The 241,984-nt window shown below is 45.1% G+C and overlaps 1 protein-coding gene across 7 annotated transcripts; it reads left to right on the forward strand.

Moving 5' to 3' along the window:
- Positions 1 to 4,216: 4,216 nt before the first annotated feature.
- Positions 4,217 to 230,099, forward strand: PCM1 (pericentriolar material 1). 7 transcript variants are annotated; one of them, XM_088478762.1, is made up of 41 exons: positions 4,217 to 4,390; positions 55,793 to 55,923; positions 56,794 to 57,036; positions 57,222 to 57,494; positions 60,331 to 60,501; positions 60,626 to 60,739; positions 83,825 to 84,001; positions 88,532 to 88,709; positions 91,775 to 91,884; positions 114,774 to 114,990; positions 115,954 to 116,125; positions 118,353 to 118,535; positions 120,749 to 120,906; positions 121,865 to 122,076; positions 145,952 to 146,109; positions 148,273 to 148,402; positions 152,978 to 153,118; positions 164,262 to 164,446; positions 165,643 to 165,834; positions 168,971 to 169,193; positions 174,178 to 174,323; positions 176,389 to 176,585; positions 186,672 to 186,846; positions 188,476 to 188,501; positions 188,586 to 188,825; positions 189,327 to 189,479; positions 189,701 to 189,873; positions 189,950 to 190,081; positions 198,056 to 198,176; positions 198,311 to 198,442; positions 199,128 to 199,243; positions 203,684 to 203,818; positions 204,329 to 204,520; positions 210,446 to 210,508; positions 212,309 to 212,435; positions 217,417 to 217,574; positions 217,657 to 217,726; positions 223,899 to 224,101; positions 227,544 to 227,633; positions 227,722 to 227,839; positions 229,744 to 230,099. In XM_088478762.1, exons 2-41 carry the CDS (start codon positions 55,828 to 55,830, stop codon positions 229,767 to 229,769), a joined length of 6,126 nt encoding a protein of 2,041 aa, XP_088334888.1. In that variant the 5' UTR covers positions 4,217 to 4,390; positions 55,793 to 55,827; the 3' UTR covers positions 229,770 to 230,099. The 7 variants fall into 7 exon arrangements, with proteins under 7 accessions (XP_088334888.1, XP_088334889.1, XP_088334886.1 ...); XM_088478760.1 differs by having other exon boundaries at positions 4,218 to 4,390; positions 188,476 to 188,825; XM_088478761.1 differs by lacking the exon at positions 4,217 to 4,390 and adding an exon at positions 30,586 to 30,672 and having other exon boundaries at positions 188,476 to 188,825.
- Positions 230,100 to 241,984: the final 11,885 nt, after the last annotated feature.

Here is a 241,984-nt window from a genome sequence, read left to right on the forward strand (position 1 = left end):
ACGGAAAGCCCCATCGGTATTTCAACTGCCTCTTGCGGAGTTCATCAGTGAGCGGTTTTAAGGCTCTGCGAAGCTGAAGGGTATGCCAAGATAAGTCTTGATATATGTGAACAGTCTCTCCATTGAAGTCGACACCTTCCAATTGCCTGACTTTATGCCTAATCTCATCCTTTTGAGAAAAATAGTGCAAGCGACAAATTACATCCCTTGGCTTAACCGATGAGAGACCTCGAGGATGTAAAGCCCGATGAGCTCTGTCGAAAACAATTTTATCATGTGGGTCATTGCCGAGGATTTCATTGAAGATTTTAGTCAGGGCGTCGATAAGGTTAGAAGTTTGGACATCTTTTTGGAAGGCCTCTGACGCGGATATTATTTCGTCTCCCTCTGTTATCTAGATCATCCACCCTGGATTTTAGAGATTGCAGTTCAGCGGACTGTGATGAGATGATATCTGTCAACTTAGATAGTGTTGTGTCCGTAGATTTTTGAGTCTCTTCCAATGACGTGAGACGGTCTGAAAGTAATGACAAGTCCTGCTTAACAGACGCCATTTCCTGCCTGATGGTAGTTTGTAGGTCCTGTTTGGTAGGCAGTGTCTTGATGTATGTCAAGATTTCTTTAATCTCGCTGCCCAGTTTAGAAGAGGGTTGAAGGGTGGAGTCCTCAACTGAGGAAGGGCTTGGCGGGTTAGAAGAATTTGAAAGTGAATCTGATGGATTGAGTGCAGGGACTTCTTTGGAGGGGGTTGGGAGAAGGAAGGGTCTCAGGTCCGATTGAGAGGAGTCATTTCGGGGACGAGGGTCCTCCCTCTTTTGAGCAGATTTTTTATCTTTGCCCATGTTCAGAGATGATAAAATAATATGAAGGCGAAGTGGGCATGCGGAATGTGATATTCAAAAAGACGTCACATGGAGGAACTGCAAATGAGCACAGACCCCCCGAGGCTGCTGGCTAGGTATTCATGGCGGAAGCCAATATCACATTTTCAATGAAGCAAGTATTAGAGTCACGAGTAATTCCGTATATTAATATAGTAGTATATGAGGTATATATAGCAAGAAAAAAAAAACCTTCAATATTTTAAACTGAAGTGAATGGTAATAGTAAGAGGGAATTTGTAAAATGTATAAATTGTGGTTATAACGGTGTACCACAAGGTGGCGCCAAATCTTCAGTCAGGGAGAAGTAGAATTGGGAGAGTTGCAGAGTAGCTGTTAATTAACTCCCCTGGAGTGATCAGCTGGTTGGGATATTAGTAATTGAGAGCACCAGGGCAAGTTAGCATCAACACTCACTAGTGGTGTCAGGAAACCAGCAGGACCTCAGGGGCGTCTCATCCGGATCTTTTCAGCCGCCATCAATTGTCCCAAGAGCTTCAGTTGTGTCCAGCAGCTTCACAACTGTGTGTAGGGCACAGGGGCAACACAAGATGTGCTACAGATAGACTGCCCAAAGCCAGGGATGTCAGCGGCAGCCCCAGCCGAGCGGCAGCAACAAGGAGCCAGAAGTCGCGACCAAATGAGGATGGCGTGGTGCAGGAGAGCCGACAGCCGCATCCCCAGTTGAGCGGCACCAGCAGGGATCCGGACGCCGCCTCCGAGAGCGAGCAGCGTGACACGGAGGAGCCAGGAGCAGTGTCCTCACCCAGAGAGCAGGGCAGCAGCAGCAAGGGGCTGGAAGCCGGAACCAAGGGTGGGCGGCAAGACGGGAGAGACCCAGAGACAGCGGCCTCAGTTAGGGAGCCGGGCAGCGGCGGCAGCAGGGACCCGGCATCCACGTATGGGAAGGAGCGGGATCACTCTTCTCCACCCAAGGTAGGTGTAGGCAACGCTGGGGTCCCCGGGGGCTGCAAGGAGACTCCGGGGGTGCTGATGTGGAATGGGTGGACACCAGGGTGCCGAAGCTTCTCTCTGGGTTGGGTGGGAAATTTAGTCCCAGGCCATGAGGGAGCAGTTAGGCCGCAGTCTGCAGAATCACATAAAGTGGTTCCCGACTCTGCTAAGCCTTGTCTCTCCAAGTTCAGGTGGGTTTCTGGAGTTGGTAGATACCCCTCGAGTCCAGGGGGAAGTCATTAGCGGGTCAATTTGACTCGGTATCGCAGGAGCTGATGTGACACACGTCTGTTCCCTAGACCAGCCAGGCCACGCCCCAGGACAAATGTTTCTGAGGTTGACACCTCTTACCAGGCGATTGCCAGGCATCCGCCATGTGATCCACCAGCTGATCTGATAGATGGAATACTGTCGACGTCATCCTCACCTGTTTAAGCAGGGCATGCTTAAATTTAGGGGCTGGCTCGTCCTCCTCTATAACCAATGCGGATCTGACCGCACGCACCAAGGCAGGAATATTAATTCTTCACTTAGGCTCCGCCTCTTGCCGAGGGGAGTCAGGGTTAAAGGCATCAGCCACCTCTCTGTCATCAGAAGACATCTCAGACTCTGATAGCTGTGTGGATTGAGATGACAACATAGGCCGCTTAGCTGGTCCAATGGGCTTCTCACTCTGTAACATGGTCTGAAGTGCAGTAGAGGTTGCTGCCAGATTCTGTACTGAGTTAGAGAAGACATCCACCCATGGTGGAGGGCACTGTAGCAATCCCACTGTGGGCATGCCTGCTGAGGTACAGGAGGGGTCTGCATGTTCAGTGGTAGTCCCTGTGAATGAGAGACCGGCTGCTGTATTGCCCCCATAGGAGGAACAACAGCCGGGAACGCCAAGCGGTCCACAATGGAGGCCAGCATCTGAGAGAAAACCGCCCAAGGGGGCTTCTGTACTGATGTTTGGGGGTTCGAGGAATCTGGTGGGTTATAACACCTCATACATAGCCAATCCTGAACCACATCCTCCTCTCTGAAAACTGCAGTACATAATCTGCAAGATTGCGACAAAAGTACAGGAGTGTACCCGTTACCATTGTCAGACATGTTGGCGGGGTATATGACGCACAATAGTGCACTGTGTACTAAGCAACTACAAGTAAGTATAGATACTAACAGGGAGCAATATGCTGGTCCTGTCTTATGCTTATGCAAGCTGCAGGAACCTGTTGCCAAAATATGGCACAGTGCAGCACGCAACAATATGTGACAGACCTCAGAAATATTGAATTATATATATATATATGTAAAGAAATCGCAGGCACTCAGCAATGAAAGCAGCTTAGAATAGCGCTACATAAGCTGACCCTGGGGAGAGGTGTGCAGGGGGACTGGACCACGCGCTGTTCTGGGAGAACTGCGACTGCACACTTAGAAAAAGGCTACCGAAGATCTTATAGGGGGCGTGTCCGGAGGAGGAGAGCAACTCAGGGAAGCCAGACTGCAGTGGAAAGACGCGCTGAGATGAGGGGAGGAGCCGCTTAAACAGGGAAGCTGCCTCCCCTGGCTGGTTATTAACCCCTGGCACGCTGGTTTCCAGCACCAATATGTCCCTGGTGGTCAAGTTGGACGGCCGGAGCCTGCTTCCACACCCAGCACCTCTGGACTGCCTCCCCCGCAACCGGCGGTATCGACTGCGATTACGTGTGTGTCACCACGAACAGAGACCCGCTCTTACCCGTCTCCTGGTGCAGCCAGGGTCTTCGAGGACCCTGGCTAGCGCTGGCCCCCGGAACACACGCCGGGATCCCCAGATCAGTACTGGCTTTGCGGCACCGGAGGTGTGGCGGAGTGGTAGCACAGACGTTCCACGGACAGTTTGCTGCTGTGCGCTCTAGTCGATTTGTAGAAGTAACTAAATAAAATAAAGAAATAAGCTTTTAGGGGCTGATAAACAGCCCCCCTGCAAAACAGTGACCCAACTCCGGCTGGGCACCAACGAAACTGAGGTGCCTCTGGCTCGGGGTATAGGGAGAGTGGACCCATCACCTACACCCCAAGGTCTCCCTGTGGAGCCTATGGACCCTGAAGAAGAAAGATTAATGTATGCATTAATTAATTAAATATTTTCATTAAATGAATCCCAATTTAGCTCAGTCAGTCTGTCAGATATTAATGTGGGAGAAGACAGCCATATATGGGTGCATTGGGTACAATGCTGACGATTCAGGCCCAAGCACCAAGCCATGCACACATTGCAGAGCGAATTGTGAACTGCCCAGCAACAGAGCACATTACACCCTGCAGTGCACATCTCCGACACACGAGGGAGCTCTACTGCAGACGTTGGTGTGTGTATGTGTTGTTTATTAGATAAATCACGTGACGGACGGCCCCCTTCCCGCTTTCAGCACCGTCTCGCGCTTACTCTGTTGCCGGGGTAACCGGCGTCTTTCCGCAAGCGCCCGCGTCGCTCGCACTGTTCCCCCTGTCTAACATGGCGGCTCAGTAGCTGTGAGAACAAGAACGTTGGGTCGCTGGAGGAGGAAGAACGCAGCCTGCACCTGGTGAGCCGGGATGTATGTGTGCCTGGGGAGCGAGAGTCAGTGCCTGTTGTGTACGGCGTGTGGTGTGGCCTGTGTGCCGGACAGTGCCGGCGGAGCCTCCGTAATTCTCCAGTTGTTGTACTATAAGTCCCAGCATGCAGCTTTCCTGTCACTAGTTCCCAACTTCCCCATCAGCCAGGAGGCGGGGTATGTCTCCTCTCCTTCCCTCTACGTCAGTGTGCTCTCTCTGGGGTCACCTCCTGTTGGTGTCAGTGTGCTGTCTCTAGGGTCAGCTCCTGTTGATGTCAGTGTGCTCTCTCTGGACTCCCCTCCTGTTGATGTCGGTGTACTCTCTTTGGGGTCAGCTCCTGTTGGTGTCAGTGTGCTCTCTCTGGGGTCAGCTCCTGTTGGTGTCAGTGTGCTCTCTCTGGGGTCAGCTCCTGTTGGTGTCAGTGTGCTCTCTCTGGGGTCAGCTCCTGTTGGTGTCAGTGTGCTCTCTCTGGGGTCAGCTCCTGTTGGTGTCAGTGTGCTCTCTCTGGGGTCAGCTCCTGTTGGTGTCAGTGTGCTCTCTCTGGGGTCAGCTCCTGTTGGTGTCAGTGTGCTCTCTCTGGGGTCAGCTCCTGTTGGTGTCAGTGTGCTCTCTCTGGGGTCAGCTCCTGTTGGTGTCAGTGTGCTCTCTCTGGGGTCAGCTCCTGTTGGTGTCAGTGTGCTCTCTCTGGGGTCAGCTCCTGTTGGTGTCAGTGTGCTCTCTCTGGGGTCAGCTCCTGTTGGTGTCAGTGTGCTCTCTCTGGGGTCAGCTCCTGTTGGTGTCAGTGTGCTCTCTCTGGGGTCAGCTCCTGTTGGTGTCAGTGTGCTCTCTCTGGGGTCAGCTCCTGTTGGTGTCAGTGTGCTCTCTCTGGGGTCAGCTCCTGTTGGTGTCAGTGTGCTCTCTCTGGGGTCAGCTCCTGTTGGTGTCAGTGTGCTCTCTCTGGGGTCAGCTCCTGTTGGTGTCAGTGTGCTCTCTCTGGGGTCAGCTCCTGTTGGTGTCAGTGTGCTCTCTCTGGGGTCAGCTCCTGTTGGTGTCAGTGTGCTCTCTCTGGGGTCAGCTCCTGTTGGTGTCAGTGTGCTCTCTCTGGGGTCAGCTCCTGTTGGTGTCAGTGTGCTCTCTCTGGGGTCAGCTCCTGTTGGTGTCAGTGTGCTCTCTCTGGGGTCAGCTCCTGTTGGTGTCAGTGTGCTCTCTCTGGGGTCAGCTCCTGTTGGTGTCAGTGTGCTCTCTCTGGGGTCAGCTCCTGTTGGTGTCAGTGTGCTCTCTCTGGGGTCAGCTCCTGTTGGTGTCAGTGTGCTCTCTCTGGGGTCAGCTCCTGTTGGTGTCAGTGTGCTCTCTCTGGGGTCAGCTCCTGTTGGTGTCAGTGTGCTCTCTCTGGGGTCAGCTCCTGTTGGTGTCAGTGTGCTCTCTCTGGGGTCAGCTCCTGTTGGTGTCAGTGTGCTCTCTCTGGGGTCAGCTCCTGTTGGTGTCAGTGTGCTCTCTCTGGGGTCAGCTCCTGTTGGTGTCAGTGTGCTCTCTCTGGGGTCAGCTCCTGTTGGTGTCAGTGTGCTCTCTCTGGGGTCAGCTCCTGTTGGTGTCAGTGTGCTCTCTCTGGGGTCAGCTCCTGTTGGTGTCAGTGTGCTCTCTCTGGGGTCAGCTCCTGTTGGTGTCAGTGTGCTCTCTCTGGGGTCAGCTCCTGTTGGTGTCAGTGTGCTCTCTATGTGATGACCCCCTACTGTTAGTGTCAGTGTGCTCTCTATGTGATGACCCCCTACTGTTAGTGTCAGTGTGCTCTCTATGTGATGACCCCCTACTGTTAGTGTCGGTGTGCTCTTTCTGGGGTCATCTGTGTATGTTAGACCGGGTGCACTTCAGGTTATATATGTGCATATAGGAAGAATATATTTCCATATCGCTCAGTGTGTACCCTCAATTGTGCGTTCAGGTGTGTCATCAGTGGCATTGTGCCATCTCATGTACTGTGCGTCAGGTGGGATGCTGCCGCACGAACGCATGTAGGATGGAAGGGTATATTGTGCTGTCGTCCACCGGATTGTGCAGCGTTTGTACAGCCGCCCGATATATCCTTCTATCAGGCATGGTGCCAGACTGGATACACGTCGTACTGATGTGTATCCGGTCCTAAGCTGGGTTAGGTCGACTTGGCGACTGAGTAACAGTCACAGCGATCAAGTGGCAGATTCAGGTAAGTTACTTACTGATCGGCCGCTCAACATGTTGTCCTGACATTACAGCTGGATGGGCATTTGAATTTGCCTGCTCAGCTGTGACATCAGTCCCTACAGCAAGTGTACGACCACCCGTACACAGCCACACTGATATAACTGCAGATATATTGGCCATAGGCTGTGCTGCACAGCTGACGTGATATGTCTGTGAACAATTTTTTTGTACTTTTAGGGCCGTATTCAATTAGGTGAGAAAAGCCATTTTCGTGACGTAATTTGCGAGGGAAAACGTTTTGGGGGTGTCAGGCTAATTTCCCCAAATCTGAGAGCACTTTTCGTCTGTTTGCGTTTCGCCAGGTCCCGTTTTTGCTGATTTCTAATTGAATATGTGGATGAGCGGGGACCCGCGCGGTGCTTTTTTCGCATTGAAAACCAGTGATTACGGCGAAAAGTACTCTGCTTTTCACACCTAATTGAATACAGACCTTGGTGTTTGGATAGAAGGGCGTGAAGTGTCCAAGTGAGCTATTCGTCGCTTTTCTGTTGGGGACACGGAGGGTGGGATGGATTTGATCAGTATTGGGGTGTTGGATTATCAGGGTGAATGAAAACAGATCATGCTTCATGAATGGAACATTTTTGTTGCTGCTTGTTCTAATTTCACGCACCCAACTTTCTTGGATTAATTGTTCTGAACAGTGCTGAGTTCAGACTCCTCCAGAGTTGTGCTGTTAACACTTCAAACAGAAATATTAGACATGTGCAACCCATGGAGTACAGCATTTAAAGCAGGTTAAGCACACCTGGGCATTAAAAATGTTACTGTGCTTTAGTTGAGGATTACCCTGGCTTCTTATTAATTAGCAAATCAGCTAATAAAAGCATTTCTTTCATATGCACACTGATTTTGTTTTAGTTTAAGTATAGGATTCAAAATAGGGAATATGTCATTGCAATTTAAGCTTGTCTACTCCAAATTTTTACAGCAAATTCTACTAAAAGAAAATGTACCAGAAATAGTATATTATACTGTGTATTTAAGTAATGCATAGAGCAGCCATCTCATAAAAAGGTTTATTATTTAAATAATATAGGTATACTATTGGTAATTAGCATTTTTGCTTGACTTGTTTCTTCAGGCTACTACTAATGGCACAATGCTGCAGTGTGTCATGTGACTACCATGGCAACCACAGACACGTAGTGTAGTTAGCGGAGAGGCTTTGGAACTGTATAACCCTTGCTCTCCAACTCTTCCCTCACATGGCATGCTTAGAAATGTGTGAGACGTGTGTGCTTGGCAGCCATACTTGCAAAGATGAGTATCGGATACATGTGAAAAAAAATCCCTGAATGTTATTTGGGATTGTAGTAAAGTATCTATGATAACCAGTCACTTAAAAAAAAATTGTTATGCTCTACAACCCAACCAGAGTATCTTTAAACTATTATAGGTACAGGGCATCCGGAAAGTATTCACAACGCTTCACTTTTTCCACATTGGTATGTTGCAGCCTTATTCCAAAAAGGAATAAATTCATTTTTGTCCTCAAAATTCTACACACAATACCCCATAACGACAATGTGTAAAAGTTGTTTTTTTTTTTTTTTTTTTAAGAGTCTTGCAAATTTAAAATAAAAAACTAAGAAATCACATGTACATAAGTATTCACAGCCTTTGCCATGAAGCTCAAAATTTAGCTACGGTGCATCCTGTTTCCACTGATCATCCTTGAGATGTTCCTATAGTTTAATTGGAGTCCACCTGTGGTCATTTCAGTTGTTTGGACATGATTTTGAAAGGCATACACCTGTCTATATAAGATCCCACACTTGACAGTGCATATCAGAGCACAAACCAAGCATGAAGTCCAAAGAATTGTCTGTAGACCTCCAGGATAGGATTGTCTTGAGACACAAATCTGAGGAAGGGTACAGAAAAATATCTGCTGCTTTGAAGGTCCCAATGAGCACAATGGCCTCCATCATCTGTAAATGGAAGAAGTTTGGAACTACCAGGACTCTTCCACATGTTAAAAACATACTGCTATGTTAATTGGATTTTGACAAAATTAACTCTATTGTGTATGCTTTCTATGTTAGGGACTTTCAGGGTCGGAATAGCCCACAGGTGTACAGGGGAAATTCCCGGAGGGCCCCACTGCCTAGGAGCCCCACCCAGTTCCTCTAGGGGTGCAGCAGGACCATGGATAAGCTTTGTGTGTTTCTGTGAAAACGACACCAAGATTAGCCCAAGTTGGTGGTCTTGAAACACCCCTGTTCCCTTCTTTATAAAGGGGTCCTGTTCTTTACATGTCCTCTGTAATGGGTTGACCAAGTTCCTCTGTGGTGGCAGGCCACGCCCCCTCTGGTGGCTGACTACCACCCTTATCTTTGACCCCCTAGCACTGCATTTCCTAGTGGGCCCTTTGTGCCCCAGTCCGACACTGGGGACTTTAGACTATAAATACCAAAGTGGGGGGCCGAAATGAATGTACAGTGCTGCATAAATTAGAGGCACTGTATAAATTAGGTTAGGGGCTCCCGGGGGTGGACTTAGGGTTAGGCACCTCCTCGGGAGGTTAGGGGAAGGGGGGGGTTAGGGTTAGGCACCACCCGGGAGGGTTAGGTTTAGGCAGCGTTGAAGGGGGGGTTAAGCACCCCTAAAGGAGGGTTAGGGGGTAAAAAAAGGTTACTGATACTTAACTTTCTACTCCAGGGTCCTTAGGAATACCTTGGGGTATAGGCTTGGCTCCGCCATGGGCACCACACAGTTAAACTCTTCATCCCAGGATGCACCGGGCCCCCTCCTATACCCCGCCCCCAGGCCAAGGCAGCTCAGTTTCAGTAGGTGCCTGGCCGGAGCTGGGTTATGGCACAGGGGCGCTGTGTCTCACAGCCCCTGAAGATCTTCAAGAGAGGTAACATGGACAGTCCAGCAGACGTCCATGTTACTACTCCGACACCCCCGCCGGCGCCGACCACCGGTAGCGATCTGGGGAACTCTGCGGGCTCTAGGGGGTTCTAGCTAGCGGGACCCCTGGGGGTCTTGGACTGCGGCTGGATGTACGGGGGACAACACAAGGTAAACAGCGAGCGTCTGTGGTAGGTGCCCGCAGTTAAGCAATCCAGCGTCCCCAGGGCTGGGGACGGCAGTATAGTGGATCCAGGCACTGAGCCTGCACTCACACTAGACCACCTAGGAAAGCGGAGCTGGAGCGTTAAGGACGCGCTTCAGCATCCCGAGAGATAATGGCCTGCCAGGGGAGGACACCTTCCCCGTTCAGTACAAGAGGCTCCTCCCCCTCACTGCTCTCAGGTGCCTTACACTGATGTTTTAGCGGGCTGAGGCCCGCCTCCCTTCATTCCTCTTGCGGCCATCTTAGGTGTGCAGAACGCTGGGGATAGCAGGGTGCGGAGCCTGGGTGCCCCTTACATACCTCTCCTCTTAAGGTCAGAGAATGTAAATCTATCGCTATCGGGTTGCTGCTAAGTGTAGTGAATAGTTTAATTAGTGCAGACAATTATTCTGCATTATATGGGACCTTTATGCTAGCGCTGTGTGTCTGATTCTTCTCTCTGTCAGCCATTTTACTATCCCTATTCTTTTTCCTACTCAGCCCTCTCGGTGTCAGTAGTGTCAGGGTGGAAATCTGCCTCATAGTTTTAGAAAAAATGTATTACTGTGGCAGAAATCCCATACAGATATGTCCTGTGAGGATTCTGTGTCCATGGGTGCACCTCTCCTATTTCTACTTCAGGGTCCATAGGGTATCCACAGGATACCTTGGGGTATAGGTGTGACGTCAGTCGCAGGGCACCAAAGAGTTAAGCTTTCAGCCTCCCAGGATGCACTAGGTCCCCCTCCTATACCCCGCCCCCGGGCCAAGGCACCTCAGTTTAGTTTGGTGCCCGGCCGGAGTCGGGTGCACCTGTTGGAGTGGGGGCTAGAAGAGCCCCTGAAGCTTATTCTTCATGCAGCTGTGGCTGCACAACTGGATGTACAGCATGGACAGTCAGTCCTGACGTCCATGCTGTCTTCCCTACACCCCGCCGGTACCAGAACGCCGGTACTGATCCGGGGATGCTGGTGGGCGTCTGGGGTCACAGCTAGCGGTGACCCCAGATGCTCCGGACCATGGCCGGATTCAAGGGGGACAGAGGTAAGCAGCGGAGTCCCGCGGTGGGTCCCCGCTGATCACATGGTCCTAAGTCCCCAGGCAGGGGGCTCCCTGGGGACTGGCTGCAGCGTGGAGCCAGGCGACCAACCTGCGCTTCCACTACCCCCTGGGACAGCGGACCGCAGCAGAGCGGTAGCGCTGCGGCGTCCCAGGGGTTAAATGCATGCCAGGGGAGCGCGCCTTCCCTGTCTCACAGCCGGCGCCTCCCCCGCTGCACACAGCCCTCTCTGCATGCTGCCGACTGGTCCTGTGGCAGCGCTCCTCCCCCAGGCCAGCCTCCTCTCTGCTCCTCGGCGGCCATCTTCTCCAGAACGCATGGTGAACGCTGCTGGAAGCGCTGGACGGAAGCATCGTGGTCTGGGTCCCCCCGCATACCTCTCCTCCGCTGTGGTCAGGTCTGTGTATGCAGCGCTGTGTCCTACCAGGCCCTGTGTCTGGGTAGTTGAGTGATCAGCGCTGTTAGTGCAGGAATTGTTATTTCTCTGCATTGTATGTGACTGTGCTAGCGCTGCTGCCTGTAATCTTTTCTTCATCTAAACTGTCAGCTTTATTACTGTCCCTGTTCTTTCTGCTAAAGCCCTTGCGGTGCGGTGCTGCAGGGTGGTCTCTCGCCTATTTAATACTTAATTGGTGAGAGAGGTCACATACGTGGTGCCATCATGTCTGAAAGTGATTTTCCCCTCCGGCTACAGTGTACCACGTGCAAAGTACCGTTAGCGGAGGGGGAGGGTAGCGCGGAGGGCCTTTGCCGGCAGTGTTTGTCCATGGCGCGGCCTATTACGGTTACAGCACCGGTACAGGAGCCGCCCTGGGCTTGTTTCGCTCAGGCGTTAACAGCTTTAGTGGGCCAGTTAGCTCCGCAGCCCGCGTTTACTCCGATGGGTTTGTCCCAGCAGTCTGTGGTGTCGTCACCCATGCAGGGGTTCCCACGACAATTGGTGGTACCCCACAGTCTCCCTATTTCCCCGCTCCCGGGTTCTCAGGAGCCAGCGTGGGTTAACTCCCTGACGAGTTCTGTACAGCACTTGTCGGATGTGTTGCAAGGGGAGTCTGTGATGCGGCCTCATAAAAGGCCGGTGGCGTCTCTGTCCGCTCCTTATGAGGATGACGAAGGGACGTCTGATGATGGGGAGATTCTGGATCCTTACGATCAGGAACCTTTCCATACTAAGGACGCTGATGCTAAGTCCAAAGTATATATTCCTGGACTTATTCGGGCGGTCCGCACAGCCTTGGTGATTGAGGACGAAGTTCCCCCAGCGGCTAAATCTAAGTATGCCTTTTTCAAAGATGTGAAGGGCGATGCCACAGTCTTTCCTCTTTCGGGTCAGTTGGTGGACCATTTAGAGGAGGCGTGGAAACAACCTGGCAAAAGATACCAGCCGCAGAGACGCCTGGCGGTGGCTTATCCGTTCGCGGATAATTATTTTGCTAAGTGTGAATCCCCTCCACAGGTGGATTCTCACGTGACCCGTCTTGTCCGTAGTGCCACATTGCCGATGCCATCCATGTCCTCCCTTAAGGATGCTACGGACCGCAAGGTAGAAATCTGCCTGAAGTCCGCTTATTCCCTTGCAGGGGGGGCAGCACGGCCGGCTATGGCCATTTGCTGGGTTGCCAGAGCGATGGAGCGCTGGGCGGATTCATTAGAGGCTTCTTTTGAATCCGACTGTCCGGCCGAACAGGCGGAGTTGATTGGCAATCTCCGTGATTCGGCCACCTACATCAACGAGGCGGCTCTAGACATTTGTACTCTGGTGTCTAGAATTTCTTCAGCAGCGGTAGCTGCTCGTCGCACCTTGTGGCTGCGATCCTGGAAGGCGGACGCAGATCCAAGAAAGGTCTGGAAGCGTTGCCGTTTACCGGAGAAGTTCTCTTCGGTCCGGATCTGGATAAGATTGTGGCCACGCTGGCGGCAGCCAAATCTGCTTGTCTCCCGTCGGCCGCTGCTCCTTCTGGTTCTGGACCATCGTCCTTTCGGTCATCTAGGGCCCAGGGCAGGCCCAAACCACAGTCGTTTCCTCGACAGGCTGGCCCTAAGAAATCGGTCAAGCCCCGGAAACAGGCATGGAGTACCAGACGTCCGGCCCCCAAGCCAGATGACAAGCCTGCGGCCTGACGGTCCGGGTCTCCCCTTGGGGGATCCCAGGGTGGGAGGCCACCTGCTGCAGTTCTCCCGGTGTTGGTCGTTCACTACGACAGACACTTGGGTTCTGGAGGTGGTCTCTCACGGGTACGCCCTCTCCTTCCGGCACAGACCCCCGACTCGATTCTTCACCACGGGTCTACCATCAGACCGGAACAAGGCTACGGAGCTGCGGAAGGTATTGCACACTATGCTCTAGGCTGGAGTTATAGTGCCTGTTCCATTCTCCCAGAGGGGCCAGGGTTTCTATTCAAATCTATTTTTGGTACAGAAACCCAATGGGTCATATCGTCCGATTCTCAACCTCAAAGCACTCAACAAGTCTTTGCGGGTCCCGAAGTTTCGGATGGAGACCCTACGGTCCATCATTCTGGCGCTGGAACCTGGTGACTACATGGTGTCATTGGACATACAGGACGCTATGGCGGTCATGGCGGCTTCTCTGCGGCTGCAAGGAGTCCGCATGTTGCCGTACTTGGACGACCTGTTATTGTTGGCAGGATCTCCAGAGCTCCTGTTACACCACTTGGACCTGACCATTGCACTGCTGCAACGGCACGGCTGGCTAATCAACTGGCAGAAGTCCACTCTAATCCCGTCTCGGAGGATTCTGCATCTTGGAGCCTTATTGGACTCGGGACAGCAAAGGATCTTCGTGACGGAGGACAAGATCTCTGCTTTACAGTCAAGGGTGCGCAGTTGTCTGCACAGCCGCCGGGTGTCCTTACACTCGGCGATGAGGTTACTGGGCTCCATGGTGTCGGTGTTCGACATGGTGGAATACGCCCAGTTTCACTCCAGACCTCTGCAGCACCTGATCCTGTCCAAGTGGAACGGGCTGCCTCAGTCTCTGAAGTTCCAGACGATTGTGCTCACCCCGGAGGTTCGCCTGTCCCTTGCGTGGTGGTTAAAGACGACCCACCTCAACAAGGGACGTCCGTTCTGGGTTCCAAATTGGGTCCTGTTGACAACGGACGCCAGTCTTCGGGGCTGGGGAGCAGTTTCGGGTCCACACTTGCTCCAGGGCAGGTGGACACCGACAGAAGCGGAGCTTCCAATAAATATCTTGGAACTCCGTGCGGTCTTCAATGCTCTCCTGCAGGCACAGCGGTTTCTCCAGGGTCACCCGGTGCAGGTCCAGTCGGACAATGCTACCACCGTGGCCTACATAAACAGGCAAGGAGGAACTCGCAGTCGGGCGGCTCTCGTAGAGGTCTCTCGGATCCTGGTTTGGGCGGAGCGCAATCTTCCGGCCATATCAGCGGTCTTCATCCCGGGAGTGCTAAATTGGGAGGCGGACTTTCTAAGTCGCCAGGACGTTCATCCAGGGGAATGGTCCCTGCACCCGGACGTTTTTCAACTACTGGTGGACAGGTGGGGTCTTCCAGAAATCGACCTCATGGCGTCCCGGCACAACAACAAGTTGCCGGTGTACGGGTCTCGCACAAGAGACGAAGGGGCGTCTCTGGTGGATGCTCTGTCCGTCCGGTGGACGTTCAGGTTCGCATACCTGTTCCCTCCGGTCTCCCTTCTTCCACGGGTAATCCGGAAATTCAAACAGGAAGGAGGGACGCTCCTGTTGATAGCTCCCGCGTGGCCCAGACGGCACTGGTTCTCAGACCTTCAGGGTCTGTCCGTGGACAGTCCTCTGCGGTTGCCGCTACGACCGGACCTTCTGTCTCAGGGTCCTTGTCTTCACCCGGACCTGACTCGGCTGTCTTTGGCGGCGTGGCTGTTGAGACGGCCATGCTGAGGTCCTGGGGGTTTTCCAGCTCTGTGGTGCGTACCATGTTACGAGCTCGGAAACCGTCTTCCGCGAGGATATACCATCGCGTGTGGCATACGTTCTTCCAGTGGTGTCGACCGAGAGGTTATGCACCGCGGGAGTTTCGTCTGTCTCGGATTCTCGCCTTCCTGCAAGCGGGACTAGATCATGGGCTTCGCCTTGCTTCTTTGAAGGTACAGGTTTCGGCCCTATCTGTCTGGTTTCACCGTAGGATTGCTACAATCCCGGATGTGCGCACCTTTATGCAAGGTGTTCTCCGTATTCAGCCGCCCTTTGTTCCACCTGTGGCGCCTTGGGATTTGGCTGTGGTCCTGAGGGCTCTCCAAGGACCGCCGTTTGAACCACTGGGCTCAGTGGATATTAAATGGCTAACAGCTAAGACTGTTTTCCTTCTGGCCGTTGCTTCAGCCAGACGTGTTTCTGAGTTAGGGGCTCTTTCTTGTAGACCCCCTTTCTTGGTTTTTCATGGGAACAGGGCAGTGCTCCGCACTCGGCCCGAGTTTCTTCCCAAAGTTGTTTCCCAGTTTCATGTTAACGAGGAAATAGTTGTTCCGGCCTTTAACTCACCGGGTCTTTCCGTGGGTGAGGCCTCTTTGGATGTTGTGCGGGCCTTAAGGACTTATGTTGACCGCACTTCTTTGTTTAGGAAGTCGGACGCTTTGTTGTCCTCTATGGCTTCTGTAAAAAGGGTTGGCCTGCTTCAAAGCAAACTTTGGCAGCCTGGATCCGTATGGCTATTTCTGAAGCTTATCTTCATGAAGGCCTACCGGTCCCTCCTTCTCTGAAGGCTCATTCCACTAGGTCTGTGGGTCCTTCGTGGGCAGCTCGACGTGGTGCCTCGGCAGTTCAGATCTGCAAGGCTGCTACGTGGTCTTCTGTCCATACCTTCGTGAGGTATTACAGGTTTGACACCTTCGCCTCTCAGGATGCTTCCTTCGGGCGGCGGATTCTCCTTTCTGCACAGGAGCGTCCCCACCCTTAAAGGATACTGCTTTGGGACATCCCCAAGGTATCCTGTGGATACCCTATGGACCCTGAAGTAGAAAATATGAGATATGGTAAGAACTTACCCTTGTTATCTCTATTTCTACGAAGTCCATAGGGTTCCACAGGACTCCCGCCCTGTCGCACCTGTGCTGCAGATGGGCTTTGCTCTGGTCACCGGTTTTCCGTCTCCCTCTGGTGAGAATGTGATTCTTGTATGTGTCCAGATCTTTGTTCTCTCTCTTCCTTCTCCTCCTCCGGCCTATGGCTTGGTAACTAACTGAGGTGCCTTGGCCCGGGGGCGGGGTATAGGAGGGGGACCTAGTGCATCCTGGGAGGCTGAAAGCTTAACTCTTTGGTGCCCTGCGACTGACGTCACACCTATACCCCAAGGTATCCTGTGGAACCCTATGGACTTCGTAGAAATAGAGATAACAAGGGTAAGTTCTTACCATATCTCATATTTTTCCTGCTCTAAATGTAAAGTGGGGGAGGGGGAGGTACTTCAGGATGGTTTATGTACTGCATGTTTTGACCTCTCCGGGTACCTCTACTGCACCCAGCAACTCCCAGGAATCACCTTGGGCTTGTTTTGCACAGGCCTTGAATGCCCTAGTAAATAGGTTGACAGTCCCGCCTGCGTTTCCCCAGGTACTAGGGGTTCCGGGCCGATGGTAATGGCGGTGCTCCCCCGCAACAGGTTCTTGCTCTGGCAGACCCTGTTTGGTTTAATTCTGTGTGAGTTACGGCACAGAATGCGGCTGAACAGGATTCGTCTAGACCTGCTAAGAGGCTATTATTGTCATATCCATCCACACAATATGATGATGTCGGGTCGTTTGATGAGGGTGAAATTCTAGATTTGTCTGACACTGACACCCCTCAAACAGGGGCAGAGGTTAAATCTAGTATATATATATCCCAGGTCTCATACGGGCGGTCCGTGCGGCCATGGTGATTACTGACAACCTACCCATGCTTATTTTAAAGAGGTTAAGTGCTGCAGTAGTTTTTCCTCTATCTGGTCAGCTTGTAGATCACCTAGAGGAGGCGTGGAAATCTCCGGGAAAAAGATTTCAGCCTCACAAGCGCCTTTGCGGAAGATTATTTCACTAAATGGGAGTCTCCGCCTCAGGTGGACTCTCATGTGACGCGCTTGGTAAAGAGTGTGACTTTACCGATGCTGGCCATGTCCTTTCTGGCGGATTCTACAGACTGTAAGGTGGAGGTGTTCCTTAAGTCTATCTATTTTCTCACCGGAGGAGCATCCAGACCAGCTATGGCAGTTTGCTGGGTGGCCCACGCTATGGAAAGATGGGCGGACGCATTGGAAGCATCGTTCACTCCGGAGGGTACCAATGAACAGATTGTTAGTAGGTAACATCTGGGATTCCGCTACGTACATTAATGAAGCGGCCTTGGATTTGAGCCTTCTTACCTCTAGAATTTCCGCGGCAGCCGTGGCCGCTCGACGCTCTTTGTGGTTACGTTCTTGGAGGGCGGACGCTGAATCCAAGAAAGACTTGGAATGCTTACCTTATAATGGGCAGGTCCTGTCCGGACCAGCTTTGGACAAGATAGTGGACACGCTGGCGGCTGCCAAATCTGCATGTCTTCCTTCAGCTCTGACCCCGTCTGGTTCTAAAAATCTGTCCTTTTGGCCCTATCACCCACAGGGCAAGCCTAAGGTACAGTCCTTTCCGAGACCTTCAGGTCCCAAATAGTCCGCTAAACCCAAGAAACAAGCTTGGAGTACTAGACGTCCGGCAGCCAAGCCGGACGACAAATCCTCAGCCTGATGGGTTGGGCCTCCCCTTGGGGGACCCCAAGGTGGGAGGCCGACTTCTGCAATACGCCCAGTGTTGGTACCAGACCACCACAGACACTTGGGTAAGGGAAGTGTTATCTCAGGGATATGCCCTCTCCTTCTGCAGAAGACCTCCTCATCAGTTCTTTGCAGCAGGCCTTTTTTCAGATCCAACGAAGGCTCTAGCGATCCAGGAGGTAGTGCGCTCTATGCTCCAGATGGGAGTCATAGAGCCTGTTCCGTCACCCCTAGGGGGGAAGGGATATTACTCAAACCTCTTTCTGGTCCAAAAACTAAATGGATCATTCAGACCTATCCTCAACCTCAAGTCCCTGAACAAGTTTTTAAGGGTCCTTCGGTTCCCGAATGGAGACTCTGCGTTCTATTGTGTTAACTATGCAGCCTGGGGATTTTATGGTGTCCCTGGATATTCAGGATGCTTACCTGCATATCCCCATTGCCAAGGCGCATCAGCGTTACCTCAGATTTACAGTGTCGGACCAACATTACCAGTTTCAAGCCCTACCATTTGGCTTTTCCACGGCCCCTGGGGTGTTCACAAAGGTAATGGCGGTCATGGCGGCACACCTGCCGTTGCAGGGGGTTCGCCTGTTACCTTACTTGGACGACCTTCTGTTGTTGGCAGGGTCGCCACAGGTCCTTTGCAGCCATCTGCAACTGACAATATCAGTGTTGCAGGCTCACGGCTGGCTGGTGAACTGGAAGAAGTCCTCTTTAGTTAATTCTCAGAGGATGGTCCACCTCAGAGCGTTGTTGGACTCTCAGCAACAGAGGATCTTCTTGACGGAAGAGAAGATAGCCCTGTTGCAGTCCAAGATACGCAATGTTCTAAGGAGTCGCCGAGTGTCTCTTGACGGCGTGACTCTTGAGACTTTCCTCTTGAGATCTAAGGGTTTCTCCAGAGCGATGGTGAATACCATGCTACGAGCTCGGAAGCCTGCTTCGGTTAGAATTTACCACAGGGTGTGGCATACTTATTTTGAGTGGTGTCGCCCTAGAGGGTATGATCCTCCAGGAGTTTCAGATAACCAGAGTACTGGCTTTCCTACAGGCAGGCTTAGATCTAGGTCTACGCCTCACTTCACTGAAGGTGCATGTTTCTGCCCTGTCGGCTTGGTTTCAACAGAGGATCGCTACGCTGTGTGATATCCGCACCTTTCTTTTATAGAATGTCAGAAAGATCCCGCACCAGGCTATCAATAATGCATCTGTTATATAAATAGGGGCAATCTTTCAGCTAACCATATGGTTTTCAATGTATAATTAAACCTTAGGTGCTTATTGTCATTAGGTGCTACCCGTTGATTCAAGATCAGGAATACTTATATGAAAAAGAGAAAGAAAAGGAATCAATTTAATTGCGGGTGCACTCAAAATCCCTTATTTTTAAATACATAAAATATATAAATTTTATTGTGTATACTTTAAAAAAAGATTATTTTTTTTATATTATTATTGCTCTGGCTGGTAAATATTCAAGTAAAGAGGCTATATGTTGCCTCTTAAAATTATCAACCAATATATTATATCCAATGCTAGCTATAGCTCAGATCTACTCTTTGGTACCCCATTTCTCCGTATGCCCTCAAATAGTGCACCCTCAATTAAATTGATTCCTTTTATTTTCTCTTTTTCATATAAGTATCTGCACCTTTCTGCAGGGTGTCCTTCGCATCCAGCCTCCCTTTGTCCCTCCGGTGCCTCCATTCGAACCTTTTGGGTTCCGTAGATTTGAAATGGCTTACGACAAAGACCGTGTTCCTTCTGGCTATTGCTTCGGCTAGAAGGGTGTCTGATTTAGGGGCTCTTTCCTGTCGTCCCCCCTTTCTGATTTTTCATTCGGACAAGGCGGTACTTCGTACCCGTCCTGATTTCCTTCCTAAGGTGGTGTCTAGTTTCCACATTAACGAAGAAATTGTGGTCCCAGCCTTTAATACATTGGATCTCTCAGCTGGTGAGGCCTCTTTGGATGTGGTACGGGCTCTGCGGATTTATGTGGACCTTACCAGTTCTTAAAGGAAATCGGACTCTTTGTTTGTCCTCTATGGTTTTCATAAGAGGGGTTGGCCTGCTAATAAGCAGACTTTGGCACGGTGGATTTGCATGGCTATCTCTGAGGCTTACGCTAATGAGGGTCTTCCAGTGCTACCCTCTGTGAAGGCTCAATCTACGAGGTCTGTGGGTCCTTCGTGGGCAGCTCGCCGTGGCACCTCGGCTGTTCAGCTTTGCAAGGCGGCTACGTGGTCCTCTGTCCATACTTTTGTCAGGCATTACGCATTTGACACCTTTGCTTCTCAGGATGCTTCCTTCGGCCGGCGGGTTCTCCTCTCGGCACAGGAGCGTCCCCTCCCTTGAAGGATACTGCTTTGGGACATCCCCAAGGTATCCCTGTGGATCCCTAAGGACCCTGGAGTAAAAAACAAGAGATATGGTAAGAACTTACCTTTATCTCTGTTTCTACGAAGTCCTTAGGGTCCACAGGGCATCCGCCCTGACGCCCTGTGCTTCTGTAGAGTGTTCTGGTCGCCAGTTTCTGTCTCCTTCTTTGGGCACGATTCTATTCAATGCGATGTAAATAGCGCCGGGAGATAGCTCCCGGAGCTATTCAATTCATCGCAATGTTAGGTCGGGGAAGGCTCGTTTTCGCACCTTAAACAGGGTGTTTAGGCGCAATAACGGGCATTCCCCAACCCAACTTCCCGGCGCGAGGCTGTTTTCCAGGCGCGAAGGGCAGAAAACAGCCTCTCGGCGGGACTTTTGTCAGATTTCTGCTATCATCCCCGGAGGGATGAGAGAAGAAATCATTAGTCGGACTTGGCAGCGCAGTGTATTGAATAGCTGCTGGAGCTCACTCCCGGCGCTATTTACATCGTTTTGAATAGAATCGTGCCCTTTGTGAGAATGTGAATCTTGTGTATTCCAGACTTTCCTCTTCCTTGTTCTCCTCCTTCGGCTTGATACTAAAACTGAGGTGCCTTGGCCTGGGGGCGGGGTATAGGAGGGGGCCCTGTGCATCCTGGGCTGAAGAGTTTAACTGTGTGGTGCCCATGGCGGAGCCAAGCCTATACCCCAAGGTATCCCTGTGGACCCTAAGGACTTCGTAGAAACAGAGATAACAAAGGTAAGTTCTTGCCATATCTCTTGTTTTTGTAGCTTCGGGATTTTCATCCCTGCCAGGCTTCCGCTGTCGGGATTTGAATCATACTGATTCACTCAATAGCACTGTCTGCAATTATGTGACAGGCTCAGTGAAGCTGGGTACACACTGTACAATTTTTAGTTAAGATGCGATGAACTCCTGATTTGTACTTGCAAAGAAAACTTGAGATATTCATGCGTACGCACTATACAATTGTTTCTTCCAATCTTACTATTTATCTGTCATAATGATTGGATGGAAAGATCATGTCCCTGTGCAAGCTGCACAGATATGTCTTCAGCGCATACACTACAAAATGTTTACGATACTGTGAATAGATGTATTTAATCTTAAAAGCATCCCAGAAGATGTGATCAGACTGATTTATCTGAGATAAATGGAGATTGTACATATTATTATACAGTCCTCTGTCAGATCGTGACATTCTCAGATGATCTGACAAATATTTGTACGGTGTGTACCCGGGTTGATTGTTTTCTTTCTTCAATTATATTAGCAGAGAATGGATGCTCTTGATTTGAATATAGCGTTCCTGCTAGGCTGATTTAGCAGGGCATGGCGCCCTGCCCTCCTTCTGGAGTGCCCAAGCGCCCTGCCCTTACCGCGCAGCGTAGCGCCCCGCTAAAACAGCCTTATCCACCAGCGGGTTGCAGTGTCCAGTGTGTGGGGAAATGTGCGGTGACCCGGTCACTGCCGGTGAATAGACGCCAGGCATCTATTCTTCATTTTAGCAGCGCTTGGGGGCTGCCCGGCATGTCCGTAAGTGCCAGCTGCGCACCCAAGAGTGACGAAAAGGGGATGCGTCTTATAGACAAGTCCCCTTTCTACTTCAGGGTCCATAGGGTATCCACAGGATACCTTGGGGTATAGGTGTGACGTCAGTCGCGGGGCACCAAAGAGTTAAGCTTTCAGCCTCCCAGGATGCACTAGGTCCCCCTCCTATACCCCGCCAACGGGCCAAGGCACCTCAGTTTAGTTTGGTGCCCGGCCGGCGTCGGGTGCACCTGTCGGAGTGGGGGCTAGAAGAGCCCCTGAAGCTTTCTTCAGTGCAGCTGTGGCTGCACAGCATGGACAGTCAGTCCTGACGTCCATGCTGTCTTCCCTACACCCCCGCCGGTACCAGAACGCCGGTACCGATCCGGGGATGCTGGTGAGCATCTGGGGTCACAGCTAGCGGTGACCCCAGATGTTCCGGACCATGGCCGGATCCAAGGGGGACAAAGGTAAGCAGCGGGGTCCCGCGGTGGGTCCTCGCTGGTCACATGGTCCTAAGTCCCCAGGCAGGGGGCTCCCTGGGGACTGGCTGCAGCGTGGAGCCAGGTACTGAACCTGCGCTTTCCACTACCCCCTGGGACAGCGGACCGCAGCAGAGCGGTAGCGCTGCGGCGTCCCAGGGGTTAAATGCATGCCAGGGGAGCGCGCCTTCCCTGTCTCACAGCCGGCGCCTCCCCCACTGCACACAGCCCTCTCTGCACTGTGCTGACTGGCCCTGTGTCAGCGCTCCTCCCCCAGGCCAGCTTCTCTCTGCTCCTCGGCGGCCATCTTCTCTGCAACGCATGGTGAACGCTGCTGGAAGCCTGGAAGGAAGCATCGTGGTCTGGGTCCCCCCGCATACCTCTCCTCCGCTGTGGCTCAGGTCTGTGTATGCAGTGCTGTGTCCTACCAGGCCCTGTGTCTGTGTAGTTGAGTGATCAGCGCTGTTAGTGCAGGAATGGTTATTTCTCTGCATTGTATGTGACTGTGCTAGCGCTGCTGCCTATAACTTTATCTTCTCAAAACTGTCAGCTTTATTACTGTCCCTGTTCTTTCTGCTAAGCCCTTGCGGTGCGGTGCTGCAGGGTGGTTTCTCACCTATTTAATACTTAATTGGTGAGAGAGGTCACATACGTGGTGCCATCATGTCCGAAAGTGATTTTCCCCTCCGGCTACAGTGTACCACGTGCAAAGTACCGTTAGCGGAGGGGGAGGGTAGCGCGGAGGGCCTTTGCCGGCAGTGTTTGTCCATGGCGCGGCCTATTACGGTTACAGCACCGGTACAGGAGCCGCCCTGGGCTTGTTTCGCTCAGGCGTTAACAGCTTTAGTGGGCCATTTAGCTCCGCAGCCCGCGTTTACTCCGATGGGTTTGTCCCAGCAGTCTGTGTTGTCGTCACCCATGCAGGACTTGTCGGATGTGTTGCAAGGGGAGTCTGTGATGCGGCCTCATAAAAGGCCGGTGGCGTCTCTGTCCGCTCCTTATGAGGATGACGAAGAGACGTCTGATGATGGGGAGATTCTGGATCCTTACGATCAGGAACCTTTCCATACTAAGGACGCTGATGCTAAGTCCAAAGTATATATTCCTGGACTTATTCGGGCGGTCCGCACAGCCTTGGTGATTGAGGACGAAGTTCCCCCAGCGGCTAAATCTAAGTATGCCTTTTTCAAAGATGTGAAGGGCGATGCCACAGTCTTTCCTCTTTCGGGTCAGTTGGTGGACCATTTAGAGGAGGCGTGGAAACAACCTGGCAAAAGATACCAGCCGCAGAGACGCCTGGCGGTAGCTTATCCGTTCGCGGATAATTATTTTGCTAAGTGGGAATCCCCTCCACAGGTGGATTCTCACGTGACCCGTCTTGTCCGTAGTGCCACATTGCCGATGCCATCCATGTCCTCCCTTAAGGATGCTACGGACCGCAAGGTAGAAATCTGCCTGAAGTCCGCTTATTCCCTTGCAGGGGGGGCAGCACGGCCGGCTATGGCCATTTGCTGGGTTGCCAGAGCGATGGAGCGTTGGGCGGATTCATTAGAGGCTTCTTTTGAATCCGACTGTCCGGCCGAACAGGCGGAGTTGATTGGCAATCTCCGTGATTCGGCCACCTACATCAACGAGGCGGCTCTAGACATTAGTACTCTGGTGTCTAGAATTTCTTCAGCAGCGGTAGCTGCTCGTCGCACCTTGTGGCTGCGATCCTGGAAGGCGGACGCAGATTCCAAGAAAGGTCTGGAAGCGTTGCCATTGGTCCGGACCTGGATAAGATTGTGGCCACGCTGGCAGCAGCCAAATCTGCTTGTCTCCCATCGGCCGCTGCTCCTTCTGGTTCTGGACCATCGTCCTTTCGGTCATCTAGGGCCCAGGGCAGGCCCAAACCACAGTCGTTTCCTCGACAGGCTGGCCCTAAGAAATCGGTCAAGCCCAGGAAACAGGCATGGAGTACCAGACGTCCGGCCCCCAAGCCAGATGACAAGCCTGCGGCCTGACGGTCCGGGCCTCCCTTTTGGGGATCCCAGGGTGGGAGGCCGCATGCTGCAGTTCGCCCGGTGTTGGTCGGTCACTACGACAGACACTTGGGTTCTGGAGGTGGTCTCCCACGGGTACGCCCTCTCCTTCCGGCACAGACCCCCGGCTCGATTCTTCACCACGGGTCTACCATCAGACCGGAACAAGGCTACGGAACTGCGGAAGGTATTGCACACTATGCTCCAGGCTGGAGTTATAGTGCCTGTTCCATTCTCCCAGAGGGGCCAGGGTTTCTATTCAAATCTTTTTTTGGTACAGAAACCCAATGGGTCGTATCGTCCGATTCTCAACCTCAAAGCACTCAACAAGTCTTTGCGGGTCCCGAAGTTTCGGATGGAGACCCTACGGTCCATCATTCTGGCGCTGGAACCGGGGGACTACATGGTGTCATTGGACATACAGGACGCTTCCCTGCATGTCCCTATTCTTTTGCGCCATAAACAGTTCCTCAGGTTTGCAATCCGCAGCGACCACTTCCAGTTTTGGGCGTTACCTTTTGGCCTGGCGACAGCACCACGTGTTTTCACCAAGGTGATGGCGGTCATGGCGGCTTCTCTGCGGCTGCAGGGAGTCCGCATGTTGCCGTACTTGGACGACCTGTTATTGGTGGCGGGATCTCCAGAGCTCCTGTTACGCCACTTAGACCTGACCATTGCCATGCTGCAACGGCACGGCTGGTTAGTCAACTGGCAGAAGTCCACTCTAATCCCGTCTCGGAGGATTCTGCATCTTGGAGCCTTATTGGACTCGGAACAGCAAATGATCTTCGTGACGGAGGAAAAGATCTCTGCTTTGCAGTCAGGGGTGCGCAGTTGTCTGCACAGCCGCCAGGTGTCTCTACACTCGGCGATGAGGTTACTGGGCTCCATGGTGTCGGTGTTCGACATGGTGGAATATGCCCAGTTTCACTCCAGACCTCTGCAGCACCTGATCCTGTCAAAGTGGAACGGGCTGCCTCGGTCTCTAAAGTCCCAGACGATTGTGTTCACCCCGGAGGTTCGCCTGTCCCTTGCTTGGTGGTTACAGACGACCCACCTCAGCGAGGGACGTCCGTTCTGGATTCCAAATTGGGTCCTGTTGACAACGGACGCCAGTCTTCGGGGCTGGGGAGCAGTTTTGGGTCCACACTTGTTCCAGGGCAGGTGGACGCCGACAGAAGCGGAGCTTCCAATAAATATCTTGGAACTCCGTGCGGTCTTCAATGCTCTCCTGCAGGCACAGCGGTTTCTCCAGGGTCACCCGGTGCTGGTCCAGTCGGACAACACTACCACCGTGGCCTACATAAACAGGCAAGGAGGAACTCGCAGTCGGGCGGCTCTCGTAGAGGTCTGTCGGATCCTGGTTTGGGCGGAGCGCAATCTTCCGGCCATATCAGCGGTCTTCATCCCGGGAGTGCTAAATTGGGAGGCGGACTTTCTAAGTCGCCAGGACGTTCATCCAGGGGAATGGTCCCTGCACCTGGACGTTTTTCAACTACTGGTGGACAGGTGGGGTCTTCCAGAAATCGACCTCATGGCGTCCCGGCACAACAACAAGTTGCCGGTGTACGGGTCTCGCACAAGAGACGAAGGGGCGTCTCTGGTGGATGCTCTGTCCGTCCGGTGGACGTTCCGGTTCGCATACCTGTTCCCTCCGGTCTCCCTTCTTCCACGGGTAATCCGGAAATTCAAACAGGAAGGAGGGACGCTCCTGTTGATAGCTCCCGCGTGGCCCAGACGGCACTGGTTCTCAGACCTTCAGGGTCTGTCCGTGGACAGTCCTCTGCGGTTGCCGTTACGACCGGACCTTCTGTCTCAGGGTCCTTGCCTTCACCCGGACCTGACTCGGCTGTCTTTGACGGCGTGGCTGTTGAGACGGCCATGCTGAGGTCCCGGAGGTTTTCCAGCTCTGTGGTGCGTACCATGTTACGAGCTCGGAAACCGTCTTCCGCGGGGATATACCATCGCGTGTGGCATACGTTCTTCCAGTGGTGTCGACCGAGAGGTTATGCACCGCGGGAGTTTCGTCTGTCTCGGATTCTCGCCTTCCTACAAGCGGGACTAGATCATGGGCTTCGCCTTGCTTCTTTGAAGGTACAGGTTTCGGCCCTATCTGTCTGGTTTCACCGTAGGATTGCTACAATCCCGGATGTGCGCACCTTTATGCAAGGTGTTCTCCGTATTCAGCCGCCCTTTGTTCCACCTGTGGCGCCTTGGGATTTGGCTGTGGTCCTGAGGGCTCTCCAAGGACCGCCGTTTGAACCACTGGGCTCAGTGGATATTAAATGGCTAACAGCTAAGACTGTTTTCCTTCTGGCCATTGCTTCGGCCAGACGTGTTTCTGAGTTAGGGGCTCTTTCTTGTAGACCCCCTTTCTTGGTTTTTCATGGGAACAGGGCAGTGCTCCGCACTCGGCCCGAGTTTCTTCCCAAAGTTGTTTCCCAGTTTCATGTTAACGAGGAAATCGTTGTTCCGGCCTTTAACTCACAGGGTCTTTCCGTGGGTGAGGCCTCTTTGGATGTTGTGCGGGCCTTAAGGACTTATGTTGATCGCACTTCTTCGTTTAGGAAGTCGGACGCTTTGTTTGTCCTCTATGGCTTCCGTAAAAAGGGTTGGCCTGCTTCAAAGCAAACTTTGGCAGCCTGGATCCGTATGGCTATTTCTGAAGCTTATCTTCATGAAGGCCTGCCGGTTCCTCCTTCTGTGAAGGCTCATTCCACTAGGTCTGTGGGTCCTTCGTGGGCAGCTCGACGTGGTGCCTCGGCAGTTCAGATCTGCAAGGCTGCTACGTGGTCTTCTGTCCATACCTTCGTGAGGTATTACAGGTTTGACACCTTCGCCTCTCAGGATGCTTCCTTCGGGCGGCGGATTCTCCTTTCAGCACAGGAGCGTCCCCACCCTTAAAGGATACTGCTTTGGGACATCCCCAAGGTATCCTGTGGATACCCTATGGACCCTGAAGTAGAAAATATGAGATATGGTAAGAACTTACCCTTGTTATCTCTATTTCTACGAAGTCCATAGGGTTCCACAGGACTCCCGCCCTGTCGCACCTGTGCTGCAGATGGGCTTTGCTCTGGTCACCGGTTTTCCGTCTCCCTCTGGTGAGAATGTGATTCTTGTATGTGTCCAGATCTTTGTTCTCTCTCTTCCTTCTCCTCCTCCGGCCTATGGCTTGGTAACTAACTGAGGTGCCTTGGCCCGGGGGCGGGGTATAGGAGGGGGACCTAGTGCATCCTGGGAGGCTGAAAGCTTAACTCTTTGGTGCCCTGCGACTGACGTCACACCTATACCCCAAGGTATCCTGTGGAACCCTATGGACTTCGTAGAAATAGAGATAACAAGGGTAAGTTCTTACCATATCTCATATTTTTCAATGGCCATGCCCCCTTTTTGGGAGCGCACGCTTTCGGCGTATGCGTAAGTGCCCTCTCTAGCTCCAGCGCCTTGCCTGCCGCCGGAGCTAGAGTGAACACTATGAATAGTACAAAATAATGTTTGTGTTGTATGCACTGTCACACTTATTAAGGTGTGGAAGTCCTGTCCCTCTTCCAGAAACAAGACAAAGACAGTTGTTTCGTATAAGGTGGTGAATTTCATAACATTAAACCTAATAAAAGAGCTCCTGCCTAACCACAGCATCTTGGCCAGGTGAGACATACCTTCAGTTGCTTACCTGCCAGTCCCCATATGCACTTTGCTGTTTACTAACCTGTAATACAACTTGAGCTGAGCCCTGCTTGTTCTCAGTTTGCTCACAAGGGGGAAATATAATTATGGGCAATTTCTGCAATTTTTGTCACGAGATGTGAATTTATATTTCCCTACCCAAAATGCTGGGTTTTGTTGTTAAATAAATTTGCCACTGTATAGCCCACAGCAAAAATCGCTTGTTTACATTTCCTCCAAAGAGTGGTAACTGCTCAAAGTACACCATTACCACAACTCCCAGTCTGACCATTCTTGAGTCCAAGCCGAAGTGCCTGGGCCTTGTGCACCTGCTGTACAAGAGCGCAGCCACACAGCTAGTGTTTGGATCTCCGTGGCAAAAGTACCTATATTCTGCCGTAATTTGCTTCTTTCTTGCTCTCTTCTGGAAACCTCAAGAATAGGAGACAACTATTGTTAAGCAACTTAAGTAAATGATAGAAAATATTAGAGAGGATGACATTTATTTCTTTATTATGTTCTAACACACCTCAGTACTTTGGACAGAATCATAAAGATTAACCACTCGCATGGCATGGTCACATCAGATGCAACCACACCAAGCTGGGCTTTCCATCTGATGCGACCAGTCAGAAACGCCCAGTGAAGCTAATCTTCCAGCAGTAGCCCCTCCTAGAGGGACCTCCCTGCCCCTCTAGTCTACACCTCCGGCTGTGACGATCACTGCTAATCAGTGGCCTAGTTGCACCCCCCCACCTGGCGTCTGCATAGAAAAGCAGCCCCCGGGGGAAACATTCTGTCAGCGGCGCCTGCCCACTCGCTGTACCCAGCAGCTGCAAGGAGAAGCAGCCGCCGGGAGACATTCTATCCATTCAGTGTACCCAGCAGATGCAGGTAAACATAGCCGCAGATAAACAAGCTGCCCGTGGCCTACCCTCTTGCTGTACTTGGTGGCTGCAGGGAGGAGCAGCCACTGGGTAAAGCCAGCCACCCAGTGTGTGTACCCAGCGGCTACACTATTGCTGGCCATACACTAGTACGACCAGCATAAGATTCTACTTACGACTTCCCTTGAACTCCCCGGCAGCGCCCTGGCAGTCCCTACCACACGATTGACACACGCTGTACATGCGATCACATAAGATGCATCGTGCGTCCGTCATCCTGCGTCATTTGTATAAAAAAAATAAAAAATGATGCACTCACGGGGAGATAAAATAAACAGACATCAGGCATAGTACAGAATGGTACTACTGGGGGCACCATTATTGGGAGGACCTCTACTGGGGGGTGGGGCTACTACTGGGGGCACTTAATTGGGAGGGGGAACCTCTAAGGGGGACTACTACTTGGGGGGGGGGGGGAACTACCCCTGGGGGCATTATAAAAGGGGCCTACTACTAGAGGCACTACACTCGGGGGACCACTACTGGGGGCAATAATAGGAAGGGCCACTACAGGGGGCACTGGATAGGGGGGATCACTACTGGGTGCCTGCATAAGGGGGACCACTACTGGGAAAACTGCATGGGAGGGGACTACTGCTGGGGACACTATATAAAGGGCACTGCATAGGGGGGGGACTACTACTGGGGGCACTATATAAAGGGCACTGCATAAGGGGATACTGCTACTGGGCGCACTGCATTGTGGGGACTGCTACTGGGGGCACTGCATAAGGGGGAATACTACATGGGGCACTGCATTTGGGGGGCCACTACTGGGGGTACTGAGTAATGGGAACTAAATGGGGGCTGTATAAGGGGGACCCCTACTGGGGATACTGTATAAGGGGCACTACTATGGGCCTGCATAAGAGGGACCACAACTGCATACTGGGGGTACTGTATAAGGGGTACTACTGGGGTTAAGGTGCATATGGATAGGAATGTACAATGTGAAAATAAAGGGGTGTGTCATGTTGATGTCATGTTTTTTTGCCACGCGCACATTGGGGTGGGGTGGGGGGAGAGCGCTCCCTTTTCAAATATTTGCCCTGGGCTCCAAATACCCTAGTTACGCCACTGATGGGCCCTATTAGTGTGTAGAAGATCACTAGGTCTGGCTAATGGTGCATACACACTAGACGATATGCTCCCTGAGCGATATCGTCTAGTGTGTCCCCGGCAGGCTGTGCTCAATGTCGTTCATGACATTGAGCACAGCCGCTGAACGATATCATTAGCGATATCGTTCAGCGCCGGGCTCTCTCACCCATTCCCTGACATGCAGCAACCTGACGAGGTCGTCAGGTTGGCCTGCATGTCAGCCCGATGAACGAGGATGACGAACGACCCGCGGGAACGCGCGTCGTCGTCATCGTTCATCTTTTTTGTGTTAAAAATGGACGATAAAGTGGACGACTGAACGATAACGATATCGTTATCGTTCAGTCGTCCACTTTAATCGCCCAGTGTGTACGCACCATAAGGGAACTTAGATTTTTTTGCCTGACCGTTATTGGTATATTATTTTGGATTATGTACGAAAAATGTCTAATTTATGTTAAATATTTAATGCTGTAATTTAACAGTGTGTACTTCTGTCACTACCAGTTCCTACTACTGCAAGAATACAAATATATAAATCACTGTTATTATCCATATATAACATACCGCTCTCTATGGTGATTGCGCATGTGCTGCTGTATATACCTGGTCTAGCCAGAGTTCATCTCCGACATTGCTAATATATGAGTGGGATACTGCGTGCATCATTCCAGTGTGTCTATGGTGTGTACTGGTCTATAACCATCCTGCAGTGTGCTGTAATGATGTGTACTCAGTGATACCACAGCCAGCCAGTCACATAATAGAATAGTTTTCCGTCGGCGGTTACCATGTAGAGTCGATGTGCGTAACTAACTGACCATACACGACAGGCGCTAGGACCCGGCCGCTCTCTGTATATGTCATTGTAAGTTTTGCCGCCTATAGGCGGCGGGTGTTGTAGCTGTTGCGCGGATACCGGGTAGTATGGCGGGATCTCTGGCTGGCTGCTGGGAGTCCTCCAGCCACGCCTCCTCAGACCTGGGGTAATAACGCGCATTCCTTAGCAGCACAGTAACAACAACTTGAAGCCCCTTGTACTGCTGAGCAAGGTAAATGCTGGTACCGAGATGGGAGTGATTGTCTGCAGTGGCTGTGCTACGGTCTCTTGTGTGTGCCTGGGAGTGCGCTTTGTTCTCAATGTCCTGCACTCTCTCCTGGTGTTGTCTTCTAATCGCCTCTATACAGTAGCTGTTTATTCTGAGGAGACGAGAAACACTATATGTACAGTGTATAATATATATATATTTTTGCATTGTCTGGTTGTTTTTCTTCACACAATGTTAGCAGATCCTTTTCCAATAACAGGTATTGTGTTGCTGTGGATACAGTAAACACTTTCAGAACTCACACTGAAGTCTGATGGCAGGGGACAGGGCCACTTGTACACGCAGATGGTTTTCTTTACAATTTATTTTAGTGTAGTTTGCTCAATATTATCTTTAATAGTTACAATTTTCAAAAGGAGTAGTTATGTAATGTACAATTTAAAGTATGTGCAAAGAGTTATCTATAACCGGTCTAAGGGAAGGGTACAGGTTTAAATCTCGCAGTAGCATGCTGCCTGTAATTTCCAGGGATATTTCTAAATTGTAGAGTTTTTGTTTTTCTTTTCAATCATACACAACAGATAGTAAATGGGTGACTTCTCTACTAAGTTAGGTAGAGGCAAGTTAAATAATAAAAAAAAAAATGATTCCATGAGTTTGTATATAATGATGCTTGCCTCTCTTCCTGTCTACTATTATAGATAGGTCAAGGTAGTGTGTTATTGTTTTCTTTAGGGCTTACCTTCTCTTTGGTCCTGGTGCTGCAAGGTGATGACAGGGCTGGCTATCTTGAAAACAGCAGACCGTTTTCCTCTGGGACCAGATCTGGTTGTGAAATATAGAAAAGGGGCGTGCTTAGACGATGGTGTTCTGCATGTGCATTGTGTTTTGAAAAAGCACCAGACATGGACCAGGTTGGTTTAGTGCAGTGGTCTCCAACCTGTAGCTCGCGGTCTTAATTTTGGTAGCTCACCTAGCTGCAGCACTGCCGAGTCAACTAGGAGGAAGTGTCCTCTGAGATGTGCTACTCCGTGGCATTGACGCCATGGGTGGAGTCACAGGAAAGTACGTCAGGCGATTGTGCTTGTGTGAAGTGACTCCCGCCCAGCCGTACCGGAAAAATCACACAGCAGCCCTGCCTATATCTTTTGCTCCTCTACAGCACGTACCGGTAATTAACAGTGAAATGTGCCTGTGCTTACATTTTATTTACAAACTACAACAATAACACTGTAATAATTAAATGCATTTTAATTTTCTATTATATATATATATATATATATATATATATATATATATATATATATATAAATATTTTTTTATTAATTTACCTTCAAGTGTTTTTTTATTAGCCAGATTTTTTTTTTTTCTACAATTTTAGTAGCTCTTCAGGAGGTGTCAATTTTCTAAAGTAGCTCACACCTGAATTAACGTTGGAGACCACTGGTTTAGAGTATCCAGAACTGTTTTAAGCACTCAGTATCCCTAAAGATATGGTGTTAGGAGCTGCCTATGGAGGCAACAGGATCTAGAAGCTATATGAGCCAGAACCCCATACAGCCAAAAGGCACCTGCTTGAGGTAAACGGCCTGTAGAGGTGTCTTTATATTGTGCACTTCTATACTTTATTATTATTATTAACAGTTTTTTATATAGCGCAGCATATTCCGTTGCGCTTTACAATTGGAACATTAACAGAACAAAACTGGGTAATAACAGACAGATATATATGTAGGAAGCCCCTGCTCGCAAGCTTACAATCTATAGGTGATAGTTAGTCTTGATGGTATTGTACTCTTGTTGACCTTGTGGAAAAGAAGAAAGAAAGCCAGACACAACAGCATAGTGTCTGCAGCTTGTCAGAATAGGAAGGTGTCTTGTACGGGATGTAGTTACCATCTCAGCAGTCAGTATGCTAGCGCTCAGAACATCTGCATTGGAATCCCGACCTCCAGCATCCCAATGGTAAGGGTTAGGCACTAGGGGGAGGGTTATTCTGGGTACACACTAGACTATTTTTTAAAACATTTGTTGTATTCCAACGGATGGGAACGACAATTCGTCCAAAACGCGGCATCATCCGTCGCATCCTCAAATCTGACGAACATGCTTCCCAAATTGAGGATGTGACTCATGCATTGGGATGCAGTGGGGGGAACTACATATTGTGCGGTGGTTCACCAGATCGCATTGTGTGCATCTTCTGTCTGCCGAGTATGAAGGTCGTCTAGGGTTCGGCACGTGGGGGGGGCGTTATTGGCTTCGGGAGAGGAGGGTGAGTGGTTAGCATACTTACCTTCAGGCATCTGGATACTGACTGAGACCGTCTCCTTCCCATTTTAAGCCTCAGCCACATATCTTTTTTTTTTTTAAATATGAACTCATTCTTGCCATGAATAACGTTAGGACCGAAGGTTAAAAGCACCCAACTTACATTCATATCTATGATGTCCAGGTGATAATTAGACACATAGTCGGTATGCAATCGGGAAGCCGTCGCACGTAAGCCCGACAGCCGGCTTCCCGACTGCTTTATACCGGCGAGGGTTAAATGACAGATGTCTAATTCTAGACGCGTGTCATTTTACCGACGCTGGGAGACCGGCGCCCTGCATCACGATCGAAGTGATGCCGGGCACCGCTGCGGACAGGGGGGGAGGGTTAGGTTTAGGGCTCCCGGAGGGATTTAGGGTTAGGCACCCTCGGGAGGTTAGGGTTTAGGCCAGGGAGGGTTAGGCACCCCTGAGGGGGACTTAGGGTTAGGCCCCCCCCCCCCCCGGTGGACTTAGAATTAGGCGGCGGGGAAGGGGGGGGGTTAGATTTAGGTACTGGTGGGAAGGTTAGGGTTAGGCACCCCTAAGGAGGGTTAGTGGGGGTTAGGTTAGAACAAGCTTACCTGCGGACGAGCGGGATTTTCAGCCGTGTCGGCCTGCCGCTGCCGGGATTCCATAGAGAGAGCAGTGTTCATAGGATCTCTATCTCCATGCATCACAGTAGGACCCTGATAATAGGCAGGAGAATAGTGACATGATCACTGGTGTTTACTACATTAAAGAGATTATCTGGGTTTAGGGAAACTCAGATAATTTCTGACACGGCGTCTAATAATGACATGACCAGCCTGTGATATTGCATGTTAATGTTTAACCAGTTTCTAGTTGAGTCAGATAGTGAAGTTGTAAAAATATTTTATCGTTAACGTTAAAAAAATGAAACACCACAGATTTGGCATACCTGTACTTGCTAGAATATAATATATCTTTAAACAATAATATGCCATGATATATATGGACTATAGTTTTATTGTCTATTTACATTTTTTCGTAATTCTTAATGTGAGAGATATATATGTACAATTCTTTCTATTGCATCAATTAAAAAATAAATCTGGTTTATAGCCTGTTTGTTGCTTTTATAGTGTATATTGACTTCTAAACATTTTATCTAACGGCAATTATTTTCATTCCAAATATTGTGGGTTCTAATAACGTAAATCAGCTGCAGGGGTGGACCTAGGTGCAAAAATACTGTACTTAGGACCTGATTCACAGTTGAATGCTATGCCGATTTTCATGCAGTTGTGCGGTTTAATGATTGTCTGCGCATGCGTCACAGGTGCATTGCGCTCGTGCGGCAAATGATTTAGCAGTCAAGCTCACTGTGAGGATTCACTCGCAAATAATAGGAAGTTTTGTGTGCACGGCATCTATTCACAGAGAGGGGAGGAGCTTGGGGGCAGCCCGTCATGTCCGTAAGGGCCGGGCATGCCTCCAAGAATGATGAAAAGGGGGCGCGTCTTAAAGAAATGCCCCCTTTTTAGGGGCGCACCTTCGGCACACGCTGAAGTGCCTTTTCTACGGTCAGGCGCCCTGCCCCACGCCTTATCTAGAGTGAACGCTAAGTGACCATAGACTCGGAGTCTGTTTTTTGGACCTGCGCCCAATGCTGCGTTTGTGTACGCATTTGTGGGCAACTGCGAAGGCTCTGGTGGGCTTCTCAATACAAATTCCGCCGGCTGATGCATTAGCATATTTTAGCAATTGCTAAGCGGCAAAATCCGCAAATGCGTTTTGCGTACAACTTTGAATCATGCTCTTAATCAGGAGATGGGTCTTGGGGATAAAGAACAGCTGTTTGTGATTCTGACGGCACATTCGCAAGTAGAAGTTTAGAGATACAACCGCACCAGTTTTATATACGATATACTCTCCAATATTAATTCACATATGTATCATCCTTATGGGAGAGGTGCTACCCACTATAAACAAACATCCAAAAATGAGCAAAAAACTATAATGTAAAGGTGCACAAATCATATAAATGTTGTAATTAATAAGTTATATTTTAATTATATACATTTAAAACCTCCGCAAGGTCATAACCCTTTCAAGCAAGACATTTCTTTGAGGATTAGGTACACACCTGTATGACCAGGTGACCCTGCGATGCGATGTTACGATATACCCCATCACTGTAAACACTGCATGATCCACTGTGCGATATAGATTGTTACTTGACTAATGTAACTATACAGCATTTTCAGTGGCATTGTCACATCTGATGTGCAGCACATCCCAGATGCGACCAACCAATTCATCGTATGATGAATTGGATGGCCTTCTGATCTTCACTCTGAAGATTTGTCGTGGACGATATATTGTATACACCTAGGGGTTAAGGATATTGAATTATAACCTCTATACACTTCTGCCTATACCTTCTAATATCCTGCCTATACCTTCTAATATCCTGCCTATAAACCTCTAAGGATGACGCTATTTTGCGTACGCAGTCATATAGTAAATAGCGACTCCAGACCTTGAACCTGTGGTTCCAGAGCACAAAGTGATATTTCAAGTAAAAGTACAGTCAGTTACACGCTATGATCTAAGTACAATGTAGCGCAAAGAATTATACAGACCCAAGTACAGTTATACATACGCAGCGCTCTGGACCAGATGTAGGCATCAGCAAGAAACCCCCCGTCAATCAGCATTCAGCAAGAAGACTCAGACTGGGGTCACAACACACACGTTTATACTCTCACAGAAACAGACAACACAATAGAGAGGCTTGTCGCTGATGCCATTGGTTCCCAAGGAGGATGCATCTGTTGCAGAGCATTTAACAGGTTGATTCAAATAGACACAGTCCAGCCTCTAACAACTGGTTGTCTCTGGTTTCCTGCCTCATGCACATCCTAACAGTTGGTCATATAATGTACATTTCGGTGCTTTAAGTCTCTGCGGTCCATAAGTTGAGAATGCATGTTGCGATCTTCACACTGACGATATGAAAATGTTGTTGAAAGAGTGCAGATCAGTATAAATCAAACATGACTTACTTATGTATTAAACCTTAGCTACCAAATAACCTTTATTTCACAGCAATTATAATAAATGAACAAACTTGAATCTTATACTTTAAAGCTTATGAGAGCTTTTATGTGAATATGTACTGTGTAAGTATTTGGGGTTTGGTATAAAGATGCTAGTTAACTTGGGGCAGATGCGCGCGCATGAGGCTAATAAACAGCATTTTCATACAAAATCTTATGCATTCGCTAAAGTGCGACTAGTTAACAGCGCAATTGTGCGTATTTATGTGTGTATGAGAAATGGTGTAAGATGCAATCACATAATGCTAATAGTAATATCGCCATATGTACTAAGTTGAGTTTACCTAAAATGGCGCTTGGGCGGCCATTCGAAAAATGGCGTCTTGCGATCTCATTTTCTAAAATGGCGTCTTGCGGCCAGTCGCAAGATGGCGTCTTTACGATCTAATTTTAAGCTGGTCTTGTCTCAGCCAATTATCCAGCTTCGACAGGGTATATATACTATAGTGCGGATTTACCCGTAAGAACCAGTCAGATGCTAGCTATTATTTTCTGGAAGGTGCTAGATAAATAAGTAGAATCTGATTGGATGCTATGGGCAACAACTCCAATTCTTAAAACCAGCACTTGAGTAAATATACCCCCTAACCTCAATACACATGTGACGCGAGATGTCTGGTGTGAGTGAGTTGCCAGGTCCTGAGCGACTCCGCTTACGCCGAGCTTCTTTTTCACCCGAAAATGTGTCTTAGTCACAGTGTGATGCAACTAAAACATACCAGGAGACAAACACTGTTTAATATGACACTTTTATATCTGCGTGCGACTGAGTCTGTAAATAACCTTGGCATGTAAAAAAGCAGCAGCCCCTGTATCGTAATACTACTTATACAGATTCAGACTTAGTCGCACACAGATGTACAAGTGTCACATGTCAAATTAATCAATGCAGTCCCTGGTCGGTCCTAATTGCATCGCGACTAAGACGCATTTTCGAGCAAAAAGATGTTTGGCGCTAGCAGAGCCACACGGGACTTGGCACGCCAAGAGGGGCTCTTTGGACTGCAGCAAAATTATGAGGACACATCTGTAGGGCCTCCATGCAGGTTTGTATCCTAACAGCATGCTTAAATATGCCAATATGAGTCATCTGAAGAAAAAGACGACTACGGTCGGCATTGCAGTCCGAAGACGCAGCATCTGATTGATCGCGATGAATGCAGTCATTACCCATCTGAGCAAGTCTAAGCTTACTCAAAATGGGCGACGGGAAATCTGTGTCGAAAGTTGCAGACCCTGGCCTTGACACTGCCACAAAACAGACACTCCACGTTGCCGGCCATTCCCCTCCCTCAAACAGCCGCAGTCTGAATTAGGCTGCGGCGTCCAGGGTGCTGTGACCGGGGTCACAGTGGCATCGCAGCACTGCTGTCCCGGCACATATGCAGCCCCCAACACATCCGTCAGTTGCGACCGATAGGGACTGCATACAACTCTGAAGCAGGCCCATATTACAAAAGTACAAGATTAACACTTTATATAGTTAAAGAAATTTTTGGGATTGTGCTTGTGACAGCTTATATTCTAAATGGTAAAGGCTATACAGTATTTACACAACATTGGTTGTATCTATATTTTCTTCAGGGTCCATAGGGATCCACAGGGATACCATGGGGATAATGTGGTTGGAGTGATCCAGGCACCAAACAGTTAAGCTTTCAGCTCCCAGGATGCCCAAGGTCCTCCACATATTCCCGCTCCTGGCCACAGGCATTCAGTTGTTCGTTTGCTGCTGCAGGATTCAGACACACCTTTGTAACAGGAGGACTGCTTAGGCAGTCCTAAGATTTAATTTTATTGGCCTCACGTCACAATCACAAATGTCCCTAGGTACGGGTCCAGGACCAGAGACTCCTCAGCCGCATTCATGGACGCACTGGCAGTGAAATGGTACTTGAAGCTGGCGTATCTCTTTCCTCAGTTTTCCCTCCTCCCAAGGGTCCTCAGGAAATTCAAGCAGGAAGGCGGAACAGTGATAGTAGTAGCTCCTGCTTGGCCAAGACGCCATTGGTTCACCGACATACGGAATCTAGCCATAGACACTCCGTTTCCTCTTCCTTTATGGACGGATCTGAAAGCGCAGGGTCCCTGCCTGCATCCGGCCTTCCCCCGTCTGTCTTTGAAGTCTTGGCTATTGATTCTTTCATCTTAAGAGCCAAAGGGTTCCCCAGCTCTGATTCAAACGATGCTTGGGGCACAAAAACATTCCTCTGCCCGCATCTATTACAGTTTTTGGCGTTCTTTTGGTCAATGGTGTTTCCACAGGAAGTATGACCCTAATGTTTTTAGGGTTCCCGGGTACTTTCTTTTCTCCAGGCTGGGTTAGACCTCTGTTTCTGCCTGGCCACCCTGAGAGTACAGGTTTCTGCGCTATCAGTTTGGTTCCAGCGAAGGATTGGATCCTTGCCGGATGTTTAGAACTTTTTTACAGGGTGTTTTCCAAGTTCAGCCACCCTTTTTCCCACCGGTGGCACCGTGGGATTTGTCATTGGTTCTCAAGGGACCGCAAGTTCCCCCATTTGAACCTCTGGGCTCCGTAAATTTGAAATGGTTGACAGCGAAGACTTTTTCTCCTCGCTGTCTCTTCTACACGCAGAGTTTCAGATTTGGCAGCGCTCTCTTGTGTCTTCCCCTTTCTGATTTTTCACCAGAATAGAGCTGTTCTCACGGGCTGGTTACATTCCTAAGGTAGTGTTCGGTTTTCATGTGAATGAAGAGATTGTGGTTTCAGCTTTTCAGTCTTCAGATCCTTCTGTAAGTGAAGCCTCCCTGGATGTGGTTCGTGCTTTCTGTATCTATGTGAATCGTACAGACTCTCTTAGAAAATCAGACGCTCTTTTTGTGTTATATGGTTTTCACAAACAAGGATGACCAGCTAACAAACAAACTCTGGCTCTATGGTTATGTATGACTTTTGCTCAGGCTTGCACACAGGCTGATCTACCTGTCCCAAACACGGCGACAGCACATTCTACCCGGTCTGTGGGACATCGTGGGCGTGGTGCCTCTGCTGAACAATTGTGCAAGGCAGCCACGTGCAGCCACAATTTTCTTGGGTTTTACGCCTTTAATACTTTTGCCTCTCAGAATGCTTCCTTTGAGCAGTGGGTTCTCCTTTCTGCTCAGGAGCTTCCCCACCCTTAGGGAATCTGCTTTAGGACATCCCCATGGTATCCATGTGGATCCCTATGGACCATGAAGAAGAAAATAAGAGTTATGTTAGACTTACCTTTGTGAACTCTTTCTTATGAGGTCCACAGGGCACTCACCCTGACGCACCTACCTGCATTGGGTAATTTCTCTTTCGGTCACGGATTCACTCTTTCTCTGTGAGTGTTTCTGGTGTACAATTGTTCTTCCGTCTCCTTTTTCCTTCTCCTGCCTTAGGCATGTTTACTAAACTGAATGCCTGTGGCTATGGGTGGAGTATATGTGGAGGAGGACCAAGGGCATCCTGGGAGCTGAAAGCTTAACTCTTTGGTGCCTGGATCAATCCAACCACATTATTCCCATGGTATCCCTGTGGACCCTATGGACCTCGAAGAAAGAGTGTTAACAAAGGTATGTCTACCATAACTCTTATTTTTATTTTTTTCCTCCTCCTATACCAAACGTCCCATATTAATCTGAGCAAATCATAAAATACCTAGACGACAGGAATCCAATGGTGGAATATTCAGTGTTGAGCTGCTCCTTTCAAAGCAGTCTAGCTTTTTATTTAATTTTATTAAGTCCATTTTTTGCTATGAGTGAGTGGCACTAGGCGTCCTATAGGACGCCCGCGCTGCAGCTCCACCGACACACTGTGCCGGAGGCCGCAGCACTGGCGAGTGGGTCAGTGTCTTCGGCTGGTCCCCGACATGCTTCAGGGACCCGCAGCTGGACGCCGGGGGGAGCACCGCTATTGCTTGATAAGGCCTTTATTCATGAGTACTTCTCTTACAGCCCCTATTTGTTCCTCCGAGGACAGCTTGACACTGGTCTTTGGTGCTTTGGGCTCTTCCTGTCTTTGTCCTTTTGAGCCATTGCCCTTGATGGACATTTGTTAGTTTACATGAACATCTGTCTTCCTACCGGCTATTCCAGTGACCCGGTGGATTTCGGACTTGGGTGCGCTATGCTTTCACTCCCCATTTCTGTTTTCTTTTGGAAAAAGTTACCTTCCTAGGTTAGTCTTTAGATTTCTCATCACTCTGAAATCAGGGTCCCTGTTTTTTGGGCACCTGATTGTTTGTTCTTCAGAGAGGGCTCTTTAGACATTGTGGGGGCCCTTCAGTCCTTGCTGTGTAAGACCCAGAAACTCTGTTGGATGTCTTCCTTTTTTTTTTATGTAGTCTTCTACCTCTGTCACGGACGGCTCTGGCCGCCTTTAGGACGCACTTTGGCAAGTTGGCTTAGTTTGTCTATCCGTGGTGCGGGCCTTCCTGTGCTGTCTGTGGTGAGGACTCATTCCACCAGATCGGTTTTGAGCAGCTCGCCAGTGAGCCTCGGCTGAGCAACTTGATAGGGTGCCCACCGTGGTCCTTCGCCTAAACTATTCATTTAACACCTTCGCTACCGCGGTCGTATATTTTGGCCGAAGGGTTGCCAGTGCAGCTCCGGCGCGGCCCCTCCATTATGGGGATAGCTTTGGGACATCCCAAGGTAATGCCTGTGTCCCCCTATGATATGAAGAAGAAAGATTTATGGTCTTGCCTTGTTGCATTTTTTTTTTCTTCAGAAACCATATTGGACACGGCGCCCACCCTGACGCATCGGGCTTGCGGGGTTTTTACTCTGCTTCCAGTCCTCCTTTTGGCTTTTCTGGGTGTTTGGACCTCTAAGTATGTCATGTCTTCCTTCTCCTTTTCTCGCCCGTACCTTTGGGCTTGCTAACTAAACTGCTCTGCATGGGGCTGGGGGTGGGGTATTGGGAGAAAGTAGCCAGGGCTGATGGGAGAAATATTGTAACTAGTTGGTGCCCGGACTTCTTTTGCTCCAGCCTATACCCAAGGTAATGCCTGTGTCCCCTATGGATTCCAAAGAAAAGGATTTAACTAGGTGAGACCATAAATCTCCTTTTATCATTGAGTACAAATGGAGTTCTTATGGATTCATGATATGAATGCGCTATGTTTTGTGAGTCAAGTGCAGCACTTGGCCAATTGCAACTCTGCTTTGGCCATCAATTAAATTCTCTTAGGGCTGTCTTTGTTGCAGTAATTCTGACAATGGGTTTAGGTGGCTTCAGCTAAACAGGGATTGAAATACTACATATTGCTTTAAATCTCTGCAGTGCTAACCAATATAACATGTAACATGTATCTGTATTTAGATAAAGGTGTTTCATTTGCTAACCCATTATTTTAAGGGCACAAAGTGTGTACTGCTGTTACTAAATGTAGCTTCAGAGCCATGAATTTGAAAATCGTCCACATATTGAAGATATGTGGGTTTAGCGGAGGTAATTGCTTCTATTCACCGGATACTTTAAGTCTAGGCCTGGGAGCTTTTCTCCTAGGTTCCTCCATTTCTCTATCAGTCCAGACTGAAAACCTGGAGGTGTTAACCATGCACCAATTACAAGCCGCAATTACGGAATTATGGCTTATGTGGTACAATCCCTCGCATGCCCCCCTATACTGCTAGCCGCTAAGGTTTCTGTCTAGGGGAGGAGGCACATGGAAAGATTTTTTTCCTAGGTGGTATTATTATTATTATTCTTTATTTATATGGCGCCACAAAGATTCCGCTGTGCCTTACACAGTAAATAAATGAGCACAAAAGAAAAACGGTTATTAGCAGTACAAAACAATGCAAGACAAGGACATGATTTATAAACATTGCTGCATAACACAAGCAGCAGGGCATCAACAACTAAGTGTTAGGTGCCAATTGGAGAGTTAGGAGTAAATTATAGTATAAGTAGGGGCAGGAAAAGCATGTGAGGGACGAGGGCCCTGCTCGCGAGAGTTCACATTCTTAGGAGGGGCAGAGACAGACAGGGGCGACACTGATGGGGTAGATAGTGAGGAAGGAGCATCGAACAGTGGGTTAGGATATATGCTGCAGATTGTGTGTGTTATAAGATTACCTGATGTTATGTCAAAATTAAGTCCTTCGTTCATCCATCTCCATGACAAAAAATAGATTGTGTTATTTACATTAGAGATGTACAAAATAAAGTAGTTGTAGTTTAATTTTTGTCTGTTACATTTTAGCATCTAAATACATCGCCTAAAAATTCAGCTATTGTGGGACTGCCCATCCATCCTAATAGTGAATATTTTATTCCCAGCTGCTGGGTGCTATGCCATGCTCCTGTGAGTGGGTGCCTCTCACATGCTAGACCCACCCACAAAGGTGTGCAGCCATGCCCAACATGCTGTGGTTCCAGAGGATGTTGCTGTAACCTGGCCCAGAATTTCTCTTGGCAGCCCTGGAGGTGACAGGCAGAGACAAAAGGAAATGGGGCTTAGTGGTGGGGTAGCAAGGCGATGGAGGTTGGTGGTTGAGAGTGGAGGAATGGGAAATGTGGGGGAAAGAAGCAGAGGGTTGGAAGGGAGACTGATGAGAGACAAAAAGGGGTAACAGCAAGTGGAGGAGACCAGAGGGGGAGGATAGGGATGGATAAAGTAGGTAAAGCAGAGGATTATGTGAACACTGAATAAGGGGGTTGTTTAAAGTAAGGGTGTTCATGCTGTGGACGAGGTAATAAGCTAAATGAAAACTGGAGTGGAGACTGTGTGATGTAGAGACCGTGTGGATAAAAGTAGTTAAATGTTCAAAAATACATGTAAAAGAACAGTGCTGCTAATGTATGAGCGCAGATCCAAAAGTGAAATATAAAGAGAAGTATGTGAGTAGTGGGTGCAGGAATTAGTTATTAAAATGAAGAATGTTTAAAGTGGATAGATGTGATGCAATGGAAAAAGGCAATACAGTACTAACAGGATTTTCAGTAGTATGAAGGCAAAACTTAAAATGTATAGAGTCGATCCAGTCAAAGGTGTTACGAACAACAAGAGCAATCAATACGAGCAGCACGCAGATAGGGAACTACTTGCAATGTCCAAGCAGGTAGTGCAGTAGGGAGTTTCCTGGATATGCAAACAGCAGCTGTTAGAGATGATGAATTAGCTAATTCACATAAGTATGTTGCTTGATGTCCTTCAGAAAGTATAATGGCTTTGAGGATGTTCTCCCTCAGTTTTCCTCCAGCTTATCTCCGGCGCAACGCTGTCTTCGTTATCAAATTGTAATTACACTTATAATCTAACACTTTGAATCTAATACGGACTATAGCAGCCTATGGCTATGCAGCCTAACTGATCAGTAATAAGTATAGCTACAAATGTGTCTGTGTGCTCACTAATACCCCTTTTCCACCTAAATTCCGGGTCTGACCCGGAGTTGGAACAAAGGCCCTCATTCAGAGCCGCACGCAAGCGGGCGCACGTACGTTAGGCGTACGTACAAAAATATTTAAATTCAGTGGCTCGCTCGTATTTTCGTTCGCATCTAAAATTCCTCCCTAAACTCTGACGACCCCTCCTCTAACTAACGAGCGTACGAAATAGCGAGCGTACATCACCGAAATGGCTTGAAAGGAATGCACGCACAAGTATAAACAGGAAGTGGCCTTGTCAGATGTCGATTACCTGCTCCTTTATTCTGCCTACCTCCATCAATCGTATCATGCCAATCAATGTATCAATTAGCTTAATTGTTTGTTTTTTTTCAACACAATGCAAGAAACTTTACTCTTGTCTGTGTTTGTGTTTACCCGCAGAATACGTACGGATGAAACATTCGCTTGTATTGTTTAAAAAACATGTGAACCACAATTAAACAATTGTACTATTGCTGTGTATCCCCGCATATTTCCCTGGGTTCATTTCTTTATTTAAATTTGCTTACGCATGTCACTGCATCAAGCCTATCCTAACTCTCCAGAGATTTCTGGCCCTGTCGAACACATGACTCATACACTAACCAATAAAATTGCTCCTGTTAATTTCCAAAATACATTAGCCAATCAGAAAATTTTTACACACTTTATCAAAAATGATTTTTAAGAAAAACACCATTGCCATCATGAGAGCCTCCGCATTCACCAGACGTGAGCTGCTGGTGCTTACGGAGGTAATGGATCGCCGGATCACCAGCCAGCCAGAACCCATGACCAACCGGCAGAAGCGCTCCGCGTATGCGGAGGTACGGTCCCGCCTGCGGTCCTTTGGATCACGCCGCAACATCGGGCAGCTGGAGCGCAGGTGGTCCGACCTGCAACGGCGAACGCCCCGCTTGCTGGCATGCTTTCGCATGCAGATCCTGGCAAGTAAGTGTTATGTATTGTGGTTTTAATGTTTGTGTTTGTGGGGCAAACTGCGTGTGCATGTTTTCATGTTTGTTCTATTTATTATTTGTACTCATATCTGCGTCTGCATGTTTTCCTGTCTGTTCTATTTATTATTTGTACTCATATCTGCGTCTGCATGTTTTCCTGTCTGTTCTATTTATTATTTGTACTCATATCTGCGTCTGCATGTTTTCCTGTCTGTTCTATTTATTATTTGTACTCATATCTGCGTGTGCATGTTTTCCTGTCTGTTCTATTTATTATTTGTACTCATATCTGCGTCTGCATGTTTTCCTGTCTGTTCTATTTATTATTTGTACTCATATCTGCGTCTGCATGTTTTCCTGTCTGTTCTATTTATTATTTGTACTCATATCTGCGTCTGCATGTTTTCCTGTCTGTTCTATTTATTATTTGTACTCATATCTGCGTCTGCATGTTTTCCCTCTTTTTATGAATTTTTAATTCTACTGCTATTTTTTTTTGTTTGTTTTTTTTTTTTTTTTTTTTTGTTTGTTTGGCCGGATTTGTCCATAAACTAAACGCAATTTATTTGACATATTTTAGGGGGACAGCCAAGACTCCGCCGTCAACGTCGGCGTTCCCGCCCACTCTCCCCAACCCCCAGCCAACACTCCACCCCAAATCTTTCCCCTATTCCCCACTCCTCCCCATCCTTCCCAGACCCTCTCCCGGAAATGTCGGGACTCCTTCCCCTCCGTCCCACTTCCCCCTCTCCTCCACCCACCCCTCTTCCAATTACCCCCTCCCCGGAGTCCAGCATAACTCCGCCCCATTCTTTGGGGAATGACGGATCCTCCGAGGAGGATCATGGAGGTTTTGCCGGAGCTCCCGATTTTTTTCCCGGTATGTTTTGTATTATTTTTTTTTAAAGCACAAACTGTTTGTATGTAATCATGTGTCGTGCCTTTCTTCGTGTTTTTGTGGCTTGACTTTTGTTGATTGTGAAGGTTTGCCTTTACCTCTTCCTGGTGATTTAAGCATACACATATCATACCTGTGGGAATTTGTACCTAGGCCTTGTATTTTTGCCAGCCCACACTTTTTATTTATGTTTTTGGGTTTAGGAGTGATTTGTTTTTTAATTAATGTTTTTCTGTGGAGTCCCTATTGTTGTATTAACCCACACACTTTTCTCACCCACAGAGGAACAGAGGCGTCGGCAAGAGGTGGCGGATGTTGTGGGGCAGATGCGCCACCATGTAATCGGCCTTCTGGTGGCCCTCGACCGGCTGTCTGGCCTCCTTCGGCATTAGTTTTTTTTTTTTTTTTTGTATTTTCCCAATAAAATTTTAAAGACAAATATACGTTGTGGCTCATTTTTAAAAACCAAAACCAAGATAGTTTAGCCTGACATAAGTTCCTGCAAGGATTTCCCTTTTGTAAAAGTTAGATTGTGTTTTGTCTTTGTATGTCAAACAGACACCAGAAACACATAACAGTAACAATGTAATTTCCCTTTTTGGGTGTAGTGTCAATTTCAGATTTCTACATTTTCCAGGTTCCTACTTGGTGCGCAAGCTGCTTAGGCCAATCTTACAAATCCCAAGGTTGGGCCAGGCTTCCTTTTGGTGTGGATTGGAAAGCTGAAAACATATTTCAGTTTTGCTCATCTGGCGTCAGTACTGGTTTACCCCTTAGTCAAATGTAACTTGTGTTAACCTGGTTACACTTGCTGTTAACGTCCCAAAAAAGGAAGACCATTTCACTCTTCAAACATTTATTCACCACATAACAGAGAAAACAAAGTGGTCACTCCCAAAAAAAATACACAGTGATAAATTCAAATACAACACATACCAAGAAACAAATAAATAAAAACACAAAATCAAGAACTGGTTGACGAAGGACCATGCCAACATGATTCCACAAACATGGCGTTGCGATATGGGTTCCAGAATATATGCCCAAAAGGACCAGATCCAGGTTTGGTAAGGGTAGCAGGAAGTAGTGAGCGTTGGAGTGCCAAAGATTATGTGAACAAACAGAAGATGGTGAGAAAAATAAAAATAAATTAGATGTTTGCCAAAAAAAAAAAACACATTAGGTATAAACACTGGAGTTTTGAACAAACTTACCTAAAAAATCTGGCCACCACATCATCGCGTATGGCCCCCCCACATACTGACCTTCGACCAACCTCGGGGGGGCCATCCTCAGGTAAGGCATCCTCTGGCTGCATTGGGACACCACTCCTTATGGCAATGTTGTGAAATATCCCACACAGGACCACAATTTTAGACACCATATCCGGCACATACATGAGCTCGCCACCAGAGCGGTGGAGGCATCTGAATCGGCCTTTTAAAAGGCCGATACAGCGCTCCACCACTTGCCTGGTGGCTGTAAGTGCGGAATTATACGCACTTTGTGGCCCTGGTGTGGGAGCCAAATAAGGAGTGAGCAGCCAGGACATGCAAGGGTATCCACTGTCTCCTGTGAACAAAAATAGACCACATCAGGAACACTGTGTATCAAGCTTAACATTGTTATGTACTAAAGGTCTCCACTTACCCAGAAGCCACGCATCACCAGCTTGTAGGTTGGTTAATTTCTGCCATATCCCTGATTGCCGGATGACGAAGGAGTCATGAGCACTTCCGGGTAATTTAGCATTCAGGGACAGGATCTGGAGGGAGGCATCACATACCACCATTACATTCAGGGAGTGATAGTGTTTCCTGTTTCTAAATATGGCCTCCAGCCGTGCTGGAGGCTGAAGTGGTATGTGAGTACCATCCACAACCCCTATGATGTGTGGGAAGCCAGCTATTTGGTAAAAATTGGCCTTGGCCACACTAAGGGCACCCATATCCAAAGGCATTTTAATAAAATGATGGAGGTGCTTGAAAAGTGCCTCCATCACTGCCCTCAGGATCCGGGAAAAGGAGGATTGGGAGATGCCCGCCACTATTCCGACCGTTGTTTGAAACGATCCTGAGGCACAGAAATGTAACACCGCCATAAATTGCGTCAGTGGTGGTATTGCTGTTGGACTGTCAATTTGCCGCTCAAGATCACTTTCTATTAATGAGAGAGTGTCTATGATGATTTTGGGAGGTAGACTGTAGCGTCTTAAAACCTCATCATCGGGCATTCCAAAAAGGGTGACACGTGTTCGAAATATCTGGGGCCTTGCATGCCTACGATGCCTACGCCTGGGACGAGTTTGAGGTTGTTCGTCTTCCGGGAGCAGGGCCAGAACAATTCGCCCCAGATCTATCTGAAATTCAAAGTTTACAATGTAAGGCTTTTGACCCACCCCAAAAGTAAGAAAAAACAACTTAGCTTTCTGATACCATCCATAGCTGCTTACATGCCGGGGTATTGTCATGATATGTATAAACTGTAAAAAAGGCAACAATGAGACGTCAAAAATTTAAAGGGTTTTTTTTTAGGTAAAAAATTGTTGCAAGCCAACACAGAAAATAACGGAAAAACACATTTGGCCATCGATGAAAACTACATTGCACACCGTACGTCAAATAGGGTTCAAATGAACCCAAAAAATGGAAAAGGGAAAAGCAAAACTGGATTATATGATGAATAAGCCGTCCAAAATGCGGTAAATTATTCGCAAATGCAAGTCACTACACCAACAGTCAAAAATGCGGTAAATTATTCGCAAATGCAAGTCACTACACCAACAGTCAAAAATGCGGTAATTCATTCGCAAATGCAAGACAAAAAATGGACTTACCCAACTCGAATATATAAGATGTCCTCAAAAAACTTCTTTGGGTCCGAAAAAAATAAAAAACTAAAAAATATGAAATGAGTGTTAAACAAATTAACTAACCACAAAACAGAAGAATACAACAATTGGCCACAAATTTGAATGCACAAAACTTACCAAATCAGGAAAGGATGTTGAAAAAATGAAAAAAATGCGAACGGAAAAACCAAAGAAATGTAGCAAAAACAAACAAAAAAACAACTCTCCAAAATCCTCCAAACGCAACCAACCAACCAAATCCAAACCACTTCACCGACAACACTCCAACAACCCCACCTCGAATCCACACACACCAAGCCATAAATAGTGTTTATTTTCCCGCACAAATTAAGGATGAATCATAGGGACGCACAATCAATGATGCGGCCGCAAACTAACGACGCATGTATAAATACGTCACGAAATCACATAGAATTTCTGGATGATTTCATGCTGGAAGCAGAGACATGGCTTCAAACCAGGGAAACAATGGTCAAAATTGCGGCGGTAAGGCCTTCATGCATTTTGTGTCAATGAGTATTTTAAAACATAATATTGTGCAAGTTGTGAAGTGGCTAAATCTGCATATTTACCCAAATAGGTGAGGAGGATGACATGGAAGAGACTGCTGGCCCCAGTCAACCCGCCAAAGCTGCAAAAAAAAAAAGGCAGCCACATTTCACAAGCAAGGAGATGGAGGTTTTGATCCAGAAGTGCGTTGACATCCTGCCCCAGGCAGCCAGGAATATGAGCCAAAGCCAGAAGTGGAGAATGTGGGAGGAGGTCGCCGTTGCTGTCAATAGGGTGGGTGATTATGTCCGTCTAGCCCGGGATGTCAAACGGCGGTAAGTAAACACTTTCCCATCCTATAAACAAACCCCATTGTTAAAAAAAGGATAATGGTTCCAAATTCATTCCACAGATGGGCAGACTTCAAATATCGTCTAAAGCAAAAACTTGCCGACAGGGCTAGGCATGCAAGGGGGACAGGTGGGGGTCCCACCCCTGTGTCATTGGAGTTGACAGACTTAGAAGAGATGGCACAGGGGTGTGTGCAGGCTGTGGAGGTGTTTGGCGTGTCCAACATGGATACGGACATGCCAGACTTTGCGGCTCCTCATGTTGGCCAAGGTAAGTCTTGTGATGTCACCATCTCAGAAATGCTATTGTGCCAATATGTAGATTCTAATGTGAGTCTTTTCTCCAATTTCCTAACAGAGACAGAGGCGGATGAGTCTGCTCCAGAGGGGAGCCTTGGCCGCAGAATTTCTGCTGACTCTGCAGGGGAGGAACCAGTACATCCGGCTGAGGACCCTGCAGAAGCCAGTCCAGGGCGTGCCCCCTCGCAGGCAGTGGGCCTCCTCACAGAACTCAATTTTAAATCGGATTGCCATACGGAGATTCTGCAGAGGATGGACGCCAGTCTGCTACGGGTGGCTGAGGCCCTGGAGCAAAATGCTGCGGCCAACGTGACCATTGCTCAGGCCCTGGCGGAAAATACCAGGGCCAACATCCGCATCGCCGATGCCCTGGAGCAGCTCGTTCGCCAGCACATGGTGGAGCCGACCTCCCTTCCTGCCGGAACATCCAGATCCTCCACCTCTGGCACAACATCAGGCAATCCTCCAAATGTGCCTAGCCCTGTGCCTAGTCCAGAGGCCACAACATCTGCCTCTGGACAGGCCAGCCCGATGGCATCCCGGACCCGGTCTGGCGCCCACCCTCACCCAGCCAAACGGGCGAGAAAACGGTGACAGCAATGGCGACTTTTCCCACTTTCCTTCTGTGCTTGGCTCATATTCCTTTCTGGTCAAAACTTCCCTCTCCTTTCTTGTGAAATGTTTTTAAATTTTGTATTTACGATTATGTTAGTAGTTATGTTTTTTTTTTTTTTAGATCAAATATCTTGGCCACAAAAAAAGGCAATACAATATTATGCCAATTTGTTTGTGTGTAAACAATAAATTAAAAAAAAAAAACAGACATTGTATTGTGACATTATTGTACAAATGGGTTACATTTAATCCTGGCCTTAAACGCAAAAACTGACCCTCTTTTGTTAAAAAAAAGGCCTCTTTAAGGAACGTTTAAAAAATCACATAGCGATGCAAATTCCACAGTAAACCAAAAAAAAGGGGAGCTAATTAAAAGATGATGACATTATTTTTACAATAGGCCATAACCACCAAATTGTGGCCAAAATAAAAGCCCAAAAATGTACGCTAATTGATTATGTAATCATGACATTAGCAGCTCTGATTTCCACCTGCGTACGCTTTTGTGCTATCCCAATAAACTGCTTTCCAAACACATACCAAGCCGGATTTCAATCCAACACTAATTACTTTACTGACCAGCCACGATTAATCGCAGCACCATCGTGGAGTCCCGGGACGGAGGAGAAGGCCATCGCCAATGTGGTCGAGTAATCCTGACCCTAAGCTGTGCGAGCATTTTGAAGGGAAAGCGGATGTTTCAGTGACGTATGAGACGGTCCGAACACATTTGACGTTCGCATCTGCTAATGTATGTACGCCCCAAAAACGCTTCGCCACGCCTGCGTTTTGTCATCTCCACCCCCGTCAACACCCAAAAACGCCCTGTTCAGTCAATCACATATGACATGTCACTTCCTGTACGCTATTTTAGGAACGAGAGAAAAAAAGCTTGCAATCTGCCGTACGCGCATGCGCGGTGTAACACCGACGCATGCGCGGTTAGTCAACATCGGAACGCAACGAGCGTACTGTTGTTAACGTGCGGCTCTGAATGAGGGCCAAAGTTCCTATCCGGATCAGACCCGGAATTTTGCCGGCGCTGACTCGGGATATTCCCGAGTCAGCGCCGCTCACACCGCAGTCGGGTCTGCATAGATCCGGCTTTTGCGGAGTGAAAGTGGTCGCTTGGAGATGACGTCATCTCCAAGCGCCACTGAAGCCGGACCAATCGGCCGGCTAGCAGCGCACTCCAGGTCATCGTGACCCGGAGTGTGCTGTTCTCACAGCAGGGTTTCACGGGCTACGTCCGTGTCAAACCCTGCTAGTTACCTGGGTTGGATTGCCGGGTCACTCGACCCGGCGATCCAACTCTCTCCCCTTTTACACCAGGGAGCTGCCCGGGTTCTAGCTCCGGTACTCAACACACACTAGGAGCCGTATTAAATTTGAGCTGAGCCGCTATACTTTTCCGCGTCCCGGACTTTTCGCCTGTTTTGGAGGTGGAACAGTATTGCGCGCGTGCCCGCTTTACCCCGTATTCAATTTGAAAGTACGCGAAAACGGGACCCGGCGAAGCTTCAATAGGCGGAAAGTACTGTCAGATTTAGGGAAATCAGCCTGACACCCCCCAAATGATGCTCTGACATGGGGGTTAGCTATGGTACCCCCCAATTTGGTTTGCTGAAGATATTTGGTCTTTTTAAACTGGCTTAATAGCTGCTAAATAGCGTTTTTCTATACGTGGTGCAGAATATTATTCAGGAGTATTTTTTCTAGAAAATAAGTTATCCCAGCAAATTTGGGGTACTTGAAAATGGGGGCCACCATATTTAAAAGTTGCCAAAGTAAAGTTGAAAAATCCACCTGCCGCAAGCAGGTGGATTCAATCAAAAAAACACTTGGGGCATATTTGGGGACTCCCCCAGAGTCAAATTTGCTAGTTTTTAACTTTGAACCCCAACATTTTTTTTCGCCTCCTTTTTCAAAGTAATTTTTTGGGGTGTCCTTAATTTTTTACAGAGTTTACCTTTGGGGACTGTCTGAAGGATGCAGGGGGGTTCCCGCAACGTTGCACCCCAAAACCCCATTTCTGCACTTTTTTCGGCTATTACATTGCATTGACTTTCCGCCTAGGCGGAAAGCCTTTCAAATTGAATATGGAGTAAAGTCAAAACAGGCGAAAATGACGTCATCGGCGAAAAAGTATCGCGGATACGGACTTTTTGCCTCAAATTGAATACGGGCCTAGATTGGGATGTAATAAATTCTAAGATAAACAAATTGTGAGAGGGGAGTATACCATCACAGATTGACGTTAGAAATTTATTGTCATTTGTAGTAATGGCTGCTATTATAAAAGTCAGTGGCAAACGCAGGATTTCCTGAGGGGGGTTTGCAAATGCTTAATTTTAGAGTGAGTGTGGCCTGTCAATGAAGAGGGCAGAATTCGTACTTAATCGGCTTTAATATGCGTCATACAAAGTGTATTGTGTGTATTAATTCCAGCATATACAGGAACAGTGATTACAATAAGCCATTAGATGTGTCAGTAGGGCCATCCTGCCTGAGCTGAATGTATTTATTTTAGATGTGGGCACCATTCTAGACTATTGGAGCAAGCCCGGGAGCCTGGAGGAGCAGCAGAAGAACCTAGCACTGCCCTGGACATATATGTACATATTGGGCTCTATAGCAGTGCATCTCTAACAGTGCATGTTTTCCAGATCTTCTAGTTGGTGCACAGGTTATTTATTACTGGCTGATACTTATAAAAAGATCCACGAGTGGTGCTAATTATTTCATTTGTGATACTGAGAAGAACATGCAGCACTAGTAACAATCTATTATATTACTATTTCTACTGTGGTCATGGTGGGCTGGAGAGGGGGGTTTCCAGGCAGATGGAACCCCCCCCCTGCATTTGCCTATGAAAGTAGTGGTAATTTACCTAAAACAGTTTTTCAAAGCTGTGCTTTTGCAATCAGCCTAACAGCATCTGATGGGAACAGTAGTGGCAATTTACCTGCAATTCAGAGAAAGAAAAGTCACATCAGTCTTTGCATGGTGTGCATATGGCTAATAAGATCTCTTGCATAACTCCGTCTTGGTTATTAGATTATAAGTGCAATTATAATGTAACACTTTTAATTTATCACTGACTATAGTAGCCTATGGCTATACAGCATAACTGATCTGTAATAAGAATAGCTATTACAATACAATACAATACAAAGTTTATAGGGGTTTTTTTTTTTTCCTCTCAGAAACCGAAACTCCACAAATCTGTCATAATCTATGTATCACTATGTACTATTAAATTGATATCTGTAACATGGGAAACTATTTTGCTTCTTAGTTTGTTTTAAATCTGTAGCTAAAAGCAAAATTGTTTTGGTGAATAAAATGTAAATGTTTTTTAATTTAAAATTTTTCCTCCTTGTTAATTAAAAAAAAAAAAATTTCTGCTAAATGTTGAATTTATTTGGGCAGCACACAGTAGGTGACAGGCAACTTTTGGGAGACAAGTGTGATCCATTTTACAAGCGATGGAGGAGTGGGCTGAGCGATATTGGTGCTTTTGGCCTTGGCGTAAGGATCTTTCATGTGGTACAGAAGTGTAATGATGAACCGCGAAACCTAACTGTAGGTTGTAGGGGACTACCAATAGTTTATTATGTGATCGGGTAAGGATTGCACTAAACTAAGAGAAAATAAGAGCACGTATGCGTTCTAGGTATCCAGGGATACACTGTGGGTATATTATGATTTGTACAGATATGTCCTTACACATCTTTGCTGCAGTCGCGCTAAAAGCCCCTCTCGGCGCGTCAGGTCCCATGAGACTCTGCTAGCGCCGGGCGTCTTTTTTTTCTTTCTTTTTGCCTAAAATACGTCTAAGTTGCGATGCGACTGGGACACACCAGCATTATTTGATATGCAACGGTTGTATATACAGTGCATCCTGAAAGTATTCACAGCGCTTCACATTTTCCACATTTTGTTATGTTACAGCCTTATTCCAAAATGGAACAAATTAATTTTTATCCTCAAAATTCTACACACAATACCCCATAATGACAACGTGTAAAAAGTTTTTTTTTTACACTTTTGCAAATTTAATGAAAAAAAACTAAGAAATCACATGTACATAAGTATTCACAGCCTTACTCAATACTTTGTTGATGCACCTTGGCAGCAATTACAGTCTCAAGTCTTTTGAAAATGATGCCACAAGCTTGGCACACCTATCTTTTGGGCAGTTTCGCCCATTCGTCTTTGCAGCACCTCTGGGAAGCGTCGGTGCACAGCCATTTTCAGATCTCTCCAGAGATATTCAATCGGATTCAAGTCTGGGCTCTGGCTAGGCCACTCAAGGACGTTCATGGAGTTGTCCTGAAGCCACTCCTTTGATATCTTGGCTGTGTTCTTAGGGTCGTTGTCCTGCTGAAAGATGAACCGTCGCCCCAGAGCGCTCTGGAGCAGGTTTTTCATCCAGGATGTCTCTGTACATTGCTGCATTCATCTTTCCCTCTATCCTGACTAGTCTCCCAGGTTCCTGCCGCTGAAAAACATCCCCACAGCATGATGCTGCCTCCACCATGCTTCACTGTAGGGATGGTATTGGCCTGGTGATGAGCGGTGCCTGGTTTCCTCCAAACATAACGCCTGGCATTCACACCAAAGAGTTCAATCTTTTGTTTCTCATGGTCTGAGAGTCCTTCAGGTGCATTTTGGCAAGCTCCAGGTGGGCTGCCGTATGCTTTTTACTAAGGAGTGGCTTCTGTCTGGCCACTCTACCATACAGGCCTGATTGGTGGATTGCTGCAGAGATGGTTGTCCTACTGGAAGGTTCTCGTCTCTCCACAGAGGAATGCTGTAGCTCTGACAGGGTGACCATTGGGTTCAAAGTCTCCTCCCTGACTAGGGCCTTTCTCCCACGAACGCTCAGTTTAGCCGGCCAACTCTAGTAGGAAGATTCCTGGTGGTTCCAAACTTCTTCCATTTACGGCTGATGGAGACCACTGTGCTCATTGGGACCTTCAAAGCAGCAGATATTTTTCTGTACCCTTCCTCAGATTTGTGTCTCAAGACAAACCTGTCTTGGAGGTCTACAGACAATTCCTTGGACTTCATGCTTGGTTTGTGCTCTGATATGCACTGTCAAGTGTGGGACCTAATATAGACAGGTGTATGCCTTTCAAAATCATGTCCAATCAACTGAATTTACCACAGGTGGATTCCAATTAAGCTGTAGGAACATCTCAAGGATGATCAGTGGAAACAGGATGCACCCTAGCTCAATTTTGAGCGTCATGGCAAAGGCTGTGAATACTTATTTACATGTTATTTCTTAGTTTTTTATTTTAATTACATTTGCAAAAATATCAAAACTTTTTACACGTTGTCATTATGGATAATGTTTTTAGAATTTTGTGGACAAAAATGAATTTATTCCATTTTGGAATAAGGCTGTAACATAACAAAATGTGGAAAAAGTGAAGCGCTGTGAATACTTTCTGGATGCATTGTATATATGTGTAACTGAGTCCCTGAATTTGCATAAGTGCTACAATGTAGCGGCCGCAGCTTTTTTTTTATTCCCAATTCTGTTGTGGCTCATATACAGACTCTGGTGCACACAGATATACAAGTGTGTATTTTCGGCAAAAAAAAAAAGATACCCGACTCTTTCAGAGTAGCACAGGACCTGGCGGCTCACTCATGCCAGGCAAGTCGTGCTGCATAGCGTATTGAGGCTAGGTGTATGAGGACAATCTGTATATAGTATATATCTTAAAGATATATTGGGGGTATGTGTTAGTTATATCAAAGGTCTGTTTCATAACATTTCATACATTTCGTTTTTCTTGGTATAACAATCTTCCTGTGAAATATGTTAAAACAGATTGTTTTTCCTAATCACTCCACAGATTTCTCTTTTCCCTTCTGAGCACTTGCATACATTATGGCTACTGGAGGAGAAACTCCTGAGGAAGGGGTTATTGATCAGGATCTGCCTAATTGGAGCCATGAGTCTCTTGATGATAGACTAAATAATATGGTACTACTTTTTATATTTTAAAATGATTATTAAACTTTATTTCTAGGGCGCCACAAGTGGTCTGCAGTGTCGTACAGAGGGCAAAACAATAACACAGTGCAGGTTAAAACAGTACAGTACAATACAATAGATAGTTAACAACTAGCACTACAACTCTCAACATGGTCACTGATGTAAGGAATGCAATGGAAATATTAATGTAGAGTCCGGGGGCAGAGAACACAAGGAGGAGGTGCTTTTCTGGTCTGCAAGAAAAGCAGGTAATGAAAACAGGAGGGAGGAGGGCCCTGCTCATGCTTCAGACAGTATAAAGGGAAGGGGGGGGGACAAACTGAAGACATAAGGAAGTTGAACTGATCTAATCACATTTATTAAGGCTCACTCTCACAATAGATAAAGTTGACAAACTTCCATGTGTTTTATTGATGGACAGATGGTATACAAGGCATGGTGGCCTAAATACAATGTAAAAGCTAAATTGTTACTAATTTTAAAGCAAAATATGTGCTGAATATTTTTTGTATCTGGGTATTCTTGTTTTATTTCTAGTTTAAGTAACTGCACAGGCTGACGTCCTATCCAAGTGCCTACTCATTTGTACCCAGTGTATAAACCTAGAAGGGTCCCCTTCACTGGAAGTGCTTTTCAAGCTTTGTTTTGTGAAACCTGCATTGTGGAGCTATAAAATATAAAGACTTCATAAATTGGAAAAGGGGAACAGTTTTGTGAAGGCATGAAGAGATTAAGATGAATTAAAACTGCAGTAAATATTAAGTAAAATACTTCTCCTTATGGATGCAATCAGAAAGTCTGATCTTTAATCCTGACATTGTTAATACATGTAGTTTTTCCCTTTTTATGTATGCTCAGGACTGGAGTGGGCAAAAGAAAGCCAACAGATCATCTGAGAAAAACAAGAAAAAGTTTGGCATGGAATGTGAGACACGACTTACAAATGACATCTCACCTGGGTCCTCCCCGGGTGTTGGGCGTAGGAGGACAAGAACACCACATACGTACCCGCATACCAGATATATGTCACAAATGTCTGTCCCAGAACAAGCAGAATTGGAAAGACTAAAGCAGAAAATCAATTTTGGTGACCTGGATCAGGTGTGCTATATTTATTTTTCATACAATCTAAGCATAAAGCTTTGGAATTCATTTCTTGCATTCCTACTTTATTCTGTATCAAAAAGTTACTTTAGAAATAAAGGTCAGTGCCATTGGGCAGGATTGTATTAGGAACTTCTGTATATATGTTTTAAGTTTATGTATATGTTTTTCTTTTAATATAGAGGAGCATCGGGAGTGATTCCCAGGGCAGAGCAACAGCCGCAAACAATAAGCGGCAGCTTGCTGAGAACCGGAAGCCTTTTAATTTTCTACCACTACAGTTAAACACTAACAAAGATAAGGCGGCTTCTTCAAGCCCACCAAAGAGAGAAACTGGTGTCTCCTCACTACCCAAGGACTTCCTAGCTTCTGCTCTCACTAAAGATTTACTGCAGAATTATCAGGCCTCTATGGAAGAAGATATAAGTGCAGAACCAGTTTTTGACAGCAGCCAGGTACTTTGTCATTATCTCTTATTTTAATAATTACTGGTTTAGTTTGTCATTAACTAAGGTCCTTTAATTTTAAACTTGTTTTAACTTAAGGAAGCCATAGGTTTTATCGGACCTCTGTTTAATTGTACCCAGCTTTACAATTCACTTTTATATATAGGGTTTTGTTAAATGAGACTCTTGAATGGAGGAAATAACAAAAATGGTGATACTTATGCTTTTAGTTTTTAAGTAGTATTTACATTAGGGCACACAACATTGTTTTGCTATACGTACTATGGTATTTTTTTTTTTTTTTTAAGATTGATTGCAACAATATTTTATCCTTTTTTTTTTTTTTTTTTTGTGTGAAAACTTTGCGACCTGTTCTTTATTGTAGTATTGATGGAGGCAAAATGTATGCCTCATACAAAGTTTTGTGACCCTGTGCTCAGTGTGGGGGCAAGTTACAAAGGGACAAATGTCTCAAACCCCCTAGAAGAGGACAGCTGGAGAAGTTGGTCACCGCAAACGATCAGCTTCTACCTATTATTTTGTAACGTGCTAGATAAATGATAGCTAGGTGTAAATTTACTAAGATTCGAGTTTGGTCGAGATTGCAATCTCGGGTGAGTTTAGGCATTTTTTTCAACTCGCAAATTTACTAAAGATAAACTTGGGAGAGATTTCTCTTTTACACTGAAACTCGCCATCAGCCAAACTCAAAAGTATTTTCAATGAAAAAGATACAACTCTGGACTTTACAAAAAATCGTGATTACAGTTACAGGTGTAATTGTAGCAAACTTGCATATAAATAGAAGTTTCAAATAGACCACCTCCTGAGCTGCAAGCTTGGCAGAAACATACACAGATATGTGTATGTTTCTGCACTTAAACTACTTAGTGTTTTTTGTTTGTTTGTTTTTTTTTTAGAAAAACTTTATGTATGTATATGACAAATAATATTGGGGAAAAAAAACTCCTTTATATGTCCCACTTGGGAATTTAGGAGCTACTGTTAGAATGACAAATATGGTACAACGTGGCTTTCTGACCTGTAATTTATTGCTGTCATTAACGTCCAGGTTTTATAATTTGTTTTGTACAGTAGTGTATCCTACAGTATGTGCTCAGGAGGACATGCAAGGTTTGCCGAATCTCTGGTGAACGCTGAATATACCTAAGTGCAATTTGAACAGTTCTTAAGTTGTGACATCTTCATAGATTTAGCGTTAGGGAGCATTTTACATATAGCAGCTACTTGACTGAGGTCATCATGATATAATCTCTAAATGTGCACACTATAGACGATATCGTGCTTGGTAAGCTGAATTGTATTTAGAAGTTACATATTCATCTGTGAACTACAGCAGAAACTTGTAACCGGAATATTAAAGTCTACTGTAACACCAGTGGGGACCAGGAGCTTTTTACTTGGTATAAATTGGTAGACCCTTGCTGCCAAAGGACATAATTCCCCATTCCACCTTTTGGTTGGTAAAAAATTGAGCAGTAGAATCCATGGGGAAGATTGAATTAGCAGCGTAAGACCTCTGCACAGCTTCAGACAGTTTACGGAGTTATGTGACAGAAGGCTGAATTGGCTCACAGCCTATGGCACCGCAAGCTAAATCAGCCTACCATAACTGACCGACACACAAGGCAAAAAGGACCCAGTGACTGTTCCTTATGTTTGCTCAAAGCCAACACACAATTCCCCTGTACTAGGCACATTAAGTAAAGAAATTATTTGAGGTTAGAGTTCTCTAAAGTGTTTTGTTGACAGTTTGGCGTCAAGCTCGTCAGCTAATATACTTAAAACCGTATTCAAATAGGTGCGAAAAGCCATTTTCGGCGATAAAGTATCACGAGTGATTTCAGTTTTCTCCGTATTCAATTCCATAGACTTTTTGCGGGTGCGGAAACTCAATGCAGTGGAACCTGCGAAAAAGTTTCGCCTATGAATAGGTTTAGAAAAAAAGTGCAGAATTGGTGTTTTGGGGTGCAAACCTCGGAAAACCCCCCTGCTCCCTTGGGACAGTCCCCCAAAGATAAACTGCTTCAAAAGTTTTAAAAACACTTTAGATCACCCCAAAAAAGTACTTTATTTGGGGGCAAAAAAGTCTAAAGTTGGGGGACAAATTTAAAAACTAGTGAAATAGACTCCAGGGGGGTCCCCAAGTATGCCCCAGGTGTTTTTAAGTTTGCAGGTGGTTGCAGCAGGTGAATTTTTTTACTTTTTTTTTAAAACTTCACTTTAGCAACTTTAAATTATGCTAGCACCCATTTTCATGTACCCCAAATTTGCTGGGACTACTTATTTTCTGCAAAAAAACCTGCTAAATGCTATTCTTCACCACTTATGCAAAGATGCTAAATAGCAGCTATTGAGAGCATTTAAGTACCCCAAATACCTTCAGCAGGGCTATTCGGGGTATCTATAGTGATCCCCAATGTCAGTGCAACTTTTGGGGGGTGTCAGGCTGGTTTTGCCTGCTTGCTTTTCGCCAGGTCCCGTTTTTGCTGATTTCTAATTGAATACGGGGATAAGTGTGGACGAGTGCTTTACATTTTCGCATTGAAAAGTCTGGCATGCGAAAAGTACGGGACTTTTCGCACCTAATTGAATATGCCGCTTAGTTGATAACCTTATGCGCATAAGCAACTTAATGTGTGATATGGTGAAAGCCTACTGCTACTTTTTATGGCTTAATCTGTGTGTTAAACATTTTGTATTTTTCAAAACCTCTTCCATTGTTCGGTCTGTTCACTATTTCACTCTGTGCCTATCATGAATCGGAGAACACCAAACAATATTTCCTTCATGATAAAGTTGAAATTAATGCATTTCTCTGTAGGTTGTGAGTAAACTTGTACAGATTCGCAACTATATCACCAAGGCCAGTTCCCTGAGAGATGACCTTGTTGAGAAAAACGAGAGGTCTGCAAATGTTGAGCGCTTGTCAAACTTAATTCACCACCTTAAAGCCCAGGAAAAGTGCTACCTAAATTTTCTTCAAAAGTTACTTGTAAGTCTGACCTTTACAGAATGCATGTTACATATGCAGTATATTGTAAATAGACTTGTCATGAAGTTTGTACATTTTCTAAATGGGCCAGTGCTTGATGATTTATACAAATACAATATTTCAGGCTAGCGAAAATGAGGAGGATGTTCGGACTATAGAGTCAGCAGTGGGATCTGGTTCTGTAGCTGAGAGCACATCACTAAACATTGATGTGCAGTCTGAGGCTTCAGATACCACGGTAAGCAGCTTTCCCAATATTATAGATACGTTTAATATGAATCATGTGAGTGGCTTATGTTTATGTACTGCTAAACCTTTTAGAACCAAGGTAACTCCTTGTACTGCATGTAAGTTACCAGTTTACTTGTTATGGTAATATTTATTTTGTTTTATCTATTTTGTTTGTTTCTCTTTGAAATTCCAAACTAAGCAAATTTACTTTTGGGTATTAACAAAAAACTAAATATAATTAAAAAGAAAAAATAAACATTAAGGTCCGGATATATATTTTATATCCACACTGGTGGCACACTCACAACAATAATAATATATTTCCCGGTACCTTTCGTTGGTATCCCCCAGCTAGGGAATTCAAATAAACCAACAGTCACCATGGCGGCACTCAGCTAATACATAGTTATCAAGGTCACAAATAATACAAACAGCTCACCTTTTTTTCCTCCATCAACACCACGTGTGTCCATGGCGTCCCGGAGCCGTAACTGAGCGCCTACTAAAGACGTCTGTATAACATAGCCCTTTGCCATAGCAAATCGCAACTTTTGTGTAACAAATGTACCAATGAAGTTAAAACAGTCCTTCTATTAAATAGATAATTATATCTACAAATACAAAAGGCTAGAATCTCCATAATACATTAATCAACATATAAACTGTAATGACATGTATCATATAAATTTACTGAAAAGATCGCTTAACACAGTCCACACGATGCTATATAATATCTTACAAATAAACTTGTTCAAATATCATCTAACCAAATAGATCAATATTACATAAAACAGTGCAAGCCTAGAGATTAATTTAACCCCTTAGGCCAGGGATGGGGAACTTCAGGTCATGGTGGCCATATAAGGCCCTCGGAATCATTTGATCTGGCCCTCGGAGCCTTTCTCTGCTAGCCTCATCTGGGTAGCAGGGTGCCTACAATGGCACCCTGCAGCCAGAATCTATGCAGCAGTGCAGCCTGGACGTTTCAGATGGTCACACCACTTCCCTTACAGCTCCCTGCAGCTGCCTTAGGATGCTTCGGGCATTGCTGTAACCACCGGCGATTGTGGCCCCGCCCCGTGTGACATCACGCAAAGGGTGCTCGCAAATAATCTTATATATATATATAATATATTAAAATGGCCCTCGGCAGAAAAAGGGTTTCCCACCCCTGCGATAATGTCCCAAGCCTAAATATCCAACGGGACATACACCTTAACAATTCATGAGATCTGTCACCCCTTCTGATAATATCTATAATGATGTAACGGAGGGCTGCCAAACTGTGGCCAGCTTACACAAAGTGCCGTGCCACTGGCTGATCACACTGAACGGAGTTCAACGCACTTCTCATAGCAGAATGGTCTAATGTCATACGTTCCCTGAGGGTTCGGTCAGTCTTCCCGACACAACACAACCCACAGGCACACGTAATCATATAGACAATAAACTTGGTAGTGCACGTCAGATGCCTAATGGAAACATTTCTTTCCACTAAAAGGATGGTGAAAGCTCTTCACCCACAGTGAGGTAGCAACACGTTAAGCAATTTAGACATCTAAAGCAGCCCTTTCTAGGCACCATAAAATGTGTTGTCTCAACTGACAAGTTGGAAATGTCAGTCTTCATGACCCAATCCTGTATACTACGTCCTCATTTGTAACTGGGCATCACAGAAACATCTGATAAATTCAAATCGCTGTCCGATTGCAAAATTGTCCACAATTTTCTTTGTAATAATATTAATTCCTCCACTGGCCACATTATACTGATTTTTCTTCTTCAGGGTCCATAGGGCTCCACAGGGAGATATTGGGGTTTAGGTGGGACCTACAGGACTGGACACCAACAGCAAAGCTTTTCAACCTCAGCTTTTCTTCCCCCTATACCCCGCCCACAGCCTGAGGGCACTTCAGTTTCGTTGTATTCTAATGGGGCTGCATTAAGCAGCCTAAGCTTTTATTTTATGATTTAATTTATTTTCTATTTTTACTAGAACGGGCGAGCAGCACCAGACTGTCCTATGGACATCTGTGCTGCTGCCCCATCACACCTCCGCGGTGCCGCGACACCAAGCCTGTTCTAGGTACTTCCGACGGGGCTCAGAGGTCTCTGCGGACCCCAGACTGCAGTCCGTAATTCAGGGGATAGGTAAGGCGGATCCCCGTTCCGAGGACCCGCATTTTTGCGCAGTATTACCTCTGGTCTCAGGAGATAGACTGGAGGCGCTGATGTGGACACTGGTGCGCCCACGACTCCACTAGACCACCGGGGCATATAATACACTGGCGCAGATCATATGTAGAGGCCAGGAGCCCGGTGGTTAACGTCAGCAATGGGGGGAAGGCGTTTTCCCTGCAGTCACTCCCTCATGCTGGCCACACACATAGCGATATTTTACCCGATCTGTCCGATTCCGACACATTGGAACGACAGATCGTGTAAAATATGGCCAAATCCTCAGTAAATCGTGAGTCCCCACTCACGATGCGATCCGCGTCCTGAACATTGGACACCAAATTGTGTGGAGATCGTGTGCAGAGCTGCCGGGGGTAGTTTCAAGGGAAATCGTACACATCGGCTGATCGTGTGTGGCCAGCTTCAGTCCAGGGCGCCATTTCACTGCGGTCCTGGTGTTCCCTGGGCTGCTCCTCCCTCACCCTCTGCCCCCTCAGAGACGCGCAGCAGCCATTTTTATGCAAGCAAGAATATGGGAATGCTGGTTCCAGTCTCCCTGTATACCTCTCCCACGGGCTAGGTCATTCAGTCCTATATTCTACCAGCCACTGCATTCTCTGTAGTTGATTTTAGTGCCCGTTGCTGACATGTAATGTGTTTCTGCATTTGTCGTGACTTGTGCTAGCGCTAATCTCTACTTTCTATACTGTCAGCTTATACCTTTGCCTTTATTCTACTATACCCTGACATACTAAGGTACAGGGGGTTCATTGTACCTCACATCTCCTATATAATTGTGAGGGCTATCACATACTATATAGCACGGTTGCATACTACTCTGTGCCATATAATACATACTGCAGGGTGTTCACTGCACTGTATCATACTGTGTATTTTATTATTATTGTGGCTATGTCTGTCAGAGGAAAGAATAACAAGCAGCCTGATACTGCTGCTCCTAATCTGGTCTCTTGTAAGTCCTGCTCAGTGGGCTTAGCCACAGAGGACCTCATTCAGGAGGGTCTTTGTACTAATTGTTACACAGCCCCAGGCACCTCAGCCCCGTTGTCTCTTCCCTCAGGACCCACCCTGGACTGCCTTTTCACAGATGCTTGCAACACTTACGGACCACATAGCAGTCCCCGTGGTAGCTCCCCCTGTGGGATGGCCACAGCAGGTACTCTCTGCCTAATACCTCAATACAGAGTTTGCCTAATACCTCTATGGTTTTTGCATTTGCAAAAAGAGAAGCCTTTACCCACTAAGCCTGAAAAATTCTTTATAAAACCAGTGGAAGCGCTTCCATTTAAGAAATATTCACTTCACGTGAAAATGTACAAATAAAAAAAAAAGATACAAAATCAGTATCTACAAAAAAATCACATAAAATCAGCTGAACAAAATGGATACGAAGGTAAGACACTGAATTAGCAGCAGATTAGATTTGGGCAGTCTCATGCAGTTAGCTGTTAAGTTAGTAACCAGACATATTAAAAAGTCCCATGTAGTTGGTTAGTAGGTCTTAGTATGTAATTAGTACACATGCAGAGAATTAATTTAGTGGATCATTTATATGATGTGAGTAGTTTGTTTAGAAGTTACAACAGGTCTCCACCTCTACCCAATATCAGCCCTCCGTAGCTGGAATGACACACACTCTCCACAATGCCCGGCTAATTGGTGAGGAAATTGATATTGTTTGTATTACTCCGTATGCTCCTACTCCTTTAGCAAAGGGAGGAATCCAACATCCAATGTCAGACTTTTATATATACACAGTCTTGTGCGTTAATGCCAGTAGCGCATATAGCGCTGCTCACCCGGAAACCAGCAGGCCGAATTCCGGCGCAGAGGGACCTCTCCTCCCAGTCTGCGGCTTATTCCTCTGAAGAAACCGCCATACAAGTAGGCAGAGAAATGCATCAGTTGATCAGCCTTGGAACGCTTTTGAAACGCAGGTCACGTTACCGGAAATTTTCTCCTGAAGGCAGCGCACAGTAGCAGAGAAGCGGACGCTACATAACTCTATTGCCCGGGACATTGGAGAAGCCGCAGACTGGGAGGAGAGGTCTCTTTGCGCCGCAATTCGGCCCACTGGTTACCGGGTGAGCAGCACTATAATTGTATTCACATTTATAAATACTATATTATAAAACACGCCCACTATTGATATATATATTTTATACCTACTAAACGTGCTGTTATCTTCCCAGTCCACACAGTTATCTGATTCTGATATATCATCTGGGGAGGCAGAAGATGCAGACCTCTCTCACTGTGACTCTGGGGGTCATTCAGACCCGCTCGCGAGCGCAGGACGCTCGCAAGCGGGTCGATGTTGCCCCACTGCGCATTCGCACGACGGAGGGAGCTCCGTCGTGCGCATGCGCGAGACCCGGATAGCGACGGGCTCTCCGTCGCTCTGGGTCTCGCACCAAAGGGGGCGTGCTGTCGATGTTGATTGACAGCACGCCCCCTTTGGTGGGCGTGCCGGGGGAGTGGCTGCCAGACGGAGGCGTTCCCATGGGAACGCCTACCATCTGAAGCCGGCCCCACTGACATCAGTAGTGATGTCTGATAGAGCCAAAATCACTCCAGCGCTTGCGGCAGTGAGACCCTACCACAGGGTTTCCGTCGCAAGCCCAATGGTCTTGACCATCGCGACCATCATCATGGACGCTCGCTATAGCTGTGGGTGGTCACCCACAGCTATGCGAGCGTCCAAGAGGCCGCTCCATTTTCATGGAGGAGGGCCCTGATTCGGAGCGAGCGCTCTGGTCAGCGCGTTCGGCTCTGAATCAGGCCCTCTGTCTCAAAATAAGAGGAGCCACCCTCTAAACTAAATATGCCTGCTCTTGTGAGAGCTGTTAAAACTAGTTTACAAATAGAAGAGGATGAACATGCTCCTAAGAAAAAACATGGACTTTTTAAAAGACAAAAGGTAGTTTTATCAGAGTTTTCTCACTTTAACCAGCTATCTGATCACATGAGGGAAGCTTGGAATATGCCCGGTAAAAGGTTTAAAATTCCGAAACGTTTCAGCTCCTTTTACTCTCTTCCAGCTATTTATTGTACTAAATGGGAAGTTCCCCCAGCAGTGGATTCTCATGTAACATGTCTGGTTAAAAATGCCACCTTACCCATTCATACTGCAAACTCCTTAAAGGAGACTTCAGATAGACGTATTGAAAGTTGCCATAGATCCATATACTCTCTCTTACAGGAGTTATTACTCGTCCTGCTAGGGCTGTGGCCTGGGTGGCAAATGCGATTAAGAGTTGGGCAGAGGCCCTAGAAGAGACCTTTCTCCCTTATGCTTAGATGGAACAGCTGTCCTACATATCTCACAGGTGAAGCAGCTATGGATACGGCTCTCCTGGCCTCCTGGATATCTGTCACTTCAGTAGTGGCCCGCTGTATTGTTTGGCTACGTTCCTGGAAAGCAGATTCAGACTCAAAACGGGCTCTGGAGTCTCTGCCTTATTCTGGAGACATCCTATTGGGTCCATAATTAGATAAAATTGTGACTACTTCAGCTCTTCCAAGACGGCGTTCCTGCCCTCTCCTTTTCATACAAAAGCCTCAGACGTAATCCTTTCGGACCTTTGGCCCTCAAGGAGAAGCCAGTCCTTTCCACGACAGCATACATCAGCCAAGGCCTCCAAGCCTAGGGTCAAATAGGTCTGTGCTACTAGACGTCCACCTGCCAAGTCTGAGGACAAGCTTGCAGCCTGTTGGGGCGCGCCTCTCCCTGGGGGCTCACACGGTGGGAGGCCGACTTCTTCAATTCGCCGAGGTTTGGCATAAAACCATGTCGGACGCCTGGGTAAGGGAAGTGGTCTCCCACGGATACTCATCTCATTCCTGAGGCGATTTCCCCCCCTCCAGCAGTTCTTTTTCACAGGAGCGCCATCGGACCCAACCAAGGCCCTGCTGCTCCAAAAAGCCATTCAGTCTTTTTGAATTCAAGAGTTATAATTTGGGTCCCCTCCTCACAATGTGTTAAGGGCTAATTTTCTACCCTATTCTTAGTTCAGAAGCCCAATGGGTCTCATCGGCCTATCCTCAAGCTCAAATCTCTTAAGTTTGTCAGGGTGCCCAAGTTTTGTATGGAAACCCTCCGTTCCAGTATCCTAGCTATGGAGCCCGGGGATTTTATGGTATCTCTGGACATTCAGGACGCTTACCTACATGTGCCTATAGCAGCTTTTCATCAACCATTTTTCCAGTTTGCTATACTACAGCAACATTACCAATTTCAGGCTCTGCCGTTCGGCCTTTTCCTCGGCCTCCCAGGTGTTTACCAAGATCATGGCAGTTATGGCTGCCTCTCTTCGTCGTCAAGGGACGATCTCTTGCTGTTGATAAAAAGAACAACCAGACTTACATGATATTCCATGTCGGTGATTTCCATATAAAGATACCTTTTATGTGAATGCGGGGGAGAACACACATGTAAGTGTTATCTTTATACATACACGAGTTACCACTTCAACTTTGACTGAAAAATATACCTAGCTGTGCATACGAGAGAGAACGATCATGTAAGTCTGGTTGTTCTCTTTATTAGCTGAGATCTTGGGAAGATTTGGACCCACATCCAGAATTGTCTTGTGAGAAATAGTGTGATTTTATCCCTTTCAGCGCTGGTTTACATATTTTCATTGTTGTGTTCATTTTTGTGGTTCTTTTGGGTGTACCCACTTTTGTGTTTACCAGTTGCTACAGAGTGTAGCGCAGGTGTTTCTTTCTCTTGTATATCTTGATCTTTTGCTGTTGGCCAGCTCCCCAGAGACTCAACTGGCTGATGAACTGAAAAAAATCTTCCCTAATATCAGAGGATGGTACATTTGGGAGCCCTACTGGACTCTCGAGTTCAAAGAATCTTCCTAACGGCGGACATGATTTCGGCAATCCAGCACAGTGTACGCAGACTGCTCCACAATCACAGAGTGTCAATTCACTTCTAAATGCAGGCCTTTGGATCAATGGTGTCCTCCTCCAACATGGTGGCGTTCGCCAGTTTCACTCCAGGCCCCTACAACACCTGGTCCTCTCCAGGTGGAACTGGCTTACCCCATCCCTCAAATTCCAGGTGATGAGCCTCCCTCCCAACCCGAGGTTCGCCTGTTCATAGCCTGGTGGCTGTAGACTTCTCCTTTGAACAAGGGTTGTCCATTTTGGAGCCTGGACTGGGTTCTCCTCACCACGGACGCTATCCTTCGAGGGTGGGGCACAGTAATCGGCCAGCACTCCTTTCAGGGTTGATGGTCCCCAGTCAAGGCAGTGTTACCAATCAATATCCTGGAACTTCGAGCCATCTACAGAGCTCTCACTGGCTCCGAATATTCTGAATACAGGCCAGTAACGACAACGCCACCGCTGTGGCCTACCTTAATCACCAACGGGGCACTCGAAGTCAGTCAGCAATGACAGAAGTGTCCTGCATTATCACCCGGGCCGAACGCAATTTCCCAGCCATCTCTACAGTGTTCATCCCGGGGATTCTCAATTGGGAAGCGGATTTCCTTAGCCGTCACGACGTGCATGCAGGAGGATGGTCTCTACATCCAGAAGTCTTTCAGCTTCTAGTGAACAAATGGGGTCTTGCGGAAGTAGATCTCATGGCCTCAAGACACAACAACAAACTTCCAATTTATGGAGCCAGAACACAGGACTCCGATGCAACCTTCATAGACGCATTGTTAGTGAAATGGAACTTCCATTTGGCATATCTCTTACCTCCAATATCCCTCCTCGAGTTCTTCGAAAGTTCAGACAGGAGGGGGACACAGTCCTGTTCATATCTCCGGCTTGGTCCAGATGTCATTGGTACTTTGATCTTCAAAGGCTCTCCATAGATGTTCCTCTTCAACTTCCTCTACGAGTAGACCTGTTGTCTCAGGGTCCATGTTTACATCCGGTACTAGCCCGTCTGGCTTTAATGGTTTGGCTCTTGAGACATCCCTCCTAACGGCTATGGGTTTCTCCAGCTCTGTGGTCCAGACCATGCTCAGAGTATGTAAACCGGCCTCAGCCAGGATTTACCACAGAATATAGCATACATATTTCCAATGGTGTGCTCCAAGAAACTATGACTCTCAAGTCTTTAAGGTTTCTCAAATTCTTGCCTTTCCTCAGGCTGGACGGGATCTAGGCCTCTGCCTAGCATCTCTGAAAGTGCAGGTTTCTGCTTTGTCTATCTGGTTTCAGTGCAGAATTGCTACTATACCAGATGTTCACACCTTCATGCAAGGTGTTATACAACCTACCTTTGTCCCTCATTTGACTCAATGGGATTTATCAGTGGTGTTCCAAGCATTTCGGGAACCTCCATTCAGTGGATCTCAAGTGGTTCACTGCAAAGACTTTCTGCTGGCTTTAGCATCTGCCCGTAGGGTTTCGGATTTAGGGGCGCTTTCATGTCGCTCCCCCTTTTTAATATTTCATTAGGACAGGGCTGTTCTTGGTACACGCCCATTTATCCTTCCCAAGGTGATTTCTTGCTTCTGCCTGAATGAGGAAATTGTGATCCGGGCATTTAATTCACCAGACCCCTTGGCAGGTGATGCATTGTTGGATGTGGCCGTGCTCTGAAGATCTGCGTGGACCGCATTACTTCCATAAGTAAATCGGACTCCCTCTTAGTCCTTTATGGATTCCACAAGAAGGGATGGCCAGCTAACAAACTGTGGCCAAATAGATTTGCGTTACTATCTCACAGGGTTACACGCAGACTGGCCTTCCTGTGCTGGCTTCAGTATCTGCTCATTATACTCGCTCTGTGGGTCCTTCGTGGGCAGCCCGGCATGGCGCCTCAGCTGAAAAGCTATGCAAGGCGGGCACCTGGTCTTCTGTCCACACCTTTCTTAGGTTTTATGCCTTTGATACATTTGCCTCTCAGGTTGCTACCTTCAGGCGTAGGGTTCTCCTCTCAGCTCATGAGCGTTCCTGCCCTTGAACATCTGCTTTGGGACAACCAGGTTGTCTCCCTGTGGAGCCCTATGGACTCTGAAAAAGAAAATGAGGGTTAGGGTAAAACTTACCTTGGTTAACTCAAAGTCCATAGGGTCCACAGGGCACCTGTCCTGACGTTCCTAGTTTCTATGGGTTTTTTCTCCTGGTCACTTGTTTCCTTCTCTGTGTGAGAGAGTGATTCCTCAGTGTATCAGTCTTCCTTCTCTCCTATCCTGCTCCTACCTTGGGCTTGTTAAGAAAACTGAAGCACCCTCAGGCTGTGAGCTGGGTACAGGGGTAAGGACCAGGGCATCCAGGGATTGAAAAGCTTTGCTGTTGGTGTCCGGTCCTCCAGGTCCCACCTACACCTTAATGTCTCCCTATGGACTTCGAAGAAAGAGAGTTAACCAAGGTAAGTTTTACCATAACTCTCCTTATCCATGGCATATACGTTTTTTATCATTAGTTCTCCCTCACGATTTTAATAGGCATTCTCTAGGTCAGGCATGTCCAACTCAAAATACCAACTGGGTCGAATATTCAAGTTTTCTCTTTGTGGGCCGCAAGAAAAAAGTCTTGTATGCAATTTTTAAAGGTGTTTTATTATTAATAAAAACCAATGCAGTGCCCCTTATGCAATGCCCCCCTGTATTAGAGCCATTTATGCAATGCCTCCTGTATTACAGCCCCTTATTCAGTGCCCCCGTAACGCCCCTTATGCAGTGCCCCCAGTAATGCCCCTAGTTGTGCCTCTTATGTTGTGTCCCCAGTAGTGCCCCTAGTAGTGCCCTTTGTGTTGTGCCCCCGTAATGCCCCTTATGCTGTGCACAGACGCCACTCCCCTATGCAGTACTTAAATCTCTTCACGCTGGCTGCTGGGCACCGCTTCAGTCAGCGCTCCCGTGTGGACGCTGCCGCTAACCAGATCTAACTCGATCCAGCAAGCGCAGGATCCTCATGACATCACCCGCGCACTGCATCACTGAGAACGCTGGCCTCTGAAGCGATAAGAGGCTTCTTTAGTCTCTGATCGCTTCAAAGACCAGCGTTCCCAGTTTTAAATACAGTAAACACTGTCCGATTGGAGCTGAGCTCCGATGGCGGCAGGGTCTGGGGCCGAATAATATATATATTTGGGCCCACACTGTTTGACATGCCTGCTCTAGGTGTTCTAAGTGCCCGTTCTTTAGCTTTAAGTAAAGGTTTTTTTTTTTTTTGTGTCAATATGTTTTTCTGCTGACTTTAAGTCACTACATATACGAATTGCCTGAATAATTTGGGATTACGGTAAGCCATATTTTAGTGACCTAGGATGGTAGCTCCCAGAGTGTAACAATGTGTTCCTATCTGTGGGTTTATTATACAAAGTAGTAGTAAGCTTACCCTTCGACAAAGTCACCTGAACATCCAATAAGTTAACTATATTGTTATCAATACTGTATGTCAACTTAATGGGACTGCTACTGCGATTATTTCTGTCTATGAAGCCAACAAATTTTGTGTCTGTCCCCGTCCAGATCAAAAACAAATAGTCTATGTATCTGGTGTAGAAAAAAATCTTATTAGATACATCAGGGTCAGAATAAAATTTCCCTTTCAACTAAAAACATGAAGTCTTTGGCGTACGATGGGGCCACATTGGACCCATCGCACACCCTGCCAGTAGTAAATATAATTTTGAATCATAAAGGAAATAATTTCGGGCAAGTATCATCTCCAATAAATCACTGATGAGACTCCACTGGGGACCAACATACAAAGGGTTACTCTCAATCAATTTACAAACTGCTGCCATTCCTAAGTGATTAGGAATAACAGTATAGAGATTAGAAACGTCAATACTACAGGTGGAACTTCATCAATTCTCAAAAGTTTGTTAAGAAACGAGGTTGTGTCAAGTAGATATTCGGGGTGACCCAAAATGCAAGTTTGTAGCAATGTGTCTAATAAAGAAATTGGCTGAAATAGAGAACATTGAGGGCCAGATTCAATTAGCCACAAAAATCCGCGGTTTTGCAAACAGTTTTCGCACGTGCAAACTTTTCGCACAAAAATGCTTATTGTGCAGTCCTATTGTTGAAGCTTTTGCACTTGCGAGTACTCCACAGACCAAAACTGGCAAACTGTTTTCACCATCTCAGAGCAGATAAAAAGTTGTGCAAAATTCCGATCTTAAAAATGCAGCGACTTGGTGTTCAAAATCCCTTGGACACCTTGACTCCCCTTGGCAAGCCCCCCCCCCCCCCCCAGTGACAGGTTAGGCAAAAATAATTTTTTCAATAGCCTAATTTGGGCGATAATGACTTAATTTTTATTTTTTTTTCACCCCAAAAATTAAGTGTTGGAAAAAGGGTTTAAAGTAGTGACACTGGTATTTTGGGAGGCTATATGGATGGGACATGTGTATTAAACATTGCAGGTGGCTACACTTTGCATTTTTTTCTTTTTTTTTTTTTAAAAGTAAACATTTATCACTCCAAAATATACTTGCGCCCATTTCAATGTACCGTATAAGTCGACCCGAATATAAGCCAAGGTACCTAATTTTACCACAAAAAACTGGGAAAACTTATTGACTCGAGTATAAGCCTAGGGTGGGAAATGCATCAGCTACTGGTAGTAATCCCTCCCCCTGGTACTGCCCCCAGTAGTAATATTCCCCCTCTGGTAGCAATATTCCCCCCTGGTACTGCCCCCAGTAGTAATAATCCCCCTCTGGTAGTGCCCCCAGTAGTAATACCCCCCTGGTACTGCCCCCAGTAGTAATATTCCCCCTTTGGTAGTGCCCCCAGTAGTAATCCCCCCCCCTGGTACTGCCCCCAGTAGTAATTCCCCCCCCCCCCCGGTAGTGCCCCCAGTAGTAATTCCCCCCCCCTGGTAGTGCCCCCAGTAGTAATATTCCCCCTCTGGTAGTGCCCCCAGTAGTAATTCCCCCCCCCCCCTGGTAGTGCCCCCAGTAGTAATATTCCCCCTCTGGTAGTGCCCCCAGTAGTAATTCCCCCCCCCCCCCTGGTAGTGCCCCCAGTAGTAATATTCCCCCTCTGGTAGTGCCCCCAGTAGTAATACCCCCCTGGTACTGCCCCCAGTAGTAATATTCCCCCTCTGGTAGTGCCCCCAGTAGTAATCCCCCCCCTGGTACTGCCCCCAGTAGTAATATTCCCCCTCTGGTAGTGCCCCCAGTAGTAATTCCCCCCCTGGTAGTGCCCCCAGTAGTAATTCCCCCCCCTGGTAGTGCCCCCAGTAGTAATTCCCCCCCTGGTAGTGCCCCCAGTAGCAATATCCCCCCCTGGTAGGGCCCCCAATATTAATCCCCCCCCCCTGGTAGTGCCCCCGGTAGTAAATCCCCCCCCCCCTGGAACTGCCCCCAGTAGTAATACCCCCCCTGGTAGAGCCCCCAGTAGCGATATCCCTCCCTGGTAGTGCCCCCAGTAGCGATATCCCTCCCTGGTAGCGCCCCCAGTATTAATCCCCCCCCTGGTAGTGCACCCAGTATTAATCGACCCCCCCCCCCCCCCCCTGGTAGTGCCCCAGTAGTAATCCCCCCCCTGGTACTGACCGAACTCTGTCCGGTCAGCGCTACACACGCGGTGCAGGACACAGTCTGCACCGCGGCCCGCATGGTACGCTACTCAGCTGCGTACCATGCGGGCATGACTCGAGTATAAGCCGAAGGGAGGCTTTTTCAGCAAAAAAAATGTGCTGAAAAACACGGCTTATACTCGAGTATTTACGGTACACCTAATTTCATGTCAGCAATTGTTTTTGCAAAAAAAAAAAAAGGATTTTCTTCTTCCTCCATAGGGGACACAGAGTGAAGCTGTGCAGACTACTTCAGAGTCTCCTCCCTCGGTTGATGCGCATGTTGCCCGTCTGGTCAAGAATTCCACTCTTTCTCTTCCTAACACGGCATCTCTTCCTAACAAGGATCTGACTGATAGATTGGAAACTTTTTTAAGTTTATTTACTCTAATGCAGGTGCGTGGCTCGCCCGTCCCTCGCATAAGCCTGGGTTGCTAAAGCCATCGGTCTATGGGAAGACTCCCTGGAAGATGACTTCACTTCAGTTACCAACAGGAATGAGCTTTTGTCTCTCGTAGAGCATATCCATGAGGCGGCTTATCTTGGGGTTAGCTCCTATAGACACAGGTATACTGACTTCCACGGTTTTGGCCTCTTCAGTGTCAGCTAGAAGAGCCCTTTTGGCTTTGTTTCTGGCGTGCGGGTGCTGACTCTTAAGAAGGTCCTTGAAGCTCTCCCCTTTTCAGGGTATATTCTAGGTCGCGTTCTTCTTTCGTTCCTTTTGTCCGCAGGGAAAACCCAAGGGCTTGTCATTTTCTACGTCCCAAGGATCCTCCGCTAAAGGTTCTAAGCTAGCAGTTAATCAACTCTCGTCTACCAGACCCCGGCCTGCTAAGCCAGCCGACAAGCCTGCTGCATGATGGGGTGGGCCTCCACCTTGGGGGACACCAGCATTGGAGGCCGGTTTCTTTTTTCCCGAAATTTGGATGGCGACCATGGAGGATGCCTGGGTAAGAGGGGGTAGTCTCTCAGGGAGATGCGTTGACCTTTCTGGAGCATACTCCGACCCAGTTTTTTTTCACAGTTCTTCCTTTGGATCAGGAGAAAGCTGGGAGCCTTGAGGGAGTCCATTCGCGCTCTACTGGCCTCCAGGTTCATTGTTCCAGTTCCCTCATCTCAGCGGGACACGGACTTCTATGCCACTCTGTTTCTATTTCGGAAGCTGAATGGGTCCTTTCGATCGATTCTCAACCTGAAGTCTCTCAACAGGTACTTGAGGATTCCCAAGTTCCGAATGGAATCTCTTCGACCTGTCAGTGGGCAGCTAATGAGAACCAGCTACCGGTCGACATTCTGCAGCTCCAAGTGGTTTCCAGAACTTTTTGTCTGGCTTTGCCTCTATTCCGGAGTCGCCCTGTCCAGGTACAGTCTGACAACATGAAAACTGTCGTCTACTTAAACCATCAAGGCAGCACTTGCAGTCGCGCCGCTATGAGGGAAGTCAGTCGCATTCTCCTGTGGGCGGAAGACATCTTCCGTCCCTATCGGCAGTCTACATTCCCAGAGTGCAAAATCGGGAAGTTGACTTCCTAAGTCGCCATGACGTTCATTCGGTGGAATGGGCCTTACATCCGTCTTACAACTCCTGGTTCTAGGGCTTGCCGGACATTGACATGATGGCTTCTCGGCACAATCGCCAAATTCTGTGGTACTGCTCACGCACCAGAGATCCAGAAGCCTTTCTGGTGGACGCCTTGGCGGTTCTGTGGGCCCTTCGGATTTATGTGGATAGGACAAAGGTCTTGCGTAGGGCAGATGCTTTCTTGGGGCCTGATTCAGACCCACTCGCGAGCGGCTGTCCGCTCGCAAGTGGGTCGATGGTCTGCACTGCGCATGCGCACGACGGAGGGAGCTCCGTCGTGCGCATGCGCGAGACGCGACGAGCGAAGGACTTTCCTTCACTCGTGTCTGATCAAAGGGGGCGTGCTGTCGATGTTGATTGACAGCACGCCCCCTTTGGTGGGCGTGCCTCCCAGACGGGGGCGTTTCCCAAGGGAACGCCTACCGTCAGAAGTCGGCCCCACTGACATCAAGACCATCGCGACCATCATCCTGCACGCTCGTATATGCTGTGGGTGGTGACCCACAGCTATACGAGCGTCCAGGAGGACGCTCCATAATTATGGAGGTGGGCCCTGATTCAGAGCGAGCGCTCTGGTCAGAGCGTCCGGCTCTGAATCAGGGCCTTTGTTCTGTATGACTTTCACAAACGGGGCCAGCCGGATCAGTTTGACTATTTGCCACGCTTCTGCTGCGGCAGATCTTCCAGCCCAGTCCGTGTGATGGCTCATTCTACACGGTCGGTGTGAACTTAGTAGGCAGTGCGATGTGGTGCTTCTGCGGAGCAGCTGTGTGAAGTGGTCACGTAGTCCTCTGCCAAGTTCTGTTCCTTTAACACCTTAGTTTCCCCTGATGTGGCTTTTGAGCGAATAGTTCTCAGCGCAGCCCAGGACTGTTACCTCCCTTAGGGGATTAGCTCTGGGACGTCCCAGCGTAAAGCCTGTGGCCCCTATGGAGGAAGAAAATGTGATTTATGTGCTTACCTGTTAAATCCTTTTCTTCGATTCCATAGGGGACACAAGGTGCCGACCCTGACACACCTGGCTTGCGGGGCTTTGCCCTGCTTCCATATCTCCTGTTCACATTTGCTGGTGTTTGGAACTGAGTGCGTGCCGGTCTTTCTCCTTTTCGCTCCTTGCCTTAGGCTTGCTAACTTATCTGAAGTCCCTGTGGCTGGGGGCAGGGTATAGGGGGGAGGGAGCCTGGGCTGTGGAGAACAAGTATTAACTGTGGTGCCCAGACTTCAACCCACCAATCTATACCCAGCGTAAAACCTGTGTCCCCTACGGAATGGAAGAAAAGGATTTAACAGGTAAGCACATAAATCACCTATTTATCATTTTCCCACACTTATACAAAAATGCATGTAACAGCCATTTAATTTAATTATGACAAAATTTAAGAACCCCAAATACTTTTATTAGGTCCACTAATACACTTCTAATTGATTTCCTATGTCAGTTACCTATTTTAAGGGGTCAAGACAGATTTCCTCAAAATTCACCTGTACTTTTCGCAGGTTACTCCACGAACAGTTTTCGTGCAAATGCGTTTTCGCAACTTTTGTAATAGGTTATTGCGAAAATATCGCACCAAAATACACGGTGTGCGAAAACTTCTCAGACTTTAAGTGTACGCTTTATCGTGTCTAATTGAGTTCCCCCAAGTGATGTAATATATTTGGAGGCATCTAAGCAATATGGTGAAACATCCCACCTCCAGTCTGTATATATATCTGAGGACTATTATCAGGAACATAGATCACATTATCTATTAAACTGGTGTTTTTTATTCCCAGACTTTGTAATGTCTGCTGTTAACTATCAATTTGTTGGCCATTGGTGGTATTTCTGTCATCCGTCTGTGCATACGGATATGTAATGTAAGTCCCAAACATCTGTACTTTGCGCAGCCCCTCCATCCTCATCTGAATGAGGCCCATTGTTATAATTTGCTTGCAGATTGAGAATGAGTTTATATCAGGTGTTTGGAAGTGGCGGGCAAAAACCTGGCTTGATCTTCATGTAGTATAGTGTTATCTCCACCTCTCTACTAAACTCTCAAAACACACTTCTTCATCAAAGCTGTTCAGCTCTCCTCCTAACCCACTGCTCCTTTGCTCCCTTCCTCACTGTCTACCCCATCTGTCACCCCTGTATGTCTGCCCCTCTACTGTAGAATGTAATGAGCATGGCCCTATTTGCTCATGTGCTTTTCCTTTCCCTTACTTATACTATCAAATACTCCCTACAACGGAACCTAACCCTTGTTGATGATGTCCTGCTGCTTATTTGAGTGTTATGATCACTGATGCAGCTTTATTTATTAACCATCTCCTTGTCCTGCACTGTTTTGTGCTGTAAGTCACTGTTTCTTGTTTTGCTCATTTGTAAGGCACTGCAGAACTCTTGTGGCGCCATAAAAAAAAATAAAGGAGCATAATATATGAAAATCTAGTGGCCACGACTTGTAATTGACTTCTGTGTTCCTTCATGAGTACAGTGAAGTTTGTCTCATGCATTGATTGTGGAAGTACAGTTATCTGAAATTTTAAATTTCCCATTAGAGGCTGCTTGTAACCCCCCTGATATCATTTGCTGACTTTGCCCTGATCATTTATTTTTTTTATTTTTTAATAAATTATTGGGAATGTGGGGTAATGGGCATTCAACATATACTTTGGGGCAAATTCAATAAGCAGCGATAAAGTTTTTTGTTACCTTGTGTTAAGTTAACACGCATATTGCCTGGTAATGTCACTTAATGCATAAAAGGTGCTCCCAATTAACAAGCAAGTTCAATTGGAAAATGCTTAATCCAGCATTTGCGCAGTAATTCTTGCTGGTAATGCCCACGTAAAGTGTGAGTGGAAATGGAGAGATCAGCCTGTACCCCCAAAAAAATGTATACAAATAATGGTTCACAGTATAGAAGTCTGTTAATGGTTGAAAGCAAAGTATTTCTGGTTCTTAAATGTGTCAAATGTTTTATTATATGCATTTTTAAATAACCGTGAAAAAATAGTGTTTCTGCAAAAAAATGCTCTAGATAAATTTAGAGTGCATAAAAATGCCGTTAAGTAGATATTTGTGTAATTTTAAGCCACCTTTAATAATTTGTTAAACACCTGTAACTCCACACCTGCAAGCTTAAAAACACCTATCCCATTAATACAGCACCCCCTTATACCTGTCCCACATCTTGTAACTCATTATTTCACCCCTAAAATTACATGTCATTATTGGCCAAATTAAGCTAATTAAAAACTACTAAGTGCAAATCATTACGGAGGGTGTCCCAGTGGATATGAACTAAGGACCTGATTCATACACGCTCGCTAGGATGCGTTCGCTCGTTGCTGGATGATTTTCGCAAGCGTACGCATCTAGCGAGCGGGTCTGAATGATCTCCCATGTCCCCACATTTGTAACTTTTTAAAATAAGTTTTTCCCCAACTTTTCACCTGCTGAGTTCCTTGTGAAAAAATTCTTACGTTAAAGCCTATGGAGAATTAATGCATGTTAACTTGCGCTCTATTTGAATAGCTTAAGATTTGCGTTACTTGTAAAAACGCACATTTCATGTGTAAATGGGTTATCGCAGCTAGTTGTTTTCGAACTTTTGTCTGAGAATGTACAGGCATCTCAGCAACAACACCTTTATGAGGTCTTGGCTATATAAACAAGTTTAATACCAGTATGTTTAATTATGAAAAAACCATCTTCAGTGTCTTCTTCTTTAACAAATCCTGGTGTGAGTGCAGACTGTTGCTCTTCGCTTCGACCGCATCATGAGTTGGGGAACAAGTATAGGCAGCCTCAGCTGTTGCTGCCTCCTGTTCCATAGAAAACAGTTTTAATATCAATTTGGCTAATTATTGACCCTCTAATATATGGTTTTGTTGCATCCTTTACAACAGTACTTGCATCACCAGAAGTTTTGTTCACCCCACGTCATTAAAAGTCCAGAAAATGTATCTAGCACATCTAGGATGAAAATTTTCTTGATCATTATTGGATTTGACCGATTGTTTTAAAACCGCAAATCATGTTAAATCAGGCTTGTTAAGCATTTATTCCATTTGCTGTTTTAATCTGTCAAAGCTGCCGATAGTAAATCTACCCCCTAATCTGTTGTGAATCAATGATATAATAAAGTATACCAGGAAGTGATATATTATCCTACATGGAGGTATACAGTATTTCAGCAAAGTAACTGGAGGAGCCATAATCTTATTAGGAAAATAAAACTGATCCTAGACAGGACATTATGAGAGTTGGAAAAACAAGAATGATGCTGAGAGGATGCATTACTTATGCAACAAACAGTGCTGAAAGCTGACCGGCTATCATCCGTGCCTAATACATGTATAGAATGAGATCTTCTCTAAAGGCATGCAAAATGTGAATTTTAAAGAAACACTGCTGCAACCCCATAAACCTATCCTATGTTTTGTTATGTAGATATCTGTATAATGTGCAGTTAAGTTACAAGTACTATTTTAATTTCATTAATTGTATGTACGTCTTTACTTATTTGTAAATGTATGCATATTCATTGTCGAGAAAATTTTATGTTGGTCTGACCAGCTGCCTCATTGTATGGCGTATATAATATGGGGCAATAGCATTGTTATGGGACGTCTTTTGCTAATAGGCCCAGAAAAATTGTATATTGCTTGTCCTTTGTCATATAATTTGGATTTTGTAACTTGTGTGTAGTTCTACACAAAAATGTATATTTCATTATTTGTTTTATAAACCTTGTCACAGGATAGTGGCGATTTGAAATTTGTGTTACAGGTTTTCTATTGTCCTCCTTTATTAATCCCTTGCCCCTAGCAGAGAAAGTAACGATTCCATTTTTAGAACAGTATATTAATTTTAAGAAAACATGTTTTGTTAGGGTTTTTTTTTTTTTACATCAAAATGGTGTTACTTGAAGAATAAGATAAATAGTGCAATGTAACCTAGTTCAAATTGTTTACCACTTAGTGGGAGAACACCTTTCTTTAATGATTTTAAGTTGGTATACCTTATGTCTACTCACTGCAGTAATGTTAGTGATGTGATAGCCTATCCATTCGCTAGGAGCGAGTGACACGGCTGAGGCACAGTGAGAACTCTTGCCTAAAACCTGATGTACTTCACAACGTCATTCCTAATTGCTGTCACTTGTGCCTAATGAATGGATAGGCTGAATTTTTTCTTTACTCCATATGGAACACAGGCACAGACCATGGGCATAGGGTGGAGCAGGAGTCGTCCAGAAATCAACTAGTTAAGCTTAGTCTCTCAGCAGCCCCGGCTCCCCCCCGCACCCCACATACCCCGCTGCTAGCCCCAGGCAAACTTAGTCTGGTGCTCTGCATGAGCATGTCACATTTCTAGAGTCTGCTCAGCAGTCTATGCTTCCTTTTAATTTATATTTATGTATAAGTGGCGTCCACCGAGCCTTTGCACCGAAAGCCACAGCACTAGCGAGAGGGTCAGTGACTTCGGCCGGTCCCCCCCGCAAACACCAGGGACCTGCAGGGGGGAGCTCAGACAGTGCTCAGAATGTAAGAGCGGCTCCTAACTTACAGGGAGCTGCGCTGCAGTGGCCGTCACCGCCGGTGTGGGAGACCACCGGCGGTGTTGACAGGACTTGTATTCTGCAGACGCTATCGCATGTCCAACCCTGACTTCCGCTTAGGTAGCTGAAGCAGTCGGAGGTTGGACAGACTCTTTTCAGGAGAGCATCAGCTCGTGTACCCATAGGAACAAGCTATTGGTGTTAGGGGAGCACATCAGATGGCGGCCTCTTATCTAGGAGACGAACAATTGATACTGGTGTCAACTTCCTCTGTGGCTGCAAGGCGAGTCCTCTAGATTTTTTCTGACGTGCTGACTGAGACTTTGGGAAGGCCATAGGGGCTCTTCTGCATTCAGGAGGCAGTCGTGGGATACGGATTTTGACACGATTGTAGCCTCGAGGCCGGCGTCCAGGACGGCCTTTCCCTCTTTCTGTGACCTAGGTCTACCTGTTGTCTTACCTCCAGGCGTACTGACAGGCTTGACAAGACACACTTCCAGCTGTGGGTCCCATTGTGGGAGGCAGACTAATGTGGTTTCTAACACCTGGCCACCGACCACGTTGGATTCCTGAGAGCGAGGTGTCCTCTCCCTGGGCTACATCGTAGTCTTTAAGGAAAGGCCTCAGAACCTATTTTTTCCTCAGACTTTCCGGTGGATCAAGACTAAATGGAAGCACTGGGGGACTCTATTCAGTCCCTGCTGGCCTCCACAGTACTTTTTCCAGTTCCCCTGTCTCAGAGAGTCAAGGGCTTATATGCCAGCCTCCTCTTGGTTCAGAAGTCGAGGGTCTTTTCTGGCCAATCCTCAACCTGGAAACGATTTTTTGTCAGTGCCCAGATTCCGCATGGAGTCGCCACGTTCCATCATTTGGGCACTGGATCCAGGGGATCTCAGGGCCTCCTGGGATTTTTCGGGATGCTTATTTGTAGGTTCCTATCTTGCTTGTGGGCTGGGAGGAGCTTTTCAATTTCTGGCATTGCCTTTTGGTCTTTCAATGTCCCCTCTGCTCTATGACGAAAGTCATGGCAGCTCATTTACGCTGCAGGGGTATCAGTTTTCTACGTTCTGTAGACAACCTTCTGATCCTTGTTCGGTGTCCGGATGTTCTCAGGGAACATAGTCTCTCAATAGATCGCCTCCAGGCCCACGGAGGGGCTCGTCAATGGGATGAAATCCTCCTGGACTCTGTCACAGGAGATGTTCCATTTGGGGCCCTTGCTGGTACCCAGGGTTTGGCAAATCTTCCACTAGAAAAGCTTTGGGACCTACAAACCAGGATTCAGAGGTTCTTAAGTCATCGCTGAGTGTCAATGCACTCTGACATTCAGATCCCGATGGAACAGGTCCCACTGACAGCTTGCCCCACTACTGGGAGGTTCGGTTCTTCCTCTTGTGGTCCAGGCATCCCGCTTAGACAGGGCCCGTCCCCTTTGGTATTCCTCACAGGGTCCTCCTCACCACTGATGTGAACGACCTTCCAGGGTCTGTGATCAACTTCTGAGAGCCTGCTGCTGATCGACTTTCTGGATCTCTGAGTAATCTTCAGAGCTCTCTGCCTGGATCTGCTGCTCCTATAGCATGGTCCGATCTAGGAAAATTTTGACAATGTGATTGCCATGGCCTTCATAAACCATCAGGGCGGCTCTCTGTCGTAGCTCCTTGAAGGAGGTAAGTCGCATTCTTGTCTGGGTAGTGTGTCAGCTTCCGGCTCTGTCGGTAGTCTACATCCACAGAGTCTGGAATTGGGAAGAGAGCTTCCTCAGCTGCCTGGGCCTCCACCCAGGTGAATGGGCCCTTCATCCAGATGCCTTTCAGATACTAGTTCATCGCTGGACAGACATCGCCTTGATGGCATCTCTATACAAACACAAGCTTCTGAAGTACTGCTACCGTGCCAGGGATTCGGGAGCCCTTCGGGTGGACGCTTTGGCGGTCTGGTGGGAGTTGAATCTCTTGTATGTCTTCTCTAATATCTCCTGGATTCAGGAACCTGATTGTTCTGTGGAGGAGACTGTAGCGGAATAGCTGATTTCGCATCAGAATGGGCATAACTGCACATGATGTTGTGTTGGTATAAACATGTAACTTTCCCTTGTAAATTAGTATGTAGCATATATGTATGTGGATAGGTGACAAAACTCCTCTGGACTAGTCCCCTTTGAAGATGGACAACAGAGGTTGAAGAAGGTATGTTTCCTGCATCAGCCATAATTATGTCCAATTGTATATGGCATATAAGAAAAATGTCTGTGGCAATTACAAGAAATCTGGCCAGGCCCCTGATAAACAGTCGTGTTTTTTTGTTGTTGTTTTTTTACTATGTGTGCATTATTGTATGGCAGGTAAGAGCAAAGACTTACCCTGTGTTTTAACACTAAAATTCCCGTTTGCTGGTGGCAGTTAACAGGTTTAGTTAACCACACGTGCTGAGGTAACCTGTAAAAGTCACGGGCGGCGATTCTCAGATTGGCGTATCTGGAGGGTCGGTCCACAGGACCGTGACAGAGACCTCTTTAGACGTGGTGTGGGCCCTCCAGATTTCTGGATAGGACCTGGGATCTCTGTAGGGAGGATCCACGTTTTGTCCTCTTCAAATTTCGTTAACTGGACTGGCCGGTTACCACAAGGACTTTGGCCAGTTGGCTACGTTTAATTATCTGGCACACTTTAGCTATGGCGGACCTCCCTGTTCCGTCTTTTATGTTGGATCATTTTTCCAGATTGGTGGATACTTCTTAGGCAGTTCACCAGGGTGCCTCGGCTGAGCAGCCTTGTAGAGCGGCCCTTGGTCTTCAGTCTATACTTACCACAGTTCTGTTAATCTGAGGCCTTCTCTAACACGGACGTTATTTTTGGCCAAAGAGATGTCAACACAACTCCTGCGCATCCCCTCCCATAATGGGATAGCTGTGGGACGTCCCATGGTTTCTGGCTGTGTCCCCTATAGAGTGATAGTATGGATCTCGAAGAAGAGGATTTAACCTGGTAAGACATAAATCTCCTTTTTCATGACTATTGGCTTTACCTGAACCAAAGTTGAAAAATTTTATTGCATTGAGTTTGTTGGTTGAGAGACTATAATACGTGTTAAGGATGCCAATAAAAGTAAGAATGCTATTTCTGACCCTTGCTCTTTTTATGTAAAAGTTCTATAAGGAATGAGAATGAAACTCAAACTGTGAAATGAGCAGCTGGCATGTTTTTGTGTGGCTAAGTCTGATCAGCTATATTATTTAATAAAGGAGGTACCTCTTAGTCGACCACGAATTGAAGACTGTCTAGGGAGCTCAGCATCACAAATGAAAGTTCTACCCTCTGGCATCACCTATCCAAAAAGTAATGGTGAAAGACTGGCTGTGAATGGCAAGCAATTGTGGCCAAGTAGCACTTGCTTTCTGCATCATGGACTACAGTCTAAGGTACACATTATAATATCACCTTGGATAGATTTCTTCATGGCTAATTATGTTTTACATTGGCTTTGTCACAATCTTTTTACCATTTCCCTGTGATTATAAGCGATAACCAAGATAAACAGTTCAAAAGTGTCTTTTGAAGTATGTGCACAATTACAGGACCCTTTCACTAGTAGTGTTGTCAATTAAATGAAGGTTGGGCTAGAATACCATTCCACCATTTTTGAGGTGCATGTACTGCGTTTATTCATGTTCGTGTACTTCCTTGCTCTTAATCACCACTTTAATAGCGTCTAGCTCTCTTTGGGGGCGATTCAACTCAAATTGAATAGCGACGGGAGCGAGCACCTGGAGCTATTCAATTCAGTGCGCTGTGTGGTTGGAGAATGTCAGTTATCGCGCCTTAACAAGGGTATTAAGGCGCGCATTAACCGGCATTCTCTGACCAAAGTGCCGGGCGCGTGGCTGTTGGCGCCACACTAAGCAGATAAACAGCTGCGTCCCCGGAACTTTGGTTGGCTTTCTCCCCACACCCCTAGAGGAGGGGGGGGGGGGCATGCAGGGGGTGGAGGGTTAGGATTAGGGAGTCTACCGGGCTTAGGTTTGGGAAGGGGGAGATTAGGGTTAGGCACCTCTAGGGGTGTTGGTTAGGTACCCCCCCTCCCGGAGAGTTAGGTTTAGAGAGCAGTAAGAGGGGGTTAGGGATAGGCACCACTAAGAGAGGGTAAGGGTTACTACCTGCCCCAGTCGGGATCTCCTCCTGTCGGGCATCCGCTGTCGGTGTTTCAATCCCATTCTGTTATGAACATTATGATTTTGGCAGTCACATCATCTTGTACTATGTTTAGTAAAATAAATGCAGGTGAGGAGGGGAAAATGCAGTATTCCCTTTGGAAAGCGCTGTGTGCTTCTCTACATTGTAATGGGGTCGGACAGCATCAACTGCAGATGGTATATAAGGTTTGAAATATCTTTGCATCACAGACTTTCTTTTGTCATTGAAGGTTTAGAGACTGTGTCCTTATAATTGACTTGCCTTGGTTTCTTATTCCACATTTTAGCACAAACATTTGATGAAGTGGTCAGTGGTGTATGCTGACCTTTCTTCTTGCGTCTTTGATCTCATTTTACTAGTCCTTACATGGCTCATTTTCTTATATTTAAGTTGGTCTGTTTGGAAGCATTCGCTGTCATTTATTTATCAGGACTTAATTTTGTTTTATGCAGTGGCTTGCAAATTTAGTAACTGAATCTGTAGCACATTTTATAATCATTTACTGTACATTGATCTGGAAAATAAGGAGGTAGCCTTTATCCAAAATGTACATATGTAAAAATAGTCTTCTGTGTGATATATTTTCTAGTACAATGCATTCTTCACTTGCATTTAAATGGTTTCATATAGACTAATTACGTATTAGAGACAAGCATGGGACAAAAAGGTTGCAGAACAGTACGCCTTTATGACATGACTAGCACCCTCTGATCTGAATCTTGTCTGCTGTCTATGCACCTTCTGCGGCTCGTGGTGCAGGACTCTCAAGGTGCCCACACACATACCGACTTGCTCCCAATCAGCCGATGTACACGATTTCCCCTGAACTCTCCCCAGGCAGTCGTGGTCACGATTTGGAGTTAAAAATGTACATTCTTAAAAAGTGGGAGGCACATATAGAAACCGTTGTAATTCCTACACCGTTCACCTGATTTGGATGTAATTACCCTCAAATTAAATCTGAAAGTCTGCAGTTAAATCACATCTTGTTTTGTTTAATTTCAAAGCCATTGTGGTGGTGAATAGAGGCCAAAATATGACAATTCTGTCAATGTCCCAATACTTATGCACCTTACTGTAACTATTTACTAAACATAAGGGAATGTGGATATTACTGCACAGAAATGCCACTTATTTTTTCTGTGTTTACTGCAATTAAAGCTTGTTTTAATAGCAGTATACTATTTCAACAGGCATGCAGGTGGAAATACAGTTAAGATGACCAAGTTTTGCTTAAGCCTTAAGCTGGGTACCCACTAGGTCGACTGGCTGTTCAGCCAAACTACCGACCTATCTGACGATTGGTAAATATTCACACACTTGCCAATCGTCTGTGCAAGTGCCGGTTTTGACAGCTAATCTTGGCGGGCATTTAATCACTGCCGGGTCCCTGCAGCATTGTACGGGCAATTAACGGGTCGCCTGTGCACACCAGCAGATGGCTAATGTATCTTTCAAATCAGCCATGTGCTGTGCTGCGCAGCAGATCTGATATGTCTGTGAAAAACGTTGTTCAGATATATCTGCTGTACACCCCGGGTATATACCCCGTTCAACGGAACGGGTGATATATCCATCATTGTGTATCCAGCTTTAGACTTCAGAACTGAGACTTGTCTTTATTTTTTTCTGTTTATGTTTAATGTAGGTCTCTACAGATCACTGTAATATTTGCTGTAGGTAAGGGCATGTGTAGAGGAAAGTTAGCATGCTGCTTTATTATGTACTCTGCAAACTGTACCACTTGTATTTGGCCTCTTAAAGTAAAGTAAGTAAATACAGGATATTAAATATTACCTTCTCCTGTGGAATGTTAATCCATAATCAGTTATTTTGAGCATAGTGTGTTCTAATGGACATATTCTATAGACATCTCGACTGAAATCAATATAGTCCGACTTCACTGTGCAATTATTGAATTGCTGTCAATGTTTATAAGTGCAAAATGTAATAATGCACTATGTAATGGTACATAGGTGGCCTATTCCCTACCATTTGCAGGTCACAAACTAGCAGCTGTGCATACAGGTTATGCATTATGTTGTAGTAGATCAGGGATGGCGAACCTCAGGCCCGGGGCCGTATCAGGCCCGCGGGATCATTTGGTCTGGCCCTCAGCTTTTTTCTGCTAGCCTCATCTGGCTAGCAGGGCGTCTAGAATGGCACCCTGCAGCCAGAATCTATGCAGCAGTGCCACTTCGAACGTCCTTAGGATGCTGCAGACTGTTACACCTCTGCCCTTACAGCTCGGGCATTGCTGTAATCACCGGCAATTGTGGCCACGCCCCATGTGATTTCACACGGAGGAAGCGTGGCCTGCAGCGGGCCCGTGAATAATGTTATATATATCAAAATGGCCCTCTGCAGAAAAAAAGTCCACCACCCCTGTCCTAGATAATGATATTGTTAATTAGAAGTGGGTGAACTAGACATGAGTTTTTTGGTGATTATTCCATTACTTTACCCCCCTTTTTTTTGTGTTTACAACAGTAGTGAACTGTACTGTACTGTATTTGTGCCATTACCTCTTAGCAGGCTGTGTAGCATTGTGGGCTGTCCCATGAAGCTACTGGGTTCTTTCAGTCAAAAACTTTGGTGACGTAAATCAAAGTTTTTGCCGATTGTTTAGAAGACTATTCTGACTGAAAATGATGTCTTTGACCTCTACGGCTGAAGCTGCGCACACGTTACCCTCTAATTTTCAGATCTGACTAAGTGGGTGGCAGTAGAGTAAACATGGTGAAATGGAGATGTTTGATAATGAGATTGGTAATGGTATTATAATGTTAATCTGGAATTATTGGTCTTTTTAAGTGTGATAGAAGTCCAGTAAGTGTGAAGAGATTCATCTTTTCTGTTTTGTAAATGTGATTGCAGTTTGTGTACAGTTTATTGAAATTTATCTATTTAAAGCTAATGGTTCTCTACAATGTGAATAATTGTCAGTCATCCTTAAGGCGGGTATCCACTCACCGAATGAACGATAACGACATCGTTATCATTCAATCTTTTGTAAATTGGGCAGTTTAATGTCGATAACGAGCAGCAATACGCGCTCCCGCTGGTCGTTTTTGACCTCTTCGCCTGAACATGCTGGTCAATCTGCAGATAACGACAGATTGGCCATGTCCGGGAATGAGGGAGGGTGCCTACACTGAACGACTGAACATTCAGTGTAGGCACAGCACAGTCTGTGAAACGACTGCAAGATTACAATGTCGTTATCGTTCAATCGTTTCACAGTCTGCTAGTGGATACGCACCTTTAGATCGAAGTCATGGCATTATGATTCTCCCAGTACATACTGGTAAGATCTGTGCTGCCTAACATGGTCATTTGATGTATAATGTGCATGATAAAGTTGTGGGTGCATCAGATAAGGAGGCCTCACAGTACAATGTTATCAGACCTTAAAAAAACTAGTGTTACTTTATTTGTAAGTATTAGATAACATTGGTACCTGTAGAACTACCACCTAGGAAACTATTTTACAAAGGTGACTTTTATCCCCATAGCCAGAGCCCCAGCTGAATACAGAACGTGCAGAGCCCTGGGAAAAACATCTGCACCAGGCAGCACCTAGTGCTCAGTCTAGGTGTATGGGGCACAGGCATTTTATCTCCTTTTTCTAGAACGACCAACCATTGTCCAATTCTTGTTTTCTGTGGGATTCCTCCTAAGCGATATATACATATACATATATATATCTCTATATATCACTTATTGCATTTTATAATAAATTGCTCTTTTGTCTTCAGGCAATCGATCCTCAGCAAGAGGCTAAAGAAGAGCTTAAAAATATGAAGAAACAACATGCATTACTGACAAGGATGCTACAGCAGCAGGAGCAGCTCAGGGCCTTAAAGGGAAGACAGGCCGCTCTTCTTGCTTTACAGCACAAGGCTGAACAAGCTATTGCTGTAATGGATGAATCTGGTAAATTGGCTATAATAAATTCTACTTTAATATTTTTTTTACACCATTTCACTTTGTGCTGTGTTCTCCACAGAATTTTTATTATGTCTGGCAGTATTATCAGGTGGGGGGGATGGGTGAGAGGTGAGTGTGGGGCGGAGGGGGGTGTTAACCAGATGCCTATCGTGCACCCTACCACCCGGCATCTCACTGTTTGCGGCCTCAAGGTAGGAGAAGGAGAGGCTGTGAGGCTGCAATGCTTGCCTCCATTGCAGGGTGAGCCAGAGTCAAAGGGAAGAGGAGGCGGCTGGGATCCTCCTTCCGTCTGGGGTGTCTCTGCGTGGTTAGCTGCATTGTGACGTGGCCAATTAGTTGAACTGCGCTGAAGTTTCTATATGCAACATCATAGCAGTGCAGCTTTCGGCCAAGTCACAGTGCCGGGAGCGGCATCGGAATTTGACCTAGCGGACTACCCGAGAAATATAGCATGGGGAGAATACTGCCGTGTATCTGAATGAAAAGGTTTCTTGGCCAAGTTGTTGTGTTACCCATTACTGTCCATGATAACATGTAGGACCCGCTAAGACTGCAGGGATAACGTATAGCTCTGCCTTATAGTGTAGGGTGAAGGTGCTGCAGTGTCGTCTCTGTAGTGGTAGTGTCACTGGGTAATTTAAGATTTCCTGTAAATAATATATTGTGGCAATTGCCTCAGAGTCCTAGGGTCCCTCTGGTCTTCTCTAAATATACCACATCTCTAGCAATAATAAGGTAATATGGATTTCAGTATAAATTCCTAGGGGAGATGTAGCAAACCTTTAAGAGAGAGAAAGTGAGAAGTTGCCCATATCCACCAATCAACATTTGTTTGGGACAGTCTCTAAAATGATAGGTAGAAGCTGATTGGTTGCTGTGGGTTGTGTCTCCATTTTATCTCTGTTGAAGGTTTGATGCATCTCCCCGTGTGTGTGCTACATACACTATATCCCTGAGTAATGTCTGATTTCAGGCGTGCCCCTGCTGCGCTCTGCCTGTGTATGGCACCAGCTCCCACTTTACATAATCCACCGCTGGCCGCCTGGTGATTTTCTCTGGGTAGTAATGGAAAGCGTTTAGTGTCTTCCCGCTGCCATTGGTGATGCATGCAGCTATGTATTACATACGCGCTGACCGCTGGGGAGTTAAGGGGCACATCCACTAGGTGACAATGAAAATATTGAAAGATATCGTTCAGTCGTTCATTGTACTGTGCAGTGTTTACAATGAATGAAATCGTTCAGTGCAGGCACCCTCCATCATCCCCGAACATGGCCAAACTGTCGTTATCGGCAGATCGATTGGCATGTTTGGGCGATGATTGATGTCGGAAACTACCTGCGGGAGCGCGCATTGCTGGTTGTTTCCGACATTTTAGTGCACGATTAATGAGCGATGGAAGGATATCGTTATCGTTCAATCGCTCATTAATATTGCCTAGTGGATGTGCGCCATTAGAGTAACAGCCGCTGCTGAACCCTTCCCCTTTTGAGCACAGGACAAAATGACAGTTGGTCACAGGGACTTTCCCTACGTCTACCTCCGCAGAGCTACAAAGTAGTCCACACTTAAATCAAATCTATTTTGAATACTGCTACTAGGCCGAACTTCCTTGTAAGACATTATTATGCTGCTGCTCAGCTCTCAGTCCCTGCATTGTTTGCCTGTATATCCAATAATCACATACATAGCCATAAACAAGACGTCACCAATGTACATCCCTGCATGTCTTTGAAAATACCCCCAAGCTTGGCCAGTGCTCTCTGTGCAAGATCTGCACCTCCCATCCACACGCATTGCAGTGATGGGCGACCAACAGTCTGTGCTTTATATCCACCCCCTGCCCTTCCCTCCTATAATATCCCCTTCCCACTGATATTAGACCATTCATTGTGTGCTGGCGCTGGGATATTACTCGCTAGTGCTGAGGAGGACAGGGTAGTTGAGAACCTCTAGCTGCCGCCATCGCTGCTTCTCCTGAGGAGATCTCTGTGGTGACAGCATATGCTACCAGACATGGGAAACTGCTGTCCTGGCTCTGTGTACTGCAAAGAGCATGCTATTAATGTAACATGCCCAGCACCAGGCTACTCCAAGCTGGATGAAGACCATGAGAGCATCCATTCAGCACAGAAGCAAAGTCCTACTCTAGAACCAGGAGAGGAAGGTGGGTCCGATATAGTAAATAGGGAAGGACAGCTATGGTTTACAGCAGCTGTTCTATGATTTCTGTAGTGACTGGTTCATGTTTCATTCCTCCGTCGTCGGCAGTCTCTCATTTAAACTGCATTGCCAGTCGCTGCATAGAAATGCCAGACTCCAACTGGCTGCTTTATTAGTGGATGATCATGCTGCAGCCTTACAGTAACCTTCTATAATTTCAACACCAGCAGCTACTTTTGGTAATCCTCTACTTTATGTAGCAAGTGCTCCCCCACCTCTTCATATAGTAAGCTTATTTGGACAGGGCAGTCTTTGCCTACTGTTTTGTCTGTGTGTAATTCGCTTTTGTCGTGAACCTTCCCCCCCCCCACACCCCATCCTTCCACCAAATATGCAATGCTGCGTAATATGTCAGGGCATGCTAATTAAAGATAACAACACCAGCTCCCATTACCGATTTTAAAAATCTCTTTTTGGGCTTTACCCACCATTGCACAACGAGACTTTGCTCTTGCCTACAAAACTTTCATCATGTCCTGAAAACTCTTCAGGCAAGCTTATCAAATTCACACACTACCCATTTAAACTCTCTAGGCCTCTCCTCCCAATTACCACCCCTCTACATAGATGACACAAAACTCGTGTTCTCGGTCTATGCTCAAACAGCCTTCCGTCTCCACATAACTTTGCATGTGGTTTGCTTGTATTGCTGGTTTTTTTTCCCCCAAAATTGTCTAGCACTACAGAATATGCTGGCGCGGCTTTATGATTTTTTGTTTGTTTTTTGAGTAGACCTCCCTTTATATTTGAAAGACTCACTTTATTGTATCTTAACATAAGTTGTTGATCAGAATGTCTTTTTTTTTTTTTTTTCATTGTCTCCCAAGTTGTAACAGAAACTACGGGAAGTGTGTCTGGACTGAGCTTAACTTCAGAGCTAAATGAAGAATTGAATGATTTAATTCAGCGTTTTCACAATCAGCTGCATGATGTTCAGGTACAGCCTAAGTTACCTAAACGATTTCCCACTTGAATGATGTATGTATGTGCTATGCGTTTTACTCAGCCATTCACATTTTTTTGCAGCAGTGTTCCTCTCCTTACTTGAAGTTTGGGTGGACTTGTTTTGATGTAACGTTCCATTTGTAATGTGTCTGACATGCCAAGATGGCTGGAGCAGATGTCTTTGGGTCATTCCATGTGACTCATTTTACGTTTCATGTTAATTTTTAGAAGTTTACATGCACCACACACAAAATTAAGCTGAAGTTCAACATTTTAAAAATGACAATAATATATGGGGTAAGTAGTCCTAATTAATGCTTAGAAGCAGAAAAAATGTACACTCTTGGTAGTAAAATTTTATTGTTTATATGCGTCTCGTATTACAACAGAATGGACATAGGAAAGGAGGGGACTTATTTATTTAAACCTGCTCTCCTAATTATTTTTACAATATAATTTATATACTATACACTTATAAGACCCTAAACTTTTATGATTGATACACAAACAAAAAACTGAATGTTAACCAAACTATACTTAAAATCAATTTTGTCATGTGACACGTTACATTTCTGTCCCCAGTCAAAGGGCTCTGATACAAATTACTCATACCTTGAGTCCTTTCAAATTAAATAATGTAGGCCTGTTTATCTTCCTGATTAACTGTAACGATGTATAATATATTTAATCTGGTGATGATGGCCATTTCCAGTTGCTGCCAGCTAGCTCCGTTGTGCTCACTAAGTATTCACCATCTCTGATGTCCTTGTTCTTAGAATGGGTATGTAATACTGACAGTCGGGATGCCTTCTGTCAAAGTACAGACAGCAGCATCCCGATGGATGGTATCCCGACGGGTTGGGTAAGTATACTAATACCCCTTTTCCACCAAAATTCCGGGTCTGACCCGGAGTTGGAACAGAGTTCCTATCCGGGTCAGACCCGGAATTTAGCCGGCGCCAACTCGGGATATTCCGACACCAGAGTCGGGTCTGCATAGACCCGGCTTTCCCGGTGTGAAAGTGGACGCTTGGAGATGACGTCATCTCCAAGCGCCACTGAAGCAGGACCAATCGGCCGGCTTGCAGCGCACTGCAGGTCATCGTGACCCGGAGTGCGCTGTTCTCACAGCGGGGTTACACGGGCTACGCCCGTGTTAAACACTGCTATTTACCTGGGTTGGATTGCCGGATTAGTCGATCTGGCGATTCAACCCTCTCCCCTTTTACACCAGGGAGCTGCCCGGGTTAACCCTGCAATAACCCTGGTTTTGGCTTCGGTGTAAAAGGGGTATAACTCTGCTATACTACCTAAACACCCCCCCCCCCCCCCCCCCTTCCGCGGCTAACAGCTCAGAAGATCCCGGCTTACCTCGTTTGGGCTGGCGTCTTCTCTGTATTCCTGCATCGAGCTTAAGATAGGCTTCTGTATTTTGACGCCTATCTTAAGTCCCGAGTCAGACTTCCAGCGTCTGGATTTAGACCGGCGGCATCCCGACCACCGGTCTGCTAACCACATCCCCTTGTTCTCACCTGCGTAACTCTTTCCATCATATTCAACATAGAACCAGTCACCAACATTGCGGATAATTATAGGGATTCGCGCTAATGAGTAGCACCTCTAGCAGCTGAACACCTGGAAGGTTTCCCCGCCTTCCTACAAAATTCGAAATTAATAAAGTGTGGTGTCCGCGCTCTAAGGTGCTATTGTACCATTAACTGTTATTAAACTCTAGAATGTATATTTGGTGTATTTGTTGTAATATACAAGGAATTGTGAGTATTGTTGATGTCTATACTTTAGATGTAAGCTACTGAGATTAAAGTCTTTATAAGAAATGTCCTGGTGTGATCCACCTAATGAAATCTGTGGGATGGTAGTTCTTAAAACGGCAATCCTGCTGGTAAATACTGGTGGCCTAAAACTTTAGGCAGTGTGTTCATCTGTATGTAAGTCAGGGTTAGAAGTGGATGATGTTAAAGTTCTTGATTAATGGATAGCATATATAGGTATATTCTCCCCTCTCCAATGGTCTCTGTCCCAGGAATCAGCCACTCCACCTCAGGAATTCACAAAAACAAATCGCAGTATCAGATGTTGGTGGGCACTATGGTGCAGAAGGTAAGTAACATGTAGGACTTACCCAGTCTCGACGTCCTCCTGCTGGTCCACCGGATACACCTCTTATGCGTGTGTTGGAGTGATGGGTGTAAAGGGCAAGGAATATGTGTCCAATAATACCTGGACAGAACACTAGGTATATGGAGTATGGATAAAAAGCTATTTATTGTTCTGCACCTATGCCCAGATAGGCAGCATCGGTGTCAGAGAAAAAGTTAACACTGTAGATCATACAAACATATGGTCTATGGGTAAAATATAAAAGTCACTTTAGTCAGTAATGTCCCAACACGTTTCATCCCATGTGGGGACTTTTTCAAGGGTAGGCAACCAACATTAACTACATTATCTGAAGTCACTGTGACAGTTGCATTAAGTTTATTGCTACCCTTATATGGGTTTTATTAAGTTTAAAAAATATAATTTATGTTTGATAAGTTGAATATTCTTTCTAATGATGATAATTTCTATATAGTTAAAGACTAAACGGACCTTTATTGATGAAGGAAAGGTATTGCAGTTTTATCATTATAATAATAAGTGGTTTCTATGTAAGTAATTGGGATACAGAACTTTTTAAACATATTAAGTGTCCGCTATATGCACATACCTCTATGTAACTTGTTAATATTAGATCAGTTTGTTATTCAGAGCATGTGTAAATATGTTGGATATAGGAAAGGGATGGGTAAAGAAATAAACTAAGATTTTTATGTCTATGCATGAAGTAGCTTCTACAAGTAAATTGTATAATATTTTCACAGAAGATAAAACATTTAATGTGGGATGTGAAATTATTTAAAATGTCCTCTGCCTAACAATCTTCCCCAAAAATTTTTCACCTGGCAATATTAGTGTTTGGTAAATAAAACAATCTATATGCTATTAGAAATTTAGTATGTTTCTTCAGGGTCCATAGGGATCTACAGGGATACCATGGGGATAATGTGGTTGGCGTGATCCAGGCACCAAACAGTTAAGCTTTCAGCTCCCAGGATGCCTCTGGTCCTCCGCCATATATACCTCGCCCCTTGCCCCCCCGGCCACAGGCATTTAGTTGTTCGTTTGGTGCAACAGGATTCAGACGCACCTTTGTAACTGGACTGCTCAGGCGGTCTCAAGCTTTTATTTTATGTTTTATTTGTAATTTTTTGTGTCTGAGCTAGCAATGCTGAGCGTCTATTACCGGGGCCTTATCATCTGACGCCGGGGATCGGCAGCAGACGTTTCTGCTGCCATGAGGCCAGCGTACCCGGTCAGTTGATACAGCTTAGGGGAGGTAGACTCTCCCCCGACCCAGACACAGATCCATCAATACTTTTTGCGTGTCTGGGTCGCTCCTCCTACTATCCTCGTGTAAAGTCCACTATCTGTGCTCTGCTCTGCTGAAACGATTTGGTCTCAGGAGGTTTTTGGGTCCGTCACCCTGTATACCTTTCCCTCGGGTCAGGTATATGGTGCTCTATATCCTACCAAGCATTGTGTTTGAGTAGTTGATTCAGAGTCTATTGCAACTAAATTACATATGCATTGTATGTGACTGTTAGCTAGCTGCTGTGTTGATACTGCCTTTTATTTCTGACTGTCTGTTATAATGATCACTGTTTTGTCTCCTTATCCCTCTAATGTGGATGGGGTTTTTTCTGTGTACTTCATATTTATTAATATTTGTGAAGTCTGTCACATTGCATTACATTGTTACCTTTTATTATGGAATATGCAAAAAATAACACGTGGTTGAGGCCTCGGTGCTGGTTTCAGGTAAATCTTGTTTGGCAGGCTTGTCCTTTCACAACTTTATACAGGATGGTTGGTGTGCTGTCTGTTATAAAGAACCACATCACCAGTCCAGTCTACCAGCACCTGTACAGGAGCCATCTTGGTTACCTCCTTGTCCCAGGTGATGACGCAGCTACTGGATCATTTGGCTACTCCTACACTGCCTCCTTTAATGGGATACACACAGCATGCTATGTTTGTCCCTCCTATACATTTTTCCTGGTTGGATGTTTATACCACTCAGGTCAGAGTATGGCGACTGTTACGAACAAACCGGTAGGCGCTAAGGCTTTTAAGCAGACGTTAGTTTGTTTGCTCAGCATGTAGATTAAGACGCATCTTCGGAGGAATTGGATGATGCGCCGGGTTCTTCTCCAGAGTCTAGCACTGGAGAGGAGGACCATCCTTCTGCAGTGGATGTCTCTTCTTTGGTGAGGGCGGACAAATCAATCCTAAGTATACAGGATGATGTGCTGGCTGTTAGAAATAAGGCTTCAGTATTTAAACACCTGAAGATAATGGAAAGATTAGCATCTTAGTACATTCAGCAGCTGGGAAAGGATACAAAGTGGGAAGTCCCTCCTACCGTGGATTCTCAGGTGACACGTAGTCAGGAACGCTACATTTGTTATTCTGTCAGCATCTTCTCTTAAAGATCCTACAGATTAGGAAAATTGAAACCTGTCTTAAAGCAGTTTTCTACTTCAGGGTCCATAGGGGGTCCACAGGGTGGACCTTAGGGTATAGGTTGGGAACCAAATCCGGGCACCACGCAGTTAAAGCTTTTAGCTCCCAGGATGCACTTGGGTCCACTCTCCCTATAACCCCACCCCCAAGCCAGAGGCACCTCAGTTTAAGTTGGTGCCCGGCCGGAGTCGGGTCACCGTTTAGTGCAGTGGGGAGCTGATTAACAGCCCCTAAGCTTTATATTTTTTTGTAAGAACAGAGTTTTTTATTTTTACTTTGGACTTTTAGAGCGGCAGCGTCGGACTGTCCATAGGACGTCTAAGCTGCCGCTCCGTCACCCCGCCGGCGCTGAGACGCCAGTACAGATCTGGGGATCTCAGCGGGACCCCAGAGTCTGTACTAGCCGGACTCTGCGGGCGCCCAGGACTGCTGCCGGATCCACGGGGAACAGGTAAGGTCGCGGATCACCGCTTGCGGTGATCCGCGCATTTAATATGCAGTCCTGTGCCTCCGGTCTCTGGGGACAGACCGGAGGCGCCGGCAGTGGCGGCGGGCCCCCCCATACCCCGTGTGTCCACTAGACCACCAGGGACTTACTGATCGGTGCTGGGAGCCGGCGTCCCGGGAGGTTAATAGCCAGCCAGGGGAGGAAGCTTTCCCTGTTACAGCGGCTCCTCAGCTCAGCGCATCTTTCAGTATGTATAGTCTGGCGTCCCTGAGCTGCTTCCTCCGCGGGCCACGCTTCTTCTGAGGTCTCCAGCGGCCATTTTCTTGTGGTGCAGCAGAGATCTCCGGAGATGGCAGTTGGTCCTGTCCCCCTGCGTACCTCACCATCAGGTCAGTGTACACAGCGCTGTAGCCTTTCCAGACACTGAATCTGGGTAAGTTGAATGCAGTGACATAATGCAGTATATTGTATGTCATGCTTATGTGTGTATATATCTATATATATATCTGCATTGTATGTGACTTATGCTAGTGCTGACTGTCTGTACTTAATTCTTTCACCTGTCAGTTTATATCTATCCCTTTTCTTTATCTGCCCTGATACAGCTGTACTTAGGGTGGTTCTGAGACCTCACATTTATATACTCGTTAATATTTGTGAGGTTTGTCACATACTGTTGCGTGCTGCACGTTGCCACATTTTAGATGGAACTGTGTGTTGCATACGCTGAAAATGGGTCCCTGCGGCTAATTTTGGCATCAGTCAGGACCAGTATAGAGCTGCTTGATATTTCCGCAAGATTGGTCAGATATGTTTGACCAGGAGATAGAGCATTATACTACACCCATTTTTTACTATCCTGCAAGTCATGTGCTGCAGGTGTTATTGCGGAGGATTTGTTTCATAAAGGGTTCTGTGTGTGGCGTCATCTGGTACCGGCCCCTTTCACGACCCCCTTGGGCGGTTTGTTTTCTCGGGATCCTCTCAATTGCGGATCGCCGGGCGGGCCCCATTGTTGTACCTCAGTTGGAGTTACTTCACCATGCTGCCCTTTTTCATCTCAGGGTATCTCGCAGTTCTTGCACTCTTCCCCTGTGACACAGACTACCGCTCCCGGCAGGGTTTTTTCGCAGTATATGAATTCCCCCTGGTGCCACCATAGTCTGTCATTCCCCTTACAGGGATTACCACAGCCACCCTGGGTGGATGTCGTTTTCTACGACACGCAAAGTGGCGTGGTTGACGCCCTGTGGTTACTTCCCAGTTGGGCTCTTTCCCTCTTACACGGGGGGGAAGCCTATTTCAGGTATTATTATCCCTGCTTTGGGGCTGGTAGCAGGTCCATTCTGGTTAGAGTGAATGTTGACCTGCACCTGTATCATACACCCCTCAGTCTTACGTGCCTTCGTGTTCTCTGTTGCTGACTAGCGGGTGGATCGCATGGCGGGACTCTGGCTGTTGCCAGATACGAGGTATTGCAAAGTGTTTGGCCTCATGTCCCAATTTCCCTGAGGGTTATCACGAGTCCCTCCTGGGGTGGATGGGCATGTTACTCGTCTGATTACATACGTTGACGCCTCCCATTCCTGCATGGTCGGATTCTTCGGATCCATAGGGGGTAACTCTGCCTGAAATCAGTATACTTGCTTTCGGGGCTTGTTACCCATCCTACCATGGTTATAGCATGGTTGGTTAATACTATTGCATACTGAGCTGATGCGTTTGTAATGTTTTTTCCCCTCCAACACGTCTGGGGTTCAAATGTATTTGGTCGCTCACGTAATATATGCAGTTGTCATAGGTGGAAATGCCTATATTGGAGATCAGTCTCCTAACTTTCAGAGTTCCGGCTGCGACTGTATCCTCCGTAATACCCTATGGCTGTGCTCTGGGAATGCAGAGGTGCAGATACCATCTATAGGGTAGATCTTGTTCGGTCTTGACCTTGACAGGATTGTAGTAACATTGGCAGTACAAGTTTACCGCCTTCAGCTATGCCCACTACAAGGCCTCAGACTAAGTCTGTTAAGTCTTTTTGTCCTCTGGGTCAGCCTAAAGGTCTGTTTCTTCTTCTACGAGGGCCGACATATCCAGTACCGAGCAGGCCTGGACTGCCAGCTGATACTGCTTCTGAGCCTTCGGATATATCTTCAGCCTGACGAGACAGGCCTACCACTGGGAGATGGCGATTTTCTCAGTTCGCCCGGTACTAGTGTCAAGTTGCCGCGGGTAGGAGGGTACGCCCTCTCTTTGCTCAGGCGGCCTCTTTCCAGATGATGGTACGCAGGCCCTTATTCAGACCCGATCAGGGCCAAACAAATCCAGAAAGCTATACAGTTGTTGCGGTAAGCGGAGCTCATTAGGCCATCCCCACTTTCTCAGCGAGGGACTGGTTGTTCTGCTTTCTTTCTGGTGCGGTGGCTGAATGGTCCTCTTTGGCCTATTCGCTGTCTCAATTCCCTGAACCAGTTCCTAAAGCTACCTGGGCTCAGGAGGCAATCCCTATGCTCCATCATACTATGTTTGGAACCTGGGGACTTGATGGTATCACTGGATATACAGGACGCGTGCCTACGGGTACTTACAGAGACCTTGCCTCAGCATGCACTGAGGTTTGCTGTATCACAGCACTTACAATTTTTCGGGCTCTGCCTGTTGGGACTGTCCTCAGCCCCACAGGGGTTTAATAGCGTTTTGGATTTTCTGACAGTTCTCCTGTTCAGTATATCCCAATGCTCCTGTACCTGGACGGCCTCCTGCTCTTAGCAGGATCGCCGGGGTACTTTACAGCCAGGTCAGGATGACCGTGGCTTCTTCAGGGTGCAGACGTTTAATCAACGGGGAAAATGTCTTCCCTGCATCCCTCTCTGGGTATTCTTCGCCTATGAGCCCTGCTGGATTCTCAGAATCTGAGAATTCTTCTGGCGTAAGATGGCATCTCCACTCTTCCATTAGGAGTACATGGATGTCTACGCAGTTGACATATGTCTTTACACTCTGGGATGCATGGTCCACTATTCAGTGTCTGCCTTTGGAAGGGTGGAATGGGCTCAGTACCATTCCAGGCCTTTCCATAATTGGCTTATCTCCAGATGGAACAAGTTTTTTCTGTCGGATCACTGTTCAAACGATGATGCTCTCTCCGGAGGCAAGTCGGTCCCTTTCCGGGTGGCTATGGTCATCTCGTCCAGGGTATTCTTTGCTAAGGACAGTGTCTGGTTCGCATCCATTTCAGTGCAGTTGGACGTCTGTCGATTCCACCCTGTCAATTACCTTTTTGGAACTTTAGCCTGTCTTGGGCCTTCACTCTGGCATAACTCTTGTTTCCCGGTGAACCTGAAAAAGTTCAGTCCAACAGGGTCAGGGCAGTGGCTTCCTTTTTTAGCAACACTGTTCGTTGGGTGGCAATGACAGGTATGTCACACATTCGGACATGGTCCGAGGGTCTCCTCCCGACCATCTCGGCAGCGTTCATATCAAGTCCTCAGCCGTCACGAAGTGCATCCCGGGACTAGTCTCTTCCCCAAGAGAGGTTTTCATCTCCTGGTGAGCAGGGGGGCCCCCCTGAGGTGACCCTCTTGGCCTTCTGACTTTATCACACTATGGTGTTACAGTCCAACTCTGGGGATTCTGAAGCAACCTTCAGTGACTCTGTCGGTGAAGTGGTCCTTCCAATTTGAGTACCTGTGTTCTCCGGTCTCCCTTCTTCCTCGAGGGAAGTGTTTCAATCGAGACGGAGATGCTTTCCTGCTGGTGGCTCCTGATTGCCCCAGATGTCAGGGGTACTTGGATTTTCGGAGTCTCTCCATCGATACTCCATTCCTGATGCTTCACTGCCCGGACCTGTTATCTCAGGGTCCTTGGTTTTGCCTTGGACCTGGGTCGTTTGTCTTTGACTGCGTCCCTATAGTGGTCTTATGGCTTCCCTGGCTTTGTCATCGTTGGAATGATTAGAGCACATGTATCAGCTTTTGCTGGGACCTACCACAAACTGTGGCAGCCATAATTCTTATGGTATTATACCTGTCGATACGATCCTCTGGTGTCCAGGATTTCCAGATATTCTGGCATTCCTTCCGGCTGGCTTGGGTTTCACCCTCGGCCTGGCCTTCCTGACAGTGCGGATCTCTACACTGTCAGTATGATTAAGATATGGAATTGCTCCGCTCTGGTATCCAGCTCATCCTTTGGAGTGTTTTCTGGATTATGCCTCCATTTGTCCTCCCTAGGGACTCCTTGGGAGTTAGTAGTGGTTCTTCATTAACTCAGGGGAAAGTTAATGGAACCGCTGGTTGTGATAGCCATTACATGGTCTATTGCTTTGGCTTTCTCTCTTTCTCTCAGGGAGTTTATATCAACCAGGTGAGTGTCGGAATTGGGAGCGTTCTCATGTGGCTCCCTCTTCTGGAGGGCATCATGTCAGGGTGTGAGTTGCTCTCACCCTGTGTTTCTTCTTAGTGATTTTTAGGTTCCATATAATTCTGGAACTTATGGTGCGGCCATTCAGTCCCCAGTCCTCTCGGCTGGTGTGGCCTCATTGACTGTGGTCCGGCCTCTGTGGATTTATGTGATCCGTTCAAGTTCCTGACGGAAATCGGACTCTTTATTGGTGATCTGAGATTTCTGGTTTTAACAGGAAAGGATGGCCGGCCTATGGCCAGATGTTGGCTGGACGGCCTCGTATGTCTTCAGGGGCCTACCCATGGGTAGACCTTTCTGTTGTTGATGCTTGTTTTTTCTCGGGCCATGTAACCCTCGTGGGTGGCTCGCTGTGGCGCCTTGGCTGTTTTGCCTTGCTAGGTGGCCACGTGGTCTTCTGTCCACACCTTTTTAAGGTTCTAGGCATTGGTTTACTTTGCCTTTCAGGATGCTTCCTTTTTGGCGGCGGATTCTCCTCTCAGCACAGGAGCGTCCCCTCCCTTGGTTGAACTGCTTTGGGACATCCCCAAGGTCAACCCTGTGGACCCCCTATGGACCCTGAAGTAGAAAACAAGAGATATGGTAAGAACTTACCTTTGTTATCTCTGTTTCTACGAAGTCCAAAGGGTCCACAGGGCGCCCGCCCTGACGCACCTGGCTTCAAATGTGTGGCTGGTCACCGGTTTTCCGTTTCCCATTTCTGTGAGTATGGTTATTGAGTGTTCCAGTTTTCTCTCTCTTTTTCTCTCCTCCTCCGGCCTTTGGCTACTTACAAACTGAGGTGCCTCTGGCTTGGGGGTGGGGGTATAGGTAGAGTGGACCCAAGTGCATCCTGGGAGCTAAAAGCTTTAACTGCGTGGTGCCCGGATTTGGTTCCCAACCTATACCCCAAGGTCAACCCTGTGGACCCTATGGACTTCGTAGAAACAGAGATAACAAAGGTAAGTTCTTACCATATCTCTTGTTTTTTCATCATATAGAGCTGTTACTCGACCAGCTATTGCTGGGGCTTATGTGTCCAAGGCTATTGAAGAATAGACTGGGGCATTGGAGGATACTCTACCAAATGCTACCCGTGAACAGCTGACTTAAATCTCCTACTTAAGGGAATCAACCCTATTTGGGAGAAGCTGCAATAGATGCTGGGCTCCTAGCGTCTAAAGCATATTCAGCATCGGTTGCGACTCGTAGATCCTTTTTGGTGAAGGTCCTGGAAAGCAGATTCGGGGTAAAAGAAGGCTCTGTAATCCTTACTTTGGAAATGTACTTTTTGGGGCAGAATTAGATAAAATACTGGCTACTTCTGACAGCTTCAAATTCTGCAGGTCTGCCATCAATAGCTACATTAAAATCTAGGAAGTCTTCGCAGGACAACCAAGCTAAGAGGTCCTGGTTGGCCAGACTTCTAGCTTTTAAGCTGGACGATAAACCCTCTGCCTGATGAGGCGGGCCTCCTCCTGTGGGTGCCCAGGATAGAAGGCCGACTTCTTCAATTTGCGGACTACTGGCATCACAGACGCCTGGGTCCGAGAAGAGGTTTTTCAAGGGGTATGCTCTCACTTTTTGGAGACATGATCCACAGAAGTTTTTTGCACTAACTGCTCGGTTGGAGTCTATCAGGAACTTGGCCCTACAGGAGGTCATTTACTCCCTGCTGCAGGCAGGGGATGATAATCCTGGTTCCTGTGGTTCAAGAGGGAAAGGAGGATCATTTTGATTTACTAGCTCTCTTTGGTAGCTCCTCCCCCGGCTCATGGTGTAATTCCCCATGGAGGCTACCCGCCATAGGGTTTCTCCTCCGTTGCACAGACGCTGAGCAGCCATTTTACCCGAGGTGCTGGCTACAGTTAGTCTCCAGAGATGATGGCTCCTGTGTCCCTGTATACCTCCCCTCAGGTCAGGTTATACAGACAAGCTCCATCCAGCTGACTGGGGCTGCTCTGTTGAGCATTATCTGCCTATTATTGCATTGAATGTGACTGTGCTTGTTCTCATTTTTCACACTATTTTCTGTCAATCTTTCTTACTATAGCTGTGAAAGGGGGTTATCTCTCCCTCTGTTGCCCTCATTGTTAACTCTCATTGTTAAATTTGTGTGGCCCCTACATTCAGTGCACTTTTCGCTATTGCGCACCCCTGTTATATAACTTGGTGTGTGGGACTGTTCTTGGAATACGGTAACATGTCTTCCAAAAACAAAGTGCCCAAGGAGGTAGAGGCTCCTTTGCTGCGTACATGTAGATCTTGTTCTGCTGATCTTTCCCCACAGGATGCAGTCCAGGATGGTCTCTGTATCCGGTGTTGCTCAGGCATGCAGCAACACGTCCAGTCTACTGCTTCCAGCCAGGAACAGACAGGGGCGACCAACTTGTCGCAGTTGGTGGATCGCCTTACTACTCCCGCAGCTGTCCTTCCTACTTTGGGGGTCCAAACTGCCCCTATTATGTAGCCTCCTCTGCAACTGCCTGCGCTGAAACCCCATGGATGTGCATCTTCTCACAGTCGGTGCAGGGATTAGCACAGACCGTCTAGGCGTGAGACCTCTGTCCCCCAAACAGTTAATGTTTCTGATTCGGAATTCTCCTCAGATAAGGAGGAGGATTTTTCCGGTGCCTCTGAGGGCTCATCGGTTCAGGAGGAGCCTCTCCCTCAAGTGGACATTGTTGCCTTAGTTAGGGCAGTTAGATTGGTCTTTTCTATTAAGGATGAGGAGCCGGCTCCTATCCCAAGGTACCAATTTTCAAGCGTCAAAAAAAGGTTTCAATGGAGTGTCCTAAATCTAAACAGCTTGAGGAAATACTAGCGAATACTTGGACCGCTTCTAACTGGCAGTTTCAGGTCTCCAAGTGCTTTGCGTCCTTCTACCCGATCCCTGCCGAGGAGCGTAGAAAATGGGAGTCTCCTCCTCCTCATCAAGAGTTCTACCCTCCCTATATCAAATACGGCTTCCCTTAAGGATCCGACGGATAGGAAGGTGGAAAATTCCCTTAGGGGAAGTTATGTGCATGCAGGTGCTATCGCACGTCTGGCCATGGCGTCTGCATGGGTGGCTCTTGGGCGGAAGCCTTAGAGCTATTTCTTCTGGTGGCTCATATTAAGGAGGCCGATTCTAACCTTGATGAAGTGGCATGAACCGGCATCTTAACCTCTAAGGTGTCCGCTTCTCCTGTGTTGGCCAAAGGGCCCACTGGCTGCGCTCCTGGTGCCCTGACTCAGACTTTAAGAATGTCCTTGAGGCTCTTCCTTATTCCGGTGATGTTCTCTGTGGGCCGGAATTGGAAGCCACCACCTTGGCCACTTTTTTGTCCAAGACCGCTTTTCTGCGTGGCAGTCTCTAGAGCTCGAGCGTCGTCTTTCCTAGTTCCCAGACTTTGTCCTCTAAGACCTCCAAACCCAGAAGCAAGCAGTTCTGGCCTACTAGACGGCCCAGCTGCTAAACCAGCCGATAAGCCTACCGATTGATGGGACGGGTTTCTCCCTGGGGGACCCAGTGTGGGAGGCCGGCTTCTGCTTTTCTCTGACGTCTGGATGGCGACCACGTCTGGATGCCTGGTTTCACAGGGTTGTCTTGCAGGTCTACGCTCTGACTTTCAAGAGGCGTCCACTGACACAGGGTTTTTACCTCTGGCCTTCCGGGGGATCTGGGAAAAGAAAAAGCGCTGAGGGAGCCAATTTATTCTCTGTTAGCCTCCAAGGTAATAGTTCCTGTCCCACCGGAGCAGAGGGGTTCTGACTTCTATGCCAATCTCTTCTTGGTTCAGAAGCCGAACGGTTCCTTCCGCCCAATACTCAACCTAAAGTTCCTCAAAAAGTATTTGTGGGTTCTCAAGTTCTGTATGGAGCCTTTGCGCTCCATCATTTTGACTTTCGAACCCGGAATTTTCATGGCCTCCTTGGACATCCAGAACCTTTACTTACATGTGCCTATTCAACTCAAGCATAGGCCTTGCCCTTTGGTCTTTCCATGGCTCCTTGTGTGTTCACCAAAGTCATGGCGTCACACTTGAGGCGCAAGGGTATCAGAATTCTCCTTTATCTGGATGAGCTACTTATCCTTGCCAGAACTCCAGACATGCTCAAGGAGCACCTTCGTTTGACAATAGATCTCCAATCATAGGATTGAGTCATCAATTGGAAGAATTCCCCCCTGATTCTGTCCCATGAGATGCTCCAACTGGGGGCCCTGTTGGATCATGGGTTCAGAGAGTGTTTCTTCCAGTTGACAAAATTCTGGATCTGCATGACAGGATTCAAGGGTTCTTACTTCATCGCCGGGTGTCATTTCACACCTGCATGCGGATCCTGAGGTCCACCTTCGATATGGTGGAGTACGCCCAGGTCCACTCCCTGCCTCTCCAAGTGGAAATTCTGGTTCGCTGGAATGGATACCATCTCCAGATCAAACTTCAGACAATCGTCCTATCTCTGGAGGTTCGTCTCTCCTTTGCATGGTGTCTCCAGAGCTCCCACTTGGACAGGGGTCACCCCTTCTGAAGTCTGGGCTGGGACCTTTTCACCATGGATGCCAGTCTTTGCGGGTGGGAAGCTGTGACCTGCCAGCAGTCCTCCCAGGGTCGATGGACGGCTCAGGAGAGCAGTCTCCGAGCCAATGTCCTTGAACTTCGAGCTGTCTTCAGGGCTCTCTGTCAAGCATGGCAACTCCTTATGAATCCGTCCAGGTACAATCAGACAAGATGACAGCCGTCGCTTACATAAACCATAGGGGCGGCAGTCGCGGCGCCATGAAGGTGAGTCGCATTCTCTGTTGGGCAGAGCTTTGTGTTCCAGCTCTGTCGGCGGTTTTCATTCCGGGGGTCCAAAATTGGGAAACTGACTTTCTAAGTCGCCAGGACGTCCACTCAGGCGAGTGGGCCCTTCTTCTGGATGTCTTTCAACTTCTAGTTCATTGTTGCGGCCTGCTGGACGTCGATCTGACATAGTCTCTGTACAACCAAAAGGTACCAAAGTACGGATCTCGCACCATAGACCCGGGGGATCTTCTGATGGACGCCTTCGCGATTCGGTGGACTTTCTATTTCATGTACATATTCCCTCCAATCTCCCTTCTGTCGAGGATTCTACATAAGTTCAAGTTGGAAGGCGGCACCATGATTCTGGTAGCTCCCGACTGGCAGCAGAGGGCTTGGTACAGTACATCCGGAAAGTATTCACAACGCTTCACTTTTTCCACGTTTTGTTATGTTACAGCCTTATTCCAAAATATAATAAATTAATTTTTGTCCTCAAAATTCTACACACAATACCCTATAATGACAATGTGTAAGTTTTTTTGCGATTTTTGCAAATTTTATTTAACCCCCCCCCCCCCCCCCCCCCCCCCCCACCCAAGAAGTCACATGTACATAAGTATTCACAACCTTTGCTCAATAATTTGTTGATGCACCTTCGGCAGCAATTACAGCCTCCATTCTTTTTGAATATGATGCCACAAACTTGGCACACCTATCTTTGGGCAGTTTCGCCCATTCCTCTTTGTACCACCTCTCAAGCTCCTTCGGATTGGATGGGAAGCATCGGTGCACAGCCATTTTCAGATCTCTCCAGAGATGTTCAATATGATTAAAGTCTGGGCTCTGGTTGGGCCACTCAAGGACATTCACAGAGTTGTCCTGAAGCCATTTCTTTTGATATCTTGCCTGTGTGCTTAGGGTCGTTGACCTGCTGAAAGATGAACAGTCGCCCTAGTCTGAGGTCGAGCGCTCTGGAGCAGGTTTTCATTCAGGATGTCTCTGTAAATTGCTGCATTCATCTTTCCCTCTATCCTGACTAGTCTCCCAGTTTCTGCCACTGAAAAACATCCCCACAGCATGATGCTGCCACCACCATGCTTCACTGTAGGGATGGTATTGGCCTGGTGATGAGCGGTGCCTGGTTTCCTTCATACATAACAAGTTCAATCTTTGTGTCTCATGGTCTGAGAGTCCTTCAGGGGCATTTTGGCAAACTCCAGACGGGCTGCCATGTGCTTTTTACTAATGAGCGGCTTCCATCTGGCCACTCTACCATACAGGCCTGATTGGTGGATTGTAGCAGAGATGGTTGTCCTTCTGGAAGGTCCTCCTCTCCACAGAGGAATGTTGTAGCTCTGACAGAGTGACCATCGAGGTTGGCCGGCTACGAAGCAGACGTTTAGCCAGGTGACTCCACTTAACCATTCCGGCCCCGACAGTGCTGACTGCTCATTCCACTAGGTTGGTTGGTGCCTCTTGGGCAGCTCGTCGTGGCGCCTCTGTGGAGCAGCTTTGCAAGTTGACCATGTGGTCTTCTGTTCACACGTTTATCCGCTTTTAGGCATTTGATGCCTCCGCCGATGCGATTTTTGCGCGACGGGTACTCAGTGCAGCTCAGGAGCGTCCCCTCCTTAAGGGGGATTGTTTTGGGATGTTCCCAACGTAGTCCCATTTGGACTAGTGAATAAGAAATGGAGACTTATGTCTTACCTGTTAAGTCCTTTAATTCAAACGTCATAGGGGAAACAGTCCATCCACCCTTTTGCACCTGACTGGCTGTTTTTTTCCCCTCGTTTTCTGGTTTTCCTGCCTCTTTGGGTGCGTGCGTGTGTGTGTGTGTGTGTGTGTGCGCCAGTCTTCTTTCTTATTCCTGCTCCTGCCTTGGGCTTGCTAACTTGACTTGCCTGCCTAGGCTGGGGGTGGGGTATAGGGAAGGAGGAGCCTGGGCTGCACATTACTGAAGAACTTAAATGAACTGTTTGGTGCCCAGACTCCATCTGCCAGCATATACCGTAGTCCCTCTGTCCCCTATGGAGTTCGAAGAAAAGGACTTAACAGGTAAGACATAAGTCTCCTTTTATTAGTACCCTCCTGTGGTGGTCTGCCCCAAACACTGTTGCGTCATTATACTTGGAAAGCAATAGTCCCTAGTGTGTGCAATAGAAATAATTCGGTGATCAGGGTAACATCCCCCTACTAGGTTTCTGTCCACAAGATCAAGTAGTGTTTAATCCTTTTTCATAGAAGTATGGAAGCATGCTAGCATGCTGTGTGCTTACTGCATTCTATAAAACATTTTCTGCATTTGCAATATACAAGTTGCACTGGACTAAAAATGTATATAGTAAGCGATCTCTTCCTGTTTGTAAATGAGGAAATGTGGCTATAGTACCTCCAACCAACTCTGTTGGAGAGTTCCAGGTATGCCATGTGACAGGGGCGTTTTAAGAAAGGAGGGGGCCTGTGTGCAGACTCAGTGCGTGCCCCCTCCCCTCTCGTGTAGTGGCGCAGCGGCTGGCGGGTGTAGTAGATTCTGGCTGTGTGCCAGAATCCAGTGCGCATGCGCAGGTCTCTGGGAAAATGGCACCAGCACTGTTTTCCCAGGGACAACAGTACTGCGCATGCGCGAGACACTGCCGCCATTTTCCCAGTGAGCCGCAGTCAGGAGACAACGGACGGGTAAGTATAAAGACTAAATGGGTGTGGGAATTTGGCCCCCCTGTGTGCACCGCACCCTGCACCTATTATAGATACTCCCCTGCCATGCGATGATTAAATTGGGATTAAGGGCCAGTCTTCTATAAGTAACTCGTAATAGAGTGCTGCTGCAGAAACTGGCATAACTTTTATAGCAATTTATTTTTACGGCGAACCCATAATTCTGCCATTCGAATGAAGTGGCAAGAGGGCCTGTGAGTTGTTGAGGTGGGGAAACTGTTTGATCCTCTCCACTCCCTCTGGTACTAATTAAAACTAAATCTTTTTATACAAACTATTACAACACCTCCCCCCCTTTCCCGCCGCCTAAACCTAAGTACTCCAGGGGGTGGGGGCTAACCTTAAGTCCCCCCTAGGGGTGCCTAACCCTCCCTCCCCCTAGCCTAACCCTAACCTCCCGGGGGCTGCCTAACCCTAAGTCCCCCCAGGGGTGCCTAACCCTAAGTCCCCCCAGGGGTGCCTAACCCTAACCTTCCCTCCCCCTAGCCTAACCTTAACCTCCCGGGGGGCTGCCTAACCCCGTCCCAAAACCCTGAGCCCCCGGAGCCCTATGTCCTATATATGTTTGTGTGTGCATGTGTGTGTGTGTGTATATATATATATATATATATATATATCATGATCCTGCTGAAAGTGCAGTAAATAAATAGGCACTGAAGCGATTGTTAAATGCTGGTGTGATGAGTGTACATTTTATTAGGGAGTGCAGGGCCTATATACATAAACACACACACATACAGCGGTTAAAATAAGTATTGAACACATCAACATTTTTCTCAGTAAATAATTTCTAATGGGGTTATTGTAATGATATTTTCACCAAATCTCAGCAACCGCCCATGCAATCCACACATGCAACGAAATCAAACCATAGATGTCCATAAATTAAGTTATGTGTAATAATGTGAAATGACACAGGGAAAAAAATTGAACACGCTTAATGAAATGTATTTAATACTTTATACAAAAGCCTTTGGTAATGACAGCTTCAGGGCGCCTCCTCTAGGGAGAAATTAGTCTCATTGCTCAGGTGTGGTTTTGGCCCATTCTTCCACAAAATCAGTCTTCAAATCTTAAAGGTTTCGTGGACCTCTTCTATGAATGTTGACCTGTAGTTCTTTCCATAGATTTTCAATTGGAAACAAGTCAGGTGATTGGCTGGGCCATTCTAGCAGCTTTATTTTTTTCTCTGAAACCAATTGAGTGTGTCCTTGGCTGTTCTGTTTGGGATAATTGTCTTGCTGAAATGTCCCCTCGTTTCATCTTCAGCATCCTGGTAGATGGCAATAGCTTTTTATCAAGAATGTCTTGGTACATTTTCCCATTCATCCTTCCTTCAATCACATTAAGTATGCCAGCGCCGTATGCTGAAAAACTGCCCCACACCATCATGATCCCACCTCCAAACTTCACTGTTTGCATGGTGTTTTTGGCGTGATGTGCAATGCCTTTTCTCCTCCAAACATGGTGTGTATTATGGCATCCAAAGAATTCAATTTTGGTCACATCTGTCCAGACTATATTCTCCCAGTATTTCACAGGCTTGTCCAAATGTTGTGCAGTAAACTTTAAACAAGCTTTAACATGCTATGTCTTCAGCAATGGAGTCTTGTGTGGTGAGTGTGCATACAGGCCATGGCGATTGAGTGCATTACTTATTGTTTTCTTTGAAACAATTGTACCTGATAATTCCAAGTCTTTGTGAAGCTCTCCAAAAGGGGTCCTTGGCTCTTGAACAACTCTACTGATAATTATTTTCACTCCTCTGTAAGAAATCTTGTGAGGAGCACCTGGTCATGGCTGGTTTATGGTGAAATTAAGTTTTTTATTTCACTTCCGGATTATGGCCCCAACACTGCTCACTGGAACATTCAGAAGTTTAGAAATCCTTCTGTAACCAATGCCAACAGTATGTTATGCAACAATAAGGTTGCAAAGGTCTTGAGAAGAACTCTCTGCTTTTACCCATCATGAGATGTTTCTTGTGTGACACCTTGGTAATGAGATACCTTTTTATAGGCCATCAATTGGGACTGAACCAGCTTATAATAATTTGCACTGACAAGGGTCAGGATTGCTTTCTAATTACTGATAGATTTCAGCTGGTGACTTGGCTTTCCATGCCTTTTTGCACTTCCCTTTCTTCATTTGTTCAATATTTTTCCCTGTGTCATTTCACATTATTACACATGGACATCTATGGTTTGATTTCTTTGCATGTGTGGATTGCATTGGGTTGTTTTTGACATTTGGTGAAAATGTAATTACAGTAGCCACATTACAAATATATTTACTGAGAAAAATGTTGATGTGTTCAATATTTATTTTACCCACTGTATGGGCCTGATTCAGCAAGGATCGCTATTCTGCTAGAACGCACGCACCGCAGTTGCTAATAATAGCGGTGATATGCAAATGTTTGCAATCGCATTGCGATCACCGCTTACCATAAGGACTCCCACTTCCCCTTACACATAATCGCTAACATTGGACTCATACGCACAGTTAAGGCAGGTCAGACCTAACTCGGGAATTGCTAATTTCAGCACATGCTATGAGCCCTCATGCTGCATATGAGGTTGCAGTGGATAATTTATGCATGCCCCTGCCCCTGCAATGCAGTGGATAATTTATGCACGCTTTACTATTTTTGGGTATGTAGTTTGTTCCATCTTTTAGACATGATTTCAATTTAGTTGTAGATCAGTTTAAATTTGGTCGCAAATTGCGTCTGAGAGAGCACTTTGGCGCAATGAATAGGGAGCAGATAATTGGTAAATATTTCAGCCTTGTGAAAGCCCAGCTTTTTTGATTCTCAAACATTGAATGCCCTGCCCTTTTTTAAAGGAAGATACATCAGGATACCAATTCCTTCGTATCAAAGAAGGCAGGTGGTAATTTGATGCCAGAGTTGAGACAGGCTCTGAAGTCACTGCAGAACAACCGCTCGATAGTCATATGCCCGGCGGACAAGGGCGGGGCAGTTGTTCTGCAGAACTTATCAGATTATGATCGTGAGATAAGACTTCAATTATTGGATCAAAACACCTATCTAAAGTGTGATGGTAATCCCATGCCTAAGATCAAGGGAATCATTGATGTGGTTGTTAATAGGGCCGTGAGCTGTGGGTGGCTGACCGAGGTGATTGCTGCTTCCTAAAAGTTGAACATCCAGTTTGCCCAGTGATCTATACACTCCCCAAGGTCCACAAAACATTGGTGGATCCCCCTGGCAGTCCAATCATTTCTGCCAGGTGTTCCCTATTACAGCCATTGGCTGTTTTTGTGGATAATTTTCTCCGGGATCTTGTCCTCTTGGTGCCTAGCTATGTAAGAGATACGGGCGATTTCCTGGACAAAATTGCACTATTAACTGATCTGCAGGAGGATGACTTATTGGTTACTCTTGATGTATCCTCATTGTAGACCATTATCCCTCATGTGGAGGTCCTTCTAGCAGTGAGGTCTCTATTAATAGAAAAAGTTACTTTGGGCTTCCCCATTGAGTTCATTTTGGAGCTCCTTGAATTGATTTTAATACAATCATTTAATGTGTGAAGATGTTTATTATATACAAGTAGTTGGAACCGCTATGGGTTCTAATGTGGCCCCAATGTATGCCACAGTCTTCATGCATGCATATGAGACAAAGCAAATTTTGCCTAAGTTTGGAGACAGGATTATCTATTTCAATAGATTTATTGATGAAATGTTTTTGATTTGGAGGGGCACCGAGGAGGGGTTTAATTTTATGTTGAATGAGTTAAACCACCTAGGCAGTCGCTGGTCAATGTAACCATGATAATGTTAATTTTCTGGATGTTACTATTAATTGTCTAGGCAACAGGCTGAGTACGACCCTTTACAGGAAGGATACAGACCGTAATACCATTTTACAAGCAACAAGTAACCATCCACCGAGCCTGAAAAATAGCCTCCCTATTTCTCAATTTCTGAGAGTTATAAGAAATAATACGGACCCAGAGGGTGCTGAGGAGCAGTTGGGGGAAATGTTTAATCGCTCCCTCGATAGGGGATATAAGCAAATTGCTATTGAGAGTTGCCTCACCAGAGCACATAAGGAAGTGGCCACTAAATTGACTAAGGGTAAGGAACGTATGATTTTTGTGACCCAGTATGATGAGGTTTCCTCACAGGTGGCCTGTTCGATCAATGAACATTGGCCGATCATAGCCACTGATCAGAGTCTGGGGCTGGCATGCAAAGATCCTCCTATGATGGCCTACAGACGTGGCAGGAACTTGAAACAACTACTAATGCATTGAATAGAGGTCCTACTCCTGGTGGATCATACATGGCTTATGACGCAAAACCAGGTTGTATTAAATGCACGGGATGTACTACCTGTCGTTTGATGATTCCAGGATGTAGCTTTCCGCATCTAGAGAATGGCAATCCAATTCGGGGACGGTACATGTTACGTTGCCTATTGGATCACATGGTATATCTATTGACATGCCCCTGCTGACTGTCATATGTGGGGATGACAACTTGCAAGTTTCGCGAAAGAATGGCAAATCATCGTACATCAATAAGACAGGCTCTATCCAAGTGGTGTGACAGATAAGCCAGTAGCCCATAATTTCTTGCTATTGGGCTATCGGCTTACGTTACCAAGATGCCGTATCATTGATTGGGTACCACCTCTTAAACATGGTGGTGATCGTGCCCTGTTGTTAAAAAAGCTTGAAGCAAGATGGATTTTTCGTCTTGGTACTGTATCACCTAACTGCCTTAATGAAGGCAATCCACTTAATATATTTTTGCGCTAATAATAATATATCCTTTTGCGCCAATAGTGGTCTGCTGGTGGTAACACCAATTTGTGGTGTTAAGACTCAATTTTAAATTTTGGTGTTTTGATCAATACACTCTCATATACACATATATTTGTTATGTCTGATTTTTTTTTTTTGGTGTTTTGTTATTAGTTATTGTCCTTTTTAATAAGATAGATAAAGAGGGCAATTGTATTTAATTTATTGTTAGGTGGATATTTGTAAGGAAATTTGCACTTGCCCTCAGTTGATAATATGAAACTATGGTATCAATAAAGATTGATCCCTATGTCAGGGGTTTCTGGATTTCCCAGTTGATTTACCCAGTGGTGCCGTAGATATATTTAATTTTGACTTATTGTATAAATATTGGGCTTACATTGTAGTACAATGGCCCTGATTGAACCCAATCAACTTAACCCTTTTGATATTGACTAAGTACAAAGAGTTTGCCATGGTGATGTGTGGATTCCTGCTTGGGTTTAGGTTGCCATGTCTACGGCCATTGACTGATGCGCTATGGGCGGTGATCCTCAGTGAGGACGGCAGTGACGCCGGCATCTGTGTTGGAGTGCGGCTGGCGGAAGTGACGTGTGCGGTCCACGTGCTGGAAGCACCGTCATGCTGCCTCCGCTGCTCCTTCTGTGTGCGGCTCATGCATCGGAAGTGGTGATGTGCTCCTGCCGCTCTGCGCTCATGAACAGCATGATCTAAGCTCTATCTGTTTGATAAATTAATTGCTGTAGGTTGACAAAATAGTACTTTGGCGCCTTTTGATTGATTGACTGGGGTTATTAGGGACTAATTGGGGTAATGCTCAGTACAATATAGGCTCTATAAGGATTGGTTTGTCACTGATGCACATATTGTACTGTACGCTGTATCTCCTGAAGATGGTCCATGTAGGACAGAAACGTTGAGATGATAATGGAATCATTTGTTTTCTCATGGAATATTTGAGGATTAAAATTTTATACTTTTATGTGCGAAAAGGTGGTGAGTGCCCCTCATTTTTTCTATATTACGGACTTTCCATGTGAACGTCATGGGCGACACCCCAGTACATTGTAAGGCCTGGATGATGTGAGTGCAGCCGTGGATAATTAAAATTTGTGTCCCACCTCATTGCAAACTTAAATTATTTTCTTATTACCTTTAGAGTCCACCTGTACCAGATAACAGACGGCAAGCAGAAAGTCTCTCTCTTGCAAAAGAGGTTTGCCGTAGTGTAAACTCTTCCGTATCAGAACCTGTTTCAGAGGAGAGAGGACCAATGCTCAGTAATGTGGGAGCACTGTTGGGAAAGAGACCGAAAATGGACTCTCTTCTAGGGGAACTCCATACAATGCAAGATCACCATCTAAATAACACTACATGTAAGTAAATAATTTGGTGTGGATGCAATTCTTATTTGTGCAACTTACCTTTTTTGTTATTGTTTTGACCATTATAAGAAAGTCATGTACATTGACTTACACTTCCAAATTGCTGCTTTACGGAAGTGCACCTTTTCCTTGTATAACCGGGTTCACAAATGTACAGAAACTGTATGTTAATGTGGGTGGCACAATTTTTGTTACATATTCACTGAACCCATTCAGCTCATTTTGAGATTCATTGAAATAGGGGTTGATGCAGTCATATATCTTTTTTTTTTTTTTTTTTCCTTCATTAATCTCACTAGGAAAAACAAACTGTTTATCCAACTTAATACATGAACAGCCTCCTGTGTTAGGGCTCATCACACAGTGTTTTTCTTCTGTGTGATTTGTTCTATATGGATCAGACACTTCAGCTTGTACAGAGGTATTACAGATCCTTATGCAATGTGTTTTGTGCAACAATACAAAGTAACATTGTGTATCCACTGTTTTGCAAGCTCTGTGGTCAGTTAACGCCTATTCATTTTCCTTCTAGTTCCTTCTTGTTTCCTTTTTATTAGTTTGTGTATAATGGAAAATATACACATGCGCACAAGTCTTAGATGGCAATGTAGTGTCTGCTGCTAATGCTTTTATCAGCCTCTAGCGTAGCATGAAAAATGTTTTATAAACATGGCGAATGGTTTATGTTCCACAATTAGTTCTATAGCCCACCATTGCATATGAAATGGCTTGTCTTGATTAGAACGCGGTATGGAATATTTCTCATGCAGTAACATGCTTTACAGGTGCATTAGTTTGTAAAACTTGAAATGGGGAAAATTTTTAACTTGCATCCAAAAAAGTGTCTATAGCATGTTTGGTTTAAAACCAAGCTCTTGATTTAAAATTGTGTTCATTTTTTTTTTTCTTTTTAGTATAGTTAACTTAATTGTATATTAATTTTTGGTTCCACAGGCTCCCCGCAGAGGGTTATGGATCAAAGGAGTATAGCTTCATCTGCTTCTGCTCCACCTTCATTTGACAATAGGGCAACAAACAGCCCAGGCACAGCGGCTGCTTACCCTTCTGCCACTTTTATGAATGATAGCGAAGATGAAGAAAATCAAAATCCAGCAGAGAAATTGAAGTAAATCTGATTATGCTGTCACTGTTTCAATGCAAAATAAGTCACAGTTAAACACCCTATTCAAGGGTCCGCACAAAACATGTATTTGATCCTGTGTAACACAGAGTTCTGGACCATGGAGCCAGTCCTAATTGTACATTTAGTTGAAAAAAGAATTAAGCAAAGCTGTCTTCAAATTATAAATGTTTATTAAACTCGTAATTGGCCAAACAGGGAACATAAGTTCATATATAATCTGTATTCTCCATCACTGTTCAAACATAGAGAGCAGAAATTATAGACATGTGCCAGGGTAAGCAGTTTGAACTCCTCTAATATATTTATTTATATAGGGCTTTTCTCTAATAGGTCTGTATGCGCCTTTCAAATAGCATGAACATAATACAAACGTTTAGATTTGCAAAAATACAGAAGTCATGAATACAATGGTGAAGCAACCGTTTTGGGTTATCCGTTCAGAGCATTATTCATCCTATCCATGAAGGTTCTTGGTCAGGCAGCCATTTTTGGAGCACTATGTAGGATTACACTGGGCAGAATAGGCAGTGCCTGGAAGAGATACAGAATACAAAAGCCAGATACACAATCCTTAGAAAATCAACAGATCCATGCATTGTTTATCCTACAGACAAGCGTATCAGATGAGGCAGCCATCTTGGGCACATTTCATTGGTTACAATGTGTGAGATATGCAATGCATGGAAATAAAATATAAAGGGTAAAATGAAAGTGGCTAATAGTATACCTGCTGCATTGTTCCTAGTGTTCTTCATTCTGCCCTTGAAAGTGTAATGCGAGGCAGTTACGGTGGGCAGGATGAACGAGCAATTCAGACTTGTAAAATGCCGTAGGGAATTACAGGACAGGTAAAGTAAGTTGAAGTGGGCAAAGATATTACGTAAGTGGTATTGGGAAGAAGGGGAACAGGGGAGGGATGGTAGTATAAGGAGGTCCATGATGCGACAGTGTGGAGAGACAGGGAAAGCAGTCAGTGTATTGCAGAACAGAATACATGGTAAAATAGATTAATAACAGAGGTGTCATACTGAAATCTGGGTGAGGAAAGGATGCAGTAATAATAGTCGATTTTTAGCAACTATGTGTAGAATTACCTGGTTAAGTAGCCGGAGGGTGAAATTGAGTAGTAACATGCAGGGGTTGTATTGCTTGAGAACTTGTGGTATTTTTAGTTTAGAGTGGAGCAAAATCCCGTCCAATATCCAGTTCAAACTCCTGTTATAACACAGCATCCTTGAAATTACATTCTTAACATGCAGCCTTCACAATGGCAGGCCAAAGCCTTGTTGTAGGTCTTGAATGTTATGATCTTAAATACTACACACTTTATCAGCTGTTACAGGGGGAGGTTGTGTTTTGTCCAGTATGTTCAGCTGTCTAGTTTTCAGAGGGGATGTTGCATTGAAGATAGACTATTGCAGGCTATTGGTCAGTTTGTGCAAATAGAATTCTATACTACCCACAGACACTCCAGGTCTCTGGAGACATGGCATTCAGAGCTCGCTGTGTGGTAATCAGACATGTCAGTAAGGGAATTTGTATGAAATACCGCCGGCCGCATGGCCGGTGGTTCGATTCCCGGCAGCGGCAGCCCGACAGCGCTGGAAATCCTGATCGTCCCCAGGTAATTAATAACCTAACCCCCCTAACCCTCCTTAGGGGTGCCTAACCATGACCCCCCCCCCCCCAAGTGCCTAACCCTAATCCCCCCCTGTAAGTGCCTAACCCCTCCCTTCCCCGCTGCCTAACCCGAAGTCGCCCTGGGGGGTGGCTAACCCTCCATCCCCCTAGCCTATCCCTCCCGGGGGGTGCCTAACCCTAAGTCCCCCCCGGGTGCGCTAAACCTAGCCCTCCCCATCTGTGGCTGTCCGCTCGCAGCGCCCGGCATCCCTTCAATGGGGATGCTGGGCGCCTGTCTCCCGGCGTCGGGAAAATGACAGGTGTCTAGGTATAGACGCCTGTCATTTAACCCACGCCGGGATAAAGCAGTGGGAGGGATCACGTCAGCCGGTTTCCCAGTTGCATCTAGTCAGTAAGTGGGGAAAAAAATGGAAGGATGTTAAAATAAGGGCATTCTAGGACTAGGACATAATGTTACCCTGTGCTTATGTTATTTTCAATCTTTCTATAGTAAAAAGCTGCACACGCTGCATATGCTTCACAGATAGTCTTACATTTATTTAATTTTTTTTTTTTCCTGTTTGTTAAGGAAATTGAAAGAAGTTCGAAAAAGGCTTAATGAGCTACGGGACCTGGTCCGATATTATGAGCAGACATCTGATATGATGACAGATGCAGTAAATGAGAACACTAAAGATGATGAAGAAGAGGAAACCGAAGATTCATGGGTTGAATCTGACCAGGAAGTGAATCAACCAGTTATTAACATAAGGTCAAAACACTAACTATTTTTATTACTACTTATAACTATTAGCACTACTAATTATTTGCATTACACGTACATTACCAGCTTGTGTGTTAATGTACATTGTTGTTTGACTCCTTGCCCTGCCTGGTGTACCTTCCATTCCTGGTGGTGTTAGGTTACATGCAAAACAAGAAGTCCATCGCAGCACTGAAGAAAATTCCTGCTCAGGGATAGACCATGTTTGGCTGGTAAGAGGGAACCAGGACAATAGGACAGGACTAATACAGAGAAGTGGGAAGTATGTAATACCTCTCATACCTCTTGAATGAGAAGGGAGGATTAGGGGAATCAACTATGCGTATAGTCACGGGGCCCAAACCTGATGACATTTGTAATTTTTGCCATGAAGATAGTAGGTGGTCTTATTCTTATGGGCTTTGTACCATTTATAGGATTTCAGGGTGGATACACTTGGAGGGCTCGCCCGTTTCTGCACCTTGGCAATTAAATTCTTGGCAACTGCAAAGACATGCGTGTTCTGCTGGTCCAACCTCCTTTTCTTGCATTGGTATTCGGTGCACACCTTTACTAAATTCTATAGATTTAACACCACTATTCAATGCAATGTGATTGTGTTGTGCACAGCCCAGTTGCGCTCCCACCCTTACAGCTTTGGGACGTCCCAGGTGTTCCTCTGCGATGGATGCCTTCCCTCGCATTCCTCTCTTTAGTCTATACTGTTCTGTTCGGTTACTATGTTATGTCCTACTGTTTTATTTTTACATAATTTCTCTCCCTTGTACTTCATATCAATCACTTTTTAGTAAAAGAAATAAACTGAGCGTAGCAGGCAGCCACTTGGGGTACAGAGAGTGAGGAGTCTGAGTATCAGTGGTTATTTTGAAAGTGCCATATACTATACTCTGTTTTTCTAGTGTCTCCCATGGGTTTGGAGAAAAAAAAAAATCTCATTTGTCAAATTATTCTTAAATAGAAATTGTAATTTTCAAGTTGGTTAATGTAGTGGTCACACATCTTAGTGAAGGAGGTACCTAACTCCTGAGGTTCCCTTCTTGAATCGGGATGAATGTTTTCCTTCTCCAAACATTGCTGAGCCCCACGTGATACAGCAGAGTCCAAGTACATGTCAGCAGAGAGCTTTGTTATGCGCTCTCTGCTCTGACCAATATGACCAACGTCTGAGTGGTGTCTGAATTTTGGAGCAACACGTTTAAACTTGCTCACGGGGAAGCTGAACACAGATGTTTATTAGAATATGTTTAACAATTGAGGGAGTAAAAGATAGGATGAAGGATAATGAGGGAAAATGTAATAATACAGAATTGAGAATTAATGATGCCGAAAGGAGGTGTTACTGATGTGTATGGATGGGGGGGTTCATTATTATGAGATGGTGGGGCAGGAGTAGGAAGATGGTGCCGGTAATTGAGGCATGATGGGTGATAGTAACAAAGGGGACATGTTGTTAAGCGAATACGAGAAGGGCACAATGATAAAAGGGGGTTAATGGGGTGGGGGATACTGTAGGCAGTGATCTTACTCTGAGACAGGGAGTTCTGAGAATGGACTTTAAAAGAGTAATGTATAGAGGAGTCCGATAAAGAGGATTGATGTAGAGATAGACGTATACACCGATCAGCCATAAGATGAAAGCCACTCTTCAGGAAGGGTTTGAGGAAAATAGCATAGAGTTCAAGTTGTTGGCTAGGCCTCAAAATTCCCCTGATTGAGCATCTGTGGGTTGTGCTTTTAAAACAAGTCTGAGCGACGAAGGCCCGACCTCACAACTCACAGGACTTAAAGGATCTCCTGCTAACGTCTTGGTGCCAGATACCACAGGACACCTAGAGAGGTCTTGTGAAGTGCCTTGACGGGTCAGAGCTGTTTTAGTAGCAAGAGGGGGACCTACACAATATTAGGCAGGAGGCTTTAATGTTATGGCTGATCGGTGTATAGAGAATGTTATGGTTGTGTTGACCTAAGTCTTTAAATGTCTTTGAGAGGTGGTGGTGGATTATTTTAAATGGACTGCTATGTTAACATTTTTAAAAGTTTAAAGTCTCAAGTTAATGTGGATTATGCAAGAGCAAAATATAAAAACAGCAAGGTAAACTACCTTAATACAACTTTATGATTAACTGTAGCTATCTTTGCACACTTTCAGTTTGAAGATTTCCACAAGTTTATATTTTGAGTAATTTGTTTCATTTCTACAGAAATCCACAGCGTTTGAGTAGCTGGGGGCCAGTGAATAGCATCACTAATTCACAATTTGGAACAAATAACCGAGATGAAAGGCCACTTAATACTGACTGTGAAATAAATAACAGATCTGCAACTAATTTAAGAAGCTTCAATGCGTCCTCTGCACTAGGTATGCTTTACTGAAATGTATTGTCTGTGAGTGTGACTTGATATTTTTGACCTCTGCTGTTGGTTTTGTGTAATAAGGCCATCTTACTTTGGCATTCGATCAATGGGCTAATGTTTTTTTTTTTGTGTGTTTTCAAAAAGTGTATAGTCTGTTTTAAGGAACTTTATAAAATATTCTTCAGATCCTAATCTTTAGACTAAATTCCAAGTTATCAAAATATTAAATATTTTTTTATATTTAAAATGTTTGCTTTAAAACACACAGCAAATTAACTGTGATAGCTCCAACTCAGTAATATTTTAGCATTCTTTGGGGAATATTTAATTGCCCACGTAATTTTTAACGTAAAAAATTATGCGGGCATCGCAACCAATTTTGAATTGTTTTGGGTATGCACGCTCCCAGTACCGATGGTATTCAATCTATAGAAAAGTAATTGAAGATTTTTGCGGCCAAAAACTTGCAGGGGATATGTGACCACTTTCATCCAGGCACTCACCTGTGTTCCGCTGCTCCTCTCTGCTGTGCCCAACTGCCACATGCTCTGACTGACATGGCGAGCGGGGGGGGTGGTCTCACATACAGGGAACATACACTGTGTCACGGGGTCTTACACACAAGGGTCTCACACGTTGCTGTAGAACACAGAGTAAGATGACTGCATGTCTGGGAAGCAGGAGGAGGAGGACAGCGCTGCCACAAGGTGAGTATTATGGACTAAAGCTAATTAGAAACCTCTAATTGCTTAATTAGTTATTGGAGGGGGGGGAATTGGACTTGCTCAGAAGGTGCTCAGAAATAGAGCGCCGTGTGATAAAAGAAAAAGCACCCCTGATTGAATACCAAAAATCTTGCGCCTGTGGGAAATGCACTGCGGCATGAGATTTTTGAAAACTTTGCTTGCAAATAAACATGCCCCTTTGTGTGATGGTATGTTTTTGTTTCTGTATACTTTTAGAATGCTTGTACAACAGGGAAACTGAAGATAAAGGGCGTGATGTTGAGTTGGATGATGATGATGATGTAGAGGAAGACCAAGAGAGCGCAGTATCCCTCTCTAGTCGGAGTAGTGCCTCTGAAGAAGTCCAAAATGATGACTTTGAAGAAAAGTTTAACCGTCTAATAGCAGCTAAGCAGAAACTGAGACAACTGCAGGATCTTGTTGTAATGGTATGTTTACCTGTTTTTGTTTTCGTTACCTGGTAATGGAGGTTATTGTTCAATATAAACTCTTGTACTTTAATGTTTTAGGCATTGCCAACATTGTTAGTACAAGTACTGTAGATATTGCATTTTTTGTATTAAGACTTGTGGTTTCACCGAATTTTATGATTGTATTTGTTTCTGGCTATTGTGACAGTAACTGGTTTCAGTATTCACAATAATTTGTCAGGTAATTAATTACAATGGTGGGCAAATGGGGGGTCTTTGGAGGCCGGTTTACAACTTCATTCGGTGACAATACAGGTTTTGCCCTGTCAATTTATTTCCAGTGGTTTATGACTTTTTTTCTTCCTAAGGTCCAAACATTTTTACCTTTTTACAAGGTGTGGTGCGTATTCAACCACCGCTTCATTGGCAGGTGGCAGCTTTATTTAGGACTATCTGCTCTCACACAGTCTACATTGGAGTCTTTCCATTCAAGGGTTCTTCAGTTAGTTACTTGGAAACTGTTTTTTCTTATAGCTATTGCCTAAACGTGTTTCCGAGTTAGCGGTTTGCAAGCTGCCTTTTCTCGTTTTCCATGACAATAGAGAGGTTCTCCTTACAGTTACTACGATCCAGCCAACACTTGTTTCAGCCTTCCACTTACACCAGGAAATAGTTTTTTCAGATTTTTCCTTCAGGGATTTCCCGGGACTAGAATGATCTGGCTCGGCTATATGTGCCAAGCTCTACGGATTTCCTTGGACAAGACTACTTCTGTACTCCGCACAGATTCTCTGTGTGTTCTTTATGACGACATACCCGCGGTTGGCCAGACATGAAGCACACCATTGTGCTTTGGATCCACTCATCATCACTTGAGCCTATACTGGTGTGGGGCGATCACCACCATACCAGGTGTTGACACATTCTGCTAGGGCGGTGGTCAGCGCAACACAAGGCTTTGACGGAACAGGTCTGTTGGGCAACTATCTGGCCCTCTGTCCGCACGTTTGCTAGTGTTTTACAGATTTCAGGTTTTTGCCTCTGGCGACACACACTTTGGGCGTACAGTTCTCCAGTCATACAGCCTGTGCATTCCCTCCCTGTTGAACGTCCCATAGTCCAGTGTTCCCCAGCCATGCTGAAAAAGAAGATGGGATATGTGGGCACTTACTGTTGAATCCTTTTTCTTTGAAGCAGGCTGGGGAACACTACGTTATGTCATACGAGAGTTTGGTTCTTGAACGTCTTTCCTGTCCTGGTTTGTTTTGTTGCTCTAACAGTCTCACCGGGTTACTGCTACTCCTTTCTGGACTCTTTTTTTTTTTTTTTTTTTTTTTAAGAAGTACTGGAATTGTGCGGTTACAGAGGGGAGGAGCTTAGGATTTAAAGCTATAGTTTAAATTAAGTGCCAGCTCCAGCCCAACCTACATTTCCATGGTCCAGTGACCAAATCCTATTCCTGCAAAAATCCTATTCCCGCAAGAGCAAGTTGCTTTGGCACAGTGGTCACAATGACAGCATAAAAATTATCTTTCTTTCATTTATTTTTCTCTACATGCCATCAGCTGACATATTATCTGTCATGCCGTCTATTACTGTTTCTCTTTCTTCAATGCTGGGGGACACTGCACCATGGGGTTGTAGATGGGACTGCAGGAGCTGGCACTTACACTAAATTAAACCTGTAGCTTTAACTTTAAGCCCCTCCTCTCTGCAACACCATCATGCCAGTGCGATATAAGTGCCTGAGGAGTGCGGCACAATTTTGGGCTGCTCTGCAGCCCTTTGTAGCCTTTGTTTTATTTGTAATATATATTTTTTCTTCTCAAGCCGGCTTCTGTGTACTGCCTGCAGCTGCTGCAGAGAGCCCTCGCAGGGGAGGGGTGCACTAATCGGCTGCACGCCCCTTAGCACTCCGATCTCCTCAGAGAGCGCCTGGGCCAGGGGACTAAGCGTGCACTCACCTGTGTAAAGGTTGTTGGGTGGCTGCGATGTCAGGGATTATTTAGAACAGGTGTTTGAGGATCCCAAGCTGCGCGAGGCGCATAAGCCTTTTTTTTTCCTTAGGGGTCTGTTGGACATTTCGGGTTCCGAGGAGGATGAAGGTGAACTTCTGAAAGAGGAGGTTCTCCCAGAGGGTGAGAATCTGGAGCCTTCTTTGGGTCAAGGTGTTGAAGACCTCATTATGGCGGTACGACAGCCTCAGGATTTGGATACATAAGCAGAGGGACCATTCAAGTGCAGGCACAAGAGGATCGTTCTTCTCCCTGCTTTCTCTGAACTCTCGAATCTCATGGAGGAGGAATGGAAGGCCCCGGATAAGAAGTTCTCTGTTCCTCGCAAGTTTGTGTCCCTTTACCTAGAGTTCACTCTAGGTTCGGCAGTGGGCAGGGTGCCAGACCTAGAGAGAGGGCACATCTGTGCGTGCCTGAAAATGGGGCGTGGCCAAGGAAAGGGGGCTTGTCTTTAAGACACGTCCCCTTTTCATCACTCTTTGGGGCGTGCCCGGCATTTACGGAAATACCGGGCTACCCCTAAGCACTGCTGTGAGTGTGAATGGATGCGCCCGGCATCCATTCACTGGCGGTGACCGCTGCACTACAGTTTTTCCCACCCACGGGATACTGCGACTCGCGGGTGGACACTGCACCCGCAGGCTGTTTCAGCGGGGCTCTGCACTGGAGGTCAGGGTGCTTTTTGCCCTTTAGAAATAGTGCAGGTCGCGGCACCCTGCTAAAACAGCCTAGCGGGAACTCTTTACCTACTTCTGCCAGACCATGTCACCAAAAGGGAGCAACCTCCCAAGGTTGATGCGGCACTGGCATGTTTAGCTAAGCACACTGCGCTTCTGGTTCAGGGTTCGGCGTCCTTCGAGGATCCACTGGATAAGAAATTGAAAGGTTGCCTTCAGCTCATTTGTATTGGCTTTGGGGTCATTATTTGCCCTTTACTAGCCTCATCATAGGTCGCTCGGTTCCCAAACGTGGTCCTCAAGCATCCCAACAGTTCAGGTTTTAGAGAGATCCATGGTTGAGCACAGGTGGATGAATCAAACTGACTGAGGTACTAATTAAGTCACCTGTGGTCAAGCATGGATATCCTTAAAACCTGGGCTGTTATGGTGCCTTGAGGACAGAGTTTGGGAACCTCCTGAGATAAAAGGTCTTAGTCCCTTATATCATGCTGGCGTACTCTCCCGTAACGGCCAGGAGGCTCCCGAAAATTGTGTAGCGCTCCCAGCCCCCCGGAAAAACAGGCAAGTTTCCCACCCAGCTGGCTAACCCCCCCCCCCCCCCCGTATCCCTCCACAGCGAAGGGGCAAATGATGCTATTCGCACTGAAGCGCGTCATAATTTCCTCACCCTCTACTTCACAATGCCAGCAAATTCGGTATTTTGTAGTCACGCCACCCGCTCCACTTCCAATGCCGGGTATTATCCTCAGCCACTCCCCCTATGCCGCACCATGCTCCTCCCCCCTCTGCTTTGCCATCCTGGCTCCCCTCTTCCAGAAGTAAGCATACCTTGTATCACTAGTTCTCAATGCAGAAGCTGCAGCCCTACTGAGTGTTGCAAACAGACTGTTCACCATATATTGTTGTTGTACCGTCAATGGAAAACCACCGATGGCCATCCCTAAAACACACAGAGAGACAGTACAAACCAAGTCTGAACTTGCCAGTTGCATTGTTAGTGCAAAAAGGTTTCAACTGCCGTACTTTAATATTTTTTTTACTCCGGTTTCCAATGACTTCTCAAAATAAAACTACTACCAAAGAGAGATTGTATTTAAGTGTATAACATGCACTTTTCTGCCCGTGGTGGCCCAAAAACAGGGGACCACCATCTTGTGCTTTTCGCTACTCTTTTTGAGGGGAGCATTTACTAGAGCTCAGTCTGCCAATAAAGTTTGAAGCAATGTTTTTTGAGACAGTTAATAACAGTGAGAATAGGAATTAGGGAGTTTCGAGAAGATCCCAAATCCCAACCAGAGAAATTAGTACATAAACAAACATACCAGTGGAACTGGTAGTACCCTTATAGAAAAGATCTCATTAATGAATGCTATGACCTTATTCCTGAATATTTAATTTCCCTGCACTCCTACATACAATGAAAAAAGGAAGCAGTACTATAATGACATTTGTAGCATGCTCCATTTTGTGTGGGATTAAAACGGGCATGTTATGCCGGAGAGAGATATGCCCTCTGAATCGAGCGGAGGTGGACTTCCTGTAATTAGGAAGATTAAAGTTTTTTCATTGTCGAATCATAGTGTTTTAGTATTTGAGATGCGTCGAAGAGGGAGGGTATTTCTACATCAGGGTCCATAGGGTATCCACAGGATACCTTGGGGTATAGGTCATGACGTCAGGCATCGGGCACCATAGAGTTAAGAGTTAAGCCCGCCCCCGAGCCTAGGCATCTCAGTTTCGTTGGTGCCCGGCTCGGAGTCGGAGCACCTGTTTAGAGGGGGGCTGTGGATAGCCCCTGAAGTTTTCTTCGAAGCAGCTGTGGCTGCACATCTGGAAGTATAGCATGGACAGTCACTACTGACGTCCATGCTGTCTCCCCTACACCCCCGCCGGTACCAGAACGCCGGTACTGATCCGGGGATGCTGGTAAGCATCTGGGGTCACGGCTAGCGGTGACCCCAGATGTTTCGGACCATGGCTGGATTCAAGGGGGCAGCAGGTAAGCAGCAGGGTCCCGCGGTGGGTCCCTGCTGAACACATGGTCCAAAGTCCCCAGGCAGGGGGCTCCCTGGGGACTGGCTGCAGCGTGGAGCCAGGTAACTAACCTGCGCTTCCACTACCCCCCTGGGACAGCAGACCGCAGCTGAGCGGTATCGCTGCGGCGTCCCAGGGGTTAATTGCATGCCAGGGGAGCGCGCCTTCCCTGTACACAGCCGGCGCCTCCCCCGCTGCACACAGCCCTCTCTGCGCTGCCGATTGGCCCTTTGGCAGCGCTCCTCCCCCAGACCGGCCTCCTCTCTGCTCCTCGGTGGCCATCTTTGCTGAAGCATGGTGAACCCTGCTGGAAGCTGCTGATCGGTGGCATCTCGGTCTGGGTGCCCCGGGCATACCTCTCCTCCGTTGATTACAGGTCTGTGTATGCAGCGCTGTATCCTACCAGGCTCTGTGTCTGCGTAGTTGAGGAACAGCGCTGATAGTGCAGGGATTGATTTCTTCTGCATTGTATGTGACTTCTGCTAGCGTCTGCTGCCTGTACTTTCACTTTCTACTGTCAGCCATTTTTACTGTCCCTGCTCTTCTTCTGCTAAAGCCCTTGCGGTGCGGTGCTTGCAGGGTGGTTCTCCCACTATACTAACGAGTATCAGTGAGAGTGGTCACATACTTAACATCATGTCTGAGACTGAATTTCCTCTCCAGCTTATGTGTACTAAGTGCAATGTACCAATAGCGGAGGGGGAGGGTAACACGGAAGGGCTATGTCGGCAGTGTTATTTATTGGTGCAGCCAATTACTGTCACTACTCTGATACAGGAACCTCCCTGGGCTTGTTTCGCTAAAGCGCTTACAACCCTGGTGGGCCAGTTAGCTCCGCCACCTGCGTTTTCCCAGATGGGATTGTCCCAGCAGTCAGCGGTGTCGTCACCCATGCAGGGGTTCCCGAGACAATTAATGGTACCCCACAGTCTCCCTATTTCCCCTCCCCAGGTTTCACAGGAGCCTGCATCTGTTAATTCACTGACAAATTCGGTACAGCATTTGTCGGACGTGTTACAAGTGGAGTCTGTGTTGCGGCCTGTGGCGTCTCTGTCTGCTCCTTATGAGGATGACGACGTGACGTCCGATGATGGTGAGATTCTGGATCTATCTGACCAAGAACCTCTCCGTACTAAAGGGTTGGATGCTAAGTCCAAGGTTTATATTCCTGGCCTTATTCAGGCAGTCGGCACAGCTTTAGTTATTAAGGATGACGATCCTCCGGTGTCCAAGTCCAAATATGCCTTTTTTAAGGATATTAAGGGTGACGCCACAGTGTTTCCTCTTTCGGGTCAGTTAGTAGACCATTTAGAGGTGGCGTGGAAACACCCTGGTAAACGGTATCAGCCTCAGAGGCGCTTAGCGGTGGCTTACCCGTTTGCATACAATTATTTTTCTAAGTGGGAATCCCCTCCACAGGTGGATTCTCATGTGACACTCCTAGTTCGAAGTGCCACGTTGCCCATGCCCTCCATTTCCTCCTTGAAGGATGCTACGGACCGTAAGGTGGATATCTGCCTGCAGTCCATTTATGCCCTCGCGGGGGGGGGGCATCCAGACCGGCTATGGCCGTATGTTGGGTAGCCAGAGCTATGGAGCGCTGGGCGGATAGTTTGGAGGCGTCTTTGGATTTCGACTGTTCGGCTGAACAGGCCGAGTTGGTAGGCAATCTCTGGGATTCGGCCACTTACATCAATGAAGCGGCCTTGGATATCAGTACCCTCACATCTCGGATTTCTTCGGCAGCTGTTGCTGCTCGTCGCACCTTATGGTTGCGATCTTGGAAGGATCTTGGAAGCCCAAAAAGGGCTTGGAGGCTTTGCCTTTTAATGGAGAAGTCCTATTTGGTCCGGATCTGAACAAAATTGTGGCCACGCTGGCGGCAGCCAAATCTGCATGTCTCCCGTCTGCTGCCGTCCCTTCCAGTTCGGATACGTCGTCCTTTCGGCCTTACAGGGCCCAGGGTAGGCCTAAAGCACAGTCTTTCCCCCAACTGGCTCGCCCCAAAAAATCGGCCAAGCCCAGGAAACGGGCCTGGAGTACCAGACGTCCGGCCCCTAAGTCTGATGACAAACCTGCGGCCTGACGATCTGGGCCTCCCTTTGGGAGATCCCAAAGTGGGAGGCCGCCTGCTGCAGTTCGCCCAGTGTTGGTCGATAACCACGACAGACAATTGGGTTCACAAGGTGGTTTTTCACGGGTATGCCCTCTCCTTTCGGCACAGGCCTCCATCCCGATTCTTCACCATCCAGGGCCTTCCATTAGACCGGAACAAAGCCGTGGAACTGCGGAAGGTTTTGCACACTATGCTCCAGGCTGGAGTTATAGTGCCTGTTCCTTTCTCCCAGAGGGGCCAGGGTTTCTATTCCAATCTCTTTTTGGTGCAGAAACCCAATGGGTCATACCATCCGATTCTCAACCTCAAGGCCCTCAACAAGTCCTTACGGGTGCCGCGGTTTTGGATGGAGACCCTACGGTCCATCATTCTGGCGCTGGAACCTGGGGATTACATGGTGTCATTGAACATACAGGACGCTTACCTGCATGTCCCTATTCTTTTATGCCATCAACAGTTCCTCAGGTTTGCAATACGCAACGATCACTTCCAGTTCCGGGCGTTACCTTTTTGCCTGGCGACAGCACCGCGAGTGTTCACCAAGGTCATGGCGGCTTACCTGCGGCTGTTGCTGTACCTAGACGACCTTCTGTTGGTAGCAGGATCTCCAGAGCTCCTTCTACGCCACTTGGACTTGACGATTGCAGTACTGCAACGTCACGGCTGGTTAATAAACTGGCAAAAGTCCACCATGATCCCGTCTCAGAGGATTTTGCACCTCGGAGCCTTATTGGACAGCAGAGGATCTTTGTGACGGGGGAAAAGATCTCTGCCTTACAGTTGAGGGTGCGCAGTTGTCTGCAGAGTCGCCGAGTGTCTCTGCACTCTGCGATGAGGCTGCTGGGCTCCATGGTATCTGTATTCAACATGGTGGAATATGCCCAGTTTCACTCCAGACCTCTGCAGCAATTGATCCTGTCCAAATGGAATGGATTGCCTCAGAGTCTAAAATCCCAGACGAAGCTGCTCACTCCGGAGGTTCGCCTGTCCCTAGGCTGGTGGTTGCAGACGACCCACCTCAACAAGGGTCGTCCATTTTGGGTGGCGAACTCGGTCCTGTTAACAAGGGATGCCAGCCTTCTGGGCTGGGGAGCTGTCACGGGTCCACACTTGTTCCAGGGCAGATGGACTCAGGCGGAAAAGGAGCTTCCAATAAACATCTTAAAACTCTGCGTGGTTTTCAATGCTCTCCAGCAGGCACATCGGGTTCTCCAAGGTCACCCCGTGCAGGTCCAGTCGTACAATGCCACCACCATGGCCTACATAAATCGGCAAGGAGGAACCTGAAGTCGGGCGGCACTCGTAGAGGTGTCCCGCATCCTTGTCTGGGCAGAGCGCAATCTCCCGGCCATATCAGCGGTATTCATCCCAGGAGTCCCCAACTGGGAGGCGGACTTTCTCAGTTGCCAGGACGTTCATCCGGGGGAGTGGTCTCTGCACCAGGACGTCTTTCAACTTCTGGTGGACAGGTGGGGTCTTCCAGAGATCGACCTCATGGCGTCACGGCACAACAACAAGTTGCCGGTGTACGGGTCTCGAACAAGAGACGAAAAGGCGTCTCTGGTGGATGCTCTGTCTGTCCGGTGGACGTTCCGGTTTGCTTATCTCTTTCCTCCGTTTTCCCTTCTTCCACTGGTAATCGGAAATTCAAACAGGAAGGAGGGACGCTCCTGTTAGCTCCCGCGTGGCCGGGCGGCACTGGTTCTCAGACCTTCAGAGTCTGTCCATGGACATTCCTCTGCGGTTGCCGCTATGACCGGACCTGCTGTCACAGGGTCCTTTCTTCACCCGGACCTGACTTGGCTGTCTTTGACGGCGTGGCTGTTGAGACGGCCATGTTAAGGTCCAGGAGGTTTTCCAGCTCTGTAGTACAAAATATGCTAAGAGCTTGGAAACCATCTTCTACAAGGATATATCATCGTGTGTGGCATACGTTCTTCCAGTGGTGTCGACCTAGAGGTTATGCCCCTCGGGAGTTCGGTCTGTCTAGAGTGCTAGCTTTCCTACAGGCGGGGCTAGACAATGGGCTTCGCCTTGCTTCTCTGAAGGTGCAGGTGTCTGCCCTGTCTGTCTGGTTCCATCGTAGGATTGCTGCAATCCCTGATGTGCACACCTTTATGCAAGGTGTTCTTCGAATTCAGCCGCCTTTTGTTCCACCGGTGGCGCCTTGGGATTTAGCTGTGGTCCTGAGGGCTCTCCAGGGACCGCCGTTTGAACCACTGGGCTCAGTGGACCTTAAATGGCTGACAGCTAAAACAATTTTCCTTCTGGCCATTGCTTTCGGCCAGACGTGTTTTTGACTTAGGGGCTCTCTCTTGTAGACCCCCTTTCCTGATTTTTCATAGAAACAGGGCGGTGCTACGCACTCGTCCTGAATTTCTTCCCAAAGTTGTTTCACGTTTCCATATCAACGAGGAAATCGTTGTGCCGGCTTTTAACTCACCTGATCTTTCAGTGGGTGAGGCCACTTTGGACGTTGTGAGGGCCTTAAGGATTTATGTTGACCCGAACTTCTTCGTTTAGGAAGTCGGACGCCTTGTTTGTCTTCTATGGTTTCCGTAAAAGGGGTTGGCCTGCTTCAAAGCAAACTTTGGCAGGTTGGATTCGTATGGCAATTTCAGAAGCTTATCTTCATGAAGGCCTTCCGGTTCCATCCTCTGTGAGGGCTCATTCCACCAGGTCTGTGGGTCCTTCGTGGGCAGCTCGACGTGGTGCCTCTGCAGTCCAGATCTGCAAGGCTGCCACGTGGTCCTATGTTCATACCTTTGTGAGGTATTACGCGTTTGACACCTTTGCCTCTCAGGATGCTTCCTTCGGGCGGCGGATTCTCCTTTCAGCACAGGAGCGTCCCCACCCTTGAAGGATACTGCTTTGGGACATCCCCAAGGTATCCTGTGGATACCCTATGGACCATATCTCCTATTAAACCTTGCAACCTGCAGGTTTAAACATGGATATAGAGATCAATGCTTTCCTTTAAATACTTATTAACCAATTCCATATATTGCTTAAATTTCTCAAGTTTTCACATCACATTTTAAAACATAACACTATTCTCATAATAGAAAAAAATACCTTTATTTTTCATCTTTATTTTACTTTTTAAAAGGAAATTATACCTAATTACAGAATTAGGTTTTTAATTGAATCAATTAAATCTTTCAATAAAATGGAGCACACAGGATAGGAGCACTATCCTTGAAAAAGGGCCAGGAGCCTGAAACGCATTGGTTTTAGCACACATCTGACACACAGCGGAGACACAGTGACGTCATAACACTGCACCTTTGCAGCATCGTGCCGTTTACACAGACGAAGAAGACTATCACCCCGTGCAGGGAACCACCCGGACGGAGCGGAAGCCACTAAAGGTAGGCAGAAATAGGGAGAGACAGCTAGTATTCACGTCTGACTCCATTATCACACCGCACCGCAAGGGATTTAATCGGAACCCTGGTGTCAATCATGGACTTCCCTAAATATTAAAAAGGGTTTTAAACATGTTTACTAATCTTTTCTTTTTACAGGTATTGCGTTGCACTTATACATGTTTATTCACAAGCGCTCTCTATTTGTAACATATTTAAGTACTGCAGCTCTGCCTAGAATAGAGAGTGGGAGGAGTTTCCAATTATCTAGCATAGTGTCAATTTTGGTAATGATAGGAGAAACATTTTCTTTATATAAAGTGCTAAGTCTGCAGGAATCTGAATTCTAAAATAGGTAATTTTCGTGGAAGTACACCTAAATGCAGAATTGGGAGAAAACGGTGAAGGGGTTGAGGGGTCTTTGTGAAAGGACAATAGTTCAGACTTGTAGATGTTTATTCGGTATCCAGCTCTCAGCCCAAAGGACTCAATTATTCGCAATATTTTTGGAATCGAGGATTCCGGATCTGAAATGAATATTGGCTTATCAGCGAATGGAGCTATCTTCAAATCCACATCGCCAACTCTCATACCTTTAAAAATTTGGGAAGCTCTTAGAGCAATGGGCAAGGGTTCTAAAGCGAGAGCAAAGAGAAGTGTGGTGAGGGGGCAACCCTGCCTTGTCTTTTTGTATCGTGAATGGGGAGGAGAGAAATCCATTACAAGAGATGTGGGTCTGAGGAGATGGGTATAACCATTTTAAAATACGTATAAACATTTCTGGAAATCCAAAATGTGAGAGGGTTGTAAATAAATGGGACCATATCACCAGGTCAAATGCCTTTTCAGCGTCTAATGAGAGAATCATATGATCCATTGCGGCGTCAGATGATGTAGACGTGAAGACAGCTGTAAGAACCCTCCTTACATTAACCTCTGAATGTCGTCCCCAAATAAAACCCGTTGGGTCTGGGTGAATGAGTCCAGGTAAAAGAATTTCATGCGATTTGCAATGATTTTAGTAAGTTATTTATAGTCCAAATTAAGAAGGGAAATGGGACGATAAGAACTAGGAAGGGTGAGATCTCTACCAGGTTTTGGTAAAACTTTTAATATGACTGATTCGAAGTGAAGAGGTAGTGTAGGAAATTTGAGAAGAGAATTGAGGACTGCAACTAAAATGTCACCATCAGGTCCGGGGGATTTCTTCAAGGGTAATCGGAGCTATAAGTGGTTGGGCCAAATCAGGAGTCAGCTTTGTGCAAAGCAGGGTGTCCCAAAAATCAGGAGAAGAGCAAGGTGTCGTATGGGATGTTACGTGAGGGGGGTTATCATCAGAATAGAGATTAAAGTAAAAAGAACGCATTACTTCTGCCGTCTCAGCATTGGTAGTCGTGAGAGAACTCTGAGTCGTCATTAAAGATTGGGTAACCATATGAGGACGGGAGCCATTAAGAAGGTTAGTCAAAAGTTTTCCTGTCTTGTTACCAAATTTGTGAAAATGGTAGTTGACAGAGAATAAATATCTATCTACCAGTTGGGACATAAATTCATCAAAATGAGTTTTGGCTAAGAGATAGGATTGTTTAGTGTGGGAGGAAGGGTGAGTCTTGAATTGCTGAAAGGCTGCAGTCAGTGAAGTTTGGGCATCTAAATATTAAGTCGTATATTTTTTGTTACCCGATGAAATATAAGAGATAATGTTTCCTCTGAGTATAGACTTAGCCGTCATCCAAAATAAAATAGGGTCCGAGTCTAAGTGAGAGACATTATTGAGCCTGTATTCCTTCCATGCAGATTCTAGTCTATTTTTGAATTTAGTAGATTTAGCAAGGTATGATGCGAATTTCCAAGCTTGGGTATATGGTAGTCATCCGTAACACGCAAAACAATTGAGACCATAGCATGATCAGAGATTGAAATTGTTTCAGTCCTTGAGTCCTGTATATTAGGGAATAGAGAGTGGGATACTAATATACAGTCAGGTGTATAAATATTGGGACATTGACAGAATTTTCAAATGTTGCCTCTATTCACCGCAACAATGGCTTTGAAATGAAACAAACAAGATGTGCTTTAACTGCAGACTTTCAGATTTAATTTGAGGGTAATTACATCCAAATCAGGTGAACGGTGTAGGAATTACAACGGTTTCTATACAGTATGTGCCTCCCACTTTCTAAGGGGCCAAAAGTAATGGGATGAACTAAACAATCCTAAATCTAACTTTCACTTTTTAATACTTTGTTGCACACCAGACGCTGGGTTTCAACCCTGGTGAATGCTCTGCCAGGCCTCTACTGCAAATGTCTTCAGTTCCTGCTTGTTCTGGGGGTATTTTCCCTTCAGTTTTGTCTATATCAAGTGAAATGCATGCTCAATCGGATTGAGGTCAGGGGATTGACTTGGCCATTGCATAACATTCCACTTTTTTGCCTTAAAAACTCTTTGGTTGCTTTTGCAGTATGCTTCGGGTCATTGTCCATCTGCATTATGAAGCGCCGTCCAATGAGTTCTGAAGCATTTGACTGAATATGAGCATATAATATTGCCCGAAACACTTCAGATTTCATTCTGCTGCTTTTGTAAGCAGTCACATCATCAATAAATACAAGGGAACCAGTTCCATTGGCAGCCATACATGCCCACGCCCATGACACTACCACCACCATGCTTCACTGATGAGGTGGTATGTTTTGGATCATGAGTAGTTCCTTTCCTTCTCCATACTCTTCTCTTCCCATCACTCTGCTACAAGTTGATCTTTGTCTCATCTGTCCATAGGATGTTGTTCCAGAACTGTAATGGCTTTTTTAGATGTTATTTGGCAAACTGTAATCTGGTCCTCTTGTTTTTGAGGCTCACCAATGGTTTACATCTTGTGGTGAACCCTCTATATTCACTCTTGTGAAGTCTTCTCTTGATTGTTGACTTGGACACATATCCACCCACCTCCTGGAGAGTGTTCTTGATTTGGCCAACTGTTGTGAAGGGGTTTTTCTTCACCAGGGAAATAATTCTTCTGTCATCCACCACAGTTGTTTTCCGTGGTCTTCCGGGTCTTTTGGGGTTGCTGAGCTCTCTCTGGTGTGTTCTCTCTTTTTAAGAATGTTCCAAACAGTTGATTTGGCCACACCTAATGTTTTTGCTATCTCTCTGATGGGTTTGTTTTGATTTTTCAGCCTAATGATGGCTTGCTTCACTGATGGTGACAGCTCTTTGGACCTCATATTGAGAGTTGACAGCAACTGATTCCAAATGCAAATGTCACACCTAGAATCAACTCCAGACCTTTTACCTGCTTAATTGATAATGAAATAACGAGGGAATAGCCCACACCTGTCCATGAAATAGCTTTTGAGTTGATAGTCCCATTACTTTTGGCCCCTTAAAAAGTGGGAGACACATATAGAAACCGTTCCTACACCGTTCACCTGATTTGAATGTAATTACCCTCAAATTAAATCTGAAAGTCTGCAGTTAAAGCACATCTTGTTTGTTTCATTTCAAAGCCATTGTGGTGGTGAATAGAGGCCAAAACATGAAAATTCTGTCAATGTCCCAATATTTATACACCTGACTGTATAATCTATTCTTGAAAGAGTTTGATGTGCAGCCGACAGGCATGTATATTCTCTTTCGGTGGGGTGCAAGGCTCTCCATGTATCTATAGATAGCAATCTTTCGGCTAATAAAGGGATTCCGAACCTCGGTAGAGAGGGGGAGGATTTAGACGATTGTGATTTATCTAATATACCAGAGGAAATGAGATTAAAATCACCACCTAGTATTAGGGGGTTTGCAATTAAGGGGGTAAGAAGCGCTAGGAGTTTCTAGGAAAATATTTTGGAATATGCATTCGGGGCATAAATATTGCAAAACACCTAAGTATGACCTTTAATCTTAATTGTAGCTACAACATATCTTCCCTCAGGATCTGAGAGAGTGGATACGATTTCTAGCGGGATGTGACTTTTGCTCAGAATAGCCACTCCTCTAGATATAGAGTTACATGTACTAATTCCGAGAACCCGCCAATTCAACATGTTAAGCTTCATAATTCTTTCTAAGTAGTCAGGACATACACGCCTGAGAGTGGGGCTCTACATCCGGGGGTTTTTCAGCTTCTGGTAATCTTATGGGGCCTACCAGACCTGGGCATCATGGCTTCACGTCACAACCACAAGTTTCCAAGGTACGAGTCCAGGACCAGAGACCCCTCAGCAGCCTTTGTGGACGTGCTGGCAGGGAAGTGGGACTTCAAGCAGGCGTATCTTTTTCCTCTTATTTCCCTCCTCCCAAGGGTCCTCAGGAAATTCAAGCAGGAAAGCGGCACAGTAATATTGGTAGCTCCTGCTTGTCCCAGGCGTCATTGATTCACCGACATATGGAATGTATCCATAGACACTCTGTTTCCTCTTCCTCTATGGCCTGATCTGTTAGCGCAGGGTCCCTGCCTGCATCCGGACCTACCTCGTCTGTCTTTGACTGCGTGGCTCTCGAGTCTTCCATCTTAAGAGCCAAAGGTTTCTCCAGCTCTGCGATTCAAACGATGTTTGGGCACGAAAGCCTTCCTCTGCCCGCATCTATTACAGAGTTTGGCATTCTTTTGGTCAATGGTTTTCTCACAGAAATTATGAACCTAAGGTTTTTAGGGTTTCCCGGGTACTTTCTTTTCTCCAGGCTGGATGAGACCTTGCTCTATGTCTGGCCACTCTGAGTGTACAGATTTCTTAGCTGTCAGTTTGGTTCCAGCGAAAGGTTGCTTCTCTGCCGGATGTTACAAATTTTTTTTTCAGGGTTTTCTCGAGTGCAGCCACCCTTTGTCCCACTGGTTTGTCTTTAGTTCTCAAGGGGTTACAAGCTCCCCCATTTGAACCTCTGGACCCAGTGGATTTGAAGTTGTTGACAGCGAAGACACTTTCTCCTCACTATCTCTTCTGCATGCAGTCTCTCTGATTTAGCAGCGCTCTTGCTGCTCCCCTTTTTGATTTTTCTCCAAGATAGAGCTGTTTTCTGTACACGGGCGGGTTACCTTCCTAAGGTAGTTTACCTTTTCCATGTCAATGAGGAGATTGTGGTTCCAGCTTTTTGGTCTTCACGCCTTTCTGTAGGTAACGCGTCCCTGGATGTGGTTCATGCTCTCTGTATCTATGTGGATCGTACAAATTCTTTTAGAAAATCAGACGCTCTTTTTGTGTTATATGGTTTTCACAAACGAGTCTGGCCAGCTAATAAACGAACTCTGGCTCAATGGTTGCGTATGACTATTGCTCAGGTTTACACGCAGACTGATTCCCTGTTCCAAACACTGCGACATCACATTTGACATGGACCGTCGGACCATTGTGGGAGCTTCGTCGTGATGCCTCTGCTGAATAATTGTGCAAGGCAGCCATGTGGTCTTCTTTCCCCACTTTTCTTAGGTTCTACGCCTTTGACACTTTCGCCCCTCAGAATGCTTCCTTTGCGTGACGGGTTCTCCTTCCTTCTCAGGAGCGTCCCCACCCTTAGGAGAACTGCTTTAGGTCATCCCCATGGTATCCCTGTGGATCGCTATGGACCCTGAAGAAGAAAATAAGTTAAGGTAGAGTTACCTTTTGTTACCTGTCTTTCTTCGAAGTCCATAGGGTCCATGGGGCACCCACCCTGACGCACCTGACTGCATTGGGTAATTTTTCTTTCGGTCACGGATTCCCTCATCTTGTGTGAGAGTTTCTGGTGTACATTGTTCTTCCCTCTCCTGCCTTGGGCTTGTTACAAAACTGAGTGACTGTGGCCGGGGTATATGTGGAGGAGGACCTGAGGCATCCTGGGAGCTGAAAGCTTAACTGTTGGGTGTCTGGATAACTCCAATCGCATTTCCCCATAGTATCCCTGTTGACTTCTAAGAAATAGAGTTAACAAAGGTAAGTCTACCAGAAGTCTTATTTTTCATCACTGGTCTTTCTGGAGACAAAACAAAGTGATTGGGTCTGAGCATTGTCATTCGGCCTTTAGTCTTCTGTGATTTGCATTCTATTCGCATATCTTCATGGTCAAAAAAACAGAGGGATCTTTTTGGTCTGGTATGAACCTATAAACCAGTGTTGGCTAACCTTGACACTCCAGCTGTTATGGAACTTCATAACTCAGCATGCACTGCTACAGTTTTGCTATTAGGGCATGTTAAAACTGTGGCAGGGCATGCTGATATATAGTTCCACAACAGCTGAAGTGTCAAGGTTAGCCAACACTGCTATAAACCCTTAATACCCATTTGGATAGGCTTCAAGATGGAGTTTATGGGCATTAAGCAAAACAAGTTTATGGTCTCTATATACATTTGTACTTGCATCTTCAAATCTAGGAAGGTTATCTGTGTCTTCTCAGATTTGCAGTCCAGAATCTGTATACGAACTGCTACAATGCAGCAGCCGCGGCTTTTCTTCACGCCATGTTCTTTTGTACAGATTTAGACTCCGTCACACACAGATGTCCAAGTTTTGCATATTAAAATAATCAGTGCAGTCTCGGGAAGCGGTTCTGTTGCATCGCGTTGCAGCTAATGCGCACATTCGAGCGAAAAATATGGTACAGTGCGTGGCCCAGCTTTTCTAACCACAAACAAGGAATCCAAAGGCGTTTTTGATAGACGCTATATCTGGTACCTTGGAATTTTTATTTAATTTCCCTGTTCTCCCTGGTAGGTACACAGGGGTTTCTCAAAATAACAGCAAGCCCATCAAGATGTACCACTGCTAACTTTTACAGCCTGTCTGTTTAAACTATGTATTTTATGGGATGAGAATACATGGCTTTGAAAATGTGTACCTTGTTCAGATCTCAGCCCTGTCTGGTACATTTTCCAGAAGTATATACTTATTATTGCTCCTTGGGTCTTAACATCCTTACATACACTCCTTTCGAACCTTTTGTTGTTGCCGGATTTAACACTGAATACATGGAAGGCAAACTTTATTTTGCCCATTTAAAGAGCCTGGAGTTTCTATTGCTTGTTGAACTGCATAGTACACATCTTTGTGTCCCAAGTGGCAACAGGGACATCTCCCACTTGTAACACCGCAATATCAAAGAGAGCTACTGTAGAATATAAAGATTCTGTTGTAGTATTCATGTTAGTCTCAGGACTATACACTTTTACAGAGATTTCTCCTTCATCCACTAGGGGACACTGGAGCTTCATGACAGTGGGGTATAGGCGGTGGGTTGAGTTGAGCCTGGCACTTTAAAAATCTACAAGTGTGACTGGCTCCTCCCCCTCTATGCCCCATCAGCCCCAGTTTTTAGAATGTGCCCGAGTAGAGCCGGTGCACAGGGCTGTCTCCAGCCCTTAAATTAATTTTTATATTTGTAAAAGAAAGAATCAAGCAAGAGGACAGGCAGACTGTTGGCTGTGACAGTCTGCCTGCAATGTGGGAGCCGCCAGAGAGGGGACCACACGGCTACTGCAGCCTGTGTCAGGTCACCCTATGGAGGGGAGGCTGCTTTGGCAGTTAACGAGTCATCAGACTCAGCGGGGCCCGCCACAGCTAACACTGGCTTGTGTCCGGGTCCCCGCTCTCCCCTCACTGCCCAGCGCTCTGGCCGCAGCAGCCCGGTAAGTAGCACACCTCTCCTGACTAGCAGGAGAGGTGAAAATAATATGCTTGGTCTGTTAACAGCGCGCGGCTGTCAGTGCCACGCTGGTGTTTGCGGAGAACACCGGCGCTGGCTGTTAGGTAGGCGCGCTCGGCAGTGGCGGTCCTACCTGTGCGTGCCGGTGCTTGTGTAAAAGGCACTGGCACGTTTATAACTGGCGGCGGTCGTGCCGCTGGCCCCCCGCAGTCAGCGCAGCTGGGCTGACTACATTACTGTAAGCCGCGCGCAAATTATAGCGGCGGCCATTAGGAAGGTGGAGCGTATAGGTCCCTCCTCCTCTTCCTCCTTAACACTGCCTGGGAGAAGTTTGGCGCGCTCTGGAAGGGAGTGGCGCCTCATCAGTGCTAGAGACTCCCTGAAGGCACTGATCGGAGGGGGAGAGAGCTGACCACTTCTACAGGGGGTCTGTAATTACAGAAGGTAGTTTTAACTACCTTCTGCTTTTTATGAGTAGCATTATTAACAATATTCTGCTCCTCCCTTATATTGCACTGTCTGCCCCTGATACTGAGCTGCATTATTATTGCAATTCTGCTCCTCCTATATTGCTCTGCCTGCATCTTGAGTAGCATTATTATTGAAATTCTGCTTCTCCCTATACTCCTGCATTCCTGAGTTGTATGTGGTGTCTGTCTGTGAGTACATGATGACATCCAGGACAGAAAAAGCTGCTTCACAAAAGCTGTTTGCCTGCACTAAGTGCAGGAAAAAATTTACCAATGCTCGCTCCGAAGGGTCTTCCCTGTGCGAGACATGTGAAGCAGAGTGTGCTAGCACGCAGTCTGTCACTCCCTCCTTCATAAATAGTTTGGCAGGGGTCATGGCGGATCTTTCTTCTGAATTAGCCGCTTCCCGTAGGGAACGGGAGGCCGCCAGAGATCTACCTAGCACATCTCACCCTTCTTTTCTAGCAACAGCAGAATCCGACCTTAAATTCCAAATTCCTAAGCGTTTTTTCTCTCTTTACCCATTTCCTGCGGAAAATAGGAAGAGGTGGGAGACCCCGCCACCTGTGGATTCTTCGGTTTCTCGGTTGTCAAAGAAGACAACGTTACCTGTTCCAGGAGCTACTACATTGAAGGAAACCTCAGAGCGGAGATTAGAAACCACTTTGAAATCCATTTATACAGCCGCAGGTGCACTTCTCCGGCCGGCCTTGGTAGGATCTTGGGTCAACAAGGCTGTGGAAAAATGGGCGGAACAATTGACTGAGGGTCTTAAATCCAACACTCCGCGGGCAGATCTGATTACCTTGGCAGAACATATTCAGGAATCTGCCGTATACTTAGGAGACGCCTCCAGAGATATCAGCCAGGTAGGCGCTAGGATTTCTGCTTCGGCGGTCTCGGCTCGCCGGGCACTTTGGCTTCGTGCCTGGCAAGCGGATGCTGAGTCAAAAAGAGCAGTGGAAGCTCTTCCTTTCACAGGCGATATTTTATTTGGTCCAGAGCTGGACAAGTGGATCTCGCTGGCCACTGGAGGTAAGAGTACTTTTCTACCTTCATCAGCACCTCCTCCGCTTCGCTCGTTTAGGGGACCTTCCTTTCGTTCCTTTCAAGCATCTGCAAGATTTCAGGGACGATCGCGAGGTTCGTCTTCAGCGGGGCGAGGAGGCCGTGCTAGAGAACGTCAAGTGAATAATGCCCGCCGTCCAGATCCCAAGCCAGCAGACAAGCCTGTGGCATGACGGGCTCCCATCCCATCTCGGAAATCCGAAGGTGGGGGCTCGTCTCCAGCGTTTCTCGGATGTTTGGAGACGGACTTCTCCAGACACTTGGGTTCGGAATCTGGTTTCTCAAGGATAGAAGATCGAGTTCGCTTTCACTCCTCCTGTGCGTTATTTTAACAGGTTTGCCCGTCGATCCCTTGAAGCAACTAATTTTACGTCAAGCGATCGAGAAACTTTTGCTGGCCGTGGTTCTTGTGGCGGTTCCCACTGCACAAAGACAGCAAGGGTTTTACTCAAACCTTTTTGTGGTTCCAAAACCGGATGTGTCAGTCAGACCCATTCTGAATCTGAAATCCTTGAATCCTTTCATTTCACAAGTTCAAGATGGAGTCTCTCCATTCTGTCATTGCGGGACTAGAGGCAGGAGAGTTTCTGGTGTCGATAGATATCAAGGACGCCTATCTGCATGTCCCAATTTGGGTTCCTCACCAGGCCTTCCTCAGATTTGCCATCAGGGAAGCTGATTACCAGTTTCAGGCCCTGCCATTCGGTCTCTCGTCAGCTCCCAGGGTATTCACCAAAGTGATGGCCGTCATGGTGTCTCACTTGCGCTCTCGGAGGGTGACGATAGTTCCGTACCTAGACGATTTACTCATCAAGGCTCCGACGGCAGAAGTCCTTTTACACCAAGTGTCCCTTACACATCAGATTCTCATTCAACACGGATGGATTGTGAACTTCCAGAAGTCTCAGTTGATGCCGTCCCAGAGACTTCAGTTCCTAGGAATGATTCTAGACACTGTTCTGCTTCGTATATTCTTGCCAAGGGACAAGGCCATAGCCATACAGGAGCTGGTTCATCTGGTGCTCAGACCCAGGAAAGTGTCTGTGCATCTTTGCATCCTTCTCCTGGGGAAAATGGTGGCTTCTTTCGAGGCCATTCAATTCGGCAGATTTCACTCCAGAATTTTTCAACTGGATCTTCTGTCTCAATGGTCCAGGTCCCACCTACAGATGCATCGGCTGGTGCGTCTGTCTCCCCGGACCCGCATATCCTTGCTCTGGTGGCTTAGAACGGAGCATCTGTTAGCGGGTCGATGCTTCGGAATTTGGAATTGGACCTTGGTCACCACGGACGCCAGCCTCCGCGGATGGGGAGCTGTGGTTCTGGGCAGTCACTTCCAGGGGCTTTGGTCGCAGCAGGAATCCCTATTACCAATCAATGTTCTCGAACTGCGGGCAGTCTACAGAGCTTTGATACAGGCTGCTCCTCTGTTACGAGTACTTCCGGTTCGGATACAATCCGACAACGCCACGGCAGTGGCTTACATAAATCGCCAAGGAGGAACCCGCAGTCGTCTGTCAATGAGAAAAGCCAGTCGCATCCTTCTGTGGGCAGAAAGACATGTAGAGGTAATTTCCGCAGTGTTTATTCCGGGAGTCGACAACTGGGAAGCGGACTACCTCAGTCGTCAGGATCTTCATCCCGGGGAGTGGTCCTTTCATCCCGAGGTCTTTCATCAACTGGTTTGCAGATGGGGGAAACCACAGATAGACCTGATGGCATCACGGATAAATCATCAACTACCCCTTTACTGCTCCAGGACCATGGATCCGGCAGCGGTGGGAGCAGATGCTTTACTGCTCCCTTGGCCGTACAGCCTTGTGTACCTGTTCCCACCATTTCTGCTTCTCCCTCGGATTCTCAAGCGGATCAAATGAGAGTCGTCCACCGTCATCCTAGTGGCTCCGGATTGGCCTCGTCGGGTTTGGTACTCCGATCTATTATTCCTTCTGGCAGACGAACCTTGGCCTCTTCCGCTACGATCGGACCTTCTACAACAGGGTCCATGTGTGTACCCGGATTTACGGCGGCTTCATTTAACGGCGTGGCTATTGAGACCACCATCCTAAGAAGCCATGGTGTTCCTAGGTCGGTCATTCCTACCATGCTTAGGGCTAGAAAACCGGTAACATCAGCGCATTATCATCGCATTTGGAGGGCTTATATCTCCTGGTGTGAAGGTCGTGGATCTTCCACTTCCTCTTTTCATTTACCACGTCGTCTTCTTTTTCTTCAAAAAGGCCTTGATGCGGGCTTACGCTTGGGATCGCTTAAAGTGCAGATTTCTGCTCTTTCTATTTTTTTCCAGCGTCGTCTAGCTCTGATTCCAGAGGTTCAGACCTTTTTTCAAGGGGTACTTAGAATTCAGCCCCCCTTTGTGCCACCCACGGCTCCTTGGGACATGAATCTTGTTTTATCTTTTCTTCAGTCATCCACCTTTGAGCCTTTGCAGGAGGTGGAACTGAAGTATTTGACTTGGAAGATGATCCTTTTATTGGCCCTGGCTTCGGCCAGACGAGTGTCTGAACTTGGAGCCTTGTCCTGCCGTTCCGCATAATTGATTTTTCACGAAGATCGGGCGGAACTTCGTACCCGCCCTTCCTTTTTGCCCAAGGTGGTCTCGGAGTTTCATCTGAATCAGCCGATTGTAGTGCCAGCATTGTCGGACTCTTCCGGGGATTCTCACTCCTTGGATGTGGTTCGGGCACTTTGCATTTATGTGTCCCGTACTGAGGGGCTACGTAAATTAGAGGCTCTGTTCGTCCTTTATGATGCTAATCGGCGTGGCTGGCCTGCGTCTAAGCAAACTTTGGCCAGGTGGATTCGTCTGACTATTCGTCAGGCATATGTTGCTTCTGCTCGACCACCACCGGTATCCATTTCTGCGCATTCTACGTGCTCTGTGGATACTTCTTGGGCGGCACGTAGAGGTGTCTCAGCTTCACAGCTTTGTAGGGCAGCGACGTGGTCTTCGGTTCATACTTTCGTACGTTTCTACAGATTTGACACTTTTTCGGCTTCTGCTTCAAATTTTGGTCGCAGTGTCTTGCAGGGCGTTCAGCACTCTCTCTCCCCCCCCCCCCCCCCCCCAGGAGGCTAGCTTTTGGACGTCCCCACTGTCATGAAGCTCCAGTGTCCCCTAGTGGATGAAGGAGAAAACAGGATTTTGGTACTTACCGATAAATCCATTTCTCCGATTCCACAGGGGACACTGGACGCCCACCCAGTGCTTCTTGCCTGTTCTCAGTTACTTGTTCTGCTTCAGTTCTGTTGCAGTTTGGTCTGTTTTTGTTGTGTGACTGTTTATCCCTGCAGCCTGCTGTCTTCTTGCAGTGTATCAGTATGTTGGATTGTTTCTTTTCCTGTTCTTCTCTGTTCTTCAGTCTGTTCTCCGTCTCCTCTCGGGCTCAGTTCTTTAAAACTGGGGCTGATGGGGCATAGAGGGGGAGGAGCCAGTCACACTTGTAGATTTTTAAAGTGCCAGGCTCAACTCAACCCACCGTCTATACCCCACTGTCATGATGCTCCAGTGTCCCCTGTGGAATCGGAGAAATGGATTTATCGGTAAGTACCAAAATCCTGTTTTTTATTACTTTTAAAATTCAGTAGTGTAGTTTTACTTTTTTTAATATCTGACCTTGAAAGTCTTTCTGCCTTGTTAGTGATTTGTTTCAGTTGTGATCAATTAATACAATTACACTGCACAGCAAAGAAAATGTTTCCGATGTGAAAATAGTTACTTCTAATTGATTTCATCATGCAAAGAATGAATGACATTTAAAACTCTGTTAGCTCTGAGCTCTGAGATATAGCCCATTTATGACGATGTAGGGGTATTCCTAGTGAAGTGGGCAGAATGGAGAGAATCTTACCAGCAATCTGTGATCCACACAGAGGGGGCTGGGCCTAATGACTCAATTAAATGAATCAGTTATTTGTCCCCTCCCCTATTCAAATATATGTGATTCACGGGATTACCCAGATAACTGTGGTGCACTGAGTGACAAGCATAGTGAGCGATTCCACCAAGACATTTCAGCAATGGAACAAAGATATCAGGGTAGGTGAATCACTACTGTTGGACAGTGACAAGAGATGCCCCAGAAGAGGAGTACAAGCGACAAGCAAAGAGAAAGCACCCCCATGAATAGGCCACTATATTAGATAGTACTTTCCTATGCTGTATGTTTGTTTTGTATGCTGTATGTTTGTTTCATTTTGTGTTCTTATTTGTGATTGATAGAAAATAAATAAGTTGTTTATTTTCTATCAAGAAAATATCAGATTATTTTAAAATAGCTTTTCACTATGACTATATTACTAATGTACATACAGTATAGTGCAAGTAGTGTAGCTCAAAAAATAGAGCTAGTAAAAACATTCTGAAATAATTTTAGTTTTTCTTGACCTCAAATTAGTAATGTATGACTATTTTTAGAAAGGAAACAAATTAAAAGTATTTGTTGTACAGTGTTATTGAATAAAATGGTAACCTTGTGTTTGTTGTTTTCCTTTCTTTCCTCAGTATGGTGATGATACAGAGTCTGAAACAATACCAGCTGATAGGTCAGCTAGTGGAGCTCATCTTTTACTGGAGGAGGTAGACACAAAGCAGCAACCAAATAATACACGTCCCAATGCATCTAAGGCACAGAGAGATGTAGCTCTTAAAGAACAAGCAAGGTAATGCAGATATACTTAACTTCTATTAAAGGGTCTTGACTCCTTTGAAGAGAAGAGGGAGTTTCTGGCACTAACATTGAGATGCAGCACCTAGTTCCCTTTTTTACTGACCACTGTAGCAGACACTAAAGCAGGGGTGGGGAAATAAGCGGCCCTCCAGCTGCAGATAAACTACTATTATTCCAGCATGCCCTGCATCCGTTTTAGCCTGGCCTTATAGTAAAACTGTGGCAGGGCATGATGGGATGTTTTAACAGCTGGAGGGCCACTTATTGCTCACTCCTGCCCTAAAGAGAGACGGGTCTGATGCAAAGGGGTAAAATTTGGCCCTTGATCGGATGACTGACAACTTCAGCTGGGAGCCGGCTACTGCTTGTGTCTGGTTCTTCTCCTATGGAGGTGTTAACCATTACATCAGAAGTCCTCAGTATAGGTGAACTCTAGGGACTGCTACACCTCACAAATAGTGAGTGATCTACACATATTTGCTGGTCTGGAATCGAATGAGCTTTTCCGGGGTTCAGGGTGCCATCTGCCCCCTGGGCCGGTACAATGTTGCCGTTTGCGGGCCGCAGGCTCGCTGCGCTTGCGCAGAGACTGCACCCGGGAGACATGTATGGCATACTCCTGGCCGCTCTGAGTGTGTGGCCATAGATGCAGCAGATGAGGTCAGAGCTGTCTAGGTCTGAGTCGCATGCAGCAGATCCCCTGCCTGATCTAGACTAGTACACAGTTGCTGCTGTCCAGGATCATGGGGCCAGCCCCTTTTACCCTGTGTTGTGCTTTATTTACAGTGGCTGGCCCCTCCCCTGGGACCAGCCACCTATGAGCTGAACTCCTTTACAAGCTGGCCCCTCCTCTCCTGCTTCCTTCTCTATCCCACTCCGTCCTCTCCTCACAGTATGTCTCCTCCTGTTTTCTTCACTCCACCTCCTCTGTACTCATGGCTGCCTATATTCGCATCAGATACCAGGTAAGTGGCTTCGGGGAGAGGTGGAGTGTTAGTTTATGTGTGTATGATAGATAGATATATATATATATATATATATATAGCAGAGTGCTTGTGTATGTATTATATATGTCTTGGGGGGGATAGTACTTGTTTGTGTATACTGTATATCTGTGTGTGTGTGTGAAGGGGAGTGCTAGCTTATGTGTATGATATATGTATGTGTGGGGGGGTTGTTTTGCTGTGACTTGTAATGCTCTTGAAGTATTGCCTTTTATACTGTAGACCACACGTTCTCGGATACATTTTACCTCTGATTTTAGAAATAATTTCAGTAGTATTACTGTTTGTGCTAGGGTATATATTGAGACATCAATATCATCATAATCAAGCCAGGGTTTGTAGGGTAAAGTATTGGGCATAATATGCTACTTAGGGCCTGATTCAGAGGTGGATTCAATGCCAATATTTTTATAGTTGAGGAATTTTTTTTCTATACTGCACATGTGTATGAGTCACACTGCGCATGCACCTAGTTACATCACCAACGACTGTCGCAGTGAGGACTTGGATGCAGTGTGTTTGAAGAATCGGTTGTGGGAGGTAATGGGGATGGCACGGCAAAAGCAGGCGTGTCAAGGCAGTTTTCGGGGCGTATCTCAGCCTGCAATTGTGAATTTGTACACAGTGGTAAAGGCTCCGATTGCTTACTTGCAATGGACATTCGGAGCGACCATATATGGTTGCGCAGAAGATAAACGGTATAACTGATGGTGCAACTTTGTACACAAGCAACGGTTTTGAGACACCGCTAGTGGGCGTCACAGTACAAACTCCTGCTGCTGTGACATTTGTATACTTTCATATAAGTGAAAATAAAGTCCATGTCAAGTCAGTAATATTATTGTTTTTCATATAGAGTAGAATGGCCCCCTACACTGTATGCCAGTCAGAATGGTTCATGTATTGTTTATCGGTCACTAGAATAGTCTCAGTATTTGTCAGATGGGGCTGGTAGGTGTGTTATCCGTAGCTCTTTTACATAAGTTTGTCACAAATTGCAATAATTATTTAAACCACACCCACATTAGGTAAACTACACCTACAACATATTGTCTGGAATAAGGTTACTAAAACCCTTTTGAAGGTGTGTTTTTTTTGTTTTGTTTTGTTTTTTTTTATATTTTTTCTTAATATAAACATTAATATTATAGAGAGAAATTTTATGAAACGAAGCTCCAGCAGCAGCAACAGGAATTAAAACAGTTACAAGAAGAAAGAAAGAAACTTATAGAAATTCAAGAAAAAATTCAGACGTTACGGAAAGCATGTCCTGACCTTCAGGTGTGAGAAATGCTTAATGAGTTTGGCAATAACCTGTTGTAACTCTTATTAAAATGTGCTCAGAGTTATTTGGTGATGTATAAAGCGACACTAATCCAATTTATAAAAAAATTGTCTCCTTTTGTTGTTGATTTACCTTAGATTGTATGATAAATACATTAAAATACTTATGTGTTATGGTGCATTTTGGCAGAGCCTACATTTACAGAGAATGCCATTGTTTCAGTTGAGCTTGGGAGCCAAGTGTAGGAATACCATCTGTAGCCTGGTGATTGAACCATAAAGGGGGCCAAATGTAATAGGGTCCGAATTTTGAAAATGTGCGAGTATAGAGCTACACTCACACATTTTTAGAACTCGCCCTATGTACTACAGTGGGAGAACATGCTTTCTCATGTTTCTCACGCCCCCACAACTTGCACTGCTGAAACTCGTATGCAGAGGTTTTCCCATGGAAAATATAACTCTGCCAATGTAATAGATGGGGTGATTCAGCTTAGGATAGAATTTCAAAGTTGCAATTCCGTCTTTGATAATATGCAAATGCAGCAGAAGGTGTATAACACTCCCTGCTGCATTTGCAAGCCCAGCACTGCTACCGAGGTCGCAGGCATCGGTCATGATGGTGGACAGCGCCAGGTTGCCGGCCAGCTGAGTAAGCCTTCACGTACGCAGGCTGGCCAGCTTGCGAGGCCAGGAAACTCTGTCGTGGAAGCAGCCCCTGACCTTGTCACTCCCAGAAATCAGGGCCGACACGACTCGGTTTTCTGGAATGCCAGCCTTCCCCGCACCGCCCCTTAAATACTTTTGCCTGTCAATCAGGGGCTGCGTGCGATCACCAGGGCCTGTTCTGAACGGTCCTGCGTACTTGCAGTTTGCCGATAATAATACGTGCACTGCTCAATCAGCCCAGAGTGCGAGTTTTTAACTTGCACATATTACTTATACTAATATTACATATTGCTTACTTGCATAAAAAAAATAGACCTGCTTCAGGCTAGCGAGTATAGCCTGAGCAGGTGCGAGTTACACAGAGGCATGCACAGATCAGTGAGCTCTGTGCATGCTTCTGTGTTTAAAAATAGATTATAAAACTGTAAAAATGAAAAAAATTATAAATGAGGTGTGGTCCCACCTTAAAAGCACAACTAGCTCTGGGCTTATCTGAGCTAGTCCTGGTAGTGAAAATACGGGGGAAAAAGACATAAGGTTTGCCCGTATTTTCATCCACCAGCACCAGTATCGGGGAACTAGTCCTAGTTGTGGAAATATGTAGGGGTTCCCCATATTATCCACAAACCAGCACTGGACTCTTTTTAGCGGGGGTGTAATGCCACAGCAGTAGGACGCGCTTCACTGGGTCCCCTGGCCAAAGCATTATCACCCCACACTAGTCAGCCCAGGCCGAGGATCCCTGGGGAGGAGAGTACCCACCAATAAAGGATTTCCCCCTCTCCAGGACACCCAGGTTGATTGTGTAAAAAAATAGATTAAATAATATTGTCCTTTACAGTAGAACTAGAGGTCCCTGCAAATCTCCCCCGCATGCTTGTACTTGGAGAACCACATGTACCAGCATGCAGGGCATTAAGGGCCCGCTGGTACATCTAGTTCAATTGCAAAGGAAATATTAACATAAACACAGGACAAATACAAAGAGAGAGAGAGGCTGCGCTAATATAATGATCCTTATAGAAAAGCGGGGGCAGCTGGAAAGAATGTAGCTACCCCAACTTCACAAAGCAGTTAAACAAGGAAAGGGAAGCAGCGCTCACCCAATGTGACACAAATGAAAAAGACGATTCCAGAAATAGAAAATACATACAGTTTGTGTATATGTATATATTTATATATGTGTGTGTTTATATCGAATAATACAATAAACAAGTGAAATTTAAAAAATATATTTATTTAAGATAATAAGTACTCAATATACAGTCAGGTCCATAAATATTGGGACATTGACAGAATTTTCATATTTTGTCCTTTATTCACCACCACAATGGCTTTGAAATGAAACAAACAAGATGTGCTTTAACTGCAGACTTTCAGATTTAATTTGAGGGTAATTACATCCAAATCAGGTGAACAGTTTAGGAATTACAACGGTTTCTATATGTGCCTCCCACTTTTTAAGGGGCCAAAAGTAATGGGACAAACTAAACAATCCTAAATCTAACTTTCACTTTTTAATACTTTGTTGCAAATCCTTTGCAGGCAATTACAGCCTGAAGTCTGGAACGCATAGACATCACCAGACGCTGGGTTTCATCCCTGGTGATGCTCTCCCAGGCCTCTACTGCAAATGTCTTCAGTTCCTGCTTGTTCTTGGGGCATTTTCCCTTCAGTTTTGTCTTCATCAAGTGAAATGCATGCTCAATCGGATTCATGTCAGGGGATTGACTTGGCCATTGCATAACATTCCACTTTTTAGCCTTAAAAAACTCTTTGGTTGCTTTTTCAGTATGCTTCGGGTCATTGTCCATCTGCACTGTGAAGCGCCGTCCAATGAGTTCTGAAGCATTTGACTGAATATGAGCATATAATATTGCCCAAAACACTTCAGAATTTATTCTGCTGCTTTTGTCAGCAATCACATCATCAATAAATACAAGGGAACCAGTTCCATTAGTAGCCATACATGCCCACGCCATGACACTACCACCACCATGCTTCACTGATGAGGTGGTATGTTTTGGATCATGAGCAGTTCCTTTCCTTCTCCATACTCTTCTCTTCCCATCACTCTGGTACAAGTTGATCTTTGTCTCATCTGTCCATAGGATGTTGTTCCACAACTGTAATGGCTTTTTTAGATGTTGTTTGGCAAACTCTAATCTGGTCTTCCTGTTTTTGTGGCTCACCAATGATTTGCATCTTGTGGTGAACCCTCTATATTCACTCTTGTGAAGTCTTCTCTTGATTGTTGACTTTGACACATATACACCTACCTCCTGGAGAGTGTTCTTGATTTGGCCAACTGTTGTGAAGGGGTTTTTCTTCACCAGGGAAATAATTCTTCTGTCATCCACCACAGTTGTTTTCCGTGGTCTCCCGGTCTTTTGGTGTTGCTGAGCTCTCTCTGGTGTGTTCTTTCTTTTTAAGAATGTTCCAAACAATTGATTTGGCCACATCTAATGTTTTTGCTATCTCTCTCATGGGTTTGTTTTCATTTTTCAGCCTAATGATGTCTTGCTTCACTGATAGTGACAGCTCTTTGGATCTCATATTGAGAGTTGACAGCAACTGATTCCAAATGCAAATGTCACACCTAGAATCAACTCCAGACCTTTTACCTGCTTAATTGATAATGAAATTACAGGGAATAGCCCACACCTGTCCATGAATTAGCTTTTGAGTTGATAGTCCCATTACTTTTGGCCCCTTAAAAAGTGGGAGGCACATATTGAAACTGTTGTAATTCCTACAACGTTCACCCGATTTGGATGTAATTACCCTCAAATTAAATCTGAAAGTCTGCAGTTAAAGCACATCTTGTTTTGTTTCATTTCAAAACCATTGTGGTGGTGAATAGAGGCCAAAATCTGAAAATTCTGTCAATGTTCCAATATTTTTGGACCTGACTGTATATGTGCTGTATAGGTTAAACTTTATAGGTCTGACAATGCTAGATGACTGTTCAGTTAGACAAACAAATGTTTCTAAGAATAAGTCCTAATACCGGTATACAAATAAGGTACAGGATAGACATACAAACAAGGTAAGGGTAAAATGACAATTCACCAATGGAACTTTGGTGTGAATATAGAGAGAGCAGGTTTTCTGGATCTCCTTATTTGTGCAATTGTCACATTCCATATGCTGTTAATACAGTGTCCTGAAGAAAGATTGTCGCAAAGTTCAGTTGTAGTGATTACTCAGTCTTTTTAGGGTCAAAAGAAGGTGATACGTCTGATGCTGGGCATACACTATGCAATTATCTGTCAGATATCTGTCCAATCTGGCTGGTTGGAATGAAAACCTTGGTAATGTATGGGAGCAAATAACAATAGCCGCTGTATTTCACATAGACATGCACTGGCATGCACCTCTCTCCACTATTGACTTTAATGGTGGGAACCGCTAGGTTACATAAGGGCCATTTATAGGCCCGCTCTATCTTTCAGCATCAGACAATTTCTTTTTGGGTCATATCTTTTATCCTGTTTTCTGGCCCTCAGTGCTCATCATCAAAGGATCTCAAACTCTGTCCTGTGGATCTTTTAAAATGTCAGTGAGAAATGAATACACCTGTGCACCTGCTGGGTGACCTGGAAAACGTGACCTGTGTGGGGTCCTGAGAACGGAGTTTGAGAACCACTGCTCAATATGTTTCTTTGTTTTGTACTCTTGTATTACTGCCCTGTAAAATTAATAACACAGATTAAAAAAAAAAGAGACAGAGAGAAGGACGACCGTCCTCACACAGCAGAAAACTTAAGTGTAAAGGAAAGAACAAGATCGTAAAATGGGATGTCATTACTTAAAATGTCAAATAATTGCTGATGTAATTTTCCAGTGCAACATCCTTGTGTTCACTCTATCATTTTCTTTCACTCTGCTCCTCTGATTTAGTTGTCTACATCTAGTGTTGGTACATGCCCGACAACAAGACAAATACCAACTGCTGCCTCAACACCGGATATTAATGAGAACAGTACAGCAGTTATGCCAAGCATGCCAGACCCAGAAGATTCCTCTTCTGTGGATAATGAGGTAAGAGAAATCAAGCTGTCTTAATTTCTTGTCTGTGAATTGCCAGGCACTATTTAAATTAAATAATAATAATCTAAATATGTACTGAGAGCGCCATAACATTAATTCTAACAGTGATTTCCTCAAACATCTGATAGTCAAATTCAATTGATTATTAAGATACACTATGCATACCCAAAAGCCAAATTAAGAAGTAACATACACCCTCTAAGACCTATACACAACATCAGGGCCAGGCAGACTTATGCATTATGTTAAGTTCTTGACTCATCTAGCCAGGCAATCACATGGGAATCAAAATTTGTCTGCAAGAATTTTTATGTAGATCATAAGGTTACGCTCTCCAATTGTTGGAGCTTGTGAGAAGCTGTGGTTTGGCCTGGCTTTGCAAGTGCGCACCATCTCCACCAACGCCATTAGGATGGTCACTGCTGGGTCTGCTTTAGGTTACCATATAATCCGCTTTAGCTCCTCTTCTCTGCTGCTTCTGTTGGTCTCTGCAGGAAGGCTAAATGCTAGTATTGTGATTTTTACTTAGCCAGTGGCCATTGACATTGTTCCCATATCAGACTACTGCTAGCAGGGGTCTAGTGGATTTATGGCGGACAAGGCAAATGCCACTAGGGCTAAGGGTAGCAGTATTATGGCCTTGTTTTTTTGCTTGTGTCAGGTGGACTCTGGCACCTTGCGTGCTTTCAGTCGGGGTCAGGGAGCGAGGTGTCCACCATGGTGGAGCCAGCGAATGGTCAGGCGTTGGCAACGCCCTTGCGTCGGCTCTCTTAGCGCCAGGTGTTGTTTCCCTTCTGGAGGGGTGAGGTCTCGGCCGGGTCTGACCCACCATGGCTTTGGACCATGGAGTGTATATCGTCCAGTTTCGAGAAGGTGTCTATCTGGAAAGTTTTTTTGAGGATCCTCACAAGTGTCTTTCCTTCGGAGCTGTCTGAAGAAGAGGGGGAGCTTCAGGATGAAGTAATTTCCCCAGAAGGTGAGGTCCTGGATTCCTCAGGGGGTTGAGGTACTCATTTCTGCGGTTCGGCAGTCCCATGACTGTTTAGAGTTAGATACGGCTGCAGAGTTATCTGGGCCTTCAAACGTCTGAGCAAGAGAGTTTGTTACCTTTCCTTTGTTCATGGATCTTTCTTATCTGATTGGGGAATCCTGGAAACCGCTGGATAAAAATGTTTCGACCTCGTAGGTTTGACACCCTGTATCCCCTTACGACGGATCACGTGTCAAAGTGACAAGGTTGATGCCCCAGTGGCATGCTTGGCCAGGAACACGGCTCTTCCAGTTCAGGGCTCTGCGTCCTTTAATAATCCAGTAGATGATAATTTGAGGGTTGCCTTGAGTCTGTCTTTCTGGGTTCTGGGGTGGCTATCCGCCCTTTGCTAGCCTCGGCCTGGGTGGCGCGAGCGATGGAGACTTGGGCCGATAAACTCGTTGCGGGGCTCCGGGGGGACTCATCCAAGGAGTCTTTACTAGACTTGGCAGAGCAGCTCTGTGGTGCAGCAGACTTTGTTTGCGGGGCTGTCCAGAATGGGGCTCACGTTGCATCCCGGGTCTCAGTTATGGCCATAGCGGGTAGGTGGGCCCTTTGGCTCCGTACTTGGGACACAGATACCGAATCTAAATGTTCTTTGGAAGTGTTTTTGGTGGAGGTGTTCTCTTTGGCCAGAATTGGCTACTATCATTGCCAAGGCCACAAGTTGGAGGAGCACATTTGTTCCCGTGGTGGCCCCTAAGCAACGGGGGCCGCGGTTTAAGACATTTCGCTTTTTCTTTCAGGGGTCGCCATCTATAGCAATCAGCCCGAGGCACTTTTTTCCTTATGGTTCTGTGCCGAGGGTCCGGTTTTCTGGGGCCAACAGACGCTCAGGAGCCTGGGCTCCTGAGAAACCTAGCGCCTGACACCATCTTTCCCCACCCAATTCGGTTGGGGGTGGACGGACGCCCGCTCCAGGTCAGGGACTGGTGGGTGGAGTTGAATGTTGACTTCTGGGTGCGGGGCATCGTTTCCCGAGGTTATGTGATCGACCGCAGGGGTTCGCCATAACGTTTTTTTTCTTACTGCTCTTCCCCGGGATACGGAGAAGATGGTGGCCTTGGATGAAACTATCATTGTTCGGCTTTCAGAAGGGGGTTATTGTTCTGTTTATTGAGTTAGAATGGAAACTGTATTTCTTCTCCAACCTTTTCCTTGTTCGGAAGCCGAACGACGACTCCTGCCCAATTTTGAATTTTCGGACCTTGAACACCAGGCTTTTGGTGTCTAATTTTCTCATGGTATCTCCGATCAGTGATCCACAGGATGGAGGCCAACAAATTTTTGACCTCACTCAATATCAGGGACGTGTACCTACGCGATCCAATTTGGGGCCGGATTCAATTAGAGTGCCGGATTCAAAGTGCCGTTTGGAGATAAATTTCCGCAGATTCGGGTTTTTCACCAGTTTTCGAAGTATCTCCATATTTAATTCCAGGACAATTTCGCGTAAGCGGAAAGTCAATGCATTGTAATAGGTGGAAAAGTATCTCCTAAGCAGGAGAAAAAAAAAGTGCAAAATCTTTATATTGGGGTGCAACGTGGGTAAACACTGAGAACCCTTGGGACAGCCCCCCAAAGGACAAATCAACAAAAAAATAAGTACTTTCGTTTTGAGGGTGAAAAAGTGGGGGGGACAACTATAAAAACTAGCAAAATAGACTTTTTGCTGTAAAAAGGGCCCAAGTGTGTTTGGTATTGCAGGTGCAGGTATGAGGGTGGTTTATCACGATTTTTAAAAGTTCACTTTAGAGAGATAAAAATATGCTAGCACCCATTTTCAAGTACCCCAAATTGACTGGTCAACTTATTTTCACCAAAAAATACTGCTTTATGCCATTCTTCACCACTTTTGCGAAGATGCTAATAAGAAGCAATTTAAACTACTTAAGTACCCCAAACACTTTTATAAGAGCTATTAGTACACATCTACATTGATTCCCTATGTTAGTGCATCGTTTTTGGGGGTACAGACTGATTTCCCCACTTCTGACAGTACTTTCTGCCTTTCCGTTTTCGCCTGTTTATAAATTGATTATGGAGAAAAGCTGGGACGCGAGCGAAAAGTTTCTGCCTCTGAAACAGGCGAAGGAGGCGGAAAGTCGGACAGGCGATACTTTTCACCTCTAATTGAATACGAGCCTTGGACAGGTCATCGCTCTCTGCTTCGGCTCACTGTAGGCTTGGCTCACTATCCGTTCCATTCCATTCCGTTTGGCCACAGCCCTGCACATTTTCATGAAGATCATTGTGGTTATGCGAGACTGCTGCGCAAGGAAGGGATTGTGGCGATTCCCTATTTAGACTATTCCCTCGTAAAGGCCGAATCGGCTTCTCTGTTGCCTGGATCGCATGGTGCAAGTTCTTCAAAATCATGGCTGCAGCCTGGATTTCGAATAGTCTCATCTAATGCCTTGTCAGCGCCTGCTGTTTCTGGGGGTGTACCAACTGCACTAGACTAACAATATGGAGATATATATTTAAAGAGATACCCCTAATATGGAAAAAAGCAAATGCTTTAATTATATATTCCAGTGTGGGGGTGCTACCACCGACAATAGAGAATTATCACAAACAAAAAGAACCAAAGATAGGATTGTCTTATATGTTGCACACACTGTATAGGTCTAAAACATAGCTCTTATTTGTCCTTTTTAAAATGGAAGTAATTAAAACACTGCAAAATAAAATGGATAGCTAGTGAAAAAGATGAAAGAAAAGTGAATTTAAAAAAGCTGTGCACTCACTACATACATTGTTGGTTACTGTATGAAATAACGTTATATCTCAAAGGTGATATTCTGTATATTATTCAGAGGGAATAAATCTCTTCAGATATGGTTTAAAATGTACAATAATATTTCATTCACTATTTTGAAGGTTTCCATTTTAGTCCTTTAGGTATCCCAGAGTATATACAAGATCTTCCATACTTATAATGCTAAATTAGCCACCGACCATCCCCCACATTTGTTATCCAGTAACTCTAGGAAACATTTTTTATTACTCAGTGTATATGTGTATATATATATATATATATATATATGTGTGTGTGTGTATGTGTGTATATATATATATATATGTGTCAGGTTTTGTATAGCGCCAGAATTTGTGATATACCAAAACAATAAATAACGTGAGAATTAATGTAAATCTCTTAGCACCCCCCCACATCAACGGGTTGTCAGCTCAACTTGATATAAATTAAGTAGTGGTTAGCAACTTGTATTGAAATTTATAAACAATAGAATCAGATTGGAGTGTCCTAAAGTGCCATACAGTGTAAAGTGATCATGTGCAAACAGTGCAAACAATACATATGTGATTTAAACCTATCAATTGCAAATAAATACAATAAACCTCTTTTCAGGGCCTGAGAACAAATGATAAATATAGACCAATATGTATATAAAAAATGTACACATTTATTTAGAACATAAGACACAAAAACACATATAAATAGGAATGATCAACAGTAAATGTCAGTATTATTAAATGAAATAAATACAATGCATGAAAATAGATTTGATGCTTATAGTATTTTATGTGTAGAGGATAGTGATGTCAGGTAGGGTACAAGCTCCGAACACGTTTCGTCACCAGCGGACTTCTTCAAGGAGATAGTCTATTGAATGGCCGATTTCTGCTGCCCCTTTTGAGGTTTTTATTTTTATGGGAGGGTCTCAAACAAGTTTTTGTTATTTAGTGCCTCCTGTTTTGTTTTGGTATCCCCTGTGCTTAAGAGTCTTTTCTTACCTTTATGGTGTTTTTTTTGCAACAGGGAACTTCTGTAGAATTTGAGGCTCCCTGGGCAGACAGTGTCTTGAGTTTTGTATTCAGTATGCATACAGGAGATCATGAGGTACAGAAGCCACTTGTTTGCGTAGGTATAATATGTAATTTATTTTTTTTCATCCACTAGGTGACGCTGGAGTATTTACAATGGGGTTATAGACGGGGTCTCAACCTTGTGGTGATTTCCTTCATTCAAACCAATCCGATTCCTACAATCGGATGGGTTTGAGCCCCTAGACTAGATGGACTTCCTGTATGGTTATGGATGACAGTTCGTGGTTGGCTCTTGCCTTCGCTTGGCAGGGTCAGAGTCTGGGGCTCTGTCCAATCGCTCTCCCTAATTTTTTATTTTTTTTTTGTGATCGGGATGTGCTTCGCACGAAGCTGGTCTCTTGTGCATATTGTGGTGTTGGCCTTCCACGTTAATCATCCTGGTGTTTCTGCTTTGGTTGGCTGTAGCTGCATCTGCATCTGGTTAGTTTTTTTAGCCTAGTTCTCATTACTTCCATACTACAACAGATTCTTGTTGGTGCTCTCCGATAATCTGTGTTTTCGGTGGTAATCTCCGGGGCAGTGAAGTGAAGAGCTACTGCTTGTCCCTAAGTCATGCGGCTCTTTTGTGCAAAATTTAGGCTTTGTTTATGTTCTCCCATTTGTTCTCGGGCAACCCCTATTTCCTGTTGTTTTTAATGTTCTGCAAGTCAGATTCTGTAGGGGACACTGGACGCCCTCCCAGTGCTGTTTTCTTGTTGCAGTGTTCTTTGGAGGGTTCTCAGCTGCATCTTTGTTGTCTGCAGCGTGATGGTTGTTTTTTGTTAGCTGTTCTCTGTTTTCTTAGTAGGTTCCTCCTCCTTGTCTCTCTTTTCTCTGTTGTCTATACTCTCCGTCTCCGCTCTGGTTTGGTTAATCTGAACTGAGGTCGGGTGGGGTATAGAGGGGATGGAGCCAACTACACTTATAAAGAATTTTAAAGTGCCAGGCTCCACTCATCATCCATCTATACTCCATTGTATATATTCCAATGTCCCCCATGGAATCCGAGAAAGTGATTTATCGATGAGTACCAATATCCTGTTTTCATACAATTAGAGGTTCAACCAGATAATGCATAATAGAAGTTTTGGGGCAGGGCAAAATGTGAACTTCCCTGATGAAATATCCTGAGACACTCCAAGCTGCTAATTCTCTCCAGTGTTGTCCCTTTGAGGATGATGAACCGGCCCCAAAACCTAAAACCCTGTTGTTTATATGTCAAAATGTTTAAGGCTGAATTCCCCCAATCAGTACAGCTTACTGAGCTCATGGGAGAAGCTTTGAGTACTCCGGGCAAGCAATTCCAGGTCCCAAAGAGACTAGTGTATTTTTACCCTTTCCCTACTAAGTGGAAAGTCCCTCCCACTGTTGATTTGCATATGGCACGCTTCGTTAGAAACTGTACGCTGGCCATTACCGTCTATATCTTCCCTTAAGGAAACCACGGATATAAAACTAGAAACTTGTCTAAAGTCAGTCTACTTGCTTTCTGGTGCTGTCACTAGGCCAGCTGTGGCCTGGGTGGCTAAGGCTATCGAAGGATGGGCAGGGGCACTGGAAGAGAACCTGCCATCAGACACTACCAAGAAACAACTGAACTACATCTCCCATATTCAGGAAGCGGCCTTTTATTTGGGAGAAGCTGCGTTGGATACTGGACTACTTGCCTCTCGGGCATCTGCGGCTTCGGTAGTCGCACGCTGGGTCCTTTGCCTACAGTCCTGGAAGGCGGACCTGGGATCTAAGAAGGCACTCGAATCCTTACACTTCTCTGGAGACAGGCTGTTCGGCGAAGAATTGGACAAGATTGTGGCTACCGTGACAGCCTCTAAATCTGCCTTTCTGCCATCGGCAACTGCCACTAAGCCTAGGCTTTCCTCTTATCGGTCCTTTCTCTCTCAGGGTAAAGCAAGAGGACAGTTTTTTCCCAGGCAGTCTAAGACCACCAGGCCACGAGTCAAGCAGCCTTGGTTTAGCAGACGTCGAGCTTCTAAGCCTGACAACGAACCTTCCGCCTGATGGGGCGGGCCTCTTGCTTGGTGATCCCAGGGTGGGAGGCCGACTTCTTCAATATGATGACTCTTTGAGTCAAACAGACACCTGGGTCCGAGAAGTGGTCTCTCAGGGTACGCCCTCACTTTCTTGAGGCGTCCTCTCCAGCAATTTTTTTGTACAGGTCCTCCATCAGACCCTCTCAAGGCCCTGGCCCTCCTAGAGGCCATTCACTCCCTGTTGCGTTCAGGAGTGAAAATACTGGTTTCAAATAGGTTTTTTTTTTTCCACTCTCTTTTTAACTCAGAAGCCAAATGGGGCTCATCAGCCTATTCTGAATCTCAGATCCCTCAACAGGTTTACAAGTTCTGTATGGAAACTTTACGATCAATTATCCTGGCAATGGAGCCTGGGGATTTCAAGGTTTCTGTAAACATTCAGGATGCATTCCTGCATGTACCTATTACTCCAACCTTCCAGCGGTTCCTACGATTTGCTGTTCTGCAGCAACATTACCAGTTTCGGGCACTACCCTATGGTCTGGCAACAGCCCCTCGGGTTACGGCAGTACACCTCAGACGCCGCGGAGTCAGAATTCTGCCATACCTAGATGACCTCTTAACTTTGGCAGACTCACCAGTTGTGTTCCAACGCCATTTCCAGCTGACCATAGACTGTCTACAAACACACTGCTGGATCATCAATTGGAAAAAGTCCTCCCTATCTCCGACACAGCGGATGATACATCTGGGGACACTCCAGGATTCTCGAATACAGAGGATCTCTCTGCCAGCAGAAAACATGTTGACACTACACTTGCGTGTGCGCTGCTTGCTCCACAATCGGGGGTATCCATTCACTCAGCAATGCAGGTACTGGGGTCCATGGTATCCACCTTCGATATGGTGGAATGCGCCCAGTTCCGCTCCAGGCCTCTGCAACAACTGATTCCCTCCCGGTGCAACAGACAGTATCATCTGATCCTGTCCCAGGTTCGGTTTTCCCTCTCATGGTGGCTACAGACGTTCCATCTGGACAAGGGTCGTCCCTTCTGGATTCCAGATTGGGAACTTCTCACAACAGATGCCAGCCTGTGCGGATGGAGCATCATTCCTTTCAAGTGGACAATTCAGGAAAATCGCCTACCCATAAACATTCTGGAGCTTCGAGCAGTGTACAGAGCACTCGCTCAGGATCTCCTCCTCCACAGCATGCCGGTCCAGACCCAGTCCGACAACGCAACTGCGGTAGCATACATCAACCATCAGGGAGGCACGCGATGTTGGGCAGCCATGCAGGAAGTGGCAAACATTCTGGTCTGGGTCGAAGGTCATCTCCCAGCAATCTCTGCAGTGTTCATCCCTGGAGTCCTTAACTGGGAAGCGGACTTCCTAAGCCATCAGGACATACACGCCGGATACATATCTGTCTTTGATGGCGTGGCTCTTGAGTCTTCCCTCTTAAGAGCCAAGGATTTCTCTCACTCTGTGGTCCAGACGATGCTCAGGGCACGTAAGTCTGCCTTAGACCAAATCTATTACAGAGTTTGGCCCTCTTACATTCAATGGTGCTCCCCCAGGGGCCTTACAGTATTCAGGGTCTCTCGGGTGCTTGCCTTTCTCCGGGCTGGGCTAGTCCTTGGTCTCCACCTGGCCTTCCTTAGAGTTCAGGTTTCTGCTCTGTCAATCTGGTTCCAGTGAAGGGTTGCTCTCCTGCCTAATGTCAGAACATTCTTTCAGGGTGTCCTCCGCATTCAACCACCTTTTGAGCCTCCGGTGGCTCCGTGAGATTTGTCCTTGGTTCTCAGGGCTCTACAGGCTCCTCTGTTTGAACCACTGGACTCAGTAGACCTCAAGTGGCTGAAAATGAAGACGCTCTTTCTCCTCGCTATCTTCTCTGCCCGCAGGTTATCTGATTTGGCAGTACTCTCCTGTCGCTTCCCGTTTTTGATTTTTCATCCGGACAGAGCTGTCCTCTGTACCAGGTCTGGGTACCGACCTAAAGCGGTATCCTGGTTCCATGTGAATGAAGAGATTGTGGTTCCGTCCTTCCGGTCCTTGGATCTTTCTGCATGGCAATCTCTCAAGCCTACACGCAGGCTCCAAAAGAGAGAACGCTAACCACATAAATTATCGCAGTTTAATATGATATCAAATTGTAACACTGTACAAGAAAATTTATAAAATATAATAAAAATAAAATGTCAGCTGATCAAAGTTTACAATACAAACATGAAAATTTTAAAATTAATTAGGCAAAATATATAAACTAATTCTTAAAAGAATCATGTACTCCTATTCATGTGTAACTACACAGAGACAGGTAATTGACTATAATCCACTGATATTAGTTCTCCAATCCACGAAAATTGTAATATAATTGTAAATAGAACGGATATGGACTTTGCTGTATTTTTGCAATCCTTGAGTTGATTGCTGCTGTTTAATAACCTGTTACCATAGAGAATCCTTTTAAAATAGGTAAGTTGCATGCACACAATAATATTCTGTAAATGGCAATTAAGAGCTCTTATAAGCCAGCTGTGAATAGACTCATGCAGTCTTTGCGTTGTTTACAAAGCAGCAATTAGCAAAATAACATCCTTTTGAGGTATATTAGTTACAAACAGTAATGTTCCAATATTTGGTGGTAACAATTAAGAACTCCACTGTGCCAGCTGTACGTGAATTCAAGCAGTCCTAAGACTGATTATAAAGTAGCAGTCAGTTAGCAGATTCTCTTTAAAATGTATTTGTCTAATGAAAAATATAATACTCCATTAGTTAAAGGCCGTTAAACGTTCCTATCAGCCAGCAGTTAATTAAGGTTGTAAAGCAGTGGTTTCGTACAATAATGTGTACTCTCTGTGCACTGTCCGGCACGGTGGAAGCAGAGTACTGCCAAGCGTATGCTTCTTACCGCTACCACTTACGGGACCCCGGGGAGTTATATTTCCAACTGCTCTGTCCAGACTTCTGACGGCTGTGTTGCAGTGTACACCGCGCTGGCTGGAGCGCCTGCCTGGTCACAGGGGCTATTGCCAGATCTGTAGGAGAATGTTTCCTGGTATCGTCATTAGCAAAAGGGGTGGACCTTGACGCGTTTCTCAACCACCACCATGGGACTGTTTCATCAGAAGTGCTTGCCCTCAGAACTTTCCTTCCTTATATTTGATTCTTGAGTCAATCAAGGAAATGCTTATGTCCTGTTTGATTAACTCATAACTCTTGTCATCAGCCTAGTATATTTACTGTACAATTAAAAATGTTATCTTGCGGTGACAAAACTTATCTAGCTAATCATTAAGCTTGAGGTGAGTATTATCATCACTGCAGGTTTCCAGCTAAAGTATAACCAGATAATAACATCAGGAATTTATCCAAAATGTCAAAACTAAAAAGAACTATATATATTTTTTGCTTTTTCACATACGTGTAAGCTAAGCCGCTATATTCAAAATAGTCCTTACATGCAAGCTGATCTTCCAGTTCCAAACAGGGTTGAACTCTGTGGGACCCTCGTGGGCGCTTCAACGTGGTGCTTCTGCTGAACAGTTGTGCAAGGCAGCCACGTGGTCTTTCCTCCACACCTTTCTCAGGTTTTACACCTTTGATACCTTTTCCTCTCAGGATGCTTCCTTTGGGCTTCGGATTCTCCTTTCTGCTCAGGAGTGTCCCCACCCTTAGGGAAACTGCTATGGGCATCCCCTTCGTATCCCTGTGGATCATCCTATGGAGACTGAAGAAGAAATGAAGAGTTATGGTAGACTTACTTTTTGTTAACTCTACTTTTTCGAAGTCCATAGGATCCACAGGGCGTCCACCCTGACACACTTGGCCTCAGTGGGTATTTTTCTCTCTTGATCACTGATTCCTTCATCTTCTGGGAGTGTGTTTTTTGAGAGTAATGTTCTTCCTTCTCTTCTATTCTGCTCCTGTCTTGGGCTTGTTTTTAAAACTGTCTGCCTGTAGCTGGGGTGTGGGTTATTTATGTGGAGGATGACTGATGCATCCTGTGAGCTAAAGCTTAACTGTTTGGTGACTGGATCACTCCAATCACACACCCCATGGTATCCCTGTGGTTTCTATAGACTTCGAAGAAGTAGTTAACAAAGGTAAGTCTACCATAACTCTTGATTTCTCACATACTCGTATCTGATCATTTCCTGGCTTAGACTTGCACAGTCCAAGCCTAAAGAATACAGATAATTTTCAAAAATAATGTTGATAGACTTTTTAGCTCATAAATGTTATATAGCTGTTTTTCTATCTTTTTGTGAAGGTATGGATAGAGATTCGCAGGCACCAAATTTTAAGGGAAGATCTTCGTCAAAGAAGGAAGCAGCTGGAGTCCTTGATGGCAGAGCACCAGAAGAGACAAGGACTCACAGAAACTACTTCTGCTGGCTCTTTAAGAAGTGATGACTCTGAAACTCAAGGCCTCCAGCACCAAAGCAAAACTGAAAAGTGAGTAATAGTTATGACTATCATATAGGACAGGGTTATTGTGGATGCTGCTGTAGAAGTCAGTTGCCATATTCCTTTGTCATTATTCATGTTCATATGTCACCTTTTTAATTCTTAACTGTTTTTTAAAATTGCAACTTTATAGCGGCTTGTGAAGGGTTTATGTAAAAATGTAAACAATATTTGATGTCAGAGAGACTTTCGCTGTAGGGTTATGCTGGAAAACCAGCAAGTTGCCTCCTTTTATCTCCTAAAATCTGTTTAGCAACATAGGGGGGAAATTCAGTTAGCCCCAATATTTTTTCAGGTGAGAAAAATGGGAGTTTCTTTGCAAATTTTTTCGTGCTGTTCAATTAGCCCCAGTTTTTTATTTTTTTAATTAAATATCTATATCCGTGCAAAACACAGAATCCTTGAAATGGTTACGGACCTATCTGTATTTGCCTCCGTGAACCCAATAAAAAAGCTGATTTATCGAGGATTTTTGAAACTGATGAAAAAAAATCCCTGATGATTGTCAGCTTCATGGCTAATTAAATAGCCCCCGGGGGATCAATTAGCCACGGTTACGTCGGCTAATTAAATTTCCCCCACAATCTGTAAACTAATGTGTATATGCTTTCATTCCCTGTAATATGGAGGGAGTTATTGCCACTGAAAATATGGTAATATTCGCCATGGAGAATTCTTTGACACTACAAATATACTACAACTATAATAGCTTTCCTGCTAGGCTTCTTTCGTCGGGCACAGCACCCTGCCCTTTTTTTAAAAGTCAAAATGCTCTCTGCTCCTTTTCCATGGCCCTGCTGGGATCGCCGCACTGACAGGCTGCAGGGCTGTTTCAGCTCACTCTGGCTGTCAGCTCTTCCCGACTGCATGGCTCCCCACAGCGAGTGAATAGATGCCATGCGCATGCACACAGCATCTATTCACACTGCGGGAGAGCTTGGGGGCAGCCCAGCATCTCCGTGAGTACTGGGCATGCCTCCCTACAGTGATGAAAAGGGGTTGTGTCTCAAGGACATGCCCCCTTCTCTAGTGACCACACCCCTTTTCGGGCACATGCACGCCCTTGGCGCGCGCAGAAAAGCACCCCTATCTGAGAGCCACCCTAGAAGAAACACTATATAAGTTGTCTCACACCAGACTTATAAAACAAGAGACTTAGTATATGTTTGACTGTTTCTTGTTAGAACAATGGCCACATGGGGAGGCTCCACACAATGTGCTCTGGATGAAGATGGAGATGATGCCTGCATTTCTGATATAAATCAGGCAGAAGAAGAGGAGGAGGAAGAGGAAGACGACACATTCCATGAAAATACCACTTATCGTCAAGGCAGCGTGAATCAGAGTGCTTTTAGTGGGAAGAGCTCTAAACAGGGGTTAGTGATCTTTCACAGACATATATGATATTTTTGTTAGCCCAAATGAATGTCTCATGTTTGCAGTCTACCTTTCCATCTTTATCCACAAACGTATATTAGAGAAGGAGCGGGCGCACCGCTACTATTTTACATTTCAGTGGTCAGTGGCGGCAGCGCATCCGTGTGTGGGTTACAGCATCCCCAGAACACTGTATTAGCTGGGATATGTTGTTCTACATGTTAAAACACTTAAATATAAACATTGCCCCCCAACTGAAAACTCTGACAAAAACATATTACCCTCCTACTAACAAATCTAACACTCATTCACACACGCACAGCCTCCACTGACAACTCACTTATACACAACTCTCCCACACACACTGACAGCACACATACACAAATCCCCACGCTCACCATGGTGTCTCAGCGGGCAGCAGGATCCGGCTCAAAGCCGGGTCTTCTCTTCTCTCCTCAGGGGCTCAGTCAGAGGAGGCTTCTGCTTCTCCTCCGTGACCCTCTACTCTACCTCGCGGCTGCGTGTCGTGAATGCGCTCCCCTTTCCCTATCCACATCCCACACAATGCACTCACCTTCCCTTATGCACATCCCAAACACTGCGCTCCCCATCCACATCCCATGCTGCACTCCCCTTCCCCCCTATCCACATCCCACACATTGCGCTCCCCTTCCACGTCCACATCCCACACACTGTGCTCTCCTTCCACATCCCACACACTGAGCTTCCCTTCTCCCATCCACATCCCACACACTGTGCTCTCCTTCCGCATCCCACACACTGTGCTCTCCTTCCGCATCCCACACACTGTGCTCTCCTTCTGCATCCCACACACTGTGCTCTCCTTCCGCATCCCACACACTGTGCTCTCCTTCCGCATCCCACACACTGTGCTCTCCTTCCGCATCCCACACACTGTGCTCTCCTTCCGCATCCCACACACTGTGCTCTCCTTCCGCATCCCACACACTGTGCTCTCCTTCCGCATCCCACACACTGTGCTCTCCTTCCGCATCCCACACACTGTGCTCTCCTTCCGCATCCCACACACTGTGCTCTCCTTCCGCATCCCACACACTGCGCTCTCCTTCCGCATCCCACACACTGCGCTCTCCTTCCGCATCCCACACACTGCGCTCTCCTTCCGCATCCCACACACTGCGCTCTCCTTCCGCATCCCACACACTGCGCTCTCCTTCCGCATCCCACACACTGCGCTCTCCTTCCGCATCCCACACACTGCGCTCTCCTTCCGCATCCCACACACTGCGCTCTCCTTCCGCATCCCACACACTGCGCTCTCCTTCCGCATCCCACACACTGCGCTCTCCTTCCGCATCCCACACACTGCGCTCTCCTTCCGCATCCCACACACTGCGCTCTCCTTCCGCATCCCACACACTGCGCTCTCCTTCCGCATCCCACACACTGCGCTCCCCTTCCCCCATCCACACCCCACACAGGGCTTCCCTTCCCCTTTGTGTTCTCATTCCCCTCCTCCTAATACCACAGCATAAAATGACCTAATCCCACCTCCTGTGGTGGCCGCAGCTCCCCTCACTGCCCTGAACTTCCATACTCTTCTCCCCCTCCTGGCTACAGCTGGGCCGGACCAAGAGAGGCTGACCCCTGGGGTGGGGCTGGCTGAGAGATCTGAGGAGTTGAAAAACAATGGGATTAGTTCTGCACAGAATTTACATTATGCTCATGTATTTATTCATTTGTATTTACATGAAAATCAAAACCAGGTTCCCTTGTATCTTTTTATCCCCTCTATATGTTAATAATATTTATCAATTTACATCCTGGGATACAATCCATTGGATGTATGTTTCTTCATATGAGATACTTGGGTGCTACCTTTCTCATGGTATACTAACGTATACCTCTAATGAAAATAAGGGGGCATAAAAACCAAAAGAAAAGACTCTTATGATTTAATAGAAAGTGAGATTAGTTAGTGCACACCTGGAACCATGAATGTAAGGCTAACATCAAAATTAAAACTTAACTTTTATTTGGCGGTTTATAAATTGCATGAAAAATAGATTAAAATCAATAAAGTAGTGAAAAAGATTGAAAATAAAGTGATATAAAAATCATAACCTCTGTGTCTATTGTTTGTGTTTGTATGTCAGTATGTTTATTCTGATTAAAAGGGAAAAACCCCATTGGATTATATTTCCTTCAGAATATTATTATTATTATTATTATTATTGTGTTACATATAGCAACAATATAGACTCCATCCAATATTGTGGCAATTGTCTCAAAATTTGTTATATTGCTTGTGAAGTCTCAGCTGTCTCAGGCAACACTGTTGCAATCTTCTCTTTTTATTGAGATATATACTGATTCTTCAAGCAAATTTCTTTACTGATCTTCTAGTATTGTGGAGATATATCATTGCTCATATAGCTAAAATATCATGTATAGCCTTCTGTTCTGAATGGATGGCTACCATAAGTCACAGTGTGTGGATTTCCAGCTGCTGTTAATTCCTGCACATGTCAGAATCCCTAGTTAGCATGACCGTTTCTCCTTTCTCTATTGTGTCTAACAGCTCTGTCAGGCTTTTGGCATGGTTCACATTCGGGACTCCTGCTGATATAGTTTGTCCCTCCGCAATTACTTTCTGCTGTTATTGCACTCTGAGCTCGCTTCATTAGTTAGACTGCCTGCCATTTTCCTGCGTTGTCATCTTATATGCATAATGAGCTTCCACTCTGCAACGCCGTGCCTAGGCAACCTCCTCGGTTGGGGTCTGTGAGTGACAATGGTGAGGAGTGCTTACACAATAATTGTCTTTTAGTCACACTTACGCTGGCCATACACCTACACGATAAGTGCCGATGCGACTCACCGTGCCGTTTTCCCTTCAACTCTCTGGCAGTCCCGGCCACACTATTGACACACGATGTACATACGATCTCACGATAGGATGCATCGTGCGTCCGTCGTGTGAGCAGCTTCATTCGTTAAAAAAAAAAAAAGAAATGATTGTGTTGTACTACTAAATAATCATAGCAAAATGCTTAGTAAAAAACAATAACCATAAATGAGGTCTATCCATTGCTATGTTATAAGCATGTAAAACCACTAGGAAATGTTTTATACGTTTGTTATTGTTCATAGATGGAAAAGCCAGTGTACATATTCGGTTGATGGCAATTACCGTCCCTCTCCCAAAGCGAGACAGCAGCAGAATATCAGCATGCGAAGACAAGAGAATCTGCGATGGGTATCTGAGCTGTCCCAGGTAGAGGAGAAGGAACACTGGCAGGATCAAATAAACCAGCTCAAAAAACAACTTGAATTCAGCACAAATATTTGCCAGACTTTGATGCGAGATCAGCAGGTACTACAGTGCTGCCCTTCTTATAAGTCCCAGTGGTTTAACTTGTATTTTTTTCTTGATTTATAACTTATTAAAAATCATTCATGTCGATGTGATGGAAGATAGAATAGATAAATTGTGCCATTCTGTACTCCTGTCAGGTTGATGGATTTTACTGATTTCTACATCGATATAACTAAAAATGATAATTGATAGAGAGCATTCAAATCTCTGGACACTGGACTTGTTCTCTTTATAAATTAGTGCTTGAAACTCCCATTTGGCATTATTCTTATTCTTTTTAGAGACCTGCTGGATCGGTTCTGATTTTTGCCGCCAAATTTCGGGTCTCTGAAAAAAGCAAAACTTAGGGTTCCCGACTATAGATAGACAGTGATTAGTTAGACAATGTCTAGATAGATACCAGATGTTAGACAGTGAATAGTTAGACAGGGACAAAAGTTCGACGGGGTCAAAAGTCTTACACACTAAAGTTTGAGATGTTAAAAAGGTCGATGGGTACAAAAGGTCGACTGAAAAGTTCAACACAAAAATGGTCGACACATTTTCTTTTTCTAGGGTTAGGCACTTATTGGAGGTTTAGGCACTTACTCCCACGGTTAGGGTTAGGCACTTAACCAGACGGTTAGGCACCAGGAGGGAGGGTTAGGCACCCAGTGGAGGGTTAGGGTGAAGATTAGGGCTAAAAAAAAAAAATTGTTGACCATTTTTATGTCGCACTTTCGACCCTGTCAACCTTTTGTATGTGTCGACTTTTTTACGTGTCGAACTTTAGTGTATCTGACTTTTGTCCCTGTCGAACTTTTGACCCTGTCTAACTATTCACTGTCTAACATCTGGTGTCTATCTAAACATTGTCTAATTACAGTCTATTTCTTCTATCGCACCCCAAACAAAATCTTTCATAGACAAACAGCTTTCATGAACAAAAATCCATGAAAGATGAAGGTTGTCCATGAAAGATGATGTTTTGCCTCTTTCTGAGACATGAAATTTGGCTGGAAAATCCGAACCGATCCAAGTCTGCACATCTCTATTTATTGTAATTATTATTATTATTACAAAGTCTCTACCACTGCACAGGGAAAAGTACAATAAAACGCAAGTAATACAATATATTCAAACCGACAGTAAATTGGTCAAAATTAGATTTCTATATAACGGAGTAGCAAATAATAGAAGTCAATGACCCATTTGACAGACAGGAAGAATCAGTGCTTTGAGTAAGTGCGCACTTGAGACCAGGATAGGTACTGTGTGATAACTAAAGGAGCATACACACGGTCAGATGTGTCAGATGAACGATTTGAGCGATTTTTGACTGCATTAAAATGAATGGAATCGTCCAAATCTGACTGCAAACACATCAGATGTCAGATATCGTTATCTGACAAGCGGGAACGCGCATCGTTCTCTGACAAACATGTCAGATGTCAGATTTTCCTTCAGATATGAACAACTGAACGATTTTTCAAATCATTATTGTTCAGATCTGAAGAAGAATCTGACCGTGTGTATGCACCATAAGGGGTGAGTTTACAGTTTAGAGCAGTGTGTGTAAATAGAGAGGGGTAGAGTGGAATTGGAAAGCGTTACGGAGGCAGAATAAAGACTTCTAGGGCAGGGGAGTAAATTACAGAGGTGGGCTGTGCTGGAAAAGTCTCAAATGATGGAGATGGAGGAGGTAATCCGTGCTGAGGAAGAGCAGGGCGGAGTGTAGACCAAGATGTGTTTGGAGGTTGGAGTGATTGAGTGCTTTGAAAGTGGGTGAGATGTGCTTAAACTGGATGTTGTAGGGGAAGGAGAGCCAGTAAAGGAGTTGAAAAAGGAGGAGTCAGAGAGTTTGGAATAAAAAATGAGACAAGCAAGGTTTATTGAGGACAGCTTTAAGGGGAGGGGGACCAGAAATTGAAAGCAGCAGTATTAAAGCATGGCGAGTGAAGGACAGGGAGGAGTCGAGAGTGGTGTTTGCCAGTAAACTTGAGGGAGAGGAGAGAGGAAAGTATTAACAAGAGAAAGAGAAGTTGGGAGGAGAAAGGCAATAAGCTTAGTCATAGACATTTTAGACATGTATAGTTTATGAAAGCGCTGCAACATTCAGGAAGCGATGGAAGAGAACGTTTGAGAGGTGGAAGAGGGGTGGTGGAGAAGAGGTAGATTTGTCTATTGTCAGCGTACAGGTGGTAATTAAGACCAATGTAGCTGATGAAATCATAAAAGGAAGAGAGAGAGGGAAGTTGAGACTGAAAAGGAATGGTTAGAAAGGTAAGAGCAGTGTCATATAGATCAAGAGAATGTAACCTAGTTAAAATATAATACAATTATCATAGAATTCACTTTATTAGGCACACACATAGGGCCATATTCAATATGGGGCGAAAAGTCCGTTATCGGCGATAATTTATCGCCGATGAAGTCATTTTCGCCAATATCCCGGTATTCAATTATATTGACTTTTCTCATGGTGCGAAAAGTCAATGTTAAAAAACAGGCATAATTTTTCGCCAGCCTTTTCCTGGCGAAATAAAGTGCAGAATTGGGGTTTAGGGGGTGCAGGCTTAAAAAAAAAAAAAAATATCCTGCACCCTTGGGAATGCCCCCGTAAAATGATCTGTGTTAAAAAAAAAAAAAAAAAAATAAAGGGAACACACTTCTTCTAAATTAGCAGAATTGAGTCCAGAGGGGTTCCCTTACATGCGGCAGGTGTTTTCTTCATTGCAGCAGGTGCATTTTTGCAGAATTTAAAAAATCATTTCAGGGACTTAGAAATATGCTTGCACCCATATTCAATTATCCCAAATTTGATAGCCATAGTTATTTTTCCCCCAAAAAAACGTATAAATGCTCTTCTGCATCACCTTCATCAAAGTCGCATTTATGCACCTGCCGCGGCTGTTTAAAAACCCGACTTTCTTCTGCAGGCAGAAAGGGGGGTACCCATAGTGATCCCCCATGTCTGGACATTTTTAGGGGGATCCTAGGATTATTTTCCAAAAATTCCCGTATTTTTTTGCCGATCCAAGTTTTGCTGGTTTCTGATTTTGCCTACTTTGAAATTGAATACGGTGAATAGCGGGCACGCGCGCGATACTTTTCCGCCTGGAAAACAGGCGAAGGAGGCGATAAGTCCCGCAGGTGCAAAATCTTGACTTTTCGCCTCAAATTGAATACGGGCCTTAATACGCTTCACTTTTCAGTCATTCCCTGCCCCTGGTCCAGTGGAGCTTACATTCTATGGCTCAGATTTATCAGCTAGCGATATTCTTGTTATCACTCGCTACTAATCCTAAGTGGTGCTCCAACCATTGAGCTCCTAACTGTCATTTCTTCTTCAGGGTCCATAAGCTCCACAGGGAGATCTTGGGTTGTAGGTAATGGCTTGGACATCCGGGCACCACGCAGTTAATTTCAACTCCCTGGATGTTCTGGGCCACTCTCCCTATACCCCACCCTTGAGCCAGAGGCCCCTCTGTTGTAGTTGATGCCCGGCCGGAGTCGCATAGCTGCCCTCAGACTTCATTTTTTTTTAGTTGTTTCTATATATCTTGAGTGCACAGCTACAGACAGTCCGTAGGACGTCTGCGCTGTCACTCCACCACCCCTCCGGGCTGCGACCCCAGTACTGATCTGGGGCTCTTGGCGAGCGGCTGGGGGTCACGCTAGCACAGGCTCCCATGCTGACCCGGACTGCAACCGGATCCAGTGGATAAGGTAAGTCTGGTCACCACTCGAGGCTTACACTCAGGAGGGCCTTCTTGTTCCGCCTTCTGTTACTGCTCATTCTACTCTGTCAGTGGGTCCCTTGTGGGCAGCTCACCGTGGCGCCTCGGCTGTTAAGCTTTGTAAGGAGGCCATGTGTTCTTTTGTCCAGACCTTTCTAAGGTTTTATGCCTTTGATACCTTTGCCTCTCAGGATGCTTCCTTTGGGCGCTGGATTATCCTCTCATCTCAGGACCGTCCCCGCCCTTAATAGGATTGCTTTGGGACATACCCAAGGTATCCCTGTGAACCCTATGGACCCCGAAGAAGAAAATGAGTTATTGTATGAACTTCCCTTTGTTAACTCTTTTTTCGAAGTCCACAGGGCACCTATCCTGACTCACCTGGCTTCAGATGGGTTTCGCTCTGGTCACCGGTTTTCCGTATCCTATGTGAGAATGTGATTCTTGTGTGTTCCAGACTTCCTTCTCTCTCTTATCCTCTTCTGGCCTTTGACTTGTTACAAACTGAGGTGGCTCGGAGGCGGGGTATAGGGAGAGTGGCCCAGTGCATCATGGGAGTTGAAAATTAACTGCGTGGTGCCTGGATGTCCAAGCCATCACCTACACCCCAAGGCCTCCCTGTGGACCCTATGGACTTTGAAGAAAGAGTTAACAAAGGTAAATTCTTACCATAACTAATTTTCTTTCAAACATATGACAGGAGCTGATTGGTTGGAGCACTATTTAAGATTAGTAACGAGTGATAACAAGAATATCACTCGTTGATAAATCTGGGTTTATGTTCCATATCACTTGAACAGAAATACAGACTGGTTATTTTTTTTTTTATCAGCAACCTACCAGTATGTTAACACGAGGACATACAAACACAACACAGATTGGCCATAACCGGGATTTGAGCTTGTGTCCCCAGTGCAGTGAGGCAGTAATGCTAGCCTATATACAAGCTGTTGTCCAATCTACTGCATTTTTTTTTTCTGTGATATACTGGTATTTTATTGTAGGTCTTACTATCATGCTTTGCTGAGCAGAAAACAAACCCTTTCCTGGGGAAAAGGTGGGAGCGGGTCGATACCTACAGCGGGTGGATACTTACAGTATATAACAGTTTTAGTGCTCTAATCTGACTCATCTCATCCCTCCCTCACCCCATTTCCCTGGATTGTAAAGGATGACATTTTTGTTTTACTGAATTTTGAAAATTGAAGACATGAGGACTAATAGTCCTTGTAAATGATTTTATTTGTGTTTTTTTGTTTTAGTCTCTCTCCTACCTCCTACAAAGCATGTACACGAACCCATACAGTGTGATGCCCAGTAATGTCGGACCTCCACAAGTTCACCTTATAATGCACCAGCTGAATCAATGCTACACTCAGCTTTCTTGGCAACAGAGCAATGTTCTCAGGTACGTGTCCAATTTTTTTGTTTGTTTATGAAAATAGAACTGCAGAGATTTGTTGCCAATCTTTTAGAACATGTTTGCCTGTTGTGCAGTAATTTCCAGAATTCTTTAGATATCTTAAGGTCTGTATGGGGTATGTCAGTAAAGTTGAATGTTGTATTATAATGTGTGTGTGTGTATGTATATATGTATGATGACAGGCTTAATCCACGGCACTCAACCATCTGGGGTGCCCTTGGTATGTGACCACACCATATACATAAAAAATATCATACAAACTCGGCACTCGCTTGCTTTTCAAACTGCAACTCCTTTGAATACAGGGAACGTTGGTTCCAAAATATTGCAATAATTTGTTAAGCTGGCCACCACTTCACGGTCATTCCCATCTGTCCAGTCCCTACACTGATGCTCAGATAAATTATCTTGGTCTGCCAGCTTGGGCTCAAGCTTGCATACATTTTTAACATGAATATGGGTCTTGGCTTAAAGAGACAGGACCACACCCAGGGATATCAGTTAATAAGCACCTGGATATAGACAATTAGAGGTGAAAAGCCGAAATCTGTGAAAATTTCACCAATTGCGATTTTTTTTTTCCGCCTATCTGAGGCTTATTTCTGTATTCAATTCCATCCGCTTTTCGTGTACGCGGAAAGCCAATGCAATGTAATAGGCGACAAAGATTCGCCTCTGAATAGCAGGAGAAAAGAAGTGTTAAATTTTTGTTTTGGGGTACAAAGGTGGGGAAACCACTCAGAACCCTTGGGACAGGCCCAATGGACAACTGCGTCAAAAAATTCTTGTAAAAAACGTAATAACACCCCAAAAAAGTACTTCGAATTTGGGGGGCGAAAATGAACAAAGTGTGGGTATAAGTTTGCAAACTAGCGAAATAAGGGTCTGGGGGTGTACTAAGAAGGGGTCAAGTGTTTTTGGGATTACAGGTGCTTTTATGATGGTGGAAATTCGCATTTATTAAAACTGCACTTTAGAGACATTAAAATGTGCTAGCACCCATTTTGAGGTACCCCAAATTTGACAGGACTACTTATTTGCTCCAAAAAATACTGCTTTATGCCATTCTTCACCACTTGTGCTAAGGCACTAATTAGTGGTAATTGTGTGAATTTAGGTACCCCAAACAGTTGTTAAATCGGGCACTACCCCCAATGTTTCTGCATCTTTTTGGGGTGTTCAGGCTGATCTCCCCGATCCTGACACCACTTTTCGCCTGTTCTGACTTCGCGTGTCGCCGATTTCGCATCTTTTAGAATTGAATAGGACGAATAGCAGGTACACGCACAATAAGTTTCCGCGGCTAAAATACGCGATGTAGACAAAGTCCGGCATGCAAAACTTTATTGCGGGTGCAAAACTAATTGAATACCGCCCAAGGTGTTGCCCATAACTTCACAGCTTATGTTCCCAAAGTGGTAACTTTAGAATGCCCACATTGTTCTAATGTCCCCTAGTTGCATGATGGAAAACAGTGGATTTTTCTGTGAATCCTCTGGGTTACACTGAATGTCCCCCCTTTAAGTTTTTGAGTTTTCTTGTCCAAGATGAAGTTGATGGTTGTAGGTTTCATCCATCTCTCACACTCTCTACCTCTCTTTCTCTACACCCTCCCTTTCTCTCTCATAGAGGGGGAGGAATTTCAGCCATCTATACACCATGGTTCCAGTGTTCCCCAATAGATTCAGACAAAAGTATTTAATACAAGTATAAAATCCCACTAAAGGCTTCATTTGGTGACGATAACAGTTAAGGCTCCCTCCATTTGCAATAATAATGTTGAAACGTGTGTAAATAAATGTAGCAATGTCATGATTCACATATTAGGAGCCATTTTGATATTCTAAATCTACAATGGTTCATTTTGCAGTGTTAATTGCTACATATCTATTTATCAGCGTATATCAGTAGTATGTGAATGTTTATTAAAACTGCAACATTGTAATAATTTTAGCATTTTTACTTTTATTATGCTTTGTCTTTCTTTTTGACCAAAGCCTCAATGTAAAATGCTGACCAATTTAAGTCCGCTGTTTATTTATATGTACAGGCTAAAGCAGATGCTGAATGATGTTATGCGTCAGCAGCAAGAGCACATGCAGCAAAACGGCCAGGAGAGAGAGGATAGAGGCAGCAATGTCCCGCCTCCTTCATCCCCCAATATGTTTAATCATTTCAGCTTCCTCCCTCCACCTTTGAACGTTTTCAACATGCCTACATTTGGAAGTATCCCTAATATGGTACCAGGTATGTTAGAATCTTATACTCATATTTTAATTAATTAAATCAATGTGCTTAGTTCCTTAGGTAGCTGGACTTTCCTTATCGAAGACAGGAAAACTGTTATAAGGATCTAATATGTTTATTTCCACTAAACCAATCAGTGATTCCAGCAATGATTTGAGATCTAAAAAAAATTCCTTGTGTGCTGTAATCATCAGTGATCGTGCTGAATGAAAAAAAATGTGGGTCCCAGGGACCCTTCATTTTAAATAATTGGTGTCCTACTCCACAGTTTCTGGGTCCTATCACAATTTATGCCTCATTGCCTGTAGCACTTAAAACTGACTATAGCACATATTTTGCACTGAGAATGATATGGGGTGAAGGGACCTGGGGGCACAGGGGATGGAAGGGGAGAGTACAGCCATGGCCAAAAGTTTGGAGAATGACACAAGTATAGGCTTTCACAAAATTTGCTGTTTCAGTGTTTTTAGACCTTTTTGTCAGATGTTACTATTGTATACTGATTTAAAGTTACAAGCATTTCTCCTTCATCCACTAGGGGACACTGGAGTTCAAGACAGTGGTGTATAGACGGTCGTAGAGCAGAGCCTGGCACTTTAAATAATTTAGAAGTGTGACTGGCTCCTCCCCCTCTATACCCCATCAGCCCCAGTTTTTAGAATGTGCCCGAGAGAGCCGGTCGCACATCAGGTTGTCTCCAGCCTTTCTCATTTTATTTTTAGTGTTTTTTATTAACAAGCACTGAGGACAGGCAGGCTGCTTACTGTGGCAGTCTGCCTGCTACGTGGGAGCCGCCGGGAAGGGCACCGCCACTGCTACTGCAGCATGTGTCCGGTGACCCTGAGGAGGGGGCACAAACATGTAGTCATCGGACCCTGCGAGGACCCGCCACTGCTGACACCGGCATGTGTCCGGGTTCCTCGCCGTCCCCTCAGCCCAGCATCCCGGCCGCAGCAGTTGTAAGTATAACCACTGCTCCTGATAGCAGGAGCAGTGGAAGCATTGCTGGGCTCAGTGGCATAGCATGTCACTGTTAGGAGACCCGACCACCCCCCCCCCGCTCGCACCCGAGTCCCTTATCTGGTAACAGGCATGCTGCAGGGGCTGTTGCATAGCTCCCTCCATGAGCATTAGACTAGACCCGCCGCGGCCCTCAGCAGGTCTCCGGGTCTCTTAGCTTATCCCTAGTCGGCCAGTTACTAATAACGCTGACAGGACAGCGCGATCCCGCAAGACTAGCGGGGGTGAAATTATAAGGCGCGTCCTGCATATTTAGCGGCGCCATCGGCAGTTGGGCACTCCCTCTTCAGGCGCTGCTGCCAGAAACCAATAAAGGGGCTGCCAGGGCTAGCGGGGGTGGAGCTTATTACCGGCGCGTCCTGCATATCAAACGGCGCCTTCTGTAGTCGGGCTCTCCCTCTTCTGCCAATTAAGGGGCCTGTCGCAGCTGAAACCGGCTGGGTCCGGGTCCTCCTCCCTACACTCAGCAAGGAAAGTGGATGTGTAGCGCTGGGGTAGGCGCGCTGAACGCCCACCATTAGCGGGAGCTGTTGAGAGAGACCCACCACATCTTATAGAGGTCAGTGTCTGGGTTACTGATTATGGGGAGTGGCGCGATGGCAGCGCTAAGCGTTGCTCTGCGCCCATCCGGTACTCCTGCTATGCATTGTGCGGACGCCTGCCTTTCCTCCATGACAGGTGGAAAAATCAGAGCTGCGGGGCTGTGCGCACCATAACATGCGGGCTAGATATATGCAGCTGAGGCACCAGCCACCGCCAGAGCAGACTGGCTCTACATAGTTCAGCGGTTTTGCCATCATATCACTACATGCCTTGGCTATTAGCAGCTCTCCTCACGGGAGGAGACGCCGCGTCCCATAGCTCCTAGCTGTGCTGAGTGACTGTCATCCCTATAATAACAGGCTAATAGCCTTTAAGTACCAGCGCAAGGCTCGGTTCCCACCACGGCCCTTGATGTGTGGAGTTTGTATGTTCTCCCTGTGCTGGCAGCACTGCCTTAGTTATTAGCTACTCTCCTCATCTAAATCTCAGGAGGAGACGCCGTGTCCCATAGCTCCTGGCTGGGCTGGGCAGGCTTCCCTGTTAGATACTCTGCAGCATAAACAAATAGCCTTACGTTATACCTATGCCTGTATGACGTCACGCTACTGCCACAGGAGCACATTAGTGTTCACGTGAGTTAGCCCCTCTCCTGTCTTGCAGGAGAGATGTTGTTTAATGTGTGACTTTGTGTCAGGAGCCTTGAATGCTCCCTGTATTCCCGGCACTGACTGGACCGTCAACTACTCCACACTATTAAGGGGACTAGCGCTGTGCTGACTGGTGTGTAACAGTTCGCGCATACACAGCGTGTTATTTCATAACACAGGCAGTATAGCTCAGTGCACTACCTGCACCACACATGTATATAAAGATACATACTTACACCCTCCTGGGGTTATAGTTCGGTTCCCGTCATTCTATATCTACGGCGCCCCTTTGGGGGACCTATTATTATTTACAATGGTGCACTTGGACAGGGGTTTAATGCTAGCTACAGTGGATAGCTAGTTGCTAGGGGTAGGGACGTTAGCCCAATCCCCCTTTTGCACTATAACGCCGCTTTAGGTGGTTCGGAAAGAGGCCAGTGGTTCAACCGATGCATCACGTCTAGAAGCAATTTGCTGACGAGCCACAGTCCTGCCACTTGCAGCGCCGCTTAGTTTTACCCTGTCAGGCTCCCCTTCGTTCAGTAACAAAGGGCGCCTAGCTTAATCTAATGGCCTGTTAAGTATCATAGCCTCATGGTGTACTAGCTCCACGGTTCTGGTGCTGCTGCCAGAACTTTAGGTTATAGCATAGCATACCCTTCACCCAGGGTTAGTACATTTTTGTGTCCCATCCCCAGGCTTATGCCTCACATTGGCTCGCCTTACTGAGGGGCAATATCTTCCCATGCATATATGTGGCAGCACATATACTACATTATAGGCTGGTCTTAAAACCTCTCACCAATTTTCTGTGCTTACCTTAGAATGTATGCATATGTGCATCTATTTATATCTCATGTGTTCTCTTTGGCAGCACATACAGGAAGAGGTTAATGACGCACGGCTGGTGTGGTTGTTGGCATTGCTGTCTCTCAGTACTGAGGTTTTCTTTTTGATTCCCTCTTCAATAAACGGGTTCATCTGGCGCTAAGATGGCTCACCTGTTAAGGCGAGTACACCAGTAACAGAAGGGTCCTAAGATCGAAACCAGTCTGGGACAGCACGCTGCTAGAATATCCGGCCCCTACGCTGTAGCAAAATGACGGCCACACGCGGCACATGAGCAGTCTATGTATGTATATTGTTTTTTATACTAGCCCTGCTGTATAACATATACATGCTGGAGTCAAGTTTGTCCTTGGGCTCAGTTCCTTCCATGGCTTTAATTATTGCTCATGTTCTAATTTTAAAAGTTATCGTCTCCTACTAAATTTGTATGTAGGTACGCGTATCCATATGTGGATATCGCTTCTTATCCTTGCGTAATAGCAGGGGTAGGATTTGTTCTTATCAGTCTGTCTAATACCTAGCATATTGATAGAAGGAGGCTGCGATTGGAGGCTGGACTCGCCTGAGGCGTTAGTTGGTACATGTCTCCGCTTTACACTCTCTATCCCTGAGGATTGGGCAGTGAGTGTGTGTGTGTATATGTGTGTGTATATGTATGTATATATATATATATATATATATATATATATATATATATATTTTTTATGTACATGTGTAGGATGCCTATACTACTACAATCATTAGGATTACCTATTATTTCACGCATGGGAGGCCGCCTGGGATACAAGAAGCTGTAGGCTATATTCATACATATTAATATTATATGGTGGCTCTATAAACTAGGGTCATGTGTTGCAGCTTACATAGTGATAGTCACAATTCCCTAAGGCATTGCTTCTAGTATGGACCCTGACATGTCCTGGGGCTTTCTTGTATGTCCCTTATGTATATGGACTGATACGAAAACTTCTGGAGTTTTCATCTACATTGGACAAGCGCGGAACTGTAAGACTGTATTTTTTTGCATGTGTCGTTCCTTGTATGAATACTTGGGATAACAAACGCGTTCTATGTCTAAGTACAGGTACCCTTAAGTACAGGTACCCTTCTCAGTATCTATTCCGGTACTCCATATTATTGTTGCATATCTCAATAAACTTAGTCTCTAAGGGGCCCTTATGTACAATTCATATCATGAAGGTCTAGGGCCACCCGCCGATATAGGCAGGGTCAGGCCTGGGTTGTATTAGTTTGGTGGGCATAATACGCACTTCACCATTATAAATATTTATGTAAGGGTACTTACACTAGCAGACCGTTTTAGGGGTATATGTATAATCTAACATGGCTATACAGATACACATCCCTTATGGAACAGGCTCAAGATAGAGTCCTGTTCTACGACCTTCTTGTCTCCACTAACATTTTGCTAGTTTCCACAGTATTTTATACTGCACATCTCCAGACGGCTGTCCGTGCTGTAGAGCATTGGTCTTAGCCCACTGAAGCTACTCTCTATTCCTAACGTGGCGGGTCGCTGTGTGGTGCAAAAGGTTAGTGACATTCTACATAGCGACCAGAGGTCTTCTGGTCGCTCAAAGGTAAGAGCTTACTTCACTAATGCCTAGGAAGATGCTCCTATTTCATGCAACCTGACATACATAGTGTTATTCTCCCTTACGCACCCTAGTTGCTGTCCTAGCAGCCATCCACTCTTAATCAGTTGGCTCTACACTTTAGAGTTTTTCTGGTGTGTGGGTGCATAGTTACATCATTTGATCAGTGACACTATTCTACTAGAATCTGAGTTAGGGACTGAAGCGCACCTACGGGCTAGTGCACATGTTGCATGGAAGTGTAACAGTCACTATGTTCCACACTGGGGACCTGGTTGGGTTTCCTGTTCAATATCTGTTGATATTTGATCACACTGACAGGTACCTAACGGGTATCTTCATGGTTGTCCTAGTGCTCTAGCCTTGCTGAGGGGATGCTTCCCTATATTGGTAGCTCTCCCTGGTTGACTGTTGACTGTTGCATTCGTGCTCTTTTACTGCTAGGGTTCGAGCCAGCAGTTGGTCCTGACTACACACTTCCATCATGTTGGAAGTTGTCTGTTGTTTTCTTTTTACGGCAGTGTTTCAGTTGCTGTTTTATCCCTGTTTTCAGAATGTCATGTACTGCTATCTGACCCTCTGAAGGGTATTGTAGTCTCAATCCTCTCTATTTCGCCTGTGCCTCATGCCCAGTGGGAACTCCACTCATTGGAGACTTCTATGGCCTAACCCTTCCGCTGGTTCACAACTTTGTTGTAGTTGGACCTCAAGGATGGTTCAGGGCGACTGTTCGGTCTAGTCTTTTGACTCCCTGCATTCTCTGTTAGGAGTCTGTGGACAGGATTAGCTATATATCTGTATATTGATATTGTTATACTTCTGTATACACGATTATGTCCAGCTCTGCTGGAATTCTGCTGTCTGCACTTGTTGCAGCTTCTTGTTTAGCCTCTAGTACGGTTTCTCGAGTTTGTTCTCGTTTACGGCCCTTCTATGGATTCTTGTTGGGGCTCTCTTCCACCGATGGTCCGTTTTTGGTCTATTTTCAGTTGAGATTACTGGTTCTGACATTTCTCATCTGTCTTTGTTCTCTCGCCAGCCGTTCTGTTCCTTTTGACTTAACCTGTACGTTGTGGAAGTTTCCATGACTGTTTAGTGAGGAGTAATGTTTGTCTCCTACGCTCTACGACACTTAATCCTCAGCTTCCGCTGGGCCTAAGGTTCTTGGTGGTCCCTGTTTCGGATTCGCCGAGGGGTCAGCAAGTTCTCCGCGCTTCCCACCCAGGAGGTTGGCTTTGGGATGTCCCCACTGTGTTGAACTCCAGTGTCCCCTAGTGGATGAAGGAGAAAATAGGATTTTGGTACTTACCGATAAATCCCTTTCTCCGATTCCACAGGGGACACTGGACGCCCGCCCAGCGCTGCGTATCTGCTGTTTTGTTTGGTTCCTTCTATGGTTGTGTGACTGCATGGGTTCCCTGCAATGGGTTCCTTTGTTCTCAGTCAGTCTGTCTTGTTCTGTTCTGTGGTCTTCTCCTTCTGTTGTCCTCCGTCTACTCTAGGGCTAAGTTCTTAAACTGGGGCTGATGGGGCATAGAGGGGGAGGAGCCAGTCACACTTCTAAATTATTTAAAGTGCCAGGCTCTGCTCTACCACCTTCTATACCCCACTGTCTTGAACTCCAGTGTCCCCTGTGGAATCGGAGAAAGGGATTTATCGGTAAGTACCAAAATCCTGTTTTCAGTGTGTCAAAGGGGTCTGTTTACTAAGCAGTGTCAGGAAGAGTGAAAAGTGTTAATGTGCTAGCCAATCTGCTCCCAACTGTCATTTTTCAAACACAGCCTGTGAGATGTATCGATTCCTGCCTGTCTATAACTTCGAAAATTGTCGCTATTTAGCGTTATGAGTCGCACAAGAAATAAATTCTTTCAGACTTTGAGTGTGGTTCCAAAGCACAAAAAGTTGTTATTCAATATAAAAATTGATGGTTACACGCTGTGATCTAAATACAATTAGCGCAAATAAATCATACAGACCCAAGGTACAGTTGTGACATACACACGTGCTCTGGACCCAGATACCGGCATCAAAGTAGAAACCTCCGTCAACAGCAAAGCAAGCAGACTGGCATCCAGGTTTAGAGAGCCCACATATATACTCTTACAGAGATAGGCAATACAATAGAACAGTTTGGCATGATTCCATTGGTTCTTCTTCCTGGTTCTTCAGTTACAGTACAGTTCATACGTCAATTCGTATGGACACAATCCAGCCTCCAACAGCTCTTTGTTTCCTGTTTCCCGGTGCATAATAAATCTAAGCTGGCTACATAACAGAGTACATTTTAATGTTTAACTCTCTATGGTCCATAGTTTGCAGACACATGTTGCGATCTTCTCACCGATGGTACCGGAAATCTGCAAAGACACAGTGGATCAGTACAACATCAAACACTGTCTGCTTACCGTGTACTAAACCTTAGATATCAAATTACATTTATTTCACAACATTAATAATACTGAATAAACATTGAATATTACACTTTAATGCTAGGGAACCTTTTATGTAAGTGTGCATTGTGTAAGTATTGGGGTTTTGGGAAAAGACGCTAGTTAGTGTTGTGCGACTACGTGTTTGTGGAGTACACCATGGTACGTGTTTTACAGGGTTGATCATTTTATATGTATTAGTGACTGTATTTATATGATGAGGACTTTTTAACTTCTTTCTATTGCGTGGGAATCACATAACTCTAAATAGCATCGCCATATGTACTTATAATAGGCGAGATTCACTAAAATGGCGCTGGGCGGCCAGTCGCAAAATGGCGTCTCATTGCCATTCGCAAAATGGCGTTGTGCAGATTTAATTTTAAACAGATCCTATCTCAGCCAATTATCCGGATTCGACAGATGGCAGTTAGGAGCTGATTGGCTGGCACCTTATCACTTTTCACTCTGTCTCCTAACACTGCTTAGTAAATAGACCCCAAAGGCTTTTATTGACAATTACATTAAGTTTATGCAAAGAGTCAATATTTGCAGTGTTGACCCTTCTTTTTCAAGACCTCTGCAATTCGCCCTGGCATGCGGTCAATCAACTTCTGGGCCACATACTGATGGCTGCCCATTCTATCCTAATCAATGCTTGGAGTTGATCAGAATTAGTGGGTTTTTGTTTGTCCACCTTCCTCTTGTGAATTGACCACAAGTTCTCAATGGGATTAAGGCCTGGGGAGTTTCCTGGCCATGGACTCAAAGTTTCAATGTTTTGTTCCCCGAGCCACTTGGTTATCACTTTTGCCTTATGGCAAGGTGCTCCATCATGCTGGAAAAGACATTGTTGGCACCAAACTGTTCTTGGATGGTTGGGAGAAGTTGTTCTTAAAGGATGTTTTGGTACATGTTCTTAGCCAAAATTGTGAGTGATCCCACTCCCTTGGCTGAGAAGCAATCCCACACATGAATGATCTCTCAGGTTGCTTTACTGTTGGCATGACACAGGACGAAGACTTTTGGAGGATGGCCTGGTGTCAAGAAGGGCAGCAAAGAAGCCACTTCTCTCCAGGAAAAACATCACGGGCAGACTGTTATTCTCAAAAAGGTACAGGGATTGGACTGCTGAGGACTGGGTTAAAGTTATTTTCTCTGAATGCCCTTCCAGATTTTTTGGGGCATCTGGAAAAACGCTTGTCCGGAGAAGGAAAGGAGAGCACTACCATCAGTCCTGTGTCATGCCAACAGTAAAGCATCCGGAGACCATTCATGTGTGGGGTTGCTTCTCAGTCAAGGGAGTGTGCTCACTCACAATTTTGTCTAAGAACACAGCCATGAATAAAGAATGGTACCAAAACATCCTCCAAGAGAAACTTCTCCCAACCATCCAAGAACAGTTTGGTGACGAACAATGCCTTTTTCAGCATGATGGAGCACCTTGCCATAAGGCAAAAGTGATAACTAAGTGGCTCGGGGAACTAAACATCAAATTTTGAGTCCATGGCCAGGAAACTCCCCAGGCCTTAATCCCATTGAGAATTTATGGTCAATCCTCAAGAGGCGGATGGACAAACAAAAACCCACTAATTCTGATCAACTCCAAGCATTGATTAGGCAAGAATGGGCAGCCATCAGTCAGTATGTGACCCAGAAGTTGATTGACAGCATGCCAGGGCGAATTGCAGAGGTCTTGAAAAAGAAGGGCCAACACTGCAAATATTAACTCTTTGCATAAACTTAATGTAATTGTCAATAAAAGCCTTTTGACACTTATGAAATGCTTGTAATGTTACTTCAGTATACCATAGTAACATCTGACAAAAAGGTCTAAAAACACTGAAGCAGCAAACTTTGTGAAAACCAATACTTTTGTCATTCTCCAAACTTTTGGCCATGGCTGTACACAGGAGACCAGAAAGGGTACAGACATGGAGAGAGGGTAAGATGGGGCCCAGGAGAGCAGAAGGTGTAGGGGTACAGGCATGGGGAGAGGGGAACGGGGCACAATGGAGCTGGAGAGTACACATGGGGAGCAGGAGGAATACGGGAAAGGGGAGCAAGGGTGGAAGAGAAGACTAGACAAGAGAGCAGAAGGGGGTATAAATAGTTTGCGCCACTGTTATTATAATAGGACACAATCTGTCTCCCCGTATAATCCTAATAGGGCAATAGTGGGTGCTGCAGCTGTATTATAAAAGCACTAGAGAATGCTCCCCTTATAACAATAACATTAGTCTCTGCTCTGAGTCTCAGTCTCTGCTCATCCTATGCTATACTAAATATGAATATAATTTACATGGTGCCAGATACAGTGCTACTGCCTACACAGCAGTCACACGGACGAAGGATGACATAAGGGTACTTCTACTGAAGGGGATCTATCCACTACTTCTGGAGTAAGTTAGGAGGAAGCACGATCTGACATCCGTACACCGCGGTAGTCGGATGGAACGCACAGCTGGCGGCAATTGGCTCATGAGATGACTACTGCCGTGATTGGTTGGTGAATGCTGGCTGCTGTGATTGAACGAGGCGCCGCCAGTGGTGATTGGCTGCTGCTGCCGCTATGTGTGAGCTGCACCAGCCAGTCACCGCCGACAGCATCTCCCCAACCAATCACCGCCAATTATTGGCTGCTCTGCAATGAACACACCAGTGAGCGACTCATGACCGGGTCCTATGGGACCTGGTCATTTATAAAAATGGAGTCCCTCACTTCCTGTATAATGTAAAAACCTGCTATAGCGCGTATTTCGTGATCACTGATCATGTAGCCGATTGGTGCGAGGTGTCTGCAGGAGTAACTGGGGTGAAAAACATGTATTAAACAGCTTAAAAGAGTAAGTGTTACATCACAAATGTGTTTTATGTTATGTTTTTTTCCCTTTTAAAATAAATGAAATAATTTTCGAAACATTAATTTTCCAATGCGTTTCTCTAATAGCCTGTTTTGTCCTCCCCCTGGTTTTGATGTAGGTATGAATTTCAACCCACTTTTTCAGGCTGGGATTGGAGACTTCTCTCATAATTCTGCTCCTCAGCCTGACATACCCCTTCAGTCTCATGATCCAAATTCTTCAGGAAAAACAGAGTACATGGCATTTCCAAAGCCTTTTGAAAGTAATTCATCAAATGCAGCAGACAAGCAGAGGTACATTTCTATCAATACTGGAGTTAATATGTGGCCATGAATAACACAAAATGTTAAAATTACTGTAAGTGTACAGAAAATGTTATGGTACAGTCTGGAATAAGTTGCTTTAGAGGGGTTGTCCACTTTTGAAAAATCCCACCTTATATACATTTCCTTTCATCCCCAGTCTACAACACAGGGTGGTGTGGTTAGCAGGATTTATTATGTGTTTTATTCAGCTGTGTGTAAACTTTTAATAACAAAGTTTTTCCTTGTGTTTCTAATTAATAAAAGTACATGTTATAAATGTGGAATTGTTCAGGAATGGGAGGACAATGTTGTTTTTCAAACTACCTAAAGTTGACTGATTACCCCACTTAGCCAACTGTGATGTCTAATTTTGCAGTTTGTTTTTATTAGTACGATTAGCATCTCTTTAATATATTTCCATATTTAGGTATACATTAGGGGGATGCAGTCAGGAACCAGATGGTCGAAATGCAGACTGCCGGCTTCCCACCTGTCTAATCCAGGGGTCTAATGACAGGCAACGAAATCCTGACGCCTGTCATTTTACCTACATCGGGAGCCTGACGCCCGGCATACCGAACGAAGGAGGGTTAGGCATGGGGAAGGGGGTGTTAGGGTTAGGCCCCCCCTGAGGGGGGGGGGGGGGAGATTAGGGGTAGGCAACCTCCAGGGAGACTTGGGTTTAGGCTGCGGGGAAGGGGGGGTTAGGCACTTACTGGGGGGGAGGTTAGAGTTAGGAACCCCTAAAGGAGGGTTAGGGCGGAGGGTAAGGTTAGTTATAGTTAAAATACTTACCTGTCATGATCTTCAGTTGCCTGTCTTCCAGCGTCGGGATTTGAACATGCGTCCGGCGGTTTTTCATACCGATCCCACATTAGGTAGCCGGGCTGTTTATCCTTCCTAAATACCCGATTCTCTGGTGGCGTTAATGTTTTTAGTTTTCTACCAATTTTTTTTTTTTCTTGGTACACTAATTAACCCTTTCTTCCACCATAGTAGCTTACTACAAAACACTAGCCCATACTTGTCTTTTAACTGTTTCAAACACTACAGGTAATTTCACTACATTATTCTCATGAGCTAGCTGTAATATGTTAATGCATCAAACTGTATTCTTTACTGCACTCCTGTATCAATTCCTCTCCCATCCAACTAACAGAACTGTGGTAGTCCTATACCTGGAAATCCTTTTGTGAAGGAGTATCCATTTCTGTTGGTGTTGCAATTAGTTCTTCTGCCCGCTAGGACAAACTGAGAAAGATGAGATGTCAATGGCACTATAGTACTTTCCAGCTCCTATTCTGATTGCACAGGGCCTCCTTTTTGACCAGTCTGACCGGCATTATAAGATGAAATCTTCCATGTTGTCGCCGCAGTACTCTTAGGAGTGAGAGCTTGGGAATTGTTGTCTCCCGGCATGGGATAAGACACATGCAGTTCTGCTAGTTGTGGGCAAAGTGGCTGTTGACTGTTTATTTTGTGGGCAAACATGTCCTTTAAGCACAATTCTAACCTGAAGCAGCACAACATAAACGTTACATGCCTGCTTATCAGTAAATTTAATTCTTCCTTTATCCCATCAGTGAAGACTTAATTTTATTGTCATTTTCTCTCCAGGATATCCCCTAAAGTAAAAGACGAAGGTGAGCATAGTAGAAGTGTCTGGTTAGAAAACCAAAATAAAGACCATGGGAAAAAGTCCTCTCTAATAGATGCTGGTCATTCAGATCTGGGAGGTTCCCTGAAGCAGTCGGAGGGTACACGCAGAGCAGAGCAGTTTGATGTAGAGTCCATAGAAAGTCTGAGCAGTATGCCCGATCCAGCGGATCCAACTACGGTTACTAAAATGTTCAAGTCTCGAAAATCATCAGCCCAAGCCAGTCTGGCGTCCAAGGACAAAACCCCCAAAACAAAGAGTAAGAAAAGGAAAATTTCCCATCAGAAAAACAGAGGATTGAAAAACCAAGGTAAGTGTCTTCTAAATGTTTGTTTGCTTTAGTCTTGAAGAACAAAGTTCGTTTTATCCTATTAAATTAAAACAAAACAAAAAACTTGTGATTTTAATCAAAAAGTAGTATCTGTTTCAGCTATGTCACTTGGGGTGGAATTAATTTCAACACAATTTGACGCGGCTGCACCCATATATATGGTAGGGCCGACATTGCAAGTTTTCTTTCACACTCAACTTAGGTATGAGGGTAAACTTGCGATGCCAGCGTGCGCGATGGGTCGCTCTGGAATTGAATTCCGACCTTAGTGTCAAGTGTGCAGCCTCAGACCTGCCTGATGTAGCTTGTGATATCCCAAATAATTTGTGCTCACAGTAAGCACAAACCAATTACACACCAAATGTGTTTTTTAATGTAATTTAAAAGTATTTGTAAGTCACTGTAAACTTGGTCAAATCTGTCATTGAATTTGCTAGAAGAAATAAGCTAAGTGATCAATATGTGCATTGTCTCATACAGATCTCCACGCCAGTGTCTCCAGCAATGCTGAAAGTAAAGCTCGCAGCAGCAGCAAGCATGCACAGACTGAGGAAACCGCTGTAGGGATTCCCATCACTTTTGAGCACTTTAATCGACTTAAGAAAGACACCAGATCTGCTGACATTTCCTCAGGTAAGTTATGCCTTCTAGTATCGATCTCATCTATATTCATTAAACTGTATAAAAAAAAAATTCTAGTGTTGATGTTTTCTTCTACGTTAATATTTGTAATTGTATTATATTATTATGAGATTCTTTTATAATTATCTTTGTTAAAACTTCATGCGGCTTACTGACCATTTCTAGAAGAAGAACCCGTCTGGTCTTCAATTTTCTTTTTATTTCTTCTTTAGAGGCAGGAAGTGACTTTTCTGTGTTTGAAGCAATGCGTGATACCATTTACTCCGAAGTCGCAACCCTGATTTCACAGAATGAGTGCCGCCCGCATTTCCTTATCGAGCTCTTCCATGAGCTGCAGCTTCTGAATACAGATTACCTAAGACAAAAAGCACTTTTTGCTTTACAGGTAAAAGCCTCTCTGTACAAATGTTATTACGGTTTTCCTTTAATAATTGTTAAACTAGCATTACCTACCGTGGCAGGATATTGTGACCAGGCGTGTAGCTGAAAGTACAGACAAGAAACAGGACTGTTCCAAGCCTTTGGAACCTGCTGGATGGATGTCTTCAAACTCTGAACTTACACCAAGTGAAAGTCTGGCTACAACTGATGATGTATGTAATGGTTTTATTTCTGCACAGTTTGCCTAAGTGTAAAATATAGCTCTTATAGTATTATGAGATTATATTAGCAAACACCTTAAAATAGTTGCTTTTACCCTGAAACCAGACATCTGCCATTGTAGTTTTGTATGATTGTCCAGAGCACGATTTGCAGTATTTATACGGATGTCTCCTGGAATGGGTCAAAAGGACAAAAAACATATAAACTACTATATGCCCCCAATTATACTTGTATGTGTGCCAATGATTGCTGTGGTACATTTACTCATTGATGAAAGTGCATAGGGGTTGGTTTTTTTTGTTTATTTTAAATGCTCACTTGCTGTCCTGTGAAATCTGGAAGCTATTCAAGGCTATGAGAAGAATATGATTGAAAACAGAACTTTATCGAGAAAATGGATCGTATGCAGCCCTAGTGTTTTTGCAGACCCTTGGGTGTATCCAACTTTGGATTAATCCAGGTTCAAAATTGTCCCAGAAGAAACTTGTACTATAATTTTGACTTCCTTGATCGTTTATATTGACTCTCCTCTGGTAAACTGACACTGTTAACATTTAAGAGTTGGTCCAGAAGACCAGTACTGTACATTGATCCTTTTAAAGCTATGTGAGCAATACATGAGTGATCAGAGTGGCTGCTTGATGGACATGGCTGCAGAATGTCTTAGTATCCTGCGTCTATGTTCTATTCAGTGATCATTCTTAGCCCGTGTGTGTACTTAGCATTTCTATCATATAATTTTAATCCATTTCACAGTTCTGGTTCATCTGTTCCATAAGGAGAACATACCACTGCCACAGGGAAAGCAACCTAGTATTTAAACCCTACGTTTGAAATGTGAAGTCATTACAAAAAATAATCAGGATTTAAGCACCAGATCGTTTCAGAAGTACAGTGCTCTTTCCTTTCTACAGTACAGGGACACAAATTTGTGGTAAAGAAAAACAATGACAAATAAAAAAACAAAGCAACAATCATTCTTCCTCTCTCGTCTAGTCTGGGGGACACTGCAAAGATTTTAGTTTTAGAGGGGAGGCTGAGGAGTAGGCACCAAATAGTTAATTATTTCAGCTGAAGCTCCCCTCTTCTAAGCCCACCCACCTCCTGCAGCTATTCTTTTATTTTATTTTTTTAGTTATAGAGTCTGAGGCAGAGACTAAGATTTTTTTTTATTATTTTTAGTTTTTTTTTATTTTCTGTATAGCTGACTGAATCCTCTTATGAGATCAGAATTTCTTGATGGGTGATCATTATGACAGCGCTGGCAACCAGCGTCTGTCCCGCTGACCACAGCCCCGGGGCTGGAGGACAGCAGGAAAAACTGAGTGCTGGGGAGTGGGCTAGTTATATTCTACTGTAGTCTGTGCTTAAGCTGTTTATTTGTAATATTTTATAATAAACTAGCGAGACTAGCTTAGTTTGTATATATCCCTTTAGTGAGTTTAGGTAATTTCTCCTTTATACATTAGTTACTCGGGTTTACAACATTCTAACTTATCATCTACAGTTGTGTTTTATATCCCGTAGTGCTGGGTACACACTAAACAATGTGTGTACCCAGCGATGGCAGATGCTACGACAAAATATATTGAGCTGTCCGTATATACTGCACAAACTGGTGTACGACCACCTGATATATCGTTCCCCCGCCGCATCCAGAACTATGGTGTCATCCAGCGGATCTTCTGATCTGCCGTGCATGTACAGTAGATCAAAAGATGCTACCAACGACTCACGTGAATGCGCTATAGTACGTACACAGTGAGCAATGTGGCCGATATATCGCACTTATCTGCACCAGAGCGATATATAGTCCTATATATCGCTTAGTGTGTACCCAGCTTTAATTGTAATAAATGGATTTCATAGCTGCCTAGTTATAATTGCTCAATTGGGCAATTAGTTCCCCCTTTACCACAGCCTATCTTAGGACCGTCTTAGGAGATGGACATCCCATACTGTAGCAGGGAGCAACACAGTTGGTGCAATATGCCTTCTGAAACTGTTCTTCCATGGCCCTTAGAGGTAGCAGGGAGCCGCACCCTCTTGGCGCAGAATTTGAGACCGAGGCACTCAGACGGTGCACGACTGAGGATTCTCCGCCTGAGGAGGTGTTGCAGGCCTGGGCGAAGGTCATGGCTCAGATCCATTGCAGATCTGGCTAATGAGTTACATGACTTTCACAACCAAATGGAGGTGAGTGTTTCCATTCCTATTGGTCTGCAAATGACTTTGACACCACAATTTCCACCCACTGCGATGGCTGGTACCTTGGTAGATTCTAGTATGGCCCAGCAAATGGATAGACTTTCCAAGGTCTGTTCTACTTTCGGGTTTTTCCGCCCCTTATTCCCGAAAATGCCATGCTACTCCTGGGGTACATTTTCCGGCGGAGAGGGATTACTACGGTTCATCTGATGAGGAAGGAGAGGTCGACTGGGTCAATAATTCCTGTTGGGTGGACAGTTCACCTGACAGCCTGGAGTCAGCGATATCATTCTGGACATCCACCAAACCCTTACACACAAGAGGGAGATGAGCCCTCTGCCTCAGAGCTGATTTTCTTTTAAGAAAAATAGGATTCTGGTTATTATGTTCCTTCCTCACTTTGTAGATGTATTGGAAGCCTGGCTTAAAGCGTGACAAATGGTTTAAACTTTTGCAGGGTCTGCCACTTTCGAGGTCATATAGTCCTTTGCCTCCAGACAACCTGACCCTCTGCAGGATGACCAGCAGTCATCCTGACCTTTTTTAGGTCAATCCCCTACCTCCCAGAGTAGGTACCCGCCTGGTTCAGGGCGATCATGGACCTCTGGTTCGGGGTATCCTCTCTCATGGATATGTTCTAGATGTTCTCAGTCCAGGTCAGCGGCGGTTCCTCGTCTTGCACCAGTTCAAACCGGCTGCCTTGCTCGGGGTTGTGCGCTCTCTCCTAGCCTCAGGTGTGTTAAATCATTCCTGCACACCAACGGGGGTTGGGGTTTTACTCCAATTCTTTTCTGATACATAAACCGGACAGGTCTTTACATCCAATCCTAAACCTAAAATGGTTAAACTATCATCTCAGGGTGCGGAAGTTCAAGCTTCCATGGATGGAGGATATTTCCTTGAATCACTCGTAAAGCATCATAAAGAATGCTTACTTGCACGTCCCTATTTGAGAACGGGATCACAAACTTCTTTGGTAAACTATTGGGTCCCTTCACTTCAAATTTCGAGCACTGTCCTTCAGACTTTCTACTATCCCCAGAATGTTAACCAATGGAATCATTGTCATCTCCTCCTAAGATGACTTGTTGATCAAAGCATCCTCAAGGACTCTTCTCATCAGTCATCTACAAGTGGTGGTATCCACTTTACAGAAACATGGTTGGCTTCTCAATTTCCTAAATCCAATCTAGTTACGGCTCAGCGGATGGTCCTTCTGGGGTTTTTGTTCAACATGACTGTTGATGAGTTTTTCTTCCTGAAGATAAAATTCTGGCACTGCACTCTTTTGGTGCGGTCTATTGTGCGCTCACATTGTGTGTCCATCTTGCGGTGCATGCAGCTGCTGGGGAAAATGATGGCCACCTTTGATGCGGTTCCATTTGTTCACTTCCTCTCCAGGGCTCTACAGCATCATATCATGCAGCTTTTGAGGAAATCTGATATTTGCCTGAAAAAACTGTCGGTTTGGTGATCTCATTCAATCTGTCCAAGCGTTATCAGTTCTCAATCTGGGATTAGACTCTGGTCATGACAGATGCCAGTCTGTTGGGATGGGGGTGGTGGTGAAGTTGGTGTTCCAGATCCAGGGAGTCTGGTCCTAAGAGGAGGCTGTCCTTTCCATCAATGTGCTGGAACTTCGGATGGTCCGGAATATCCTTTTGCAGGCTCAGTTGTTCTTGTGGGGCAGGCTTCTCCACGTCCAGCCGGGCAATGCCACGGCTTTGGCATTTATCAAGCAGGCAAGGTGGGACCAGGAGTCATCAAGCCATGGCGGAGACTGCATGGATCATACAATGGGCAACTAAGTTTGTTTCAGTCATTTCTGCCCTCTTAGTTCTCGGAGTGAACAATTAGGAACCTGACATCCTCAACCGGTACAGAGTTCATCTGGGTAAGTGAGCGTTATACAAGGATACATTCAACCTGATTGTAGAGTGCTGGAGTGTCCAGGGCATCGACCTCATTGCATCTAAACTGAACAGGAAATTGCCTTGTTACGAGGCGTGGTCCAGTCTCAGGCAATCTTACTGGATGCCCTCACCGCCAGGTGTTCCTTTCATCTGTTATCTGTTTCTGTCCTTCTCCTTGCTACCACATGCCTTCCGTGAACTCAAGTGAGAGAAGGCCCATGTTCTCATTGCACTGGTATCGCCACGGATGGTGAGATATGCTGACCTTGTGGCTCTGTATGTCGATCTTCTTACTCAAGGATCGTTCCTGCAGCCAAATTTGCCTCGGCTGGCTTTGTCGTCATGACCTCTTAAGGGTCTAACAGGTTTTCAGCGGCAGTCACAAGCAGGGTTGCTAGATCGTCCCTTTTAATAAGCAACACATGAATTACACAGCTTCTGTGTATGGCTGACTTCTAGGGGAATAACCCTAAAAGTCAGCCATCCACAGAACCTGTGTAATTCTTGCGTTGCTTATTAAAGGGAAGATCTGACAACCTTCACCAACTATGCTTCAGGTTCATAAGTTGACCACGGTCTCCATTTACCACAGTGTGTGGAAAGCTTACTTTGGGTGTTGTGAGCTCTGGAGTGTTTGGCTTGCCGCACATCCTTTCCTTTTTACAGGATAGATTGTCTTAAGGTCTTCACCTTTCCTTGTTACAGGGTCAGGATTCTTCCTTATCAAACTTGTTTCAGAAACGTCTGGCTTCTATTCTGGACGTTCAGACATTCATGGACTGGGTGCTGCATGTACAGCAGCCATATATTCTGCCTGTTCTACCTGGGATCTCAATTTGTTCCTTCAAATGGGCTCATTTTGAGCCTCTGGAGTCGGTGGATTTGCGTTGGCTTACCTGGTAAGTAGCTTTTTTTTTTCTGGTCAGTGCCTGTGATCGGTGAGTCTCAGTTGTCAGTATTATCGGCCAGTTCTCCTCTCCTGATTTTCCACTCTGACCGCACGGTACTCGACTGTCCTTTCAACCGAAGGTGGTTGCTCACTTGAATCAGGAGATTGTTTTACTGGCCTTTCATCCTTCTGATCCTGGTAGCCCCTTCTGCTTTTTGTATGTTGTCCGGGTGCTGCAGATTTATGTTGACAGGATTGTGGCAGCTTGGAAGTCGCACTGTCTCAGTCCTCTCTGCCGCTCACATGGCCTGTATTCACGCAAGTTGTGGCTGACTGCATTACCTCTACTATCAAACAGGCTTACATTGCTTTGGACGAATCTGTACTTGACCCTATCCGGGGGTACATTCTACTCGTGCCATGACTCATTCTTCGGCGGCGCGACAGGATACCTCAGTTGAGCAACTGTGCAGAGGGGCTACTTTGTCACCTGTGCTCACTTTCTCTAAATTTTATAGTTTCCACTCATTTGTGGGCAAAGTTTTGGGCTCAGCCATTAGTGACATAGTGTCCATTCTAGCACCCTGCACCTCTCACAACCTGTGCAGTTCCTCTTTTCTGCCTGGGGTGTCGCTCTCTACTCTGGTGCCTCTAACACCAATGCTAATGAACAAACTGCTGAGATACAGACCAGATGAGAGAACGACACCCCAGGCAGGAAATAGGAACTGCATGGGTTGTGACAGGTGCAGGGTGCTGGAGTTAACACTACGTAACCCCCCCCCTTCCCCCTTCTTAAGGCTTGGTTTGGGAAGTACCAAAGTCTTTGCAGTGTCCCCCAGATCAGACGAATGTGGATTTTTTGTATACACTGTAAAGTCAATTCCTCTGGGTTTATCTGGGGGACACTGCTTACCCTCCCTGGTTGTTTGAGACCTTTAACCAATTAACTGACGTTTTTTGCCGGCAAAACTGGTTAGAAATTGTCAGGTCCGCAGGAGAGTCTGGGGAGCCAGAGGAGATCAGTTCTGCACATGTGTAGGATAGATTTTCTCTTCAAAAACACAGCGGGGCAGTGAGGTTGCACCATGTCAGCTAAAACAGTTGGCTGCGTATGCATTCCGTGTGACCACGTCCGTTAAGTGGTTAGTAAAGACTCTGTCAAGTTTTTGTTGCTGTTTTGGTTGTACCTGTTGTACGTTGTGTTCTCCTCCTTTTGACTTTGTTAGATACATTACTGAATAGCTGGAGAAGCTTGGGAGGCCTTAAAGGAGGGGGTGAAGGGGAGTTTTAGCTCCAGTAGATTAACTATTTTAGTGCCTAGTCCTCAGCCTCCACTCTAAACCCAGTTTTGCCCCGTCCGCACAGCACTGCATAGACTATTTCATTACAAGTGTTCCATTCTGTGCCATGTTGTTGTAGCCTCCATCTTTTAGAATGGAGCTCCGAGCATTCTCTAGAGATGCAGGAAAGAAGAGGCAAGTAATAGTGTGTCTTGCAGAGAGTACCAGTGGCAGCAAGGCAGTAGAATTGGAGACCTAAACACTGTAGACCCAGTGTAAGCCAGGCAGCGGGATTGAGGATCTCAACAATGAGCTGATAAAATACAGATGTGTCCACAGATATCTGTCCTCTGTGCGCTACAAGTCACGTTACACAACGCATGAGCGCCAAGCGTCTCTTCATACAACTTTTCCCTCAAAATGCGAATAGGACATACAAGCAGCTTATGCTGATTAAAAGGATATGCGGCATGCCAATATTCTGTGTGCGACTGCAGCTGTATCTGCATGTGAAATGCTGTTACAGTGTCTCAGCTGTCGACACTGTAACAGCATTTCACATGCAGATACAGCTGCAGTCGCACACAGAATATTGGCATGCCGCATATCCTTTTAATCAGCATAAGCTGCTTGTATGTCCTATTCACATGCAGATATAGCTGCAGTCGCACACAGAATATAGAAATGCCGCATATAGTTTTCATCAGCATAAGTTGCTTGTACGTCCTTTTCCTTTAGTTGTACGAAAAGACGCTCGCAGTTACTGAGTCGCTCCATGTTATGGGGCGACTAGAAGGGCTATTTAACAAGCTAGATGGTATGTAGTCAGGAAGCCGGCGGTCGAAATGCCGACCGCCTGCTTCCCGACTGTGAAATCCCAGCATGGGACTAATGATAGGCGTCTAAATACTGACGCCTATCATCAGCCACACACCAAGATCCATGCGCCCGGCATACCGGAAGTAGGTAAACCGGGCGTCTGGACTAGTTAGCTGCCTGGAGGGAGGGGGGGGGGGGTATTGGGTTAAGCTTAGGGACTCCCGAGGGGAGGTTACGGTTAGGCACCCCCCTCGGGAGGGTTACGGTTTAGAGAGCGGGGAGGGGGGGTTAGGTAATGACACCCCTGGGAGGAGGGTTAGGGAGGGAGAGGGGAGGGTTAGGATACTTTCTAGGAGCCGTCGGGATCTTCATCTGCCGGACTTTCGGCGTCTGTATTTCATCCGCTGGGCTTAGGGCCTGCGGTATGTCATACTGATATCGGCTAGATGTATGCGGACATATATTTTGTTGGATGAGCAGTTCGGGCAGTAGCACCTTTTGTAGGCGCTGACCATTTTTATTAACAGTCATGGATCAAGGCAACAAAACCCACAAGAGATGAGCATAATTTCATACACATGGTTTCATTTTATTTTACACAACTCTTAGGTCTACTGCATGCTGTCTTCTCATAAACTGCACTGATATAGTGAGCCTTACTGGTATTACCTTCTGATATGCAGTCTCTTGCTTGAATGACTGAAGAGCAGAGAAAGTGATTGTTATGCCTGCAGTAAGCTTACAGCTGATCATAAAAATGTTTTTTGAATAGAGATTAAAATCATTGTATATAGATTGCTTAGACCTGTCTGCCTTTAATATGCTGACAATTTGGATACTGTACTATTTTAGGAACTGTTTGCAAAAAACACTGTTGGCCCAGTATGCAATGAAGATGAACAGAATGATGCAGATAACATTAGCACTTTATCAACTTCTTCCAATTTTGAGCCTTTTGCAACTGATGACCTTGGTGAGTTGAATCTTTCACATGGCTGGAGTTTACAGTGCTCAGGTCCTGTTGTGCATTTGCAGCAGTTTATGTAATACGGTCTGCTTCCAGGCTGGGAGACTTTAATTTCCAGCATGTCATTCCTCTATTTACAGGTAGGACTGTGATTCATTTTGATCTAGCATTGGCAAAAATCAGAGAATACGAGCGTGTGAAACTTGAGACTGAAAATAAATTAGCTGCTGACTGTTGCAATAACCTTAACAATGCAGCCACTAATTTAGAAGGTAATTTCTAACCCCATAATATTGCTACTTATAATTGCTGGAATGGTAAGCACCTGGGTCATTCCATGGTAACTCGCGTTACAAAGTGACATAGCAAGTATATGCATGACTATCAACAGCATAAGGAAATTAATTTTATTTACTGAGAAAATAAGAAGACCGGTCATGTGTTAATAAACTGTACTCAGGAATTGCTAATTGTTTGCTATGTCACTTTGTAACGTGAGTTATCGTGGCATGACCCACCTTATGTTAACAGTGCATTTTTTTGGATGTTAATAACTAATCTAAGAATCCATTTTTTTTTCTTGTTTTTCTTTAAACTATATTTACCTGGATATCACGTAATATATTACTGTAAAAAAAAAAAAATAATTACATATTAGTGGGTGTATTTTACTTCAGAAATGCTGACTTGGATCATGGAAGCAGCTGCAGTACATAACAGATTACAGTACTGGCATCACACGTTCTCACACTTCTGAGCAGTCTGTCTGTTTTTTCCCCTTTTACTGTCTGGATTTTTAATTTTCTTGTCTGTATAAATATTCATATGATAAATGACGCCTCACCTGTTTTTATTGAAAAGAAAAATGGAGAGATGCGTGCTTATTTACGTTGTATGTAGCATATGACCTCCTTCAGAGTGCCAGGATTTATACATACAATTGTGCTTTTTCACTAGATATGGTCGAGAAGCGCAATGATGATGGTTCTGCAGTACCCTGCCCGCGTATTGATACGCAGCAGTTAGACCGGCAAATAAAGGCCATTATGAAGGAAGTCATCCCCTTTTTGAAGGTGAGAAGAGTTTTGGTTTGTGCATTGTGTGATGGTTACTATAGCAGGTGGTTACAACTCCAGTAGCCCCAACAGATCATGTTTTCAGGATTTCTGTCTGTGGAAAAAGGTGGGATAATTACTGACCTAGTAAATTAGGTGAACTCACCTGTGCATCATTAAATATTGAAAGCATGTAATGTTGGGTGTGCCTGATGATCTGAATTGAAAACCGCTGCACTATACTGTGGTTAACTGGTGTTCAGAATTGTGCTTTTTATTTTTTACATGTACGTCACTTAAACAACTTACTACAGTTCTGTGCAAATGACATTTAATAGCTTCAGAAGTCTCAGATCATAAGTACAGAACTCAATAGCTGCAAAGTTATTTTACATGTTAATAGCTTAACTGTAGCTAAGGTTCATCTTATATATATCAGTGTTTTATTGTAATTAACAGTTGCAGATGAAATGTGTTTGCACCAAAAGCAGGGTTTTATCAGAGTATATACAGGGAGTATCACTTAAAAGCAAGTAAAAAAATGTATTTGACATTAATAAATGCTGTGTACTGTACAGCACCAGGCAGGCTCTATGTCATTCCTACCTTTGCAGCAGGTTACTATGTTAGGTGGGGTGCTTCTTTAACTCTGAATAACTGACAGCTTGACAGATATGCTTTTTTGGATTGCTTGATTTGGACAAAGTCAAAAGGTAGGGAGGTAATGAATGCATGGGGTTTTTTTTGGTTTTTTTTGTGTTTTTTTTTACAGCTCTGTAGCAGCATGTCAGGATCACACTGAACAATGTATTTTACCTCCATAGTTTATGTGTAAAAGTAAAAAACAAAGCTCAACTTCTTTTAACTGTAACCATATATTAAATTGTTTCCAATGTGCCTAACAATGCATTTTTATAAAAGTTTTTAAAGAAACAGTCCCCATAACTGCTTTACAGGGCAAACCGCTTTACCAGTAACATAATGCAAGTTATTTTACATATAGTGGTAGCATGTTTGTAACTACAAGTTGGCCTGAGGGCACACGCCAAGGATGCTGTTCAAGGTAGGAGGCAATGGGTTGGGGGCTCAGCCACCCACAAATTTTAACTCTTGGGGAACCCGTGGACATCCGCACAATGGAACTCTCCCCACAAATTACCCCGGCCTTGCCTTTTGGTCTGAACTCCTGGCTCTGTCATAGAGCCTCCATGATGTTGTGGTTCAGAAGTGCAGCGAGCAATGAATTGACGTTGAGACGCAGTTGAACAAGTCCTTCACTTTGCCTTGTGCGCTGAACCCCTAGATAGGCTACTTGGGTTTAGTTTGCTTTTTAATTACAAGCAGACAGTCTGAGAATATCAAAATGGATATATTAATTTTTTTTCTGCAGAAACTGCAGTGTTATGAGGGTTTAAAATATCCTGGATATGTTTTATATTTATAAGGACATTATAAGATTCTTAGAGGTTTATGCTTAAAGATGCTTGTAATGCAGCCTCATGCTAGTGCAAGGTCATGTACCTCTGTTTTTTGTTATAGAATCCTTATAATGTGTTGTACAGGATACTACATCAACTTTGTAACTTGCATTAGATTCCAAAGTCCATATATTCAGAACAGAAAATCCTTTGCAATACCAGCTAATACATGTTTACCAATGAACCTGGTCATCAATATTAAGCTATAATTAGGCAAACTTGTATCTAGTATTTTGCATTTTGATAGGAACTAATCAAGTAATCTAGAATATTTGTTATAAAGAAAAATATTAGTTATAAAACTTGAGGCTTTTAAATCCATTTTATGTGACAGTGTTTAGAATACAGGCACTTAAACACAATAAGGGAATAGGTTTTATTTTGGGGGGGTTTTCCCCAATGTGAGTGAAATTGAAATTGCTATGATTTATAAAGTCTACCATCCACAAATTGCCTGACATTTAACATTCAGATATTACATAACTTTCTGTATGGTGTACCCCTATTCCTATTACTTATTCTACTGGTCAATTCATTGACTGAGTTTTTGCTGAACTCTTCCCCATCACCCGTTTTCTTTTCTCTACCCAATGCTTTAACATACTTTAGTATGACTTCGCCACCCACTTCACATCTAAGATTGAATCCATCTGTCAGGACATCACATCCCATCAAACCCTTGTCATTCCATCCTCCTCTTTCCCAGCCTACCTCTCCCCATTTTCTACATCCATTTCACCCACTCTAACTTGCTTTTCCCCAGTATCTTGAGATGAAGCCATGGCCATAATCCAGTCCTCGCATCCTTCCACCTCCCCCCTTGATCTCATCTCCTCCCACCACCTCCATTTCCTCTCTCCCATTGCCTGTTCCCATCTTGCCCAGCTCTTCAATCTTTCCCTCTTATCAGGCACTGTCCCGTCTGCATTTAAGCATGCCCTTTTCTCCCCATCCTTAAAAACCTACCCACGATCCTAACACTCTCTTTATCTACCACCCAATCTCTTTCGCTTTGCTTTCAAACTTCTTGAGCATATTGTCTACAACTGCCTCACCGCTTTTATTCCGTCCCACTCCCTGCTTGACCCATTTCAGTCTGGCTTCCGTACTCTCCACTTTACAGAAACTGCTCTCACTAAAGTCAGCAATGACTTCCTTGCTGCCAAATCCAAGGGGCACTACTCTCTGCTCATTCTCTTGACCTCTCTCCTGCTTTTGACATTGTGGACCATCCGCTTTCCTACAAATCCTTCACTCACTTGGTCTGCTTGATACAGCCCTCTCCTGGCTGTCCTCCTACCTCTTTGATCATTCTTTCTCTGTAACTTCTCATGATTCCACTTCTCCCACATTTAGACTACCTGTAGGTGTTCCCCAAGGTTCTGTTCTTAGACCTCTTCTATTCTCATTTTATACATCCTCTTTGGGTGAACGCACCAGCTCCATTGACCTCCAATATCATCTTTATGCTGAGGATACTCAGATCTTCTCCCCTGACCTTTCCTTCTCTCATCTCCAACGGTCTCTCTGCTGATTTCTACTGGATGTCCAAGCTATTTCTACAGCTTAAGACTGAGGTGATAATCTTCTCACTCTTTCGAATAACCCCTCCTCCATCAATTTCAGTAACTTTTCACACAACCGCCATCTCCTCTAGCTTGCAAGTGTGTGGTCTTTGAGTTATCCTTGACTCTCCTTCAAACCTCACTTTCAGTACCTTTCGCAGTTCTGCCGTTTCCATCTCAGAAATATCTCCAGGTTTAGACCCTTTCTCACACTTGAGGCAACTAAGACTACTTTCTGGTCATCTCTAGAATGGATTACTGTAACCTCCTCCCTATCTCCTACCTTTCACCAGTCCAATCTGTCCTCAATGCTGCTGCCTGGCTCATATTTTCCTCCAAATGCACTACGTCAGCCTACCCTCTCCTACAAGCCCTTCACTGGCTCCCCTTTCCCTTCAGAACCCAATTCAAACTCCCTTACACTCATTCACAAAGTTCTCACCCAGCCCTCTTCTTTTTACAGCTGTGATCTTATCTCCCTTTACACTCCCGCCCACTTCACTCCACAAATGAACGCCGCCTCTCCTCCCTTACTACCTCTCACTCCTACCTCCAATAATTTTTCTGTGCTGCTCCCTACCAGTGGAACACACTCCCTCTCAGACACTCCACCTCTACAAAAAATTTTAAATGGGCTTTCAAGACCCACTTCTTTATCAAAGCTTTTCAGCTCTCCTCCTAACCCAACTGCTTCATGCGTTTTGCTCACTGCCTCTCCCCTCTGTGTCAGCCCTGTCTGTCTTCCATCCCCCTTTAGATTGTATTGAACAGGGCCCACTTCCCTAATGTGCTTTTCCTCGCTTAAGCCATCACTTTTCCACTGCCAACAACTCCACCAATCCTTTGGGTTTGGCTGTCCCTCTGTTTGTTTGGGTATTATGGCTTCTGCTGTGGAAATTATTATAAACCTTGACCATGCTTTGTAATGTAAATCACTATTTTCTTGTTTAGTTCATACTGTGTGTTTATGGAAGGTGCTGCTTACCCATTTTGGTGCAATATAAATTAAAGAATAATAAATTATTTACAGTAAAAAAAAAAAAGGCTTACCCGGCAGTTTCTCAGAGTTCTCCTAACATCAGAGTAGGTGGTCCTTTACACAGCTCTTGTGCTGTATCTGGAAGCTGCCTTTATGGCAGGTTTCCAGAGATGAGCAGGTATAATGTTGGTGTATTTGCAACTGGACGTTGAAATTCTGTTTTCAGCTTCTGTTGTGAAATATACCAAAATGAAACCGACAGATATTTTCACCCACACCTGTCGATTATTTTGGAAGATACACCTGCTGGAGAACTTGGAGAAACTAAAACAGGTAAGAATTGTACCCCACTTTTATTTTAGCTGGTTATATTGTGCAAATTGTTTAGGTCTATGGAAACTTTGGTTGAAGCTGTTATTTTACTGTATGTTTGCAGGAACATATGGAGGAAGTGTGCTCTTCACATTTACTGACCTCCATCAGGCGAATGGTCCTCACTCTAACCCAGCAAAATGACGAGAGCAAGGAATTCGTGAAATTCTTCCACAAGCAGCTGGGTAGCATCCTGCAGGTATATTGGCATTATGGTTTTGCACTGAATCTACTTGCCAACCAGTTTTGCAATGCTAATAATTTTCAGCACTCACGTACGTTTGAAATAAATAAATACTGTAGCATGTGAAATTCACTGTTAATATTTACCCTAATGCTTTTCCATTGCAATCATCTGTGTGTGTCAGTTGGTTTTAAAGGAGCCCATAAACATTTTAAATAATGATTGCGTCATAACACTGGATAAGTGGGACCCACTTTATATCTTATTCTCTTGAAGATGGTGAATGTGGTACTTAATGGCACTTTGTGAATCAGTGTTATTTTTTATAAACACTGATTCACAAAGTGCCACCTTGATAAAAAGGTTGTTGTAAAGAAAAAAAGATTTACTTTTTTTTTTTTTTCATTTATATAAAGATCAGATGCTGTATTTGCCCTCCATACATATTATTGGGGATTTAAGATATACTGTTGAATTTGTTTCATTGTCCGCTTTATGGATTGTTTTTCGTTTTCTGTTTTGTAGGATTCCCTGGCAAAGTTTAGTAATAGAAAGTTGAAGGACTGCGGAGAAGACCTCCTTGTGGACATTTCTGAAGTCCTGTTCAATGAGTTGGCCTTCTTTAGGCTGATGCAGGACATGGACAATACCAGCAGCACAGTGCAAAGCGCAAGTCAGCCGAAATCTGATGATGTTTTGCAGTCTTTCACCAAAGAGGTTGATAACTTAATATAACGCTTTATTTTAAGAGATTGCATGTATATTTTAAATTAAATTTTACATGTGTTGTAATGTGTGTGGTTTTTTCTATTTTTCATTAAGGCATTAATACATGAATAATCCTAAATCACTAGTTATTCTCCAGTGTTCTCTCTTTCACCATATGGGTACACTTCACATAACATAATTTATTTGAATAGATGTTTTGGAGTTAAGGTGACCATGCTCAGGGTTTTTTATATTTACATAACTTCTGTGGGGTCTTCCTGTATTTTGGGCTTTCATTTAGTTAGTAACCAGCTGTTACTACTCCCCTTTCCTGCTGCCTGGCCAAACCAGCCACTCAACGGTGCACCAAAGTGCTACCCGTTGCTGTAGTTGCTGCCACCACCAGGCTCCTTCACTGGTGTCATAGATCGCTAAATTCTAGATGTTGTGTTTTGCTGCTGCTTGCTGCGTCACTGCTTTTGATGGTGGCTGGATGTTTACTTTGGATCAACAGTGCTAGATAGTGGGCAGGTCTTTGTTTTAGGGAGGTGTTCTCAAGTGAGGACAGCGAGGGCATACTTTAGAAAAATGGTTCTCATACTTAGGCCTCAGGACTCCAAACAGTTCATGTTTTCCAGGTTACCTGTGGATCTTTAAAATGTGACAGATGGTCATACAGCAGAGCACAGCTAGGTGCTTTGGAAAATATGAACTGATAGGGGTCAGTACTGGGGTTGAAACACCGACTAGTTAATACAATATGTAGCTGGGCACAGGTGTATGACCACCTGTCACAATTTAAAGAAACACAGGTGAGCTGGAAAACATGAACTGTTTGGGACCCTGAGGACAGAGTTTAAGAAACACTGCTTTAGAACAATGTTTCTGAAGTCTAATCCTCGTGGAACCCTAAGAGTGCAGGTTTTCCATGTTTTCTCAAGAATCATAATTAGTGGAGTTGGGTCTTTTACAATGTGTTAATCAATATTTAACACGCTTAGGGTCTAGATGTGTATAGGACTTTGGAGGGCCGGCTTAATGGCTGTTCGAGTGAAGCGACCACAAGTGGGGGCGCAATGCGGCCACAGTCATCTGGAATAAGGAACCACTTAGCCTATTTAGTCTGTCCCTTTTTTTAACCTTATGGCAGGGCGTGACAAATTTTTCTAAAATCTAGGAGCCAGGATGAAAGTGTAGGAGCCAGACCACTGCACCCCCCCAACAAATTACAAGAGTGAGTGAGGAGCACAGCTCTGTGTGTTATGCAACTGTTATACACACTATACTAGTCCAAAAATTGGTAAAAGTTGAATGGATGCAGTGAAATGGAGGCTCCCTCACTGCTCTGCACAGCTCCCCTTCTCCACCCTCCAGTAATAACAGACCACATTTCATATAAAATAATGGTGCCAGAAAGTACAACAAAACCCCCCTTTCCTCGTCACACCATAGACGCTACTACCGGAGAGCTCTATGCAGCTGGAGATAGGAGACCGTAGACAGCCGGGACGTACAGGAGGATCAGCGTAGACTGGGACAGACAGCAGGGATCACAGCAGGCCAGGATGGAGGAGTCGTCAGTGCAGGCTGGGACGGACAGAGGCACAGCAGTCACAGCAGGCGACACTCGGCACATGCACTCCTGTGCATGATATGAACACTGCAATACTATAGGCACGAATCTCCGCCGGAGCTGATGAGGATCTGCTTTCTCCCTCACTGCAAGATCTAGTAGCCAGGCATCAAAATATGGTAGCCATGGCGACATGGCCCCCGAGCTTTGTCGAGTCCTGCCTTATGGTATACGCAAACCCTAGTTGATCCTTGGTTCTTTGCAAGATTTGCCAACCCACCCTGCTCCTGCATCAGCTGACTGTCCTTCAGGGGTATAGTCACTAGATCACCTATGCCGGAAAGGATGATGTCAGGCTCTGGGCAGACCCAGGTTGCAGGGTCATAATGGTGGGACTCGCCGTGTCTGGAGAGGAGGTGGAAGATGGGAATGGACAGAGTACTCTGTGTTCCTGTGGGGATGTGCAGCAGCTTTGTGTTTGACTCCAGATGAGAGGCTCTGAAGCCTGCTCTTCAACATCCTGGCTGCAGTGCTCACGCCATTCAGCAGTCACTGCCAGTGGTGTAGATTGGGGCCAGGAATGGGAGAATGATCTGGGATGGCCCTCAGGTATTCATAGATCTAGAAATTTACACTGACAACCAAAATACACATTACTAGTAGTTATAGTCCCGTCATCCAGCGGGTGAACCTCAGCCACTCCGCTCAGCCCCGTCTAAAGGGTAATAGGATCTCACAGTAATGGATGTTCTCTTTTACCAGTATTTTCATGTAGAATTGTTCTCCTGTTGTTTATCTCCTATGTAACTCTTTCTATGCTATGTAAATTTGCGTCTACACTTAAAAAAAAAAAAAAAACACAAAAACATTAGCTGTTCAGCTTACACTAGGCTTACAGGCCATACACTCAAGTCTCTTAAGGGGTCTATTTACTAAGCTGTGTTAGGAGAGTGAATGGTGATAAGGTACCAGCCAATCAGCTCCTAACTGCCATGTCACATGCTGTGTTTAAAAAATGGCAGTTAGGAGCTGATTGGCTGGTAACTTATCACCATTCACTTTATCTCCTATCACAGCTAAATAGACCCCTAAGTAAGATAAGTCATTTAATCAGTGACAGGAGATAACCTCACAGTACAAAGGAAGCAATTCATTTTTTTTTACACAGATGGGTATAGAAGTAAGCATACTATAATAAATGCCACAGCTGGACATATATAGGAAAGCTGACGCAAGGATGTGGAGATGGTGTAGAATAACAAACTCAATACAAGGGTAGATGAAGATTTTAGTAGTCTAACATACACTTGCCTGGTGTAGAAAAACAAAACCATTAGCAAATCAGCCTATATATGCAGTCAGGTCCATAAATATTGGGACATTGACAGAATTTTCATATTTTGGCCTCTATATTCACCACCACAATGATTTTGAAATGAAACAAACAAGATGTGCTTTAACTGCAGACTTTCACATTTAATTTGAGGGTAATTACATCCAAATTAGGTGAACGGTGTAGGAATTACAACGGTTTCTATATGTGCCTCCCATTTTTTAAGGGGCCAAAAGTAATGGGACAAACTAAACAATCCTAAATCTAACTTTCACTTTTTAATACTTTGTTGCAAATCCTTTGCAGGCAATTACAGCCTGAAGTCTGGAACGCATACACATCACCAGACGCTGGGTTTCATCCCTGGTGATGCTCTTCCAGGCCTCTACTACAAATGTCTTCAGTTCCTGCTTGTTCTTGGGGCATTTTTCCTTCAGTTTTGTCTTCATCAAGTGAAATGCATGCTCAATCGGATTCAGATCAGGGGATTGACTTGGCCATTGCATAACATTCCACTTTCTAGCCTTAAAAAACTATTTGGTTGCTTTTGCAGTATGCTTCGGGTCATTGTCCATCTGCACTGTGAAGTGCCGTCTAATGAGTCTGAAGCATTTCACTGAATATGAGCATATAATATTGCCCGAAACACTTCAGAATTCATTCTGCTGCTTTTGTCAGCAGTCACATCATCAATAAATACAAGGGAACCAGTTCCATTGGCAGCCATACATGCCCACGCCATGACACTACCACCACCATGCTTCACTGATGAGGTGGTATGTTTAGGTTTAGGATCATGAGCAGTTCCTTTCCTTCTCTTCTCATCACTCTGGTACAAGTTGATCTTTGTCTCATCTGTCCATAGGATGTTGTTCCAGAACTGTAATGGTTTTTTTTAGATGTTGTTTGGCAAACTCTAATCTTTTCCTCTTGTTTTTGTGGCTCACCAATTGTTTACATCTTGTGGTGAACCCTCTATATTCACTCTTGTGAAGTCTTGTCTTGATTGTTGACTTTGACACATATATATCTACCTCCTGTAGAGTGTTCTTGATTTGGCCAACTGTTGTGAAGGGTTTTTCTTCACCAGGGAAATAATTCTTTTGTCATCCACCACAGTTGTTTTCCGTGGTCTTCCGGGTCTTTTGGTGTTGCTGAGCTCTCCGGTGCGTTCTTTCTTTTTAAGAATGTTCCAAACAATTGATTTGGCCACACCTAATGTTTTTGCTATCTCTCTGATGGGTTTGTTTTGATTTTTCAGCCTAATGATGGCTTGCTTCACTGATAGTGACAGCACTTTGGATCTCATATTGAGAGTTGACAGCAACTGATTCCAAATGCAAATGTCACACCTAGAATCAACTCCAGACCTTTTAGCTGCTTAATTGATAATGAAATAACGAGGGAATAGCCCACACCTGCCCATGAAATAGCTTTTGAATTGATAGTCCCATTACTTTTGGCCCCTGTGGGAGGCACATATTGAAACCGTTGTAATTCCTACACCGTTCACCCGATTTGGATGTAATTACCCTCAAATTAAATCTGAAAGTCTGCAGTTAAAGCACATCTTGTTTGTTTCATTTCATAACCATTGTGGTGGTGAATAGAGGCAAAAATCTGAAAATTCTGTCAATGTCCCAATATTTATGGACCTGACTGTATCTATTATCTTACACTGTATCCTCCTGCTTGCTCCCATTCCACTCAACATCATGATATTGCCAGTCCCCTCCATCCTTGCCCACCCTTACATGACACTAGTTGTGGAAGCCTCCTGTAAGGTTAACTCACTCCTCTCCTGCTGCTGTGAGCCATCTGTCTGGCTATGCTGTGAAAAAGATGCATTTGGCTAATAAACAGGGTACATCTCGATGAGCAGGAGATACTGACTCAAGCTGCACTAACAGTTAATTTATAATAGTGAAATTCATTAATACAAGAACGAAACGTACATCTATATTTTGTATTATACAAAGCTTTGATTAAATCCTATAAAGTATCCTGTTACATAATGTATGCATGAAATTAATTGCAGATTATATTAATGCTTGTGAGTGCTGTCTATATTTTGGGATGTCCTCCACATTACTGGAATCTTTGCTACACGTTTAACCACAGAAAGCTTTGGCTGCATTAGTGTTTTAAATAGATGGGGATGTAGTCAGCTGACCGCCGGTCTAATTTCCGATGCTGATATCCTGACAAGGCAGTTAAGATAGGCGTCAAAAAGCCGACGCTTATTTTAATCCCGACGGGCGGGTGGCTGAACGAGTTAAGTCCGGGGCGCCCGTCCTCTTAACTGCCGGGGGGGATGAGTTAGGGCAGTTAGCCGACCCCTGTCGGGATACCAACCATCGGGATGCCGCTGTCAGTATTCTGACAGGAGGCATCCCAACAGCCGGCATATCATACCGATTCCAATAGATGAGCTGTATGAAGTTACATAGTACATGGAGTATTGTACCACTAACATGATGATGCAGTGTTAATCAGCTTGCTTTTTGTTTTGTTTGTGTTTTCTTTATTAAGTAAGATTTTCTTTAGTTAACGCATCATTGTTGGTCAATCAGCACTATTTTTAGTGAATTGCGTGTATATGTATACATCTATTTTGTTCTGAAAAACAGACTTGAAAACCCCCAATGTATGGGCTGTTAAGAGTTAATTCAATAACTATCTTAAATGTGCTCTATAACCCATCCTATCTGACCACATGCTAGATCTGATCAGTTGTAAAATATGAATAATTATGTCATAAAGGAACTTGGGACAAACCCACCCTAAATTCTGTTGCTTTACTAAACAGTGGTCTAGTGCAGTTAGAATAATGACAGCTAATATCTGTTTGCTATAGTAACATCAATTCACACAAATGTTAAGCTTTTGGGTTTATATTATGACGTACATTAGAGCCTAGTATTTTATGTGATGGTCATGGCACATGCATATTTTCCCTTTGAAATTGATCTGCATAATATTAGCAGTTTATGCTACATTGCAACTTCATTGTGGTACTCTCTCTTAGGCACAGAAAATGTTTGAGGGAGAAGAAAGCTCGGACCCTCAAGAGATTGATGATGAAGACAAGGTATATATGCTTTTACATGTTATTTCAAATTGCATTCTTAACACTTCTATGAACAGATAGAATTATATTGAAAATGTTTTTTTTATTACTATTATCATTATTATTATTTTGGTGTCCCTACGTGGATTTTTGTTATTGATTTTGTTTGGACAGAAAACAATTTTTATTTTGAAATGAATATATTTGTATGTGTGTAACAAGGTTCAGAAATCGAAAATGCACTCCGCATGATTCCATCTTTTTATTATTTCTGCACTTGTTTCAATCACTCAAAAAATTAAACAAATATAACTTTTATTTCTGTGTTTTTATAAGCATGTAAAGGCCTGCTTTGTGAAAGCCCATATAATTTGATACACACAGAAGAAAAGTTGTGCAAGTCACTGGGTTTCAGAGATGTGTCCTCATACACCTAGTGTTCACTCTAGGTCCGGCAGCAGGCAGGGTGCCGGACCTAGAGCAAGGGCACTTCTGCGCACCCGAAAAGGGGGTGTTGCCAACTAAAAGGGGGCATGTCTTTATGACACGTCTTTTCGTCAATCTTGGGGCCGTGCCCGGCACTTACGGACATGCCGGGTGGCCCCCAAGCGCTGCGTTTACTGTGAACGTGACCTCTGCTCTGCCGTTTCCCCAACCGCGGGACACTGCGGCCTGCGGGTGGAGGACAGAACCCGCAAGCTGAAATAGCCTAGCGGGAATGCTATACATCTAGCCTTAATACTCTATGTTGCGCAAATACACCACCAGGTCCCCTGCAACTTGTCTTGCGCCGAGCGCCTTTTTCCTAATGCATACGACAAACCACTGTACTGGTTAATTTCATATGTGACACTTGTATATCTGTGTGCGACTGAGTCTGAATATGAAGTGCTATGATGCAGCAGCACGCCAAAGTCTGTTGTGCTTCGTATACGGATTAATTTGCACACAGATATACAAGTGTTGCATATCAAATTAGTCAGTGCAGTCTCAGGAAGTGGTTTATCGCATCAGTTTGTGCCTAAGACGCAGGGTGAAGGAGACACTCAGCACAAGCAGAGTCAGACGGGACCTGGCGCACCGAAAAGGGCCGTTTGGCGTGAATGCAGCAATAGTGTACGAGAACACATTTGTATCTCCTGCTCAATTCATTGGAACTTGCCTGGCACAAATAGGAGCACTCAATCTATAGAAAGACAAATATGGTTGAAGTGAGTTACATGCTGATCCTGAAATTTTGTTTAGTACGAATGAAACTAAATTACCATGACTTATTCTACTTCTCTAGAGTAAACAACCTTTATAGATATACAACATATGCCTCGCATCGGCCCTCTCTGTATCAATTAATACCAATGTCAAATTGTTTTTCCCAATTGACAGAAGTTTAATGTCACAATTTGTATATTTTGTTCTATACTGCGCTATGTGTACTTTTGACTTTTATCTATCTTATGGTCTGGTCTTATCACCATGCTAAAGAGTGATTTATGTTGGGGACGTTCAGTATTATAGGTTTTATCTTATGCTCATCTTAACACAAATTCCATCCATATAAATTCTTCTTTTATCATTTCATTCATTTGAGAGAATTCAGTGATATACGGTGCTAGACTTTGAACCTTTTGATTTTCAGGATTTTAGCTACAGCTCCAACTATCGGCCCAGAGATGTACAAAGGGAGGGTAGTTCAACTGCAAAGCTAGAAGAACCATTATCATGAATTAGTATGCTGTCTGTAGATCAGTACTGGACGGCCTTGTCTCTAGGTTTAAATGTGTGTGTTTACAGTGGTTTTAATATCTCCCTTATTCATGCTAGGACAAAGATGAAACAGAGACTGCTGCAAAAATACAAAATAAAAATATTAATGTGTCTGATGTCCAAAGTGGGAGATCTGACATTTCAGAGGAAGAGGATGGGAATGAAAACGTTCCTGTGTCTTTCAGTATGTATAATCTTTTTTTTTTTTTTTTGTGGTTTTCTGTGTATAGTCATAAAATTCTTTGTGTATGGTGGGATGAGAATTGTTAAACATGTAGCCAAGGGAAATGTTTGTTCCAGAGCACACTATGTAATTTGAACATTGCTGGGATTTCTAGAATGCTTTCTCCACAAAGGCTGCAAGAAACAAAAGTGATAAATTTTGTGTAAATATATTTGGTTTCTTAAAAAAAAAAAAGTTGCACTTTAATTGTATTTTGCTGTACATTTTTCAACAACAATATATATCGGTGTGTAAAGCCAACATTAAATGTAAACACAAGTAGAAATTTAACTCCATGGGGTATTTTTACTAAAGTGTGGGTTTATAGAAGTCGAGATGTTGCCCATAGCAACCAATCAGATTCTACTTAACATTTACCTGACACCTTTTAGAACAGGGGTGCTATGGGCAACATGAACACTTTTTTAAAAACCTGCACCCCTAGAGTATATTAAACAACTTGTATGTAGAGAGGAGTTTAAAATATGCAAAAGATGTTTTCCAACTTCCAGAAGACCTTAGGTTGTTGGCTGCATGTACAAATTGCTTTACCTTTCAGGATTCCTTTTGTGTTTTTCACCAAAGCCTTCAATTTATATACGTTAAGTTGTTCAGTTGTTTACCTCCTTGGTCATGACACAGAGCAACTGCATTCTGTGCGTTGGGTACAGTTTTATTCCCAGATAACATTCCTAGAAGCACAGTAGTGTTTGACTTTACCATTGCCCTATGCATTGGTGGCTACACTATACAGTATATTACAGATTTGTCTTCAAACACCTAGTCTCAATGCATCATGTGGCATAAAATGCCTGGCATGAGTGAGCCTCCTGTCCAGTGCAACTCTTTTAGCACAGAGCGTCTTTCACCATAAAATCCTTCTAAGACGCATCGCTTTGTAAGAAAGATAGATTTGCAGGGGGAAGAAGATGCAAAAAAGACGCTCAGCAGAGTCATACGGGACCTAGCGTGCCTAGAGGGGCTGTTTGGTCTGACTGCAGCAACAAAGTATGAGAACACCTGTAATTACAGCCTTACCTCCATGAAAATCTGAGAAGGAACCGAGAAATTAACTGAGTTAAGCTAAGTTAAGCATGTAAGTTAAGCTAGGCACACACTATGCAATTATCGGGCTAATCCGCTGAATATCGGCGGATTGACCCGAAAATTGAGATGTGACTGCGGCCAACTGATGATAAAATATCGATCGATCGGACATGCCGTATCGTCAGGCATGTCCATCCGATGCGAAATTTTATAAGTTAAATGTCGCCCGCATCGGGCAGTGTATAACCATCGGCGGCCAACTGACAGACTTTTCCACTCTCCGTTCACAGGGAAGGAACGGGGTAATGTGTCCTCCACAGGGGAGGAGCGCTGATATGAGAGCCAATAAACTGTGAGATATCTCCGTATATGCCCGTGGTATCTGCAGGGTGTCAGGCTGCCAGATAAAATGTATATCGGTCTGACAGGCATTTTATCTGGCATTGTATGCCTAGTATAATACATCTGAAGGATGTAGAAGACCTGTAGAATGCACATTTTTTTTTTAATTAGTACCATGTGCATTTATAAAGGTATGAAATTATGCAGGATATACAAGTGAAATGTGCTGCATAACATAGATGCACATATCTATATTTGAGCTTCAGTACTTTCTCCAGTTACAGTGGCCACATATGTATGAAATACATTGATACTGTAAACATATATTGTATTTAAAAAGTAAAGCTTTGCATGCTTGGCCTTAAGCAGTAACTTTTGAATAAATTTGCTCATTATGAAACAAAGTGGATTTTTTAGGTTCTGCCTGTGACATCCATTGGGGGACAGTGCACCAATGGGGTATAGAAGTACATGTACTATAGAAGCTCACCCACTTTACAAAAAAAAATGAAGCTGAGTGTCTACCCCTCCATGTCCCCTAGTCAGAACTGCGAACCTGCAGTTTTTAATAGCTCTGTTGCAGCATTAATGTCTTATTTGTTAAGTCATTTAACTGTTCCGCTGTTCTGACAGCTACTGCTACCACACATCTTCCACTGTACAGAAGCAAGCATGAAGAGCCAATAGGCATTTACTATATAGCTATTCGTTCTTCTCTAGTAGTGATGCTACGCTCCACTGCAGGACTCAGCCACTACACTCTGCCGATCACAGACCCTGTGTAGCTGTTAGCTGTACAGATAGCACCCTGTATCGTAGACTCACTTTCTAGCATAAGAGTTTTGTCAGGGGCAACTTTTTCAGTCAGTCCCCTCACTAAGCACCATGTTTAGGTGTTAGATTCAGTGTCTACAGGGTAGGTGCTTATCAGAGGTCTCCACCTTGGCAGGTTTTTCTGTGTGAGAAGTCCACTCAGTGCTGACAGAACAACTACTGACAAAGCTTGGTGTCCTTTGTTTCTTCTAGCCGGAGGGAAGTCTATTAATTTTAAAGTAATAGTCCCTGCACATTTCTTATTGGGGCCTACTCTTACCTGTTTCTGTCATACTTTTCATATCAGTATGTTATCTAAAAGTACAAATACCAGACCCTCTTCAATTGGTGCAACATCAGTGACCTTTTTCATTCTACTGGAGGCCTTTATTCACTCTTGTGAGACTAGGACCCGTCCTCCATGGTTAGTGATGCTAACTTGGTGGAATTTGACTGTGTGAAGTTGTTTCACTGCATTTTTAAACCCAAAATGTAAAAAATGCTTTTAATTGCAAAACACCCTAATCTTATCAAGTCTCTGCTAGCTCTCAAAAGGATGTTAATCAGTGTAGCTGAGGGGTTCGGGTGCGTGCTCTTAATGTGATCCAGTTTGTTGAGTTTCTGCAAAAAAAAAAAAACAGTATCAGATGGAATTGTTAGAGATGTAATAAATCTCATCTGTGTCTGCCCGGTATGTAGTCAAGAAGCCGGTGGTTGAAATGCCGACCGCCGGCTTCCCGACTGTGAAATCCCGGCATTAGGGGCTCCCGGCGGGACTTAGGGTTAGGCTAGGGGAAGGGGGTGTTAGCTTTAGGCATCCTTGAGGGGAGGTTACGGTTAGGCACCCCTAAGAGAGGGGTAGGGATAGTGTACTTACCTGCCCTGTCGGGATCTGCGCCGTTCGGGCTGCCGGCGTCTGGATTTCAGCTGCCGAGCTCATGTCCGGCGGTCATTCATACCGATCTAGTCTGTCCAACCAGTTCTTCAGGTTGTCTCCAAGAACAAGAATGCTTCTTCTTTGTCAAAGATGGAAAATCAAATCTGGGGTTACACATTAGAATCAAAGTTACCAATCAATATACTGGAACTCGGAGCAGTCTTAAAGAGACTGAACCTCTTTTAAGAAACTTAAGTCTGACCGTGCCATGGAGGTGACTTATATCATTCACCAAGGTGATGAGGGAGGTCGCAGAAATCCTGCTTTGAGTGAAGCACAAATTTCCAGTGATCTCTACAGTCCTGGAGGAAACAACTGGGAATCTGACTTCCTCAGCAGGAGTGCTCTTCAAGCTCGGGGAATGATGGCTTTATAAAGACTTTTTTCACCCAATTGTCAAACGATTTGGTGATGTAGACTTTCGTCTGGCTTACATATTCCCTCTGGTTCTAATGTTTCCGTGGGTGCTAAAAATAAATTGTAAAGATGGAAGTTGAATAAACAATTCTTCAAGGTCCAGATCATTTTTACAAATTGGCAAGTGGTCTGTCTTACTGACTTCAATATCTTGCCTCAGCATCCATGCAGTTAAATTCTAAAGGTTTAACCAACCAGGATTCATGCTAAAAACCTTAATTTGCTAAAAATTACCATAGAGGGTGGAAAATATATACAAGTTGATGTGAAGACAAAGGCTTTTTACGGCTTTTGATTTATTTATTTTTTATTTTTTTTTGCAGCAAGGTCTAGATTCTGGATTGAGACTTAACTCTAAAGGTGCATACACACACAACGATGTTAGTGTTGAACAATTTTCGTTCAGTTTTTCACTTGAAAAAGTGAACAAAAATAGTTTTACAAAGTAGTTGGTTTTACTTTACATAATAAACAATTATCTGTGTGTTGGAGGAAAAATGTTGCAACTTCTATTGAAAATTGTTCAGTTGGCCAGTCTGACTGAACTACAAACTATAATCGACAAACGTGAACGCACATGAACGATAATAGTTTGTTTTACACTGAACAATTTTTTGAACGATAACTACGTCGTTATAGTTAAATCGTTCAAAAAATCGTGTGTGTGTATGCACCTTTAAAGTTCACGTTTCTGCTCTGTCAATCGGCTTTCCCTGAAAATTGGCACTTTTTTTTTTTTCTTTGGATGTTTTAGCAAGGGATATTGCATGTGCAGCCTACTTGCTTACCTACTTCATTTTATCTGAATGTTATCTTGTCAGCTTTACAAAATTCACCATTTGAACAGTCATCTGATCTTGAATGTGCTTATTGGAACACAACCTTTATTTTAGCTTTTTCCTTTGCTAGGAGGGTTTCTAAAATTGTGAGGTTTTTTTTCTTGCAAAGCTCCCTCTATTATTTTTCATAATGACAGACTGGTTCTGAGGATAAAGTCCTCTTTTCAACTAATAGTGGTATCTAAAGTCAATTTGAACAAGTAATAAAGTTGTTTCAAAATGATCTTCTAAGGTAGGGGTAGTGATATTTGAAACATTGAGGCTTTAATGTTTCTATATCTGCATTCTCTTAACACATAAATGAATGAGATTGAAAAAGATGTTATTCTGTGTGCTGTTTACACTTGTATAGTCTGCTAACAGTATGTAGGGTTAGGCATGCCTTTGTGATCAAATCTGACATATCACCAAGTAGTTTTTATTTTGGTAAGAAGTTGGATTTAAAAATGACTCCCGTTTTAATATGCCAGATTGTGCTGACACATGTCCTTCTCATGCTGAAGAGGAGAGTTATACATAAAAGATTTCTCTGGTATTATTGTGGCAGGTTTATCAAAAGCAGAAACACAGGCTTTAACAAACTACGGTAGTGGTGAAGATGAGAACGAGGAGGAGGAGAATGAGGAGTTTGAGACGGGGCTTGTAGATGTGCAGACCTCACTGGAAGCTAGCACAGAAACTGCTGATGCCACTGAGAAGGACCAGGTAAGGTATTTGATACATGCTGGTAGTGCTTTCATAGTTTCATAGTCTTGCAGTGTATAATTTATTTTCATTTATTCTTCAGATTTTGAATAACACTCTAAAGGACGCAACAATATGTGAAAAAACAGCATTGGTGACTCGACAGGATGCAGGTAATTCCTCTACGTCTTTTAAAGAGCTTAAACGTGATTTCGGCTTCATTGTTAATACATTTTCCAAATTCCCTCCCCTCATACACGTTATGGGTAGGGGAAGGGATTTACTTAACCTTGAGTGGAAAAACAGCATTGTTTTCCATTACCCTCCTAATTTAAGTCATATTTATGCCTGAAGTCAGGATATATGAGCCAAACTCTGGAAACCCCTCATGAGTGAATATGTTAAGAGATTTTAAGATTTGTTAATGTTTTAAGTATGGTAAGCATGATATCTACAGATTATTGATGTAGTTAACCCCATAATCTAAAAACGTGATTAACGGTGGAATCTAGAAATGAACGGATGTAAAAAAAAATGTATTCCAAAATCAATTCTTAAGGTTTTTTTCTCCACAGGGAGACATTGGGGTGTAGGTGGGACCTGGAGAACCAGACACCAACAGCAAAGCTTTTCAATCCCAGGATGCTCTGGTCCTTCCCTCTATACCCCGCCCACAGCCTGAGGGCACTTCAGTTTTGTTGGTGTCCTGCAGGAGCTGGCCACCATAATAACAGGGAGCTGCTTTAAGCAGCCCAAGCTTTTATTTTATGATTTAATTTATTTTCCATTTTTACTATAACGGGCGAGCAGCACCAGACTGTCCTATGGGTGCCTGTGCTGCCGCCCCATCACCCCCTCCTCGGCACCGTGACACCCAGCCTGTGCTAGGTGCTCCTGGCGGGGCTCCGAGGGGGACTAGCTAGCAGGCTCCCCGGACCCCAGACTGCAGTCCGGATTTCAGGGGACCGTTAAGGCGGGGACCAGCAATTTTGCGCAGTCTTACCTCTGGTCTCAGGAGACAGACCGGAGGTGCTGATGTGAACACTGGTGCGTCCACGATTCCACTAGACCACCGGGCTATATAATACACTGGCGCAGGGCATATGTAGAGGCCAGGGTGGTCAACGTCCGCAATGGGAGAAGGTGCTCTCCCTCCCTGCAGCTCCTTCCCCAGTCCAGGGCGCCATTCCACTGTGGTCCTGGTGTTCCCTGGATTTCTCTTCTCTCACCCTTCGGCCCCTCAGAGACGCGGAGCAGCCATTTTATGCAAGTAAGTCTCTGGGAACGCTGGGTCCAGTTTCCCTGTATACCTCTCCCACGTGCCAGGTCATACAGCGCTATATCCTACCAGCCACTGCTGTCTGTGTAGTTGATTTTAGTACCCATTGCAGACATGTAATGTTTTTCTGTGTTTGTATGTGACTTATGCTAGCGCTAATCCCTACTTTCTATACTGTCAGCTTATACCTTTCCCTTTATTCTACTATACCCTGACCTACTAAGCTATAAGGGGGTTCATTGTCCTCGAATCTCTCATATAATTGTGAGGGCTATCACATACTATATAGCACGGTTGCATACTACACTGTGCCATATAATACATACTGCAGGGTGTTCACTGCACTTTATCATACTGTATATTTTATTAGTATTGTGGCTATGTCTGTCAGAGGAAAGAATAACAAGCAGCCTGATACTGCTGCTCCTAATCTGGTCTCTTGTAAATCCTGCTCAGTGGGCTTAGCCACAGAGGACCTCATTCAGGAGGGACTTTGTACTAATTGTTACAGAGCCCCAGGCCTCGCAGCCCCGGTGTCTCTCCCTCAGGACCCACCCTGGGCTGCCTTTTCACAGATGCTGGCAAAACTTGTGGACCACATAGCAGTCCCCGTGGTAGCTCCCCCTGTGGGATGGCCACAGCAGGTACTCCCTGCAAATCCTTTGCCTAATACCGCAGTACAGAGTTTGCCTAATACCTCTACGGTTTTTCAGCAAATGCTACAAAAAGAAAAGTCTTTACCTACTAAGCCTACTATATGTGCTGTATTTTCTTCCCAGTCCACACAGTTATGCGATTCTGATATATCATCTGGGGAGGCGGAAGACGCAGACTTCTCTTTCTCCGTCTCAGGGGAATAGGAGCCACCCTCTGAACTAAATATACCTGCTCTTGTGAGAGCTGTTAAAACTATTTTACAAATAGAAGAGGATAAACCCACTCCTAAGAAAAAATATGCACTTTTTAAAAGACAAAAAGTAGTTTTACCAGAGTTTCATCACTCTGACCAGCTATCTGATCGCATGAGTGAAGCATGGAATATGTCCGGTAAAAGGTTTCAAATTCCAAAACGGTTCAGTTCCTTTTACCCTTTCCAGCTACTAATTGTACTAATGGGAAGTTGCCCCAGCAGTGGATTCTCATGTAACATGTTTGGTTAAAAATGCCACCATACCCATCCATACCGCAACCTCCTTGAAGGAGACTACAGATAGACAGACATATAGAAGCTTGTTATAAATCCATATACTCTCTTACAGGAGCTATTACTCGTCCTGCTAGGGCTACAGCCTGGGTGGCAAAAGCGATTGAGAGTTCAGCAGAGGCCCTAGTGGAGACCTTTCCCCCTGATGCTTAGATGGAATAGCTGTCCTACATATCTCACATTGGAGATGCGGCTTCCTACTTAGGTGAAGCAGCTATGGATGTGACTCTCCTGGCCTCCAGGATATCTGCCATTTCGGTAGTGGCCCGCCGTATAGTTTGGCTACCTTCCTGGAAAGCAGATTTAGACTCAAAACAGGCTCTGGAGTCTCTGCCTTAATCTGGAGACATCCTATTTGGTCCAGAATTAGATAAAATTGTTACTACTTTGGCAGCTCCAAGATGGCGTTCCTGCCCTCTGCATATAATACAAAGCCTCGGACGTCATCCTTTTGTTTCTTTCGCTCTCAAAGAAAAGCCACAGGTCAGTCCTTTCCACAACCGCAGACATCAGCCAAGGCCTCCAAGCCTAGGGCCAAACAGGCCTGGACTACTAGACGTCCACCTGCCAAGTCTGAGGACAAGCCTACAGCCTGACGGGGCGGGCCTCTCCCTGGGGGTTCCCAGAGTGGGAGGCCGACTGCAATTCGCCCAGGTTTGGCATCATACCACTTCAGATGCCTGGGTAAAGAAAGTGGTCTCCCACGGATGCACCTTCTCATTCCTGAGGCAACCCCCCCCCACAGCAGTTATTTTGCACAGGACCTCCATCGGACCCAACCAAGGCCCTGCAGCTCCGAAAAACTTCATTCAGTCTTTACTGAATTTAGGAGTAATAATTCGGGTCCCCTCCTCACAATGGGGCAAGGGCTATTACTCTACCCTTTTCTTAGTTCAGAAGCCCAATGGGTCTCATCGGCCTATCCTCAAATCTCTGTACAAGTTTATCAGGGCGCCCAGGTTTTGTATGGAAACCTTCCATTCCATTATCCTAGCTATGGAGCCTGGGGATTTTATAGTATCTCTAGACATTCAGGACGCGTACCTATAGCGCCTTTTCATCAACCATTTCTCCAGTTTGCTATACTACAGCAACATTACCAATTTCAGTCTCTGCCGTTCGGCCTTTTCCACGTCCCCCCAGGTGTTTACCAAGATCATGGCAGTTATGGCAGCCTCTCTTCGTTGTCAAGGGATCAGACTGCTACCATACTTGGACCAGCTCCCCAGAGACTCTTCACCGCCATCTACAGGTAACCATTGCATTTCTTCAAATGCACGGTTGGATGATCAACTGGAAAAAATCTTTCCGAATACCCTCTCAAAGAATGGTACATTTGGGAACCCTCCTGGACTCTCAAGTTCAGAGAATCTTAATAACGGCGGACAAGATTTCAGCAATCCAGCACAGATTGCGCAGACTGCTCCACGATCGCCAAGTGTCAATTCACTCTGTAATGCAGGCCTTGGCATCAATGGTGTCCACCTTCGCCCAGTTTCACTCCAGGCTTCTACAACACCTGATTTTCTCCATGTGGTTCTGGCTACTCGATCTGCTCAAATCTCAGATGATGAGCCTCCCCCCAGAGGTTCGCCTGTCCCTAGCCTGGTGGCTATAGACTTCCCATTTGAATAAAGGTTGTCCCTTTTGGATCCCGGACTGGGCTAGCCTCCGAGGGTTGGGAGCAGTAAGTGGCCAGCACTTCTTCCAGGGCCGATGGTCCCCAGTCGAGACAGTGTCACCAATCAACATCCTGGAACTTCGAGCCATCTACAGAGCTTTCTGGCTCAGAATATTCTGAAAAACAGGCCAGTACAAGTACAGTTCGACAACGCCACGGCTGTGGCCTACCTCAATCACCAAGGAGGCACTCAAAGTCAGTCAGCAGTGAAAGAAGTGTCCTGCATTCTCACATGGGTTGAACGCAACCTCCCAGCCATCTCCGCAGTGTTCATCTCAGGGATTCTCAATTGGTAAGTGGATTTCCTCAGCCGTCATGACGTGCATGCAGGAAAATGGTCTTTACATCCAGAAGTCTTTCAACTTCTAGTGGACAAATGGAGTTTTCCGGAAGTGGATCTCATGGCCTCAAGACACAACAACAAACGTCCAATTTATGGAGCCAGAACACAGGACCCCGACACAGCCTTCATAGACGCATTGTCAGTGAAATGGAAAATTCAGACAGGAGGTGGTGCTGTCCTGTTCATTGCTGCTGCTTGGCCCAGACATCATTGGTACTCTGAACTTCAAAGGCTCTTCATAGACGTTCCTCTTCAACTTCCTCTACGAGTAGACCTGTTGTCTCAGGGTCCATGTTTACATCCGGTACTAGCCCGTCTGGCTTTAATGGTTTGGCTCTTGAGACATCCCTCCTAACGGCTATGGGTTTCTCCAGCTCTGTGGTCCAGACCATGCTCAGAGTATGTAAACCGGCCTCAGCCAGGATTTACCACAGAATATAGCATACATATTTCCAATGGTGTGCTCCAAGAAACTATGACTCTCAAGTCTTTAAGGTTTCTCAAATTCTTGCCTTTCCTCAGGCTGGACGGGATCTAGGCCTCTGCCTAGCATCTCTGAAAGTGCAGGTTTCTGCTTTGTCTATCTGGTTTCAGTGCAGAATTGCTACTATACCAGATGTTCACACCTTCATGCAAGGTGTTATACAACCTCCCTTTGTCCCTCTTGTGGCTCCATGGGATTTGTCAGTGGTGCTCTAAGCACTTCAGGAACCTCTATTGGAACCCTTGCAATCAGTGGATATCAAGTAGCTCACTGTGAAGACTGTTTCTTCTGGCTATAGCATCTGCCCATAGGGTATGTGATTTAGGGGCGCTTTCATGTCTCTTCCCCTATTTAATATTTCATTAGGACAGGGCTGTTCTGTGTACACACCCCAAGGTGGTTTCTCACTTCCACCTGAATGAGGAAATTGTGGTTCTGGCATTTAATTCACCAGACCTCTCAGCTTCATTGGATGTGGTCTGTGCTCTGAAGATCTACTTCTATCAGGAAATCGGACTCCTTCTTTGTCCTATATGGATTCCACAAGAAGGGATGGCCAGCTAACAGACTCTGGCCAGATGGATTTGCATGACTGTCTCACAGACTTACACGCAGACTGGCCTTCCTGTGCCGGCTTCAGTATCTGCTCATTCTATTCTTTCTGTAGGTCCCTCGTGGGCAGCTCGGCGTGGCGCCTCAGCTGTCCACACCTTTCTTAGGTTTTATGCCTTTGATACATTTGCCTCTCAGGATGCTTCCTTCGGGCGTAGGGTTTTCCTCTCAGCTCATGAGCGTTCCTGCCATTGAACAGCTGCTTTGGGACATCCCCAATGGCTCCCTGTGGAGCCCTATGGACCCTGAAGAAGAAAAGGACAGTTATGGTAAAACTTACCTTCGTTAATTCTTTCTCCGAAGTCCATAAGGTCCACAGGGCACCCGCCCTGATGTTCCTATCTTATATGGGTTTCTTCTTCTGGTCACTTGTTTCCGTCTCTGTGCGATTCGTCAGTGTATCAGTTTTCCTTCTCTCCTATCCTGCTCCTGCCTTGGGCTTGTTAACAACACTAAAGTAGTCTCAGGCTGTGGGCGGGGTATAGGGGGAAGGACCGGAGCATCTTGAGATTAAAAAGCATTGCTGTTGGTGACCGCTCCTGCAGGTCCCACCTACACCCCAATGTCTCCCTATGGACTTCGAAGAAAGAGAGTTAACCAAGATAAGTTTTACCATAAAAAAAATAAATTATATTTATATATATATATATATATATATATATATTAAACACACTGAACTTGTTTGTTGGGTGATTGCATTATTTGTGTTTGATCAGTATTGTATGTTGATATCCCACTCCAGGAAAACCACAGACGGAAGAAGAAGAGCAGGGAAGTTCACTTGCTAATTCTTCATCTGACAATATATCTGCTCAGCTACTTTTAAATAAAGAAAGTGACATGTCTGCTTCAGTGGATGCTGACACCAAACCATCTCTGACATCAGCAGAGAGCTCTGGACCTGGCAGCCCAGCCTCTGATTCCCCTGTTTTAGTTAATGAATATGTAAGTAATTGCTAATTCTTAATTAAAGCATATTTTAAAAAAAAATGCCTACTACTATCACTTTCTTTTACTATTTTTTTTTTTTTTAATGTCAATGTAGCATTGTTTATGTATATGAATCATGTAGGCATTCCCACTTGAGCTTGTCCTTATACACAACATATATTATTATTCAGTAATGTGTTAGTTTGTTCTATGCTATCCACAAGCACCAACTAAAACTGACTCAACTGATTGGGGCTGCTTCAGAGTTGGGCGCAAAGGAAAAAAAGTAAAATAGGGTGCACACCATACGATGGTGCAACCCAGCAATATGGCGAGTGCAGTGTACACACTGCACAATCTGACATATGATGGCACAATGTATCGTTATATGCTGCATGTAACTACACCACACCAGGGCTGGATTAAGGCTTGCAGGGGCCCTGGGGCAACTAAGTTGTGGGAGCCCCCACCAAGCCACACTGAGCCTAACCTCCCTCCCCCTCCACACGAAGCCTACCCCTCCAGATTACTTACCTTCTGGCTCTGTGTTGTGAAAGCAGCAGCACATACATACATACCGACACACACACACACACAAATAAATATATATATATATATATATATATATACACACACACACACACACATGAACACACATACATACACATATACTCATACATACATACACATGTATAAACAATAAAACAGTACACATACTTACATTTTATGACGCTGCTGTTCACTTAATTAGGCTCCGCCCCCTTGCGCCGAAATCCTGTGATTCGTGGTTCATATATCGGGCGGGGCTTGATGTATTGGCTCCGCCCCCACTTCGGCCAAGATAGCAGGGGAAATTGCTTTCATCAGCTTGCTGTGCTCTAGTGGTGGGGACCCCTCTGTGTGTGGGGGCCCAGGGCTGACCGCCCCTGTCGCCCCCCCCCCCCCCCCCCCTCCTTAATCTGGCCATACACCACATCGTTCATTGAATTGTCCTATCTGACGTGCAGCACAGCAAATGGGACTATTCAGGGAATGATGGATTGGGCATACACATTATTTTACGATTTGTACGATACATAGTTCAGATCCACGTTGGAACAGTATATCGTATGGCGTGTACCCAGCTTAACTTTGCCCCTGAACAAATCATGTGGCAAATATTGCATGAAAGCTAAATACTGGCCGCTTTTGCATGTAGGCCACAAATGCTGGATGGCTTAATTTTTACACTGCAAATTAGATTTAAGCTAGGACACACCCCTCCCTAAATCTAGCTGCACAATTTAAATCTGCCCCATCCCCCCTCTGCAGTGCTTCATAGTTTTGCCAAGGTGCAAAGTTGAAGTAGGTCCACACTGTCCATTATAATTTTTTTTACGAGCCGAAAAACGGGGCGATTTTCTTGATTTTCTTGAATGTGGAGATTAAAATCTCCACATTAGAAGATAGATTTTTGGCCATATGTCCGCCCACAAGGAGGAGGATGTAGTCACAGGAAAACATAGGAAAGATGAGCAGATTATCAAGAATGCATACTGCTCGATACTGGGAGATTGAGGGCGAGATTTTCTGTCTTGGAATGCGTTTGTGGAATGTTTTTTAACCACTTTATTGGTGAAAAGCTCATGCTTACACACTATACGATACATCAGGCCGATCACCCAATTATTGATAAATCGGCCCAATAATTGTATAGTGTGTACCTTTTTTTTTTTTTTTTGCTGTGTTTCCAACTCTGAATCAGCTCCTGTTTGTGACTGTAATTAAGTTGAATGCAGAATATTAAATCTTTGTAAGGATTTTTACGATATGTTAGTCTAAGAGCCTTTTGTATTGGATCCTCAGCTACTACTTGTTCATTAAGTATCCAGTTTATTAGCCGATGAGATTATCAGAATTTTTACAGCTACTCAGTGTGCTGATCTTATGGAAGGCATTGACCGGAATATTTCTTTCTATGTGTGGACAGGGCAAGAGTCATGATATGAAGCAGGGAATGGAGGTGAGAAAGATGCCTCAGACTAAACATTTGCTGTTAGGGACTTAGGGCCTGCGCATGCGTATGGGTCGTCATGCGCCAACCAGTCATTGCGGTCGGAAATCGTGCACTCGCAAAACAGCGAGTGCCTGCTAATTTGAGTGACCGAATGAGGAGTTTGTGGGTGGTAACGGGAATGTGCTTGAAAACGGGGAGTGGAGATCCGAACGCAGGCGTGCCAAACGGTCAAAACAGGCGTTTAATGGGTGTGCATAATTAACAAAGCAGCGTCATCGACCACGTCACTTGGTTGTCTTTTAGCCTGAACTGCTCGCAGTGATTGCGGGAATTAAAACCTACCACAAGTTCTGCGAGCAGTTCAGACGCCTTTCGATGTACTCGATTAATCTAATAAATAGCGGAGATTATGTATGATGCGAACGGCCAGGGCGAGTCTTTACAAAATAGCGAGCGCATGTTTCGTTCGCTTGCTCAGGCATAGAGGCGTCAACAGACCGCAAAGAGCGAGCGCTCAATTTAAATAGCCGGCCCCTTTTTCTGAACGACCGTTCGCAAACAGCGTCCGGCTCTGAATCAGGCCCTTAGCTCCATCCACTATCTGAGAAGCGTTGCGAGGTCCCTGTCAAACTGATACTAGAAGTTTGTTCTGTCAATCACTCCTATATGAAATGAAGTTAATACAGTTAACTGGTTTTATTTTAGACTCCTAAGAAGCCTTACAAATCTGAATTTATTTCATGAAAGTTACATATCCGTTTCGAAGTGATTACTTTTTCCATAATAAAATACTTAGTCTATGGAGGCTTTGACAATCATAAACTGCATACTAAGATCAAAGTGAAAGATGTGTGTTGTGGATAGATATGGGTCAGCTCTCATTTATACTTTGCTTTTTGTCACCCTCAGTTTACAACAGGTATTCTCTCGATACAAGTTTATTAAAACAGACAAATAGGTTTTGTATTTTGTTGTTTAGAACTGGAGCTAATGTAAAACTTATGCTGGGCATACACGTACAGATAAAATGCCTGTCAGACCGACAGACATTTTATCTGACAGCCAGATATATAGTGGCCATACACTGTTAGATAACTCAATGTATGGGCCATGATATCTGCGCTACTCCCCGGGAACAGGAGAAATGTCCGTCCTTCGACCGTGACAGTGCATACACTACTTGATCAGAGCTACTTTCACTTATAAAATATTGCATTGAACAGTCATGCCTGACCAATTTGAAAATTTCAGATTGGTAATGCGCATACACTGTACAATTACCTGGTTGATTCGGCAATATTGGGCAGATCAGCCAGTGTATGCCTAGCATTAGTTACTTTTAAATGTGAAACTGCAGATATTCAAATCTCAAATACTGATGCACAGCAACTAGTGTTCTTTCTCCATGTTTGTAACCAATTTATGGGCAAGTCACTGATATGTGCACCGCTTATCTAACAGGAAACCGGTTCTGGAAATTTGAGTCAGAAATCTGATGAAGATGACTTTGTAAAAGTTGAAGATTTGCCTCTTACACTTACTATACCCAAGGTATTTATTTAATTGGTGTATAGCCAAGGAGGAAATATAATAAAGTTCCCTCACTGTACGAGTTACTGTTTCTGTTTCTTATCCCTAGGCAGATCTAAAGGCTGATATGGAAAAAGAGGAACTGAGAAATAATTTGTGTGATGAGATTCTGAATGGACAAGGAAATGTTGAGCTGGCAGGAGATGACTTGTCACTGAAAGAGCCTGGTGAGTTCTCTAGACTTTCTTTTGTCCGGTTATTACCCTTCCCATCTTGGCATCTACTACAGAACGCCTGTGGCACTTTTTTTGTTTGATAATCACATTTTTAAAACGTGTTGGATTCTATTTTTACTTTAAATTGCACATTATATTATAACTGGATAATGCTGGTCAATGTCTATTGCAATGTATTAAGCTGGTAAACTTGAATGAGTTTTCTCCACCTGGCCACAGTTAAGCATTCTATACCACATCTGTAAACTCCAATCAGATCAATGGACAACAACACCCTCTTTCATTAAGCCAGTCAGTTAATGGGGGAGATTTGTCAATCCTTGGAGAGAGAAAGTTTAGCGTTTGGAATTTTATAGACTGGGCTACATAATAGCTAGAAGCTGATTGGTTCTCCACTTGCTCTCAAACCTCTCCCCCAATATTTTATAACAAGTAATACATAGAAACAAGAATCCAAAGTCTGGTGCTGACCCGACAAAAACAATAGAGCTGTTAATTGCTAATAATTGTTAGTAGGTTCAACTGCTGCTTCAAATTCAAAATAGGTTATACAATACCTATCAATATAGAATACATCCGGAAAAAAATAGAAAAAAGAAGCGCTGTCCATACATTCAGTAAATAATTTAGCAGTTTTAAGAACACATTTAAAAACTACCATAAATAATTTGCATAAAACTATTTATTATTTTTAAAAACATATCCCCTAATGACCTAGATGGACCAGATATATGCAGTAATTGGGGTTCCAGAAGATGCTACATGCATCTACCCAAGACCATTAATCTTTAACCAATGCTTAAGACGTTCTGCAACAGAAAACATTAAACCTATCCACTGTATAACCAACCCAATATTATTCAGTAAATATAAATGAACCGTTTCAGATTGTAGCAGTATATTCCACTGATGTTATATAGTATCAGACCAGATTAACACAAGTATCACTGCAGATAGTAAAGTCACTATGCTAACGTTTAAAGCCTGCAGCACGGCAATGTCTCAGCAAGAGAAAAAACGCCAATCGCTTTCAGCAGGACATTTCTCCCGGATTTGCTTATTAGCAGACCAACAATATAACATGCACTTCTCTCAGAAAAATGTAAAGTCACTATATTAGTGCTTATTCATCCCTATATTTAGTAATGGGAGAGTAGAAATTGTTCATGTGATCAGCAGTGATAGATCTGAAATGGATAATGTGGTGCACTCACACATACCAGCACAATCCCATTCAGGGACGGTAAGTCCCATCAGCGCTGTTAGTGGCGTCCTTTTTTCAATCGATTCCAAGCCAATGTCGCTATTTAAAGTTGATCAGGCATAAAATATTTCAGCTGTTACAGGCAGTGTGATCACACTCATGGCTATTCATAATGTCGACGTGTCAGCATAGTGACCTTGCTATCTGCAGTGATACTAGTCAATGAACACATTATGTTAATCTGGTCTGTGACTATATAACATTAGTGGAATACACTGCTACAGTCTGAAACAGTTAATTTATATTTACTGAATAATATTGGGTTGGTTATACAGTGTACTGTTTTCTGTTGCAGAACGTCTTAAACATTGGTTAAGGATTAATGGTCTTAATGCATGTAACATCTTCTGGAACCCCAATTACTGCATATATCTGGCCCATCTAAGTCGTTATGGGATATGTATTTTAAACATATTTAATAGTTTTATGCAAATTATTTGCTAGCTTTTAAATGTCTTGTTAAAACTACTAAATTATTTACTGAATGGACAGCGCTTCTTTTTTCTATTTTTTTTCCTGAAGTAATACATAGTACAATTTGTGTTTTATAAAGACAAACTAAAATCAGTCACATGCAGGTGCGAATATATTGGATTTATTTTAATAGATCTGTTGGTTTGTTTTATTACAGAGAGTTTTGGATCTCATTCTGCATGAAATTAAAATACTGCAACATATGATTGGACCTGTTCAAGAGCTGGCGCAAACCGTAAAGCTGCACTATACCTTGTGAATTTGAAACTGTTATACAAAGTTTAATAAAATGTTCTTTTGGACACGACCATTTAGGCTCTGTTGAAAATACATAAAAATACATAAAAAATATGCCTATGGCAATTCTGTTCATGTAAGAAACCTACATTGTTCCAAGTCTAAGCACTGTTCTCTTTTCCTATCCTGATCTTTCTTTGTCTTTGTATGATTTTCTTTTTGTAAATTCAGAATTGTTAGATTGAAGTTCTAAATAAAGTTTTGGCTTGTCTCTAATTTGTAAGGTTTTTCTATTGCTAATGTTAAGTAGACATCAAACGAAGATTTTCTTTCCTAATTCACTTAGTTATTCATTCCACATTGAAGTAAGGTGACCTAATGCTTCCAGTAAAGTTGTTTAAATTTTACATAAAAAACAAACTCTTAAGAAGTTATACAAACGATTGTTAGTCAGATGAAATTTAATTACTAGAAAATATTTTGTTTAATTGATGTACAATTATTTTTACTCTCAATTGTGATGTGTGCTAATACAGAGGTAGCTGAAGCTTTATAGGAATGTTTACACCTAGTCCCTGGCATGCATTACATAGTTCTCTGGCAGATCCAAGGGCAATAAATGTGCAGAATTTACTAAAAGCAACAAAGATGATAAAGCAATTTATTAGTGAAGCTCAAATAATCCAAAAGCAGCAATCTCCTCTTAACCACTTAACTGGCCAGATGGGCTTTCTCTGAAGCGGTCACAACCGATGCCACCCCACACAAGTTTAATTATGAAATTATATATATATTAGTTAGAAAAGAACAACCACAAAGTGGCCTCTTCCGGTCTAGTCAAGCAGCAGCCTCCCTCGGAGTATCCAAGAATTGGGCTTTCCCATCTGCCAGCTGGGCTGGGAAGATCACATATTGCAGCTGAAGTTGTCATGGACTTCATATTATCTCTGTACTTTGTTTTTCGGCAGTCAGGGAAACGCTTGGAAAACCCTAGAGGCTGACAAGGTGGAGGACAGTATCTCTGTCTTTATAATGTGTTGTTATGGTTGTGTTATTTAAGTAATGAAGGACTGGTAAGTGGGAGTGCAATGAAACAAGTATCCTAGGAAGAGTATAAGGTGAACAACTGTATATTAACATTTAATATGCAACTATTTCTGGAGGTTTAATGTGCCGTTTGAGCTGAAATGTTAACGTTTAGAACAAGCAATATTTATGCCCCCCCAATCATTGCTGGATTTCCAAATGGATACGTGCCTACAGTGCATCCGAAAAGTATTCACAACGCTTTCCCACATTTTGTTATATTACAGCCTTATTCCAAAATGGAATAAATTAATTTTTGTCCTCAGAATTGTACACATAATACCCCATAATGACAACGTGTAAAAGGTTTTTCTTGAGATTTTTGCAAATTTAATTAAAAAAACCCCACTAAGAAATCACATGTACAAGTATTCACAGCCTTTGCCATGAAGCTCAAAATTTAGTTCAGGTGCATCCTATTTCCACTGATCATCCTTGAGATGTTTCTACATCTTAATTGGAGTCCACCTGTGGTAAATTCAGTCGTTTGGACATGATTTTGAAAGGCATAAACCTGTCTATATAATGTCCCACACTTGACAGTGCATATCAGAGCACAAACCAAGCATGAAGTACAAGGAATTGTCTGTAGATCTCCGAGTGGCATCCATCATCTGCAAATGGAAGAAGTTCGGAACCACCAGGACTCTTTCTAGAGTTGGCCAGCCGTCTAAACTGAGCGACCAGGGGAGAAGGGCGCTCGCTCTGAATCAGGGCCCTCCTCCATGAAAATGGAGCGGCCACCTGGCCGCTCGTATAGCTGTGGGTGACCACCCACAGCATATGCGAGCGGACAAAAAGATGGTCGCGATGGTCTTGACCATCGCGACTATCGGACTTGCGACGGAGACCCTGCGGTAGGGTCTCCCTGCCGCAAGCCCTGGAGTGATTTTGGCTCTATCAGAGCCAAAATCACTCCCACTGACATCACTAGTGATGTCAGTGGGGCCGGCTTCAGACTGTGGGAACGCCTCCGTCTGGCCAGCACGCCCATCAAAGGGGGTGTGCTGTCAATCAACAGCACGACCCCTTTGGTGCGAGACCCGGAGCGATGGAAAGCCCGTCGCTCCATGGGTCTCGCGCATGCACACGACGGAGCTCCCTCCGTCGTGCGCATGCGCAGTGGGGAACATCGACCCACTTGCGAGCGTACTGCCGCTCGCGAGTGGGTCTGAATGACCCCCCTAGTCAGCAAGGTGACCAAGAACCCGATAGTCACTCTGTCTGAGCTACAGCATTCGTCTGTGAAGAGAGGAGAACCTTCCAGAAGGACAACCATCCCTGCAGCAATCCATCAATCAGGACTGTATGGTAGAGTGGCCAGACAGAAGCCACTCCTTAGTAAAAAACACATGGCAGCCCGCCTGGAGTTTCCCTAAATGTCTCTCATGCTCTGAGAGTCCTTCAGGTGCAAAGATTGAACTCTTTGGCGTGATTGCCAAGCGTTATGTTTGGAGGAAACCAGGCACCACTCATCACCAGGCCAATACCATCCCTACAGTGAAGCATGGGGGTGGCAGCATCATGCTGTGGGGATGTTTTTCAGTGGCAGGAACTGGGGGACTAGTCAAGATAGAGGGATAGATGAATACAGCAATGTACAGAGACATCCTGGATGAAAACCTGCTCCAGAGCGCTCTTGACCGCAGACTGGGGCGACGGTTCATCTTTTAGCATGACAACGACCCTAAGCACACAGCCACGATATCAAAGGAGTGGCTTCAGGACAACTCTGTGAATGTCCTTGAGTGGCCCAGCCAGAGCACAGACTTGAGTCCGATTGAACAACTCTGGAGAGATCTGAAAATGACTGTGCACCAATGCTTCCCATCCAACCTGATGGAGCTTGAGAGTTGCTGCAAAGAGGAATGGGCGAAACTGCCCAAAGATAGGCGTGCCAAGCTTGTGGTATCATAATCAAAAAGACTTAAGCTGTAATTTCTGCCAAAGGTGCATCAACAAAGTATTGAGTAAAGGTTGTGAATACTTATGTACATGTGATTTCTTAGTTGTTGTTTTTCTTTTGTTTTTTTTATTAAATTTGCAAAAATATAAAAAAAAAACAACTTTTTACACATTGTCATTATGGGGTATTGTGTGTAGAATTTTGAGGACAAAAATGAATTTATAAAATTTTGGAATAAGGCTGTAACATAACAAAATGTGGATAAAGTGAAGCGTTGTGAATACTTTCTGGATGCACTGTAGGAGCTCCACTGGCTGGGACGGCACAACAGTCCGCTGGAATCTGTTCTGCATCCAAATAGCCATGGCTCAATTAGGGCACAAAAAGCTCAGACTACATCAGCCATGGTGCATCAGGGGGAGTCTCAGGAGCATGTGTAGTCCAGAAGATTAGTTTCATATTAGGGGGGAGTCTCGTTAGCATTTGCATGTGAAATCCGGAAGTTTGAAAGAGAAGGCATTTAGTTAACAATAGAAGAATGTGAAAGGCAGGTAGCTAAATGGGGAGGGGTCTCACCAGAAACCATTGGGAAGGGGAGGGATCGAACGCCCAGTAATATTGTGACGACAGTTCCAGCAAAATCCACTCTGGGGTTTCTATATATTAAGCAATGATTTTTTGGAGTTGACTGTGAGCTGACAATGAAAAAAAAAAATCCCTTTCCTAATTAACTTTATTCCTTTCTAAAGTACAACAATCAACAAGTTCAGCTGACCACTATGAGTATTGGGTGTGCTCTAATTATGTCATCCAATTCTTTTATAAGGAATTGACATTACAAAGTTGCTTTGAAGCAGAAGGTAAATAGAGACCTGCACAAGAGCTTTGGCGCTACTCAGACCAGTGGGTTGCACGCTTTCATTTCTGCCCTGATTATCTTCATAATCAAAGGGGCCTAATGTTATTGGTTCAACAAAATAGGCAGCCTCTCCATACTGAGGCCTGTCTTACTGGAGTTGCTAGTCAACCTTCAGCTTCTATCCGCAATGATTCACCATTTTGAGGTCCTGAACATCCTCGTATGGTTTCCAGCCAAGTGATCCTGGCTCATAGAGGACTCCAGGAGACGTGAACTCCTCAGTCACAGATGCAGCTTCTTTGCTCTACCCCTGCAACAAGGGTGAAGTAACAAGTATTCTGATGATCTAGCTCCCAGTATGAGGCCTTATATTTGCACAGTAAAGAAAAGGACTTTGTTCTGATCTGGTTGATCCCTATAGAGACATGTTGCATCATGTCTACGTGGACAGTTAAATCTGTGGAGTATATAAATTTGCTTTAATTATTCTTCTACATCCACTTTGAGTATCCTTGAATCAGGACTCATTTAATCATATCAGAAGTCAATAGACTGTATAATATACTATAGTTGATCAGTCACCTACATAAAACTGCAACCACAGTGATAATTGCATTGTAACTGAAAATGATTTTGCTGCCCCAGTGTGACAATTTCTGAAATTACGTTTAAGTCTTGCAGTTTACCAGCCTTGCTACATATCTCTCAGAAGCTATTGCTGCTGCCATAAAGTGTTCATGTAAAGAATGTTTTAGTAATTCTTACTATGTGTCCTATAAGCTAACGTGTTGCTGTTGTCCAAGCTGAAAGGTAATAAAGACAACAGTTGACTAGGTTGACGTTCACTGCCCTGCTTGGCATCTCCTACCCATACTACACACTTCGAATGGATCACAAAAAAAATAGCAAAAAAGGGCCTTCGGTTCCCTTGTTTAAGCCTCAAGCAGGTGCATCGGCTTAAATAGCAACCAGGTGCAAAATAATCCTGACTTTGAGATATACGAGATATTGTACAACACTTCTGTCATCAGTATTGAATTTCTTATCTTTCTATATTACTGCCAAAGACTTAATTTCCGTTAAAAACTTAAATTGGCTCACAAAATTTTTACCTCCTAGCAAGCAAACATTGTTGCCTTTCAAGAGAGCCATGTTCCTGGATTTTCCCCATCTTAATTCTCCAACCATAGATATCCAAACTGTTACACATCAAGTGATCCCTTTATGCACAATGGTGTTGCCATTTTAATAAGCTCTAATGTTGCTCTTAAATTAGAAATAATAAAGTCTGATAAAAATGGGCACTTGCATAATGGTGGGTTTCGTTCTGATCGGAATGAATAGTACACACACGTGACCATTTGAGTGAGTATAAATGAACACACTTTATAAGTAACAAACAAACAATAAACATACAAAGTATACAGTGTACTCAACTTTTGTCTATGTATTAAGATGACACCGGTAATTCATCATCTCCAACATAAGATGTACTTCATCTTATTTTCTCTGGGAAGCCCTCGTTTCACAACGCCCAGGTAATTCAATTTACATTGCAGGCATCCTATACTGCAGTCTCAGATCCATGCACGAGCTAAGACCCTTTGTCTACCTCTGATTTATATACCCTAGTATATGGGTGTTGGGGGATATTAAGCCCGTTACATACTAGGTACCAACTGATTGGTACAACATAGCATTGACCAAACTTGTCTCCTTTGCACATGCTCCGTAAGCACTAAGATACTCAGACAAAGAAATACAGTAATGACGTGTCTTAATGTCTGGAGATAAACTCTGTTTCAAAACTCCTTTGTGTAGAGTCTCATTAACCCATAATGCTTAGCGTCTCTATACATCTTACAATGGTCATCGCATTGGAATGTGGCTCACTGTCGGCTGATAACACCATGTAAGCTATGAATGGCTCATTATACATCTCTGATAGTGACAGGTACAAGCTGGGCCTCTCAAGTTATGGCTTGTTTGACCTCAAAAGGTTATATCTAAACAGTGTGTGCAGACTACACCTCAATGGGGCCTAGCAAGGGTTGTGTGTTACAAACTTATATACCTATGTAGAAGTTAATTATTTAACACACTGGTTACAGCACTACTTCAATGTGACAGGTGAGAAGTCACCAACTTAACTCACTTTACACTCCCACGTATAGGCAGATCCAAATGCAAAAAAAAATATAAAGTCTGCACTATTTATCATAGGCAATTCTAATATCGTCCAGGACCGAAAGCTTAATAAAAACAACATCTTCTAAGGTCATCTCCAGTACCAACCTTAGTTTAGTATCTGCTTAAAGGCAGAAGATAAACACCTTCTGTTAAAGATTGTACTTTCTTTTTGCATGTACATATCTACTTGCATGTTGACTTCCTACTAATTGATAAAGGGTCCCAACAGCAAATTCTATACATAGATCTACTACAGGTTGAGTCTCCCATATCCAAATATTCAGAAATACGGAATTATATTAGCATGACAGATCGTGAAACCTTTGCTTTTTGATGGTTCAATGTACATAAATGTTGTTTGAGCTACGAAATTATTGAAAATATTGTTTATAATTACCTGCAAGCTGTGTGTATAAGGTGTATGTAACACATAAATGCATTCTGTGTTTTCATTTGGGTCTCATTCCCAAGATATTTCATTATGGTATGCAAATATTCCAAAATACGGAATATTCCGATATCCCAAATACTCCTGGTCCCAAGCATTTTGAATATGGGAGACTCAACCTGTACCGATAACAGATCCTTCTTATAAAGATCCTGTACATGTTCAATTCTGTTACCTGTATTGTGCCTCCAAAGCTTAAATTCTACAACGTAGTGTTACACTTAATTTAGAGAGATCATGTTTATCTATATAGGGCTTTTCTCCAATAGGACGCAAAGCACTTTGAGATACAAACTGACAGGCAGTTTAGCTTCATCCATTTCTGATTAAATTTTCTCCTGAGGGTGACTCTTGCCTATTTATATAAACCCAGGCATGGCCATTCCACAAAATTACTATTGCTGTATTTTAAGAGCTTGTTAATTGACCCTTTCTGTGGCTGTATGCTGTACTTTGGAGAAGATCAGCAGGTACACAGTACATCCTCCAGTCCACCACAGCACGCAGGAAAACCACACTAGCTGTAATGTTATACAGGTTGAGTCTCCCATATCCAAATATTCCGAAATACGGAATAATTTTGGCATGACTGAGATAATAAAACCTTTGATTTTTGATGGTTCAATATACACAAACTTTGTCTAAAGCACAAATAATTTAAAATATGGTATAAAATATATAGGGTGTAAATGAAACATAAATTTATTTCATCTATGTACACAAACTTTGCTTGAGCCACAAAATTATTGAAAATATTGTATAAAATGAGCTGCAGGCTATGTGTATAAGGTGTATATAACACATAAATGCATTCTGTGTGTATATTGGGGTCCCATTCCCAAGATATTTCATTATGATATGCAATTATTCCAAAATACGGAATATTCCGTTATCCAAAATACCCCTGGTCCCAAGCATTTTGGATATGGGAGACTCAACCTGTACACCCTTTACGTTTGGCTGCTATCATTGTCTCCGTTGCAGACACAATCCAGCACTGTGTTTTCAGGGTGCATGGGTCAGCAGCGGAGATAAACGTATCTCCTGAACTATCCTATCTGCAGTAATTTGTAGGTCCCTCTCTCATCACCCGTTCAATGCACATGAGTGAAAGTAGACTCGACACTGGCACTATACTGCAGTACCATACTGCTTACTTTATAATTGTGTGTTTTCAGTTTCCTGATCACAGACACAATCTTGAAAGCATTTATGCTTAATACTCCACTTGATTATTATGTATTTCTTAATCTTAGCTGCATACAGTAAGTGACCTGGTTGGACATTTTTAACATGTACTTTTTCACTGTGTCTCACATTGTTTTTTTTGTGTATATTCACAAACCCATTATCCTAAGCATTAATATTAATTTTGTTCATTGTATTAGTTGTTGACCTTTTTAGTTTGCGTACTTCATAGTACTATTTCACATAACTAAAGTTGTTTTATATAGAGTGTTTGCTTAGTTACAGAAGCTGTTGTGTTCTGTGATTAGTTACTATTCTTCCTGAGCTCCCAGGGGTGTGGGGCCCATAAAGTGCCAGCACCTATGACAAGTACACACAAAAAAAAAATCAAGGTACAAAAACATGGAGTAAGTTACAGATCTATTAAGACATTATAGCATGTTTTCCATGTCACAATGAATGCTTTTATGATCAACGGGATGTAGTCAGGTTACCAGCGGCCGAGATGCCAGCCATCGGAATTCCGACAGTGGAATAAAGTGAAATAAAGATAGGCGTTGAAATCCCGACGCCTATATTTAGCCCCACGCCAAAATGCTGACGGACGGCATCCCGATTGAAGGTAAGCTGGGTTTCTTAGCTCGTAGCCACCGCGGGGGCGGGGAGGAGAGTGTTAGGTTTAGGGACCACTACGGGAATTTTAGAATTTTTGGGGAGGGAGAGGAGAGCAGAGGGTTAGGGCACTTACCTGCCCAAGTCGGGATCTCCACCTGCCACCGGCATTACATACAGATTCCCACGGGATGATTGGTGAAGTTGTTACATTTTGCAAAGTTTTAAGTAATGATTTATAGCTTAACCTTGCAAGATTTTATGATGGCTAACTCATTTGACCCTTCTTTCAATAGACTATTTGTCTCACTATTTGTAATTGTTCAGATGACTTTAAGAGCCTGTTTTGTAGGCAGAAAAGTATTGTGTGCGTGCCCGCTTTACACTGTATTCAATTTGAAAGTACGCAAAAACGGGACCTGGCGAAACTTGAACAGGCGGAAACTACTGTCAGAATTGGGGAAATCAGCCTGACACCCCCCAAAAGATGCTCTGACATGGGGGTCCACTATGTTCTCTTCTGCAATGTACAGCCTGGAAAGGCAACATTAGGTTAAGAAATAAATAAGAGATTAATTACTGTGCAGGCCCTGCCCTCAACCTGTGACATGATGTCACCACTACTGGGCGGGGCTGTCAGATTTGGGAAGTAGAACACTGCCCAGAGTATCCCTTGGATGTGCTGGGCGGCTCTGCGATAGCACTGCAGGGTGCTTATCCAGGCAACCTGAAAGTTGCATGCAGGTGCTGTTGGGCAGTGATGATGACGTACCGCCCACAGGTCGCACAGCCCTGACTGCACAAAATGTCATAGTCTCCCCTTGCAAATATGCCTTGCATTATAAGTAACAGTCATAAAGTATCATTGCTCCAAATGAAGTAGTTGCTTGTTTTGCATTGTTTCCATGTGCTGGCCCATTGCAGGTAAACTGCAGAAAGTTTGTTTCCATGGATCTTGACTATACAATGGCTTCATAAAGTCAGGAAACGTTTTACAGTTCACTTTCCTTTGAATGACCACTGTGCACTGGTAGTATCCATATCACCCAGACTGGTAGTGTCCAGTTCTTCCAGATAAAGACACTTGAGAGAACAACCTGTGAGATGGAACACAGAGAGGAATAAGTATCTGTACTGCTTTTTCTGTCTCCTCCAGCTACAACATTTTTAAGCCAACATTCATAATGAGAGCAAACCATATAAAACACAATCATTGTCTCAGTCATTAGATTTAAAGTGGCAACCTGATTTTGCCTTTAAACTAAATGCTGATGTAAATCTAATGACTATCTCCCCGGAATCATGCCAGCTCCAACAAATCGTGGGCTTTTACAGTTGTCCTCAAGCTGCAGTACTTATTGAACAGATGTATGGACTGTTAAAAGACCAAGGGCCATGTACCTTGGTCACTTTGTATTTCAACTGGTAGACCAATGTCATGTGAGAGCAGGTTTATCAGCGTTTGTGTTGCATTTTGGGATGCCCTTGCTACAGTATGTGTTTTTAGTCATTATTATTTTGGTAGTGGGGAGTGCAGTGGTAATGGCACCACAGGTGCTTGGCTAACCATTAGAGAGTGCATGGTCTGATACTAATGGTGCATGCATGATAATGTACCAGATAACAGAAATGCACTGTAGTGAATACACCATTGTTCTGGGAATGCAGTGTAATGTAACATATGTAAATTATAATAATTAAGCACATGATGGCGATTTTATCTATATGCCACACCAATGCACTGTATATGTGATGGGCAGCCAATATGTAAAACTCATTGAGAATACATTGGGTCTCATAAAGGAGAAATGCATGACATTGTAAAAAAAAGAAATAAATAACTATAGTCTTACCACTGGGATTACTTTTAGTGAATTAATGCAGAACTACAAGGCAATTCCAATTACTGGTAGGAACTGTGTTCATTGTGTTAAAGCTCATGGACAACAAGAGGGGGGGTGACGGATTGTGCCATGACCACCCATTTTGATTGGCAGGAGGGAGAATCTTGATGTACTTTCTATAGAAGCAAACCAAGCACCCATGTCCATCAGTGGTCCTGCCCCACTCAGTAACTGACCCTCTAGTAGAGTAACATTTTATAATTTGAGTGCACAGTCTAGAACCGGACTCCTAAAGGAAGTTGTGGCCTTTCAGGCAGTGGAAGTCTTACTTCTGCAATTTGTCCACACTCCTGAACCATTGCTCTGGAGTGCTGAACTTGGGGAGGTGCGTCTCTTCGTCTTGCCTAATGTTCTTTTTCTCCTCTTAAACATATGCACTTGTTTCTTGTGTCCACCAAGCTAGGGTTCACAAAGCTGGATCCACAATGATTGATTTTCCACCTGGTCTTCTACTTCCACTGTGAGTACCAAATGTTATCACAAATGAGTTGGGCAACTCTGTCACCCCTATTAATGTGGAAATCTTTGTCCCTCAGACTTTTCTCTCCTTGTTTATGCAATGCCTACACCTGCTTATTTATTCTGAAATAGTAAAAAATAAATACAGTATACTCAAGTGGTAAAAAGTGTTTGTTTGTTTTTAAAAGTAGCAAATTGAACTAAAAGCAAACATGTATTTTTTTCCCTAAACACCATTGTCGTCAGCAGTTAACTGAATCACCATGAGGTTTCCTCTGTAGTCTGAACTGATCCATGACAGCGACAAAAGTCTTTCAGTTACTGGATCCTAAGCTTGATAACCATGTTGTCAGGCCTCCAACCATTGCTCAACTATCAGCATAGATGACCTTATTGTCGTCTAAGGTCCGCCTCATCACTGCATACTGGCCTTCTCCTTCATGGCCTTGCCTTAGTATGATTACATTATCCAGTCACACTCCTCTACAGCCTAACATTTTGTTATTAGGCCGTTCCCTACTCCCAGATATGCTGCACACACTAATGCACCCTCACACTCTCCTTGTTTTAGCTGTGCCAAGTACAATGTATATAAACAGGGACCTCCTTGTCCTTTGTTCTCACATCTGTATTTATTTTGGCTGCCTTGTACTGTATGTATCTGTCTTATGTATGTTCTATTTTCCCTACTATCCTACTGTGCTGCAGCGCTCTGTGGTACCTCACAAATTTGCGACAATAGTAATCTGCTGGTTTAAAGGCTGTTGTATTCCATGTACTCTGGTTTCCTTGTATAATACTATATAATGCTACTGGTGCATGTCCAGGCTGTATCACTATGCAGCCAATTGCTTTGACAGGAATCCTATAGGGATATTGCTTCCTCCTGCCATACTGTAGTTTCCATGTAACAATGTTGTTGTTTTCAATTGTATCTACTTCAAATAGTATGTATGACTGGACTGGTCCCAGTCTCTGATGTTGTACCATCATTTATTTTCATTTTTAAATCAGATTTTTTTTTTGTATTAAACAATTTTGTAATAAAGAAAAACAAACAACAACAATAGGTAACATTAATGAGTCACCTAGGAACAAAATAAGGGGAGCATCTGAGGGGTGCATGAGGGACCAAATCAAATTATACTTATTCACTGCTTATCTGCTCTCATTAATGTTTTGGGTTAATAATAGTATTTACAAGACACATCTGATTTTGTAAACACGGGATGTCATGCGCATACTGTACCTGGTTACAACTATCCCAGGAAATAAGGTTACATTGTTGAGAGTCTTTTCTAGGGCAACACTACATATACAGATTCTAGGACACAGCGGAGGGGTTGTGGGGACAGTTACATAATATTCCCCACATCTTGCCAAATGTTTGTATCACTGGGCTGTACCAGATCACAAGGCAAAATTATATTTGGGAGAGTTTCACTCTGAGGGCAAACAGGCAAATTTCAGCAACCTAAGCAGAACAGTCTGACTGGGGTCAGGTAAACA

This window comes from Taudactylus pleione, unplaced genomic scaffold (assembly GCF_031769625.1).
Source record: "Taudactylus pleione unplaced genomic scaffold, aTauple2 ptg000218l, whole genome shotgun sequence".
NCBI lineage: Eukaryota > Metazoa > Chordata > Amphibia > Anura > Myobatrachidae > Taudactylus > Taudactylus pleione.

Bases quoted from the DNA above. Each gene is read 5' to 3' on its own strand.
- PCM1 (XM_088478760.1), top strand. From the start codon at position 55,828: ATGGCTACTGGAGGAGAAACTCCTGAGGAAGGGGTTATTGATCAGGAT. The intron at 217,575-217,656 runs GTAAGGTATTTG...TTTATTCTTCAG, and splicing joins ATGCCACTGAGAAGGACCAG to ATTTTGAATAACACTCTAAA. The intron at 227,840-229,743 runs GTGAGTTCTCTA...GTTTTATTACAG, and splicing joins CTTGTCACTGAAAGAGCCTG to AGAGTTTTGGATCTCATTCT.